This window comes from Martes martes (genome assembly GCF_963455335.1).
Source record: "Martes martes genome assembly, chromosome: 17".
In the NCBI taxonomy this organism is placed as follows: Eukaryota; Metazoa; Chordata; class Mammalia; order Carnivora; family Mustelidae; genus Martes; species Martes martes.
In genome coordinates, this window is record NC_137905.1 from 10,883,739 (window position 1) to 11,172,096 (window position 288,358).

At 41.4% G+C, this 288,358-nt stretch overlaps 1 protein-coding gene across 6 annotated transcripts in view; it reads right to left on the minus strand.

Annotated features, from left to right (window-relative positions):
- Window positions 1-272,583: 272,583 nt before the first annotated feature.
- The window catches only part of CNTNAP4 (contactin associated protein family member 4), a gene marked incomplete at both ends in the record, with an annotated part of 234,878 nt that continues 219,103 nt past the window's right edge, over window positions 272,584-288,358 (minus strand). For all 6 annotated transcript variants that reach the window (XM_080828714.1, XM_080828715.1, XM_080828716.1 and 3 more), the window contains 3 exons: window positions 272,584-272,777; window positions 276,970-277,041; window positions 277,393-277,611. In XM_080828714.1, coding sequence (XP_080684840.1) covers window positions 272,584-272,777; window positions 276,970-277,041; window positions 277,393-277,611 — 485 coding nt within the window. The remainder of the gene's footprint in view (window positions 272,778-276,969; window positions 277,042-277,392; window positions 277,612-288,358) is intronic.

Genomic DNA, 288,358 nt, shown 5'->3' on the forward strand with positions numbered 1-288,358 from the left:
AGCATCCATTAATAATGATACATCCGAGGTGTTCCGTTACTCCTTTTTCTACCACCCCTCTGTAGATCTCTTCCAGGTAACCCGGCTTGTGATACCCTCCATCTATTTCACTCGATACCTCCGCTCATCTTCTCTAATCCCTGTCTTTGTGATTAGAGTCTTTAAAACACCCCTAGCTTCCTGTGATGACTTGGGCTTCGCGTTGGCTAGACCGTTTCAGGGAACAGGGCTTACTCCTTGAACCCTTCGTATTCCTGACGGGAGCTGGCTTTCCTTAGCCTTTTGCCCCACTTGCTACCACATCCGTAAGCTCGCTGCTCAGGGTAAGAGGTATGTGGCTTGTGGCTGTAGCATCTCTGGATCTTTCTTTTATACTTGAGTTGTCACTCCGTGATTCCCCATCACACTCCAGTGAGCTGATAACGGGACTTTTCGGGAAAATCTCGTCCCGGCAAGAGATGTCCTTGACCCCCATTCATTGCTGTCCATCTGTTTGTCTTTGCAAGCCTCCCCGCTCCAAGGGCTCCCTTCCCAGCCTTTCAAATGCTGACTCCTAACGAGCCCCCTTTCCAGGCTTCCCCTCACCTTCTTGGTTTCTGTTGGGCTTCTGCAGCCCTGCTCGGCCCCTCAGCTACCCCGTGCCATGCCATTTGTCTGTTCACCCCCTACTTCTGACGTTTTCATGTCCTAGGCAGTGTTTATGTGCTTTGGGTATGAAGTTGAAGGCTATTTCTTTTTACCAAAAAACTCTGATTTGAACAGGGATGGGTTCATGAGCAAGTAATTTTGAAGCAGTGTATTAATAATGGTCAAATGAAAGACCTCGATAAAATGCTGTCTCTTAAGTCTCTTTTCGACCTTTCCAATTGGCTGACTGTGTGTGGGTGTTGTGGGTGCTGTGGGTGGTTGGGGGAAGGCTCCTTCAATGGCAGAACCCAGTAGCAGTCCCCATGCCATCTTGCGCTGTGTGCAAAGCTCCCTCGGCCTGGGGCTGAGATGTGTTTCCTGCTTGGAACAGGACGTCTGCTGGGGTAATGGCTGTGTCAGGCGTGCATCATGACACCTGATCAACTCCAGCAATAATGGATCATCGTCCAGTTGTAGGAGAGAGGGCGGAGGTCAGCTAACCCATCCGGGTGGGTTCACAGAGAACCCCAGTGACTCATTTCCCCTGGCTCTGTGAATTCCTCACAAGTTACAGTGCCTTGCTGACTCCTTTAGCTTTTTTTTTTTTTTTTTTTTTTTTTTTTTTTTTTTTAAAGAGGCTGATTTGCATCCATTTGGAGGGGGAAAAAAAATCATCCAAGTCAAATAAATTCTCCCAAAGGCACTTTTCAGAGCAAGTCCATTAGGTGCCCTTGGCCTAAGGGTGAATGAAACTCATTATGACCCTTCCAAGATTCACTTTTGCAACTAAATAACTATGGTTCTTACCACTACATCAGGAAGCTGTGAAATCCCAAAAGGTCCAGATTGTTTCCTTCAGATCAGTGAACTCAGTAGATGGTATATGTGTGCACAGGGACGTGTCCTAAGCACAGCTCACTCTCTGGGAGCGTGGTTTGGCCTTCTCTCCATAGGATATCACTCACGTACAGAACGATGTCTGCTCTCCTTCCCATGAACTGCTTGGTGCTTGGTGTATTCCCAGTGCTTTGGAGAAAGGTTGGAAAGCTCATCACTACCCAGAGCTGTGGCTCTCAGTGTTACCTTAGTGTCCAGCTAGCACACAGTTGGTTCTCAAAAATTAGTTCTTAAATAAGAAACTTAAATACCGAACTCTGTGACCATGTTAGGCGAGCAGATACGCCAATGAAGATAGCTAAAAATGTGCATAAAGGTTGTAAGAGCGTGGGACAGTACGGTGTTCTCCAAGTGTGGTCCCCAACTGGCAGCATCAGAATTACCTGGAAACTTAGAAATGCTCATTCCAGTTCCCTCTCCATCCAAGGGACCAGCAGCGCTAGCCGGTGAGGCCCAGCAAACTGTGATGTGTGTGCAAATTTATGGCCCATTAATTGAGTGATTAGAATCTCTTGTTTCTAAAAAGGATTACAAAGTTACGCATTCTAAAGTTACCTATTCATTCCCTTTTCTGAGCCTTTGGAGAATGTCTGATAGACAAAATTGTATTGGAAATAAAAAACAACTCTGGTTTCCAAATCCTATATCCATAACATAATTTTTCTAATGTTTGAAGGATTTTTTCATATTTAAAAACAACTCACAATCAGTTTTAAAAGTCACATTGGGTCCATTGGGAAATTTCCATATGGACTGGTTTTGGGTAATAGGAAATTATTGTTAATCTTTTTTTTTTTTAAAGATTTTATTTATTAGAGGGGGAGCACAGAGGGAGAGGGAAAAAGACTCCCCGCTGAGCAGAGAGGCCAATGTGGGACCTGATTCCAGGACCCTGATATCAATGACCTGATCTGAAGGCAGACACTTAAAACAACTGAGCCGCCCAGGCACCTGAAATTGTTGGGAATCTTATTTGTGAAGCGGGATTGTCAGTGCAGGGGTGTGCTGAGCCTATAGGACAGGATTATCATTATAAATAAATGCAAGTGAGATAAAGTGGAAAATCTGAACTTTACATACACATGTTTTTAATGACTTTAGTTAAGATAGGACTTGGACCAATGAAAAAATGACTATTGTATACAAATCAAAGTGATTTTTTTTTTTTAAAGATTCTAGAGGAAAGGTAAAGAATGTCAAAATTTACAAAGTGTATAAGCTAATGTATTGCCAGTTTTCTTGATGTAAGTACACTTGTAATGGCAACATACACTAAGGTCTGCCTGTTCTATGTTATTCTGAAGCTCCCATCAGAATCGGTGCCCAAGCCACCTTACATCTCCATGACGACAGTAGAAGATACTGTTTGCGCTCCCCGGTTTGGCACGTGGAGAAAAGGGAGATGAAAAGAAATTAAGTAACTTATTCAAAGTCTTTTTAACTAGTAACAGTGCAGTTAGGATTCGTGATAAATTCTGAAGTCAAATTGGGATTTTGTAGGAAACCCACTCTTCCCATACAAGCATGCATCTGAAGGAAAGGGCTTACACATCCCTGCGGTTAGAGTCTGAATGCAGGCTGTGTCAAGAGCCGTTTTAGGCAAACAAAAGCATGCATACACATGAAGCTCGCTGGATTGGGGCTGGGAATAGAGGTAGAGATGGGGAGAAATATGCAGAATAAAGCCCTTAAGAAGATGAAGACTGGGAGATCCCTCGAGAGCAGGTAGATGTCAATCTAGAATCTGGGGGAAAGAATTAGCAGCAAAATGCAAGCAAAATGCTGTAATTTTTCCCAAGGGATACTAGGTCACTTAGAAAAACAGTTACTAAGAAGGAAATAGAAACTCCTCACCAAGGCCTCAAAGACCCTGCACCATCTGATCCCTTCCTGACCTTCTTGACTCCTTTGCCAACCTCTCTTCCTCTGTCTATTAGCCTTGGTTCCTTCCCTGAGGCTGACCATGCTCCTGCCCCAGGTCCTTTGCACTTGCTCTTTCAACTTCTTCCCTAATGACCTCTGTGTTGATTTTATCCTTAGCTAGAACATTTTTTATGTTATGTATAATACTATTTGGGTTTTTTTTTAAAAAGATTTTATTTATTTACTTGACAGAGATCACAAGTAGGCAGAGAGGCAGGCAGAGAGAGAGAAAAGGAAGCAGGCTCCCTGCTGAGCAGAAAGCCCAATGCGGGACTCGATCCCAGGACCCTGAGATTATTACCTGAGCCGAAGGCAGAGGTGTAACCTGCTGAGCCACCCAGGTGCCCTGTTTTTATTTTAATGCTAGATCATTTCTTTCTAGAACATAGAAATGTAATATATATTCCTATATTGATCTTTCATAAACTTTGCTAAACTTAGAGTTTTAAGAGTTTTTTTGAGTGTAGATTTCATGGAGTTCTCTATATAGGCATGTGCATTTGAGATAATGTATATTATACTATTTTTGGTGCAGTGTTCTATAAATGTCAGGTCAAGTTGGTTAATAATGACGTTCAGCTCTTTTATGTCCTTCTTGATTTTCTGTGTACTTTTTCTATCAATTATTGAGAAAGAAGTGTTTAAATATTTGACTATAATTGTAGGTTTGTCTATTTCCTTTGCAGTTCTATTAGTTTTAACTCCCTGTATTTTGAAGCTCTGTTATTAGTTGGATAAAGGTTTAGAATTACATACTCTTGGCGCATTTTTCATTATGACTGCTTTATCATTATGAAATGACCCTCTTCTGTCCCTGGTATATATTTTTTTTCTCTAAAATCTACTTTGATACCTTTTCCGTACTTCTAATTATAAAAATGTCTGTGTATTTAATGTGAATTGCTTGTAGGCATCCTAAAGTTGGGTCTTGCTTTTCTCCCCAATCTGACAGTCTCTGTCTTTAATAGCATGCTTATTAGACTACTTAAATTTAATGTGGTTATCTTTATGTTTGGGTTTCAATTCACCATCTTGCTCATTGTTTTATATTAGTCTCATCTGGTATTTGCTTTTTTCCACTTTTTGTAACTTGGATTATGTCTTTATGTGATGCTGTCCTCATTGTTGTTTTATTAGCTACAATTCTTTTATTATCTTAGAGGTTATTTAGAGTAAATAATGTAAATCGTTAAGTTACTTCAACCTACCCAATTGATAGACTTTTTTTTTTTGCATATAATAAAGGCCTGTTTTAGCCCTCCCATATCAGAGATCAAGCTGAAAGATCAGTGAGGTGACATGTGTATGCTGAGAAAACTTGGTTGGGGCTGACCTAGGAATTCTAGTCCACTGACCCCAGACTCTGTGCTTTTCCTATAATATAAGACTTGGATGAGTGTCCCAAGCTACCTTCTTTGGAGAATGCCAAATCACCACATTTGGAAGCATCAGTGGGTAAAAAGTGGGGATTACTTTTTTTGATGAGGAAAATAAAGGTTTTTAACATCCCACAGAAGAGCTCTAAAATTTCCTTGCAGACCACTTGGGTCAGCATCACACGTGAGCATCAGGTAAACCATTGGAGATAAATCTGTGCACCAGCTTTCCAGTCGAGACCCTAGAGCGGAATTTGGATCCCTTTGGCTTTTCACATTAGTCACTCTGGGAGAGCAATTCACATCCCATAAATCACATCCAGACTAGGATTTGTAGGGTTGTCTGGAGTTGTATTTACTCATCTTATTCTGTGTGGCAGAATTAAAGAATACCGGAGACTATCAGGACGGTACGACCTTTGTCCGAATATGGTTATGTAAAATTGAATGTGAGACCCATGTTTTTGTTGGGCACTTAAAAGGATTGTACAAGTAACCTGTTAATACACTCCATTTGGGCAGATCAGAATTCATGTCCCCCATATCATCAGAGAAAAAGAGGAAATTTTTTTTTAAAGATTTATTTACTTTCTTGAGAGAGAGAGTGTGGGGTGGGGGAAGGGGCAGCGGGAGAGGGAAGGAGACTCCCAAGCCAACTCCTCGATAAACATGGAGCCCAACGACATGGGCCTGATCTCATGACCCTGAGATCACGACCTGGGCTCAAACCAAGAGTCAGTAGTTTAACTGAGTGAGCCATGCAGGTGCCCCAAGAGAAAATACTCTATTAATGATATAAATCAATGTGTCAGTGCTGCTTTTTAATACGAGTAAACCATAAATAGGAACCAGTATTTATTAATATTCAAAATAAAATTTTGAATTTCCACAGTTCTCTTAGATACATGTTCCTGACTATAATTGCATTTGTGTCCAACGTTACTCCGGGTATTACATATTTATACAAGATTAAAATGAAATGCTCTTTTGGATATTTAAACACCATCCTTTTTTCTTTTCTTTTCTTTTTCTTTTGTCCTTCTTATTCATGAGCTCTAAATAGCAGTTACTTAAATCTCTGAGCCTGTGAGACAGGTCATAAATGTAATCCGTTGTTGTAACTAGTATGGTTTCTGCTGTACTCTGGCTGAAGAAAATAAGAAGTAGAATTCTTAAGCTAAAACAGTTTGTCAGACCAGGCATTTACGTATGTATGTATGTATGTATGTATGTAATTTTCCAGAACAATGCCTGAATGCCCAAATTTCCCTTCCTGTATTTAAAAGAAGATTTAGGGGGACCTGGGTGGCCTAGACCCTTGAGGGCCTGACTCTGGATCTCTGCTCAGGTCTTGATCTCAAAGTCATGAGTTTGAGCCCCGCCTTGGGCTCCACATTATGCATGGAGCCTACTGAATGAATGAACAAATGAATGAATATTTCATTGAAATAGACTGAAAATGTAATTTTTTAACTACTGCTCTATAACCAGAAGAATTTTCAGACTTTGTTGCAAAGTCATGTGACAATATCTAAGCAGCTTCCCTTGGAAGTATACATTGTATTGGGGGAAAGCAAAAGTGACTGTGGTTTAGTGGTTCCCACAATGCACCGTAATGGCTGTGTGTGTGTGGGGGGGGGGGGTGGCAAAAGGCCATCACAAACAGGCAAGAAATGTTTTGTGCTGCGCACATAAGGAAGGAGATGGGAAGGCAAAAGGACAACGAGGGGACAGAAAAACCAGGTCCAATCACTCTTACTGTATAGCTCTGCAACTTGGTCTGTGGTGGTTTTTACAGCCTTTCCCATATGGTTTAATAAAAATTAGAACATCTCCGTTTTCTGCAGTGCTGTCGGGATAGATGGTTAGCTGGCAGTTTCACACTCTCATTTCATTAAAAGAGATGCATTCTTAGCGCTCTTTGCATTTCAGTTTCCGGAAATGGCTTTATTTCAGAGCGGTGGCTCTCTTCTATCCTAGACTCGATGATGGCACATGATTGCCCTGCGTGTCCACCCAAGGTGAATGTGATGCGTCCCATCCTGGGGATGGATGGCTGTGGCTTCATTTCCTAAAATGGGCTTCAGATTGGCAGATCATTTGGGTGAATAATAACACAAAAACCTGGTAAAACTGAATTAAAATGTTTGCTCAGGAAAAGCAAGAATGCAGAATGAAATTTTATAAAGGATTAGCAGAAGATGATGTTTGATTGATGATGTTAATTCATTTATTCAAGACTATTTCTGAATGCCCTCCATGTTCTAGGCACCACCTTATGCTTGGTTATAAATGGACAAATTGAAAACAAATCAAAACCACTGCCCCAGGAACTCAAAATTTACTTTGGGAGGGAGTCAATAACCAAGTGAACAAGTAAAAATTAAAATTTTGTATTATAATATAGTGATCTTTGAGTGTTATGATAGAAAATAATTTAGTTGGGCTCCTATTCAAAAAGTATAGTTAAGGAAAATCCCTCAAGGAATTCCTATTTAAACCAAGACTCAGTGATGACCAGTCTTCCATGTGGAAAATGAGCAGTATCTTTCTAGGTAAAGGAAGTCACGTAATTACGCTGGCGATGGTCAGAGTTTCACAAACTCGAGAAATGGAAAGGGAACCAGAGTGCTGAGTTGGAGGCAGAACTGAAGTCAGGGAAGATGTAGTTGAGATTATTTAGGGCTTTGTAAATCCCAGTAAGGTGTTTGAAACAGATGCCCCAAATGGGTCAGTCTGTAATGCCTTTCCTTCTTTAGTAATTGGTATTACTTCTGTTATTTAGTATAAGTTACTGAATAAAATACCACTAGTATTCTAATATACATTAATGGATACCTACTTTAATGATGAGCACAAACCATCCCAGACCATCCAGTGGAAAAGAACCAACATAATGACAGGACTGACGTGCTGAAGGGAATGACAGTGATTTTGAAATGACACAGATTAAATAGTGGAAGCAGATTTGGATCTCATTTTAATGTGATTCTGTTGAGTTTCAATGGATTGAAAAATAAATCCTGGATCCGCTGATGTATTAGGATGTGATGTGACCCGATAAGCTTCTATGAGAAGGTGTGTCAAGAAGGATTTGGGAATCAGCGATGTCATGGAGATGGATGGTTTTCCAGTCTGGATCTCTGTTGTTCAAAAGAAGATGGAAATGAGGAGAAACTTAAAATCTTGTGAAATGCATAATCCATGTATGTGTCAATGTCCCCAGTGTATAGAGCATTTGCTTCACTAGAGAGTTCTGGGGAAAGACGTGCAGGCAGCAGGCCAATGTTGTGGATGGAGCTGTCCTCGAAAATATATTTCTGTAATTACGTGTTTGTCCTACCTTCAGCCTCAAAATGTATTTTCCCCTTGTCCTTTATGTCTTCCTGTCCCCTCGTCCCTTGCCTGTGTTGAGTCCTCCTGACAACGTGCTATGTGGTATACCCCCGTCACTCTTCTCTGCGATGGCTAGAACAGCCACCATGTTGGACATACAGGAAAGAAGACACTGTCCTTCCTCACGAAATACTGAAACTAGACGAGTGGGAAGAAATGCTTCGGTGGGTAATTACAGTGCAGGGAAAATTACAGTTGGTGCAAGAGACATTTAAAGCCTCTGAGGGTGGGATTCAGAAGAGAGAGTACGTTGGTTTGGGAGGGGAGGTTGAACACATTTATGGGGGCAGCAGAATTTGAACTGATACTTGAAGAGCGGGCACCCCTTTGCAGGCTGGGAAGGAGGTCCAGGTGCGGACTATGGTGAGCAGGGGAGACGCATGCGTGCTCTGACCTTGGGGAGAAGGGAATGATGGCTGCAAACAGGTTGTTTTGACACAAGCTGGCATTATCCAGCTCATACGTGCCTTTCGTTCATCCTCTTGGCACCAGAGGACTACTGGTTATCATCAGAAATGAAGCCCACCTACTAAGATGATGATTTTGTTGTGATAGGGCTCATTTGAGTCTTACTGGGGGGAGCCACGTTCCCAGTGACACACTTTTTTTTTTTTTTAAGATTTTATTTATTTATTTGATAGAGATCACAAGTAGGCAGAGAGGCAGGCAGAGAGAGAGGGGGAAGCAGGCTCCCTGCTGAGCAGAAAGCCTGATGCGGGGCTCGATCCCAGGACCCTAGGATCATGACCTGAGCCGAAGGCAGAGGCTTTAACCCACCAGTGACACACTCTTGAGCAGTTCACTCCCACCTTGCACCAAGGTTGGTGTCTGGGACAATCCACTACAGACGAGAGGGTGGTGTGTCCCTTCTGAGATGAAGTTACGCTCCCTGGTTGTGCCTTTGCCGTCTCTCAGATTGCTGACTCGAGGAAAAGTCAGCCACCATGTCACAATAGCTCTAGGGAGGGACGGACGCAGTGAGGAACTGAGGCCCCCAGCCAAGTCCCATGAGTGGCCTTAGCAGGAGATGCTAAAAGCCCGGGGCAGCCTTCAGATGACCAAAGTCCTGGCTGCCATTTTGATGCCAACCCCATGGGACACCCTGAGTCAGAGCGCCCCAGCGACGCTGCTGCTGGATTCCTGAGCTTCAGAAACTGCTGGTCTCTGTTTTCTGTTTTCAGCCAGTGAGTTTTGAGGTTATTTTGGTAAGCATCAATAAATAACTAATGCAATTTCCAACACCTAGAATAAGGTCCAATAGATAGAAATGATTCTCAGTAAAGGTTTAAAATACTCAAATGAGGGGCACCTGGGTGGCTCAGTGGGTTAAAGCCTCTGCCTTCGGCTCAGGTCATGATCTCAGGGTCCTGGGATCGAGCCCCACGTCGGGCTCTCTGCTCAGCAGGGAGCCAGCTTCCCTTCCTCTCTCTCTGCCTGCCTCTCTGCCTGTCAAATAAATAAATAAAATCTTAAAAAAAAAATACTCAAATGAACTAATGTTCATTTATAACTTTTTATACTAGGGACTATTTAAAAAATTGTTAATCTAAATGTATTAGCTTTTATATAGAAATCAAATTATGTTTGAAGAATTTTTAAAAATATTCTTTGCAGTCACTGGAGGAAGTATTTACTTGTTTACTCCCCAGGTTAGTCCCTGACATTCAAATGTCGCTGTTGGCTTCAGGTTAAGATTGAATTTTCAGCAGCTGGCTCCGTCCCATATAAAAAGCTATGATTCTATTTTGGGTTATCAGAAAAGATTTTTATTTGACTCTCCACAAGCAAATCAGAAAAATATGGTCCATGGAAGTATTAATTCTTAAATGCAAAATTCCATGATAGAAATGTAAACATAACCTATAGGCTCAATTTTTTCTTATAAATTCCCTTCATATTTCATTAAATTTAAAAGTTCCTTGCTGTGAGGGTATCTGATTTAAGAACTTAAAAAACATTTGTAAGGATCACAGTGAAAATGGGGATACCAGGTGTTACTCTATGTAAGTTTTCCTCAGTCCTTTAATTTTTTAAAAGAAATTACTTTCTTAGAGAATGTTCCAAAACAAAATAGAGGGGAAGGTATAGAGATTTCCCATGGACTCCCTACACCACACATGCATGGTTTCCCCCATTGTCGACATCCCCCTAGAATGGTATGTGTGTTGTAACTGATGAACCCATATTGACACATCATAATTACTCAAAGGAGGAAGATGACATCAGCGTTCACTCCTGGTGTTGGCCATTGTGTGGATTTGGACCGAGGAAGAATGACCTATGTCCCTTATCATGATACCATCCGGAATGTTTTCACTGAAAATCCTCTGTGCTCCGTGTACTCAGCCCACCCCACCCAACCCCCTGGCAACGGCAGATCCTATTTTTGTCTCCATAGTTTTGCCTTTTCTAGAATGTCTTATGGTTGGAGTCCCAGTGTAGCCTTTTCAGATGGGCTCCTTTCACTTAGAAATACACATTTAAGATTGCTCTGTGTCTCTTCATGGCTTGATGGCTCATGTCCTTTTAGTGCTGAGTAACATACCACGCACCGCACGGACCACACCTGCTGAAGGACGTCCTGGTTGCTTACAAGATTGGGCAGTTCTAGATCAAGCTGCTCTCGCATCCATGAGCAGGTTTCGTGTGGACACACATTTTCAACCCCTTTGGGGAAAATTCCAAGGAGGGTGATCACTGGATCGGATTGTAAGAGGAGGTTTAGTTTCATAAGCAGCTGCCAGACTGTTTTCCCAAGTGGCTGCCCCTTTGTCCCCCACCCCCACCCCATGGCCCTGCCCCAGCAAGGGCTGACCCCCGTGTTGCCCCACACTCTCGCCAGCATTTGCTGTTCTCGGGGGTCAGGCTTGTGGCCATTGCAACCTGTGTGGAGTTGTATCTCGTTTCAATTTGCATTTCCCTGATAACACACGATAGGGAGCATTTTTGTTTATTTTCCATCTGCGTATCTTCTTTGGTGAGGGGTCTGTTAGGGTCTTCGGCTCAGTGTTTAATGGCGATGAGGTTGGAGAGTTCTTTGGATGTTTCGGCAACAGCCCTTCGTCCGCAGTGTCTCTGGTCAGTATTTCGTCTAGGCTGTGGCTGGTCTTCTCCTTCTCTGGACATCCTCTGTCCCAGAGCGGAAGTTTTTAGTTTTAACGACGTTGAGCTTCTCCATCATTTCTTTAACCCTTGAATTTTAGGTACAGAGAGACTGGCTGGGAATGTGTTTTTATGGGTTCTCCACCTCACTTACCCACCCAAAGTGAGCCCCAGTGGACCCCAGTCCCCGATATTCGTGCCTTTGTGCGGTGCCCTCCCCTCGAGTGTTGGCAGGACCCGTGCTGTGCTTCGGACCCGTAGCTGCGGGTCCCAGGGAATGTCCTTGCTGTGGTGACATGAGCTTGTAGAAGACTCTGGCCGAGCAGCCTGGAGCCAGAGCCTCCCCTCCTGACGCTGAGGAAGGAGGTGGCCACGGGTGAGGAGGCCCCGAGGGGAGGATGTGCGGGAGGCTTCTGGGCCCGGAGGCGGCCCCCCATCTGCACCCGCTGGGGGCAAAGCTCTTAGGCAGCTGCCGGTGTCGCATCCTGACCACAACCCGAATGATCCTGGAGCAGGTTCTTCCCAGGGAGGCCTCCAGGCGAGCGTGCCGGCCCACAGGTGCCTGTTCGCTGCTCTGTGAGACCCGAGCAGAGGACCCGCTCCGCCGGGGCTGGGTTCCGACCCATGCAAACCGCGAGAAAGGAAATATGTGCTGTTGCAAGCGGCTGGGTTTATGCAGATTCGATACACAGCTAGAGAGAACTCAGATGCTTCGTGATGTGAGTTTATTACTCATTTAGAGCCTGGGTGGCTCGGTCCGTCTGCCTTTGGCTCAGGTCGTGATCCCAGGGTCGTGGGATCTAGTCCCGCGTCGGGTTCCTTGCTCAGCAGGGAGCCCCCCTCTCTCTGCCTGCTGCACCCCTGCTCATGCTTCTCTTTCTCTGACAAGTAAATAAAATCGTAAAAGTTTGTTACTCATGTTCCTAATCTTATTGAACCCATTGGTGTCTTAGAAAATAACAAAGATAGACATTAACTATTTCAAAATAAATTACTTAAACAATTACAGCGGCAAGTCCAAGCAAATCTTTTTCAGAGCACGTTCTCCCCTCCCCGCCCCGCTGGATGTTTTTAATAACACTCTGTGGGGAAGGGGTTGATGGATTTTTTTCCTTCCCTGACACTAAGTGGCAGTCCCTTCTGTAACCTCGGCACCTGGTTGATTATTTATGTAGGAAACGAGAGGGAAACGGGAAGGCAGGACCGTTTGCTGCTGGTCACTCATGCATTTTATTGCCAACTGATGTGATCAGTGCGTGGCGCTGAGTCACCCCCGCGGTGGGTAGGTGGGATCCGTTCCACCGTGGCAGAGCCCCCGGCTTCCCTGCGGCAGGAAGGACCCAGTGCGATCCCTAGATCAGTCTTCCTCCTCCCGCAGCTCCAGTCTCCACAGAGGGCTGTGTGCGGGATGCTGCACGGAACGTCAATTCAGTGCAATTCCCAGTTTCGCGACCCTCCCTTCTTTTTCAGTCCCCTCCGCGTCCTGCACGGACTTGCCACGTCATTTCTGGACAAGAAACACCCCAGATGCTAGAACCCACATACTCTGCTTTTGTGGAATGTCCAGCAGAAACTTCCCTTGAATGGAAAGACTTCTCATGTGGACGAGGTTTCTCTAGTGATGTTTTCCATGCTCTCTTCATACTCTCCTGTCTCTGTTTCCCTGCATGGGGCAGTGAGTCCCAAAGAACTTGAGTCCCAAAGGACTCAGCAGTGTCTTTTGGGCAGTAATAGGTCTCCTTTTGTGTTCCCAGCCCAGGTCCGGCCTGTCCTTTTGCTTCCCACCAGTTAGTCCGTGGCTCTGACAGGTGCTAACTTTGTTCATGCATTGTTTCCATCAGTTCCCCTAATAGCCTTCTATTTTAGATAATATTCTTATCTCTCATCTACACGGGAGGGAACGGAGGCTTAACAGATTAAACGCTTGAAGCACTTGACATTGCAAAGGCAGCTTGGAAAAAAAAAATTTTAAATACAAGAGTAGAAAGCAAATGAAAGGTAAATTATTTTTTAAAAAGAAAGTATATAGGGGAAAAATATGACACAGAAATTTGAGCAGAAAATACATGTTGAGCAACAGGTTTTGAGGGCTCCGATCTAGGCTCTAACAAGACTGCAGGTATCTTCATCGGGGCCTGATGATGGGGGAATCCCACTGCTTCCCGAATGCTCCGTAGTCACCGCGGTGTGGCCTGAGAGCCCAGAGCTGTGGGACCTCACAGGAGGGAGCCACCATTTTACCCGGAGCTGGGCTCCATGCACAGCTTTGTAGATCGGAACAGGGATCGTGCTCCCTGTTTTGAATAAGCAGAGGGTGGGAGACAATTCCTGTACATCAGGAAAACTATGGGACCAGTAGTGGGAAGGTGCAAAATTGTAGTTGGGGCAAATTTCAAGATAAATACAGAAAGGAAGTCCGACCAGGGAGGGGAAATCACTGTGTGTTTTCCTAGGTGAAGGTCAGCACCCTGACCCTAATCTCCCCCAGCCTGACACCCGCCCCATTTCCACACCAGGGCTGCTCATCTGCTTGAGTTGTTAAGATGACCGAAATAGCTGAGTGAAAAACAGTTCCCAACTGAATTAGATACATTCTCCAAAGTCGCGCTCACTCTTCTGGGTTGTTTCATTTTAGCTGGGGAGGGGCCTGGCCCACCTGAATGCTAGGTGTGTGGGACTCGAGGGCAGGATCCATGCAGAGTTTATATTTGTATTTACCAGGGTTCCCCAGCCCCCCTCAGAACAGACCACTAAATGTAGCAAGATCCTGGTATTTGTGGACTAGTCCTGGGGGTGGGGTGGGGGAGGGGAATTACTCAGAAATGGTGGGATTGGTGGTTGCTTCTTGATGGGAGAAGGGAGTGTGGCGAGTCCATTTGGGACCCAGACCCACAATGTCTGGGCTGTACGGAATTTATCCTGTGGTCAGGAGTAGCCATTGAACATTCCTCGAGCAGTAGACTGGTCGTGAGCAGAACCACTCCGAAAATTTGAACGGAGCGGAGATTGAGGTTGGAAGGATGATGTTGGGGTCTCACGGAATGGCTGAGGGGGAGGCGGCAGGCACCTCACTCAGGCCGTGGGAAGAGGAAGAACGAGAGGCCAGTGTGTGGGTCTAGGCACCAGGGATGCCTGCTCAATTCTTATTCCTTCTTTGAGCAGCTCTGAAGTATGAGAGTCGTTTTGTTATTTTCATTGTTCTCAAAAAGAAACATCTGGTTACTTTCTTTGGGCGGAAGCCCTGCGGAGGTGCGGTATTTAGGGGTGACGCCCTGGATGCTGTGTGGCTCTCCCGGCACCTGCTGGGTGCTCCTGTTTGGGCAGGTGCAGTGTGCAGGGAGGGGGTGCCCGTGTTCCGGTCAGGCTGCCCGGTTCCAGCCCACGCCTCCCCACCTGGGGACCCTCCCTGATCTCCCTGATTCAAATGCATGGGTGGTTGGAGGTAGGAGCGTAGCACAGCCACTGTGGGGATTGTGGACCTGACCCACGGTAAGTGCCCTGCCCTTGACCTGAACACACACGGTTACCAAGGCCTGCACTTGCAAACTCGTGATCGCTGTTCTCCGTGAACAAACCACGGAGCACGTGGCCTCCCTTAACATGGTCTGTCTCTGGGTACTGTCGTCTTAAATATTGGCTCCCCAATTATTTTTACAATGGGGTCTATTAAGCTTATTTTCTTAAGAACAAAATTGGTATGCATCGTCCATTTTCAGTGAAAAAACAATAAAAGATTCACTTTCTAACTTTCTTTTGAATAAGAGCAAAATTTCCATGCAATGGAACTATAAATTTAAGTGAAAGAACACACTTTGGAATTTACAATAGATAGCAGACTATGTTCTTAGTCTTCCTGAAGGTGTGAAATTGTAGTTAATTGCTTTGTTCTCGATTTTAAAGAGCAAGGAGTTCATAAATAATAAGCTTGAGTGGCAGTTTGCAGCGGCTCTAAAACCTCTCAATGTGTTTTTCATTGCCAAAGACGTAATTCTTCTGAGTGTTGATTATTCCCATGAATTTTAAAATATTTTAAAGTACTCTACAGAGACTAAACAGATGAAAATTATCTCTGAATTCCCTTTGAATAGAGGTGGATATGTCAATGAGAAGCATACAACCTTTGGTTTCCTGTGACACATGCACCCTTTATCTAGTTATAATATTTCTTAAATACGTAATGTAGGATCCTACAGTGACATGTAAATAATGAATTACTGCTCCTTTTTTTTTTGAATTATTGCTTCTTAACTACATAGTAGAATTTTCAAAAATTTTGGGTTACTCATTCTGTATGTGTGTATGTGTGTATATATATGCATGTATGTGGTGTGTGTGTGTGTGTGTGTGTGTGGAATTTATTTTCTTCCTGTTTCCCAGCTTGCCCAATGAAAACATCAATCATTAAGAGACTCTATTGTCTATTCAATATCTTAAATCCTGCTGGGCTACAAATTTTCACCAGTCAACTGAAAACACTAACATGTGTGTTTATAGTGCTCTACTATCCTTAAAACAAAGAGGCAATAAACATGCTTCTTATTAGGCCCATTCCCCCCCCCAAACCCAGCACAAACAACCTCATGAACACCACACCCGTCTGAGGTAAAAATAACCCTTTACCGCCCTGCACCACCATAAGATGACTTGGCGTTTTCAAGGCACTAAGGCTTCCTGGCCGTGTTGCAGCATCATTTTTTCTTTTTCTTTTCTTTCTTTTTTTTTTTTTTTTAGCATCATTTTTTCTTAAAGGCCATTTTGTCTTGGAAGAACGTCCACGTTAACGGTGTTAACAGAATCCTCTTTTTGTGGCTGCGTGGTGAGCAGGAAACAGTGGCAACAAATAAATACGTAAGAGAAGCCAGGACATGATAGAGCAGTCCCTGAGTCAGTCCCCTTCCCTGGGAGCCCGGGGCGGGGGGTTGGGGAGGGAGGATTGGTTACAGTTACCCCGAGTCTCATTTCCTTCCTCTGGGTGCTCCACATCCCGCCATCTCCCACACAAGCATTTGTAAGTCAGACTGGAAGACTGAGATCCAACAGTAAGTCGCTAAATTTGTTTCCAAACTTGAATACATCATCTCCTGTCTTGTCTTTGGGAAATTACACAAGGAAAAGTCTGTTTAGGTGACGTGAAGCATCGCCGTGTCTGTGCCGTGAGATCCAGAACTTTGCCGTGGGAAGTGCCCGGTGTTCAGGTGGTGAACAAGGCACTCGAGTTCCAACTTGGCCGTGAAGAAATGGACCTCCCCAGGCTGTAGTGTTCTTATGAGGTTTCCTGGATGAGTGAAATGCTTGAAAAGTGGTTTGTGAACGTCAAGCTCTATGCAAAGATGACATTTTTTCCTAATTTCAGACGCTCTGAGAGCTCCCTTGTCCGTTCACCCCGAGGGGGATCCATTGTCCTTTGAGATGTAAATGTCATGTTGATACCAGGGCCAATGATGAGGCCTTGGTGGGGATGTGAAGAACAGCGCTTCCGTCTGAGAGCAGGCGCGTCTGAGAGCACAAGCTCCTGCCCCCGCTCTTGGGGGAGACTGTTTAGGAGCCAGACCTAGAAACTGCTGGTTCCTCTTCCTCGTGGATGCCGCCTGTTGGGTTTAGGCTGAACGGCCGCTCCGAGGACCGTGTGGAGTACAGCGAGACTCCAGAGATGGTTGGCCTCTGTGGTCCCCGAAATCTGTGACAGACCGCTCCCTGTGCCCGAGGAGCGCCCGCATCGCGGTGGGCGGTCCAGCGTCACTAGCTGTCGTGACCGCGTGACAGTTTTGTGGACCAGAACCATGCTGTCACCTTTCTCTTCCTCTGCTCCTATCCTAAGTCGGCTCTGGATGCTTGCAGGGTGCGCGCGGCTGGACAGGGAGCTGTCCTCTGCTCGATATTTATCAGAATCTCAGCGAGAACACTTTTCCTGACTCCATTCTCTATTTGTATCGCTCCCACCATCCGAAGCAAAAATACCAAGTCCTTAAAGGTAGACCGTGTCTCTTAAAGCTTAGTAATCTTTCCCAATAGCTAAGTCTGTCCCATTTTCCTAAGTTACAGTGTGTCCATTTCCATGTGTGCATGAATGTTGAGGATCTCAAAGGAGGGAAGAATTGTGGAATCAACAGGACACCAGTCTGATGTCCCTGAGCCTAGAGAGGGTTTCACCTGCAAGTTCACACCAGTGGGACTGGTCCAGCTTCCCCTTCCTCTCTATGCCCTCCGGACATGGGCTGCGTTTGCAGCAGCATAGAGATCATAATGGGATTCTTCCCGAGAGCACAACTGGGATACACCGGGGTGCTCTGCATCAAGGGACGGACTCCTGCCCGCCCTTGACCAAGGAGGGGCTGCCCTCTGATCTCTTCTGCTCCAAGTCTGTCAGTCCTTCTGTTGCACCACTAAGGACACAGGAAAGTTACAGTCTTTAAAAATCTATTTATTTATAAATGTTTTATAGAATTAGAGAAGGAGGAATTCTGTGTTGTTAGCTGGGGTTCTCCTGTGGTGATCATACATTGATTCTCATTCAAAACAGATTCTCTCTCTGTCTTTGTATCTCTAGCTTGCAGGAGTTAAAAGCACATACGACACTTGGATCAGATCATTTCTAAGCTGCCTGGACCAGATTCTGGCCAGGGGCACACCTGGCCCCCCCGTGCCGCTTCTCCGAACTGCGTCCACGGGGGCTGTCGTGGGCTTCCTTTGTCAATTAGGACGATGTTGGCCGTGGGTAGACCCTATCTTCATTGTGATGCCCAATGCTGCGAGGAGGTTATGTTCCCACATCACGACTGTTCAAGGGGATGGTTGGCTCGAAGCTTGGTTGGCCAGCCTCTCCCTGACCTCTTCAAAGACCTCGATGCTTTCTGTCTGCTCCGTCTTCTGCTTTTCAGACCCCCTCCTTCTGTTGCCTGATGGCTGCAGAGATTCCAGGCGTCATGTAGTAAAGGTGGTGATGAGCCCAGAGGAAAGGAAGAGCCTCCCCTGAGTCGTTTATAGTGAGGTTTAAATGACTTTGGCTCCCACTGTGGCAGCTGCTCTGACCCTGGGGATCCCAAGAGATAGTGTTTTCTCCTGCGTTGTCTGGGCATCTGCAGTCCCTGCTCCCAGCAGAGCCTTTCCAGCATTTCCTACAGTTGTTATTGTCCACGTGGCAGCCTCTGCCTTCCTGTCTGTCTGGTCATTAAAATTTACCTCCATGGAAGGAAATAGATTTTGTTAGTAATTTGGCAATAAAGTTGTATAGCTGTTGAATCCTTATTTTTACCCTCGGGATGTGTTACTTTTCTTCTTTAACTTCAAAGACAAGTTGCAAATTGCATGGTTGTAGTAACCAACAGTCTTTGTGTTATAAATAAAATTGATTGATGGCTGCTCAAATTAGGAGTACCCTCTGATCCTGAGATGGACTTCCTTAATGTGGCTTGCATGTTTTACAGTTTACAGAGACCAGCTTCCTCTTTTCCCATCTTCTTTTCTCCTGAACATTCCAGACCTTGCAATGTGGCTCTTAAATTGTTACCTGCTCTACATTCTCCCTCCTCTGTGTATATTGTTGGCACCAAATGGATCGTGTTTTCCCTATTTCTTACCTCATTAACTTCTGTAGTTGTTCAGATCTCATCCAAAAGGTCACCACCTCCTGGAAGCTTTCCCTGATTCTCCCAGGTCATCCCCCTGGGCCTTTACCTAAACCCAGGATGGATCACTCTGTGGCGCTCTTGTTGCTTAATAATCCCTCGTCTCCACTAGCCCTCAAGATGCGTGCAGGCAGGGATCTAGTATGTGTCTGGCATATGGTAGGCATACAAGGAGGAAAGGAAGCAAAGTGTCCCGTTCTGTGTCTGGCTTTGTCTAGGATTCCTCTTGCCCCACAGCATGTCTGCTCTTTGTCCCACTTCCGTGCTTTCTTCTATTCTGCCTTATCAAGATACTGGTATTTTCACAAGTAACTCTTGAAGACCAAAACCTATACCATCTACATGGATATGCTAGGAAATAAGAGGCTTGAGAGATTGTCTACTAAGGGAGGAAACATTGACCATTCCACTCAGAACCTGTTCCCCTCGTGGCTGCTTCTTGCTAAGGCCACATATGCTATGCTACTTTTTTTTTTTCTGAAGTAGAAATTAAGAGCCAGAAGTAAATAAATTTTAATAACTTAATACTATCAATGTATTAATTTCTCCAGTTCACTTAATTCCACATTTAGAATCACTTTTGTGTGGGGCACCTGGGTGCCTTCATGTCATGATCTTGGGGTTCTGGGATCAAGTCCCAGCTTTGGACTCCCTGCTCAGCAAGTCTCCTTCTCACCGTCTCTTGGCCCCACCCCCACACTTTTGCAGTCTCTCTGTCTCTCTCTCTCTGTCTCATATAAATAAAGTCCTTTAAAAAAAAACAATTACTTTTGTGTTAAGCTTTATCCATGGAACTTGGAGTATGGAGATGGGGGAAAAAATAGAAAAAACAAGTAATTTCAGACTTGGACCTTGGCCTTTAGAAGTGAAGGAGCTACTGGGATGACAAATACACAAAACAAAATTTCAATACAATCAAATAATCGCTACAGTGGATCACTGCCGAAAGCACAGGGGGAACATATGGTGGGAACGTCTGTTATAAGTCCAGGAGGAGGAGAGTATGAGTTCTCTGCATATTAAATTATGAAACCATCAATTGTTTAAACTGGGAAAGTACTTGAGGTCGTCTGGTTTCTGCTTCCTGCATCAAATTCACACTTTTTAAATTAATTTTTTTTTTAAAGTGTCTAGAGAGAGACTTTGGCTTTCCAAAGATTGCCAAACAGTGTCAGAATCAGAATCCCCGCCAAGGTTACATCTGAAAAATAAAAGTATTGTGGGGGTTGGAGGGAAGCGTTCATGATCTTTAATTTGTCTTGGGAATCATGTCTGCAAACTGTCAAACTTTAAAAATCTTCTATTTGTATTCATGGGGAAAAAAAGGGTGTTTGTGCAGTCAAGGACAATTTACTCTTCCTTTCTTTGAGTCAGTTAATAGACCAGAGAAGAGTGGCCTTAAGCACTGTGCAAAAAGAAAATATTAGGATTTTAGCCCAGTGTGTCTGAGAAATCTAGAAATCTTAGAAAATGGATTCAGAGACTTGACTTACACTTTCCAGGGCAATTGAGAGCTATATAATTAAGGGGCCAGTTAGAAATACCTTTCTTGATTGCACGCATATGTATTTGTATATATATATATATACACACACATCTCTAATTACACACACACACACACACACACACACACACATATATATATATATATATATATATATATATATATATGGTGGGGATTTTTTTTTCCTAATTAAATGGCAGTTTTAAATTCAAATCCTTTCATGGTTACTGAAAGTATAATGTCTAAAGCAGACCTAAGGTGAATGCACACAGAAAATTGCTCGCAGGAGAAAAAGTAGGAATTGGATTAGTAGGTGAAGCAGGTGTTGTGGTCTTATCTGGATGGTGAGCAGAGAGCCTAGAAAAGAAACTTTGCCTCCATTTCTTTCTTTGGTTGAGTATGTAGTAGAGCCACAGACCTTTTATGTGTAAGTTTCACTGCTTCTGATACAATGTTTCAGGATAGAAGACTTGTCGCTTGATTCGCTTTGGCACGTCCCAGAGCTCTCTGGGATGCCCTGGCTAAGAGGGGCTGTCAGCAGTAGGGGTCCTTTCAACGCTGGTTTTTATTGCCTGCTTATTTCCTGCTCCATTGTTTATTGGCTTAGTGACTGGCTTGAACTAATTCTGGCAAGTCTGTCTCCCTCTACTCAAGGTTCCTTGTCCCTGCACAAATTGTTTCATTCTCTTGTTATTATCCTGGAGCCTGGGTACTCAGGGTTGTCCTGGGTAGCATAAGCCAATTATTGTCCCATGTTGTGGTGCTTTGTCAGTTAGATTTTTCCCCTTGACCATGGGCTGTATCCGTGGCTTGGAGAATACCGTCATAGTTGAGGGCTTTACGTTAATGCCTCCTCTTCAGCCTGGGTCTGTGAACTAGGAAGTTCCCTCTAGGACTGGTTTTTTGGGGGTTTTGTTTGTTTGTTTGTTTGTTTTTAGGATTGCTTTGAGAGGACCTAGGCTTGAGCATGTACAGACTCTTCCAGGTACGAGGATGATTGGATTCTGAAACCTGATTCCTGTCTACTTCCCCTGGGTCAGAGTTGCTTATAGTTCAGTCAATATTTGGTCAGAATTTGTGTTTAAGCCCCTTGTCCCAGGAAGGGGCCCTACATTGAATGATTAGGCTTCTTACTCTGCTTTATCTGCTCTTAGGACAATTTCTAAATAAGTAAGATGAGTTTTTAAGATTAATTATCATCAGATAAGTTTCCGTTTTACTAGGGAGAGAGTTTTTCCAGCTCCTTATGTTACCATTTTATTGGTAATAATTTTTTTGAGACTGAATAGAGTCACAAATGGGAAAATCTTAGCAATATTGTGCACATCGTGCTCAGAAAAATATTGTTTTCTGTCTACTAGAGAATTGGTTACAGTGGGGTTTTTTTAGGTATGGTCATTATGTGTACAATGAATGAAATATATTGCAGAATTCATATGTATATTGAGTAACTGTAAAATGTATTTCACATGGCTATATATATATATATATATATCCTGTCCTCAGATACAATTACATGTATCTGCATTGATATCTGCAGATAATCACAGCATTAGTTTTTAGTTTTAAAATGCACATTCTCATTGCTGGACTTCTCTCATGCCATCCTAAAGAGCTAAATCAGTAAGGCCATAAACATACTTTTAATTCTAGGTACTAGTGTAGAGAAACATTTGGGAAGGGGACAAGGCCTATTTAATTACTACTCTTGTGATTATATTAATATCTTTGATTAATAATTGGTAAGATGGGATCTGACTGAGTTAACTTGGATTTACCCACCATTCTGCAGTCCCCTAGTACAAGAGTTCTGCCCTGGTTCTTGACCGAGCTTACAAAACTCAAATTATGGAGATGATTTCTGAGAATGAGCCCACTGAGCTTTCTTCCCTTGACTCCTTATCTTCTACTTCCTGAATGGCCTTATCAGTCTTGAACTCCCAGCGAGACAGTCTTATTGAATGCTGCCTTTGCGTTTTCCACGGATAGAAGGAAAGTTACTTTGTTTGAATAAACGTACAACAGCAGTGATTGCTTAAAGTCTGAAAGTCTATCACAAATACATGCCAGATGTATTTGTGGGGCTTGTGCATGACTACTGTATCCCCTAAGTACCAATTTGGCATAGGTTTCTGGTAAAAAGAAGGAAATCCCTACAGACCTCCTCCAACAAAGTCTGAGAAAGTGTCATCCAGCAGAAAGTCTACCTCCTTATACGCATCACTCATCACATGATTTCCTATCTCACTGGGGCAGAATATTTGGCCAAAATAGAGAAGAGGTGACACAGATGAGTAGGAACATACCCACTGATGGGGTTTGTATCAAGGAGTCAGAATAGCAGTATACATCCTCACGTGTCCACATCCTTCTGTCAGAAGGTGACTCTTTGGAGAATCCAAAGAGAAATATTGATGAAACAACCAACAACAATGCACAGAATTCTCCAGAATTGATGCTGATCACGTTTAAACACCAGCGCGTAGAAACATCATGTCATTCCCACGACATTGTTTGTGTTGTACTTTTCTATGAGCCGTGTCGTGTTCTCAAATAAGGCGGCTTCTTCCAGGAAGATCAAAGATCTCTTGCATAGCAACGAGATCTAGTGTTACTAAAGTGACATGAGAGAGTTTTACCCTGAGAGTGCAAGGTAAGAACAGATGTGTTTTCTCCTTTACTCAAAAAGGAAAAAAAGAAAAGAAAAGAAAATGAAATGCCTCCGGCTTGTCAGCATTCAAAATTGTTACTCTTTTTGACGTGTATCTATAGCCTATAGCGAGCTATGGTTTACATATATGTCACATATATCCCATATATGATGAGGCAGTTACTTTAAGTAACTACTCAGAGAAAGTGATTTTAAGATATTTTTGAAGGATGAAATTTTTACTTCTTCCCAACAATTACACTGAAGAAAATGACACAAAAACTAGGAAAGCAGAACAGCAACACTAAAAACTAATGGAAGATATTAATAAAAAAAATAAATAAATACAAATGACAAGCAACAGTTTTTTTTAAAAACCCTAACGAGAGCCCTTTAAAAAAGTTTTACATATTGAGCAAGTTCTGGTCTTGAATTTATAAATGAGTGACTCAGTAAAACAAAGATAGCTTGAGTTCAATAGTTATATTTGCAGATACTTGTATGTGCATATAGGGTTTATGTGAATGTGTATCTGTGATGTGTGTTGTAAGACTTTTGAGTGGTATGTGTGTATAAGTGTGCATTGAACCTTTGGGGGGGGGTGTGCGTAGTAGGTGTAAGGGTTCACGCACCATCCCGTTACAAGTCAAATGGGCTTCACTGGGAAGATGGTGCCACAGCTGCGATCCCCCTTACAGTGGAGGGAAACTGGATTTTCTACTCTCGTGAGGTTTTCAAGATAACTACAGGGCTTTGAGTTTGGAACAAAGTGAATAGTCAGTTCTTGGAAATGATTGGAGAAACCCGTCTCTATCTCGCTTTTTCCCTGTCTTTCCGCTGCTATAGGGAAGAAGGTGTTTCTTAGGAAGAAGAGGGTGGCTCTTTATTCCAAAACAGCAGGACCAGACTGTTCTGGGCACCTAGGAAAATACTCTCAATTCCCTAGTTTTGGTGATTTTTTCCCCCTCCCACTGGTGGTTAAAGTCACAGAAAGTGAAAACAAATGAAGATAACACTTGCTCTGGTTTAAAATTAAGTACACGTGGATGGAACTAGAGGGTATCATGCTTAGCGAAATAAGTCAATCGGAGAAAGACAACTATCATATGATCTCTTTGATATGAGGAAGTGGAGATGCAAGGCGGGGGGGTGGGTTGGAGAGAGGTAGGAAAAGAAAAAATGAAAAGATGGGATTGGGAGGGAGACAAACCATAAAAGACTCAATCTCAAGAAACAGACTGAGGGTTGCGGGGGGGAGGGGGGACGGGAGAGGGTGGTGGGGAAATGGACATTGGGGAGGGTATGGGCTATGATGAGTGCTGTGAAATGTGTAAACCAGACGATTCACAGACCTGTACCCCTGGGGATAAAAATACATTATATGTTTATTAAAATAAAAAAATTAAAAAAATCCCATTACATTCAAAAATAAAATAAAATAAAATTAAGTACAGGGGCGCCTGGGTGGCTCAGTGGGTTAAGCCTCTGCCTTCGGCTCGGGTCGTGATCTCGGGGTCCTGGGATCGAGCCCCACATGGGGCTCTCTGCTCAGTGGGGAGCCTGCTTCTCCCTCTCTCTCTGCCTGCCTCTCTGCCTACTTGTGATCTCTCTGCCAAATAAATAAAATCTTTAAAAAAAAAATTAAGTACAGAGCATTGGAGTTTCTTTTTTTTATCAATGGTAGGGTTAACTGTCTAATCAGGAAGTAGGAAGCCAGTACCGCATGATTCAGTCATGTCGGTTTTCCTGCCTGTTCTGGTCCACATTGCACCCATGTTAAATTTTTTATTTCAGACTGGGTTTTCTTCCCTGGTGCCCTAGCATTGCTCTTGCGGATAACACTTCAGTTTGCCTCATGCCTCCTAGATGAAGCAGCATTTTTAAATTTACAAAGCACAGGCATTGTGATTTCTTTTCTTCAATATTTATGAATATTGAGTGTTATGCATGCTTATTGGATCAGGCACTTAAGTTCAAGGAGATCAGAAGTGATATACTGTTATGTGTCATCTAGGAGGGCTTCGACTGTTGACCTTGAGAATACAACAGCCAGTTATTTTACCAGCCAAAGGGGTTTATTCAGGAATGGCAAAGGAATTGCAGTTCTGGACCACGAAAGCTATGCCAAAACCACAGGCAAGTCTGGAGAAGAGAGGAGAGCAGTGTTAATTTGTTGACAAAAAACAGAAAGTGGGGAGGGGCTGCTTTGCACATAAGTCCATTGGAGGAAAGTGAGAGTTAAGGATGCTGACAGTTCCTCATTGGCTGAGTTGCGGCAATTTCTCATTGAGTGGGCTATTGCCAGGCGGCGGAGGCGGGGGGGGGGGGGGGGGGGCGGGAGAAAATCTTCTTCTCTGCCATGGTAGTACAGTAAGCTTCGTCTGGTGGGGGTCTGCCCCTGACTGCGTTGGTGGGTTATGAGAGCTTCCGCCTCTGGCCTCCCAGCCCTGCCTTAAAGGAGGTTTTTTTTTTTTTGTTCAACTTCACAAGATCTTGAAGAGAAAGTAATTGGTTTGATTTACCTCCTGAAATAATGAGACAGTGATCTGCTTTAGATTCTTTCTTATCAATATAAAGAAATCAGGACGTTAGGAAATGAAACTTTTTTTTTTTTTTAAAGATTTTATTTATTTGACCGAGAGCTCTTGGGCATAAGTAGGGGAAGTAGGAGGGAGAGGGAGAAGCAAGCTCCCTGCTAAGCAGAGAGTAGGGCTTGATCCAGGACCCCAAGATCATGACCTGAGCTGAAGAAAAATGGGACCACCCAGGCACCCTGGAAATTCAACTATTTTACCCGGACACAGCCAGCTTCAGTGTGTATTTTTATTAGCATTTCTTATAAAAATACATCCTCACTGTAATAGTATGAAACTGGATTATTCAATTTCATAGGTACTGTCCACATGACACTGTTGCACATTCAAAATATTGCTCGTCCAAAATGAAATGTGCTGTACATGTGAAACACATGATAGGTTTCACAAATTTTGCATGGAAAAACATGTACAACATCTCAGTGCTTCTATGTTGATGTATGTTGAGATGATAATACTTCTGATATATTAGGTTAAATACAGATTAAAAATTTTATCTATTCTAAAAAAAAAAGAAATGGGACTACTAATAAAATCCTGTCTGTAGCTCCCATGTGTGGCTCCCTTTGTATTTCTCTTGGACAGAAATGGTTTTGAAGCATAAAGGAAAATAAATAATATAAGTAAAAATAAAATAGTAATGACCCAAAAGCTTCCATTGCCTTATCGTTCTCCAACTCCAGCTCCTCTCCGGAGAGTTAAGATACTCCTTTAGCATTTAAGAACACACATGCCCATACGCAATCAGGGAGCATTTTCTAACCCAAAATGAAATCAAAAAGATGCATCAAGTTTTGCAACTTGCCTTTCCCATTTCAGAGTATATAATGGAAATCTTTTCACAAATATACACTCTCTTTATTTTGCTTTTGTTTTCCATTTAAATGTCTAATGAAACCAGTAGACTCACCAAAGACTGCCATTTAATACCTACAGAAGATCATCCCTTAGAATGGATGTAGGTGGGGAATCCTGCTCCGTATTTCGACTGCTTGACCCCAAGGGCCTGTGAGAGGCCTGGCCTGGTCCCATGTTTGTCTTCCTCTCTTGTGGCCCCAAAGAAGCCAACTTCTCTATCTTGGTTTTTCAGAGCAGCCTTGTCTGTGACGGCAGCTCTGAGCCCAGGCTGTTAGTGGAATTAAGTTCTCCGTGAATCCTTCTGTTCTGGCTCTGAGGGAAGCTCACAGAGCTTTTATACTTAAAGGCTCTCTACTCAACAACCCTGGAGTAGAAAAGCTTTTAAAAAGGCTTAGAACAGAAGCTGTTGGGGGAGTGGTTGCAGATGTCAAAAATACAGTCAATCCTTGAATCAGTCAATCCTTTAAATGCTTCATGGTTAAGGGGCTATATATCTAAATTTTTAATAACATCATCAAAGAGAGGCTTTGGGTTATAGAACCTCAGGTGAAAATGGGGGTGAGATGAAGGAGTTTTACCGAAAAGAGCTGGGTTGTGTGGAAGTCTACTAACTAAACATTGAGATGCCTTCTCTCTTCTCATGCTTGATTTCCTAGTACTTTGGAGCCAGATTTGTAACCCCAAAGCAGAGAGATTGGAGAATTCTTTTTGAGAAATTAAATATAATTTTTTTAATGGAGGACATGGGGGCGGGGGGGGGGGTTACCCAGAGTCAGAATGCATGGTTTCCACCATGAGAATGAACAAGCCTACCCCACCATGGGGAAACCTAATTCATGGTTGAAGGCATTGAATTGTAAGGTGATTCCAGGGTGATGCTTAATTTCTCTAGTTAAAAACAACAACAAACAAATAAAAAGTTTCCTTAAAGAGCTAAATTGTATTATTTTATGAAAACATTACTTTTGTCAAAGGCTTATATTCCCATGGAGAAGTTTCCTGTGAAGGAATTCTCTCTTGCCCATGACAGCTGTGGGAGGCTGTAGTCAGGGCCCACTGGACTCCCACTGTCTAATTGAACACAGGTTTTCTTTGGGATTAAGCGTGTTAGAGTGCTTGCTTTGGTCCCCAAGGCAAATATTCAAGGACATTAAGTAATAAAACTTAATACAGGAGCAATTAAAATATGGAATATAATTTATGAAATATTAGAAACCAAGTTGAATGTTTATTATTGCAAACGTTAATAAAAAGTTAATTGTGCCCTTTAGCAATTAATTTATGCACAATTATCTCAAAGTGTTACTGGGCCTTCTGAACTAATTATAATTATATAGAGGTATTAAAAAGAAAACTCCAAAGTATCTACAAAATAGCTCCATAAAAATCTGTATGCTTAGCTGACATGGAAGCCTTTAGCTATGTGAGTAATATTAAATGAGTTAAGACTATACTCCAATTACTCTGTAAGAGTTGATCATTTAAAATTAGTGTACTGTGGCTGGGTACACTTAAAGAGCTTTAAAGCATCACAAGACATTCTAAACAATTACTGTCTTTTGTGCCTTTTATTTAATCACAGACTCAGTCTTGTATGTTAGAACTCCTGCATTTGGTTCAATAGGTGTTAAATTAATGCACTGACATATGTAAGACTAAGTAACATTATCTTCATAGCTACAGGGTTGGTTTTTTTTTTTTTCAGGCTTCTACAACTTTTTTAAAAATAAAAATTAGGCAGCTTTCCCAGTGGAATTTATTACATGACGAGTAATACAGTTTGTTGATAACCTACCACATATTTTACCTATAACAATAGATAACTCTTAGGAGACTCTTAGATCAGGCTGTCCCTGTTCCAAACATCACTGTCCTGATAGTGCCAAACTAACATATGTCTATCTGTAGGATGTAGAGATAGATATGTATATATAGAATCTTGTTTGGAGCAGATCCTAGTATGACCTAAAAGCCTTCACAGACACATACACACACACATACCTAATGTATTTATTATGGTTAACAGACTTTCATGTAATCCTGCTATTTTCAGTAAAATCTGTTAACCTTATCCCTCATTCTGGGACGCCTGGGTGGCTCAGTCTGTTCAGCATCTGCCTTCGGCTCAGGTCATGATCCCAGGGTCCTGAGATCGAGTCCCACATGAGGCTCCTTGATCTCTTGCTTCACAGGAAGCCTGCTTCTCCCTCTGCCCCTGCCCCTCCCCCTACTTGTGCAGCATGCACTTTCTCTCTTTGTCAAAATAGATGAAATCTTAAAAAACAAAAAAACAATCTTAGCCCTCATTCCTACCTGATATTTCTTAGTATAAAGATTCTCCATTATAGATGCATGAGTGACTCATCAGTGAATATATGTATTTATTTACTCTTTATCAGAATGTAAGTGCTACTATTGTAATTTTGAAGAAAGGAAGGCACAGGGAACTGAAATGACTTGGCCAATAGTGTAGCATTGCAAAGTGTTAGAGCAAGGATCTGGACCCTGGGAGTTCAGCTCTGTTAATGGTGGATCCCAACTGCTAGTCCACCTTGACTGTCTGGAGCTATGTATGTTGGGGTTGGACACTTTACTTCTTACCGGAGTTGCGACCTTGGACGGGTTATGTAACTCACTCGTAAAATGGAGCGTAATAACTGAACCTGTCTGATAGGGATGTCAGCAACGTTCAATGAGATCATCTGTGCAGGTTAATTAGCAGAGTGCCAGCACATGGTCCATATGTCCAGGAAATGCAAGCTTTTATTATCATCTTCTATTGTAATTCTCCAAGTTAAATATTATTACCCAAATTTAACAGAAGAGCAATGTGATGTCCACACATTTAGATACATTACCAAAGGCTCATGGGAGAACGAGCATTCTAATTACGTGTGACCCAAGTCCAAAATTCTACGTCCTGTTCATTCTACCAGAGATGATGTAGCAACAAAGGCAGATCTTTTCAAAGCTACATTGAGTTACGTATGTTCCATATTGGGGTTAGGTAGGTGTGGTCTTTATGTTTTGAAGACTCATCCTCTTGCTGCTTCTGCCTACAGCCACACTCATGTTCAATCGTACGCTTTTTCGTTTGTGAGTCCCGTGATTGTAGTAAAGTCCGGTTGATTGGATACTTACTTTTATACCCAGAATTGAGTTGAGCTAGACCAGGGACAGTGTGGCAGGAGATGGTCACGAGGGATATGAGGAGGACAGAAGGGGTAGCCCCAAGATTCAAATCTTGTTCTTGATTTGCTATGGAGACTCATTTTTATTTTCTGATAAAGTAGCCTAAATGTTGGCTTATGCTAAAATGTTGCTTTCTTCCCACTTACGTTGCCTTTTGGAGATAGTTTTGACCTGATTTTGTAATCAGTGTCGCAGCATCTTTTGCTTAGTTGTGGATATTATTAGGTAAGGCTGAGCCCTTTATTTTAGTGGGTTTTTTGGTTTTGTTTTCGGTGGAGGGTGGAGGGTGTATTTAGTTCCTTGAAGTGCATCTCCATGACCAATTTTCTAATTTTCTATAGAAAAGAACTTCAATGGTACATCATTTCATAAATGTTTTAATGTAAAAAGGTGTAAAAGATTAAAAAAAATTGAAAAGTATAAAAATGATGCAAGGAATGGCCATAGCAAAATTCACTAATTGTTAACATTTTGTTCCTTTTGCCTCATTTTCTGTGTGTGTGTGTGTGTGTGTGTGTGCGCGCGCGAGCGTGCGCACGCCTCTGTCTTTGCACAAGGACACATACAACATAGCACACACATTTCATTTGGCCACTTAAGATGAGAGTAAGTTGCAAACGTGCCACCCTTTTATCTGTGTGTTGCATAAATACAAGCATATTCTGTCAAATAACCACTGTCGGTATATCAAGAAATTCACTGATGCACTGTTATTATTTAATCCCAGGTCTATAATCAAATTTTAACATTTGCCTCCAGAATGTCCTTTATGGCTTTCGTTTTTTATCTTCCATCCAGGATCTAATTTAGGATCACACATTCCATTTAGTGTTGTGCCTATTTATTATCCTTTAATCTACAGCAGTTCCTCGGCTCTTCTTTGTTTTTCATGACTTTGAAATTTTGGAAGTGAACGGGCTGGTCATTTTAATGTGTCTGATGATTACCCATGATTAGACGCCTATTATGCATTCTGGGCAGGAACACCACAGGAGTGATGTGTTTTTCTCTCTATGAGAAGGAAATAAAGTCAATTTGTTCATTACTGGAGATGTTAACTTTGACCATCTGGTTAAAGTAGGGCCCATCAGGTACTTCCACTGTTGAGCTACTCTATTCCTTTTTTCTATGATTAATTAAAAAACCTATCTCTCAATGAACTTGCATCTTCTAAAGGGGCAGAATTTTTTTTAAGTTTATTTATAAATATTTAGTAACTGGCCCAGTTTCCCTCTATACTATGTTAATTTATGTGAAATAGATCATAGGTGACAATTAATGAAAAAAGCAACTTGCCCAAAGCTAACATGTGATTCAACATCCCTACATAGAGATAAACATGCTCGATACATTTATTTCAGTATCCACTGGTATTACATGGAAATGAAAATCATCTTTGAACTTGTTTAAGAATTGTGACAACTCAGAATTTTATGATATTATTACATTTTTGTTCTTCAGATGGGCTAAGAAAATGTAAGACAGGGAAGAGTAGAAGGAGGTCTGAGAAATGCCCCCTTCCCCAGCCAGAGCCTTAAACCTGCCAAATTTGAGAACAACAGCTCAGTTCCTCTGGTTTTAAACCCATACATCTTGTTAGATAATCTTTATTTGCTTGTCTGTTTACATTCTAGAACAAAATATCTATTAGATGTTCCTACAGTTACATTACAGAATCAGGTCATTTTTAGAACATGAGGGATATTGAAAATCATCTCATCAACTTCATTATTTTACAGATGAAAAAAAGTTGAGACCTAGAAGTAACCTGAATAAGTTAGTTGTGGAGTACTAGGAACTGGGATTCCGACTGTTGACTCCCAATCCGGTGCTGCAGCCAGGAGATGACCTTGATTCTTGAATATATTCTGCTTGATTACAGCTAAGGATTTGGAGGGGGAAAAAAAAAGGTACTAGGCTGAATTTATGGTGGTACAGTATTCTTTCAAATACCTGTTTAAAATATTGTGTGTCCTTGCCTCTCTACTATAAAAGCCTCTCTATTGGGATGAAGGGGCACAGGTGAGGCGATTGTGATGGATTCTTAATATCATTATTAATTACATTGTTCTCACTTTCTATAGTGTATTGTCTGATACCAAGGGAAAATATACTCTTAACCGTCCATTCTTTTTAATGAAAACCTGTATTGCCTGCACCCATCACATAAAACCCTAATGAACTTCTCCAAAGAGACGTAGGTTATCTCAACCTCTAATGTTGCCCTCACTTTAGAAAAATCTCTAATATGATCTTGATTATTCTTTGAAATATCATTTGGCTTACAGCCAGAGAGCTCAAGAATTCTTTCAGACACTGGATTCATCTCTGGAATCATACAAGAAAATCCATTTAAAATCAATCCCTTATGAGAAGCAACATTACTCCCATCATTTGCCTTACACCCGATTTGTTTGGAAAATAGCACATAAAAAAGGATCTGGTTGTAGTTTATATCTCTTCTAGTTTTCCAGTTGGATGAGACTTTTATAAATGTCTGAGCACCACAACCAATAAGGATTTGTCATCTGTTGTCAAAATAGTCATACATAATTTTTATTTTTGAAGGTGAGCTTTAGACTTACTTAAATGTTTTTGGTTTTTTTTTTTTTTGACCCCATTGGCTTAATGTTTTAAACTCTATAGTTATGATAATATATCTTCAGGTCCCATTTCTAAACCCATCAATAACATTGCAATTCAATTCTGCAAAAGAAATTATTAGTCAATGCCTGTATATTAATCATTCAAAAACAATAAAAATAAAATTGAGGGCAAAACACTAGTTGCCTCAAAGTATTGAATAAGCAAGGTCTTCTGGGAGATTTATGATCAGGATTTACAATTATTTTTTTTCTGATGAAATTGAGCTTTGTCTATTAGAATGAAATTGAAAATGACCTTTCCTCAGTCCTATAACTATGAAAATATATTCTTGATGAGAATATTTAGAACAGGAACCACATAAATTTAGCATGTTTTGGTTTTCATCTTTTCCCACCGTTCATGAAATAGAGCACTTACTCCTTGTAAATACAACGATTGCACAGATATTACTAATTTGCCGGAGTTGATTTTAGCCTGGGGATTTCCAATGAATGAATAAGTATCTCAGACAGTCAATAATTTGAATTGAATAAAACCACCTATGAACACATGCCAAGATGTGTTGCATCACTATAAATCATGCTAGGTAGCATTTCAATGAGACGATAGCATTTTCATGTTGCAAAATATGCCATTCTTTTAATGTACATTGTGCTCCTATTTACAGAGTCTAATGCGTGGTCAAAAAAAATTTTTTTTAAGATTTTATTTATCTGAGAGAGAGAGAGCACATGTGAAAGAGCATGAGCCGGGAGGGGGAGCAGAGAGAGAGGGAGAAACAGACTCCCCGCTGAGTAGAGAAACCAATGTAGGACTTGATCCCAGGACCCTGAGAACATGACCTGAGCCAAAGGCAGAAGTGTTAACCCACTGAGCCACCCAGGCGCCCAAGAAGTACTTCTTAATTTAGTGTTGGTAAGTCCAAGATGGATAGATTTGAACTTAGGGACATTGGAGTCTAAAAGTTCAGACCTTAACATCTTCATCTCTGTGGACCACCGAACTCTCTTCTTCTGTTCTTGTCTTCATTCTTGAGGCTTTTAACAGGGTGGTCATGGGAGGCTCTGAGCTCATGTATTCATTGATTTCAGGGAAGATACAGAGAAGCACCCTCCTCTTAGAGCCATCAAAATCTCGTGAGAGCTCTCTGAGACCACTCCAAATATGAGAATGCTCATGAGCCCAGCGATAAAAGAGGCTGTCTGGTTGAGTGCCAGGCCCTGGAGTAGCAGTCAGAGAATCTGGATTTCCATCCTCTGCCTATTCATTAGGAGCAAGATTTCAATTTTTATACATTACATGAGCTTGTGATTTCTCAAGTGGCAAATTCAGGGCGTAACTCCATTCACCGGTTCTTTTTGAGTACCAAGTATACCCCGTGCATGTTGGGGAGGTGGGATACAGCCATGGAAGAAACCAGAAGAGGTTCTGTTTGCATGGAGACTTTGCTCCAGTGTGAAGGAGACGAGCAGTGAAAAGATCAAGATAGGAGGAGCAACGAGAAGATAATTTAAGTAGTGCCCAGTGCTGTGACCAAAACAGGACTTGAACCAGCAGAAGACGACAAAATCATTCAAAGGGACACAAATATGCACTGAGAACCCCCGATGAAAGTGAGCTGCGCTCCTGAGCATTTAGGAACGGAACGGATTCTGGGCAGGAGGAAAAGTGCAGAAATGCTGGGTTGGGAATAAGCCGGGCTTATTTAAAGACTGGGAAGAGGGGCGCCTGGGTGGCTCAGTGGATTAAGCCGCTGCCTTTGGCTCAGGTCATGATCTCAGGGTCCTGGGATCGAGCCCCGCATCTGCCTCAGCATCCCTGCTGAGCAGGGAGCCTGCTTCCCCCTCTCTCTCTGCCTGACTCTCCACCTCCTTGTGATCTCTCTGTCAAGTAAATAAATAAAATCTAAAAAAAAAAAAAAAAGACTGGGAAGAGACACTGTGTGTCTTGTCCACCCTGAGGAAAGGAAAGGAAAGAGGTAGAATTGAGTGTAGAGACACCCACCACAGCCATCAGGAGTTGAGAATCCAATGGATGGTTTTAGGCATTTTTTGCGGGAGCTCGTCGGGGGGGACCTGGTGGAGGTGCTGAGTCCAGTTATAAAGGCTTGTGGTGATAATCGAGGCAAGATGTGTTGACCACTTGGAACAGGCTGCTGGCAGGGAAGGTTGTGAGAAGTGCTTGTATTTTGGTTTCTTTATGATGTACTATAGGCAGGGCCCACTGGTTCACTGAACACGAGGAATGAGGAGAGAGATCGAGGTAGATTTCCAGGGCTTTGATCCAGAGCACCCAAGTGTGGGATGGCTCCATGGAGCAGTATGGGGAGGTCTGGGGGATGGGAACAGTGAGAATCTGGCCTTTGAGGGCTAAAGCACCGGGATTCTCTGACTTTGAACTTCGGGTGAGCTCTGGGCCTGATGAGGGCAGGATGGCCTGTGTGCTCCGTTTTCTCCTGGGTTGCTCCGGGAATCAGTACAGCAAATACTCAGGAGTCTGGGGGCTCTTCAGCGTTCTGAGTCCAATAGTATTGGAGAAGCTTTTTGGCCCAAGACAACACATGTGCAAGTGGCAGATAGCTTTTTTGGCTGGCTGCCAGGTTTCTTAAATACCCTTCTCTGATTTCTTCTGTTCCCAAATTTGTAGACAGGCATGAATTTGGCAGTTGCTATAGAAATGTGAAAATTAGAAGACACACTGAACTACTTAGTGACTAGATTTATCTTTGAAATGTATTTTTCGTATGTTCTTTCCTCCTAATTAATTACAACTTGGAACGTTTGGGTAGCAGATATATTGACAGAAGGCTTTACCCCCTCGCGCTGAAATGATCATAATATAGTGAGTAGTTCTTCAGGCGGTGTGACCCCAGACTGTGATAAAGTACGACTGTGCTTTTCATAGCAGAGAAGTTAGAAGAACTTCAAGATACCTTGACAGCATGTGAGCCTGGAACAGCCGTAGGACGCCAGCAAAAACCGAGAATAACAAGAGTTCTCGCCCTGCGGAAGCCATGCAAAGGGAGCTTTGAAAAGTTCTAAGAAGTTGGTGTCCCGGGGCGCCGGGATGGCTCAGTGGGTTAAGCCTCTGCCTTCACCTCATGATCTCAGGGTCCTGGGATCGAGTCCCGCATCGGGCTCTCTGCTCAGCGGGGAGCCTGCTTCCTCCCCTCTCTCTCTGCCTGCCTCTCTGCCTACTTGTGATCTCTATCAAAGAAATGAAACCTTAAAAAAAAAAAAGTTAAAAAAAAAAAGACACTCCAATGTGGGTCTCCCTCTCTGTCCACCCCCCCCCCCCCAAATAACAGCAGTGACACTGGGCTGGAGCCTCCTCAGACCCCATCCACACTGGGTGTATTGAAGAAAACGTAGAGCCATGATTTCATTCCCGTGCCCTTCCTTGCTGTTGAAGCAAGACATGGTTTCATGGGTTTACTAGCATTTTATTTTATTTTTGCTGGCATTTTAAATCGGCTTTTTGAAATAGCTCCTTCTGTCCTTTGCCCTGTTTTCTATCATTTTTAATTATTTTTCTAACATACCATAAGTTATAAATATCTTTCCTGGTTTTGCACGTGTCATGTAATTGTTACGGTGTTTTTTTCTTTCCATAGAGGTATTTTTAGCTAGCACAAAGTCAAAATAATCCTTCTCTTTCATGGTTTCAAGCTTCAGGGTCCTATTTAGGAAGTCTACTCCTGGCTTCTATTGTGGTGTCTTTTTTTCCCTCTAAAAAAGAAAAAAAAAGCATTATTATTGTTTTATCATTCCATGGTTAATTGTATGTAAGGAGAAAGCAGCAAATTCAAGTTTATGTATTTTTTTAAAGATTTTATTTATTTATTTGACAGAGAGAAATCACAAGTATACAGAGAGGCAGGCAGGGGGGTTGGGGGGTCGGGGGAAGCCGGCTTCCCGCTGAGCAGAGAGCCCAATGTGGGGCTCATCCCAGGACCCTGGGATCATGACCCCTACTGGCTCCCTATGGTATAAATGAGTCATAAACTTGAAGGTTTATAATAATCTGGTAACTGGCTATTGAGTTAGAGAACTGAATTCCAAGGACTCCATAGTACTTGGTAAGAAGAGAGGAATTTTTTTTTTTTAAGATTTATTTATTTATTTATTTGACAGGCAGAGATCACAAGCAGGCAGAGAGGAAGGGAAGCAGGCTCCCCGCTGAGCAGAGAGCCTGATGCAGGGCTCCATCCCAGGACCCTGGGATCATGACCTGAGCCGAAGGCAGAGGCTTTAACCCACTGAGCCACCCAGGTGCCCTGAGAGGAATTCTTTTTATCTAGGCTCTAGAAACTATATGGATTTTAAAGGCTTTAAAAAATAATAATAATACACAACACTAACTTGCTATACCCAAGTGAGAGCAAAAATGAGAAGATTTTGAAGGAGGTTTGTATTCTAATCTAATTCCTTGGTTTTCGGTCCAGATGTAGTTACTGATCTTCTGGACCCAGTTTTACTTGCTTGTTTTTTGTTCACCTGTAATGGGATAGAAATACTTCCTTTTCAGGAACATTGTCAGGATTGTAGTGTTAGCACACACAAGGCATCCAGGCTAGTTCCTATTGGAATTATATATTTCAACTCTTCCCTAAGCGTCCCTCCAAAGTGCTCAGAATTAGAGATCACTGTCACCACATTTAGCACAGAAGACTGAAAACTTGTGTTCCTTACGTATACTTGGACCTGGAGTGATTTACTGGTATCCGTGCTTCCTAGTCTCTAACTGATGGGGGGCAGAGTTTAAAGAGCTTGGTGGAATGAAATGCACGGACTGCCAACTTTCAGGTGATTCGCAGTTAAATACACTGTTTTCCAAAGACCACACAGCTACTGTGGTTCTGACAAATCCTGTAGCACCCCACGGTGCTGCAGACACATATGCCTGATACTCAATTAAATAAACACTCAGCAATGTTTAAATCAGACTTCTGAATTGCTCTTTTTAATGAGTCGTTCACATGTTCACAAACTGAACTCAGATGCTCGCGTGATATTCTGCTGCCCAGGGAGAATGCTGACCAAACTGCTTAATGACCCAAAGTATAACGGAACTCTAAGGAAACTAATCAAGTGTCTACTGGATGGCAATGATAGTCACTGTTGAGAGCATGTGCCAGAGAAATAAATTATGCAGTAAAGCTATTTCTCTTGTTCCACTCTATGGACAGAAGGACCCGTTTATATCCTCCTATAAAAAGCATACTGTGACTGGCGATAAACAATATTCTTACGTCCTTCCCTAAAAGGCTCAGCACGCTTCTTTTTTACATAAAATAGAATTCTCCCTAGCAAACGAATGAAATACGATGAGAAGAAAAGAATATCATTAGGAGTTAAAAAAAAAATCGCTGACTGAATTTCTGTCACTCTTACTGCTGTAGATGTCAAATGTTAAGCTTTCAAAAGGAAACTTGACAAGATTAAATGCTACCAGAAATAACTTAGGCAAACCAGGCTGGGCTGGTGCACATCTAACAGAAACATCCACTCTCAAGCACAATGTTGAGCAGGTCTAGTTTTTATCTTCTGTTGCATTTTCTTCCTTTTGCCATAGTGTGTCTGTTTCTTACAAATGCTTAGAAGCTTCTCCAAACTGCTTTGCTTACCAGTGCTAATTTGTTCTATTGCATTAGAATTAACTTTTCCACTGAGAGCTGCATGCTTTGCCTTATTTTTTTTTCTGAAGTTAACAAATTAACATCTTATCCTAATAAAGACTGCAATCCCAAACGACTAGACTGTGAGTATTGAGAGAAACAGTCACGAACATTTTTTGGTTATTCTTTATTCTCTTTGGGGATAACTATGATAGGAAGTTGTTCGGGAGAATTCGAAAAATGTACTTAACCTTACTTGAAACATATTACTTATTCATTAGTGATGAGCATTATTTTGTTTTTCTGACAACCCTGAGAGAATTAATAGCATGTGTTAAATAATAAGTACATTAAAAAAAAAAAAAAAAGCCTTGCGGTGCCTGGGTGGCTCAGTGGGTTGAAGCCTCTGCCTTTGGCTCAGGTCATGATCTCAGGGTCCTGGGATCGAGCCCCGCATCGGGCTCTCTGCTCAGCAGGGAGCCTGCTTCCTCTTCTCTCTCTCTCTCTCTCTCTGTGCCTGCCTTTCTGCCTATTTGTGATTTCTCTGTCAAATAAATAAAAAATCTTTAAAAAAAAAAAAGCCTTGACAAATATCATATACTTATTTAATATATGCTATTAGCTCAGGGTTGTCAGAAAAACAGTGTATATTTGTTTTTACATGCAAATTACCTGTTTAATTGGGGCTGACTTTTAGGTCCCAGGTTAAAGTAGTAAGTTTTCCTACCTGCGTTATCTGTAGGTAGTAGCTGTACAGAACTGAAAGAAAACATAAATAATTCCATGGGCTAATAGTATCAATAGCATGAGATCATTTTCTGTAGTCTCTTTCCCATAGCTTAGGACTGAAGTTCATGCACAGACTTGCTAAAAAATGGACTTGACCTTTTATTTTTATTCTGTGTCTCCTACTACATGTCCTATATGTCACACAGTGTCTTACACATAATATTACAATCATTTGTTGAATGAATAATGAGGAAGACACGGTAGACCTCAGTCTCTTTAACAGTGCCTCGTCCAAACTAACCATTAGAGCCTAGTCTGTTACTCTGTCCACTCTCCTTTTGTAACTACACATTTGCTAGTGTGGGCAGTCGTGGTCAAGTGCCAGTTGGTAATTTCATGTATTTTCATTCAAAGAAATGATACAGAAACTATTTCTTCAAAAATTAGCATAGTTTTGGGGCACCTGGATGGCTCAGTCGGTTAAGCATCTGCCTTTGGCTCAGATCATGATCCTGGGATCCTGGGTTTGAGTCCTGCATCGGGCTCCCTGCTGAGCAAGGAGCCTGCTTCTCCCTCTGTCTGCCGCTCCCCTTGCTTATGCTCTCTTTCATTGTCCCTCTCTCTCTCTGTCAAACAAATTTTGAAAAATTAACATAATTTTACCTAAAATGACTACATGTAACATTTTTTTAAACATTTATTCTGTTCTTTCTTGAGCCTAACCCTTCAAACCTAAAACCAAACTTTGAAAATACCTAACATTCGTTGCCTGAATAATAATAATACGGTGAGAATTGAGCTGTAATTAGGTGAATTTTCTTTCCCATTTGGAGAATGTCAGTAAAATGAACAGAGAATTAGTAATAATTGAGATAAAAATGTGCTTGTCTAGGTGAGTACGTGGATTGGACAGACATCGCCATCAAAATTACTTTCACGGCCAAGATTATGTTTGCAACAAAAACATTACAGGGCATTGAAACTGAGTTTTTGCTTCCCTTGTGGTCTTCTGGACTGGGAACTGTGAGAAGATTGGGAGCAGTCCTTGGCTTCCTATGTATAGTAGCAGAAGTGCTTGGGAGAGGGCTGGAGCTGATGCTCTTGGCCCCCGCACGAGGTTGGTGAGATTTCCTAGTGTCCAAATACAGACAGTGCATGTGGTCTCTCTTACGTGAGTAACGTGGGAGTCCTGCCGCCTCCACAAGGATGGTCTTTGTTGGTATCTCTGGTCTCCTGCTGCTTTTCCACTCTTCCCTTTGTGCTTGGATGAGCCCAGCAGGCCTCGCGTCTGTAGGTGTGATGGGAAGCAGGAACCCCCCGGGCTGAGGAGAGCTCTCCTGGAGGTCCCTGGGTTCTTGAGAACCCTGGGATTGGCACGCCTCTTTGTTGCAACTGCGCCTGCACAAGGCCTGATACGTGACCGTTCGCTCTCCTTGCGTGGGCATCTTGTCTCATCTTTGACATGCCTGCCGAGATGCTAACCGAACACATAGAAACACAGGTTGTAGGTTTTCAACCACATTCTTCCTTGCAAATAGAGATTTACAAATGAAATGTCGTTGGATGTTCATCCATCACGCCTCGTCAGCGGGGCTGCTCCGAGCTTGGATAAACCACACGTGGAGGAAAGGCTTGTAGTCTGAACCCTGTCCACGCCCGGGCCCCTAGACACACTCCGGTGGAGGTTTCTTTCATTCCCAGGGAGGGTAACCAGACCTAGGACAGGTGGGGAACATGTGGACTTCCCAAGATTTGGAGTTAGGGGGATTAACGTAGGAGCTGATATGGCGTCCAGGTATGATATGTAATACTATGTAAGAAATGCATATGGTCCCCAGTTCACAATGATTCTAATTTTGTTATATACTTTATGGTGGCGCAAAAGTGATAAGCATTCAGTAGGAACTGTACTTTGACCTCGGATCTTTTTCTGGGCTAGTAATAGGGGATCCCATACCCTCTTACGCTGGGCACTGGCAGCCCCAACCCCAGGCAGCCACGCAATCAGGAGGGTAAACCCCCGCTACACTTAGGCTCGTCCTGCACCAACAACCATTCTGTTTTCCACTTTCAGTATGGTACTCAATAAATCACATGAGACATCCAACACTTTTTCATAAAATAGGCTTGGAGTTTGCTGATTTTGCCCAACTGTAGGCTAATGGAAGTGTTCTGAGCACTTTTAAGGTAGGCTCGGGGAAGCTATGATGTCAGTTCAGTGGGTTAGGTGTTGTAATAAATGCATTATGACTTGAGACATCTTCAATTTCCGAAGAGTTTATCAGGACACAACACCATTGTAAGTCGAGGAAGGTCTGTATGTACCTGGTCTCTGCCTCCAGTTCCAGGCACAGGGCTGTTGAAACCCTTTTAATTTCCTGAGTGATAGCAGTGATAGCATCATCTTTTGTCATCCATAATAAGCCCCTGTCAACCAGGCCTGTGTTTACGTTAATGAGATGACTGGTGGCTAGCTGTTCCAGATAGCTTCAGGATGGGGGCTGTTTTCCAGAGGAACCAACGAGGTGATTAGAGGGTTGGCATTTTTAGCCCCAATCCCCCAATCTTCAAGGAGGGGGAGGGGCTGAGGATTGAGCTAATCACCAGTGACCAATGGTTTAATCAATATGTCCACATAATGGAACCTTCCTAAGAACCCTAAGTAAAGGAGCCTACAGAGCTTCTGGGTTGGTGAAGGCATCCATGTGCCAGGAGGGTGGCATACCCATCTCCAAGGGGACAGAGACTCACGTGATTTCGGACCCTTCTAGATGCTGTCCTAGGTGCTTGTGCATCTGTATCATTTATAACATCCTTTATAATAAACCAGTAATAGTAAGTAAATTCTTGCCCTGAGTTATGTGTGCCATTATAGCAAGTGTTTGAATTTGAAGAGGGGGTGATGGCAGTCCCCAATTTGTAGCCAAGTCAGGCAAAACTGTGGGTAACCTGGTGACCCACTACTTGTGCTTGGCATCTGAAGTGGAGGGCAGACTCGTGGGACTGAGCTCTTGACCTTTAGAGTCTATGAACTTATGGTCGGTGGAGTCGGTTTAGTCATGCACTAAATTGTAGGACACCCAGCTGGTCCCCTTGGAGATCGGGAGAACAGATGGGTGTGAAAACCCACACATGTGGTGTTATCAGTGCTGTGCAGTCGAGAAATGTTTTCCTTGGCCAGGCCATCTGAGTTAGAGTACATTTTCAGAGCACAGTCCTCAGGAACACAGATCCTACAGCCACATACTAGAGTTCATGGCCTGGCTCTGCCAATTCCTGGCCGTGGGAATGCGTTTCAAGTAATAATCTCTGTGAGCCTTCATTTGCACATTTGCAAAATAGAAATACGAGTAGCAATGAGCTCATTGACTTAGGAGGAGGATTGCATGATTTAATATATTTGCAAATGACTTAGAAATGTCCTAACCCCAACTGAGAAGTATAGTGCTTAATTAAGTGAACGGATAAAATCAAGTGAAAGGAATCTGATATTTTCTATCCTACTTTGTCCTGTTTCCTGTATCTTTTTGCCCCTTGGAGAATTCCTTTTCTATTTATTGGTCTAGTTATTGGGGTCTTCTTCCTTTCCTGAAGGGCGCCATCTTGAATCGTAGATTTTTAGATGCTGTGTGCCTTGGTAAGCAGCGTTTCCAGCTGATTCGAGTCCCATGGCCACACGTGCCGGCATGGCTGGAGGCCCTTGCTGGACTTGTGATAGTGTTAGAGGTCCTCTCTGAAATATCAAGAAGAGAAATACTTGGGAAAGACAAATATCGAAACCCTTTTACCACGTCCTTGATAAAGCCAATGGTTAACTGTGACATAGGAGTAGTTACAATGATGTAAGGTGGCTAATTAGAAAGGGGCCTGGAAAGGCACCCATCTGGTTGGAGGTCACCTATAACATCTTTGTGAATGTTCTCCTCTGGAATCTGCTTTGAGACTGGGCAGCTTCTTCCATGGTTCCCAGGCATTAATGGTTTCATAAAATTAATTACCTTTTGGTCTCTGTTCTCTATTATATGTGGAATGTCCAAGAGATGAAGACAGTGTGGTGGTGGGAAGAGAGGGGTGTCCTCTTCCTGCCGGGAAGGTGGGTGGAGGGATTTGATCTATGGGGGTAGAATTTGTGAGACAGATAATCCTTAAAGTTTATCAGGTGAAATCCGAACATTTCAAAGGTTAGGGAAATGCAGTCAACCTACTCTCTATTTCAGTCAAAATTTAATAGGACATTCCTTGTTTGATCTTGAAACATTATTCTGAACTCTAAGGGAAGCCAGGCAAGGATTTTAAGCAAGGGATGGAGAGAGGTGGGGGACAGATTCCATTTTCCAAGATGACGTGACAATAGTATGAAGAAAAATTAGAAGGAAAACAGGATTGGAAGCAGGGAGATCTATTAGAAACTCATCAGAACAATCCAGATAAGAAGTGTTGGAGGCCCTACTTCAAGCAGCTCCAGCTCAACTGGAAAAGAAGCAATGGATTGGAAAGTTAATATAGGATTAGATTTATGGGGCTTGACCATAATCAAATGTATACAGTGGGGGATACAGATGGGAGTGGAATATAAGGAGATGTCTAAGATCCTCTGAGAGGCTGAGACGAGTAGAAGAGGTGAGTAATAATGCCACTCATGAAGTAATAGCAATCAGGGTCAGTCTAAGGACTTGGGGGGAATGACAGGCTGAATGGAGATGTTGACTTAAAGGTGACTAGTGGACTTCCCAGCACAGACCATAAAGTAATTCAGTAAAAAACCATGTGGCTTAGCAGGACTGTCTGGAGTATAAATGTATGTTTTATAGTCATCGGGATATAATAGTAAATAGTCACAAGGTATTAATTGACTTGTCGGGGTCTTACACCATTGTAAGACCGAGAATGGGGTCTCCTGACTTGCCTGCAACTCTAGCGGGAGACAGGTAGTGGTTCCTAGAAAGGGACACCTGGGAACTGTAGATATGTGCTTTGAGCTGCGTCTCCCTTTCTCATTCTGCCTACATTGCACTGGCCTATCTCTTCATAGTTTTATTATTTTATTTTATGTTTTTAAAGATTTTATTTATTTATTCAACAGAGAGAGAGATCACAAGTAGGCAGAGAGGCAGGCAGAGAGAGAGGGGAAAGCAGGCTCCCTGCTGTGCAGAGAGCCCGATGCAGGGCTCGATCCCAGGACCCTGAGATCATGACCTGAGCCGAAGGCAGAAGCTTAACCCACTGAGCCACCCAGGTGCCCCTCTTCATAGTTTTATATGTTTTAATCTGAGTATCTCCTATTTTGTATTCAATAAATGGGTCACGTTGAATCTGGTCTCTCCAATGATTATTATATGTTCTTATCATTATGTGTATCTGCAGTTTATCATTCACATAATTCACCATACTATAGCGATGCTCATGTTTTTTAGAAAACTTTACGGGTGAGATGTTGCCTTGTTGTTTATTCAGAAATACTCTGAGATCCTCTTGGAAACATGGGTGGGAAGTGGGATTGAGCAGAATGTAGAAAGCTGGTCTGCAGTCTGACTCTCATCGAGTAGGAAAGAACATCAACTAGGGTAAAACTTAATGCATTTGCATGAATGGAAATCAGTGGGATCGATTTTTGAGGGACTTGTTCCTCTGCTGCCATTTCAAAACTCAATACCATGGAATGTTCTAGAATAAGGCTGTTAGATCAATAGGAGAAAAAAATAGAGTTTTACTTAATGTATGAAGATTATGCATTTGCAAAAGCCTTTAATTGTACAAGTTTTCAGGGAAACTTGAAGCTTTAATTTAATCACAAATCTATAATGTGCAGGTAGGCATCGTGATTTCCAATACTGAGAAATCTGTTCTCCCACTGATGTGTGAAGGATTTAAATGGCCATCAACCCTCAACATTCCAAACTTTTCTCTTCTTCTCTCACATGTCTGCAGCACATACCGTTAGAGTGCAGAGAACTCTGAACAGTGTTTTCAAACACCCTTAAGAATTAAACATTAAATTCTGCGAAGTCATAATGACAACATGATAAAATGTTGGCAGGAATTATACCCTCTGGATTATGACAATAGGACTTTCTTTATTCCATTAAAAATAATAAGAATCAATAACTAAAATCTGTATGCACATGTTTTTATTCTTTCAAAAGTATTGGCTTAGGGGTGCCTGGGTGGCTCCGTGGGTTAAAGCCTCTGCCTTTGGCTCAGGTCATGATCCCAGGGTCCTGGGATCGAGCCCCGCATGGGGCTCTCTGCTCCATAGGGTGCCTGCTTCCTCCTCTCTCTCTGCCTGCCTCTCTGCCTACTTGTGATCTCTGTCTGTCAAATAAATAAATAAAAATCTTAAAAAAGTATTGGCTTAGAAGTAGTGGTATTTTTTGAAAAATCAGCTGACATGCCTTAGTTGTGCTTGTAGCAATTTCGGGTTAGGAAGTTATTGTTAGGTACCACTATTTTATGGTTTTTAAGTTGGGCTTGTAAACATAATATAAATGCACGTGTGTGTAATGAATATGTATTGGTGTGTTCAACTGATTTAAAAAAAAAATGGAAAAAGTAAGGAAAGGAACATCACTTGACAATTTCCGTATAATTGTCATCTCCAACTGAACGTCAGGATACATTCAAGCAGCCAGAAGACAGACTCTCACATAAAGATATGCCTCATTTATAGCTAGAAAGAAATATATTCTCTTCAGTCTCCTTGGAATGACAGCTTCAATCATCCCTGGAGAATGGGGAGTTCATTGCCCCAAAACCTTTTTTTTTTTAAAGATTTTATATATTTATTTATTTGTCAGAGAGAGAGAGAGAGAGAGCATAAGCAGGGGGAGCAGCAGGCAGAGGGAAAAGCAGTCTTCTCACTGAGCAAGAAGCCTGATGCGGGGCTCGATCCCAGGACCCTGGGATCATGGCCTGAGCCGAAGGCAGACACTTAACCAACTGAGCCACCCAGGTGACCCATTGCCCAGAAACTTCTGCTGGGGTCAGAAGAGGTGGAGGCAGCCAGAAGTACCAGAGAGGAGGGTGCCCCCTGCGCGTGCTCACTGACTCCTATCTCCAGGCTGACCTAATCGATCGTTTCTCCTTCATGTTAGCCAGGAGGACAGTCTAAGGGTGCCCTCTCTTCCTGGGTGGGTCTCGGTTCCCCTCTTCACACAGTGAAGTCCACTTGTCTGACAGAATATCCTCGGTGGCTGGGCCTTGCTGCTTTTTTAATGTGTTGGAGTTGAGTCTATTCATCTGACATTTGTCACTTTAACCGAAGGATGACAGAATGATGGTGGGGGGAAGAGGAGAAATATGCCGTAATATATAGAACCCTGGGTGAGAAGTCAGCACTGTGCAAGGCACGCAGCACATTTTTTTTTATTTTCTTTTTTTTTAAAGATTTTATTTATTTATTTGACAGACAGAGATCACAAGTAGGTGGAGAGGCAGGCAGAGAGAGAGAGGAGGAAGCAGGCTCCCTGCTGAGCAGAGAGCCCGATGTGGGGCTCGATCCCAGGACCCCGGGATCATGACCCAAGCCGAAGGCAGAGGCTTAACCCACTGAGCCACCCGGGCGCCCCCACGCAGCACATTTTAGATCTGGGATGACATTGATTCTTCCTAAGAACAGGAGGTGGGCATCATCTCCATTTTACACAGGATGGAAACCAAAGGTCCGAAGGAGAAGTGGTATATCCTGTTAATATAGCTAACACGGGGGCTGGCTGAAACTCAAAGCCTGGATTGTCTGGCACCAAAGCCCTCCCTCTGCAGACACCCAAAATGATTTTTGTTGAGGCACAGTAAGATTTGGGAAAGGCAGCCCTCACCACTTTGTCCCAGAGTTTGTTGCATGAGTAGAACCAAAACTTGAATGGTTCAATGGAACCACTTCTCTGAGCAAGGCACCAGAAGCTCAGCTAGTGTGTGACTGACGTGGTGGCTGTCCCTTCCACCTCCACTGAGCACCTGAGCGGACCATCATCTGTGTGGGACATGGAGCCTTTCTCTCTCAACCAGGGGTTCCGACTTTCCACCTTCAAGTCATTTGCAGTGGTTTTTACCTCTTCTGCCAGTCTATGTAAACTGGCATAGAACTTTGGCATAGAACATAGAACTTTGGCCCCGATTTCCTCTTAATTGGCTCAGTAGTGACACCCCCTCTGTGAGGGGCTGTCCCCTCTTTTTGTTTCTCTGGGAACATTTTTCTCTCATCGTCGCTAAGTCTCGTTCTGAGGATTCTACTAACCCAGGCTACAGGCAAGGCTTCCGTGATAGCCACCAGATCATAGCACTTCCTTTCTCCAGCTCTTCCCTGTGAATGATACAAAATACACTTACTGTCCTTTCCTAAAATTTTAGACAAAGTGCTTTGTTTCGGGGTGGGGGGTGGTTTGCCAACCCAATTAGATTTATTTACCAAGGCTCGATAATATAATTTGAACTTGGTCCAATCCTCATTTTCCAGATTTTTATTAACCATTGCATGTCTTAGATGATTTTAGAGCTAATTTGTCACCATCCTCTTGTTCAGACATCAAGAACTGCCCAGAAACATTTCACTAAAAGCAGGAACTTGTGATTAATGTTATGACCACTCTTGGTAGATACAAGTAGATACATAGTATCCTATGAGGGGGACAGTAGACACCATCCCAGCAGTGATTCTCTTTCACAGATCTCAACCATATGCTGAAGTATTTTCCTAAGAAATAAATATCAGTAATTTACTATAGGGGGGGAAATTGAGTTTTTTTTGTTTTGTTTTGTTTTGTTTTTTTTTTAATCAAAATATTTTTGACCAGTGTTCTAATCCTGGTTAAGAGGTAGCCCCTTTATCCTTGGACAGTTTCTGTTCCGAATACACTGGTAGAAAGGTATATTTCTACCTTATGAGTAGAAATCTTACAAGGTACCACCTATATATGTCCCATATACTTGACTTGATATGTGTACATGGTACATATATAGGATACTGCTAGAAATAGAAAATCTGTGAGTATTTTAGTTTAGAATGATGGAGAAATTCTTTATCTTGATTAGTGCGGTGGTTATGATGAGGGAGCAGAGGGCTAGCTAAGGACAAAGCAGGAGCTAATACCCTGCAACCCTCCCTCCCCCCAACTCCAGGTGTAACAGTCCTCCCTCTGGGAAGCTCCCCGTTTGTCTTAATGGTAATGCCTTCCTAAAGGGAGAAACAACCTGAACTTGGCAATGGCAAAGGCCTTTGTTTCTTGGAGGCCCTCTTTAGCATATGAAAGGCACGTATTGCAATGGAGCACTGATGTGGTGCATAAACAATGAATTTTGGAACACTGAGAAAAAAAAATTAAATTTAAAAAAAATTTTTAAAAAAAGTTCTTTGAAAAACTCCTTTTTCCTTACCTCCCCCAACTCCCAAGTTAAAAATCATCCACCCCTCACAACTCTGGTGCAACAGCCCATAGGTCCTGCCCAGTGCTTTAATAAACCCACCATGTTTGTACCAAAGACGTCCCAAGAATTCTTTCTTGGTCGTCGGCTCTGGACCTCACCCCACCAAACCTCACCTATATTCCCAAACTACATCAGTTGGTCCTGTACATACATTTACCAAAACTCAGCAAATTATACATTCTGTAACATAAATATATTTTGCTAATGGAAATTTTACCATAGAAATAACTAGCGGTGCCGGGCTGGCTCTGTTGGTGGAGGGTGGGACTCTGGATCTCGGGGTTATGAGTTCAAGCCCCATGTTGGGTATAGAGATTACTTTTAAAAAATCTTTAAGGAAAGAAAAAACTATTGGTAAGACATGTCTAATAATGTATATTTCTACTCAAGTCCAAAAGAAATATTCATGATCAAAAAGGGAGCCCTGGGATAGCGAGTCACTCATCTTACTTTCTTAGGCTGATGAATTATTTGAGAATCTCTATCTTCATTTCTGCTTCCTCTCCACACCTCTCTTTCCCATCTTGAAATCTCATGGATACCCACATGCATTTATAACTGTGTTTGGCAGCATCATGGCCCTTCAGCTCCCTTGACATTCTAATCCCCAGAGCCTACATGAGTATGTTACCTTACATGGTAAAAGGGATTTGCAAATATGATTAAAATACGCACGTTCCGATAGGGGGATTATCCTGGATTATCTGGGTGGGCCCAGTGTAATCCTAAGTGTCCTTAAAAAGGAAGGAGGGAGATAAGAGAGTCAAAGAGAAGGTAGGCCTACAGAATCAGAGGTCAGAGGATCCAGTTGCTAGATTGAAGATGAAGGGAACCATGAGTCGAGCAATGCAGGGCAGCCTCTGGAAGTAGGGAAGGGCAAAGAAACTGATTGCCCCGTAGGAGATTCTCCCCTGCATCCAAAAGGAACACAGCCCTGCAGACACCTTGGTGTTAGTCCGCTGAGATCTATTTCAGACTTCTTCTCTCTTGAATTACAAAGTAATTAATTTGAGCTAAGTGACTACATTTGTGGTCATTTGTTACAGCAGCAATAAGAAACTAATACATTGCCCTGAACTTAAGAAATCCCTCCGTCCTTACAGTTAGGACACTGACCTTTCCTAGATTTTACCTTCACCTCCTCTTATCCTCTGTATCTGTGTGATATTTAAGGATTTTTTTTTTAAAGATTTTATTTATTTATTTGACAGACAGAGATCACAAGTAGGCAGAGAGGCAGGCAGAGAGAGAAGAGAAAGCAGGCTCTCCATGGAGCAGAGAGCCCGATGCGGGGCTCAATCCCAGGACCCTGGGATCATGACCTGAGCCGAAGGCAGAGGCTTTAACCCACTGAGCCACCCAGGCACCCAAGGATTTTTTTTTTTAATGTCTAGGAATCTAATTTTGAATGATTCCCAAGTAGCATCACTTTATAAACAGCATTTCAGATCTTAATTTGTTATATTATTTCTTAAAGAAGGAGTTCTTCAGTTCTTCCTCAAGTCTGTAAATGATACCACATTCCCTAGGCATCATGGTGAAGACAGACAGCAAAGCACAAGCCTTCCTCTCTCTTAATAATGGTTTCCTTTGAGAATCATCATGTGGGGCCACCGGTGGGGAGAGAAGTAATGGGTAGAAAAGGATATTTGTCAGTATTAAGTGAGCTCAACATAGAGGCACAGTCATCACTTAATAACTCTTAGAACTATTATGTTCTTTGTGTACACATGCTAGTCTTTCTGCAAAGTAGGTTTCTAGAAGTAGCCTGTTCTAAATATGCAAATAATATGGAGATCTGGAAATTGCCTAGTGATTTGCATTACTCAGTTCCCCAGCATTATTTTATAAAATGTTTGTATGATTATGCCATAATTTTATTGCCCAGATTATGTGAGCAAAATAAATTTGTGTCTCCCCAAAGGATTTCAGAGATAGATTCTGTATACTAAAGAATTTTCTTTCTTTTCTTCAGTAACACTTTTAAATAAATCATTCAAATGAGTTCTGCTGCATAATGTGTTTTCTTTTTTTAGCTTTTTATCTCTTTTCCACAAGCCATGCTTGGGTAGATACTTTTAAAAGATTTTAGCCGTTGAAAAGTATTCAGAGCAAAACTGGAAAGAAGCATTTGCCATCCTCCTCCATGATTATGCCAACTTAATGCTGGGGTATCTGAAGAGTATTATCAAAGAAAATGAAAGCTTCTGGAGCTATTAATTATACAACTAATTCTTTAGTTTCTTTACTGACTTCATTTTTTTTTTTTTTTTAATTCAAGGTCATGTTCAAAGTCTTAGCCAACCAGCTGCTAATTTTAGTCTTATATTTTATTTTATTGTGGCAAGAACCCTGAAACATGAGAGCTATCCTCTTAACAAATTTTTAAGTATAAAATACAGTATTGTTAACTATAGAGACAGTGTTGTGCGGCAGATCTCTAGAACTTTTTCATCTTACATACTTAAGAAACTATGTCCATTGATTAGCAGCAACCCCCTGTTTTCCTCTTCCCCCAGTTCCTGGTAACTACCACTCTATTCTCTGCTTCTGTTAGTGTGACTATCGCAGATACATCCTGTAAGTGGAATCAGGCAGTGTTTGTCCTTCTGTGACTGGTTTGTTTCCCTTACCATCACGTCCCCCAGGTTTATCCACGTTGTCACCAATAGCAGGGTTCTTGGGTGAGGCTAGTAAAATTCCATTGTACGTGTATATCACATTTTCTTTATCCGTTCATTTGTTAATGGGTATTTAGCTTGTTTCTACATCTTGGCTCCGGTGCCTCATTGAACACTAGAGTGCTCATAGCTCTTGGACGTGCTGATTTCAATCTTTGTGGATAAATAAATACCCAGCAGTGTGAGTCCTGGATCATAAAGCAGCTCTATTAACAACTTCTAAAGAAATAGCCATAGTGTTCTCCGTAGTGACATTGGTCTTGACAATGATTTCATGGATATGACCCCAAAAGCACAGGCGACACAAGCAAAAATATGCAAGGGGGACTTGATCAAACTAAAAAGCTTATGTATAGCCAAGGAAACCAGAGTGAAAAAGTAACCCATAGATTGGGAGAAAATATTTGCCAACTATATATCAGATAAGGGGTTAATTTCCTAATAGATAAGGAACACCTACAATTCAATAGGGAAACAAAAACAAAACTTCAGTAACTTGATTTTAAAAATGAGGTAAAAGCATGAAATAGACGCTCTTCGAGGATGGCCATACAAGTGGCCAACAGGTCTATGAAGAGGCACCCGGTATCACTAGCTGTCAGGGAAATGCAAACCAAAGCCACCGTGAGCTGTGACCTCACACCTGGGAAGATGGCTGTTGGCCAGGATGTGGAGAACTTGGAGTCCTTGTGAATGTGCGCTACCATGATTTGATTGGCCCACCGATGACTAACATTCATGACAGTGGGTTGGTCCGTGAGGAGCCAGTTTTACGTGTTAGCATCGTAGTAGCAGAGCTTATGAGAGATTTTTGTTGGATTTGAACGTTCTGCCTGCATCCCTCTGCTTGCTCACTTTCCTTTGCTCTTATATAATTGATAACTAATCATTTTTAATAATTTTATTTTCTGAATAAAGCAAAATTAGCCCAATTCTTTAGGTTGCTATAATAATATTCTTCAACTATCCTACTTTCAAGAGGGCCCACAAGGGCACCTGGTCCTTTAAGCATCTGCCTTCAGCTCAGGTCATGATCCCAGGGTCATGGGATCGAGCCCAGCTTCTGGCTCCCTGCTCAGTGGGGAACCTGTTTTTCCCTTTCCCTCTGCTTTTTCCCCCACTTGTGCCCTCTCTTTGTCTCTCAAGTAAAATTAAAAAAAAAAAAAAAGACGTGCTCACAGTATCATTTTTAGTTCATTATTTTATTTTATAAATTTAGCACTGAACCATTCCCACAATCTCTACAGAGTTTCTAATGAAAGTCATCAGAAGACTTGCAAGAAATAATAGCATAACCAAAAGATAAATTCTAATATGCATCACAAATCATAGATCAGGCTCTAAGTAACGTTTTTTTCAGAGCTTTAATTAGATGTTTTTATTTTTCTTCTAACTAAAATTATGCATCCTATGTAAAACATCAATCATTTTGGGAAGTCCGGGTCAGTAATAACACAAAACAGGCATGGGAAGAGGATATTAAAACTCCAGGGATTTTAGGAAACCTCTGATCTGACCTCATTACAGAGATGGAGAAGCTGAAACCCAGAGGATGAAAGTGAATGGTCCAGCGGGCTCAGGCGTCCTGACCTCTTCCGTGAGATGAATGGCGGGATCCGGTGGTGTAGTGTCCCCGGGGCAGGGCGGGGGGCCTGACATTGATGCATCGCCCATCACGTGTGAGCTGCCGGGGAGTCTGCTCTTAGGCACCACTTAAAACATTTTTCACAGTGTTCCAGAGAAAATATTTTGTTTCCCCTTCCTGAAATCCCCACTTTGCAGGGGAAACTGCAACCAGAAAATGAGCGGCTCTAGACTGAACGTAGGTGACTCCAAAAGTTCTTATGTGGAAGTCCCCCTGCCCCCTGTGTTGTGGTACTCAGAGATGGGGCCTGTGAGAGGGAGTTGGGGTTAGAAGCTTCCTAGAGGCTGAGCCCATCATAAAGGATTAGTGGCCTTTTTTTTTTTTTAAGATATTTATTTATTTGACAGAGATCACAAGTAGGCAGAAAGGCAGACCGAGAGAGAGAGTGGGGAGAAGCAGGCTCCCTGCTGAGCAGAGAGCCTGATGGGGGCTCGATCCCAGGACCCTGAGATCATGACCTAAGCCGAAGGCAGAGGCTTAACCCACTGAGCCACCCAGGCGCCCCAAAGGATTAGTGGCCTTTTTAAGAAGACAACGACTTTGTGCTTCGCATGGGCATGTGTCTCGGAAAGGCCATGAAGGTGATTTTGTTTGGGAACATTTTGGTGGGGTCCAGTGCTGATGGCCAAGAAAGAATCCTTGAGAGGTGTTTGGCACAAAAAGGTGGTTTTATTAAAACACAGGGACAGGACCTTTGGGCAGGAAGAGCTGCACCAGGGTTGTGAGGAGTGGCTGATTCTATACTTGGGCCTTGGGGGAGGGAAGGACAAGGGGAGGCGTTCGAAAGGACTTTCATCTGTTAAGGAAGACTCTGAGGATGCTGGAGTCCTGCCTGTTGTCAAGCTCTGGTGGTTCTTCCTTCCAGTGAGGCATTAACAGGAATGTAGCTGGGAGCTTCCCGGAAGAATGTTCTACCGCGCCTCAAAGTGTTTGTCAGTGGGTGGCAGGTTATAAGGAAATCTTATTCTATTTCCATTCCCTTCTACCTCTGTTTCCCACATCACGGTGGAGGGGAGGGTGATGTTAGGGCTCCAGGAAATTAAGTCAATGAAAGTGAGGTTATTGATGAGAATTTTTTTTTTTTTTCCTAAATCACTAAGACATTTGTAAACTGATGGAGACTCACGGCCCAACAGGACTGTGATCCCTATCAGGACTGTGATCTCCATTAGTTTTTTCCCTTCACCTAGCTTGAGGGTGGTCCAGAGTGCCTGGGGAATGTCACACATACTGCCTTGCGGGGGCGGTGCGTGGGGGCGTAGGTATAGCATATCAGCCTGTGCTTAGTATTTTATAAAAGTTGTATCACTTAAGCTAACTTCCTTCTCTTCTTACTTGTGGTCTCTCTCTTTTGTTGTCCTGAGAGATAACAACCCCTCCCTTCTTCACTACCTTCCCCTGTCTGATTCAGGGCAGAAATGACAGTAGGGTCCATGGGCAAGGAAACTCCACTTATCCAAAGGCTACCGATAAGTATCTTTGTGAGTTCCTTATTTAAAAAAAATACGCTGTGTGGGCATTATGAATTTACGCACTATTGTTTCTTACCATGTGTTAAAAAAAAAAAAAAAGAAACATTCCTGTTGAGCACATTTCAGTACTTAGGATGAGCCCTAAATGCTTTGCAGTCAGGCAGGTTTTTGTTGTGACTTTATCATTGGATCAGCATTGTTTCATTTCATTTCTTGATCTTCCCCAATTGTGACCGCTCTCCATTGCTGCTTGGGAGATGACACAGAGTGCAGTGATGCCTATGAGTTTCGCCAGCATCTATAATGCTGGAGAAGGGACTCTGGGGAGCCCACTAGTGAAGTGAGAGTTTCCTGACCGAGAGCAGGGGTCCTATGCTTGGCTTCTCTTCATGTCCGTCTCCTGCCTGCACTCAGCTTAGCGGAGATGCCTTTGATCAGCTCTACACAAACTGGAAAAATGCAAGTCTGAGGCCTGGCAAAGGAGTGTTGCAACAGGTTGCTAATAAGAGCCTATGGAGAGAGGAGACTGAACAGAAATGAAGAGCTAGGAGAGACCCAAACAGGGTCCCTAAGTGGAGCAACAGGCACTGTCTAGGAGACGGGAGATGGGTCCCTACATTTGGTAAACATGCGCTGGGAATGGGTCAGGAGCTGTGCCAGCAGCTGCGGTCAGAGCAGTGAGAAAGGCATGGCTTCCCGCATGCCGGGGTGGCTTAGTCGGTTAAGCATCTACCTTCAGCTCAGGTCGTGATCCTAGGGTGCTGGCATCGAGTCCCGCATGGGGCTCCCTGCTCAGCTTGGTGCTTCTCCCTCTGCCTGCCTCTCTCCCTGCCTATGCACTATTTATCTCTCTTGTGCATGCACAAATAAATAAAATTTAAAAAATCAGAATAAAAAAGGCACAGCTCCTAATGCTCACGACCAGTGCAGCATTTCTCAAGCAGGGTTCCATGAAACTCTGGGAAATGCTGCTCTCTCCATGCAAACTTCATGTCATTGGTTGGAATTAATTTCGTAAAATGAGTCCTGTGGACCCAATAAGACTCTGGCTTACACGCTGAAATATTTATGAAAGCGATAGGAAGAATAGCACTGCCTTGGTTTGGGGGCGCCCTGGGAATGTAGACCCTGAGGGATGGATTGAAAAAGCATATTTAGAAATTGATTTCAAGGATCAGGAGAGATGAGAGATGTAATATGCAGAAGAAAATGAAGCACCCCCCCCCCCAACAAATGCATGTCACCGTGCTTTGTCAAGCATATCACCGCTGTGGGCCACTGGAGCTTAGCCCCGCCAGGAGACTCGGCGGAGCCTCACTGAGGAACACACACCTCAAAGTTACCCACTAAGGAGCCGAGGGAGCTGAGGCGTGTCTCCCCATCTCTGGCTCCGTATCTGTCACCAGTTCCCTGACATTTATGTCCCGCAACCTACTAGGGAAGAACGTTCTCTGGAGGCACAAGAAAGCCTTCAGAGAAGGAACTGTGGCCCTGACTATTGGAGGTCGGTCTGTGTGTTAGCTTTCTATTATAAATTATTACAAATTTAGTGATTTAAAACAGGCACCCGCTTCATGGTTCTGTAAGTCTGAAGTCCAGGTACAGTTGGACTGCCCTGAACCCCCTGCTTATGGTCTCACGGAGCTGAAATCACAGTGTCAGCCAAGCCCTCTTCCTCCCAGGAGGCTCCAAGGATAAGCTGTTCCCAAGTTCGTTCAGGTTGTTGGCCAGATTCAGATCCTTAGAGTTGTAGCGAAGCACCTTTTGCTTCTCGAGGCTGCCCACATTCCTTCTCCTTCTTTCCAAGCAGCTTCCCACAGGAATGGCAGGTTAAGACCCTCTTGTGCTGTGAGTCACTCTGACTTGGTGTTCTGCTCTGTCTCCCAAACTTCAGCTGAAGAGTGTTCCCTGCTTTTAAAGAACCGTGTGATGAGATTGGGCCCACCCAGATAATCCGAATAATTTTCCTATTTCAAAGTTCATAAGCTTAATTACCTCTGCAAAATCCTTTTTTCCATGTAACCTAATATATGTGCATGTTCCAGGGATCAGGGTGTGGGCCCCCTGTGGCATGGACTGAAATGATGGGGCCTGGGCATATGTTCAGGCCACCAGTAGCATCTGCTAGGGCTCCCAGATGCTGCTCAATTATCCGTGTGCCGTAGAAGGAAACAGTCAACAAAACTAAGAGGCAACCCATGGAATGGGAGAAGATATTTGCAAATGACATTACAGATAAAGGGCTAGTATCCAAGATCTATAAAGAACTTCTCAAACCCAACCCCCCCCCCAAAAAAAACCAAATAGTCAAGTCAAAAAATGGGCAGAAGACATGAACAGACACTTACTTCTCCAAAGAAGACATACAAATGGCTAACAGACACATGAAAAAATATTCAACATCATTAGCCACCCATTAAATTCAAATCAAAACCACATTGAGATACCACCTTACACCAGTTAAAGTGGCAAAAATTGACAAGACAAGAAACAACAAATGTTAGAGAGGATGTGGAGAAAGGGGAACCCTCTTAAACTGTTGGTGGGAATGCAAGCTGGTACAGCCACTCTGGAAAACAGTGTGGAGATTCCTCAAGACGTTGAAAATAGAGCTACCCTATGACCCAGCAATTGTGCTACTGGGTATTGACCCCAAAGACACAGATGTGGTGAAAAGAAGGGGCACATGTACCCCAATGTTCATAGAGCAATGTCCACAATAGTCAAACTGTGGAAGGAGCCAAGATACCCTTCAAAAGATGAATGGATAGAGAAGATGTGGTTCATATATACAATGGAATATTACTCAGCCATCAGAAAGGATGAATATTTAACATTTGCATCAACATGGATGGAACTGGAGATTATGCTGAGTGAAATAAGTCAAGCAGAGAAAGACAATTACCATATGGCTTCACTCACATGTGGAACATAAGGAATAGCCTGGAGGACATTAGGAGAAGGAAGGGAAAACTGAAGGGGGGAATCAGAGGGGAGATGAATTATGAGAAACAATGGAGTCTGGGAAACAATCTGAGGGGTTCAGAGGGGAGGGAGGTGGGGGGATGGAGTAGCCCAGTTATGGGTATTAAGGAGGGCATGTGTTATAATGAGCACCGGGTGTTATATGCAAACAATGAATCATGGAACACTACATCAAAAACTAATGATGTACTATATGGTGACTGACATAGCATTAAAAAAAATTACCCATGTGCCTCTGCTTTGAGGTAGAAGGAAAAACTCTGAAATGATAGTTTGATAGGGACAAAGGTTGGCAGGATGTGGCGGTTCTTCAGTCTTAGTAGGAAAATAATTAACTTGCAGAAAAAAGAAAGTCTAGAAAAACTGGGTCTTTGACAGGGCAAACCTAGGAAGACAAGGCCTTAGGTTTCATGGAAACATACACGTTATTCATGGTAAATAGCCATTGTAATGTCAAAACTGACACGGAAGTGGAGAGAATCAATTCCATGTTTTAATCATGGAACCTGGGATACGATACACAGAGAACCACTTTCATGCCTTCTTTCTGAGAAATCTATCCACAACAGATTTGTACACGCTCTTGCAAGTAGAAATTCCTCGCTGACACACGTGTGCCCACTCCAGTTTGTGTGGGATCGGTGCGTATCTGTCTTCTACCTGTGATGGCTGGAAGACATCTGATACAAAGCCATCGGTGATGGAGATAGTGCCCAACAAAGCCCCCACGCCCTTTCAGAAGTAGAGAACTGGGTGGAACTTTTCTGTTTGAGCTAGGAAAGTTTTGTTGATATTTACACTCAAAGGTAAAGACCAGGTTCAAGCTTGCTTTGGTCTTCCCAGTTGCAACAGTTCTATGCTCAAAACACCACTGAGACTCCATAAGAAATACCTCTGTGACTTCAGCGTTCCAGCAAATAGAGGCACAGTGTCATAAATAGCACGTCACTACAGATGGATTACCCAAATGGGACAAGAGAAGTTTGGAATGAGAAAGGAACACGACCTGCTCTGTTCATCAAGGCTGGAGACCTTGTTTCCCATTTCATCTGTCTGCGCCAAGCCCCTACAAAGCTCTTGGAATGCTTTCAAAACCATGTTTTTGGTTTGTTTGTTTGTTTTTGCTCCGTAAATGCTGGTTAATATTTTCATACTCCTGTGCAAACTACTAGGAAAAAAAAAAACTTTTATATCTGAAGGTTTTGTGCATACCATCGATTTGGTTGACCTTCTGTTGGCTTGCAGGAATCTACTAAGAAAGACATCTGTAGTTTTTATCCGAGGCTGCCTATGGCTTACCCCTTTGCTGGAAACATTCTCTCCTAATAAAGAGTTCGCTTGGTGTGCTCACTTATCCTCCGTTGAATCTCTGATGTCTACTTATTTACCAGCTTGTTTTGTTGACTCGTTTCTTATTCCTCCGCACAGAGAAAAATCTAGAATGGTTGCACCACTGCAGCGATGAGTACAAAAAAATCAACAAGGGTGAGACTTCAAGCCACAGCAATGTTGCCAGGTTCCTGGCTAATTTTATCCCAGGAGGGAAAAACAAAACCAGAACTCCCCTTAAAGTAAAATTAAATGTAATGCCAGAATACTGAACTGGAGTTTGCTTTAAGATTTGCTTTTCTTTCCATAAGCTTTGCTCTCACATATGTGGCAGGATGTCAGTAAGAAGCAGGTGCTATTGAAAAACATCCACTCTCTAATAGGATCTATCTCCAATTCCTTTGTTGCTTTCAGCTTTTTTTCCCCTAAACAATGCAGGCTCTGATTCAAGATGCATATTAAGCCACTCTATGCCAGGTTTCTTTCCGTTCGCTCTTTGCAATATTATAATTAGATGTGCCTGAGAGGGAATATGTTATCTACAATCATATTCTGTTTATATTAAAAGGAACCTTTTGAGAAGTTAAACATAATATGCATTGTAATTAACTAGGTTCTCTTTAGAAGTTGGACTTAATTGGAAGAACATGGAAACTGATTAGCAGGTGGCAAAATGAAATCGATCTGGATCTAGCACGTCCTTGGTGGGTCCCGTTGGGATGTGCTTTTCTTTACATTAGACAACTTTTCTTCAGAGTGAGCAAGTAGCTTAAAAGATGCTTAGCCTCTCCTTACATGTCTGGTGAACACAATCCGTGACCCTTTCTAATCCCTGAACATGCAGCTGATAGGAGTGAAGTAAAACATGTGATGTATTCCAGGCCACTGATAGCAAACTCATGATTAGCCAACAGTTCTGCTTTCTTGGTTCATAATTAATTTTTTTTCTTTTTTGTATTACCAAGTCTTTAATCATTCGTGGTCCCTTAAGGGAAAAAAAAGGACCTTCTTGCTGAGAAGTGAATCACAATCACAGAACCCTTGGGAACACTTGTTGTTTTATAATTTTTATGTTTGTTCTTTTATAACTTTTTTTAGTTACTCAGAAGTCACCTTTCTTGTTGATAGACTATAGGACCTCTTATACTGCACATATGTGGGTGACCGTGGGCATGTGAGTAGGGAGGGAGAAGCAGGACCACGTCACCCAGCCCCACCAACCCCAAGTCGGAGAGCTGAGGCATCTCTCCTTCCCGGGCTCCCTTTATCTAGGGTGCGACCACATTCTCTGATGGCATACCCCACAAATGGGGTCAGTACAGGACTTGCATCCGTGATCTGTCCTCAAGTTTAGCAGCAGAACATCCTATCTCTTTTAAAAAGCAGGCCTGCTTTTCTTAATCAGATAATAGATATTAGGGAGTCTACCCGAAAACTTTAAATTAGCAAACAGAATACTTAGATCCAACTAGAAGTTTCTGTATTTGAGCTCACATAAACCTATAGTACTTCAATCTTCTCTTTTTACACTTTCACAGTGTGGGTAAGGATGTATTTTACATAGGTCTCCTTCTAGGGGAAAAAATATATATATACATATATATATATATATATATATGTAGATGTTTAGTGACAGCCTAAGGTGACCTTGAGACTCTGTGAAGTACATGAGCTCCATTATGATTCTCCACAATCCAAGGTTCCATGGGCAAATCACTAAAGACCAAACACAAGAACCACGTGAGGGAATTGATTGGGGAGTAAGAACAATTTTGCCCAACAACCTGCTGCTTTGGAAATTAAACCTTGAAGAAGAGCAGCTCTGATATTTGGGGCCTCAACTTGAGCCAGTTCAGCATTCACCACTTTCTGTGTTCTCTGGAAGTAAGATGAGAGATAAGCTTGAGATGGATGTTCTGCGTCCTCTGAGAAATGTAACGAGCCAGGGTGAGGAAGGAGATAAAAGGAGAACTCTTAACCCACGCCTTCCACGGAATTATCTGGGGTGCTCATCTGAAGTCAAAGCCTATAAAACATCTGCAGCTTTTCTTCCCTGGGAGCTTTTATCTCTAAGGGTGGAATCTGACTGATATTTATGAAGACATAGAGTATCACTTGGATGAACGTGGGTTGTGCTCTTGATGGGTTCTCTTCTCTGAATGTGAAATGGATCATTGATGTCACACTCGTGGGATGGGGAGCCACCGACGTGGCACCTGGGCGTGGGGAAGAATGATTGCTTTTGTATGTTTGCTAGGGACCATTATTTGGGATGACCACATTCGTCTGAGTCCTCCTCCGAACCTGCCGTCTGTGAGAGGAGGGTTTCCTAGGCCGGCCATTACCAGCTCTTCTATGTGATTTCCCTGAGGTGCTCCCCACCTCATCGTCCTTTGTAGAAAGTTGGGAATCTTTGAGAGTGGAGCCTCACTGAGCTCCTGAACCCAGAGGGCAAATCCAGTGAGACCTCGTGTGCAGCTGAGGACAGACCAATGTGTAATTTAGGGCACACATGGTAAAACTATGTGGTGTGGTTTCGATCAGCATCCGATTTTGTTCAGTTACTACACTCTGGCTGTCTGTCCTTTGTTGCCGCAACATTGAAAGCTCAGAGTGATCCTGTCTTTCTTTCCCTCCGTGTATGCCAAGTCATGAGGGAATACTCAAAGCTGTATCCCACATCTTTCCTTTCTTCCACATCCCATCAGGTTGGTTGAGGGCATCACCATTGGATGGTTGAAGGGCTGTGCTGGCGTCCCGATTGGGCAAGGCCCTCAGTATTGTCATTAATTTAAATACTCAAAAACTACTTAATTCATTGGTCCAATGTAATATTTACTGAGTAGTGACTGTCACATACCACACTATATCCTGAGGATAAAATGGATAGAAGAATGAGAACCTCACCTTTAAGGACTATTAGCAAGGTGACTGCTTTGAATACACTTAAGGGAAGAAATACAAGAGAGATTTTTCAAATTTTAATATAGGATTTATGATGTGGGAATTGGACGTACATTTGGGGCATCAGACTGGAGTATTGATAAGGGAGAAGGGGGCAGAATGGGCATCAGGTACCTGTGTGGAGACCAGGAGGTGTGGGATTCCGGGACATTGGGAGGGGTAGCTCAGGGCAGCAGGTGCCCGAGATGGATCCTTCAGTGGGGATGTGGGCTTTCTGCGAGGGATGAAAATGATAACTATTACTTTCAAAAGTTACCAGTTCCATTCCTCCATTCCTTTTTTTTTTTTTTTTTAAGATTTTATTTATTTATTTGACAGACAGAGATCACAAGTAGGCAGAGAGGCAAGCGGGGTGGGTGGGGTGGGGGGAAGCAGGCTCAACTCCCGCATGCATCTGTCCAGTTCACCAGCATCTTTCTGAAGGTTATGATGGTGACACACAGTGGTAGTAAAACCAGGCTCTGTGAATATGAACAAAAAAAAATTTTTTTAAAGATTTTATTTATTTGAGAGAGAGAGAGAGAGAGAGAGAGAATGCTCCAGTTGGGGAGGTGCAGAGGGAGAGGAACAAGCAGACTCCTTGCTGAGTGCAGAGCCCAACATGGGGCTCGATCCCAGGACCCTGAGATCATGACCTGAGCCAAAGGCAGAGGTTTTAACCCACTAAACCACCCAAGCGCCACCCCCTCCTTTTTTTTTTTTTTTTTTAAGATCATTTGTTTATTTAAGAGTAGAAAAGAGTGAGGGGGAGAGAGAGGGAGAATGCACAGGAGCCAGGGGAGGGACAGAGAAGCAGACCCCCTGCTGAGCAGGGAGTCCAATTCAGGGCTTGACCCCAGGACTGTGGGAGCATGACCTGAGCTGAAGGCAGGCGCCCAACCGGCTAAGCCACCCAGGTGCCCCATTCCTCCATTCCTGCCTGGAAAAAACACAAGGGGATGCTGAACTTGGACTCAGACTCCTTCCTTGGAGCAGCAGCCTTAGGGAGGTTCTCTGCTCACTCATCCCCTCTGCCTTTCATGGTGAGCCATCCCGGGGTGCCCGTTGTAGCTGACAAGGGTTCTGGAACCCGGGAGTTGTTAGATCTCCCCTGAGGTTCTTGGACTATGGTAGCATTTTTATTTTTTATTTTTTAAGATTTTATTTATTTATTGGACAGACAGAGATCACAACTAGGCAGAGAGACAGGCAGAGAGACAGGAGGAAGCAGGCTCCCCACTGAGCAGAGAGCCTGATGTGGGCATCGATCCCAGGACCCTGGGACCATGACCTGAGCTGAAGGCAGAGGCTTTAACCCACTGAGCCACCCAGGCGCCCCTATGGTAATATTTTTAAAATAAAGTGCACATGACTCTTGAGATGAATTCGTTAATTTGTGACCATCACGTTATAATTACAAGGAGCTTTCAGAATCCAGGAGGGTGTGTGTGTGTGTGTGTGTGTGTGTGTGTGTGTGTGTGTGTGTGGTTTCCTCTGAGTTGTTCTTGAATAAAATTAGGTTGAGTCAAACCGTGGCGTAGCTCCACCAGAGAAAATTCTACTTTCAGTGCTTTTCAAACCTCTGAAAAGTTTGCTGGGACTCAGGAGAGTTTATCTGTGCATATGGCTCCTCTTTATCACTCCCAGAAGTGCCACTCGGATTTCCATTTTAAATTATCTGGGGTGTAGAGCTCCCGTTATTTCTGCACTACCACTTCTTAAAGATGTGAAATAGCTCTCAACACAGCCCCAGAAATAGAACACCAGGAACAGAGCTAATGAAACCACAGGCATTTTGAAATTAGAAAAAAAAAGATGAAATGGCTTATTTTGTTCTTAAAATAAGAAAGACTGTATAAAATATTTCCTAGGAGATTGGGGTCTGTTAGTTAAGAAAAGGCTTTATCACTTACCTTTTTTTTGTTTGTTTGTTTCTGTGTACTTCAGGAACGGATGCCAAGGTTTTCTTCTCCCCTATTTCACAGGTACCCATTATCTTGTATTTATTCAGGTTTTGGTTGAGAAAATCCCATTTTTCAACAATAAATGTTTGTCACATGCTTTTCACAAAAGCAGTCACCTCCCTTTTGATGATTCATAATGTGGTGGGTAAAGGGGACAAGAAATAGATACCACTTTTAAAGTAAATTGTAATGCCTTGTATCTATAGTTTCAACATAACTCTGAAACGAGCTGGTTGTTAAAATGTACGAACATCCGTGTGTGTGTGTGTGTGTGTGTGTGTGTGTGTGTGTGTGTGTGTGAAGCCATTTTGAAAAGAAAGCTGTTATGTTGGAGTCAGATCTTGGTTGCTAATGATGGGAGAAGAGCTCTCCTCTCTCGTCCAGCTCCGCCGTCAGCCCCCACAGACCCAAAGGGAAGATAAGGGGAAGAATCATAAGGAGAATGAGCAGGGACGCATGTCTGTGCCTGTGTGTTGGGTTGTTGGGGATGAAGCAAATAAAACTCGTTGACTAAAATAAAAGGAACTCTTTTCCCTTGCCCCGTCTCACTTTACCCCCTGAATTCAAAAGTCCGCTCTAACTGAACAGGTGTTCTATATATTTTGTGCATCTAGATGCTGGAAATTATTTGGGAAGAAAATAATGTTGAAATAATTGAATAAGTACGTTCAGACCTCTCAGAAGCTTGATGGCTGGTTTTCATACAAATAACAAGACTCAATTTACAGAAGAAGGCATAGGATTTGGATGGGGGAAAGGCTTGGACTCGTAACATAAAAATTTTCTTTTAAGTTTGTAGAACAGGGAAAAGGGTCAGGAAAGGAGATCTTAATTTTAATTTCATGCATTTTAATAGGACACAGTTTGCCAGGAAGTAAGTCAAGGGCAAGAAACTGGTATTTCCTTTTTTTTTTTTTTTTAAAGATTTTATTTACTTCAGATAGCGTGAGAGCAAGAGAGCACATGAGGGGGGCAGTGGGGCAAAGGGAGGAGAAGCAGGCTCCCCGGTCAGTGAGGAGGAAGGGCTCGATCTCAGGACCCCAGGATCATGACCTGAGCCAAAGGCAGATGCTTAATCAACTGAGCCTCCCCTGCTATTTCCTTTCTGGTAACCTTTCCATGTTGGTTTTCCCAGGTCACCATGTCCCTAACTTCAGTCGCCTGTTTGACCTAAGGCAGTACCCAGAAAATTATCCAGTGTCATCAGAGAAAGAAAACCTGATTTGAAGACTCCTATTTCCTGACAGACTGCTAGTATGATTGTTTGTCTTAGTGATTTTAAATACTATGGCTTCTTGGCAAGCATCCTTCTTTCTCCATTTGTCATAAAATAATGATAGGCGTGCGTGCATGCACCTGCGTGTGTAAGGGAGAAGACTTTTTCTAGAGGGAAGAGTATCAGCTGTCTGAAAGTCCAGTAATGGCCAGAGGTGTGAGAGACTAGGGATATTGCCTAGAAAGGGATGATTGCGTTCATGAAACTGTTATATTTATTTTAACACAAGTGATAATATACTGTTAATGTCATCATTTTTGTTGTTGGCTCAGTTGTCTGAATAAAAGGGCTATAGTTCTGTTTGAATGGGGAAATTATATAACAAAAAAAGGAAATCTATCAATCACACATTGGGAGTAAGGGCACCATTTAAAGCATCTGCCAATAAAACTTAGGAGATGTGTTCAAAAACTGCCCTTTGACCATCGTCTTTCAAATGTACAAACCTAAAGAGGGTACATGGAAGCACTCCTGTCTGTTGGTATCACTGGGTGAAGGGTTTGCATTGAAGATATATCTTACAGTGAACCCGTCCTCCTACCACGTATCAAACCTAAAGTCAGAGAAGAATCATGACTTCCATTCTTAATTATTTCACAACTGATGGGAATTATATCTGTGTATCCATAGGGTTACATACCCACATGCCGTTATACCTCTATCCATCTGTCGTCCGTCCGTCCATCCATCCTCCCTCCCTCCCTTCCATCCATCCATCCATCCATCCATCCATCTGTCCATCCATCCATCCGTCCATCCATCAATCCATCCATCCATCCATCTGTCCATCCATCCATCTGTCCATCCATCCATCCATCCATCCATCTGTCCATCCATCCATCCATCCATTCATCCCTTCATCCTCCCATCCTCTCTTCAAGGAATACTTCCCTGAAAACATATTAGAGTTCTGTGACTGTTTAGATGCCCATCAGAGACCTTGTGTTATGTTCTATAAGCGGCTCTAGTATTTTTTTGACTTAATTAATCTTGTGCCTACAATAACAATAACCAAAGAACTTTAAATAATTCCTCCCATGACTGAGTTCTTTTGCTTTTCTTTGAAAGCTATACATTTTTATGTTTTTCTTGGCATTTAACACATTATCCTTATTAGAAAAGTTTTTCCAAGATAATTGATAGATATTTGTTCTATGATATCATGGACCAAATGACATAATACTTCCTAATCATCTTAAAACTGGGCCTGTGACCCTACCTGACAGGGTTCTCTAGAAATAGAATTTCAGACCGATTTTGACATTGCCTCTGTTACACCAGGGTCTCACAGATTTTTCTGGGAGGACTTTCCTGGGCGAAAGTGGGTGGCAGGCCTGTCTTAAGTTCCCGGTTGTGACTGTGACACTGTTGACTTTCGTGCTGCTGTCAGCCTTGATCCACCTACCAGAGAAAGCCCACAAAATCAAGCAAATTAGCTCCATATGGGAATGGCTATACAGAATTACTCAAGCCAATAGATGCTAGAATATGTATTTTATTTTTTAAAGATTTTATTTGTTTATTTGACACAGAGAGAGAGAGAGAGTGTACAACTAGGGGGAGCAGCACGGAGAGGGAGAAGCAGGCTCCCGCTGAGCAGAGAGCACAATGTGGGGCTCCATCCCAGGACCCTGGGGTCATGACTGAGCTGAAGAGAGACGTTCAACTGACTGAGCCACCGAGATGCCCCAAGAATATCTATTTTAATGAAGAATTCATAAGGGGCACCTGGGTGGCTTAGTTGGTTAAGTGTCCAGTTTGAGTTCATCTCAGGTCATGATCTCAGGGTCATGGGATCGAGCCCCACGTTGGGCTCTGCACTCAGCAAGGAGTCTGCTTGTTCCTCTCCCTCTGCCCCTCCCCAACTGGAGCATTCTCCCCCCACCCCTCTCTCTCAAATAAATAAAATCTTAAAAAAAAATTTTTTTTTCATATTCACAGAGCCTGGTTTTACCACCACTGTGTGTCACCATCATAACCTTCAGAAAGATGCTGGTGAACTGGACAGATGCATGGGGGAGTTGAACCTGTGCACACACACCACCCTTCTGTGTGCCTTAAATGTGTGTTCTCACAGGTGAAGGTTAGAACAGCCATCCACACCCCACACCGATAGCGTGATTTCTAGAAAAGTGAGCACACTATAGCAACCTTGGCAGTGGTATCTCTTGCCTTCTGGAGGTGAATCTGGCCCACTGGCATGCTGCTCTGATGCCTTCCCAAGCACCCTGTGCTCATTTCGTATTATTCATGGATCGGACCATGGTCAAAATGTTGCTGCGTGAGTTGCTCTCAGACGAGGTGTGGCCTTTCTGAAGGCAGGTGACGTGAGGTATTTGCCTGTGACTCCTCATCCCCCAAGTACTGTAGTTCAGTCCCGGGCTAGGACTAAGTGGAAGCCTTATGTATCTCTCTGGGTACGGTTTCTCAAAGGATCCCATGGCAGTTTTGACGTCTTTTATATTTCATTGCATCTGGCACTTTTTTTTTCTAATAGAAAGACAAGAACATGAGTAGAATCTGAGACAGGCAAAATTTGCATCGAGTGGTAGCATGGCGGTAGCTCTTAGCTACCCTGAGAGTCGTGGGGCATCCTGGGTGCATAAGGGGGAGGAAACATTAGCTAGACGTGTGCAAACAGATGCAAGTACCTTTCAGAGAAGATGCTGTCCAAATATCTAGTTGCGCTAGTTGATTTGTGTCTGTGTTTCCCAGCCTGTATTCTCTTTCCTGTCTTCAATCCTCCTCCTCCCACTTGGGATGGATCCCAGCAGTGGGGCCCCTGGAGGAACACAGGTGCACAGGCCCATGGCGTGCCCGAGGACCCTGAATCCTGAAATGACCCAGGTGTCTCTCTCTGCAATCCCTTTTGACAGTGAGAGAGGAAGGAGATAGAATAGCGCGATAGTTATGCCAGTGAGCTCTGTAATCAGACATGCCAAGATTCAAATCTGAGAGCCAGCATTTTGAGGCTAAGTGATCTTGGGCAAATAGTTAAACTTAGTAAGTTTATGTTGTCTTCCTTGCAAAAGTGAGTACATGTATTTATTCACAGAGTGGTAGGCAGGATTAAATTAGGCAATGTGTTCAATATAGTGCCTGGGAACTTAGTAAATGCTCATAAGAGAGTATCAGTAGATGGTTATTTAAGAGACCATTTGGGGTGCTAGAAATGTCATATTGGTATTTAGTTGAATTAAGAGCTCTCTGCATATTATAAGACTATGAATAATTATAATTATAATTTCTGTAGGGCTTTAGAGGATCATGATAAATGAGTTTTGTCCATTGTTTTAATTTAAAAAAATCTATGAATATAATACCTACATAAGTATTTGCTATATGGAATAAGGTAATCCTGAGAAAGTACGATGTTTATACCCTAAAGTATATGTTTATTGTTTACAAGATGGGTGATAAGTATGATAGGAAGAGAAGTATGCAAATATGATATAAAGAAGATGTGGAACTCATTTTTTGCAATATCAAGGCGAATGGGAATATTATTAATCTCTTTAATTAGTCTGCCAGAAACAATTTATTGCTCTGTATTCAAATATCAGACTCTTGAACTTGGCGTAAGTGCAATATTCCAAAATATAAAATAACTGACCTTTCACTTTCTCTTACACTCTTTGCCCGTAATGGGAAACTCAACATCTCTGTTACCATAAAGTTTGTGCATAGATGGCTGTTGCAAGATCCCAAGAAATATCCTCATTCTCTATTGTGCTCAGGAAACAGTGACCCCCAAACCTGCTAGCCACGTTTGTATCTTTAGATTCATTCTTCAGTCCAGATATTCTAGATTCTAGATATTTGAGACTCATATATTACAGGAGAAATTAATTAGGACCCCAATAACCCTTACAGGATATAAACGGACCTCAATTAAAATTCAAGTTAATAATTAACTTCAAATATAACACCCATCAATGTTGCACCCTTACCTTGAACTACAGTTGATGATTTACCAGATAATCATTTCATTCCAATTACTTCTTTTTGTTTTGAACAAGTATTCAACGCCCCAGAAGCAAATGAAAGCTCTTGAGGGCTGTATTTTTTTTTTTTTTTCATGGTCATTGGTGTTAATTTTAGTATTACTTTGAATTACTGGCTTCTTGTCTTTAATTTTACACTTTCTCTGGGCAATGGTTCATCTCAGCCCTGCCTGTGGTGTATGCCCAACAAGGGAGTGTTTGCGTATCCAAGAACCTAGCTCTCCATGTGATTGCAATAGGGAAGCGGTTTCGTGGTAACTTGATCTGATGAGCAGACTTCTCCAGATCAGAGATTTAGTGGCCTGCTATCTTGGGAAATGGCTATCCTTGCTTATACCCTAATCGTTCACAATTTCCTTTTATTCATTCTTTTTTTTTTTTTTTCCAATTCAGGAGAAACATAGTGTCACAGGGCATTCACGTTTACTTGGCATGGGAATTAATGGTTTCCATTAGAATTCACTGACTAGACATGTTTAAAGCAAAAGTGCTTTGGATCAGAGGGAAATCATTAGGGCTGGCAGTGATCTAGGGATGCCTCACACATTGCTAGTAAAACAGTACACTCACTTTGGAATGCAGTTTGGAAGTTTCTTAGAAAGGTAAATATTTACTATACATCTCAGGAATCCTATTCCTAGGAATCTACGTGCATAAAGGAAAAAAGGTATTCTTGTACCAAGACTTTAATGCAAATGTTTATTGTAGCATTATTCTTAATAATCAAAAATGGCAAACAGTCCAAATGTCCTGTTGAATGGTTCAACAAATGTGGTATATTTATACAGTGGAAAACTATTCACTCAAAAGGAACAAGGTACTGATAAGGGCTGCAATATGAGTGAACCTCGAAAACATGCCAAGGTAAAGGAATCAGATGCAAAAGACCACATATTTAGATACAGAAGTATGTTGGAGCTGGACCAACAGATTGGATATAGGTGGGAACAGAAAAGATTATGGGAAAACTTCTCACATTTGGCCCAAAGAAGAAGGTAGATGTTGAACCTGTGTAACGACATGGAGAAGACTGAATACCGAAGGGTAGAGATTTAGAGGTGCGCCTGGGGGCTCTAAGTTTGAGACCCTGTACAGGACTCTAGGTAAGAAGTCATGTATGAAGGTGGATTTAAGAGTCTCAAGCTTTGAGAAGGGGTCAGGGCTGGAAAGGTAAAGACCTTTAAAGCCGTGACCTGATGAATTGATACAGAAAGTACATATATGGAGAGGAAAACTGAACCCAGAACCTTGGGACCAAGCAGCCTGTAGAGGTCACAGGAGTAGAATAAGCCAACAGAGGAGAGTAAGGGGTGGCTAATGAAACAAAGCCAGGAGTAGGGAGACTAAAACAGAAAAGGCATCCTAATGGCATAGACCAGAATGAAGAGAACTATAGAGAGAACCTACTACTGCCACATTTATTTTAACTGATAAATGTCTTATTTAATTATTTCTTACTGGTAAATATAGTCTACTAATTAAGCTTTGCATTTTGACTTCTTTTCATTTAACGGAAACATTTTTTTCTCCGCATCTATAATGATGCCATCAAGCCTCATCTCCAGGAAATTAATTAAAGAGTGAGACAGGCTGGGGATGAGTCCATGTTCAGACAAATACCTCCTGTTTTTGAAATAAATTATCATAGCCAACAATTATTACTCCGAATATTAAAAAATTCCAAGCGGCTGTATTAAAAAAATTCTCACCCATCTAAAGCTTTTCAACAAATTATTTGTTCCTTATTTACATAATATATTCGAGCAACTGTGTGAATATGCCAATGAAGCAATTCCTCTAGCGAGGGGCAAAAGGAGGTGAGTCATAAATGGATTGTGAAGTCTTTCATGGAAACAAATTTTAGTCTGAATGTTTAGTCTGAATGTTCGTTAAGTTTTGGGTTTGTTTTTTTTTAAACCTTAAACTTTGTCTGAAAAGTGAAAACCACTGGAATCTTTATCTTTCCGGTGCATGTGCTTTCAATTAGCTACTGTCTAAACAGGTAATCCAACTGTTGTCATGGGTCAGGAAGCCAGTAAACACACTTACTCAGAAAGAGGAAGCATGGTCTTTCTCTTTGTTCCAGTCCTTGTCTTCTGGGTCTGGTGTAAAAACGCCTGGAGCTTTCTCCTGAATCCTCAAAATCGAGTAAGGTCTCCATGGACCAAGGAGGAGCTGCTGGTGACCTGTACGTCCCTTACCCCTCTGTTTGGTGCCTCAAGTGCTAGTTACTCAGTTTCCCCCTGAATGGATGAAGACACTATATTATGAAGATGTTCCATTCTTCCCCGTTTTAACCCTTTGAGCTGCTAGCAGTAACTGGACACGGAATAACCATGAACTTACTGTGATGAAGCGAGATTAATGATGACACACATTGTGACACAAACCCACAAATTCTGCTTATTGGTCTCAGTTATCGTGGAAGAACATGAAAGCACTGATGCTAAGGCATGGGTTGAAGTCAGAAAGCGGTCACCACTGAAAATAAGGAAAAACAAATCATGTGCCAGAATGTGATCTCTTTCTGCATCCTAAGTGTTTTCCCAGAAACCCATTCCACAAGAAGCTTACTCTAGGAAATATAAACTGGTTTGGCATATTCCATTTCCTGGCCACATTTAAAACTGGCCTTATGGCTCCTTAGGGAAATGTCTCGTTCTTGGTCTGGGGCAGGAAATACAAGATGAGCCTAGAGGATCTAGAAATGACAGAAAACAGGGAATTGCTAAAGAAAAAAAGAAAAAAAACAATAACATGAGGCACTCTGAAAGGACACAGGGGTCAACCTGAAAGAGCTCCCAGTGGCCAAAGCTGGAACATTAGCAACAAAATAAATAATGACAGAATGTTATTATAACAAAAATAATTTTCTGATCAATATTGATAGAAGTAAATGGGTAAATGAATAAATATGGGAGAAAGACTGACAAATAATTTTTCTCTTCCCGGGGGGGAGATGTGTCCCCACCAGGTGGTATAACCAGCTTCCATTCTGCTGAGTGTGGGTTGTATTTAATCACTAGCTTGCACAGAATAAAATAAGGAGAGAGAGAGAATTTATAGCGAAGGAGTCTGGCACTGATCAAGATTAACATCCTCTTTGGAAAGTCGTGTTGACGTCAGCAGTGTCTGCCTATGATTGTGATTAGGGTCAATTACATCTGCAAATATAGGAACACATTTCTGTGTCTTTCTAGATACACTGTAGTATCTTTCTTTTTTTTTTTTAACTGTAGATCCTTCGGTTCCATGAGGTCTGTTGAGTCATACAGCTGAAGATGTAGGCTGCATGTGTCTCAGCCTGCATCAGCTTCAGCAAATAGTTTTGTCCTCAGGACCACACTCAACACTAAAAGTCTTGCGTGTAACCCAGTAAGTGGGTGGGAGCATTACCCTCATGCCCAGAGTACGCAAAGCATGTGTGCTTCTTTCTTTGTTATAAAAGATGCCATGGGCAATGATGGTCCTTTATTTTTCAGGGGCTATGTGGGTGATGTCCTGAATCTTTGTAGACTTTCTTTCCCACTGTCAGGGCATCTAGAGTATTTGTCTCTTCTTGCTCAAGAGATTAGTAGGATGTCAGGGGCGCCTGGGTGGCTCAGTGGGTTAAGCCTCTGCCTTCAGCTCAGGTCATGATCTCAGGGTTCTGGGATCGAGCCCCGCATTGGACTCTCTCCTCAGTGGGGAGGCTGCTTCCCCCTCTCTCTGCCTGCCTACTTATGATCTCTGTCAAATAAATAAATAAAAATTTTTAAAAAGAGAGAGATATTAGTAGGATGTCATAAATAGAATGGACCAAAATAAGTTCTGCAGAATATCCAATGTGGCAAGATACCCTAAGACAGCGTTGTGATGGAAGGCGGGACGATTCACTCCCTCAGAAGCGGCTTCCATGGGCTGAGGGCAGTTCCCAGAGGACGTGGTCATACCCATGAGGCCTGAGTGGCCGGACCCTAGAGCACTGGGGACCTGGCAAGCATCGCTTATACTCTTAATGATTACCATGAGCAAAAGGAAAATAACAGACGCACATACACACATACACATAGGAGCAAGAAAAAAAATGAATCACCCATGAATTAAAATAGAGCAGATATTTTAAGCAAATGACTGACAGTTAATTTGTATAATACCAAAAATAGAGAAGCCATTTACTTGTGATTCAATGAGCCATGCTAAATTTCATGAGTTTCATTTATGTTTACACTGATAGAACGTGGATTGCATATGACATCATTTTAAAGCCTGTAACTAGAATAAAAATCAGAGACAGAATATAAATTAAAGCTTAAAAAAAAGTTCAGTGTTCTCATTGGAAATATATACATATTTTTTAATTTTTTAAAAGATTTTATTTATTTGACACACAGAGAGAGATTGCTAGTAGGCAGAGAGGCAGGCAGAGAGAGGGGGGAAAGCAGGCTCCCCACTGAGCAGAGAGCCCGACGCGGGGCTCGATCCCAGGACCCTGAGATCATGACCTGAGCCGAAGGCAGAGGCTTAACCCACTGAGCCACCCAGGTGCCCCTATTCTTTTAATTTTTAAAATCCTCCAAAGATAAGCTTATATGGTCGGTCATGTTTTAAAGGGGCTAATACCCAGATCAAAACCCTTTCTCAGGTTTTTCTCAAATACAACTCAGAACCGTCTTTATAACTTACACAGGTGTCTCGATGACTGCATTACTAGAAGGCTCACTGACATCCATGTAATTGAGCAGAACGGCTCAGTTCTCTGGCTGTTCTAAACATTCATAACATTGAAGAAGGGGATGGCATAACAGGGTGACAGTTGAAATGTGCAAGTCTTGCTCATAGGATGAGAATATGGGTCTGAATAATTTTAGGATGAAAGACAGTTTTTACCCTCTGCTGGCCATTTGGATGCACCTCCCGAGGTGGGACGTAGGAGCTCCCTTGGAGCAGCTGGAACTAAGTCCGTGATTGCAGGGAACATGGCGAAGCTTTGTGCGTGAGCTGGACCATCGGAGGTGCTTTTGCCTATGACCGGTCGGCAGTAAGAACTGTGAAAATTCAAGGGTGGGCCTTCAGAGGCCGTGTGTATTTCTGTCTATCCTTTTGTGTGTTGGCCTTTGCCATGAGAGGAGCAAGCCCGAGTTACCATCAGCCAAGAAGGGTGCAAGAAGACATGGGGAGTAGAGCTCCAGCTCTTGCAGCAGAAGCAGAGCTGCTCAGCCAAGCTCACCCCAACCCAGCTGACTTGCAGATCCATGAGAGCAAATGCTTACCTCCAGATGCTTCTGACCATCGGCAGCCATTTTTCATGACCAAGTCAGCGGATTGCGCACATGCCTGCGCCCCACCCTGGTCTCTCTCCAGATTCCCTTCATCTCCTTCCACAGCTTTCAAGCCTGCACTTCTTGGGTTACACCACCCCGGGAAGGACAGCCGTCCCAGGCCGTGTGACCTCTACCGTCCTTCCCGATGGCACAAGCCTTGGGCCTAACTCTGGTAGAAGCTGCATCTGGAGGCTTCCGTAGGAATCAGCCACAGGAATCAGGGTGAGGAACTGAACTAATTCTCCCATTAATCGGATGCTACAGAGGAATTTTCCTGCCTGTGATCTGTGTAGGGATTGGAAAAGTGGACGGAATTCAGTGGGTACCTGCTGCGTGCATCTCATTTAATCCTTATAAGGAATGCTTCCATGGGTGTTGTCATTCTTAGAGGAGACTGGAAACTCAAAGAGTTGGTTACTTGCTCAAGGTCACCCATCCAGGAACTGGCTGTATGTAGACCCAGGACTGTCTGGTGCCAAAGCCCATTCTTTCTCCACTGTCCCAGTGCATCTAAACTCCACAGTGATGTTGTAGTTATTCTGATTTACTAAAATCTCTAATATTTATGTAAGTCTCCTAACAGTGAGATAGATAGAGCAGGAGATACTAACCTCCTTTTTTTTTTTTTTCTCTAAGATGATGTAAGTAATTTATCCCAGTACCTGGTCACTAATGATTAGCAACCATGAAGGGCTAGCGAAGCTTTCTTCGGTATGATCACAAATATTGCTAATATGATTGTAGATAAGATACATGAAAAGGAAGTGGTATTCCCAAGCCAATTACTTTGGCTAGCATTGCGGAAGACATAGATCCTTAACAATGGGATAAATGTATTCTGTGATGATTTACCCTCAGAATTTCTCTTTGGAAGAAGCTATTTTTGTTTGTTTATAAAATATTTAACATGCCCCCCTGGGATGGAAGAAGAGAAGCTGGGGGCCTGGATGGGAATAGAACTCCTAAGAGTGCAACCAGGGCTGATGTATTGTCCATGAAAATGCCACATAAACTGGTGGTGGGCGCTGATACAGCCCTGAGCATGCCCAGGAAACCAGCTGTGCACCCCATGGGTTAACCCACCTAATCCTCAAATACCCTGTGCGTTAGTTTCGTTAGCTTCGACCAGCCCATTTTCCCAAATCGGACAACTAGCCACAGAGCGGCTAAATGACTTAGGCAGTTGTACAAGCTAGAGGCGGGGGGATCAGGAATGAGAACCCAGGGGTTCTCTTTTACCAGCTCTTACCTTAGGAACCCTTCTTTGATGTGTTTCTCCTAAATGGGATTTTCTGCAGAACCAAATTGTAAATAAGAAGAAGCAAAGAAAAAGGTGGGAGTCGGGATGGAAATGAAATCCCAACCAGGGAAATTAGCGAAGGCCTGAATCAGATCCAAAGTCACTTAAGAAACACGCAAGAGGTTGACTGGATTCAAGTGGAAAATGAACTAGAAATCAATGGCTGATAAAAAATTGGGTATTTTTGTCTCTCTGAACATGACGTAGACTCAAAACCTTAATAAAATCTACCAGGTGCACAGTTGCTTCTTTTAAAGAGTGTCAGGTTTGTTGGTGAAGACAGTGACTATGAAGATGTTGAATTTCCTTATAGACGACGTAGCCCATGTAAATAGCTACTCCCTCAGTGCTGTAAGATGCCTATAAAACAATCTGAAATTAATGTGCATCAAGATTTAAAAAAAGGAAATCAAGTTTAGGCATCTTGAATGCAAAGTATATGAAATGAATGAAAACATTTTTCAGGATGTCTTTCATCTCACTGGTAATAGATTATGAGTTGAAATTATTTTCTCCTATGAAACACAGGCATGTCTTAGGAAATGGTTATACTCTATTCTCACTGAGACAGGGTGGGATCCTACTTCAAGGGAGTACGTAGAATTTGGAGGAAAAAGGGAAAAAAAGATTAATTAGCATGCAACTCCTACAACAAATGTCATTGGTAACAGGATGAGCAAGACATGACAGAGTCATTCTTCAAGAATCTGTTGGATGTTCTCCACCCTACATCCTCCACTTCTCAAGGAAGAATTTCTAGGCGAAGATCTGGAGTGGCAAAGGTCATCAGTTATCCTCTCCTGAAAGTTTAGGAAGGACAGAAGTAATTGTACATTGGGGGTGACATGAGGCTTTCCCCAGAGGGAGAGACTTGTCTTATGTGTCACCGCAACGTTCATAGTGCTTTACTAGGAGAGGAACTTCAATTAATTGACATGGATGAAAGAGGGAAGATCAAAGCTACACGTGGTCTAGTGTATTGTTTTCTGACTACTAAATTACCAAAGTGGGAGGAAGGTCCACCAAGTGTCATATACTCTTTTTTTTTTAATTCTAAGGACAAGATAGATAAACTATGCCCAGAGTAAAATTTCTAATTTCTGCTCCTTAAAATTGCAGTTCCCCAAATTCTCCTGGTGTTGATCCAAGTTGTGTTCTGTCATTAAGTCAGCAAATGAATTGAAATCAGGACAGAAAGTCCATATGGTGACTTTACCGATCTGACTTTATTACGAGAATTAGGCAACTGACTGTGATCCATTACTGTGGGATCCCATATACAAAATAAGCGCTATTGGGGGCACCTGGGTGGCTCAGTCGGTTAAGCGTCTGTCTTTGGCTCAGGTCATGATCCCGGATCCTGAGATGGAGCCCCATATCAGGCTCCCTGTTAGGTGGGGAGCCTGCTTCTCCCTCTCTTACTGCTCCCCCTGCTTGTGTTCTCTCGCTCTGTCAAATAAATAGATACAATCTTGAAAAAAGAAAAGAAAAGAAGCACTGTGTGCAAAAACTTCTATATAATTCTATAAATATAGATCCACTTTCAAGTTTATTTAATCTATTCCAAATAGAATCAAAAGATGTATGTTTGAATTCCAGCTTTGTCTTTTATAGGTCATGTTATAAAAACCCACTTTTAAAAACTGATCATATAAATACTGGCAAAGGTATAGAACAGCTGAAACTTTCCTATATTGTGGGTTGGAAGCAAAATGATACAGCCCCTTTGCAAAAGAATTTGGCATATGAGCCAGCAATGCCATGCTTAGACATTTACCCAAGAAAAAAAGAAGACCTACGTCCCCATAGAAACCTTACATGAATGTTGATTGCAGCTTCATTTGTCATTGTCGGGAAGCCGGAAATAACCCAGAAGTCATCTGGGGGATGAATGGAAAAATTATAGTACATCTGCACCAGAGAATAGTACTCGGCAGTATATAGGAATGAGCTCTTGATACACAGTAACAGCCTTCGGGGCGTCTCAGAGGCGTTCTGTTCTTGGAGCCAGTCTGAACAGCCCCATACTGTGGGCCCGCACTTAATGGCATTCGGGGAAGGGGAAAGTTACAGGGACAGGAATCAGACCAGTGACAGCCAGGGGTTGGGAAGTGGGGAACTCGTCATCAATAACCCTCTAATACTGTCAAATACGGTATTTCTTGGTAGTGGTGGTTTTACATGACTAGGTGAATTTGCCAAAATTCATAGAACTCTGCATAAAAATGTGTGAATTTTGTTCTATGTAAATAGACCTCATACCACAATACATTAAATGGAATTCCTCTGTCCTTACAACCTTCGATATATTTTTTTTTTCCCAAATTGAGAGATAAAAGCGCTTTGAGCTTCTGTGTCTCCTGCAGATTACCTAGTGGTAACCCCACGGGATTGTCACTGGCAAAATGTTTCCTGAACAGTAAATTATGTGTAGTCTCTGTTACCTGGGGAGGCTTGAGGTCAGATTGCCGTTCCTCTCCCAGATGACGTCCATCACTTGGCCTTGGCAATTAGTGGTAAAACACATGTTCGGGGCTAAATTCCAGGTTCCATTTTGTGAGTCGGGAAAGACACTCCTTCCTCCCCCTCTTTTCTTCTTCTCCATCTTAGGCAGTCAAAAAAAAAAATTTAACAATAACCTGGAGACCTTTACTCTTAATTCATGTAAAAACAGAAAATGTCTCCTTCATATTGAACGTATACACGTAACATTTTAAAGTCAATGATGGATGATTGACAACCATCTACTGGTCCTGTGTCTGCTTGATACCTGCGGGACTCCCTCTAATGGGGACACTGTCCCTTTTCTGCACTTTAGGGAAGGGCTTTCCCTCTTCTCCTCACTCTCAAGGATGTGGTTTGCATAGAGATGGGCCAGAGAAGGGACCAGATGTTGTAGCCCTGGGGTTTTCCTAATTAGAACTGAGGTGAGGAGGCTCTTTCCAAAGAGGGGCAGTGTGTTCCTGGAGCTACTGGAGACAGAGCCTCCCATCTCTTGGGAGAAGCAAGGAGGAGAGCAGTCAGCAGCCTGCGGATAGAAACAGGGTTCCCGGGGTACTGAACATTGAGTTCTGCCCTTGCTCTCTTTCACTTGTCACGGTTGAGGCTCCCGTTGGGTATTAGTCCCATGTCCTCTCTTTAGGACGGTTGTGTTTTATCATGAGCTAGTTTGGAAATGAGTTTTTGTTTTGTTCTGTAACCAAATGAGCCCTGACTAATAGCCCATAGATCCATGGTAATGAACGCTGATATGAGCCATAGAGTCATGAACTTTTGTATTGAAAGTTAAGGTAATTCATGAAATTCCCTATCGTTAATTTTAATGAAACTGAAGCCTATACAGTGAAGTAATTAACCCATTATCACCTGATGTAAATGGCATAACCAGGAATTAAATTTATGGCTTCCACGTTTCTCTGCTTCCTCCAATGCACACAAGAAGCAACACATATTTCCTATCTGAGCCTCTTATGATTCAGCAGCAGGTGGTGATCCCCATCTGTGCACAGTCTCTCGTCCCTTGTGGCCAATAAAGTTGTTTCTTTTTTTAATTAAGAGAATTGGGGAAAAAAAGTTGTACACAATCTGGCTACTTGCTACCTCTGGGATCTCTGTTTTACTGACCCTCCTCAAACACACTTCACCCTGCTACCTTGTCATCTCCCTGGTTTATTTAGCATGGCATATTTCCCCCATCTATTTGCTTTAAACCTACATGTGTTTTTATATCTAAAGAGGGCTTCGGGGAGATGACATACAGTTGGGTCCTGGTTTTTTGATCTGCTCAGAAAAACCTCTGTCTTCTAATGGGTCTCTTCAGACCATTAACGTTCAGCGGGTTCTTGATAATGATCCAGTGGTTACTGATGTCGTTGTACGATTACCTACCACGGTCATTGGTGTTTTCTGCTTGTTGACCTTGTTCTTCCTGTTGGGTCTTCCATTCCCTTCCTGCCTTTTGTGGTTTTTAACTGAGCATTTTATCTGATTCCATTTTCTCTCCTTTCTTAGTTCATCCGTTATACCTTTTTTTAAAGATAACTCTTTCAGTGGTGTTCCTAGAGTTCACAACATGGGTCTACAACTAATCCAATTCCATTTTCAAATAACATGGCACCAGTGCATGGGTAATGTGAGTGTCTTTGTAGTTGCCCCACAGTCCTTAGCTTGTGTGTGTGTGTGTGTGTGTGTGTGTGTGTGTGTGTGTGTGTGTTTTCCAGTCTTTCTCTTTGCTTTTCAGTTTTCCAGACTTTTTTTCTCTCCACTTTTCAGTTCTGGAAGATTCTACCAAGATGTCTATAAGCGCAGAGCTTCTTTCCTCAGCTGTGTCCAGTCTACTGTAAGGCCAAATCAAAGGCCTTCTCCATCTCTGTTATAGTATTTTTTATATCTAGCATTTCGTTATGGTTCGTTCTTAGAATTTCCATCTCTCTGCTTGCACCATCTGTCCATTTTTTTTTAAGGTTTTATTTATTATTTTGACAGACAGAGATCAGAAGCAGGCAGAGAGAGAAGGAGGAAGCAGGCTTCCTGCTGAGCAGAGAGCCCGATGTGGGGCTCGATCCCAGGACCCTGCGATCATGACCTGAGCCAAAGGCAGAGGCTTAACCCACTGAGCCACCCAGGCACCCCCTGTCTGTCCATTCTTACATATGTTGTCAGCTTTATCTACTCTGAGTCCTTAGCATATATATTGAAGTTGTTTTATTTATTTTTTGATTTTATTTATTTGACAGAGATCACAAGTAGGCAGAGGCAGCAGAGAGAGAGCCGGGGAAACAGGCTCCCTGCTGAGCAGAGAGCCTGATGTGGGGCTCGATCCCAGGACCCTGGGATCATGACCTGAGCTGAAGGCAGAGGCTTTAACCCACTGAGCCACCCAGGCGCCCCTTGAAGTTGCTTTAAATTCCCTGTATGGTCATCCCATCATCCTTAGCACATCCAGTCCTCGTGCTTGTGTCTTCAAATTGTGGGGTTTTGTTTTGTTTTTGCCTTTTGCTGTGCCTTGTGATTTTTTTTTTCTTGCTAGCCTCACAGGGTAAAAGGAACTGCTGTATATAGACCTCACAGGGTAAAAGGAACTGCTGTAGATAGACCTTTGGTAATGTAGCCAAGAGCTATGGGGGAAGAAGAAGTGTCCCGTATCCTGTGATGGATCCGAGTCTCTGAGTGTGTCTGTGTCTGTGGACTTCACCAGTGTTGTTCTGTTACTTCTTCCCACTCTGCTGGGACAGGAGAGCTAGAGTGAGCCGCCGTTGGGTATTTGCCTTTCACTGGTCAGTGAGGCTCTGAGAATATACCTCATCGGGTTAGCTTCTAGGTAAGAAGTTTCTCCTAAAGACAGGCCTTGTTAAGAACAGAGTTCTCGGATATATTTTAAAATGGTTCCTCTCCCCTTCCCTCTGATGGAAACAGGAAGAGATTTTTTCCTGATATTCACTGTGGGCATCTGGTTGAGCTTCTGGAGATAAATCTCACAATATTATGTGTGTGCTTTTATGACCACCCCTGCCCACCAGAGTTTTTGTCTCTGACTTTTCCACACTGAGCCCCCAGCAACTGAACGATCACAGATCAGTCCTATCACAGGTCCCCATGGTGGTTTACAAGTCTCTGCTTGGGAAGACACCGTGACTCTGTTGTTTGCTGGACTGTTTCTCTGGTCTTTAGAGGCAGTGGTTTGCCCTGTGTCCTCGCCTCTCTTAGGGATCCAAGGGATCCAAGAACAGTTGTTGATTTTTCAGTCTGTTCAGCTTTTACTTATTGGGATGGAGTGGTGACTTTCAAGGTCCTTACCTGCGGGAACTGGAAACCCAAATCTCCCCTCACTCTTTTGCAGTCCTACGCCCACCCCTGAAATCCTTTTTACTTCTTTCCTTTCCATGGAAATTTTTGCCCTCAGCTCTCCTCTCTGTTTACCCCCTCATCTTCTTCAGGTGTCATTTTGTCACATAAATCTCTGGATATACTTCATAGAATATCATAACTCCCCCCCCTGAGTTTTCCTGCCTTTTAAAAATTCTCCTCTCTAGAAGACATGATTAACATCTATCACTTCTTAATCCTTCATGGTCCTCTTTTTTATCACCTGTGTTCCCCACTGAAGTGCAAGGTTCATGAGGACAAAGATATTTGTCCATTTTGTTGACCCACAGACCACAGACCCTCGAAAAGTGCCTAGAATATATGAGGTACTCCTATTTTTATCAAGATGTGTAAAATGAATGGATAAATAAGGGATTCTGGGATTTCATTTATTTTACAAAAAAATCAAAACATAGATTTTTATTCACTGAATTACAGAATTCACCAATGAAATATTTTTTGAAGGTTTTTCAGAAGGTTTTAGAAGATTTCCTTCTAGTAAAAGGAGGACCCCAATTCTACCTAAGTTCTATGCAGTGAATAAAATCTTTTTGGTAAGGAGCACCATTTGGAATCTAGGGACAGAGTAAGAAGTATTTCCTGGCTTTGAGTGGTCTGTTCTGGAAACAGGGTCTGTGTTGAGATATGGGAAGCTCTGTTTCTTGCTCAGTCTGTCCAGAGCCTTGTGGTCTCTTATCTCCATTTTCTCTGCACCTGTTCTACTCTCTGATGCTTTGTACATGGTTTTGCTTGGTTACCCCCAAGCAAGTTCACAGAACAAAGGGAATAGGGTTGGCTATCTTTGATCAGGTGTATGACCAAGGACAGTGGGGAGAGGAGAGGAAAGTGGAATCACAAGAAAAAAAACAAACAAACCAGGAATACCTCTTCTAGGGACTATGGGCAAGTGATAAGGTCTAGAAAGGACTAAGGGCAGGTCTGACAATGGAAGTATCCAAAAGTGTTTTGTCATGTTATAAAGTCACTGATGGAATATAAATGTTAAGTCTGTGATTCTCAGCTGTGTGATGGATCTGGAATAGACCTCAGTAGATGATATACATCTTCCTTTCTTCATTTTTAAAAGTTCAGAGAACTTCTGATTGTCATTCACGGTATCACATTACTGTGCTTTGATACCTTATGAATTTCACCCAGATACTCTAGGATCTCAGTTTCCTTATTTGTGAGATAAAATGAATTCTACATTTTAAGAAAGTAGTATTTGCCTTAAAAGAAAATTTCACCAATAATCTTCTCTACCATTCTCCCACTCTTGCTGTCTTTGAAAGACACTGTTCTGTTTGCCCATGGTTTTTTCCCCCACTCCATAATTTAAATGGAAGAGTCCAATTTCTTTTTTCTTTAAGATTTTATTTATTTATTTGACTATGAGAAATACAATGAGAGAGGGAACACAAGCAGGGGGAGTAGAAGAGGGAGAAGCAGGCTTCTGGCTGGCAGGGAGCCCATTATGGGGATGGATCCCAGGACTCTGGGATCATGACCTGAGCCAAAGGCTGAGGCTTAATGGCTGAGCCACCCAGGCGCCCTCCAGTTTCTTAATTGGCAAGAAATCTAAGGAAAAGAAGTTAAAAACAAACAAACAAACAAACAAAAAAGAAAAACCCAGAGGAAGTTCTTCATTAAGAAAAGACAAGCCTAGGGGCACCTGGATGGCCTAGTCAGTTAAGCATCAACCTTTGGCTCTGGGGTTGAATCCCACTTCGGGGCTCCCCACTCATTGGGGAATCTGCTTCTCCCTCTCTCTCAGCCTCTCCACCTTCCCCCCGCTCCGCCCCTCCTGCCTGTTTGTGTGCTCTCTTTCTCTCTGTCTAAATAAATAAAATCTTGAAAAAAAAAAAAAAAGACATGTAGCAGCTTCATAAAATGAAACAGGAACTTGTGAGAAACACACATACAAACACATTATACATCTACAGGTAAATTCTCAAATATATTTACACCCCAAACATTATTCTCTTGTGAAGAAAAGAAATCAAATTTGTGTAACAGAAGAGCAAAAAATAAATGTTTTGTGCCTTTGCTTGAGAAGTACCTGTTTACTTTCTATTTACATTTGTATGCTTTGCTATACTTATTTGTCTTTCTTTTTTTCTTTATTTTTCTTTATTTCTTTTTTTTTTTTTTAAACATGTGTTTACTCCTGTACACACCTTAGCAAAATCACCAGGGACACTTAAAAAAAAAAAAAAAGAAAGAAAGAAAAGAAAGCTACTAAAATAATGTGCACTGCATAGTCCTTAACATAAATCAACTTTAAAGAATAATGTACTAAGAAAAAAGAATAAAGACAAAAAAATTCTTCCCCACAGTGTAGTCTGGAGCAGGATTTGTTGACACCCAAGGAGACGGGGCGCCTTGGAGGCTCAGTCGGTTAAGTGTCTGCCTTCAGCTCAGGTCCTGATCTTGGGGTCCTGGGATCCAGTACAGTGTCATGCTCCCTGCCCAGCAGGGAGGCTGCTTCTCCCTCTGCCTCTGACCCTCCCCCACCCATGCTCACTCCCTTGCTCTCTCAAATAATTAACATACATATATTAAAGGGAAAAAGCCACGGAGGCTAAACATGGGAGAGCCACAGCTGTTTCCACAGTTGGGCCGATCTTTATACAAGCTCTAGGCTGTTTCTTTGCCAGGAGAAGTGATACTTTTGTCCACTGTCACCTATTACTGGACTCTGAAGTTGTAAACAAATATTTGTTTCTGTTTTCCAGACTGTATACCACTAAAAAATAACTAGACGCTGACATTTTAACTATGTAAGTTAATTCCAAGGAAAATGAAGAAACACATGTTGGTTAATTTAACATATTTTATTAGTTACCTTGGGTGTTAAATATATGCAAACTTAGATTTCCCGAAGGATCTTGGGTACCTTAACTAGCCTTCATTTTGGACCTCAAACTCTTTACTTGCAAAATAGACACTAACTCAGATTTCTCATAGAGCCAGAGCCTGCTGTGTACTAAAATGGTCAATACCAAACGGTATTTCACTTTAGTTCTGTAGCATCAAGAAATTACCATGGAATTAATGCTCTTTAGCAATCACTGTTTTGGGAGACGATTTGGAAACTCACAAAACTTTTTTATTTTTACGTGGCAATGAGCAGTTGTAAAGAACAGACTTTTGTATCTTGGGGTTCCATAAAGGATGTCCCTGCTGGCGGATGAGGGATACCTGGGTCTCTGTGAGGATGGCATTTACACACAATAGAATATGGGGCTGAATTTCTGCAGAGTGACTAATGGGCTTGTGGCAACAGTCTGTCTACTTTTTCAGTCGTTGCTCTAATGAACGTTCCTTGATGAAGTGGTAGATCCTATCACTTAAGAAATCTGTCCAGGCCAGATAATCACCTAAGGGACGGGATGCACAGATGGCACACCCCCACAATGAGACCTTTTCCTCTCCTTCCCATTGTCCTGTGTTCTGTAAGGAATTTACCATATGAGCGTAGCTTAAAAAGAAAAACATTGGCAAAACAAGTTGCCACATAATCTTGTTTTTTTCATTTTCTCATGGCCATCTTTGACTTGCGTAAGGAGTCACTTGAAACATCCCATCAACACGGAGTGGTCAGTGAAGGGTTGGCAGGGGGTAGAGGCAGTCTGTGCTCATAACACAAGCCATCAACGTCTCCGTAGCTCTCTCTGAACTGGATTTGCTTCACTTCTTGCTCTTGCATTCAGTTGGCTCCCACGCTGAATCGCTGTGTTTTAACTGCAGGCATTTAATATGCTGCTGTTGAAGTTTTCAAGGCTAAATAAAGATGAGGCTTATGTGGCGTATTTCTAGACCACAAGGGGAGAAAAATTCCAAAGGAACCCAAAAACAAACAAAATAAACAACCATCTAAAACTCTTCCCTGCTGATTTCAGAAAATGTCTCATCTACCGTTGTTGATAAAATCAAACAGAATTCAATTGGGATGTGTTTGTTAAAAAATTAAAATAATAGGCATTTGTATTTATAGGTTATCTTACTTTTTAGCTAGATGCACCATTCCCAGGACTCATTCTCCTTTCATGATCTATGAAAATATTTTTAAAAGCAAAATTGAAGACATCATTCAAAAAGTTAAGATTTGATGCCAGGGGATACCTGGGTGGCTCAGTCAGTTAAGGATCTGTCTTCAGCTCAGGTCATGATCTCAGGGTCCTGGGATTGAGCCCAGTAAGGGGCTCCCTGCTCAGCAGGGAGTCCGCTTCTCCCTCTCCCTCTGTGTTCTCTCTTTTGCTCGCAAGTAAATAAACTGTTAAGGAAAAAAAGATTTGATGCCAGAAGCTCTAGATACACCTAGAGTTTGAGGACAAGTAAAACCATGTAAAATATAAGTGGATGAGCTATTAGTTACATCTAATATAATAAGATGTCACAATCAAAAGACTTTGATAAGGCAAAGTTTTACCAAGCTCTGTAAGTCAAATCATCTAAAAAATAAAGAACTTTTGAATACTTTTAATTAACATATATATTGATGTTTGCAAATGCCTACTTAACATCCGGAAGCAACTCATCAAAACTGGAAAGAGAGGCATGTTGGCTCATTGGCTGTGGGAAACGCAAGGCATCACCTCTTCTTTCAGGAGCCACGCACAGACTCAGACATGATTCTGAACAAGGGGTTTCAGATTAGGAGTCTTCTGCCACTCCGTGTTTCTGGCACGTTCTCTCCAGGCCACGCAAATGTTTCACTGAAAACTCCTTCCATGTGCCAACCAAACACGTACCAAGAAACGGAAAGGATTTCGTGCCAATAGTATTCAAGTACAGTGTGCTTAGCACAGATTCTTGGACCAGATTTCCCAAGAACCTGGCATCAAATCTAATGGGTGTTTGTGGCTCATATTTTTAATATATGTCAGAATAATATTAGTCCCTTTCTACAAAATGGTTCTTTCGTGTATTAAACAACATCCACAAAGAGACAAACATGGGGAGAGAGAAAGGTTTCTTTGAGTTAGAACAGCATTTCTGCAAACAGAGAAGGACTATAGGAAAACCTTAATTTTGAAACTAGTGTGAAACTAACTTATGCGACACTGGTCATAGTTCGACAAGACACTTAGTTTCAAAACTTCCTCACCAGAGATATTAATAACAAAAAGAGCAAAATACATTTTCAGTGGAGAAGATCTGGTGGACACCACCTTGACCAAGTGATCAAAACTAGCATCACTGTTACTAGGATAAAGGGACAGCAGGTGCCTCCTGATACGATCCACTAAGAAGGACAAGATATCGCTGAGGTGGTATTCTGCAAAAAAAAAAAAAAAAAAAAAAAAAAAAGTATTTATATGGAAACACAAAGATTTATTTAAATTCTGAAGGATAAACAGCTGCAGAATCATCCTGTGGGCCTGTTGGTTATTCTGCAGCTTATTTGTAATCGCTTTCAATGAATCCTTCCTCAATCACCTTTAAAACTTGTTGCCGCAACAAAGAAAATTAAATCTTAGTATATGTATGAAGTGAAGTGAAGTGAAAATATGATTTTAAGACCCATCAAAAATGTTTCACTGCAACAGTGAAACAGAAAACCATCCCTTCGAGGCAACAAGAGTGACAGATTCAACAAAATGCAGCATTCTTTTTACACCAGAGACCATATTTTCTAGAGATAGAATTTTACATGTTTTTAAGTTCGTATATTCCTTCAGTCTTCCTCTGTGTTCAAAAATGCCCAACTCCTGTTGTATACAAAAGTTCGACTGGCTACTAGATACTGGGATGGGGGTGCATTGAATGCTTTAAGAGTTAACACACCGGAAGAGCTGAAGTGAAGAAATTAAAGAGATTACAACCTCTTGCATTAAATTAAAGAGAAGTACCCCCCAAAATGTTTTCTGGTCATGAGTGCGCTACGCAAACACTGATTTCATTTATGTCTCCTCTCCGTCTGTGCGATTTCCGACCAGTGGTCCCACGAGTCTCTGTTCAGCATGGAAGCAAGAGGGAACTCTTGATCCACGTTCATGTTAGAAGATTTTCTGGCTCTGTCCACGTTCATTGGAAATGACAGAAAAGAATACTAAAGTAAACCTGAGCACATCTGTCCTGACCTTGAGTCCGACGACGGTCAGGCTAATGGCGAGCTAAAGCTTAGCTCCTAATATCCACATCTGTGCCTCCCCACATGTTAGCTTGTTTTTAATTCTCACATTGATTAGGTATGATCACAGTGTGATTCCCCCTCCTGCAGACAACTCATTTGTATTGCAAATTGTTAATAACATCCTAAAATCCAGCAGTATTATCATCACTGGGGGCCCCCACAGCCTTCACATCCACTTCCACGTTATTGAACTAACGAGCACGGATGCAGGGACAGCTGCAGCTCCTGGTGAAGCTTATGTAATCAGAAATGTCTCTCCCAGTGGGAACCTCAAACTATTAAAGGATCATAACAGATTAGGTGACTCTGATGAGTAGAGGTGAAAGCCTCTGTCTCATTTGTCCTTTTTGTGGGTGCACACGACATTAGGCATGCTAGAATTGGTTTTCGCAGGTAGCTTCATATGAGCGTTCCATATTTATATTTGTGTTCGTGCTCGATATTTTGCTCTCCAAATATAACTCTGAGTAGATCTCTTGAACAGAATGTGCAACAGGTATACCTCTGGGCCTTGGAATCAAATAGACTGGAGTTGGAATTTTGGCTTCTTTCGTTGCTACAGAGGAGCATTGAACAAGTTTCTTGTCTCCTTCTGCCTGTTCCCTCATTTCAAAAATAAAAATAGCACTAATCCTTTTGTGTATTTAATGAAAACGTGGATTAAAGTGCTGTGTACAATAAAATACCAGCTATTGCTAGAGCTCATCATGAAAGTGCTTTCTGTGGCAAGAATATGCTATTTCTTAGCTTTTAAGTGAAATAAACTTATTATACATTCAAGTGGTTTAAACCTATACTACTATTTTCTGAATTACATCTTACATGTTGGCATCTTGAGGGGGCCAAGTGGATGTAATTCCATGGGTCCTTTGAATGATCCAATCAGATAATCTCCTTTGAAATATGGTCATTGGGGCACCTGGGTGGCTCAGTGGGTTAAAGCCTCTGCCTTCGGCTCAGGTCATGATCCCAGGGTCCTGGGATCGAGCCCTGCATCGGGCTCTCTGCTCAGCGGGGAGCCTGCTTCCCCCCACTCTCTCTCTCTCTCTGCCTGCCTCTCTGCCTACTCGTGATCTCTGTCTGTCAAATAAATAAAAATCTTTGAAATATGGTCATTTATTTACTCAAATATCTTACATTGATGGTCATTTTGTTCTATCATTTTCTTTCAGGACTTTATTTTGGACTCGAGAGTGTGGTAATTGAAGATTTCTGCTTCTGGCCATGATGGATTAGCGTGCAGCTGACCAAACCCAAAGCCAAGAACACAAGAGAAGGTAAATTCAATGAGAATACATTCTCGAAGGTACCAGAGAGTTATCAAGGCAGTTAGAACTGGGGGAGCCAGGAACCCAGAGAGAAGGATAACACATTGGAGGTAAGCCAAATGGTCTCCATGGCATTTTTTTAGTCAAGGCATTTGCAGATTGTGCAACAGCATGGGGCAGGAGGTAGAGAGCTGAGCAGAACGTAACAGCTGAGCAGCGTTGGTGACAGACTTGCAGGTGTGAGAGCCAAACGCTGGGAATCCGATCTTTCATGGCATTCAGGACTGGAAGGGCCGACTTCTGCAGTGAAGAGAGGAGAAGCAAAGGAAATCTGACTCTGCTCTCATTTTCACCTTAAAGTTGTTTGTCAGTGAAAAGGGATCATAGAGCAAAAGGCAAAGCAGAGGTTAGCTCCTAAATGTCTCTAACAAGATACTCAGAAATGTTTGTAGATTCACAGAACAAGAAATTGAAAAAACTAGAATCTAGGTCCCCTAAGAAGGAAGGGGTGCTGATAAACAACCTGTGGGAAAAGCAGCCAGAAGATAGACCAGGCCTTATAAAAACTTAAAGCCACCCTTGAACCGGTCCAAGTCCTGCTTGGGTAAGGGGATGCCACAATCAGCTACATGCAAGAATTTAAAACCTAGTTCCCTAGAGGAATATAACATCAGCCCATAAATTTTTTCATGCAAAAATGGATGACATTTAATTAAAAAAAATATGAAGAGGTCAACAATAGGTCCAAAAAGATAACAACATTAGAAACAGAACCAATGATCATCCCTATTTCAAAGTACATAGAAGGGAAGTTTAAAATTGTGATTTTTACCAAGAGGAGAGATGGTGAGTGAGAGGATCCCCATAGAGAGCTGGAGTCCATATAAAATCCCTGCATGGTTTCAGAGTAGGCCAAGTTCTCTTAAAGTGGATGCCATAAGCAGTCATCATAGTGTTTATCCATTCATCCATGTTGGTGCACATGGCAGGATCTGCTTTTATTAAGGCTCTGTGATATTCCCCTGAGTGTGTGTGTGTGTGTGTGTGTGTGTGTGTGTGTGTGTGATGATTTCTGTATCCATACATCTCTTAGCAGACATTTAGATTGTTTCCAAATCTTGGCTACTGTAAATCCCAAACACATAGAAGCGGAGGGTTGAGTGGTGATTACCAGGGGTGGAGAGGTGGGGAAATTGGAGAGGGGGGTAGATTTTGGTCAAAGGGTACAAGCCCATACTTACAGACAATGTAGAGATCTAATGCACAGTGTGATGACCATAGTTAAGTGTATCAAATACTGGAAATTTTCTAAAAGAGTAGATTTCAGGTGCTCTCATCACACAAAATCATGGTCACTGTGTGAGATATGTTAATTAGCTTGAATGTAATCATTTCACAATGTATGTGTATGTCAAAGCATTATGTTACATACCTTTAACATACATAGTTTAAAAAAAAAAGTAGCCATATAGGAAAAGCTGGACAGAATTTCTTAAGCATTAAGAATTTGGGGTCACCCAAAGACACAGAGAAGAGACTAGAAAAGCAGGTCAGGAAGTGGGGAAAGCTATTTGCATTATAAAAGAAAGAACTCATAGAGAATAGATCAACAACTTTACCAAATTACACTTCACAAATGAAAACAACCAATAAGGCATTAGTATATAAGATACTCTACATCATCATTCAAAAACGTAAATTCTGTGATGGCCAGAGTGATAAAATTGAAAGGCTGGTGATGGAGAGGGCGTGAAAGAACATGACTCCTATTCTGTTGGTAGAAGGTAGAATGGTGACCAGCCCTGGGGACGGGTCTTCGGTCCAGAATACTAAATATAAATGTGTGGATTTTCCATGACCCAGTAACTCGACTACCAGGCTCGGTCAACAGAAACGCATAGAATATGTCCATTAAAGATATACGGTCATATCCATGGCAGTGTTGTTTACTATAATTCAGACCCAAATACTCACCAGCTATAGAATGGATAAATAATTTATGGTATATCCATGCAACAAAATAATACATAAAAATAGAAATTACACTATAAGGAAGAACCATGGACAAATTTCACAGATACAATGTTGAACAACAGAAGTTAGACACAAACATGAGTGTGCTATTTTAGTACGTTTAGATGGACTTCATAAAGAGTCAAGAGTCATCCATTGGACTGCAAGTCTAAATAATGGTTGTTTTTTGGCTGGATTTTCCTACAGTTAATGTTCTGTTTCTTCATATCTAACAATGTGAAGTCATTACCTGAGAATCCCTCAAAATTCCCTTAATAAAGTTATAACTAACTTACCAGTCAAACCAAACCACAAGCTTGGGGAACCTGTCTTTTTATATAAATAACATTTGCTGTTTATCCCATTTCTCCATCCATAATTCATTACTTGCTCAGCTTCTCCAAAGTGAAAACTGCTTGTACTCTTAAGTTTCTGAACAGAGCACATTAGACATTGCTACTGCATGTATAATGGGATAATTTTTATTATGATATAAAATAATTGGCACATGACTGGACTTCTAGATGCAATACAAGATTGATAATGCCATTAGTCCTTCTGATGCCTTGAATTATGCCATCCTACTCTCATGTTTTTCCCGCCTTCCCTTATGCATCTGCCTGCAAAAGTCTGGAAGAGATATGTCCAGATGGAGGAAGGAGTGTGTGAGTGCAGGGATACCATATCCTTCCCACTAACGCAGTTTTAACAACATATTAATACTAACATGTTGATTTTCGCCCCCATTGATTGGCAAAGTCAACCGCAACCAGAATTTAACATTTATATTACACTAGCATAGTTTTGCTTTTGTTTTGTCTTTGTATTTCTCTGTTAGGGTTAGCATGCCCTTGGTGCTATGCAACAACACTATTTCTGCCCAAAGGGAAATTAATATACTTCATGAAAATATTACTGTTGCTATATTTGTTCATTTTTAATATCTTTTGGCATTCTCATAATTTGTTGTCTGCAGCTTTGCTGATTCTTACTGTAAATTTTTTACTGTCTTCACTATCCACGTTTTCTCTACCATTGGGAAGAAAAATTATTTTAACCTAAAAAAAATAGAGCTTTAATTGTCAGTAAACAATTGTGAAAGTTTGTCACAGCAAAACTTGTGAAAATGGAAGCGATTATCACCTCGTTGACCTGTGAATCAATATCCAAGGGGCATTTTAGCCAGAACACTCAGATGAGATTGCCTCTGTGGTCTGGTGTTCTGTCTGGGGAGAGGGAGTGAGCTTTAGGGAAACTGGTAAGACCAGCCACTGAGCTTTTCTCTTAATAAAGTAGTGTGTAGGGGCGCCTGGGTGGCTCAGTGGGTTAAGCCTCTGCCTTTGGCTCAGGTCATGGTCTCAGGGTCCTGGGATCGAGCCCCGCATCGGGCTCTCTGCTCAGCGGGGAGCCTGCTTCCTCCTTTCTCTCTCTGCCTACCTCTCTGCCTACTTGTGATCTCTGTCTGTCAAATAAATAAATAAAATCTTTAAAAAAATAATAAAGTAGTGTGTATGTAGATGCTCTATCTAGCCCATCTTTTCTAGCTTTTGTAATCTCAGTTTACGATAGTAGCAGCATAGTTAGTGATGGGCCAGCTTTTGCCCTGAGAACTACTGGAATAAACTGGACAGAACCCAGCAAAACTGTTCAAAGACACCTGAGAGCTATGTTTAAGGCACTAGGTATTTGGGGGGCTAGGATCCTAGGAAAAGAAAAAAGCTGAAGAAATGGGCATTTGGTAGTTGGCTTCATTCTCCACTCAAGGCAGTGAGAATGCTAAAAGCAGTTGCTAGGAGACTGGGAAGAATAAAATTTCAATAGTCCCATGGGATTGGGAGAAGGAGGAAGATGGGGTTTATAATCACCCCATGAAGAGGGACCCTTTTAAATCAATAGGGACTTTTTTGGGTCCCTGAAAATGCCACACAAGATTATAGTGATCCAGAAATCAGCAGTCACTAATACCGAAACGTCTAATTTAAAACCTACTCAATTCCCAGATTAGATTTAGGTGATATTCTCCAACCCAGCTGTGTGCCTGAAGCAGAAGCAAATTCTTATTCTAGATTTTTATATAAATACACAAGGGTCAATAAAATATGATCTGGCATAAAAGAAGAAAAGACTAAGAACCAAAATAATGTAATAAAAATAGATGCAAAAGAAAATCAATGAAAATACCAGCCATGTGCCTTGAAATCATGGTAATGAAACTATTCCTAAAGCATTAAAAGACGGGATAGAATTGGCAGAGAACTGGAAACTCTAATGAAGAGCAAGGTGAGAGTTCTAGCAACAAAACCATGCAAAACCTGAATAGTTGCCAAATGGAGGAATGCAGTCACAGTTTAGATGTAGTTTGGGATGATTTGGTTGATAGGTGAGAACAGAATATCAAGGATGAAATGGGGAGTGGAAAAAGCAGGACAGATACTAAAAAGAATTTAAAAGAGATGTTTTCCCTGGGTAAAATTCAGACATTAGGTGAACTGTAGTTGCAGAAAAGAGGGAGGAAAATGGGGCAGAAGCAGACAATTTCCCAAAATTCATGGAAGTCATTAATTCACCAACTTAAGAAGTAGTACAGACTTCAAGCAGGATGCTTCCTAGAAGGCCACACCTAAACACTGCTGAAGGCTAAAGACCCATGGAAAAATCTTAAACATCACCCAGAAGCAAAACTTTGTATTACCTTCCTAACAGGAAGAATAAGAATGACAGTTGACCTCTCCACATGAAAGAGTGGAAGCCAAAATACAATTATTTTTCATTATTTCTAAACAGTGCTAGAAGAAAATAACAGACAATGTAGAGTTCTATACCCAATAAAAATAATCCTTTGGAAAATGGAGGCAAAATATTTTTCAACAAATGAAATGTGAGAGCAGTTGTCACCGCAGACCTTCATTAAAAATAACACTGATGTGTGTTCTCATACAGAAAGAAAATAATATTAAAGGCAGGTCAGAGGTAAAACTGAGCAGATAATTGTGTGAGTAAAAGCATGCCATTTTGGATATACAGTTTCAGTTTTACAAAAGGATAAAATTCGTGGAGATGGATGTCATGATGGCTTTATCATATAAAAAATGTACTTAATACCATAGTACTGTACACTTAAAAATTATAAATTTTTTGTGGATTTTGCCACAATAAAATTAAAAAAAAAGAAATACATATAAACACACACAGAGATACAAGGAATAGCATGAATGCTCAGCACCCACCAGCAGCTTAAGAAATAGTATTTCTGGTAAGGGATGAATCCGTGATGAGTTTGCTAAACTCATGGCTTAGTGGCTTATTTTCTGCCATCGCATTAACACACGAGAAAGACCAACTGGGCTATGAAAGCAATTCAACTTGTATAGCAGTCTTTCCTCCTTCATAGTCCTTTCCTTGAAAAGTCATTATCTGTTGTACAGAACAACAAATCATGATGTGTTGTGGAATTTGAAGTTGTTATAAAATATCCAACACCAATAGTACACGTGTCAGAGAAAGATCCAGGCAACTGACCAGGATGTGACAAAAAGTAATAATTTAAATTAGACCTTAATTAATCAAGAATGCATGCTGCAATCTCTAGAGTAACTTTTTTCTTTTCAATTTTAACAGACTGTGCAGTATTGGTTTCTGGAGTAGAATTCATTGACTCGTCACTTCTATACAACACCCAGGGCTCATTACAACAAGTACCCTCCTTAATACCCATCACCCACCTAACCCATCCTCAACCTCCCTCCATCAACACTGTTCTATAGAGTAACTTTTAAAGAAAATAATGAAAGAATATACTAACAGGCTAATCAAGAGAGAAATGGAATGTTAAGATTCATAGTAAATTATGCTTTATTATCATTGCTTTCCTCAAAAGAAAAGTCTGAAGGAACAGACTTGGGAGCTGGTAGTTTTTTGGGGCATGTGGTCTCAGGGAGCAGGAGTTCATAGTAGTAGCTGAAACACGGTAGGAAGGAAAGCAGATGCAGAGATGTGGTACTGATTTAGCCACCATGATAAGGTATAAGGCTTACGTGCTCCCAGGATATGCGTGAAGAACCTTAATGAAATGAAGGTCCTAACTGTGTACGTGGCTCATGAAAGGGACTGACATAGATCCATCCTCTGCTCCGTTGTGACTCCATATGCATCAGCTCCCCCGGCACCCAAGGGCTCTTAAGGGTGTCTTCACTGGCAGCTTAGGGACGTTCCTTCTTAAACGATAAAATGTAAGTTGTGCAGGCAGACTCAAGACAAGGCACTATCTGATACAGAAAGCCCATCAAAGTCTTCATGGAACTGACTCTTGAAGCATTGATTGGAGAAAGAAGTAGAGCCAATGAGATTTTGAACAGGTATGCAGGAGGCTTTGTTGGTAAGGTTTGGGGAGTTCCTGAAAAGTCCCCCAAGTTTCTCTGGATCCAAGAAAGCCTGTGAGCTATTCAGTTTTCTTTCCATGAAGCTCTTTTCTGCTTAAGTGATCCAGGGTGTGTTTCTCATATGCAAATAAGAATCCTGACTGATGAGAAGGAGAACACTGAACGTACGGGTACCATCTTGAGTTCAGAGAACCAAATATTTAAAGAAATCTCAACAAGAAATAATTATAGATTCTCCAGCAGACATATTACAACAGGAGGTAGCTTTATATATAATATTTGGATCTCACATTAAATGTCTGGAGAATCATAAGTACTTTGAGAACTGAAAAAGTTACTTAGTGGAACCAGTGTTGTTGATCAGAGAGCCATTTGAGCTCAGATATTAAGAATGTTCTAGGTATGGAAAGGAAGATCTAGTCAAATGTTGATGTAAGAAAGGTACCTCAAGCTATAAAAACAGTTTCAAGGAGGAGCCCATCCAGAATTTATTCGTTCTTAAACATTATATCTAAATATGAGAAAAATATGTTTAAAGTCCTTTGTATAAGAAAACATGAAAAATGAAGGCTTGACTCGGGGTGGGGATAATACATTGAAAAAAGTGAGAGAACACCATCCTATAACTTTAGTTTTTGTTCTCCCTTTGTATTAATTGTCACTTACTTTTGAAATGGAAAGAGAAAAATATTTAAGTGCAAGTAGAACCTTCGGAGATGGGAGAAGAGCATTTTGTTATTTAGTGGAAATTTAGATTTCCATATGTGTTCAAAAGCAACCTTTGATGTTATACTAAAAGTACCAGGAAGGCCATGTTGGTGGTACTGTAGGGGGGAAAGGACAATTTTCCGGAAGATGCGGGGAGAGGCTTGGTAGAATTTCCCATGAAAGAGCATTGAGAGCTCCACGAATACGACGGAAAATTATGTAATTTACAGAGCAACCGGAAGGGCGGGCAACATTTAGGTTATAGCCTACAAAACTAGAGATGGGGAAATATTTGCAAATTTTTCACATGCAGGAAGTGCCCACCATTCAGTTGTTTACGGAAGAGAACTCTTTCTCTTCCCTTGCCTTCTAGAATTCCAGTAGCATGCTGCCTGAGGAACTAGACCAAGGAGTGGGGAAGTGCCTTTCTCATACAGTCTCATCTTCTCTCATGTCTCTTTGACCTAAAGGTGGGCTTTCAGTCACCAACGCAATAGTGCTCTAATAATCTTTCAGTATTCTTTTTTTTTTTTTTTTGAAATCTTTCAGTATTCTTGAAGCATTGAGATTGGCAGGAAATACAATGTATATGTCTGATCTGAGACAAGGTTTGAAGAATGGAAATGCTTATTTGCCTATGCACAGCCTTAAAACCCACCGCTTCCTGATTGCAAATCTGGGAGAATAAATGTGCCCCTTTAAAATATTTAAAATGCCCATCATTAATGATGCCCTCCAGTCTTCGGACGACTTTAAAGCACCGTCTTCATCATCCCTCATATTTGACGTGCACTGTCATACATATGAGCCTTTCTGAGTTCGAGACATGGGAGTAAGCAGTCCACGTAGGAAGGTGCCTTCCAGAAACAGAGTCTAGCTTTTAATCGGGGCCCCCTGTGAATTTCTCAGCCATGTTCTTCTGTTATCCTGTGTCCTATACCCGGGGCTGGATTTTCCCTGTAGCATTCAGATCATGGCTTCCAATTCTTGTGGCATATTAATTTAACCTAACTGCCTGTAAATCCCACTAAAGGAATTTCTCAGTGGACGGTTGGCCTAATTATCCAGAGAACAGAATATATGACCATGGGCCAGTCCCGCTATTCTGACCATTGGAAGGACAGTTTCACTCTACTGTCAGATTGTCATTTTTTACCACTTAGAGTTGAACTGTGTAGGCAACTGAAAATAGTGTTGGCCCCTATGTGGCAGATTTTAGAAATAGTTGAGCCTACTTTATTCCAGAAATAATTTAAAGGAGAAATGCATAAATTAACAAACTGGAAAGAATTAAATTGGCTTTATCCTCTACCAGAATTCTTACATACATATTATTATTTAATCTCATACAAGCCATTAATTTTGAAAGGTAATTACTTCCACTTTTATTGTAAAAAAAAAATTAATGTCTGTATAAATGAGGAGAGTTTTCCCGGGAAAATAAAGTGCTTTCTTTAGGTAGAGAGGAAAATTAAGTGTCCTGGGTATCTGAACAGAGGAAGCAGCCTGGCCCGTGCCAGAAACCAGGGTGTGCTTACCAGTTGCATGGCCTGAAGACAAGGTGAATTCTGGGTGCCTGTCCCCTCAACTATAAGGTGGGGATGATAACCTATTTTTTTCTAAATGTGCAGTTTACGTATACATGTAAAATGCTTAGAATCAGCAATTATACTTTTTTTTTAAAGGTTTTATTTATTTATTTGACAGAGATCTCAAGTAGGCAGAGAGGCAGGCAGAGAGAGAGGGGGGATGCAGGCTCCCGGCTGAGCAGAGAGCCCGATGTGGGGTTTGATCCCAGGACCCTGAGATCATGACCTGAGCCGAAGGCAGAGACTTAACCCACTGAGCCACCCAGGCGCCCCAGCAACTATACTTCTTAGTATATGACCAAAAGAACTGAAAGCAGGTATTTGAAAAGATACTTGTAAACCCACGTTCACAGCACGATTTGCAGTAGCCAAGAGGTAGAAACAAAACCAGCGTGCATCAACAGATGGACGGATTGACAAAATGTGGTCGATACAACAAAGGCATATTCTTCAGCCTTAAAGAGGAAGGAAGTCCTGACACCTGCTACAACATAGATACACTTTGACCACGTTATGCTAAGTGAAACAAGCTAGTCCCCAGAGGACAAATATTGTATGATGTCCCTTTATGAGGTACCAAAAATAGTTGAGTTCACAGAGACCATGGAACGGCGGTTGCCACAGGCTGGGTGAAGGGAGGGATGGACGGTATTTATTAGTGGGAACAGTTTCAGTTAGGGATGAAGGAGTTTGGGAGCCGGAACCATCACCAGGTAGTCGCACGACCTTGTGAAGATCCTGAATGTCATATGCTTGAAAATGGTTAAAAGGGCAAATCTTACATAATATATATTTTACCACAATTAAAAAAAATACTTTGATGCTAGAGTAGAGGTTCTCCTTATGGTGTCTAGACCCTCAGTAGCCCCTTCCCCTGGGACTTGTTAAGAAAGCAAAATGGGGGTCCTGCCCCAGATCTGCTGCCTCCGAGCCGTAGGGGTAGAGCCTAGCTGGGCGACTCTGATGCTCGTGCCCACTGAAGTTTGAATTCCACAGAAGCAAACCCTTGTAAGTAGTCAACAAATATTAGCTGCGTCGACATTACTTCTATTACTTTTCTATCTTTAGGCTCTCCCGATTCTGTTTGCAGAAAACATTTGTGCTTTTATTGAATTCCCTATTTTTCTTCTTTATGATACCTATTCTAACATCTCGTCGCTAACGTGTATGACAGAAGACGGGGGTACGGAGGGATGAAACAGTAAAGAAAGACACTTGCTCGTGGGGGTGCGTCCCCAAAGCTTATCTTTCATGCATTCGAGTAACAGACCAGAGGTCGTTTCCATAGTAACATACATTCTGCGATTTATAAATTGCAGAATGTAGAGGAAAAAATTATTGAAAATGCCTGTGGAAACTAAAGTTTTTCAGGGGAATGTTTGTAATACCTTAAATTGGCATGTTCCTTCTCATGATAAACACAGGGGTTATGGGTTATTTAAATGGGTTGTAAGCATCTGGGGGGCCATTGTAATCCTCATTAAACCTCCACTAACCATAAAGACCTCTTTATTCTTAAAATGAACACGCTGTGAAGGAAGTCATTGCAAAACACCCAGACTGTGACAGACATTAACCTCCTACATCAATAGCTTCAACTTTTACTGAACTCCAATAAAACCTAGGAATTCTCCACTGGAAGTACTTTCCTTCTGCAGCGAAGTTTACTTTTTTGGTGAAGCTGTTCATCAAATGACTTCCCCTCTTGTGAACAAAACCTAAATCAGACTCCTTTCACCCCTGTTCATCAGGCCCGCAAATGGGTAAACTCTCCACTCGGTTCTTGATAACTAGTGGTTGTTTCCTCAGAAAAACCAAGCACTCGGCGCCCACGGCTCCCCCTGGTCGGAATTCCTCTTCTGTGGGAGCTGACAACGTGCGCTCTCTGTGTTCGGGAAATTGCTCTCTAAAGGGTCACTGGTCTCAGTGACTCCAAAGGCTAGCCCTCATGCATTTTCAGGTCACCTCCGGGGGTGTGCCCCCAAAGCGTGTGTCTTAAGGCTCTGGGCGGGCACCAGGAGGCCACAGAGGCTTAGGTGTACCACTAACATTATTAGGTGGCCTCTGCAAGTCCTGTAGATCCCCTGGGACTCAGTTTATGTATAAATCTAGACTAGAATCTCTCTAAGGTTCCTTCTAATTCGGAAGGTCCCATGACACTCTCTCCAACCCACCCAAGGGGAAATGACAGAAAGCGAAATAGATGTTCTTAACAAATGACTAGTGAGCCCAAAACCAAAAAATCGGAAATGGGTCCTGAGTCACGGTCGGCTCTCACTGGGAAGGGGTCATCCTCGAGGAATCAAAAGGGGACCCAGCTCAGAGTTCCCACTCGAAGGTAGTTTGGCTTTGGGAAGGACACTGGGTGTTAGCCTCTGCGGACGGAACTACCTTTAGAAACGACACAGTGTCGTTTCCACACTAGGATTCCCGAAAACTGAGAGGACCTTCTAGAGATGGGAGACGGGGTGGCCCCGTTAGTAACGGCTAACCATTTACGTTTTGGGAAGTGGTAAGATCGCGTCCTGTTCAAACTGAAAGGTTCAACAAAAGTCACTCCTTTTCATGTTCTGTAACTTGCTCTGGAACCCGGTTCCTAAGAGCAGCCATCCCATGGCAGGGAGATGGGGAACCCGGAAAATGACGTAGCGCGAACAAAGTCAAGGCAACAGGTCCCCCCCCCACCCCCGGGTTCAAAACCATCTCTTCCCGTTTAATTCTGATTCTTGAGGGGAAAGAGCCCGCAAAATTTAAATCCCTTTTCATGGCTGTTTGTCTGTGCCTCCTCTTGCCTTTATTCCCCCTTGTCCCTGGGAGGGCTGCTGGGTGAGGAAGGCTGTGCAAATCCTGTTATGTCTGGGCAATCTTTTCTTGTCCCTCTGCGCTCAGAAGTGAGTGTTCTGGGGAGGCTTCGGGAGACCCTGCTGTGGGCTCTGGCTTCGCGCGGCTTCTCTATCCTGTACTTGCTGGAGGGGCTCTTGATGATGTCTGGTACCCACTGCTGGTTGTCGCCTTCTGCCTGCAGTTCAAAGGACACCCATGTCTGGTCTTGTCCCACTCCGAGGCCTCCGCGGGTCACCAGCTGAAGGTGCACCTGACGTCCTCACGATCTAAACACTTGGGCACCGTGGGCTGTTGTTGCACTTGGCAGTGCGGTATGGGGGGAGCTCAGACTCAGGGCACTGTGTCAAGGCGTTGATCTCGGAGACCGCCTTCCACCCTGCCCGTGTATGGCTCTCGTGCCATGTGACGGGTGACAGGGGGGTGGCGCCCTGTCACAGGGTTCTAGTCCAATCTCTGCTGTTCACAGCCCCCTTTGACCAACTCCCAGGGGCATGAGTATGCTGGTCCTCTCTCCAGGGCGAGGTCAGGACACCACACACACCCCCACCCCACCCCCAGTGACTCAGAGCAAAACCCACACTCTCAACCAACTTACAGACTCTCACCATTTTACAAATGGACTCAGTTTGTAAAATGTAGAAGGTGTTGAGTTGACTCTACCCTCTCCAGGCCTCTCCAACTGTCGAAAGTTCTTGTCCCTCTCGGTTCAGAAAATCTTAGCTAAAAGCTGAAAGCACGATACGGAGGCTGCTCTTTCCCTCCACCTTTTAACAATCCAGACCTTGGGGCGCCTGGGTGGCTCAGTGGGTTAAAGCCTCTGCTTTTGGCTCAGGTCATGATCCCAGGGTCCTGGGATCGAGTCCCGCATCAGGCTCTCTGCTCATCAGGGAGCCTGCTTCCTCCTCTCTCTCTGCCTGCCTCTCTGCCTACTTGTGATCTGTCTCTCTGCCAGATAAATAAATAAAATCTTTAAAAAAAAAAAATCCAGATCTTCCTTGATGCAGCAGGTGCCCCTGGCCGCAGAAGGAAAATCGATGACCCCGTCTAGGAGGTTACTCTGGGCCAGCCTGTCTCCTAAACACTGTCCTTGTGGACTCTTCATTCCCTCAGCCCCAGTGGGAGACAGGTACCACTACTGCCCCCACTTGGCAGAGATACCGAGGCTTAAATGACTTAGATAATTTGGCTGATGACACACATGTAGTAAGTGGTAGGGCTAGTAGCCCGGGAAAGAGCCCGCCAGAGAGCCAAAATGATTTCACTTTTACTTTATCTCCTGTTTTGTGTGATGATTATTTTTATATATATTTCATGTTATATTTACATATATGTATATACACACGCAATTTGCGAAATACTAAAGGATTTCATGCTTAATTAGCTAATTATTCTCCTCCATTTGTTTTCATATTTTTAAAGCCACTTCCATCAATCCCTTGGATAATAAGCCAGGAAGGGGCGCTGCTCCAGATAAGGTGCGGACAGACGGCAGGCGGCGGGGGTGGAGGGGTGGGGGGGAGGAGCCACTTTAGTTTTTTTTTTTTTTTAAAGATTTTATTTATTTATTTGTCAGAGAGAGAGAGGGAGAGAGAGCGAGCGAGCACAGGCAGAGGCAGAGGAAGAGAAGCAGGCTCCCCGCCAAGCAAGGAGCCCGATGTGGGACTCGATCCCAGGATGCTGGGATCATGACCTGAGCCGAAGGCAGCTGCTTAACCAACTGAGCCACCCAGGCGTCCCGCCACTTTAGTTTTTGACTTGATGGGGATCGAGGGGTGACCCCCTGAGCAGTGGGCTGCAGTCACCCACCACTTGATTTCCTACTTCCTTCTACTTATAAAGCTTCTCACTGTCACCACCCACCCCCCCCCCCACCCCCCAACCAGCCTAGTCCTCCAAGTAGAAGGTGGTGCTCACTCTGGGTTTCAAAGGCCTGTGTTTGGTCATTGCGATGCGATGTGTTAGTGTATGTCCTCCTGTCCACCATCATCAGACTCCTCCTTTCCACCTTGCTTGCTTACTTGCCTGGACAGGCTGGCCCCTGACAGCGTCTCTGGGTCCAGTCTTGACCCAAAGTCGCTTCCAGGTAAGCCCAAACTTAGAATCCCACCACAGACCACGTGACTGCGTCTTGTTTTTTACTGTGTCCCGGTGCTTGGTAGATGACCAGGGACACGCTAAGCACTCCATGCGTGTTTTCTTAAGTTACTAATTAACTAATGGCACCGGCTGGTGCTCTTATCAATTGATTTAAATGTCAATGAATTAATTATCCTGAAGAAGCAGATGTGGTTTTACATGTTTAATTTACAAGAAGGAAGTCTTTTGATTATCATGGGTTTTGTTTTTAAAAATCTTTAAAAAAAAAAAAAAAGGTGGGCAGATTTAGTGATTTGATGAACCATGGAGTTAATTGCCTGCTCTGAATTTCAATTACTGTCTCCCTTGTCCAGTCTGTTAAAGACACTTTTGGCAGCTCAACACTTGGTTTTACATTTTAAATAGGAGGTCAGCTCACCTTCCATTGTAAACCAGGAGACATAATCATCCAGTTGGGGAGAGGAAATGTGTCAAACTTTGTATCCCGAGTACACAAACAAGTTTGAAGCACATTTGTGACTTAGAAAATACTCTAATTTTCCATTTTCCAGTGTAATTCCCTAGAAACAAAGCCATCACCTGTCATCGTTTTTCTATCATTATAATTGCAGTAATATTATAACAAGCTTTTTAGGCCCTCTGGGGAATTTGGAAATACTCACTAAACTCATATCACAAAGTACAGCTCCCTTAAAACTAAAAATGCAAATAGGTCGTTATTCCTACCATTCCCAGTTATTATGAATGATGGAAGTTTGTGAGTGAAATGCCATTTTTAAAAAAGATGCATATGTGCTGCCTTATTTTAAATACTATGTATGTCAACCCAATGTCTAAATAACTTCAGAGGATCGAAATGTTAAAGGCAAGAAATTATCAGTTTGAAGTCATGTCCAATTTATCTGTATCCTAATCCCGCCTTTTCATCGGCATCAGATTCAGGCAGATATTCTCAAAGAAAATGAAAGTTATTAAAATATGTGTGATATCTGGACCTCACCATTGATTTGCTCTCAGCATTACCCCAGGAGGAACGTCACTCTGCAAGAAAACAGCATCTAATGGGAGGGTCCGCTTGACACAAGTATCATAGAGTGCCTTGCTTTCTATTTTTTATATGTCATTTTTCCCAACAATATTCAGTTTTTGAGTAACAGGTCCTGGACACTTCAGTAATGCAGTTTCCCTCAAACCTGCTTGGCCATTAGGCAAACAAGAGGTTGCCACCAAGACTCACCGTCAGCTCGGTGAGATCCTAGTGTCTGTGCTGGTTACTCTGCCATCGTGCTTTTATGTACAAGTTGCTAATTCACTCTTTAATTATGTCACAGGTAAATTGTGCATTAAATGTTTTAAACACTATAGAGATTCACCATTTCGCCCCGCACAGGCTGTACCCAACCTCACAAATGTATTTTAAAGGAAGAGAAATTGCTGTATGCTTTATGTACCGCTAATTCCCTATCATCTTAATTTCCGTTCAGTTATTTAATTACTAGCCCCGAGAAAGGCACAATTTTTTTCCTATAAATACCGTGAAATCAGAGGGATGCCATTCTCTCCAAAACTAATTTTCATTAAGAAGAAAATGTAAGATTGACCCAAAAAAACCCTCTTCTCCTGTTTTCAGTTGCAATCTCTTTAAAAATAAAAACCAAAAAAAAAAAAAAAAAAAAAACCACCTCCTTTGCAATTCAAAATGTCTTTGGAAAAGGCCACAATTCACTGAAATGCCACATTCACAGATGCTTTATTTCTCTCATTCTGATGACTTTAAATAAGTAAATTCATAGTGGCTACAGTCCTTTCTCTCAAAATGTCCTGAGCCTTAAATAAATTGTATGCCTGTGTGGATTGGGGGGTGCAGTGAAGTCAGATCCCGAAGTTCATGGAACTGTTCTAAATCATGACCTTCCCAAATACCTGTTGAGTCCAGCCCTTGAATCCCAGCCCTGCACCGTTCAGAGATCACAGCTGTGTGGAGGGGGAGTTGCCCATGTTCTTTCTCATCATGAGGGGATACTCCTAAGGTCAGTGCGTGGTGTTCTGTTACAGATCCGTATTGGAGCATGTGATTTCCATTGCCCGCTCAAAAATAATGGCTGGCCAGGGGGATCTTGCCCCGTGACCCTCATCGAGCCGCCTCTTTCCCACAGCTTTTTCTGTGATCCGGTCACCATCTGCTGCCTCCCTTCTAATTCTGACTCTCTTTGCCGCAGATGGTGTTCCAGCAGCTTGGAGGATTTTCCTCCTCCTCTTTGTCTTAAAATGGTACCTTCAATGTTACCTTCCCAGTGGAGTATTTCATAAACCAAGAAGTTATGTGTGGCCCCATTCCTTCTCGTGGCACCGTATCTGTGGTTGGCGGAATCTTTTCCATTACACACCGTTGAGTTAATATTAAATTATGAAAAGACCGACATAAGAAACTGACAGAACGGAAGCCGCGGGTAGGAGGCGAGACCTCCCCGTCCCCCCATCACTGCATGCATTTCCACCACCACAATCCTCTTAATATTATTTTTAAGCAGCTCAGAGCTCTCCTACTGTGAAGTAAACCATGGGAGAACAGGGGTTCCCTGTGCATATCTTCTTTTTTTTTTTTTTTTTAATCTGGAGTACGTCCCAGTCACTGGCACAAAAACTGATCCACAATGAATATTTAATGAATAAGTGAAACTTGAACTCAACCCCGCTGCAGTCATGCTAGTTCAGATCTTGATGTCTTATTGGATGAACAAGGGATTTCCCAACCTCGGCATGATTGACGTGGGACCAGATGATTATTTGGAATTATTTGGAATGTGTGTGTGTGTGTGTATGTTGGGTGGGGGGTGGGGGCATTCCATTTGTTGTAGGATATTTAAGCAACATCCCTATCCACAAGGGATATGCTTCTATCCACAAGATGCTGATAGCACCTCCCTTCAGTCCTGACAATCAAAAATGTCTCTAGATGTTACCAGCTGTGGTCTTGGGTATCACAGTTACTCCCTGGGGAGCCACTAGACTTACATAATAATCTGATACTTGTCTTCCTCTGCCCAAAATCTGTCACATTGCCAATAATAAGATATTTTTAGAATAAAAATTCCAGTTGTGTCTCTACCTTGCCTAAATACTTTTTGCCGGGTTACCACGTCTACAGAATTTATAATTTGCCCTGTAAATAATGGCATTGTTGAACACAGGTCCTGAGCTGTCAGCGGTGTACTGTCTGGGCGATGAACTGGTACCCTGCCCTTCAGCAAATGCATTGGCCTCCCTGGATCCCAAGTCCCTCGTTCTAAAAGCGAGGCTAAATGACTTATAATAGTCTTCTCCCTCTAAAATCCTCTGATTCTTTATGTAATTCAGTAAGCTATGCAAATTGGTGGTCTTTACGTGTTTCGCCAAACCTGTTGTTTCAGGGACTTTAAAAACCAGATTTCTCTGCTCCAGGATACTTTCTGGGAACCCAGAGTTTGACTTACATGTCCTTCTTTTGAAGGACCGCATGCAAAACTGCACATTCTGTTAGTTTGAAAATAAAGTTTGATTTTTTTCCCCGATAGACTGAAAGCAGTGGAATGCTATGTTGTTAAAAGATGGGATTCTGAATCTTAATATCAGATCATGTGACCTTGGGGAAGTGCTTGAACTTCACTAAACCTGATTCCCCACCCCCCACCCCCCATCCATAGGTTAAGAATTATAATGATCCCTCATATGGTTATTGTGATGTTTAGAGTTTGACACAAGGCCTGGTGCATAGTAACTACTCAATAAGTTTGACTGTTTTTTTTTTTTCCCTAATTCTAAGACACTTTTAAGCAATGGCCGCTGTGTTTTAATCAGCAATTTTTTCTCTCATTGTCATATCCAAATGTTAACCTTGTAGTCAACGATATCATAGATTGGAGATCCTATAGTATTATGAGCTCACAGTGCCCACCGATATAGGAAGTCGATATAAATTTGTTGAATTAACTATCATCGGTGTACATGCGTGTTTCAGGGATAAGTGGACACATGCTCCTCTTTATGGAAAAACGTAGTTTCATTGACCTACATGGAAACCCACCAAAAGTCACTTCTTGTTTATGACCCTGGACGGTCAGATTGAAAATCACATTATAAAGTTATCCTCATTTGCATTGAATGTCCTTTAGTTGTAACTTTTAATTAATATTGTAACTCATCAAAGGTGCTGAATAATAATATATGCCACTCTCCGATTTGGCCAATCTCAAAGGAGCACACATTTATTCAAATTTCCCATACCAGCGAGATTAAGGCCCGAAGATGCTGCATCAGAACCTACAGCTATCTTTGTTTATTTTTCCCCAGGCTGCTAATTATGTTCCCAAAATATGATTAGCTGAAGTCATTTGTATGCAAAGCCCATTCCATCACGCAGTGTCTTTCCATCTTTGTCATGTGGTTCCTCGGCTCATAGAACCTAACGACACCCCTTTGTTGGGAAGGATGGTCTGTGCACGCGTGAGAACAATGAATGCGATGTTGACTCAAAAAGTGTCAGTAAATTCAGACACAATATTATGTTTTTTTAAAAATGAAATACAACTCAGTCAAAGGAATATTCATCGAGAGGCTAGTAATAGTCCTCGTGTTGGGCTCTACAGGGGAGTCACGCAGGGATTATGTTAAAATTGAACAGTGGCCCCATGGTACACCCATCAGGTGAGAATACCTCATTCTGCAGAGTGGTAGACTCTGGGAGATGCCCAAGTGATTCTAATATTTAACCAGGCTTGAACACCCAAGGAGCTAAATTAGTAGGAAGAGTCCTTTCCAAGATAAGGCTGAGCAATCCCAAACCCCTATAAGATAGTTTCTTTACTAAAGGTCCTTCCAGCTGTGGGTTTCAGTGGTGGGGGAGACCCACTATAGACCCTTGTTTACTGGCAAGATTGTCTAATCTGTTCAGTTAGCAGGAGTCAACTTTGGTTTTCAGACTTTTGCCAACTATTCAAAGAAATGAACTCTTATTATAAGTTTCCCAAGAAAATACTCTAGGAAGAGATCTTCGGTGATAATCCTTTATGTCTTCACATTCTCAATAATTTTTTACACAAAGACTAATAAATAATAAGCATCACACATTGTTAGATATTTGAAATATAATAAGCCTTCGGCTCCTAATTATCTGATCATCTGGTTCTTCATGGGAAGTCTTCCATGTTAGAACAAAACAAAACAAAAAAAAACAAAACTCACACCTATCATTGGTGTGATTTCAGTTGAGAAAGCAGAGGGGGAGAGCTTGGAGAAGGAACCTGAGAAAGTAAGATCGAAAATTATGTAACCAGGACCACAGATGGATTAAAGGGGAAGCACGTGGCACCCAGGGGGCTGAAGACAGGCAGATGCTGGTTTGTTTACTCTGCTTTGAAACCATCTGGAAGTTTGCTGGGTTTTGGTCACTCACTTCCTCATACTAAACTCTAGATACAAAAGTTGCCATGGGAAATTAATTTCATTTTATAACGTTAGGACAAAAGAAAACTTCCAGTGCATACCTTGTATATTTTATGAAATGCCAAAAACAGGACTAAGAACAAAAGCTGACCCATCATCACTCCATTTCTCCTGGTGGCCGTGAAGTCCCCATCCTTGCCTTTGTCTCCTCCTACTCGGTGGAATGTAGTAGGAACAGGAAAAAAGGAATCATGACATACATTTGATAACAGCCATACTATACAGAACAAAGCAGATGTATTCAGTATGATCTGTCCTTAGTAAATGAGACGTTTACTGCTTTTGATCATTCAGAAAGGGGACCTTTCTCTTCATTGGAACAGGGTCTGTATGGTTCTGTATGGAGTACCTGTTCCTATGTTTGTTTAATTCATCAGCTCAGAACATAGGAAATACGGGGGAAAGTGTTGATTTGACCTTACGTCCTCCTGGCCTTGTGCCCTGGGGTGCAGCTTTTTTCCTTAAGAGAGAGAGAGTTATTTTCCCATTTCTTGAATCTGGGCTGGCTTTATGATTCCTGTGGGCCAACAGAAGTCAAAGGAAGGACGGGTGTACCAGGTCCAAGCCTAGGACTCAAGAAGACTTGCTTGCTTGCTTGCACTCTTTCAGAATCCTCTGGGCTCCCTGAGAAAGAGCCTGAGCTGGCCCACTGGGGTATGAGAGGCTGCGGGAAGGAGAAGTGAGGCCAGACAGCCCCCCAGAAGGAGAGAGAACCCGCTGACCCGCAGCCACCCTCAACAGAGGAGAGAGCCCAGTGGCCTGTAGATTAGGTAAGTGGTAATGGAATATTATTATTTTAAATTGGTGAGTTTTGGGGTGGCTGGCCTACAGGAACAGAAATGTGGTACAGAGAGTATGACTTAGAAATGGGTTGCGATCCTAGCGGAAATCTAAAAGAAAACATGAGCCAGAGCTGGGGTCGGGGGGAGCAAAAACTCTGTTACAAAAGCTTGGGAACCAGTGAGAAAGATTTTATTGGATGCCGGAAAAAGAGTGACCTGTGGTTTATGGACAAACGAGCACTTGCACTGAGTAGAAAGTAGGAACCGCGTACCTATGAGTATTTGGCCTTGGCATTGTGTTTCTTAAGTGGACAATGAAAATGTCACTTGGTTTCCTTTTGCTGAACATGACGAGATATAGCAGGAGGGAGGAGCTGGTGGTCCGTGGAGCACAACTAAGGAAAAGGAGTTCCCAGTCACAGATTTCAGCGCGGGTGGGACAGGAGGCCACATGCTGTGTGAGGGAGGTGTCCTGGTTTGACCAGAAGACCTCCATTGGTTTGATTTCCAGCATCTGGGCAATTGTGGCTGTCAGCCCTGGGATTTAGGGAATCCTGTCTTTTCCCACTCTGATCTTTGGATAATTATCCATAAAAAACTTCCCAATTCCCCATTTGTCTGATGTGCTTTTTTCCTAAAATTTCATACACATCTGTCACTCCCTCTGCGTTGGTCTTGAAACTCATTTTTACAATGTTATCAGTTTATATTATGGGTTTGGTTGGCTATTTGTTTGGCCGAGTATATTACACAATGGTTTTGTTGTTGTTGGCTTGTTATTTGTATTTTGCTTCCTTATGAAGTGATCTAAATACATCTTCTCAAGCAATCAATCCTTCATCTGCTTCTATGGAAAATATCCTAAGCAATGCCAGAATTACCCATGGCACTTACTCAGGGCTAGAGTTTTTTTTTTGTTTTTTTTTTTTTTAATGTAGACCTAATTTTTATTTCATGTTCCATCAGCATTTTTAGACACATATTACAGAAGTCAAGTTAACATCTCCCAAAGATGGGTGAAAATAACAGTTTAGGCGACAGATGGGGAAAAATAATGTAAATCTTCAAAACTATTCTTCATTCTTACCATTTTAATTTATCTCTGTTACCTATAGGTGCTCTATATTAGAAAATTGATTTCTATAGGGTGTTGTTAACTCTATAATCAATCTCTATAATTCCATCTCCATAATAGCCTTTCAAAATTTTAAAAATTAAATACATGTAATTATAATAAATACCCAAATATCTAAGCAGATAAGGTATATTTGAAATCTTAGGAAAAGCACAATGATCTTTTATTTCCCCAACACCACGTCAGTGCTTCTGAGAGTGAGGGATTCATGTTAAAAGTGGAAGAATTTCATTCTGTGCACACTCACTACCTCCATTCAAGATCCACAACCTATTTTTGAGGATCTTTAGGAAAGAAAAAAGATTTGCCTTGAGGATGTTTGTTTCAAACTTGGATCTGTTTGGAGGAATAAGTTTCAATCATAGTAGCGTTGTCCGTATTCAGTTTCTGTTTGCTGATACGAACAGCTCCCTCAGTGGAGGCGCCAGAGAAGCCCAGAATGTCACCCACAGACACATACTTTCAGATGGCGTTTGTTTTGCGCGCTTCTAATGACAGATGCCCCATCGACTACCGTCGCGTATGCTGAGCTCAGAGTAGTACCCTACTCGTATGTGCTCTGTAAATACCACTGAATGAATGATGAAGGAGGGACATCTCATCCCCCAGGGCAGATGACAGGAAGAGGAAGAACATGTCGTTAAGAATCAGGTGGTGGTGGGGCGCCTGGGTGGCTCAGTGGGTTAAAGCCTCTGCCTTCGGCTCAGGTCATGATCTCAGGGTCCTGGAATCAAGTCCCGCATCGGGCTCTCTGCTCGGCAGGGAGTCTGCTTCCTCCTCCCTCTCTGCTTGCCTCTCTGCCTACTTGTGATCTCTCTCTGTCAAATAAATAAATAAAATCTTAAAAAAAAAAAAAAAGAATCAGGTGGTGGTGACAGGTGGTGCAGGGGGCCAGGGGTCACGGGGGCACTGGTGGTCGGAGATCCTCACTGCCGATCTTCCATTCTTTCTGCTCACTCCCTGACTTTGAACCAGCCCCCTCACTCCTCTGAAGCAAGTTTCCTCATCTGCATCATGAAGGTCTAACTTGAACTTGCAAATATTCTATTATTTGTGGTGTAAGACACTGCCTTACAGATGGGATCCTTATCAGGATTTTTTTTTTTTTTTAAGTCTAAGCCATCTTCTTAGTGTTTGATTTCCTTTTTCCATTTGTTTTCTCTACTAGTGTGAAGCCTTCCTTTTATCTGAAGGTTCTGCTCCGGCAGTAGTATTCTTGCTACCATAAATAACAGTTATTTATGCCTGGGAGAAATCTTACAGATGATCCTTTCCTATTTACCCATTTTTTTTTTTTTTAAACATAGGAGCTGAAACTCTGACACATAACATGAATTGTTGATGTTTCCCCCTCAAACTGGTGGGAGAGGCGAGATTCTTGGCTTTCTGATTTGCTACAAAGAGAGCATTCTTCTTACTTGTGGACTATGCCCATAATTTGTTACTTGGGGTTTAATTCATATCTTCCTTTCTTCCTATTATTTTCTTTGGGTTTTTACTACATGAATAGATAAAAGTTCTCTTCAGTTAGCAATTACCAACCTAGCAGAAAGAGTAAAAACACGTGTCAGGTTATAATTGGTGAAATTTTCTTTATTAAAGAATATTAAAGAATAATGCAGTGATCCCTGAGAGCAGAGTCCCACTGATAAAGTTTTAGCATTGGAACTTCAGCTACCATCCAAGTGATTTTGATCTGTCCTTAACGTAGCTGAAACCTATTCCTAAATCTTTAATTTGGGGCAGTTTACTTTTGGGAATCAGAGACAAAAAAAATAAGTAAAATGTATTCACCTTCTTCATCCTACCACACGAATTTCCCTGTGCTGTAATAAGAAAGGATCTGAACCCAAGAAGCACATTTATTGCTGTCATTAATTTCATTATACTGTATATTTTTCCCTGGGACTGGAAGAATTTGGCTGTTTCAACACTTGAGTGTTTACCAATGGCAGCTGTTTTCATGAATTCACATCTCAACACCATGGGGAATGTTACTTTCGTCTCTAATCGTGAGCTGAATCTGTCAAAAAAAAAAAAAATGATGAGCGGCAGTTGGTAGCAAACATTATTTGCCACACTTGGTATTATATGCTGCTCTCTATTTGCAAGTGGGGTTTCACACGGTTCTTTACACCAGAAACCATAACTCAAGTAGAACACCTAACCAGAATTCTCGAACATCTGGGCATCATTTAAAAAGGCTATCTTACTGCCCAGACAGTGGCGATACTGTTAGCACTAGAAACAGTTCATTAGTACGGGACAACTAAAATATCAGGAATTTTACTCCTGCAGATAAGTTAGGCTTGAAATAACTTCTGTGTTTTATCCTTGTATGAAACACCTGTCCTGCCTTTCTGGTAAACCTCAGTCCGATAATGAGCGGTAAGCTGTTTCATAAAACAACCGATCAATTTGATTAAAAGTGGCTCAGATTAGCATTGCTGTTGTCACACAAAATAAAACATAAGGGTGATTACCAGGTCATAAACGTTTGACTTTGGTTATAAATCCAAGTACTAAATATTTTGCAGTCACCTGAAATCCTCGGTCACCCGTCTTTCATCATTTCCTCCCCTGTGGTTTCGGCAAACATCATTCTTTCTGTTCTCAGAGCTCCTGTAGTAATTACACTCGGCACTTCACCTTGTAATGATGTGCTGCCTTGTCTGCAAAAATAGGCCGGTAGCATCTGAAAGAATTTCGCTAATCCTCTAATCTAACCTCCTTACCTAACGGAAAGTGACCAGAGGCTCCTGTGTGATTTTTACAATATTATGTACCTGTTGTTAAGCAGAATTGAAACTGGACACCAGATTTACTGGGATCCAATCCAGGAATTTGCTGTCGTTATAATGTAATACTCTTGCCTCCCCCACCAGTCTGCAAGGTCTCTTTGTACCTTACACAGGAAGGTTCACTGAAGAAAACTGCAAGTAGAACCCACATGTAATAAATACTTTAGTCTGTTCCTCTTGTGCCCTAGGGTATGTTAGGGTTGGAAACAATAGCTGGGAAAGGCCGTGACAGTAAATTTTACACTTGTCATAAAATTCTCCTGTGACACACCAGATTTTGAAATGATTCAAGCATCCAGAAAGTATGACTGTCTTTCGTAACGCTGAATATGACTCATCACAAAGATTCCAAAATCTGTGTTCAAATATAAAGTGGTAATTGATAAAGAGAGATTGTTTGGATTATCTTGCTTTGCCAAATGATCATTTAAAAACCTTTTCTCTGTTCACTTGAAACTTCATAAGGAAAATTATTTCTGCTAGATAGCCACATTTCCAATCAAAGCATTCAGGGATCTTTGGGAAAAGGCTCATTATAAAAGTAGGGCAGAAAATATACGTGGTGAGCCTGGTGCATCTTGTAGTGCCAAAGGTAAGGAAATGCTGCAAACAAGGAGACAAAAACCTACAGTGAATGCCAAAGCAACACAAGACCCAACTGAAAGAATTCCCAGTGGCTAGAGATGGGATGATTTGAGCAATCAAAGAAGGAAAGTAGTATTGGATTATAACACAAAGTATAAAAGTAAGTATAAAATCCATGAGTCCATACTAACAAATGATTAAGTAAATAAACCAATGGAAGAGGAGACACAAGTCTGCCCTGCAGAAGACATCTAGATATTTTATGTAGATAGCCTGCCCCCAAAGAACTGAAGCAGAAATCCCTTGTTTTTAAGTGTGTGCTAGACCAGTGGCTTCCTTCTAAAGAGCACAGTACAAAAAGGGGAGAAAATAGAGTAAGTTTATTGTGGAGAAACCCAACAGATGCTCCCTCAGTCTGGTGATGAAGGTTAACATCAACCGTAATAGGTCCTGGGGTGCCTGGGTGGCTCAGTGGGTTAAGCCTCTGCCTTCGGCTCAGGTCATGATCTCAGGGTCCTGGGATGGAGCCCTGCATCGGGCTCTCTGCTTTGCATCTCTCTGCCTGCTACTCTGCCCACCGTGATCTCTCTCTCTCTGTCAAATAAATTTTTAAAAATCTTAAAAAAAAACAGTAATAGGTCCCATTGATTGATGTACCCTTGATATGGTGTGATAAAAATGACACTTTACCCCTGAAACCTATAACCCTAGGCTAATGGTAAGAAACATATCAGAAAAATCCCAGTAGAGGTACATTTTTCAATATACTTGACCACTACTCTGCACTGTCAAGGTCATCAAAAATAGAGAAAATCTGAAAAACCATCACAAGTAAGAGTAGCCTAAGGAGATGTGATTTCTAAATGAAATGCATTATCATGAACGGGATCTAGGAACAGAAAAAGCACAGAAGGTACAAAGTAAAAAAATCTGAATAAAGCATGGACTTTAGTCCATAGTAATGTACTAATATCAGCTCAATAAAATTAACCAATGTATCATGCTAATGTAAAATATTAATAATAGGGGCAAGTGGGATCAGGATTTATGGGAATACTGTATTGTGTTCACAAAATTTTCTGTAAATCTAGAACTTTTTCTAAAATAAGATGAGGTAAATAGGCAAAATATTTGAACACATGAATTACCAAATATGCAGCTTGCTGTTAAGCACATGAAAAGAGGCTCAACCTCACTAGCCATTGGGGGTATGCAAATTAATACCACAGTGAAATACCACTGTGCTTGACAGTAGCAAGGGACGGTGTTGGTTACAGCTAGAATGGCCCTACAGTGCTGGACAGGATGCCAAGTTATAAAATGATTTAAGAAAACCGTTTAAGGGTTTTCTTCCAAAGTTAAACGTAGGCTTTGCCTATGACCCAGCAATGCAACTCCTAGATACTTATTCTGGGAAATGAAAACATACATCACAAAGACACGCATACAAGTGTTCCCAGAGGCTCTGTTCCTAAGAGTCCGACCTTGTAAATTAGTAAGATGTTTCTTATACACACATTGTGTCCCATCACAAAATGATTATTCCATGATTTTCTAGTAATTTTGCGAAACATGTTGTCTCCAGAATGTCAAGATAAATGTTACATAGACACAAAGATGGGAATCCCATGTTTTGTTTTTTTTTTTTTAAAGATTTTATTTATTTGACAGACGCAGATCACAAGTAGGCAGAGAGGCAGGCAGAGAGAGAGGAGGAAGCAGGCTCCCCGCTGAGCAGAGAGACCGATGCGGGGCTCGATCCCATAACACCAGGACCATGACCTGAGCCGGAGGCAGAGGCCTTAACCCACTGAGCCACCCAGGCGCCCCGGGAATCCCATGTTTTATGTTGGCTTATCCTGTATTCGTCTGTTTAGGGATAACTAATCTGCTTTAAAATAATTTCTCATTATAGAGTCCCACTCCAGCTCTGGTTATCCGGTCATGCTCAACAGCAGTGAGATGATTTCCTTCACATCACAAAAAGATTCCTTTTCACAGTGCTTTTCAGCTCAAGGTAGTTCAAATCAGACCTCCTTCAAAGACAGCTGCTTGTGATCTTTCCTTTCTGTGGGACATTTGGCTGATTTTCCGAGTCAGAAAATACTCTGCCCTAATGCAAAATGGCTAGATGTATAGTGGTGTATTTTTTTTTTTTTAATTTATCCCCTCATGAGTTAGATCCAATGTTGTTTTTTGTTTCCTTCAATATTATACTCTGAACCAAAATGCAAAATTAATATATTGCATTTAGCTTTTATTAATATAATTGTGGCTTCTATAGAATAGCAGCCATTTACATAAAAAGCAAAAATCTGTAATGATTCAGACATTTTGATTTCATTAAAGCATCTAAGTAATGATTCTTTCATAATTCAAACCTAAACAGTTAACTTCAAGACCTCTATTTTCATAATGTTTCAGTAAAAAAGAATTATTATTTCAAACCCACTCAATGACCAATTTTTAACATAATAAAATGTTCTGTTGAGTTTATTTCTGTCCTTTTTTTTGAAAACACTCAGGTAGCCTCAGCTGAAAGTAAATGATGAGGCATCTCTGTATTTTCCTATTGACACTAATATTTCAGTGGCTAATATTTTGCCTCTGATTTAAGATTCTGGTTATTGGCAATGAAGATAATCCATGAGACCTGCTTCTTACAGAGAACTGTTCCTAGAAGATATATTACTTTATTATTTAGATATTATTTATTGCATATTTCAAACTTTAAACTGTTCGGAGACAAGAATTACTTTTTAAAATATTCTTTGGGTTCAAATTCTCCCACCTTGTCCTGCAAACTCGCAGGAGTAAATCACTCCTCAGCAGAGCAAAGAGAAAACAAAGGTCATCAGGGACGGATTAAAGTTATGTGCTGGGACACCTCGGGACTCTGCCGCAGTTAAGATGCAGTCACAGGCGTGAGGACAGTTTTAAAATGAGCAACTTGCTTACCATGTAATTTGCAGAATTTGGAGGACAGAGTTTGCTTAGGAACAGGAATGCAGTTTCTATCACTGCTGAAGCATGCGAGTCCACATTCATATTTACTTTCCTTTCCCTCCCAAATCAGGAGTACCACCAACTCTCCTTCCATCTGAGCAAGTCGTTCATCGAGGATGTGTTTTCTTTTTTTTTCCTTTAAAGATTTTATTTATTTATTTGACAGAGAGAGAAATCACAAGTAAGCAGAGAGGCAGGCAGAGGGAGAGGGGGAAGCAGGCTCCCCACTGAGCAGAGAGCCCGATGCGGGGCTCGATCCCAGGACTCTGAGATCATGACCCAAGCCGAAGGCAGAGGCTTAACCCACTGAGCCACCCAGGCACCCCGAGGGTGTGTTTTCAATACTTAACTATTTTCTCTGAGTCTAATTGATCGCCAGGCAATGCCACTTTAACCCCCAAGTATCTCTAGGAAACTATCCCCAGATAGACTGTTACCATCTTCTAGTTCATATTGCACATGATTGTGAAAGTCTCTGCATTTCCTGCCCTGAAAGCATAATTGTCTTCTTATGATGGAAACTGGGTCACTTGAGCCCACCAACTGCAGACTGCACTGACTGCTCACTTGCCCAAATATAAAGAACACTTTTTATCAAGATCTGCCCAGAGTTCTGTGCTTTGCTCATAATTTCAGTCTTACTCTCCGTCTCCCCCTTTTCTGTGTTCAACAGGCACCTTGGGCTTCTCTCAGTTAACATGCATAGGCTTTGCTCCCTCCTGCCACAGGGCCTTTGCATTAGGTGATCCCTCCACCTGAAATGCCCTTGTCACTCAGACACTTTTCACACACCCATATCCGTACAGATGTCAGTTCTTCTGAGAAGGGACTCACAGCTCCCAGAGCAGATGAGAGATTCTGTTTACACACCCTTTTTAAGCCAACATACATTTTTCATTGCTATCCATTTAATAATATATTGAACACATGGACATTTGGCTCGACATTTTATCCTGAACACTAAATATAGTGAACCAAATATTTTTCAGTGAATGAACAAATATTGATAAGGTGCCTACTTTGTTCCTGGCCAGTGATCTGTCTCCTGTCGGAATCAGAGCAAGCTCCACGGAGACCGATTATTAATAGATAATAAATAAACATCAGGTAGTGTGTAGGAATACTATGTTGGTAGTTCTACGGATAAAAAGAAAGCATATTACAACAGAGTGGAGATAGAGTGAGGGGGGATGTGCTATAGTTTTATGTCCCCTGGTCAGAGACTGTCTCTTTGCCGAACAGACATTGGAGAAGGGAGTTAAATTAACTGAGACGCAAGACACTCTGCTTTCTGGCCACATCACTTAGGGTCTTGAGGCATGTTGCGTTCGAACTTTGAATTTTATTCTGAGTGAGATGAGAAGTCATCGGAGAGTTATGAGCGGGGTGTGATGTGGTCTGACTTGGTAAATAAAGTGCTGTGTCCTGAATGAATAATAAAGGCTCACTCTGGTGGGTCCGTAGACTTTATTATGGGAAAAGGTAGAAGCACGTAGATCAGTTACCCGGTTATGACAACCGTGAGCTGTTTAGATTCTAGATACACTTTAAAGGTAGAGCTTTCAGGATTTGCTGGAGGAGCAAGAGAGAGAGAGGGGACTCGAGACGACCCCACAATTTTGGTCTGAACAACTCTGGGAGAGCTGTCATTTCCCGAAAGAGGGAAAGAGCTCGGGAGGGGTTTAAGGTGGGTGGATTTGGAGGGAGAATCAAGAATTAGTCATTGTTTTAAGAGAACCCAGTTTTCTTGATGGGTGAAAGGGTCTCAGAATAGCAGATAATTTACAGCATTAGAAACTCATGAACCAAACTCATGTTCAAGGGATTTTTACATTGTAATATTGACATTATGCTCAGAAGAAATAAAATATTTATATAGTGGTAATTAATTTTTAAGTCCTTTTTTTTTTTTTTTAACACTTAGCTTATAAGGCCAGTACAGGGCCTGGTACAAATTCCTCTAAATGGTTTAAAGCCTCTGGTTTTAAGTGACTATAGCAAACACAATGTTTAATTCACTAACTCTTGACTGTGTTGATTTATTGTAACCAGATGACGTTTTGTTGAGTGTATCACTGCACTATGCCTTACTAAATCAACGCTAATAATTCCACTGTGACACTGATAATCACCCTAACAGATATTTCCAGTTATTACCCTCTTAAAAAGCAAGCAAAGGACTTTGCCTGTTTCAGTCCAGACTGTAAATTTTTAAAAAATTGCTTAAATATTTACAAGCACAGGCATGCCCTCATATGCCTTTGGGGTTTGAATTCATAATACTGCTGTAATTGGGAAAAACTGAGGCTGAGAAATAAATTTAAATTTATCCACAGCCAATATTGCACCTGCTACCTTGCAGAAGATACTAACATAGTTTCCAAAAAAAAAAAAAAGACACTTCATCAGCTAATTCGAGAGGTTGATTTTCCCAGGTAGATCCACCAAGGATGAGCTCATAATTCAGAATTACAAGACATAAAAGAGAAAAAGTCATATTAGTAAGAGTTGTCAGGAAAAAATATATATATAATCAGATCCCAAGAATTATAGATTGTGGAATTATTGGGAACAAGTATTTATCAGTGTCTAAGAGTGGATCAAAACACAAGAAAGGAACTGCAAAAAACCCGAGGAACAGGTAAAACCTTAACAGAAGCTGGGGGCTATTCTAGAGGAATGAGGATAATAATTACAGTGGACTTTTTATCTGAAACCATGCAAGCAAAAAGAGAATAGAGTGAAATATTTTAACTATTGAAAGAACAACAAAATACACCAACTTAGAATTCTGTATCCAGTGAAATCAGCCTTCAAGAGTGAAAGAGAAATAAAGACTTCCTTAGACAAACTAAAATAGAGACTACATTGCTGGCAAACATGTGCTGCAAGAAATACCGAAAGAAAGAAAAAACTGAGATCTACAAAAAGAAAGGGAAAGCATTGGGAAAAGAATCAAGTAAAACAAAATCTCGTCATATTCTTAATCGGTCTAATAGGTCAGTGTGGACAAGTGACATGAATACCAGTAGTCTTTTTTTTTTTTTTTTAAGATTTATTTATTTATTTATTTATTTGATAGACAGAGATCACAAGTAGGCAGAGGCAGGCAGAGAGAGAGGGGGAAGCAGGCTCCCCTCTCTGGAGAGCCCGATGTGGGGTTCGATCCCAGGACCCTTAGATCCATGACCTGAGCCAAAGACAGTGGCTTTAACCCACTAAGCCACCCAGGTGCCCTGAATACCAGTAGTCTTAAAGAAGATGGGAGGAGGAATGGGGAATAATCCTTTATAAGGTATCTGCACTACCCGCGAAACAGTCTAGTATTGTTTGAAAGTACTTAAATTAGTTGTAAATGGATATTATGACCTCCAGGGAAACCACTAAAAAGATTTTTAAAAGATAAAGCACTTTTGGAAAAGATGAACTTAGGAAATTTCTAAATTTTTAAATTTCTAAAAAAAGAATTTTTGTTTGTTTGAGTATAGCTGACAATGTTACATTAGTTTCAGGTGTACAACATCATGATTCCACCACTCTGTATATTAAGGTACATTCACCTAAACTGTAGCTACCATCTGTCACCGTTCATCACTATTCCAAAACCATCGAATATCTTTCCTTTGCTCTACCCTCTATTCCCATGATTTATTCATTCCAAACTGGAAGCCTGTATCTCCCACCCTTCTTCACCCAATGTGCCCATCCCTCCTCCCCCTTCTTTTCTGGCAGGCACCAGTTTGTTTTCTGTATTTGTAGGACTGATACTGTCTTTTTTGTTTGCTTATTCATTTGTTCTGTTTTTTAGATTGCAAGTATACCTGAAACCATATGGTATATGTCTTTCTCTGACTTATCTCATGTAGTGTAATATCCTCTAGGTCTATGCACATTGTCACAAATGGCAAGATTCTTTTTTATGGCTGTGTAATACTTGAGGGTGTGTGTGTGTGTGCACTTGCGTGTGCGTGCACGCGCGCGCCACATCTCCCTTATCCATTCATCTATGGATGGACACTTAGATAGCTTCCATATCCTGGCTACTGTAAATAATGCTGCACTGAATATAAGGGCGCATGTATCTTTTTGAATTAGTGTTTTTGTTTGCTTTGAGTACACAGCCAGTAGTGGAATTTGAAAAAATGGATTGAAAAATATATCACTGAAATTAAAAACTAAATGGATGAGTTGAAAAAAAAAGATTAAATAAAAACAGAAGTAACATCAGGGCTGAAAGTTCTGGAGAAATTACACAGGTGTCCTCTAGGGAGATAGAGAGTTGGGAAACATGGAAGAGATGTCACGCAAGATACAGACTGTAGCACAGTCCAGACTTTACCCCTGAGGAATACTGCACAACCTGAAGTTCTGGATGGGACGACATTTAAGGCCACAAGAATGGTACAAGTGGTTCTTGGGAGTCCTTCTATATGAACAGAGCCAAAAACCAAGGGCAGGCCAGCTAAGCAGATCGGAGGAGGCTTATAAACAGATCCTGGCATATTTTGGTGATGCTCCAATTTGGATCGACCACACGATATAAACTCACTGAATTGAAAATTATGTGAAACTTCTAGTAGTAACTGCTCGTGCATATATTAGTAAAAATGGCGAAATGCAAAATACTTGGAAAATATGTGTAAGCCCGTGTCGTGGTAAAATAATTAACATCTGTGTCATGACCCCATTATGGTGAGTTCAGCTATAGTATGTCTGAAGTATTTTGATCTTGTTCTGTGACTCCATGAACAGGAACATAGGATTACTAAAACGAGCCATTTCTAATAAAGATGAATGCATAGCACAGTAAGGATTTTTTGAGGAAATTTTACTCTATAAGTGATTCCAAAGAGCAGACCAGAGTAACGTGAACATATCAATAGGAATATTGATTTTTTTGTAGATTAATACTTTATTACCAATATTAAATATTTTAAAGTATTTTTCGTGGGCTTGAGTTTGTATAGGGATACTAGTGCATCTAATACTGTGAAACAGAGAAACATTCTAGCCCATCACCTTCGTTGTGCTGTGGGGGACAAGAGGTAGGATCAATCCTGCATTAACCACATTCTTTAGACCCTTTTGCTGTGATATGCTTCTGGTGGAATTATGTTGACTGATCTGTTATTGTTCACTTCCAATCATATCTGAGTAATTGTTTTGTATTTTTTTAAAGATTTTATTTATTTATTTGACAGACAGAGATCACAAGCAGGCAGAGAGGCAGGCAGAGAGAGAGAGGGAGAAGCAGGCTCCCCAAGGAGCAGAGAACCCGATGCAGGGCTCGATCCCAGGACCCTGAGATCATGACCTGAGCTGAAGGCAGAGGCTTTAACCCACTGAGCCACCCAGCCGCCCCTTGTTTTGTATTTTTAATCATAACTGAAAAATTTGAAAATATGATTTGGTATTCCCCTAAATAATATCAGGAACTTGAAATACATACCCCAGAGCAAACTTTTAATTTAACTATTACATCCTTTCTGTCTTTAGTATTTTCTGGCTGGCAGCAGAAAAGTTAGCATGACCTTTGTGCTTGGTGATGAAGGTGTGTTCACCTATCATATTAGGTAGGAACAATTGCTGACTTCAAACAGGTATTTTCTCCAGGACATATTTGCAAAAATACTCCTTTCTAAAAAAAATCTGATTGTTTTAATGTAGCCTCCATCATCTAACAGACTCCCGGGAGACATTAACAGAAAAAGATGAAGAAAAATGTTTTGTTTACATTTATTAATGTATTCTAGTGTGAGGGCATCTGATTTTCACTACTGTGCTTCCTGGGCTTATAATAGATAACAAATCTCATATAAGAGTGAGGGACATACACTAAGTAATGCATAAGACACCACTGGAATGCGTAATCTATGAAAATACCCTTCCTAAAACCAAGTTGAAAAGACCCTGAAACCGAGGAGGAATGCGTAACACAGCATGAAGGAAGATGGTAGAAGGTAGGGCATGGCCGATCATTTGGGAAAAGAGATACATTTTGGCAAAATACATTGTTCTGAAATTGGTTTTGACGTTAAAAAATGAGACTATACCACCAATGACTGCTGGAGAAAATAATCTGAATTTGAGACAGACTCATATGCATCTTCTTTACAATTTATTTCAATCTATAAACCCATGTAGGCCTTCTCAAATTAATCCCATCCTTTTAAATGACCAATTAAACTCATGTCCAAAAAATCGATTCAGGCCCATGGTTGATCGTAAAGTAAGTAGACATTGATTTTCTAAAAATCTCGCTTTGTCCATCTTGTACAAGTTTGTTTTTTTAATGGACTGGTCAAAGCCGGTACAAAAGATGAGTCCATAAATAAAAACAAATACAGTACTGTTAACAGATTTGGGTAAATATTTTAGAGGAATTAATGCTCTATGTCCGAATGAACATAGATAATCATTATTGACCACAAATTTATGTTAAATAAATAAATATGAAATGTACTGAAACCTAAGGTTTTCATGTGTACAACCAAAGTAGTCAAGCCAACTCAACTGAATAAGAGAAATCACGGTGCGGGTGCGTACTATAAAAAATGGTGAGGAAAGGGGAGTGGCCTAAGTCCCCTATCTCCAGTGTCACCTGTCCTCTGCCTTCCAACCCACAGATTTACATTTAAATAGATGGTGTTAATTGTGGGAGGGAGTAGCAAAACTCTGAGGAACCTGGAGTGGGTCACAAACTTTGTTGTTTTTTTAACCTGTTCCCTAAGCTTGTCAACCCTAAAGAACAATTTGTAAAGCTTTCAACGGTAGGGTAAGATAAAACTAACAGCCCTGTCCTGAATTGGAAATCAATAAAGCATTAAAAATGCAAATACATTCTTGTTAATATGATATAATTGTGAAGAACTTTTAGGCGTTCAATTACCATTTAACACAAAAGCCTGTAACGATTTAATTAGGAATCCTTCACCTAATTGAGGTCAAGATTGTTAGCAGTGGATGTCTAATTAGCTTGCTTATAGCAGCTATCTTTTTTGAAAACTCCCTGGGCAAAATCCTTCCGTAAAAGATATCTGCTCCCCACCCCACCCCCAACACAACACACACACACACACCACACACACACACACACACACACACACTGCATGTAGAAGCTATTAAAATCCAAATAAAGTCTGTCCCTGAGTAGTACTATTGTAGCACCGTCAAATTTCTGATTTTGACAATATGTTATGTTTATATGTTACTGTGGGAAGAAGCTGGGTGACTGGTACTCAGGAAGTCTCCGTAACTACTTTGGCAACTTTTGCTTACTATACAATTTCAAAATAGTCAAAAGTGCGTCCAGATCTTTCAGAATTACAAGAGCATGTGAATGGGCTACTTTCTCTTCAGAGATGATAGGGATTATTTTAGGCAATAATTGGTTCCATGAAATAAGGCCACGTTAATAGGACTTTTGGTATAGGTCCAGTAAAGACCAATTGGGTCAATCCAAAATTAGGAACTCAGATCACACAGGATCACTTCGAAACATTGTTGAAGATTTCCCTGACTTTATCCATCCGTTGTTTGCTGTCGGCCAGATTATGGGCTTTCAACATCCAGGTATAAAACCTCAGCTGGAAATAAAATCCAAAATAAAGTCATCAAATTAATCTCCTATGCCTACGGGAATAAATAGCCCATTTTATGTTCTTAAAGATTAAGTCATCATAATTATTTTAATGGAAAATGTATAAAAAGAAACAGTATTTTATAATAAGCAAACAAGAACCAAGACAGATTTATTGTTGTCGAGTTTCTAGGAGCAGCAATGACCTAATTATGTCCCCTGAAGCTCTAGTGCTGTCAGGTAGTTCAGGAGGGAAAAGAAAAAAAAAAAAGGGTAGTAGCCAAATAAATTATATAATTATTCATGGATAACATAATGTTTCCATGTTGATAGATCAGAGTGGTTTTTTTTTTTTCTTTATACTCAGCACATACTGAACAAAATCTGGCTTTGGAATTCTGTTCAGAATTTCCAGTTAACTTCATTCTACTGAGCACCTGTGAGAATGACCAGTAGAGAGTCAGAGTGTGCTTCCTAACAAAGTCTAGTTTCAGCAGCCCACGTCGGAAATGTATATCCCAGGTAGCTTGGGTTGGTCCTTGTAAAAAAAAACGAGAAATTATTCCTTCCTTTCATGACTCCAGGGTGTTGATAACTTTTATTAGAGTCACCTCACTCTTTTTTTTTTTTTTTTTAATCTTCGTCTTCAGAATTGCATTTTAAAGAAACACAGATGAGGGGTGCTTGAGTGGCTTAGTCGGTTAAGCATCTGCCTTCCACTCGGGTCATGATCCCAGAACCTGGGATCAAGCCCCGCATTGGGCTCCCTGCTCAGTGGGGAGCCTGCTTCTCCCTCTCCCTCTGTTCCTGCCGTTTGTGCACACGCTCTCTCTCTCTTTCTCTCTCTCTCTCTCTCTCTCAAATAAGTAAGTCTTAAAACACAGATGAAACATTTATTTTTATCTTGGTTACAATTCACGAGATCCCAAATCTGCATGACTAGGAGCATGCTTACCTGTCCGGCACAAGCTGTTTCCCATGTGTGCTCAGACCCCCCCAATCTGTGCCGGCCCCTTTCAGTTCTTTGAACACACCAAGTGCTTCCGTGCCTCCGGGCTTCCTCCCAGGCTGTTCCCTCCACCTAGACTTCTTGCCTCTAATCTATACGGTGCTGGGCTGCTTTTTTTTTTTTTTTTTTAATATCATCCATTCATCCATAATTTAAATGTCACTTCAAATGGCACTTGGAGATCTAAGACCGTGTGATACTACTTACTTTAAATAGGGAGGTTCTATGGATAGTCTGTGAGGATTTTCACATGGGAGAAGAAAATGTGTCTGCAATCTCGCGGGTCTGGATGTGCATTTTGTGTCCAGTGAATATCCTGTCCATATCACAGCTGCCAGGGGAATAGGTCATGGACTCATCCCGGAAGCGGGTCATTGGTGGGGGTGAAGGGTCGATTTTGTCAGAGGTCCCTTATGTCCCGTGTGCACAGGCGTAGGGCTCAGTAGGGGGAAACAGACCCACAGAATAGTGTTAAAAGCTGTGGCACTTGGATATTCACATCGAGATCATTACCCCTATGATCCATGACTATAGAATTGTATGTCCTTCATTGCTTTCGCGTTTTAGCCAGTTACACTGGGAACCACTGGCTCATGCTTGAATGTATTACAAGCTTTACTCAGGGAGATTTTACCTCCTCTGTGCCCGCAGTGGTAAGCACCTCATTCTCCCGTACATCCCTTTTCTCTCTAACGCTCCACTTAACAGCACTGCTTTCCTACTCATCAGGCCACCAAGTTGGAAAGGATGGCATAAGAGAGGGAGAATGTTAGGATTTTGCTAAAGAAATAAAATATCCTTGGGGCGCCTGGGTGGCTCAGTGGGTTAAAGCCTCTGCCTTCAGCTCAGGGCATGATCCCAGGGTCCTGGGATCAAGTCCGGCATCCCTGCATCAGGCTCTCTGCTCAGCGGGGAGCCTGCTTCTCCCTCTCTGCCTGCTTCTCTGCCTACTTGTGATCTCTGTCTGTCAAATAAATAAAATCTTAAAAAAATAAAATAAAATATCCTTGTGAACGAAGCATGTTATTCATTCACCAAACCCTCCTTAGTAGCTATCACTCTTGAATTCTGAAGCTATGGCTGGCAGCTGCTATGCTGGGAACTCTGAGCAATTGTAAATATTTAGCTCTGCTCTCCTTTGGTAGAAAACTGTGGTCCCTTGATACATCAGGTGATTTATCAACGGTCCCACCTCTTGGTCTCTCCACCTGTTTTTCAAAACTCTCAATCAGCGGCAACTACACGGATCGTATATTTTTAGACCTAAAGATAAAAAGGAGCGGTACTCTGCATTACATGATATTTTAAAATAACATTTACCTATTGACCTTGCCATTTTTACGAATATATTTAAAATGAGTTTCTCCTTCCCTTCAGCTTCATTTTTAACTTGACTCTAAATAGGTGGTTGGTAGAAAACTAAGGTATGAGTAAGAATATAGAAACGAGGCATTAGTCGAAATACAGAGCTATAGAAACATACTTATTAAAATGAAAAAAAATGCGGCTCCATACAAAATAGCCCTTAAAACTGCCTGAATGAGTTACGGAGAGGCTTGTTCACAGTCATAAAAATAGCATTTTTATACAATGCTGAAGTTACGGTAAGAAAAGAAGCAAATATCTTCCCAGCACATTCAGGACGCGCCCCCTTCTCAGTCAGCTGGTTTTGCTCAGCAATTATGTGGTAAACACTTTCCTTCGGGATTTTTCTGTTTCTTCCCATAAAGACCGTAGGTCTATTTTGTAAAATGTGAACAGTGAACTAGAATCAGAAAAAGGGAAGTAAACGACCTTTCTCTGCCATTAAAAAAAAAAAAAAAAAAGAAAGAAAGAAAATAATTTAGTTTCAAATTAGAGTCATTCCAATGAATTTTGGCCTAAAACTGTCAACAGAACTAATGTTATAATTCTAGATGCTTCTGACAAGAAGTGAGAAAAAATCTGGAGCCAGCTCTTCGGTTTTCTGGAGACGCCAGATGTGTTCGAAAACCCTTTTCCACAAATTGCCAATATTAGGTTAAAAAAAAGAAACAAAAACAAAACACAAAGCAAAAGAGCCTCATCCATCTTGAGTAAACAGATATTTATTTCTTTGCATTAGCAAAATATGCCAAACACATTTTTAAAGAGACAAACTGGTGATTTTTTCCACTGAATTCCTATGCCTTGCTGAAGTATTTTCTGCTATGTCGACATGGTCTGCTTCATTAACAAAGCTAAGTAGAGACATTGAAGTGTTTTATGCTATTAACATACCTTAAAAGTCATAAAAGAATCACAAATAAAGTGACTTTAAGAGGGAGTAGACTTTCTCTTTACATTTTAATTTACATGCAGTCATTGCTATTTTGATTTTTATCTTGCTGCAGCAACCAATTTTGACTGAATAGGTAGCTTCTTTTATCTACCCATTCTTCCTAATGCTTTTGAAATAAGTGAAAAATGAAAGAATGATTTAGCTGTGTAACCATTGGATAGTCCTCCTTTTTACTTTCTCTTTTCTTTTTTTTTTTTTTTTAAGACATTTTCGTCACTATATACCACTTTCCCAATTACATTTTAGAAAGGTAGAGGGTGTTTGGCAAACCTTGACATTCTCTTTGTATCTCTTAATCAAAGGCATGTTCAAGCGAGTATTAAGGCTAAAAGGACATGGTTCTCCGGGAAAGGCAGGAAGGAAAATAGCCTTTCCCCAAGCACCCGGGGAAGGCACTTATTACCGCCAGACCTTTCAAATGCTTCTTTGTATCTTGGTCCCTAAGAGGTGTTTCTCCTGAAGGCTGTATCGGGAGCATAAAGGATGCAAAGACTGTCTGTTTGCAACCACCATTCTTCTCAAAGGCAGAGGGCCTGCTTTTTTCCAGAGCACTCTGGGCCTTGTCTACACCACACCTGCCAGTCTGTACCACAGTTTGGCTGCAGTGTTTGGAGAACTCAGTAGAGCAGCCCTTAAGCCACTGCAAATAATTTAAAATTAGCAGGGAGGTGAGGAGAAGAGAGAGAAATGAATCGAGAGAAGCCACCAGAGGGGTCCAGTCTGAGAACCAGAAGGGGGTGGGACAGTCAGGGACAATCCCTTGTCACAGTCACTGAAGAATTTGTGGAGAATGTGGGTGCCTGTGTTTGAAGTTGTGTCTGTTGTTCCTCAATGGGGCCCATTCTGTTTCCCTCAAATCCTCATTCTTCAAGTAAGAATACGAGCTCCCCTATCGTGATGCGGGAGGTTTTGATGTATTGTAGTGATTGTGTAGAAATAGGGACATTTTTTCCAAGGTGATGCCATGTGGAGTGGAAACCCGCGTACCCAGGACAGTGAAATCATCTGAACGTGTCGGGCATGATGGGCGAGCCCGAGGTGACCCAGACTGTCATTGCCACTCAGGAAGTAGCACACATGTTGGGGATTGGGTTTTATGATTAAGGCAGTTTTTCTGACAGGAATGAGCCAGCTAACATTTAGGTGACAGAGGAAGTGGTTAACAGGGGAGCAGTTTCCATGAGAAAACGGGGCCGTCAAAATTGAGAGGAGAGTCTCTGTGGTTCCTGGCAGCCCAGAACCTAAAACAGAAGGGAGTTGACTAGAGAAGCCTGTTGCGGGGAATGGCAGCCAAGCAGCGGTGACTCACTCCGTCATCTGGTGAAGACACTGGTGTGTCGCCAAGTCTACTATCAAAAAGAGGCAGAGATGGGGGTGCAGGAGGAGGTGTGGGGTCCGGAGGGAGGGCTTCTGGGTGGGCTTTGTTGTTGCGCCCCTCCCCCCCCCATAATTCCTAGTGCTCCGCAGGTCGCCCCATTCACCTGCACACACCCCCTGTCCTCATGCTCCCTTCCAGACCCTCCCAGCCGCCTTCCCATGGCGGTAGCTCTGCCACCCTTGAAGGGACTGGATTGTGCAACGAGCAATGGAACAGGCCTCTTGGCATGAGGTCACCCGTGCCCCTTCCTCGTATCAGGGCAGCTCCTGCTCTCTCTGGGGACAGAGTGGGCTGCTGCTCTGCCTCCTTTCCATGGGGGATGTCAGGGAGACAGGAGCTAGAGAACATTCCTGGGGGCTCCTGGGCCTGAGGACGGTGAAGCTTGTCATCCTTCCAGTCCTCCTGGAACTGTGCTCTGACAGCTGGACCTACTCACGCTGAGATGCACCGGTTCCAGTATTTTCTCCCCTGCTCCAGACAGTGAAAGTCTGCTTCGTTGCCTGTCACCTGGCCTGGGGCATTGGGGTCACCTGTGCTTTGGAGCGCATCCCGGAGTTCTTGAAGCCCCGGGCAGCATTAGTACAGCGGGAGCTGGCTGGGGAAGGGGACGTCCTGGGCAGGTCCCTCCCCTTCTCCACGAGTGCCCTCGTCCCAGGCAGTTGGTCTGCTGTCTCAGTTGTGGGCTGTGGTGACAAAATGGCAGCGAGCCCCTTTTCAAATCTGTGGACAGCTAAAATATGGAACACTTCGAAAGACACTATGTTTCTTGCCATCTTCAGAGCACCTAAACATATTGACATAAACGTAACCCTGCCTCATCAGAATGGCTGGGCTTTAACCAGCCCGGCTTCATGGGAATAACCATCTTGTTCCTATTTAATGTCCAGTATAAAGTCTCCGAGACACAGTAATTGGGACATTTAATAAGAATAATGGTATCATAATTATTCTCGCTGGGAATTGTGGTCTTCACCTAGAAATGCAGCTTTACTTTGCGGCATTTTCTTAATTGCAAGATCTCATTTTTGCTCCTAGGCCCCCCCAAGGGCTATGGAACATTCTCTTGTATCTGCCACTTACTTGACTCCTGGGAACTTTTGTCCCCTCCTCTTCATAAAGCATCTCTTGGATGAGGGAGCAAACACTTTTGCATTTCATTCTTACCCCGTCGTGCCTGTGCCTGTATTATGTATTCAAATATCATTTTTTCTAAAACTGAAAGAATAAGCAAATTAATGGAATTGAGTTCTATTCTTAGTGAGAGAACTCCGAATTTCCTTAGGATAAACTTTTAGCTACATTCAAACTTGGAGAGAGACCTCAGCGGTACATTCACGTGTAAGCTATCCTCTGACACTCGGACCCATTTATCTTCTGATTAATGAATGCAGAGTCGATCGTTTCCAGGGATAAAATGTCAGAGTTCTTCAGTTTTTGCTCCCAAGTCAGTTGTATTTCTTGCATACCTTTTTTTTTAAATAAAATGTATTTTTAGAACAATTTTAGAAATAGAGAAAAATTGGGGCTCCTGCGTGGCTCAGTCAGTTCTTGATGTCTGCTCAGGTCGTGATCTCAGGGTCATGAGGTTGAACTCTGCGTCGGGCGCCACGCCCAGCATGGAGCCTGCTTGAGATCGTCTCTCTCTCTCCCTCTCCCCCTCCCTGCGCCCCTCTCTCCCTTTAAAAAACAGAAAAAGAAAAAAAAGAAAAATAGTGAAAATAGTACAAGGAGTCTCCGTATAACTACCATATAACCCCACACTCTGTTTCCTCTGTCACTAACATCTAATGTTAGTATGTTACATTTGTTACGACCCATGTCAGTATGCTTTGATTAACCTAAGTCCGTATTTTATTCAGATTCCCTTCATTTTTACTTAATGTACTTTTCTTTTCCAGCATCCCATCCAGGCTACAATATCACCTTCCGTAGTCATTTCTCCTCAGCCTACTCTTGGCTGTAAGTTTCTCAGCCTTTCCTCGCTTTTGGTGACATGGACAATTTGGGGGGATACTGGTTAACTACTCGGTAGAATGTCTCTACATTGGGGTGTATCTGATGTTTTTCTTATGATTAGATGAGGGCTATGTGTTTTGGGGAGGAAGAGCACAGAGGTAGGGTGCCATTTTCATCAGATCAAGGGTACATGGTATAAATGACTTACCGTTGTTGATGTTGGTGTTGGTCGGTGGCTAAGAAAGTGTTTGACAGATTTCATCACTTAAAGTTACTCCACTCTGGCAGTCCCTTTCCATCATCGACTTTTGGAAGGAAGTCACTGCGCATTCTCTTGATGGGTCACAGGAAATACAAGACCAGCCAGGGGGATCATGAGTCCCAGAAACTAAGGAAGTGTTCAAAAAACAGAAGGCTGGAGTTACGTCAGTGGGATACAGGAGCCGACTTGAAAGACGTTGCAGGGTCTTTCCGGGGTGGCTCATTCGGTTAAGCAGCCGACTCTTGGTTTGGGCTCAAATCATGATCTCAGAGTCCTGGGATCAAGCCCAACACCAGGCTCTGAGCTCAACAGGGAGTCTGCTTGGATTCTCTCTCTCCCTCTCCCCCTCTCCTGCTTTTGCTCTCTCTCTCTTTCCCTGTCTAAAATAAATCCTTCAAAAAACTTTCCAAAGGCCAAAACTGAATTAATGTTAGCAACAGAATAAATAGCATTGTATTGGATTATAACCCAAAGTACAAAATAAATGTACATGTGTCATATTAATATGCATAAATAATTGAATAAATAAATGCACAAGAGGAAACTTCCATACTGAAATATCCAAGTAATATATGCAGATAATGCCCCTTCCGGAGGTTGGGACTGGTCCTCCTCACGTCCAAGCCCCCCTAATGAGGGGTGGATTCTGTGATTTGCTTCCAAAGAATAGAGTAGGGCAAGGTAAAAGGAATAACTTAAGAGTGGAGAAATGGGGCATACCCTGCCTTAGCCGAGTGATGAAGTCCGACATCCTTCATGATGTCATATCAACATCATGTTCCCCCTGATATGAGGTGATGAAGGAGGGGCACTTCACCTCTCTCGTAGCCTTCCCCAAAGCCTGTGACCCCAGTCGAATCATGAGAAGACATCAGACTGTCCCAGACTGCGGGACTTTCTATAGGATGCCCAGAAATACTCCCTAAGACCGTGAAGGTCATTAAAAGAGAGAGAGAGAGAATGGGAAAGACTGTTGTAGATCACAGGCAGCTGGAGAGACAGGACAACCAAATCCAATGTGATATATCCTGTATTGAATCTTGGAACAGGAAATGGGCTTTCATGGAAAAATTCATGGAATCTGAATGAAGGCAGAACTGTAGTTAACAGTAATGTTCCTACATCAGTTTCTTAGTTTTGACAAATGTCCCATGGTTCTGTAAGATGTTAAGAGTAATGGGAGGAAAAAAAAAACAATAGGAGAAGCTAAATCTGAGTGTCTCTGCAGCTCTTGTGCATCTCATAGTTTTCTAATAGAGGAAGTTTATGTTAAAAAAAAAACACTAGTGTTTCTAAATTTAAAATAAAATAAATCATCTCTTGAAGATGTATTTTCAGCATAACAATTGTCACACAAATATATGGGCTTACTGGAATGGCTCCTTATCATTCTAGTAACAAGTAGTGTAAGTCACAGGTAGCAGAAATATTTCTGACCTTCAAATCTAAGGAAATCATAAAAAGATTCAAGATTCCATTATCTTTACGTGAACCAGGTAATCAACCAGAATTTCTTTTATTTAGAGCAGATGATCTTCCATATTTCTTCCCTGAAATTCTTCACTTTGCATGCAAGTCTGTTCTTGCATTTAATTGGGGGGAAAAATGCCTCAGATGTACTGGGCCCATTCAATATTGGTGGTTCTCCCACTCATGCTGCTTGGAATATAAAAAGATATTTTTACTGCAGTGAGTGGCTGAGTCTGAAGACCTTGCAATTGGAAATACAGTCCCAAAAACTACAGAGGCTGTTGCCATTTTGGAATAACCCAGAAAGAGTATACAAGGAGTGTGAGGGTCACATAATGTCCAGTCTCCCACCATATGCTGGTAGGCCTAATACAACATATTAACATCAATTGAGTAATATTTAGAAATAAGTATTACATCTTGTTCGATGCACAGAAGCCACAAGAAAGTATACTGAGCTACATAAAGGTGTGATTTCTATTAAAAGGAGAATGCCAATTTGTCTTTTTAGTATCTGTAAGTAATACAGTTCTTCTACTACATAGTTCTGACAAGTAATGGAGAGAATATGGAATTTTGATCTTACCTATACTATTAGATTGTGATGAAATTTGATGAGCGTATGAATTTCTTACATTTCATAAAAATAGTATTTTATTTAGAAAATAAGAATTTTTCCTTTTTTCTTTCTCATATCTATATTCTAGTATCTAGCATACATTTGATCTAATTAACGGGAGCCTAAACTTGAAAGGAAAGCAGTCGCAGTGTTGTTTCAAGAGCCTTCTGTCGCAAAGATCAAACCTTGTACTTAATTACTTAACATAGTCTGCTCATTATTACAGAAACTACTTGGTTTCGAACAGTATGAATTTTACTTTCTCTTTTTTGCCACTTAAAGTAAGGGAAATATAGAGGAGAATGTAGTGATGTAGTAATGTAGTAATATTCATTTTAGAATGTAGTAATACTCATTTTTTTCCCCTTCTTAAACGAACTCCTTTCAGTTAAAAAAAGAATGGAGAAGAAAACAGTGTTTGGGATAAGTTTGGGGATTAAGAAAACAACATTGCTCTGCCCTCTTGCATATAATCAATTTTTCTACTAAAGGGTAAATTTGACATTCTTCCAACTACCACTAAAACTGTCAGAAAATCCTTAAAAATAGCATTTAAAAAAATCAATAGTGCCCCTTCACATCTTGTGAATTGGTCAATTTTGATTGCCTAGTTCCCTGAAACACTTTGGAATCCACTTGAGTATAGATGGCCTAAGCCAGTCATTATGAAAGCCATTAAAAAGAGACAGCAAATTTAGACAGCAAGATGTTGTAGAAACATATTAAAATGTGTGCCCAGATGCCGCTTGGGAGCGATACCATGATTTCTTAAATATATCCATCTCCTGGATCGGTACCAATCATTATAATTGATACATGCATTTTTGGTTGGGTGTAAAAATGTGATCTGAATTTGCAAGCACAGGTTTCTTTTATAGGGTGGGATGAGACACAGCAAGAAATAAAACCAGACATGACTTCCAGCCAGAGGTGGGACTTAAATGTAGGTCTCCCCTGAGGTCAGGAGCTCTGAGAAGGTCCTGATAGGGACCATCATCCTTATCCTTCCCTCCACGCTCCCCACTCCACATCCTTAGGGCAACAGAAAGGCCATACTGCACCAAGGGACTATTTGGTGGTAACTGTCCGCGGTCTGCAGTGGCTGCCAGATTCATGAATGAGAACTAGTGTGTCTGCAGGACAAGGAATAATGAGTACAGGTGAAAGGAATGATGAAATCATTTGGCCAAGAAGTGGTGGCCGAAGGATGTGGATTATTAAAAAAAAGAATTTTAATTTTAGAATTGTTTGATATACACATCACTTGATTTTTTTTTTTTAATAAAGCTGCATTACTTTTAAAATGACCTGTGTGCCTCTGGTAAATTTAAGATCTAATACAATCCACAGAAAGTAGGAGAAGCTGCTTCTGAGGCCAAACATGGTTCAGTCATGAACGTGACTGTGCCTCATGCTATGGCCGACCTAGCATTGGCTGTTAATGGAGCAGGTGGATGTTACAGACTTGAGTTTTGTCCCTGCCCAGGTTCTATGTTGAAGTCCTGACCCCCAGTATTTCAGAACGTGAGAGTGTTTGGAGATAGGGTTTTAAAGAGGGGATTAAGTTAAAATGAGGTCATGAGGGTAGACCCTCATGCATTATGACTCGTGTCCATATGAGAAGAGGAGATGAGGACACAGACAAGTGCAGAGAGAAGAACAAGCGAGGACGCAGGGAAAAGACTGTCCTCGGGCTCTTCAAGCCAAGGAGAGAAGCCTCAGAAGGAGCCAACCATGCTGACACCTTATTCCTAGACCTCTAGCCTCCAGAACCCTGAAAAAAATTTTTTTTCTGTTGGTTAAGCCACCCCATCTGTGGTACTATGATATGGGAGCTCTAGCAAACAGATACCCATATTTGTTTGTTTGTTTGTGTGCTTATCTGTTTGTTGAATAAGCCAGTTTGCGATGGGGTTTCAGTCACTTACCACTCACTAAGTGCGGAAAAATTAACCTTACCTACTTCATTCTTCCTCACTGGCTTAAGCTCTTGGTTTTCTTCAAAAGTGGGGTGGTCCCTTGTGGGCCTTCCATGTTTAATGAAGTAGACAACCTGACAGAAAGCTCTGTGTGCTTGGGCTTTCCAGAGCTTCATTTTAGGTAGATCCAGAGCAGAGCAGTGTCCGGACTGAGTGCCCGCTGCCGGCGTGGGAAGGCTTCCTGCAGAGGGGACACCCACCCTCGAGTCCCAGCTCTCTTAACACGGTGTGTGCTAGCACTTACGTGAAAACTTTAGAGGTGCTTGGCCTGTCTCCCTTTTCAGTGCATGAAGTTGGAGAAGCTGTGGTGGGACCCGAAGGATTACCTTTTTAATAATGTTTCAGTTATTCTCTGTTGTTTTAGCTCCGCCTCTTGTTCCTGTCTGCACCTCCCCCCCCCCCCGAGCCTACCCCCCCCCCAAGGCAAAATACCTGTAGCTCCACTTTGGATATTTCTGGAACTCTACTCGGCAGCAGGCTGATTCTCTCTTCTACTTCTACTTTTTTTTTCTTTAAGATTTTGTTTATTTATATGACGGAGAGAGAGACAGTGAAAGAGGGAACACAGCAGGGGAGTGGGAGAGGGAGAACCAGTTTTCCCACTGAGGAGGGAGCCTGATGTGGGGCTCATCCCAGGACCCTGGGATCATGACCTGAGCTGAAGGCAGGGGCTTAACCAACTGAGCCACCCAGGTGCCCCCTCTTTTTTTTTTTATATACCAACGTAATAAATGCTGTTTATGACTTCTTTAAAGTTACATAGTATTCCATATTAATACCCTGTGAACTGCAAGAATTAAGTCAAGTATATTTTCCATATGATGGAAGATTACACAGCCTTAAAATATCGTTTCTCAAGATTGCTTAATAACATGAGGAAATGTTTGTGAATTATGTGAAACAAAAAAGCATAATGTTCACTTGTACAGAATGTCAAGACATGCATAGAACAGATCTCAAAAAGAAGTACATGAGAGCGTGAAACTGCTCTACCACGAGTGGCGAGGATATGTGCAGATTTCCTCCCCTCCTTTTTATGTAGTTGAAAGATTCTACAATGGAAAAGTACAATGCTTGTAGCAGAAATACACTTATAATTTGTATTTCTAAGAATAAATAAAAAATGTGCCACTATTTAAAATCTCTTATCTAAGGATGACTCACTCTCCCAGCTGTTACTAGTGTGCCATGGGAGGCAAATGTTAAGAGGCATGTTTTATAGTGGGGCCAAGGAGGAAGTATTAATACTAGAGGTTCCTATCAGAGAGACCCTCTTCCTCAAAGGAGAGGGCCAGTACCAGTCAGCCACTGATGAATTCTTTGACAGTGTTCATCAACTGAGACCTCTTCCTTCACCATATCTAGTTCCCCCCTCTACTCTGAAACCAGAAGAGCCATCAATAGCCTGGCGAGGTAACAGTGGAGGAGAGGAGGATAGGCACAGAGTGGGGATACAAACAAGGGGCTGATCATGGTCTCCATTCTCCAGGTGTTCAGCCTGTAGTAGACTGGAACTGAGTGGTGGGGAGGAGCTCCAGCCTTGGGACAGAGTTTCAAGTTGTACTCTTATCTAGAACTCAACTTTTAAATTGCTCAAATAATTGCTTATAATTTGACTTACGAAGGATTTTTATTGTCTTAGGAATGACTGGAAAAAATGAGACCTGTCAACTGAATAGTACAAACAGGGAGTTAAAACCACAGAATGGATTGAAAAGGACTATGACCAAATCTTCACTGACTTTTAAAAATATGTCAAGAATGTTTTCCTTTTATGTGATGCAATGAGCACTGGGTATAATATAGGACTGATGAATCACTGAACTGGACCTCTGAAACTAATAATACAGTATATGTTAATTAACTGAATTTAAATAAATTTTTATTTAAATAAAAACCACCAGAAAAAAAAATGTTTTCCTTTTAGCAGATGTGTTAGGATGACAGTTTATGGGTAGATTTGCTTGTAATTTTTGCTTCTTGAAAGAAACTTTCACATACTTTCATGAGGTCTGTGATGTAATAATTCTGTAAGATAAGTACATCATTTTTTTTTCTTGTAATGTTTTATTCATGTGATAATCTGATGGTGCTTATGCACATGTGCAAACTATCAGAGGAAAAAAATATCGACTCATAGCCTAAAAACCAAAGAGAAACATAATTTCAAGTATTCCTATCAAGTTGAAACTTCTGGGATGGTTTTTTTGTTTGCACTTAGATGATATGTGTGCCATTTATCTGACATGTTAAATTGATTCTGATTAATTTTCACTCAGAATGTAAATGAGGGCATCCGTTCAAGTGACCTGGTCCTTTGCTTCCTATCTTTCTTTTCTCAAGATTTTATTCTCATGCAGTTAAATTATATGGATGAGAAGCAATGCTGTGCCTTGAGCCCACCTCAAAGATGCGATTTTTTGAAAATCCATTTTATGGATGTATACTTACATGCCAATGAAATGTACTCATTTTAAACTTACAGTTCAATGAGTTTTGACAAATGCAGACAACCATGCAACCATCACCTCCTCTAAGACAGAATATTTTTATCATCCCCAACAGTTCACCTGGCCCATTTGCAGTTACCCCCACCCTGAAACCTCAGGACTAAGCAAAAACTGATTTGCTTTCTGTCACTATAGGTTAGTTGTGCCTTTCCTAGAATATCAAAGAAACTGGATTATATTTTCTGTGTGTCAAGTCTTTTTTGTTCAGCATGGTGTCTTCAAGCATCATTTGTATTCTGATGTACATCGTGGTTCATTTCCTTCTGTTGATGAACGGTAATTCCATTTCCTCCCTTACTTCCTGTGGTCAGCAGTGATCTGTGCCTAGAACACCTGGAAGAATGAGACAGGGGGAAGGGGCATTTTATTCCCAAGCAGGTCATTTCTATTTTATATAACCCTGAGCACGTTCTACGGAAGCCGCTCTTCTCAGTTGGCTAGATGTGGGTGTGGTAATGGAATGTTACTTTGTAAGCCTGAGGAAGGCTTACGTAAGAGACACAGGAAGTCATGTGATGTCAGTAACCTTGCCAGCATAAAGATGCAGAAAATGATGTGAAGCATAATTAACTCCCCGTGAACCTTAACAGCAGCCTTGGGAGCCTGATCCAGGAAGCCACCACTGTCACATTCTGTGATTCCCCTTTCCTTCCTCCTTTGTGGGAAGGTAGTATGTCCCACATTCATTGCTGTGCAAAATGATTATTCTCTCACGTGCAAAGTGTTGTGTTTGCAAGCAGGAAATGATCCGCAAGAGTAGAAAGATTCTTTGGGAAACATATTTTTATTCCTAAGCAAGTATATGCTCATTATTATGTAAGGTACAAATTAATAATAAATGGAGAAATCGTAGAGGATCGATATGTCTATAATCTAGAAGTACACCTTTTTCAAGTAGCTCTAGTTTTCCTTAAATATTATTATCCCTTGGGGCACCTGGGTGGCTCAGTGGGTTAAAGCCTCTGCCTTCGGCTCCCTGGGTCGTGGTCCCGGGGTCCTGGGATTGAGCCCCGCATTGGGCTCTCTGCTCAGTGGGGAGCCTGCTCCCCACCCCCTACCTGCCTTTCTGCCTACTTGTGATCTGTCCTGTCAAATAAATAAGTAAAATCTTTTTTAAAAATACTATTATCCCAGTTGTAGGGCATTGTTTGTTCTTTTGTGCTCCGTATGCTGTCAGTCATGATAAGGGAGACCAAATTCTGCATGTTTGCCCACGGGGCCTTGTTCATGAATGATGCTTTATGCCGTGAGGTCGTCGTTAATGGCAGTCTCAGCCTGTTGATAACCAGCGATGTGGCCGGACTGGCCCCTGTGGTTCTTACTGTGATCTCAAGATGCCCCCACCAGTAACCACCAGGAAATTTGGAAAAAGTTTTTAAAAGGTTTATTACTTACAAGTCCTGGAAATTCCATGGTGTACCTAGGACCGCAGAGCAAGTTCGTAGCAGGAGGTGAGGAGAAGCGCACGGGCCTGATGTCCTGCTTTTCTTAGGGTTGAGGGTGGGGGCTTCACATCCCTAATTCCAGCAAAGGTTCATTGGGACCCATGGAAAGCAAAATCTGAGAGCCAGGGCTAACTTTTCTACTTACGTGCCTTGGGAGGCTCCTGCTGTCACCCTCCAGTGGCCCTGCAAGCCCTGTCATGCAGCAGGCTAGGGGTCCTGCTAGCCCTTCCCTTCTGCAGTGCACTGACGTGGTGGGTGTCCAGAAGGTGCTGTCTGCATGGTGACCTCATGAACCACCATCCCAGCTGTACCTGCGGACTTACATGGAGGGAGCTGGTGTCCTGCTTGATGGGCTTTCTCCTCTTTGCCTCCTCAGGACAATCTACCTTCCTTCTGGGAAGGAAATCTTTTCTTTGTAGTCATTTTCCCCGGGAACATTATCACACAAGGTACAGGCATTATGGTGGTTCATTTTATGTGTCTGTTTGACTGGGCTAAGTGATACCCACATAGCTGGTAAAACATTATTCCTGGGTCTGTCTGTGAATGTATTTCTGGAAGAGATCAGCATTCAGAACTGTAGACAGAATAAAGATTGTCGTCACCAACGTGGATGGGTATCACCCAGCCCAGTGAGGGCCCAAGTAGAACAAAAAGGTGGAGGGAAGATAGACTTGCTCTCTGTACCTAAGCTGGGATATCCCTCTTCTCTTGCCCTTGGACATCAGTGCTGCTGGTTTCCAGATCTGCAGACCTGGACTGGGACCACTGGCTCCACTGGTGTTCACACGTTTGGGTTGGACCATACACCATTGGCTTTCTCGGGTTTCTGGCCTGGAGATGGCAGATTACGGGACTTCTCTATCTTCATAATCACATGGGCAAATATCTTACAATAAATATTGTTCTGTATGTCTATAGCCTCTATAGGTTTGATTTCTCTGGAGAACCATGAATAATACAGGTTTCAGTACCAAAAGTGGTTCTAGAGGAAGGGAAATTTAAGGATGAGTTTTCTGAATTGGTCCTGGGCCTCCTGGAATTGGTTCTCTAGCCTGATCAGACTCAAAAATGCTAATGATTATTTCTAGCAATGAAGAGAACAGTGCTAAACCCACGGTGTGAACCTTTTATAGCAGTATGCAAAAGACATTACACTCCTAATCAAGGCATTAAGTGACTCTGTATATAATCCTTTCAAACGTTTTTGGAAAACAGAAGAATGTAAAGGACAGCGGTTCGTTGCTCCTAATGTGCTGAGGCAAAGTGGTGAAAGAAACAGAGGAGCTCAGAGATTTGATTTCTCAGCTCAAACACCCCATCAATGGCCTGAGAGCTTCTATGTGTGACCTGAAGGAGGCGCTGTACACACAGGGCTGAGATTGCTGAAGCTCAAACACGGGCCCCCATCCTGCAGCTGGCTGAGTTAGAACACAAGGTGAACTCCCAGCCTCACAGGATGTCTTCTGTGAAAGTGAGAGCGATGACGAGGAAAGAATGAGAGCCTTTAAGTTGGAGTGGGGACAAAGGGGATGATCCTGATGAAGCTGGGGACATTGAGCCTCTGAATTCTAATGTGTCTTCCATGTCAGCAGAAGGGGTCTCTCCGCCCTCGTTGGTATCCCATCTCTGGGATGGAGATAGGGAAGGTTAAAATGGGACAAAGCTGGCTGTTCCTATTGAGATTCAACGAGTTTTCTCAAATAAATGTCCCTGTATTAATCCCTTTGGTAGGTTTCCAAAGTTTCGAAAATCTTGATTTTTGTCAGTCACGCCAATATTCTCATTCTTTTGTGGAGAAGAGAATTTTTGAACGTTCTTACCCTGCTTTTCCTGTGGATGTCACCTAGGGTCATATAGTGATGCTATTAAAAACATGACTGCAGCCCCTCTTTCTTTGCTCTTCTAACAGTTACGTGTTGTCCAACCAGAGGTTACAACTGACCATAGTATTCACTTTGCTAAAAAGTGACAGATGGCTTTGTTTGTGCAAAACGGCAAAAAGAAAAAAATTCATAGTGTTTCCCTTTTAACAGCAGCATACAGTAACCCCCAGCTGTTCAATATTTGTCGCATTACACGAAGAATCTACAACCACCGAGTAGGATTTATCTTCCATACTTTTAAGGGGACATACCTCAATTTGTACAGGGTTTCTCTTTTTTTAAATAATTACTTGTAAAATGCTTTTGATAAGTACTGATCTTTTCTCACTTTAATTTTTCCCTCGAGAGCTAGCATAAAAATCATTCTGATCATGCAATTAATTCCACGATTTTCGTGACATTCCTGTTCTTTCAAGAATGCCTTTTGTCACCATGACCTCCAATGGGGAAATTTCTGTCTCTGAAAACTGAATGACTACAATTAATCTTTTAGCATCTCAAGATAATTCTGAATGTTCCCTCTCAGCTTCACCTCAAAACATTGGCCCAATCTGAATATGTGTGTTTATTTCTGTGCACACCATGTAAACTTAGGCTTTTTGTAGTCTGTGGAATTTTCGTGACTTTTGAGTGTTCTTATCATATCCATCTGGTCTTATGGAAATTATTCCGACTGATGGAAATTATTCCAGTCTCTTTGAAAAGAGTTTATTTATAAACAAAATACTTGAAACTGGTCATGACATAGGCTATTAAGAATCTTCTAATAGTGTGACTTTCCAAGAACATTTTTCACAAAATATCTGAGAAATATCTCTTTTATCTCTTGTATATTCTCTTTGATGGCCTATAAATATTACTAGGAACATGAATGGGGGGAAATCTGTTTTTCATGTAATAGTGTTGAGTGAAACTTGTCTTTCTCTATGGTTTACCCTGATGTTCCTTTTTGAATTTTCGATGATTAATAATGTCGAAAAATATCAATATTCATCTGAAAGTGAAGAAAACCTCAAAATGTCTATAGCCTCTTCAGAGTCCCTTGATAGGAGGGTAAGAGTGAGAGGAGAAATTGAACTGGACGGAGAAACCAGCCTTCAGCAATTGTGATTAGGATATCTTTTATGAATTTTATGGAAACACATGATTATCTCAGATCATTCCCAGCATTTTAAAAGTTGCGTTTGCACCCGAGGCATCCAAAATCTCAGGTATCGGTGAATCTCAACCCTAGTCTCATCTTCTTACTCTTAAAAAATAAAAATTCCTGTGGCTCCCTTAAATTATAACAAATAGCCTTCATTTAGTGATTACAAGTGTCTAGCCAAAAATAGTCATCAACACTCCCACCACTGTCCCTGAGTCCTTCCTCCAGGTGGGCTGAGAGAAAGGGAAGTCTGTCACATGGGAGAGGGAGAGCGGCAGCTTCCGTGACGCACACCCTCACACACTCACGCTCACACGCTCACAGGCCACCATGTCTAATGGCGCCCTCCCTGATGGGATTGAGGGAGGAGAGAAATGGGTGGTAGGAAAGTTCCTCTTTACCTGGACCTGTTGTACGTTGGCTTTACTCTCTCTGCACCTGGAACGTCTTCAAAGCAGGTGCTCTGTCTTGCGTGGGTGTTTTCATAACTTCTTCAGAGCCCTCTGACCCGTCAGCCTGCCAGTTGTCCCAAATTGCAGTCTGGGTGATGTTTTCTGTGATACCACTGCCACTCCTCTCTCAACCCCTAATTTTCAGAACCTCCAAAGGACGCGGATTCTCTATCGGACTTCTGTCTTCTTCCCAGGCGGTTTATTTGTTCAGGTGTCCAAACAGGGCCAGGCTGACTCTTAGTGTCTCACAGATCTCACCTGGTTCATGAAAAACATCACCTGCCCTAGGTCCCTGCTCAGCCTAAGTCCAGAGCAGTCCCTGTGTGGTCACCTTTGTGATGGTTTTTCTGCTTTCTTTATAACTTTTTTTTTATTCAACTTTTTATTTTATTATTAAAAAAAAAAAGTTTGTTCTGTAGACCTGTAAGCTTCAATGGCGAGAGTCAGGTTCCATTTTACCCCTTCCAGGAAGCAAGAAGCAGGCTTTTCTTCAGGCTCCACTGAAACCTGGCCTACTTTCCCTCAAGATAAAGGAGGGAGATGTTGTTCCTCACAATCCCCTACACACACACACACACATAAACTTACACCAACTCAACTGTCCTCTTGTATGTTGGGGGGTGGGGTGGGACGAATGGGGCAGAGTTCACTGAAGAAACCATCTTCATAAAACTCCTCTCTCGGTAACTGAAAATCCTGGCCATTTTCAACCCTCCAGCTAAGTGAGTATCGGTTCCTGGCATTATTTCCTTTTGATATCTACGTCGTGAACGGACTCCTAATGCACTTTAGCACACAGTGTCTTTTTTATGTCTGTATACCTCAACCAAAACGTGCAGCATCCCACCATTTGCTTTTTCAGGAGGCTGAAGTCAGAAAATCTACTAAATTACATTTATTTGGGTTGGAAGAGATTCGCACAAAGGCAGGCCCTTGCTGATCCAGACCGGTCTTGCGTTCGTCACTGAATTTGAAAATACAGTTATGAGTTGGGGGGGGTGTCATTAAACCAACCTTTCAGTTAACCAAAGACTATCTTCCTAGACTAGCTCCTTATACACAGAAGTAGAAAATGAAAAGTCATCCTTTTCCTTATTTTTTTTTTTTTCACAGTTTGATCAAAATAATCTCAGGAGCGTGCTGGCTGTGGCAGCACGTAGACGAAAATTGGAAATACAGAGAGTTTGGGCGTGGTCCCTGCACAAGGGTGATGTACACATTCGTAAAGAATAATTTCAGGAGCTAGATCAGGTCTAAATTTTTACTTATTTCCAAATAGGAAGATTCTCTATCTTATTTTCCACAGATCCCTTCAGAGACTCTCCTTCCTTCTGGTGTTCTGTTTCAGCTAGAAGATTGCTAATTGCTGGGGGAAGATTCAGAGCGAGACTGGCACTCAGTGGTCCGAAGGCTCTGTTTCCCCTCGCCCATCCATTTTCTCCAGAGTACCTTCGTGCTTAGTAGAAAAGGCAGACCTGATTAGTTTAAGTCACAAGTAACGCAACAAAATCACCATTTCCAGACTTCCGTGAGTCTTTAAAGATCACATTAAAAAGCTAGTGTTGTCTGCAGTAACTTAAGGCAAAAAAGACTTGATTATTTATTTAGTGTTTTCCTCTCGATCTAAGCTAATTTATCTGTTGTCACCAACAGTCCTCACGCATCGGTGAGGTAAGTACAGTAATTCAAACATGTAAGCTGGGTTTGATACAGCAAAACAACTTTGTGATCCAGAAAGGTCTAAACAAAAACCTATCTCCTGGATAAGACTTTCAGGAATCACATTGGCCCTTTTATCCCCTAATAAAAGAACCCGATATTTAGACGCGTCCCCTGCTTCTTGCCAGCCAGGTACAAGCTCCAATAATATGTTCTTTTCCAGATGTAGGGAAAAATTCTGTGTGGTAATGGCAAAAAGAGCAAACATCTTTTTTTTTTTTTTTTTTTTTTTTTAAGAACAAACATCTTTAGTGGGGAAGTTTATATTCGAATTTGGAACGAGCTAGCGAACACTTGCCTACAAGAAAATTCAAGAGGGTTGTGGGTACCTTCGTATTCATTGTCGTGCTGTTTAAGATAGCAGACATTCGACAGCCTAAACGTCTAGCAGAAAGATTAATTAAATTGCTGTACAACCACGGTAGTGGCAGATTTTGCATGTCAAGTTTTTCAAGGACACTCAAAACGATGGGAACATATCTCGTTGTTTACATGCTGTGCGAGGATTAAGTCAAGCATATTTTCCATATGATGGAAAATTATGCAGCCTTAAAATATCATTTCTCAAGATTACTTAACATGGGGAGATGTTTGTGACATTATGTGAAACAAAAAAGCATAATGTTCACTTGTACAGAATGTCAAGACGTGCGTAGAAGAAATCTCAAAAAGAAGTACATGAGAGCGTGAAACACCGCTCTACCACGAGTGGCGAGGATGTGTGCAGATTTCCTCCCCTCCTTTTTATGTAGTTGAAAGATTCTACAATGGGAAAAGTACACTCCTGGTAGTAGAAATATACTTATAACTTGTATTTCTAAGAATAAAGGCAAGCCTTGTAGGGACTTAAATAACAGGAGGATTGGGGAGGGTTCCTTGGCTTTGACATTTGGAAGGTAATTGAAGAACTTAGCCAGAACATTTTCCGTGGAGTTGTTGGGGGTAGAAGTCCGTTTGCTGTAGATTAAAATTTTAAATGGGAAGCTAAATGTGTTCCTGAATTGAAGCCCTATTTCCAAGCCGCTTGACTGTGAAAGGAGGGGGGAGGATAAAGGAGTAGCTCAAGAGGGACATTCGATGAGGAAAGGACCGTATCTGTGTGTTTAATAAGGAGATACCGGAGGATACTTAGGGCTGTGTGGGAGTCCGTAGAGAAGCAAACGTTTTGAATATAGGTTAAAAGCCTCAATTTTCTCCACGAAGGAAGAGAAATTATCAGCAGAGAAAAGTGGCTGGTGGCAGGTTTTGGGAGGAGGTTAATAAAGAATTAAAAACGGTTGCTGTGATGAACAGGGCAGGGAGCTGACCAGTGGGCGTGACAATATTGCGGAGCGGCGCTGGAGTCCAGCTGCCGCTGTGTTTCTGGAAAGCGTGACGACACCAATCTGCTCAAAGGTGTGATTTAATCTAACAGCCCGCAGGAGGCTGGGGACGGAGCCGATGAGGTGAATAATGGGACCGATTCAGAACGGAGAGATTACGAGTTTGGGTAGAGAAAGGGACCAAAAGTATAAGTCCTAAGCCAGTTCGGTGACGTGGCAGCCAAAGGAGTTGGGATGGGAATTATGAGTTGTAAAGCGGCCGAGGTGTGGCACGCGACCCGAAAGTGGACGGTGTCCTCGGGAAGTCGGATGAACTCAGGTCATTGTACAGTCTCGAGTCTCTTCGTTGCTGGTGGGTCTGGTCCGTCATCCATTCTTTGGCAGGTTTTGCTGTGAACGTGACCTAACCGGGGAACATTTTCGAGGCTCGCTTTCTTGTTATTTCTTTTTCTTTAATTTCAAGTTTTTTGAATAGTCAGAGAAGCCCCAGCAAATAGCAGGTCTCCTAGAGAAATGAGCGCTCCTTGACCACTGAGAACAGAGCTGCTCATCGGAGCTGGTGAGTGTCCCCTGTGGTCTTTGCGCGTAAAGGAGGCTTCTAGAAAGAGACAGCCCCAAGGCTCTGCATCTTGCTGGGTCCTAGGCCCCTCAACTTTGCTTGCTTGAGCATCATCTCTGACAATCGGAGTTTGTGTCAACCGTGAGCTTAATTATGTGTAAAGGCTGAAAGGCGCTATTTCTCTCTCTCAGTGGACGAAATAAGTTAGGAGAGTATCTTTGTTTTTAGTTATGATTTAATTTAGATGTATATAATATAATTTAATTATAATACATAGTTTCTCATTAGTGTGATGAAAAAAATTCACATGAATTGTCATCTCTTACGTCCCAATTACATTAGACATCAGATATGATTTTTCTTCTATATCATCAAGAAAATCATTTTTAATCATTGTTGCCGTGACATCTCTGAGACTGTCTCGTTCTTTCTAATCACATGATCAAAGGGATATAGGAGATTCATGGTAAGCTACTGTATCTATAGAACCATGTCCAGATAGACCGTGGGATAGGTTATGGCCTCAAAGTATGGGAGGGACTACTGTAGCATGTCTAATGATTAATACGGGTTATTTCTTCTGCATCTACTTATGGGGCTCCTTTGCACGTATCCTGTGATATAACTAGTAATAGACCCTGTGGACTTGAAAAATTAGCTGTGTTCTGTGAATAAAAATGTTTAAGATTTTATTTATTTGAGAGAAAGAGCAAACATGCTCAAGGGAGAGGGGGAGGGAGAGAGAACCTGAGGCCGACTCCACACTGAGCACAGAGCCCAAAGGGGGACAGATCTCACAGCCCTGAGATCATGACTTGAACCCAAACCAAGAGTCCATCACTTAAATGACCACACCACCGAGGCCCCCATCCTGTGAACAAATTTAATAAATGTTTCATAATCAAGTGGGGAGGAAAGGAAAATACCATATGCACACTTTAATGTGCGCAAATCCATATTCGTGCTAAATTTCCACAAATAGCTAGAACGTGTCTTAGAAAATACCCCTAAAAGTAAGTACTTATTAAGACCGCTTATTTTTTTTAAGATTGTATTTATTTATTTGAGAGAGACAGAGTGAGAAAGAGATCATGAGCAGGGAGAGGGGCAGAGGGAGAAGCAGACCCCTGCTGAGCAGGGAGCCCAGTGTGGGACTCGATCCCGGGACTCTGGGGTCATGACCTGAGCCAAAGGCAGACCCTTAACCAACTGAGCCACCCAGGTGCCACTAAGACAATTTAATAATGATGATAACATATAATCTGTGCCTGGCACTGTTAGAAGTGCTTTATATGTATTGTCTCATTTGATCTTTTGCTTAAACCTATCAGATAAATAGTACTATAGTCACTATTTTAGAGGAAAATTGAGGCCAGCCACCATGCTAGAGATCATACACCCACCACCAACCGCCCATCCCTACCCTGTGCAGGTGTTCTATGCCGTTCTCTGTATCACTCACAATAGGGTAAAGTTAATAAATTTCAGGGTTTCTCAGAATTATCAGGGCTTTTTTTCCACTTACCTGGTGGGATTCATTATTTTTGCTCTCCAGTGCGGTGTTAATACTCCGAGCTTCTTTTCTTTCTAGGGGTATACTCTTTCAAAAACCAAATTGATACAGACAGTAAAATCTAATGACCGTGTGTCAGTAAAGTTAACCTGATGCATCTCTCCATACAGAAAAAGAATCTATACCAAAATTTGTTAATGCTAAATATTAAAAATTTAACCATTCATACATTCCAACATTGACCGTAAAATGGTACGGTGTTATGTTTGATTCTGATTTTTCCTATTTGGATCCATCTTACCTTTAAAGGTTCATTGAATTTTAAGGTACATCAATGTAATGAAATGCACACATCATTTTCCATGCACCATTGAACATAGCAGTTGGAATTTTTAAAATGCATTTGCAAGGAGAAACTTAAAGAAGTTTGCGTTGTGGTTTATTTTTATTAAAACTCTGCATGCACACGTAAATTACTCTCCTGAGCAGCACGTGGCAACTATATAACAATTTAGGCTTAAAAGAAGTTTTGCAAGTACAAATTAAGTATCATCTCACGCAGGCTAATGGAGTTTTTATCAAGATTCTCCAGTGGTGGTGGGAGGGGCAATAGAGGTGGTCTAACTGGGGGGAGAATAACTGATTGGAACTCGAAAGCCAGAACTGGCCCATTACTGGAAAACACTGAATGATTTTTGTCAAATTTTATGAATTAAACCTGCACCCTTTCCTGACCTCGCCCAGCATGTCTTCCCTGTAGCGGCTCCCCACTGAAAGATTCGTAATAGGATTCCCCAATACATTTAGTCTCTGCATTTATCCTAAGAGGGAGAAAAGATGTCTAAAAAGGAAACTTTTCTCCAGAGGTCATTTCACCATGGCCGTGACTTTCTTACCTGTTCTCATCTGCTCATGTCATCAAAAATTATGGCCATCCCTTAACTCCCGGTGACCACTCAAGTTGTCCAGTCCAAATAGTTAACTCTTACTGTTGTGCTTCTCCTTGATACAACAGAGTTCGAGTGATCCTTCGGGAGACTGTAGGTTCAACATCTCCTGTGCCCCAACCCATGCTTCCCGAGCTAATGGCTCCCGCACAGTCCTCCCAGTTCGGCTGCCTGACTACATCACTAGCCAGCTGGTCAGCTGACCTCGGTTTAGATCCTAGATCTGTCACCATCACTTGTATGATTGGGACAAATCACTTTATTTCTCTGAACTTCAATGCTTCCATCAAAGTGGTGTTTGATTAAGGAGGATGATTGTGAGGATTAAAGCGAATATTGCGAATGAAGTGTCTTGACACATTATAATAGAAGCCCATGTAATTAGGGAGGATAGAAAATAAACCCAAATTGGAAAGGACAGAAATGCGAAGTTGTGGTATGTGGGAGAAACATTATATTGAGATAAAAAGAAATCGACAAGGGAAAAGTGAAAAACAGTGACTTCTACCATGAGGCTGTCATAAACCATCATATTTTTAAAAACAGTGTGTTCGAGTTTGCTTTCACTGCACAATGACAGTTCAAAATGAGGGCGTGATACTCTCTGAGCTTTGACAACCTGGAATTGATAGGTATTTCACGTTCAAGTCAGTGATAATTTATTCTTAAGAGCAGCCTATAATTAACAGAAGTAAAATTACAGACATACCTCCGGTGAAAACAGTAAAAAATGTCACAGCTGTAATTCTCATGATAATAATGAAGCCTTACATGTATGGACAAGAAATACTGTTTGAGAAATTACCCTCTGTCAGACGTCCTAACCATTTTTACGTACATCAGCTCATTTCATTATTATACCAAGTTTATGATGTTAAGTCATGTCAAAACCTCCACTTTTGGAGCCGGGGCTCACTGAATGTGTGGGGCCTGCCCACAGCGACAAGGCAAATAAGCAGCAAAACCAGGATCGGAGGGACGCCTGGGTGGCTCAGTCATTAAGGGTCTGCCTTCAGCTCAGGTTATGATCTCAGGGTCTTGGGATCGAGCCCCGCATCGGGCTCTCTGCTCAGCGGGAAGTCCGCTCCTCCCCCTGCTTGTGTTCTCTCTGTGTGTCTCTCTGCCAAATAAATAAATACATAAATACAAACCAACAGACAAAAAAACAAAACAAAAAAATACAAAAAAACCCCCAGGATTGGACTGTCCCTCCCTAACTACGAAGCGAGGATCAGCAGTCCCTAGAAGGACCCCTCCCTCCGCCCCTCCTGGCCGCGGGTGTGCTGGAGGGAGCTGGGCGCGAGTGGCTTGCAAATCAGGTGTTAAATTGTGAGCAATCCTGTGTGATGGCTGTTAAACACAGTTTTCGTTTTGTTTTAAATGATTATTACGAAGTACAGTTGGCATCCAATGTTATATTAGCTTCAGGTGTACAGCAGAAGGATTCAACCGTTGTTTATATCACTCAGTGCTCGCCCCCCGCGTAGTCCCCATACAGTGTTACTATGATATGACTGACTCTGTTCCCTATGCGGTACTTTCCAATTTTTGTGACTTACTAATCTCATGACTGGAAGCTTGTACCTCTGAATCCCCTTCATGTGTTTTGCCCATGCCCCCCCAACCCACTCCCAGCCCCCACCCCACCCCACCCGCGTAACCATCAGTTAGTTGTCTGTATGTATAAGTCTCTTCCTGGTTTATTTGCTCATTTGTTTTTTGTTTTTTGGTTGTTTTTTTTTTTTAATTCTACATTTAAGTGAAATCCTAAGATATTTGTCTTTCTCTATCTGATTTATTTCACTTAGCGTATGTTTTAGGTCTATCCATCTTGTTGCAAATGGCAAGATCTTTTTTTTTTTTTTAAATATTTATTTATTTATTTATTTGACAGAGATAACAAGTAGGCAGAGGCAGGCGCGGGGCGGGGCGGGGGGGGGGAGGCAGGCTCCCTGCTGAGCAGGGAGCCCAATGTGGGGCTCAATCCAAGGACCCTGAGATCATGACCTGAGCTGAAGGCAGAGGCTTTAACCCAATGAGCCACCCAGGTGCCCCAAGATCTTTCTTTTTTAAGTCACAGGAATAAAAGGTACAGCCTGGGGAATAAACTCATCTTAGTGGAAGTGTTTATACCACAGATGTTGGCCAATATTACAAGTCAGAGACCTCCGCCCTGCCACCAAAGTCAGGGAAACATTTCCTATCATAGCACCAAATTAAAGTTGTTCATGTCCTTCTAGCTTCTATTTGTGGCTAATTGTAAATGCCTTTTATTTTTTTTAAATTAATTTGTTTAATAAACATAAAATGTATTTTTATCCCCAGGGGTACAGGTCTGTGAATTGCCAGGTTTACACATTTCACAGCACTCATCATAGCACATACCCTCCCCAGTGTCCATATCCCCACCACCCTCTCCTGTCCCCCCTCCCCCCAGCAACCCTCAGTCTGTTTTTTGAGATTGAGTCTTTTATGGTTTGTCTCCCTCCCAATCCCATCTTTTCATTTTTTCTTTTCCTACCTCCCCCCAAACCCCCCACACTGCATCTCCACTTCCTCATATCAAAGAGATCATATGATAGTTGTCTTTCTCTGACTAACTTATTTCGCCAAGCATAATACCCTCTAGTTCCATCCACGTCGTCGCAAATGGCAAGATTTCATTTCTTTTGATGGCTGCATAGTATTCCATTGTGTATATATACCACATATTCTTTATCCATTCATTTGTTGATGGACATCTAGGTTCTTTCCATAGTTTGGCTATTGTGGACATTGCTGCTATAAACATTCAAGTGCACGTGCCCCTTCGGAGCACCACATTTGTATCTTTACAAACTACCCAGTAGTGCAATCGCTGGGTCATAGCGTAGCTCTATTTTCAGTTTTTTTTTTTTAAAGATTTTATTTATTTATTTGACAGACAGAAATCACAAGTAGGCAGAGAGGCAGGCAGAGAAAGAGAGGAGGAAGCAGGCTCCCCGCCAAGCAGAGATCCCGATGTGGGGCTCGATCCCAGGACCCTGGGATCATGACCTGAGCTGAAGGCAGAGGCTTTAACCCGCTGAGCCACCCAGGCGCCCCTCTATTTTCAGTTTTTTGAGGAACCTCCACACTGTTTTCCAGAGTGGTTGCACCAGCTTGCATTCCCACCAACAGTGTAGGAGGGTTCCCCTCTCTCCACATCCTCGCCAGCATCTGTCATTTCTTGACTTGTTCATTTTAGCCATTCTGACTGGTGTGAGGTGGTATCTCCTTGTGGTTTTGATTTGTATTTCCCTGATGCCGAGTGATGTGGAGCATTTTTTCATGTGTCTGTTGGCCATTTGGATGTCTTCTTTGCAGAAATGTCTGTTCATGTCCTCTGCCCATTTCTTGATTGGATTATTTGTTCTTTGGGTGTTGAGTTTGCTAAGCTCTTTATAGATTTTGGATACTAGCCCTTTATCTGATATGTCGTTTGCAAATATCTTCTCCCATTCTGTCAGTTGTCTTTTGGTTTTGTTAACTGTTTCCTTTGTTGTGCAAAAGCTTTTGATCTTGATGAAATCCCAATAGTTCATTTTTGCCCCTGATTCATTTGTTGAAGAGGCTGTCTTTTTTCCATTGGACATTCCTTCCTGCTTTGTCGAAGATTAGTTGACCATAGAGTTGAGGGTTTATTTCTGGGCTCTCTATTCTGTTCCATTGATCTCTGTGTCTGTTTTTGTGCCAGTACCATACTGTCTTGATGATGACAGCTTTGTAATAGAGCTTGAAGTCTGGAATTGTGATGCCACCAACTTTGGCTTTCTTTTTCAGTATTCCTTTCACTATTCCAGGTCTTTTCTGGTTCCATATAAATTTTAGGATTATTTGTTCTATTTCTTTAAAAAAAAATGGATGGGATTTTGATAGGGATTGCATTAAATGTGTAGATTGCTTTAGGTAGAATAGACATTTTCACAATATTTGTTCTTCCAATCCACGAGCATGGAATATTTTTCCATTTCTTTGTGTCTTCCTCAATTTCTTTCATGAGTACTTTATAGTTTTCTGAGTATAGATTCTTTGCCTCTTTGGTTAGATTTATTCCTAGGTATCTTATGGTTTGGGGTGCAATTGTAAATGGGACTGACTCCTCAATTTCTCTTTCTTCTGTCTTGTTGTTAGTGTAAAGAAATGCGACTGATTTCTGTGCATTGATTTTATATCCTGACACTTTACTGAATTCCTGTACAAGTTCTAGCAGTTTTGGAGTGGAGCCTTTTGGGTTTTCCACATATAATATCATATCATCTGCAAAAAGTGATAGTTTGACTTCTTCTTTGCCGATTTGGATGCCTTTCTTTTTGTTGTCTGATTGCTGAGGCTGGGACTTCTAGTACTATGTTGAACAGCAGTGGTGATAATGGACATCCTTGCCGTGTTCCTGACCTTAGCGGAAAAGCTTTCAGTTTTTCTCCATTGAGAATGATATTTGCGGTGGGTTTTTCATAGATGGCTTTGATGATATTGAGGTATGTGCCCTCTATCCCTAGACTTTGAAGAGTTTTAATCAGGAAGGGATGCTGCACTTTGTCAAATGCTTTTTCAGCATCTATTGAGAGTATCATATGGTTCTTATTCTTTCTTTTATTAATGTATTGTATCACATTGATGGATTTGCGGATGTTGAACCAACCTTGCAGCCCTGGAATAAATCCCACTTGGTCGTGGTGAATAATCCTTTTAATGTACTGTTGGATCCTATTGGCCAGTATTTTGGTGAGAATTTTCGCATCTGTGTTCATCAAGGATATTGGTCTGTAATTCTCTTTTTTGATGGGATCCTTGTCTTGTTTTGGGATCAAGGTGATGCTGGCCTCATAAAATGAGTTTGGACGTTTTCCTTCCATTTCTATTTTTTGGAACAGTTTCAGGAGAATACGAATTAGTTCTTCTTTAAATGTTTGGTAGAATTCCCCTGGGAAGCCATCTGGTCCTGGACTTTTGTTTGTTTGGAGATTTTTGATGACTGTTTCAATCTCCTTACTGGTTATGGGTCTATTCAGGTTTTCTATTTCTTCCTGGTTCAGTTGTGGTAGTTTATATGTCTCTAGAAATGTATCCATTTCTTCCAGGTTGTCAAATTTGTTGGCATAGAGTTGTTCGTAGTATGTTCTTATAATTGTTTGTATTTCTTTGGTGTTGGTTGTGATTTCTCCTCTTTCATTCATGATTTTATTTATTTGGGTCCTTTCTCTTTTCTTTTTGATAAGTCTGGCCAGGGGTTTGTCAATCTTATTAATTCTTTCAAAGAACCAGCTCCTAGTTTTGTTGATTTGTTCTATTGGTTTTTTTTTTTTGGTTTCTATTTCATTGATTTCTGCTCTGATCTTTATGATTTCTCTTCTCCTGCTGGGTTTAGGCTTTCTTTGTTGTTCTTTCTCCAGCTCCTTTAGGTGTAGGGTTAGGTTGTGTATTTGAGACCTTTCTTGTTTCTTGAGAAAGGCTTGTACCACTATATATTTTCCTCTCAGGACTGCCTTTGTTGTGTCCCACAGATTTTTAACCATTGTGTTTTCATTATCATTTGTTTGCATGAATTTTTTCAATTCTTCTTTAACTTCCTGGTTTACCCATTCATTTTTTAGAAGGATGCTGTTTAGTCTCCATGTATTTGCGTTCTTTCCAAATTTCCTCTGCGATTGAGTTCTAGCTTCAGAGCATTGTGGTCTGTAAATATGCAGGGAATGATCCCAGTCTTTTGATACCGGTTGAGACCTGATTTATGACCCAGGATGTGGTCTATTCTGGAGAATGTTCCATGTGCACTAGAGAAGAATGTATATTCTGTTGCTTTGGGATGGAATGTTCTGAATATATCTGTGATGTCCATCTGGTCCAGTGTGTCATTTAAGGCCTTTATTTCCTTGTTGATCTTTTGCTCAGATGATCTATCCATTTCAGTGAGGGGAGTGTTAAAGTCCCCTGCTATTATTGTATTACTGTCGATGTATTTCTTTGATTTTGTTATTAATTGGTTTATATAGTTGGCTGCTCCCATGTTAGGGGCATAGATATTTAAGATTGTTAGGTCTTCTTGTTGAACAGACCCTTTGAGTATGATATAGTGTCCTTCCTCATCTCTTATTATAGTCTTTGGCTTAAAATCTAATTGATCTGATATAAGGATTGCCACCCCAGCTTTCTTCTGATGTCCTTTAGCATGGTACATTGTTTTCCACCCCCTCACTTTAAATCTGGAGGTGTCTTCGGGTCTAAAATGAGTTTCTTGTAGGCAGCATATTGATGGGTTGTGCTTTTTTATCCATTCTGATACCCTGTGTCTTTTGGTTGGGGCATTTAGCCCATTAACATTCAGGGTAACTATTGAGAGATATGAATTTAGTGCCATTGTATTGCCTGTAACGTGACTGTTACTGTATATTGTCTCTGTTTCTTTCTGATCTACTACTTTTAGGATCTCTCTTTGCTTAGAGGACCCCTTTCAAGATTTCCTGTAGAGCTGGTTTGGTGTTTGCAAATTCTTTCAGCTTTTGTTTGTCCTGGAAGCTCTTTATCTCTCCTACTATTTTCAATGATAGCCTAGCCGGATATAGTATTCTTGGCTGCATGTTTTTCTCATTTAGTGCTCGTTTTTTTTTTTTTAAGATTATTTATTTATTTATTTGACAAACAGATCACAAGTAGGCAGAGAGGCAGGCAGAGGGAGAGGAAGGGAAGCAGGCTCTCTGCTGAGCAGAAAGCCTGATGCGGGGCTCGATCCCAGGACCCTGGGATCATGACCTGAGCCGAAGGCAGAGGCTTTAAACCACTGAGCCACCCAGTCGCCCCTGTAAATGCCTTTTAAATTCCCTCATAAGCAAGAGAGAAAACTAATCAAAATGACCCCTAAAATATTTTCATCAGGAAAGTCAGATTTCCATCAGGCAGTTGGGGTTACACCATGTTAATGTTCGATAACCTTCATAGAAATAGGACAGTTTTTAATGTCAGAAGTTTTAATATAGACTTTCGTCTTTGAGAATTTTTCTGTCAGTAGAACTGATTACTTCCAATGAATGGAAATATTCCTACTTTGTGCGCAGAATGAGATGTAGTGCTTTACCTTTACAGTATTATAAAAAGATTTTATCACGGGAGTTATTGTCATGCTATATGAATGGGAAATACATTGATTGACTTCTCTCTCATGCACAAAGAATATGTCGTCCCTAGATGGTTTCATCCACCCCATGTAAACGCCAGTGTGTCCAAAACTGATTCAAAATGCTGTTTTTCCTCTAAGTTTAACAAATATTTGGAATTGCAAGTAGAATAATGACTTCACTTTCAGCTAAAATTATTCTATTGAGGGATTGGATTTGTCACTAATATAGGATGATTGATAACTGATTTAAATAAATCTCAAATACAAATGCTATGTGTTTATTAATTTACATTCATGATTTTAACCTTATTGATTTAATAAATGTTATGCAAATGGAATTATTCTGCAAGTATTTTAACTCAAGAGTATCGAAATATTCAGTCTAAAAAATTACCCCTACAATTATGGCATTTTAACTCATTAATATCAATTTGGTCCAGAAACATTTGCCAAGAAAATTACCATGATACTCATGAATTAGTATTTTTTTTTTGTTACCTCGCTTGAGAACCGTGTCTTAACATTGCATTGTTCGTGGTTTTTGAACACGTCAGGGAAAATATCCTGGTCACAGCTGACAAAGTGTATCATGGCTGGCAAAGTGTGTCACAGACTGACCATTTCTTTTGTAATCAGATGCTTTTCTTCATTTCTCATCAACATATGGAGAGGCTTATCATTTCTGTACCTTTCCATAATGTCTAAACCTTGGCCCGAAAGAATCATTATTATTTTACAGATCTTGTCCATCCTGGAAATGTTAAATTAACAAATGTCACCATTAATTTAAAGGTTGACCCAAAGCTATAATAACTCTCCTTGGACTACGTCCGTGTCTTTGTGAGAACCTCATAACATTCCCATTTCACTTGGGTGAGCCTTTCCATCTGTTCTGTTGGAGTGTAAGCCCCTGCAGTTTGTGATGTACAAGGTCTGTGAGTGTTGGAGTGCTTAGGACGGATTGGTGACTCTTTGCAGCATGATAGCATTTATCACTGAAGAACAAGACTGGGGCACCTGGGTGGCTCACCCAGTTAAGCGGCTGACTCTTCGTTTCAGCTCAGGTTGTGATCAGAGTCATGAGATCGAGCCCCACAGCGGGCTCTGTGCTTCATGCAGAGTTGGCTTGGGACTCTCTCTCTTTCCTTCTCCCTCTTCCCCTCTCCCCTGCGCTTGCTTGTGCACGCTCTCTCTCTCTCCTTCTCTCATATAAATAAGTAAATCTTTGAAGAAAGAAAGAGGAAGGCTGTTAGGTTTATTTGCTATTTTAAGATGCTAAACATTGATAAATATGTGAATAATGAGAACAGTAAATCAAGAGTCGGTAGTTTAGGGAATATGGGGTGGGAGACTTGGAGCTGTATTAACCTAAATATTTTGGGTATAGTAGGACTTACTGTGAGGGTGATAACTTTCTGGGACAGGGCCTTCCACACACTAGCTGGTAAAATCACTCCATTTTTAGAATCACTAAAATCATTTTTCGAAATAATTGGACATCTCGATTCCAATTATCCCTTTTAAATACCCTAAATATTTTAGAGCAGTTTCTAGGAAAAGCCAGTGCATATCTTTACACCTCTAGGTAAAGCCATTTTTATATGAAGTCTTTTTATAGATCATAAATCCAGTATTTTCAAACATCTAGTTGTCTCTCAGTTGAATCTGCTACGTCATTCTCAACCCTGATTCACTAGCAGACTGATATATTTTTATATTCTGCCTTAAGTAGTAGAGATTATGGACACTTTGATATCACATGGTATCATATTGTTTCATTGATAACATAGACCCACTCAAATGAGAGAATCTGTATTATCACATCTTTTCATTATACTGTTGCCATTAGTGTTTCTTTTTCTATGGATGACATATAATCTATAAATAAGTTATATATAAACATATGTAACTATGTATGTTATATATAGTGATATATAATAGATAAGTATATTTCATATAAATATGTGTATATTATAGATTGTAGGTGTATACATTGTGTGTGTATATATATACGCATTTAGATTATAATACATATACATCTACATATAAATTTTATTTGCCTTATTGCTTTAAGTTCTTTGCAAGTCAAGGAAATAAATCTTTTCTCGTATGGGTTGCAAATTTTTCCCAGTTTATTATTTTTCGTTTAAATTTTTGTAGGTTTTCATTTGACATTTAATATATATGTGTATGGAGAACAAAAAGCATGCATGGATTTGGATTTTTAAAATATTTTATGTAAGTTTGATTTTCTTCTTAGTGCGGCTTTTAACACATTCCCTAACATTTTAGAATTTTGAACAAGTCTGATTTTGTAAACTAATTATGTAACTATCTTTTTTTTACAGTTTGAAATGTCCCTCTCTGCAGTGATTCTAGCTAGATATTCAAGAGGAGACAGAAGAATCCTAGCTCCATGAATATATTAATTTCTAAAGTCATAAATGTTCATTTTTTTGTTTTATATCACAATCTCTGGCATAAAAATTAAATCCAAACCTAAAAAAGTAGGATAAAAATCCTAAAAATAAAGGGAAATGAAAGTAGTGAAATGCTACAAGAATAGAATTTAAGACGTGTTTTCTTCAGTGTCAAGGGAGGTTCGTGATGCGTGACCTCAAAAGCTCATCTACTAACTACATCATGGCAAGGACATCACTCAAGTGGCTGGTCTTCCGTTCTCCCCCTGATAAAATGAGTAGGACTGGCTTCCTGGTTTCCAGGCAATGTGTGGAGGACTCTGGAGAGCAGAAAAACACTGAGACAAGGAATATACTTTCTTTTCCACTCTATGTATCACTAGCAGCACGGGTTAACTCTTTGACTGCTGAAAAATAGAAAACCAAACAAAATTATTAGATCTCCTCTTTCCACCCAGTATAAGCCAGCTGCAAGTAAGTAGACTGTGAGATGCACTTCTGTGCATGTGTGTGTAAATGGATAATGGTCTTCATGAACATCGAATGGTGGTACTGAACAGGTCTTAAATTGCACACCTGTGTGAAAGTCGGAAAAGGCCTTTGATACTGGTGTAATTATTTATATAAAGGAACAGATTCGTTTTGCTGAATGCACTGATTTCTAAACTCTGTCTCTTTAAGTTTGCCGCTCTTCAAGGCTGTCTTGATGAAGATATAGGAGGGAATTAAATTGATTCAAGTTGGATTAATAAGGCGCTGATTTGAATAGAGTGTTATCCCATGATATTTGGTATTTCCTGGCTTTTCCTTCGCTTTTTAAAAATTCTTTTCCCTTACTCCTTGAGTTTAAATATATGATTATTATACAGAAAGTGCCCATATAGAGTGTTTTAGCCCCACACATGTGGCCATTTTATATTGGCTGCAGTATCCGGAAATTATAGTTTCATTATCTCCTGGCCCGTTTTTCAGAGAGAAAAATATGTGTATCCCCACCATTATAAGCTTTCGAGGCTTTGGAACACTATTGAGATTGAAGTGCTGTGCTTGCAAAAAAAAAAAAAAAAAATTGATTCTAACAAATGGCGTGCTTTGAATTTTCCTTTCTACTGCATTTTTATTCATTTTTTAATTCTCACATGGTGTTCTGAAGCAGTTACAATGAATCACGGGGCTGAATTCAGCTTTGCAAATATGTTAAAAGAAATTATCAGGCACTTCACTTCATCTAGAAATATCACCCAAGGAAAAAATAATAAGCCTTTGCCAGCTAGTGTTGCACAACAAGCAAAAAGAATTGAATCAGTATTATTGCTTTCCATTTGACAAGCACAACACTGTACTATCTGTGAGAGAGGAACTATTTGTAAACTTCTCTGAACGTAGTTACCTTCGTGTGCATTACTTACTAAGATCCAGAAGGCGCCTCGGTAATATTGGGGAAATGCCCCTATATTGGAACATATATCTTGTCCCTTGTTTAAACTTGTCTGCGTGAGACATGGATGATGATTAAGCACTGGCTGCCTGCAGGCAGTAGCGTGGCCTGCGAGTACCTTCACCCAGATCCAAAGGTGGTAGAAACTGCTACATACATTTAGGGCCCGCTGTCCCTGTTGGACAGAATGAACCGTGTCGGCCTCAGGAAGTCTTTCTAGTGCAACCTCCTGGATCGCGTGAACAGCATCCCAAACGGTGATTCATAACATCTTTGTCTGTGGTTTACCAATCACTCCTTGCATGTTGTTTCAGTTTCTGAATGTTACTAATCAACCTGTAACTAAGGAGAGCGTTCAGTTGGTGGTCTCTTCCTGATGATGTGTTCTACAATAGTGATGAAATTTACCAAGCTGGCTTTTACTTATCCAGAGACTGGTTTTTCTTTGTGTTTTTTTTTCTAGGCAGGATATTTGCTTTCCTGCCATTTTCCTATCAACCGTCACACTGAACTTCGGTTCTTGAGTCAAGGAATGCTGATAAAGGGAAAAGAAAACAGAAGTTAGCCAAGATCATTTGGAGTCTTGGGTTCGTGTATGCACAAGTTCATGAGATGGTAGGTAAATCAGTGGCTTTGTGAGTTTCAGGAATTGTCCAGTGGCCTAGCCATATTTTCATTGCCGTGGGTAATACAAAACCATATTTTATGCTACTCCGAAACAGTGGGAAACCTTTTATTTATTTATTTTAGAGAGCATGCAAGTTGGGGAGGGAGAGGCAGAGGGAGAGAGAGGGAGGGAGAGAATCTTAAGCAGGCTCCACGTGGAGCCCTACACAGGGCTTGATCCTACAACCTTGAGATCATGACCTGACTTGAAATCAAGTCAGATGCTTAACTGACTGAGCCACCCAGGCGCCCCTGGAAAACCTTTTAAATCTGAGTTACCATAGAATCTGTCTGTATCCTACGTATTTCCTCAGGTCCCTGCTGTTAAGACTTTTCAGTGTCTTCCTTTTACATAAATTATTAACAAACTCTGCATATTCAGAGATAATATTGATGTAAGTAAACTGAAGTTTTCTTCACCTCTTGATATAGGAACTAAACACTTTTTGTATTCTATGTCCATTAAGAGGCCCAAATGTCAAGTACCAAAAAAAAATTCAGAAATTGGTTTCCTTTTATATTGCAAAATAATTTCTTAGACATGGACACGGACAGGTATAGACACAGATGGGCATTCGTGTGTACCTGCGGAAGAGTGTACTTAGCATGTTGAGGCCTGTTTTAAAGCTGAAACTGTTCACGCTTTTATGGCTGTTAGATCAGCTCCGAAAACCACCTTCTTTGTGATAGTCGTTCCTCTGATTTCTCTGTAGAGGCTGCAAATGTCAAGACTTCAGAAGGACTCGGAATGTGCTCCTCTCTTCCCTTCAGGATGTTTTAGTGATGACAACATGATTATAGATACTCTGTTTTCTTCCCCCCCATCTTGAAAGAAGTGAGGGAGATTAAAGCAAACAGGCAACTGACGTGAAATTGCCAAGGTAAAGGTAAAATTTGGCACTTCTTAAATAGTATTTTTTAACATAAATTTGAATTCATTAAGAAGAAGCTCCTTTTAAAAAAGTGGGTCCTTAAATTGTATGCTTTCATGCCATTAAACATCTATTTGTTTCAAATACATCAAGAAGGTCATTCATACAAAGCTTTATGTTATCTTTAATCATAAAAGTACATTTTGTAGTTTGATGCATTATAAAATGCTGTCCTCTGCTCTTTCAAGGGAAAAAGAAATCTCCTTTTCATTGTAAGTTTGGCTTATGAATATTGTAACGGTTCTCTTCTGCTCACAATCAGTGAACCGAGACAACCTTCCTTCTAGTATTTGGGGTCTCTTTCCGTGATTTTGTCTTACAAGGATGCATATTCAGTGGTTAAGTATTTCTGAAGAAAAAACTCTGGAAACCTCATCATCCTTATGGGTACTCTAGGTTTTGTTTTTATTTTTTGGTATCTAGCAGGCAAGAATTTTCATTGGTTTACTTTTCAAAGAAAGGTTAAACAGATGTCACAATCAGAATAGATAACACCACTGTTTTTCCCACCAGGACCGTTTTATTTTGGCGTGTAACATACCTAGCAATTATCTCCCTCAATTAACAGCCCATTCAGAGTATCGTCATCACTTAGGTTAGACACCAATTTGCCGTCTGAATGCTTCAAATATATTTTTTTTCCAGAACCTACTCAAAGGCTGTCTTTGAAATCTCGGAATAAAAAGCGTTATCTCGTGCCATTAAAATCGGAATTTAGAGACTGCAAATCAGAGAATACGCAGATGGTGGACAGTCTTGGGAAGTCTAGGGCAGTAAAGGTAAGAACGGTTACTGTGGTTGGAGAAATCTCTCCCGACCTCTTTTTTGTCACTTGATAGTAACAGTGTCTATCTATTAAGTATGTAGTCAGCAAAAAAGGAGCTAATAACCCATTAACAAGCTTCAACCGGGACAAAATATTTCACGTTTAGGAAAACAGGTAAAAAGTGAAATGGCATCTGGGCTTAAGCCCGGAGAGACGGGGTCCTTCAAGGAATGCGCCGTGAGCTCCTGGCAGCCAATATTCCCATCCGCGGGGCCCAGCAGCGGATATCTGCCGGAGCACCACGATATCCGCTCTAGCCTCCACGAAACCTTCATTTCTGTGGCTGGAGGAGCCATGGTAGCAAGAACAAGCCAACAGGCTTCAAGGGGCATCCAGCAATCCTTCTAAGACCATCCCCCATGACATGTGGATTCCTGCTAAGTGGGAAGAGGAGTCCGTGGTCGGTTGTCTTCAGTTCTGCGCATCTGTCGCGGGAGGAAGTGCCGGCGAGCCTGGAAGGCTGGAGACCTTCCAGAAGTGTATCTGCCACGCTGAGCCAAGACTTCAGTCCTCCACTCCCCTGGCCGGGCCCGTCATTTCGGGTATGATAACCTTAACATTTTTAGCTAAAGCCTCTTCTTTCAGCATCACAGGTGATTTATGGGGGTAGACTTTTTTTATATGGATATATTGAAGAACTGTCAGATTGTGTTGACAAAGTACTCAGACTCAAGAGGCAGACTGCCAAGGTTAAAAACAAGGTGGTAAAGCATACTACCATGGGGTCTCTCGGCAGCCTCTCTACGCTTGAGCTTAGTTTCCTAATAAATAAACCAGGAATGATGGTGATGGTGATAGCAGTAATGACAGGAGTACCTACCCTACAGGGTTGTTTTGATATTATATGAAAATAATCTGTATTATTATGTATTCAGGGACATGGCAAACAGACGATTAGCTACTAGGTTACTCTAAGTAGATAGTAGTAAAGTTCTATTCTAGAAGTAACTTTTATTTTCACACAGTAACCAGTCGTCATACTCAATGTATTTTTTTATAGCATCTCTGCACTAGAAGTGCAGCGCTCCGAGATCAAGAGATTAAAGGTTGGCGCCTCAGACAAGTAAGGGTTTGTCTTCAAGCTTCTTTCTAGCTGCTCCACCAAGAGAAACCAGCACAGGGTGGGGCGGGGATCTTAGACCTCAAAGGAGGCCCCCATACCAGCCTGGTAAGGTAGGGGTTGTAGGGGAGGCAACTGGTTGCCTGGCTTTCTAGGTTGGTATACTCATTCTCACTGTCAAATCATCCCAAACGTAGAGGCTTCGAACAATCTAAGTGTATTGTCTTAGATTTGTGGAGGTGAGGAGCCTGTAATGGGTCTCAGTGAACAGAAATCACCATGTTGCCTGGGATGTGTTCCTTTTAGAGGTTCTAGGGGAGAATCCGTTTCCCTGCCTTTTGCTGGTGAAAGGCCACCCACATTCTTGGATTCATGGCCTCGTGCTTCATCCTCAAAGCCAGCAACTGGCGGCAGACCCCTCTCACGTCCCAGGACATTACTCTCACCTACTGTCAGCCTCCACCTTCCAACTGCAAGACCCTGTCACTGCATTGTGCCCACCTGTGTTATTCCCGAATAATCTCACATTACAGAGTCACCCGGCTCACAGCCCACATTCCCTCCGCAATTTAAATTTCCCTTTGACACGAAAGGTAACAGAGCCACAGGATCTGGGCATCAGGACGTGGCCGTCCTTGGGAGGTTTTCATTCTGCTTCCCACTGAAGGCTATCACACTAAGAAATAAAACGGAGTTGGAAGGAAGGAATGCAACACTGAGGTTGGAAAATGTTCTTTAATATACGAGGATCCGGAGGGAACACATACCACACACACTCAAACGCACACAAAGGAACTCTGCAGAGCACGGCCTTCCAAGATCAGTTGCTTCGATGTTCTCCAGAAAGTCGGTATTACCGAATGCCACCTTGTTTCTTTTGGTGAGAGAAGCACGCAGGGTATAATGAGAGCATCTGATCGTCAGATTGTTCGTGGAATGAATGGAAATTGAGGGATGATTTCATCTTTGCCCTGCACAGATTTGGCTCACATTTTATTAGCATTAATCTGCCAGTCTGTGTCCTCCTTTTACTGTCCATCATTCTTATCAGGGAAAAAAAAAAAAATCCCTCAGCTTCCAGGTCATCAGTGAAGTGAATCTACATAGAAAAAAAATATATATATATATAGAAAACAAGGGGGGGGAGGTATTATTGGTTATATTTGAGCTTACGCTACTTCTGCTTTTGCTTTAATATAAAAGTGTAAGGTAAAAACAGTATACAGTTAGAGTTTTCAAAAAATCAAGCATGACACGAAGCGTGTTAAATCCTAGTTCACAGGTCTGCCAGAATTCCCAATTCTGGTCCCGATTCTTAAATTGTCGTGAATATTTGGCATCCATTTATTCCAGACATTCACGCACGCACATGTACACATTCAACAGTGAGGATGAAGAGAGAGATTGTTCCACGGCGTGCTGTGTGGGTGTGGACCCTGTGGCTGGTCTGAGGTGACATGCTTTGACTGGGAAACATTTGTGTCTTTAGGATATTTAGTGTGCCTCTCCAGGAAGAAGAGATGTCTCTGTGCTATTGTAGAATCTCTTTTGGGGGCCTTCCTTATCTAGTAGAGTTGTAAAGCTTTCTAGACAAGAACCAGACCTTCTTTGGAGACTCAGTCTTGGCATACTCTGTTTTTCTTCTCCTTCCTTTTGCTTTTTTGTTGATGGGCTCCTCTCATAGAAGGTGAATGACTGACCTGCAGGCATTACCTACTACCTTCCTTTTGGAAACATCACATCCTTGAATACATTGTTTCCTTGATCTGCTCTCTGTTTCAAGGATACTGGTCATCTGCACCTGGTCTCTTAACCATCCTCTGTGGCTTTCCCACATCCGCGAGTGATGCGCTCACACCTGTGATTCCTGTGACAGAACAGGAAGCATCCAAGAAGATACTGTAGATTCCTGTTTTGTGGATTAGATATAAAATAACTGTGGAATTTGCCTTAAATTAAATTAAGCCAAATCCTCATTATTTACCGTTTACTTCCATTACAAAAACATGGAAAAATGTGTGCGAGTCTCTGCATTTCAGTTGATTCAACTGCTTTTCATCTCATGTTTGTATTATCAAAAAGCCAGTACATTTGAAAACATTTTACAACTGAGCACATTTTCATCACCATAAAAATGTTTCTCTCTTTAGCAACTCTGTGTTGTTTTTTCTATCAACTACCTCCCAACCCACTCTACTTTACCAAACATTAATTTCTCCCAGTCATGAAAATCTACCAGCTCAAAACTCCCACAGCTAAATTTCTATATTTATTTTATAATTACTTTCAGTGGTACTAGACTAGGGATGGTGGAGAAAAAAAATCAGAGGTTAATTACCACGAATGTAAGTAGCTGTATCTTTTGGCTCTGTGTGTGTACGTGTGTGTGTGTGTTCCTCGTCTTGCTGCTGTGGTTATGGCTTGGGGAGTTAATTAATCTCCATGTATCTCTTTTTTTCAGAATCTCTAAAATGCTGCTATGAGAGTTAAATGTTAGAGTTTACATCTTAATCACTTGTCACAGTGCCTAGCACATAGTAAACTGCAATTGGCTGATAACATTGAATTATAGGATTTCTCTATGTCTGCCCAGGAATGTGCCATCCAGTGCCAAATTGAAAAAAAATATATATATATATATGCATGTGTGTGTGTGTATATATATATGTTTTATTATCATTATTAAAAGAGAGTAACTTGGAACTATTGAGGTATTTCTACCTCCTGTATTTTAAATGAATTTTTTAAAAATTCATGAAAGTGTATGATCTCATTGTTTAATCATAGAATATATAATCCAAACAAAATAGAATCCATATAAAGAATACCACGGAGCAGATAATGCAGTATTTTTGGGATACCAAAGCAGAGAGAAAAAATACAGAGTAACATGAGCCAAAACACCTGTCTAGCCCCCAGAGCAGACACTGCAGAAATGATAGAGCCCTTCTTTTGAGACACGCGGAATTATCTTACTGGGGTGATTGGCAGGCGCGTGCACGGAGCGTAAGATCTACCAGAGATGCATAAGGGATGAGTCCTACTTATCACCCCATTCTAACGTAATGTTATGAAGAGGGGCTCAAAATACATAAAGAATGTCAATGGATTTATTTCCTCTCAATAAAAATTATAAAGCATAAAAGCAACAAGTAGTAAACTGAAAGATGTTCATACAATGAAAACATCTTTAGGAAAATATTCCTAAAATTAATAGTCAATCTGATGAAAGAAGAAAACTGGAAAATAAATGAGATATGGAGCTTATTTTTTAAATCTATGATTTCAAAGAATAATTTTTGCCACAACAGAGGATAATTATGAAGCAATGACGACTCCGCAAAATACATATTAATCAAATGCCGAATTTGAATGTGCATGTGAATTTATAACCAGTGTGGAGTGAACTTACTTAATATTCAAAGATACAAAGTAAATTCCTAAATATTGCCGTTTTATTTAATTTTCCTTGAGTACTGAAAACAATTCTTGTAAAATATATTCTGATTTAAATAAATTCAGAATATAATTTCCTTTAAAGATGCATTTTTACAGCACATTTATCAAGTCACTGGATGCTGTACTGGAAAAGCATGAAAACAAGAGGCCCAGTAGAACTCCAGTAAAATAAATCACATACTCATTTTCAAATACAGCATCCCAGAATATTAGAACTAAACACATTTTTAAGGATTAACTGATCCAATCTTCCTCATCTTGCTTTCATTTTTTAATCTTTGTAATAACATTTTCCCTTTAACAATTTATATTTTTATCTTCTATGTGAGATTCCTATTCTGTGTAAGATAAATATTTTTATATGTAAAACTATGGATTTCTAGAAATTCCCTGGGATTTATTTTCAAACAAGGTAAGATATGATATCTTCTATCCCTCTTTTGCTTGTAAAAATTAGATCAACTGACATAGGCAAGCAGTTTGACCATCGGAAATTAAGAGAAGCTCCAAATTAGAAGACCCAGGGATCTTTTTATACTCCTCTCCTGTTGGTACATTTCAATCAGTAGAAAACTGCAGCCCATTAACTGTATGCAGAATCTGTTCATATATAAAGTCAATACATAACATTGTGTATTATTTGTATTTACTTTTCTTTTTAAAGATTTACTTGATAGAGAGCATGCCTGTGCACATGTGCAGGGGGAGGGGCAGAGCAAGAGAATCTTCAGACTCCCTGCTGAGCCCAGAGCCCCACACAGCTGGACCCCACGACCCCTGAGATCATGAGGTGAGTTGAAACCCAGAGTCCCACACTCAAACAACTGAGGCACCCAGGTGCCCCTAACATTATGTTTTAATACAGGACGTGTTACATTTTATGCATAAGCTTGTGTATATACAAATGTGCAATTTTCAATGGAAAAATGCATGCAAAGATTATTATACTGGCATCCATTCAGACTAAACATGGGAAGACGCATCTTAGGTAAGGCTGCCCCAAACTTAAGAAAATACGGGAAACTCCATAAGTTATGGCCGTTGCATTTGACTCAGTACTGAAATGAATACTGTAACTTACATTGAAAAATGAATGGAGATTTCTGTGATGGTTTTTACCAAATTGTGTTCGTGGACTATTAGTCCTAGAGCAGGTTAACAAGCGTTTCAATAGAAAGGAGTATTTTGGTCTAATACATTTGTAAACTCTTTGGTGAGACACCAGTATCCACTTTCCACTGTTGCATAGGAGTTCAGTTGCCGTAAGGTGCAGAAATTGGACAGCAGTTCCCTGTTCCATACGACCATGGGACTCTTACGTAACAGGGGATCCTCACCAGAGTTGTGTTCCTTGGAAGATCTGTTGGGGCTGTTTTACATTATATTGTCCATAACTGTCACTTATTACGTGGTCTGTGTGATCTCTGCATGTAATTCCTTAAGACTTGAGTGGACATATTTCATATACATATGGAAGTATATGTATATATATTTTTCAATAGAACGTATGTGTATATATAGTTAAGTACAGTTTCTAGACAGAACCTTTATTTTTCTCTATAGGAACGAATTCTTTGAGTCCAGACTTAACAATAAAAATTTAATTTCAACTTGCTCTCTGTCTAGAATAGACATTCCATAAGGATGAATCAGATCATAAATGACGGTAAAATGGTGCTACTTATTCCAGGGACTCCTTTTTTTATTGCCGTGTTTTCTACCAGGTGAAGATTTGTAGGTGTATGAAAGGTAAGTCAGTTGATCACTTGTACTTTGAGGTCTTGATTCCCACATTACAGAGAAGCAGAGTAGTATTTTTCAGTATTGTTTCTTACGCAAGGGTCTGTGGGAAAGTTAGCGATTCCATTTAAGAACGCTGTGCACATCTTAAAACACCATAGAAAAGGAGGCTGGTCTGGGGAGACAATATTTTAATGAGCTCACTTCCAGGAAGAAGCAAATTCAGGCAGACTGTCCAAAATCCCCCGCTAAGCTCCCCGGGCGGTGGTCTCCAACTGCAAGTCGTTTTAGATTTTGCTTCTTTGAAAATAATTTAACACCAGTGTTCTGGTTTACCTGCAGCGAGCATCACGGAGGATGTGTCCACGTAGAGCTTCCGTTTCCACAAGCTGTACGTGTTGAAATTGATCCCCCCAGCAGGCTGTGTGTGATGACACATACGAGAGTCAGGAATCACACACACGCCAATTAGACCGCTACTTCAGAGTCCGTGGATTTGCTGTCTTTGCGGTTGCGTTGTGTCCTCTGTAATTCACACTGTATCACAGACTATGAATTCAAGCTGCCTCTCATAAAATGTTGAGATAAATAAAACTAAGATGATTTTTTTAATGACTGGTATAGCCATCGACTCCTAGATTGAGGTGAAAAGGACTTTCTGTTAGGGTAGCCCCGAGTCACAGATGGCTATTGAGGTTTAAATTAATTAAAATCAGGGGGCTCCCAGGTGGCATCCAACTCTTGATTTCGGCTCAGGTCCTGACCTCAGGGTCATGAGACCAGGCTCCGCATCTGGTTCCAAGCTGGACCTGGAACCTGCTTCAGACTCTCACTCTCCCTTTCCTTCTGCCCCTCCCCCCTCCTAAAAAGGCAAGAAAAATAAATAGAATTAGATGGTGCAAACCAGTTTCCCAGCTCGGCAGCTCTCTTTCAACATGCAGGAACCACATGGAGCTTTGGACTGTTGTATCGGATAGGTACGGAACACTGACATCATCACAGAAAGTTCTGTCAATAGCCCCATGGGTCCTGTCCTAGATGAGATCTCAAGGTATGTGAAGATCACATTTCTCGTCCAGACACATCAGTGATTTGTTCAAGTTCACTAAATTACCGAATTTGAAAGGAATCTGGCTGTGTTTGTGACGGTATGAGTGTATATATTCTTGAATGTGGTTGTAAAATGATTGGGGATTATCACTAGTCTTAAAATTTTCTGAGGGGCTCCTGGCTGGTTCAGTCAGTACAGCGTGGCGACTCTTGATCTCACGGCTGTGAGTTCAAGCCCCATGTTGGGTGTAGAGATTATTGAAAAATAAACTTTTCTGAATTTTCTGAAATGCACTGGGATATAATTTACTTAATATGTCCATGTTAAGTGTAAATCTCCATGGATTAAAAAAATGCATACAATAGGGACTCCTGGCTGGCTCAGTTGGTCGAACATGTGACTCTTGATCTCAAGGTTGTGAGTTCAAGCCCCACACTGGCAAGGCTCCTAGCTTAAAAAAAATAATAAATTGAGTTTTAAATAATACACATGCTAATACAAGCACCAACACCTCAAGATACAGAACATTTCATCACCTCAAGAGGTTCTTTTGTGACCCTGCCCAATTACACCTACACCAAGGTCCAGCAACCACTAACCACTTGTATTTAATGCGCTCTTTTCTGTTTGGTTTACTTTCTGTATCCTTTCTAAACTCACTTTTTTGGGTAGGTTTTTTTTTTTTTTAGATTATTTATTTTTTTATTTGACAGAGAGAGAAATCACAAGTAGGCAGAGAGGCAGGCAGATAGGAAGGGAGAAGCAGGCTCCCTGCTGAGCAGAGAGCCCGACGTGGGGCTCGATCCCAGGACCCTGGGATCATGACCTGAGCCGAAGGCAGAGGCTTAACCCACTGAGCCACCCAGGTGCCCCTTTTGGGTAGTTTTTTTAAGTAGATCCTAGAAATTTCTACATAGTTGATCAGGCTATTCGTAAAGATGGTTAGATACCTTCATTTCCAGCTGTGTGCCTTGTATTTCTTTATCCAGACATATTTCTTTGGCTAGAAGCTCTAGCAGAACGCTGACTAGAAATGACAAGAGTGAACATTTTATATTGTTCTTGAGATTAGAGGGAAATGTCCAATCTTTCATCATTAAGCATGAAGTGATCTCTAGGTTGCCTGTTTGACTGTCACAGGGATTTGAGCTTATCCAATCATGGGAGCCAGTAAACAGCCTCTAAGTCTGTTGTTTTTGATGCTTCAGGTTGAAGTCAACATGACCGGCAGTTAAATGAGGAAGAAGAATGTAAAATGGCGTCATCATGGACAAGATGGAACCCGCAGACAAGAGACGGAACCTGGGAGGATGGACAGGAGCCTGTGTGAGTCTGTGATGTCCTCAACCTTGATGATGTCCTTAACCTTGAGGAGGAGGAGCTGGTGCCCTTGTGTGATGGGGGTAAGCAGGCATCTGGCCTGAAAGTCAAAGGAACTAGAAGGTTCCAGGGGGAGGAGGGGCAAACTGCAGGTCTTAGTGAAGAGGAAGAATCACATTCCTGGTAAGCACTCCTTTCGCTGCATCCTACAGATTACGGTAAGTTGTGTTTGCACTTTCGTTTAGTTCAAAATATTTTAAAATTTCTCTCTTGGGATCTCTTCTTTGACCCATGTGTTATAAGCATCTTTTTTAATCTCCAAGTGTTTGGGGATTTTTCTGCTATCTTTCTGCTACTAATTCTAGTTAAATTCCATCATCATGGTTAGAGTACAGATATTGTATGGTTTCTGTTCTTTCAAATTTGTTAAGGTGTGTTAGGGCCCAAAATGTTCTCTATGAGCTTGAGAAGAATAGGTAACGGCTGTTGTAGAACAAAGTGGCCTTTGTGTGTGTTGACTTCAGTATGTCCTTACTCGTTTTTTGCCTGCTGGATCTTTCCATTTCCAACACAGGAATGTTGAGGTATTCAACTCTGACAGCAGATCATCTCTTCCTCCTCACATTTCTGTCCGTGTTTGCCTTATGTAGTTTCATGCTCTGTTACAGGCCCTCTGCAAGTAGCGCGAGTACCTTGTAATAACAAGACCATCTTGGTTTTTTCCTCCCTGTCCCTTGTATAAACGCTGTCATTCATTTCATTTGTACATAAGCATCCATAAACATATAAACATACATAAATATGTTGTTCCTATTATTTTGAGCAAATAGTTAATCTGTTAATTTAGAATAAAAAAATTAAACTTTTTTTTTGCCTTCACTTATTCCTTTATGTGCATCTGAGTTTCAGACCTAGATCATTTTACCTCTCTCTGAAGAACTTTTGATATATTTTGATACTTTTCCGCTCTGCTGTATATTACATCCCTGTGACTTATTTCTTTTCTAACTGGAAGTGTGTACCTCTGGATCCCCTTGGCTTACTTCAGCTGCTCCCACCTTCTTCCCTCTAGTAACTTACAGCTTGTTTCTTCTGAGTCTGTTTCTGTTTTGTTTGATTTCAGTTACATGTAGAATCTAAAAAGCAAAATGAGCAAATGGTATTTGTCTGACTTATTTCATTTAGATAATAATCTCTAGTTTCATCCATGTTGTCACAAATCCTAAGATTTCATTCTTTTCTAGGTAGTATTAGTAATATTCCACCGCACACACGTGTGTGTGTGTGTGTGTGTGTGTGTGTGTGTGTGTGTGTTTATACTCCACATCTTCTTTATCCATTTATCTATTGACAAAGACTTAGATTGCTTCCATATCTTGGCTGTTCTCAGTAAAGCTGCAGTGAACACAGGGGTGCATCTGTCATTTTAATTGGTGTTTTCATTTTCTTCTGATACATGCCCAGCAGTGAAATTGCTGGTTCATAGGGTAATTCTATTTTTAACTGTTTTGAGGAATGTCCATACTGTTTTCCATGGTGACTGTACCAATTTACATTCCTCTCAACAGTGTGCAAGAGTTCCTTTGTCTCCACATCCTGGCCAACACTTATTTTTTGTCCTTTTGATAAAAGCTAATCTGACAACTCTGAGGTGGTATCTCACTGAGGTTTTGATTTGTGCTTCCCTGATGACGAGTGATGTTGAGCATCTTTTCATGTGTCTCTTGGCCAGCTGGATGTCTTCTTTGGGGAAAAGGTCTTCAAGTCCTCTGCCCATTTTTTAATTGGGTTGTGGGTTTTTTTTTTTATATTAAATTGTACAAGTTCTTTATATATTTTGGATATCATCCCTTTGTGAGATGTATGATTTGCAAAGACCTTCTCCTATTCGGTAGGTGGCCTTTTCATTTTGTTGATGGTTTCCTCCCCTGTGCAAAAGCTTCTTAGTTTGATCTAATCTCCTTTGTTTATTTTAGCCTTTGTTGCCCTTGCCAGAGGGGAGTGATCCAAAAAAATGAAAGAAAAAAGAAAGAGAATGCTAAGACTGAAGAGCTTACTGCCTATGGTTTCTTCTAGGAATTTTATGGTTTTAGGTCTTACATGCAAGTCTTTAATCCATTTTGAATTTATTTTTGTATACAGTATAAGATAGTGGTTCAGTCTTTCCAGCACCATTTATTGAAGAGATGGTCTTTTCCCCATTATATATTCTTGCCTCCTTTGTCCTAGACTAACTGACCATATAATTGTGAGTTTATCTGTGGGCTCTCTAGTCTATTCCACTGATCTGTGTGTCTGTTTTCGTGCAGTACCATACTTTGATTACTACAGCTTCATAGTATAGTTTGAAATCAGACAGCATGATACCTCCTGCTTTGTTCTTCTTTCTCAAGATTACTTTGGCTGTGATTCAGGGTCTTTTGTGGCTCCATACAACCTTTAGGATTCTCTCTTCTAGTTCTGTGAAAAATACCACTGATATTTGACAGGGATCGATTGCATTGAATCTATAGATTATTTCGTGTAGTATGGACATTTTAAGACTTTTCTTTCAATTCATAGCATGGCTTATCTTTCCATTTGTGCTGTGTTCCATTTCTTTCGTCAATGTCTCAGAACTTTCCGAGTACAGGTCTTTCACTTCCTTGCTTAAATTTATTCCTGGGTATTTTATTCTGTTTGATGCAATTATAAAGGGAATTGTTTTCTTAATTTCTCATTCTGATTGCTTATTTTTAGTATATAGAAATGTGACCAGATTCTGTAAGTGATTTTTGTATCCTATGACTCTACTGAATTCACTTAATAGTTTTTTTGGTGGTCTTAAGGGTGTTTTTTATATATAGTATCATGTCATCTGCAAACAGTGACAGTTTTACTTCTCCAATTTCAGGGCCTTTTGTTTTTCTTTCTTAATTGCTGTGACTGGGATTTCTAATACTATATTAAATAAAAGTGGTGAGAATGGACATCACTGCTTTGTTCCTGATCTTAGAGAAAAATCCTCCAGTTTTACCCCATTGAGTAGGATGTTAACTATGGATTTGTCATATATGTTCTTTATTACATTGGCATACATTGCTTTTATACCCACTTTGCTGAGAATTCAACATTTTTTTTCAAAGATTTTATTTTTTTAATTTGACAGAAATCACAAGTAGGCAGAGAGAGGAAGGGAAGCAGGCTCCCCGCTGAGCAGAGAGCCCGATGTAGGGCTCAATCCCAGGACCCTGGGATCATGACCTGAGCCGAAGGCAGAGGTTTAACCCCCTGAGCCACCCAGGCGCCCCAGAATTCAACATTCCTTGCAAAGCAAGGCCACTGACAACAAATTTGCTCAAATTTTGCTTGTGTGAGAAAGTATTTCTCCTTACCTGCAGGGTACAGAATTCTAGATTGGTGACTTTTTTTTTTTTTTTTACCCTCTCATCACTTTAAATGCTTCATTCCCTGCTCCTCTTGCTTGCACAGTTTCTGAAAGTATTTCTCTTTGATTTTTCTGAAGTTTGGACAGGATATACTTCGGTGTAAGTTGTTTATTTTTGTTTTTACATTTATTGTTCTTGGTGTTTGCTGGGCTTCCTCGATTTGTGGTTGGGTGTCCAACATTAATTGGTGGAAATCCTCAAGCTTTATTGGTTCAGGTATTTCTTCTGTTCCTTTTTTTATGGTATTCCCATTATGTGTAATTATATCTTTTGTAATTGCCTCAGGGGTCTTGCATATTCTGTGAGAGGTGTGTGGTTTTTTTGCTTTGAGTTTTTTCCTTTGCTTTTTAGTTTTGAAAGACTCGATTGAGATGTCCTCAAGTTCGGAGACTGTTTCCTCAGTTGCGACATTTTGTTCCAGTGTTACTGATCACTCATATTTCTTTTTTGGTTCACTCTTGGAATTTCCATCTCTATTCATAGGGTACATCTATTCTTGTATACTCCCTACTTTATCCATAAATGCCCTTAGCATATCAATCGGTTGTTTTGAATTCTGGTCTCTTAATTTTAACATCCCTGAAACAAGAGTCTGGTTCTTATGCATGCTCTATTTCTTCAAACTGTTTGAGATTTTTTTCTTTCTTGCTCTTAGGACATGAGGTACTGGGTAAAAGGAACCCAGCTCTGGTTCCAACCAAGGTTTCTGCTTGTGAGTTTCACTCTGGTAAGTTGTGATTCTCTGTTTCCACCTTTGTCTCCAAATTTGGCACTGCAGTTTCCCCAGCGACCTCACATCTCTGACAGATCTGAGATGCATTTTTTATTTTCTTATGTGTTCCATTATTTCTACTTACTGTTAAGATAGAGTAATGACTTCCAAGCCCCTTACATGTAGGACTGGAATATGGAATCCTATATTACAAGATGTTAAAAAAATAATTCAGAACCCATATGAGAACAGGGAAATACTTTTCAAAAATCTGTTAAGTTAAAAAGGGAAAAACTTCTTTTCCTATGAAATACCATTTTATATTAACTTTGGATAGCAATTTCTATCTTTTCCTCAAATATCCCATCCAAAACAAAATGTAGGGTCTTTTTATGAGAAAAAAGGTCAGTTAAGATGTTAACGTCCCACAAAGGCACAAAGTTCTGGGGGCGCCTGGGTGGCTCAGCGGGTTAAAGCCTCTGCCTTCGGCTCAGGTCATGATCCCAGGGTCTTGGGATCGAGCCCCATGTTGGGCTCTCTGCTCAGCAGGGGGCCTGCTTCTCTGCCTACTTGTGATTTCTGACTGTCAAATAAATAAATAAATAAATAAGGCACAAAGTTCTGTTAAAGTGAATGTTGCTGCTGGTGTGAAGAAATGGATACAGGTAACCTCTTAAAAAACAAATGTTCTTTTCCACTAGGACCATAAATAAGAAATACAAAAGCCTACAATGATCCTAACCATAAGTATCCTAAAAATGTAACTGTGAATCCAAGTTGTTAGGATAAACATTGACCTTGTCTTCCTCTAAGAACATTTCTTGACTTGTTAAAATTTTTGGTTGAAGAACCGTTGGCATCTAGTCATAAAAATAGTGAAATTTAAATAGTATTTAAAATTTAGGTAATATTTAATGGAATGTAATGAAATATATGACCTCCATTTTTATGAGAGTATATTAGAATGCCTTTTTTTCTTAGCCCTGGATGATAATAGGATGTACAGCACAATTCTCAAAATTTTATTAACCTCATCAATGAGGGAACCATCAGGAATACAAGAACTCACTTAAAGAACGACGGAGAAGGAAGGCGATTGTTTGGTTAGTCAAGAAAGAAATGTCTAAGATTGCTAAATTATGTATGAGATTGGCTGTCTAAAGGCCAATAAATTATATTATCAATATTTTCTGGTTAACCTCTAACTTTATTGAGCTTGAAACTGCCTACACATTTATCAGTTGTGGATTGTTAGTCAAATACATGGTGACCGCAGAGTTACACCTCCAGGAGTATGAGAAGAGAGTCCAGCAGGATTTTTATAAAATGCTCTAATGTCAAAGTAATCACTACTTTGTCTCTTTCTAGATGCAGCTCCACAGTTCAGCTTGTTTTCTACCCCAAGATGCCTTTTGGGTTCAGACGGATGCAGTGGAAACTCCCACCCCCTGTACGTCCTTCCTGGAGGTTTACATACAATATACAGCCCAGACTGAGCAGGAATAGCACGCTGGAAAATAAGGTAAGAAATCAGTGTACAGTAGCCCCAGAAGACCTTCATTTATCTTCCAGGTAGTAAATTCCATCAGTATGTTTAAAGGACAAAACTGCCTGAGTTGTCCCAGAGGAAGATAAAACAGAGTTGCGGACCCAATGTTAACCCTTTCTTACCCACATGTAAATAATGTTTCTGTGAAGGGTCTAGCATTTGGTTTTGGTGGTGGTAAAGGTTACGTTTTTTTAAAGGGCAGAATCATAATTTTCATGCGAATGTAAAAAAGAATACTTGCCATAGATCTTATAGAACTCAATTAATGAGTAAGCCAGCCAAATGTTCCATTGGTTCAAAGGACAGTTCAAACAATATATCTATAAACACAGGCAATCAGGAATTGGGGGGGTGGGGGCACAGGGAATGTATTTACACATAAATGCTCAATTTGTCAACATTTACAGGACAATAATCAGTTGCATTCCACAGACTTTAAACTCATTAGCATATCTACTGAAAAATAATTTACAGTACTATAAGAAAGTATAGATGATAAAATAGCTTAAAAACCAAGAACTGGAGGACTAGGAAGGGCGAAGGAGACAGTAAACCCAGTCATCTTCTGTGTGGGTGGGTGTGCATTTCAGATGTGTCCATTTCTGACAGTAGGGACTTTTATCAAGTATGCACCTAGAAGTGGATTTGCTAAATCAGGGGTATTCATATGCTTCGGTTTAGTGGATATTGACAGGTTTCTGTTCTCCAATGATGGTTCATCAGTCACGTAGAATTCTTTATATGCTCTTGAAAATTAGGAAGTTCTGAATCTCGGTTCAGATCTACAGAGCGTGAATCTTTAAATAGTCTCCTTTGTGGATCTCCTGCATCCTAAATATTTAGAGCTATCAGCTGTGGTATAATAAAGAATATACCTGGAACCAGAGGCAAAAAACAGATAAGGAATTTGTAAAACCCTTGGAATTGGGAGACAGGTGTGTCCTTATTATGCTAATGAGAGGACTGGAGGTGGGGCCCCAGTTAACTGCAAGGTGGAGGCTGGTCCCCAGAGAGACGCACCCCTGGTTAAAGCATCGTAACTTTGGGCATCCTCAACTTCTGGGAAGAAGAGGGGGTTTGGAGATGGAGTTTAATTCCGGTCCCAGGATTTAATAAATCACGCCTACGTTAACGAAGCCCCGCTGAAAACTAGACCTGGAGCTCAGTGAAGATTTCCAGTTTGTGAACACACTGTGGCTGGTATGAGTAAAAACACTGCTTCTACCCCGAGTCTTACATCTAGCTCTTGAGTAAATCATTCTAGAAGTATAAGTTCTATGAGCACAAGCCAGTCACATAGGGCTTGGTCGTCTGTCCATGCAGACATATTCTAGAAGGTTTTTGGCTAAATAATGCAAACACTTGTGTGGGAGGGCTCTATATCATCATAGCAAAGGACACCCTCTAGAACAGTAATTTTCCATTCAAAGCAGGTCAAGACAAATTGACCATCCCACTTGTGGTCCAGACAGTGGGCCCTGCCTGGCCTCTCTAACAGGATTAAGAGGAGGCCATTGTGTCTCAAATTCTCACAATATGGAAAGCATTCTAGTCTATAATTCATAAAATACTTGGCTTGCGAGGCTTCAACTCAACAGACAAAATATTTAAGTATTCAGATTGGGGGAATCAGATTGGCCCAAGAGGAGAAAAATAATCTAAAACTGGTTATTAGGCCAGTAAACATTCACAAACGGCACAATATTCTGCAATATCGGGATGACACTTCAGCCGTCATTTCCTAGGAGTATATAATTTCGGACATAAAGAATTATCTTGGACTTTGGGTATCTGGCTTAGACATTTTGATTTTAACCTCTGTCCGCAGTGCCGAGTTAAGTTTTGGTCAGTGGAGCGAGAAGTGAATGCTACGGGAAGAAGGCTCTAACACTAACCCAGTAAATTGAGAACACGGTAAAGCAAAGAGAGGAAATCTACAATCACTATTTTTTTAAAACCCCTAGGGCTTACATTCACTATTTACTTCTCCCATGCAGAGTATGCTTAAAAATATATATATCTTTTTTAATAAGAAACTTCATTTTCAGGCAGGTACACAATTCTTGAAGGACCAAAGAGATCTGGCTATACCACGGAAACCCCACGGTTGACGTCCAGCCAATTCCGAGTAACCTCAGTACCAAATTCAGGAAAGAGTAAGTCGTCTGTCCATATCACCAAAGCAAAGACTGCGGCAAAGTGCAACAGGGAAGGAAGACTGTTCTAGGCTGTTGCAGTAGGGAAGAGAGACCAGCCCTTAGTCTGAGCTCCCCCTCACTGAAACAGAGGACAGGCGGGAGTTTTTTAAGTGCTGGCATGAGAGGCAGAGCAAGTCATCTGTGTTTGCCGATTGGCTTTACCCAAAGAAAAATTATACTGTGTAAAACTACTTCCGGTCACAAAACTACCACAATCCAGAGCAAGGCACATGGGTGAATTACGCTCCCAACCTCTCACAGAAACCGGGGAGTGCCAGTTGTTATCTTCCTCGGTGTTTTACATTCAAAAAGATGGGATGCAAAACTGGCAAGAGGCTTTCTAAAAGATTTATCATCTCCGAGAGGCAGGAGAAAAAAAAAAAAAAAAAAACCCCAACAAGCTTTCTAACATAAATATTCTAGAAAAGGAAGATCAGGTGCCTGTGTAAAGCTTGATAAAGCTGAGGGTAATGTGAAGGTCATACAGGTCATTGTATTTACATGTTTTTAAAAGGACTGAAGCTGGGGAACAGAGGAGCAGTCTCTGAGCCAGAGCCAGTACGGGAAAATAGATTGAAAGGGGTTGGCTAGCGTTATCGTGGGGGTGGCAAATCTGAAACCTGCAGGACAGGCTGGCGACCCAGGGAAGAGTTGGTGCTGCTGTTTGAGTGTCGAAAGGGGTCTGCTGGCAAAATCCCCTCTCCCTTGGGAGACCTCCAAGGCTTCCTTGTAAGGCCTTCAACTGATTGGGTGAGGCGCACCCACATTAGGGTGCCTAATCTGCTTTATTCAAATTCTTCTGAATTACATATTAGTCACATATAAAAAAAAAATACCTTCATAGCAGCATCTGGACTGGTATCTCATAAAATTAATTCTCACAGGCGGTGAATCTGATACACAGAAAAACCCTCTAACGGACTAGATAGACGAGTAAGTGTCCAAGAAATATTCCTTTACTACTGTTATTGAATAAATCAGCTGGTTAATGGGGGAAAATTCAGGTGACTTGAAAAAGACTAGGGTCTTGTGAGTTTTTACAGTTTCAGAGAAGCCGAGACAATCATAATTTTTCTTTTCGGGATAATGAAGCTTGCACTGAAATACATGAGTATTGCAAGAGTGCCCTCAGGCAAAGAGAATGTGGCTTTTTGAGAAAAGGATCCAATTTGGGAAGTAGGAAGGGCGCTTCCCTGGCCACACAGGTAAAGAGATTCTGACCTTCTGACAATAAGCGAATATTATTCCTGTAACTGCAGGGGACCCAGCACACAATCTGAGAAGGAAAGACATTTGCGATTTACATTTTCACTGTGATATGGTAAAAAACAAAACAAAACAACAAAGATAGCCAGAGATGTGGAAATACAGCTTTTTGTAGAATTCATCTCCACACCTACCACCCAGGCTAAGAATTGGGTGTAGTTAGCCTCTCACAAAACAAACCGAGGGTTGCTGGGGGGAGGGGGGTTGGGAGAGGGGGGTGGGGTCATGGACATTGGGGAGGGTATGTGCTATGGTGATTGCTGTGAAGTGTGTAAACCTGGAGATTCACAGACCTGTACCCCTGGGGATAAAAATACATTATATGTTTATAAAAAAATAATAACTTTTTTTAAAAATTGGTGACTTTAGGTATTGGGCAGGGCTGGGTACTTTGGGAAAGTAGCACATAGAACCGGATAGAAGGATGCATTCAAGCACTAAATAGGGATGCTGAGAAAAGCTTGCAGCCACTGGAACTATTATGCACCTGATGGGTTGCTATCTCTCAGACCATTGGATACACCTTAAAATGCAAATTGCTCTTTTCTGGATATTGGCGACTTTTTTTCTCTACATGGAGGCCCGAAGATAACGTTGGCATTCTACCCATGGCCTTGTTTTTGAACTTCCAGAATTCTGTATAGAGGTAAAGTTATCTTAACCTCTTCCCAAGGGTTCCTCCTCCTTCTAGAGTCTTCCTTATCTCCCAGAGTCTGCTCATGACAACTTCTTTTTCTTTTTAAGATTTAATTTATTTATTTGACAGAGAGAGAACACAAGCCGGGGGAGTGGAAGGGAGAGAAGCAGGCTTCCCGCTGAGCAGGGAGCCTGATGTGGGACTCCCAGGACCCTGAGATCATGACCTGAGCCGAAGGCAGAGGCTTAACGACTGAGCCACCCAGGCGTCCCTGCTCATAACAACTTCTAAGGAAATTAAACCACTCTCTAAGTCAGATTTCTGGAGATGTATTTGCTAGTATTTTCCTCTCTAAAATCAGAAATCTGCATAGAAACATTAAATTGTTACTCGAGTTTCCGGAGCCCATACTCTAGGTTCCTTTTCCTTATTCCACCTTCTATTTCTTTTTTTTTTTTTTTTTTCCCAAAGAGAGTGGGTGGTGGGGGAGGGGCAGAGGGAGTGCAGAGCCCAACATGGGGCTTAAACTCACAACCCTGGGATCGAGACATGAGCCCAAATCAAGAGTCAGACACTTAACCAACTGAACCCCCAGGTGCCCCTCTTTTTTTTTTTTTTTTAACTTATTTGACACTGAGGAGTAGCGACTATACCACTTTGGCATAAGGATTATTTTGAGCTAAAGGCAACCGAGAAACAGACGAGAAAAGCTCTCTGTCCTCCCATTTGCCTACAAGCAGGACATAAATTTGTACAGGTGTCCCCTCTCCCTTCTCTGCCAGGAAGGACAGATGTCAATTGCTGGAGAAAACTCTAGACCCCAGTCAGCTCCGAGATGGCATGAGGGGGACCTAACAAACATGACCGAGTAGCCCTTAGCTTTGCACCATTTACTGCCCTAGAAACTCAAATTCCTTTGCTTTAGTCTTGCCACCTCTCTGAAAAGTTATGGTTCTTTATCTTCTGATGCTCTGTAGAAGCCCAAGTTCTTCGGGTTCCTGATCACCAAGGACTGCCATGTGCAGGAGACGCACATGGTCATCAATTTCTCTCTTTCCCTGATGATCTGTCTTTGGCAGAGCCCCACCAGACGACCTAGGAGCCTAAAGGAAAAATTGTTCAGTTTGAGTATTTGAGGGGAGGAGAAAAGTGTTACAGTCTTACTCCTCCCCTTCCCTCCCCTCCAAATGCTAAATATTTCATTCTTTGAGTTCATAAAAATGCCTCATTGGCCTTACTTCCTAGATCCTAAACCCCTGTCCATGGTGTGGCACTTCATAAATTTCATAACATTGTGGGATCAAGCCTGATTTTAGCGTCTTAAAACTAAAACCCAGTATGATAAAACGGAAGTAAAGCAAGTTAATGATCAGCAGGGAAGACGGACCTGAAAGGAACCAGCACAGTGTGATTTCTGGAACCGAGCGGAGATACCCAGGTTTTTCTTGTACTGACAGTTTTATACACGTATGTTAACTACATTTTTATATGCATAAGATGTGTTATGTGCACAAGTGCAGAAATTTGTAATATATGCACCCAGTGTATTTCATATACATAATCGCGGAGGAAATCCACTCACAATGGCGGATTTCAGATTTAGATGGAGCACGGGCTAGACCTCTCCCTTTGAAATTACTTTTCTTTAGTCATTTTTAGTGATTATGTAATTCATGGATTGGATGGCTTTTGAAATGGACTTTCTCCAACTTAACTCCTTTGGGAATTAACACTCCATAATATTACTTCTCTAAGATCATCTACTAGAAACCCTTCTTCCTAGTTGTATAGACCGATCAAGATAAAAACGGTTTCCCAAATGTATTCCACCCCCACCAGCCTTGTTAAAGAATTTGAGTGACCCTACCTGTGCTAGGTTGACCTTGAACCTGACTGTAGACTCTTTCCTGACAAAGGAGCATTAGGATTGGTTTCAGCCGGTCATGAACAGACCAGTGGCTGCCTCCTGCCAGGTAGGTCTCAGTCCTTCAGGGGAACGCCCACCGTGAAATTCCCTTTGTAACTCCCCCCATCTAACTACTCAGTGGGCGTCTTCCCATGTATCTTCTTCAAACTGCCCAGTAAATACAACCAGCTTTAAAAGCCGCCTTGTCTTGTCCTGGCTCTGGTTGCTTTTGCAGTACTTTTGAAACCTACATTCGGGATCATTAATTGAATTTATCATTTAAAGGGATCTGAAAATATACCTCCAAGAATGAAGCAGAAGTTCTATGTAGTCAGTGTTTTATCTCGCATCAAGTCTTGCGATTACAAGATTGTCTTCTTTTTCATCATTTCTTAGAACAACTATCCTATCTCTGAGAATTTGTCAACACAAATGCAGAAACTGAATTTTTTTACCCTTCTTTGATTTTTTTTTTTTTTTTTTTGTGCTCATGGCTAGAACACCAGTGGTTTGCTGATGAGGTTTGTGTGTCTGTGTGTTGTTATGCTCGGAGCTTTTAAAAAAAATTCAATGCCAAAACCTTTGTTTTCATCCCCTGCTGCAGAGAGCATACATATCATGAATGTATCCAACTGAGCTGTTATACTGAACAAAGCAACTGAACTTGGGAAGTGCTTCTCTCTGTGCCGGCTTCCCCCCAAAAGGAAATAAATTGGAGTGGTCTTTTCTTGGACTGAGTGTGGCCGTGGCGGGGGCAGTGAGAGTATAGAAGGCCGGGATTGGAGTTCCATTTTCCTAACAAATGGGTAATCTGTCCTCAATCCGAATTGGTTGAACACTACAGCCTTCATTGTTTCCATGTCATTTAATGCCCATAAAAATGAATTCACTGGAATTCAATGGCTGTCGGCTCAGTATGTTTGCGGTGTGTTCGTGCTGGATTCCAAGACCGATCGGTTTGGTTTTTTGTTAATTTGCTTTCTCTGAAAGAACATTAGCCCAAGAATAAAGAAAGTAGAGAGGATACTCAGGATTCCATCACAAATTAAATTATTTTCAAATTTCTTTCCACTCCAAGCTCACATACTAATTTTATACAGCTATCATCAATGCTTTCATACGGTTATGTTAACCATGTATTTTGTAATGATATTTAGTAGGTACATAATATTACATCAGGTCGATTAAGCAGTTTCCTTAAGCATTCTGTCATCCCGGGGAGTGCAGAGTGAAGCTGTTTCTACTGAAACAAATGATTAAAATTAACCTGTTGTTTAATAGGAATGCAAATGGAGTGTTCTCCATTGCCTTTTTTTTTTTTTTTTTTTTGAGAGAGAGGGAGTGCGCACACAAGAGAGGGGAGAGAGACACAGAGAGTCTCAAGCAGAATTCCTGCTGAGGGCAGAGCCCTGACAAGGGGCAGGATCTCAGGACCTATGCCAGAATCAAGAGTTGGATGTTTAACTGTCTGAGCCCCCCAGGCTCCCTGCCATTTATTTTCACAGAAATTTCATACAGCAGTCAAATGCTGTGTACTTTTCTTTTTTTTTTTTTTTTAAGATTTTATTCATTCATTTGACAGACAGAGATCACAAGTAGGCAGAGAGGCAGGCAGAGAGAGAGGGGGAAGCAGACTCCCCGCTGAGCAGAGAGCCCGATGCGGGGCTCGATCCCAGGACCCTGGGATCATGACCTGAGCCAAAGGCAGAGGCTTTAGCCCACTGAGCCACCCAGGCACCCCTGCTGTGTACTTTTCTGATGACCCGCTATGAATTTCCAAATATGTAGGTGTATCTTTCTGAAGGACTTGAGCATCATTTACAAACATCACATCTCTTTTTCCACAAATAAAGTCCGAGGCTATTTCCTGAATATGGTTTTTTTCTCATGCCATCACAATATATCAAAACCAGGATACTTAACTCAGATCCAAGACTCTTGTGTATGCCACCGTTCCTATTCCAATGTTACCAGTTGTGCTAATAATGCCCTCCATCATAATTTTTTCTTGTCCCAAGCCCAGTTCAGAATCACATTGTTAGGTACCTTCATTCGCCTTTAATATGAAACCATTTTCATGACCTTATTGAAGGACACAGGCCAATTACATTACAGAATGTCCTTCAACTTGTATTTGCCTGATGTTTCCTTGTGACTGGATCCAGGTTATGCATTTTTAGAAGGAATGCCCCAGCCATGATGCTGTGTCTTCCCACTGCATTATTTTGCAAGCTGTCAGCTTGTCCATTGGTTAGTGATGCTAAGTTGGTCATTTCATTAGATGGTGTCGACCAGTTTTCGTCCCTCTAAAGTTACTATTTTTTCTTTTGTGGTTAACAAGTAATTTGAGGGAGATACTTTAAGATTATGTAAATATTCTGTTCATTAATATTTTATCCACTGTATTTAGCATCTATTAATGATACTTGCCTGCATCAATCATGACTGTGATGGTTGCCAAAAAGTGATTTTATAATAAACCATTATTTCTATATTTATTAGTCTTCTGCTGGACATGACAGCTTTCTCTTTCCCAACATTCATTTATTTCTATCAGTACGGACTCGTATTTGCTTATTTAATTCAGTGCATGTTTTGTTACTATCGATCATTTTATGCGCAGATTGTTCCAGATTTTGCCTGCAGGGAGCCCCTGCAAACGGACGCCTGACAAATCCCCGTAATATTTTAAACACTGATTTACTTTCTGGCACAAGATGCTTTAGGCTTATCCTGAAGTTTCTCTATCTCCTCCAAGAATCCTTGATTCCTTTAGTGGGTATTGGCATGTAGAAACCAGGGCCTGTGGGCTTGGTCCGAAGAGTAAAAATTTGTGACCTTTGACCCATGACCCATGCACGTGCCCCCAGCTCCATGTGAAAAAAGCACTACTCTCTGCGGCAGCTGAAAATACGAGGTTTCCCCTTCCTGTAGCTCACAGGCTAGGACTAGAGTTCTTTACAAAAGGAGTTAGTCACTAGCGTTTCTGATTTCTTTTAGCTCCGGATGGCAGAAGCTATTTTCCTAAAAGGCGTAGCTGAGGACCAGGCTCCCTTATCCCCACATAGGATGGAAACCCTGCTCCAGCTGTAGCAACCCAGGCATGATTGGCCCCAGTTGTCTTTGCCCCAGCTGACTCTTAAGATGGACTTTTTGTGCTGGGGAAGAACCCAAGCCAACTAGATTATACAAGGTTACACAAGCCATCCCGCACCTGCTTTTAGAGCAAGGGCTCACACAGGAGACGGGGGCCCACTGTCCTTACCCGCAGCTCCTGAACAAAATGACAGGTTCTATAGATGAGGGACTCTGCTATTCTGCCCCAGGGGACTTGTTTGGGAAAGAATATGGAGCTATCCAAACTTAGAGAGATCAAGAAAACGATGGGGATCTTGGTGGAGTGTTTAACTAGGGAGCACATAGCTCCATGATCATGGTAGCAAACAATGATGGGGGCACTTAGAAATTGAACAGAATCGAGGCAAGACATAGCCATTAAGAGCCATCCTGGTTTCCTGTTCAACTCCGAGGGTCCAGAGGGCTGTGCAGAAGTGCTTGGCGGTACCCACTCAGGGGAAATTAGAACTCAGTTTGACGAAGAGCTAAGTAAAAATAGTCCCCAAGCCACATAACTGTCAGCAAAGGACAGAAGCCTCACTGTCACTAGAGGATCAAGTTCAGGCTCTAACCAAACACTGGCTGAACAGTAAGCCGCCCAGGGGAACCCGTAGGAAACTGGGCTTAATAATAAAACCACAACCGTCCCTGGTGGTCTTGGAATATTGCAGCATGCCCAAGAGTGTGCCCTTCCAGGAGTGATTGGAGAGGGATGTCCAAAGTGCTACTCCCTGTCTGAACATGAGGCAAAGACCTAAACTTGAACTATGGTAGGAACCTCTAAGCTATACACACATAAAATGGTGAAGGCTAAAATCTAGCTGACCAAGAGAGCTTGAGCTCAGACGCTGGGCAAAGTGTGGCTTATGTTGACCCAGGGGTAATGTCTAAGCAGCACTGGACAAAATCCAATACTTTTCAGACTACAATGTAAGTTAAAAATCAGAGTACAGACTAGACATTATAGATATCTTGGACATCCAAGATGTTCACAGGACAAAAATACCATGTTTAAAGAATTAAAGGAAGATATGACTATGTCTCAAGAAAATAGAACTTACTGAAAAGCAATAAACGGAAATTCTGGAGTTGAAAAGTATAACACAACTTGAGAACTCACTAGAGGAAAGACCATGTCAGGAGAATGAGAAGACAAGCCCCAGGCAGGGAGAGAATGTTTGCAAAAGGCACACCTGAGAAAGGACTCTTATCCAAAATATACAAAGAACTCAATGATATATACAACAGTAAGAAAACCATCTGATTAAAAAGTAAGACACAGACATCTCACCAAAGAAGATACACAGATGGCAAGTAAACATGTGAGAAGTTGTTCCACATCATACGTCCTCGGGGAATACACCACATCCAGAACACTGACCACACCCAGTGCTAATGAGGACAGGGAGCAACCCAAACTCTTATTCATTGCCGATTAGAATGTAAAATGGTATAGACAATTTGGGAGAGTTTGGCAACTTCTTACAAAACTAAACATATCCTTATAATATATTCCAAGCAGCCTACTCCTCGGTATTTCCCCAAAGGAGTTGAAAGCTACGTCCCAACAAAAACCTGCACATGGGGGCGCCTGGGTGGCTGAGTTGGTTAAGCATCTGCCTTCAGCTCAGGTCATGATCCCGGGGTTCTGGGATCGAGTCCTACACAGGGATCCCTGCTCAGCGGGGAGCCTGCTTCTCCCACTCCCACTGCACTCCTCACCCCCCACTGCTTCTCACTCTTCTCTCCCATGATCTCGGTCTCTAAGGAGATAAATAAAATATTTTAAAAACAAAACAAAACCAGCAGATGGATGGTTATGGCAGCTTTATCCGTAACTGCCACAACCTGGAGGCAACCACGAGGTCCTTCAGTGGGTGTGGAGAAACAAACTGTGGTCCATCCAGACAACAGAATGTTATTCAGTGCTAAAAAGGAAGAAGCAACCAAGTCATTAAGAGACACGGAAGAACCCAAGTGCATATTGTTCCGTGAAAGAAGCCAGTCTGTAAAGGCTATGTGCTGTGTGAGTCCAACCACATGACATCCTAGAAAAGACACAGCTATGGAGACATTAAAAAGGATTCTAAGGATCTGGGGTGGCAGGGGTGGATAGGCAGAGCACCAGCGCTCAGGCGATTCTTAGGTCAGTGAAAATATGTGATCCTGTAACAATGGATACATGTCATTATCCATTTTTCCAAATCCAAAGAATGGATGACACCAAGAATGACCCCTAATGTAGATGACAGTGGTAATGAGGTGTGACTTAGGTCCATCAGTTATAGCTAATCGGTCTCCCTGCTGATGGATACGGATAATGGGGAGGTTCTAGGAGTAGGTGTATGGAAGATTGCCGTACCTTCCTCTCCTGGAACCTAAAGCTACTCTAGAAGGACATCTATTTAACATTGTACTCGAGGACCTAGTTGGGAAAATTAGGCCACAAAACGTAACAATTCATAGACTGAAAGAAAGAGGGCTCTGTTCAAAGCTGGCATGATCTCTTACATATAAAGTTCTAAGGAATAACTAAAAGCACTATTAAATAAACTAATTCAACAAGGTAATGGGATACTAGAATATTTTAAAAATCAATTTTAATTTCTATACACTAGCAAGGAATAATCCAAAATGAAATTATTAAAAACAAAAATATATTCACCCGTGGTGCTATAGGAAATTGCAGTATCCAAGACGAGTAGCCCCTAGGCCTATGATGTAGCAAAATATTTGCTTAAGTATGGATTTTGTTATTAAGGTGATGCAGATGTCTCTGAAAAGTCAGTGTCTCCTGTGTAAGAAATTCTGGGTAACTACTGAATGAAATCAATTTGTTGCCAGAAGGAATCATACCAGTTTGGAAGGAAAATTAACAAATATTTACAGCAAGAAAGAAAGACAACTTGTTTAGGAGTGAGAAGACCCAATAAATAAAAAAGTGTTGCAGATTTCCTTAGAACCCCTTCAATCAGAGCAGTTTTGTTAAAGGAATATGCTGTAGATATGGCCAAATCACTTCAGGATCTCTAAGAAATAACTAAAAAGCAGAAGCATGACCTTATCAAAAGAACCTGTCAGGAGATACATTTCACTGGACACACATTCTGTCTCTCAATCTAAAAAAAAAGGTGTCTTTTAAATCTACTTAGACGTTCTAACAATGGGTTGAAGCCATACCCTTGGTTTGATCCTCACTACATAAGCTCTATCGTCCTGTCCTGAACAAAGACCTTCTGAATTTTATCCTTCACCACTTGAGGATAAAAAGCACTTGCCACTTTCAGCTCTTCATGTCCAGAGAATGAGTTCTGTGAGCTTTTACCTCCCAAATTATTTCAGACCACACTCCGTTTTATCAAAACTTTCATCACGGAATGAGACGAATGGCCCTTAATACAGTATTTGGTATCAGTTTACCTCCAGTCTACCTATTAACTATCTATTGGTGTTGATGCCCACCTGAAAGCAGCCCCTCCTAGTCAGAACGGGCCAGGTGTGGGAAGAAATAACCCCAAATCACAGTGGCTTGGTTATATTCCGCCCCCTTGGCCCCCCAATCCCCGACCCCCGCAACAGGTGGCTCTGCCTATAGGTCATCAGAGATACAGGCCAACGGGGGCAGCCATCTTTGCAACCATTACCGAAGAAAAGGTCTCAGGAGGGTTTCACACCAACAATTAAACTCTCTGATCAGAACCACAGGTCACTTCTACCTTCATGTCATCACAGATCACTTGACTTCAGTCAGTCACATGGATTTCTGGAAATGGAATTCTTACATGTGAGAACCAGTATTAATGGAAGATTTATACATTGGTGGGGCATTTATTTATCCCCGTAAAATGTCATCAGGATTTCAGAAATCATGGTTATATTAGAAAGCCCTTCTTTTTGTACTAAAGCAGAGTGTCACGTGGAAGTGTGAGCCGGGGCACACGACCTGAGAAAAATGTGATACTGAACATGCTGAAACTGGAGGGAAACGTGAGTGACACAGTACAGTGGAAAAATATATTTCAGTTTCGGTTTAAAGATACAGTTCTTCCCGGTTCCTCTGCTGGAACGATCACATATAATAATACCTCTGTCATTTAGCAAAACTCCCTCTCACCTATCAAGATGAATCACAACACTTTTCATTGAAATGAACTACTTACTATCTCAAGTCTGCCATGTCTGCCGCACAGAAAATGAGCCAATAATAGAGTTAAAGAGGGTATTATAGTCAATTAGCAGCGTCACCATAAACATTATTGCTTTTATTAACTTAACCCCAGACTGCATAAAGCAAAAAGGAGCAGAACGGTAAGTCACTCAACGCCCACGTGGTCATGCTGGGGTGAAAAATCAGACCATCCAGAATCAGCATCACTGGTTTGACTAGATGCACGAGGCCCTTTGAGATGCCAAAGCGAAAACCAGGAATTAATTATTCATTGGTCAAAATCAAAATATCAAACACCAAAGACTCCCATTCATAACAGTGAAATATGCTGCGAGAGAACTAGAAACAATTTTTAAATACTGTTTTAAAGGACCACAGGACGCAGAGATAAAGAGACCCAACAAGGGCCTGCTGACCACAGACGCATACCCTGTGTGGGTGTAGACCCGGCTTCTGAAGGAGGCAGTGTTATAAATCACTGGAAATGATGGCTCCGTGTTAAATGCTAATGGGAAAACTTAACAGCCAGAGGGAAAAAAGACATATATTCCTTGCTCGTATTACATACCAAAGTCCAGCCCCAACAGTCCAACCACCTCAATGAGTAAAGCTAATCTAAAAAGTCTAGGAAATATTTAGGTAATTATCCTGTGGATTTTAGGGAAAAGAAGATTTTCTTAAAGCAGCACAATCATCAAGGAAATCCTGCTCTATCTGCACAATAAAATAAGTTATAAACTGATTCAAAATGTAAGACACAGACATGGGATGTCTTTATAGATTTTTCAAGCAGCCAGTAAGAAGGAAGTCCTAAAAATCGGTAATGCACAAAATGTGGATGAGCAGTTCACCCGAAGAGCCATAAACACGTGGCAAGAAAATGTTCAACCTCACCGGTAATCAGGAAAAATCCAAATGGAAGCTGCTATTTCCGTCTTACACAGGAGAAAGCGCAGTGTATTTTGAGGCAATTGATCTTAGGAGAGAATCAACAGTTTGTTATTAATGGCTAATATGACAGGAAGAGAGAGAAATTCATATTTTGCTTTGATATTATTTGTAGCCTTTTTTTTTTCCTTCCTTCACTACATCAATTTTTACTATAAATAATCCAGGGACAGACAGCAGAGGGGATATAATCATGCCAGAAAGTAATGTGTGTAGCAGTCTTGAAGGAATTTAGAGGCTTGTAGCCCCATTGAGTTGACAGCCCCGCAGAAAACATACACCTACACAAGAAACGTAGCCCGAAGTAGAGACACTCTTGGCATACCATTTAACAGGGTGCTAATTAGATGAACAACAACAAGAAACATGCCAAGAAGATACTTTTGGAGATTTTTTTAAATGCTGCCTGGATAGGATACAATGCTCAGTATTCTCACTTGAAGGCAAGATGTTTGGTTATCTACTGCCGCATAACCTACAACCCCAAACATTTGGATCACACAATACTTTATCACTTGTCATAGTCATGCACGTTGACTGGGCTCAACGAAACAGGTTACACTTAGGGTCTCACTGACAGTTGCCATCAAGGGGTGGCTGGAACTGGAGGCTCCCATGTCAGGCATCTCGGCTGAGGATGGGTGGAACATTTGAGGGGTGGCCAAAAATCCTTACATGGCCTCGTTTTCCCCAGAACAAGAGTAAGATGGAATCCGTCGGCTTCTTGTCACTAGCCTCCAAAATTCCAGAACATCGATTCCATTACCCTCTAGTGGTCAAGCAAGTCTGGAAGGACAGACCAAGTTCAAGAGGGCTGGGGAGGGGAGTAAATTGTATGCCATCTCTTGATGTGAGCAGTTTGTGCAAACAAAACGAAAGGAGGGGCCAGTGGCTATCTGTGGAGAGTAACCACCACCCATGGGAACTTCAACACCACTTCACTCTCCAGAGCTTATTCCGAAAATGGTTCTGAAGGATGAGACTCTCCGTGTGTTAGCACCACGTGTGAATGGACAGTTCTTCAAGCTTTTATCCCCAGGTACGCATGGGCACAAGCCAGCACCAAGAAAAGTCTGAGTCATGAGTGCCACCTTGAGAAAGGGATCATGTTATCTGTCTTCCTAAAATAACTCCTTCTGTGGCTGGTTAGTCTCCTGGCTTGTCAGGGGATCATCTGAATCACTGTCAATCAAATCAAGTCTAGGAAATCCAATTGATTCAATGATCTTCTAAAAATAGTTTGTGTCTGAAGAAATTTCCTCCTTGGTATTATTTCACTCATGTATCCTCCACTTTCTTTACAGTGAGATAAAATGTTGGTTTGTTTCACTGAAAAGCAATTAATAGGTCAGAGTGTTTTCTTCTGATACTCATTTTCTTTTTCACCTTGTCTTCCAAGGGAATAGTTAACTATCATGTCCAACTAATAGCATGTGGCATTAACTATCATCAATAATTCATTCTTAACTGACTTTTGGAGATACTGCGCAATTTCTCATTTACTCAAAAAAAAAATTCTTCATCTATCTCAGAATTTGTTGGAGTAAAAACTTTTATAATTTATCAGTCACTAGATATATTTTATTTATGAAGGGCATGATTCAGTATTGTTGACTATGGACCTAGTGCTGTGCAGCAGATCTCTCGAATTTACTCATCTCATCTTGCATACTTGAGGCTTTATGCCCATTGGCTAGCAGCTCCCCATTTCTCCCTGCCCCCAGCCCTTGGCAACCACCATTCTACCATATATGATGCCTCCTGTAAGTGGAATCATACAGTATTTTTGTCCTTCTGTGTCTGCCTGATTTCACTTAGCATAATGTCCTCCAGGTTTATCCATGTTGTTGCATACGGCAGGGGTTCCTCCTTTTTAAGGCTACCACTCCCCTGTAGGTCAATACCGCTCTTTCTTTAGGCATTCATCTGCTTATGGACATTTAGGTTGCATCGTATCTTCCTATCTTGGCTATGGTGAATAATGCTAAAATTAACATGGATGTGGAGGTAGTTCTTCACATCTAAGTTAAATTATTTGGGGTATATATTCAGAAGTGGGATCATAGGGTAGTTCTGTTTTTTATTTTTATTTTTTTTAAGATTTTTATTTATTCATTTGAGAGAGAAAGAGAGCATGAGAAGGGGAGAGAGACAGAGGAGAAAGCAGACTCTCCACTGAGCAGGGAGCCCGATGCGGGGCTCGATCCCAGGAACCTGGGATTACGACCCGAGCCGAAGGCAGATGCCCAACCATCTGAGCCACCCAGGCACCCCCAGTTTTAATTTTTAAGGAACTTCATACGGTCTGTGTTCCATAATGGCTGCACCATTTCTCATTCCTACCAGCGGCACACAAGAGTTCCCTTTTCTCCACATCCTCACCAACATCTGTCTTTTCCTTTTTGATAATAACCATCCTACCTGGAGTGAGGTGATACCGGGCTGGGATTCTGATTTGCATTTTCCTGATGATGAGGGATGGTAAGCATCTTTTCATATTCCTCTTAGCCATTTGTATGTCTGCTTTGGAGAAATGTCTATTCAAGTCTTCTGTCCATGTTTTAGTTGGTTCTTTAGAATTATTTATTTTGCTATTGAATTGTAGAAGTGCCTTCTATGTTTTGGAGCTTCCCCCCTACCAGGTGGATGGTTTGCAACTATTTTCTGCCATTCTGTAGGTTGGTTTTTCATGGCTGATCACTGCGCAGAAGATTTTTAGTTTGATGCAGTCCCACTCGTCTGTTTATCCTTTTGTTACCTGTGCTTTCGGTGTCCTGTCCAAGAAACCATTGCCAACACCAATGTCGTGCATCTTTTACCGTTTTCTTGTAGGAGTTTCTTAGTTTCAAGTCTTCATTTGAATCCTAAATCTGTTTGGTGTTGGTTTTCCTCTGTGGTAGAAAATAAGGGTCAGATATTTCATTCTTCTGCATATGGATATTCAGTTTTCCCAGCACCACTTGTCAAAGAAACTTAAGAAGTCATTCTTATTTTCTTTTAAATCATAATTTCAGTTCATTCAAGTCTTTTTGCTCTCAGCAGCTTTCGTTTTCTCATGAAATTCAGGGATTATAATAAAAGTTTAGCCACACAATTCAGCTTTTAGACATCTCAATCTTGCAGCTTGGACTTCTGATCTTGGGAAATTCTGAGCTCAAAATACTTTTCTTTTTTGCTTAATTTCTCTTTGCTGTCAATCAAGGGTCTCTTTTCTACATTATAAAAGACTATTCTTTATGGAGAATGGTTGATATTTAGCTCTTTTCTCTAATCCATCCCTCTTTTATCGAAAGCTCTGTATCCAAAAGACTAAAGTGATATTCATAATGTCAAAGTGCCACAGGACACCCGGCTGCAATTCTGGCATGAAGGACAATTCAAATGATCGCATCAGTCCCTTTGTGTTTGGATAATTAAAGCTATTTCACAAAACAAATTAATGAACTGGGAAAAAAAAAATCTTATTTCTTCATCTTTCAGCTGTATTTGTCCAAGTATAATCTGAACAGTTTTCTCTAATCTCAGTGTCAAACTTTTCTCCAAAATGGTTTATGAATAAAAGGGTCCCATAAGTGGTGGGCAAGAGATTGTTGTTTCGTGTCCATATAAACACTTGGTTTTGTCTAGTTTTTAAAAGTGTAATTCTAATATTATCTGTGATTAACAGCGATTCTTGACTCAAGTGTAGTTGAACTTCTTAATGATTCGCTCTCCATAAAAATTGGAAGAAATCTATATTTTAATGTAGGAAGAAAAAAATATCTACACTATCAAGAATTTTGCAGTGTTGGTTTCCCAAGTATTTTTATAATTTCATACACTCTAAAGAAATGAATATATATGTGGGTGTATATATATGGCATATTATCACTATATTTTGTTATATTTGTTATCACTATGTTTTGTTATATATCATTATATATATAGCATATTATCAGTGTGTTTTTTATCCCTAACACTACACAAGGTCTCATATCTACACATCAGGCCAAATAACTCTAGCCCCTTGGCTACCAATGTCCTCCATTTCAGAAAAGGCAAACCATAGATCAATCAATTTATATATAAACTCTCTTCAAAAGTACAAAGGTAATTCTGCAGCATTACAGTACTTACAAGTGTTTAGGTGTGTTTGTTTTCTTTCCATAAGAAGGTAGAGTAGGGGCACCGGGCTGGCTCAGTCAGTAGAACATGTGAGGACTCCTGATTTCCAGGTTGTGAGTTCGAGCCCCACATTGGGTGTGGATAGGACTTCAAATCTTGGGTCGGGGGGGTGGGGAGAAAGTACAGCAGCTTTCCTTTAAAAAGTTTGCATTTAGGGACAGTCTTGTTCTGAAAGGTGACGGCCATTGTCACAGAAACAACCCTGAGTACAAGAAAATGTTTATCCTAAAATCTGCCCTACTTTCTCCTTGTTGTTGAGGAAATAAGTTATTTTTTAGGAGCAAGTTTTCTATTTCGTGAGTATGTAGAGGATTATTGACCTTCTAAGTTTTTCACTCCCAGGAGTCATCTTTTTGAGCATCTCGAGGCTTAATTTAAGTCAGTGTCCTGCATCCTAAACATTGCTGAAGACCATGCTGTCTCCTCACAAGATTGATTTTAGAAATTGTGTGATGGAACAGAACAGGCTATTGTTTGTGTTTGAGGGGGAAAAACACCCATGATATTTCCCAAGGCAAGTAATTATCTTCAATAATATTTATCCTTGGTGTATTCAGAGTTAACAGAGAAGCAGAGGAGTAGAGAGACGTGTAAACACTGCATTTGTTTTCCTCCGTCTGGAACTTTACCTGTTTTTCTTCTAATGAAATGAGGCTTTGTTTGATTTTACTTAAAATACCAACCTCTTCATATTCCTACCTCTTTATAATTTTGTCTCCATGACCACATCATAAATATTTTAACAGCGGTATCCAGTGCTTAAAAATATGTACCCTAAATATATGTATATGTTTTAAATGTTTAGACTTATTTATATTTCATATAATAAATATTTCTTTCTGAAGTCTATATTTATTTGTATTTTAAATGTACATATGTTAAAAAGCACTGGACACAATTTGTTTACACATGTATTGTTTTTCCTGATGTTTTAAATGGTAGTTATCCAGGGATACCTGGGTGGCTCAGTCGGTTAAGCAGCCGACTCTTGGTTTCGGCTCAGGTGATGCTCTCAGGGTCACGTCATCGAGCCCCATGTGGGGCTCCACACTGAGCACAGAGTCTGCTTGAGAGTCTGTCCCTCTGCCCCTCCCCCTGCTTGCACGCTCGCTGACACTCTCTCAAGTAAGTGAAATCTTTAGATAAAATTAAAGTTCTCCAAGTTTCTTCAAAAAGTAGGTTTATGGCAACTTTCAAAATATATGAAATACAATGAAATTAAGAGCTTAAGTGGGGGAAGTCAGGTAAAGTAAAACAAAGATGTAGAATACGAGGTGAAATCTGGTTCGCATCAAGTTGCCAGGAGGGACAGCTGAATTGACTTTGTTTTCTCCATCGGTCAGTGTAGTGAGGGGAGCACCCTGACCCTGCTGCCTGGCCATGTCCTAAAGATGCCATCAAAATCAATGCTCAAAGAAAACATAATTATCCCCACTTCTGCTGAGAAAAACTTTCCCCAGGAGCATCCTGGACCCTGTGTAAAGCACATAATGTTGTCAGCATTTTGTACTGAATCACATAGGCTTCATCTTACATGTTAAAACATCCTTCAAAATTGTAATGACAATGATGGAAAACTACGTTTTAGGAAAAGTGTCCCATGAGGGTGTCCGAAGGCTGGGTTTCTGGCTCAGTCCTCCTCCGGATCAATATAAGGACAGAGTGATGAGCACCCAGGGAAATGGACAGATCAAACCAGTTCAGGTCTGAATGTGTCATTTCACTCAACTACAATCTTTGTAAATTTCAAGGAACCAAGTTATATTTACTGATACTAACTGGAGGGCAGGTGTTCTGTTTTACCCTTTCTAAGTATATTGTTCCAGTTAGCCGCAAGTAGAATCTCATTGTCAGAAGAAGATGTTGACAAAGCCACAGGCCATGTATAAATTAGCCTTCTACCTGCCCATGGAGGACGCGTAGGCAGAGCCTGCTAGTGTTCAACACATATGTGTGTTTACGTGCACGCACACACAGACACACACACGTGCATATGCATGCCCAGTGCACTGAACCCTCAGAACTCTGTCATAAAGCCTAGCCTTGGCAAAGTGTAGAGCACACACGCAAATGCCATGAAACTCTGAATAAGGACCCAAACAGTAATGAAGTCTGAAAATAAAAATCCTAGTATAACCAAGATTAAGGTATGAAAAATCTATGCTGGCCTAGGCCTCTAGCTCTTGGACTCCTGGATCTAAAAAAAATCATTACATAGTAGACACATACACACACACACACATAGCACATGCGTGCTCACATGCATAGAAACATGATAACCACCTACTCTCACTACCTTTCAGTGCAGATTAAAGCCAGAGAAGGTGATGAAGCATGCAAACATACATATGCATGTGTGCCCGTGCACATTCATGTGGGCTCACACACACACATACCTCACTCTGGATCCCACTGTCATTTAAAAACATGAAGGTTATGCTAGGAGCCCCTGGGCAGCTCAGTCTGTTGAGCATTGGACTCGATTTCAGCTCCGGTCATGATCTCAGGGTGGTGGGAATGAGCCCTACCCTCGGGGACTCTCTCTCTCCCTCTGCCACTTCCACCCGCCACCCATTTTGCGCTCTCACTGTCTCACCCTCTTAAAAAAAATTAAATAAAAATATGAAGTTTATTTAATGAATTAAAAAGGTCAATTTACTACCAGAGGACAGGTCAGCCTTAGAGAATTTTGATCTGTGAAATTTGTTTCCTAAGATGAATTTCACCTATTTGTCGTGGACTAACCCAAGTGTTCGGACCAAGATTAGGCAAAGTCTGTCTTGGGAAACTGAATGGGTGACTTTGCTGGTTGGGGTTCAGTTAGTTATTTGTAAGCTCTGGCCATGAAACAGAGCCCATGTTAGACACAAAGTATAGTCTGATAAACGATAAACAGATAATCCCTCCAATGACAAGGACACCTCACTTCCATCAAGTTTGATGAATGAGAAGTCCCTGGCACAATGAGAATTCTTAACAGTGACTTCTCATCTGCTTGGCCACCTCCTGCAGCCTCCCTGGGGAGCAATACAGTGGCAGGGAGATGTCCTGCTATGTTTCTGCCATAGCTGTTTGATCCTAATCAGACATGCATTCAGTGATTTGACATATTTCTTGAGCACCTACTGTTTTCCTGGGACTTTTCCAGGTGTTCCAAGTAATTTGATATTCAATGACAAACAGATTAGCAAATGGCCTATTTATTACTTGGCTCGGTCTTCCTAACCCCTAGGCTATGATTTTTTTTTCCCTCATTAAACATCTTAGAGAACACCCTCCAGTTACATCCAACAGAAATAATATGACATGGCTTCAACAGAAATGACAAAGTTGCTAGGTTACACTTACATTCTTAGTTTACAGTGATTCGATCTCTATTATATCTAGTAGAAAAGCCTCAACGTTATCATTTTCCTTCCTATTAGCCTTGATATATGTTTACCTATATTCTTACCCTATTCTGTACTCCCTTTGGTAATGTCCATCAGGATGCAAGAAAAAAGGAGAGGGATTCCCTTGCTAACTTGACATTCTCCCCAAAATTCAAAAAAACAATGTAAAATACATATATATTTATATATAAAACTATGGGTAGGGCCAGATTTCAGTATCTTTACATTTTAAAAGTTTGGGGAACTTCATGAACATTTACATATGGACACACCAATGTCAAGAGGTGAATTTAATGGTCTCTTTATCTTTATATACGTGATGATGATGATAGTTAGCTAAAAAGTTTATATTTTTGTTTCTGTTGGATTAATTTTTGCATTTTCTAGGAGATTGTCATTATGTTATTCCTTATAAAACTGATAACAACTTAAATGTAGAAGCATCTAATATGTCATAATATAGTTATGTTTTTCCCAGATATCTTTTTCTCTTGGATATATAGGTTTTTACATTCACATTAAGGATATTTCTTTGCTCACTTCCTGGAACAAATGGACATTTTTTGGCCTAAATTGATCACCTACTGCTCACAATGCAACATCTGGTATTTTTCGGTTGCCAAGTCTCTGGAATCTATGCTTTTAATTATAAAGTTTATATCATTTCAATGAGCATAAGTTCCCATTAGGATTCAGTTTAAATTGTATTTCTATTCAAGGCTACTCCTTCCCTTCCAGCTTCCCATGTTCCTCATACCATTGTGAAATGTCCTTCTCCATTTTTGTCATAGTAGGTCCTCTCCCCAGACTCCCATCCTAAAGCCAGCCCAGAGAAGAGCCTGCTACACTTTGGTCACTACTGATCTGGAAGATTTAATCTAATGGCCAGAACCAGATCATCTTCCATGGCTTAATTATGTGGGGCCAACATCAGTAATAATCTACTTCCTGTTTTCTGGCACAGTCTCTGCACTTTTAACTACTTCCTTCATGACCTAGGAAGCAGTGTCCTTTTCTTCTCGACCTATGAAGCGGTTTTCTTTTGAGACTATTTACCTCAAGTCCCAACCTGCTCAATGAATGAGCTCATCTTCAAAGCTGACTGGACAATAACCATAAACTGAGCAGAGGGGCACATCAGAATGCATGCATTTTGCCTTTATACGTTGAGACTGTGCCTATATCCTGTATTTATTTCTCCATAACAACTTGCCACGGATTTAAAGGCCAAACCAGCACAGGTTTATCACCTTAGACTTTCTGTGGCTCAGGAATTTGAGCACAGCTCAGCTAGGTCCTCTGCTTGAGGTTTTCTCACAAACTTGGCAACCCCATTGTCAGCCAGGGTTGTGGTCTCATCTGAAGTCTTGACGGGGAAAGAACTGGGTTGTGAGCTCCTTTCTGTAGTACTGGCAGGATTAGTTCCCTTGGGCTGTTAAGCTGAAGATCTCAGTCCCGAGCTGGCTGCTAGCTAGAAGTTGCCCTTGGCATGTGGGCCTCCCCAACATGGCAAACTTGCTTCACAGGACCCAGAGAAAGCCAGCATCTACTAATAAGATGAAAGTTACATTGTTACGTAACTTCCTCACTCAAGTGTTAACTCCTCACCTTTGTTATATTCTGTGGGCTAGAAGCAACTTTCTAGGCCAGCCCACACAGACGGGGAGGGGACTACACAGACTTGTACCCAGGGGCAAGGCTCATTGGGGGTCACCTTAGAAGCCACCTATCAGAGCATCAACAGAAGACACTCAGCACTGAAGCTTTCCCTGTCCACCAGCAGCCAATGGAAGTTCTGTCCCTGGGCAAGTGTTTGTTATCACAGAGAATAACACCAGTTTCTATAGAGGCAACAAACACCGTCTGGACCTTGCTCAAAACCACAAGCTTTTTTTCTGTTTGGGCAGTATTACAGGGCGCTGGCTGCTGGCAGTCCAGTCTTCCTAAATTGACCTGGCTGAGGCAAGAATTAGATTCCAGGGAGAATCTTTCCACATAATGGCCTTTTAGCTATTATGTGAAAGGGTAACCATGGGCCTGTAATTTATTCCTCCCTCCTTGGGGATCCCTGAAGAAGTTTGACCCTGACCAGAATTCTTTGCAAATATTGACTGATCGAATATGCTAGCTCAAAGATAAATGAGGGTCCTGAAAGGGTTTGCTATGCACTGATTACTAATTTAGAAATGATTTTAGCATTATATCCTGGTCCATCTAGATTGCGCATGTTAAATTATCTTGCACATCACAGGCTGAAGTCGTGCTCAAGCATGGAAGTTAGACACAAAACAAGACCAGGAGCTGGTGAGACTCCAGAACTCAGCAACTTCTCTGGCTAACTTGTCATATATTCTTGACAAACTCCAAGGCCAAGACATGTCTGGTGTGGGAAGAGACACTGAGGAAGTTTTGTCTGCAGGTTTGGAGCCTCCCAGAGGCTGTGCGTGTCTCTGCTCTTGTCTCACACCCATTGATAATTATGCATCAAGCCCGGTGCTGGGCAAGTGGACGCCATCTTTCTGGGAAGCAGTAGGAATGGTGAAGATAAATGCAACTTTCGGTGAGTTAAACGACCATTGGAACAATGTACCTATGTAACAGCTTTGAGATAGAATTGGCCCACAACAAGCCACACATATTTACAGTTTGAGTCAAGATAAACACCCTGGAAACCATCACCACCATCAAGAAAATGGATGCATCTAATTGGATGCTGTAGACGCAAACCATGGAAGGTGCTATGATTTGAGGTGCTCCCCAAATTTGGGCTTCTCATGTGATATTGCTACCTAGGGGTCAAGGAAAGACTCAAGAGGCAGTAAAGCTCAGGTATCCAGTGGGGACCCAATGGGGGTCCAAATGTCCATGCTACCTAAAAGAAAGCTAAGACTAAGGGGGAAATTACAAAGAAGAAAACAGGGAGTAGTAACTGATGTAGTCTGCCGGAGTTGTTTTATTCCTGTTGAAAAGGCAAGACAAAAGAGAAAGTAATGGAGAGCATCCCTAGTAGGGTGTTGGTTGTGTAATCTTGTGGCCTGAGAGGTGAAAAACTGACTTCAGCTCCAACTGTGACACCCACAAACCTTCAGAGCCCCTTCATTTTCACTGCATATCACCTAACATGGATGAGCACAAATCCAATTATAAACATTGTGATTGGACATGGAAAAAACCTAAATAGTATTTGCTCCCTTAGTTAAACCAGTAACATTTTAAAAGCACGTGGAGGGTTTAGGATTTGCTCACCCACCTCTCAGAGAGGGAATCCAAGGAACTAGAAAATGATACAATTGGAGTGTCCTCTGCAAGTAACTAAAATATTTGGAATGATTGCTCTTGGGACCCATAATTCCCTGGGGGGGGTGGCTGGATGGGTCACCCAAATGGGCATAAAGGTTAAACTCAGTATCAACATCTGGTTTAACCAGATGAAGGTTAAACTCTAATGTGGAAAACCTGATGAGAGAGTTTCTTCTGGTCGCATCACCTTTATTGAAAGGCATAACTGAGATGGATGCCATGTGTGGATGGAGGGTGATAACCCCCTGCCCCCATCCTTACATTGAATGTGTTGCATATCCACCCTCGGCCTGGTTTCAGCCGAAAGGCTAAGTGACAGTCTGCAATTCCCAAGCCCTCCTCTGTAGAAAATATTAAACAATATAGAATTCCAGGAGTGCAAGAGGAGATTAATGCTTTAGTTAGCATTAATGGTTGAAGCAGGCGTATTGATCTCCATTAATTCTCTTTTTAACAGCCCTTTCAAGCCAAAAGGCAAAGCAGATGATTTGCAGATACTGATAGTGGACGACTGGGAATTCATCTAGGTAGTTCTACCAGCTGGCTCAGACGCTCGGTAGATAGGATTAAACACACACACACACACACACACACACACACACATTCTGCATTAAAAGGCAATGGGCCAAGGGAGACGAGTACGCAGTACAGCTTCAGCTCAGGTTTTCTTCTCTGTGCTTATTTCAGAGGCCAGTCAAGGACCATTTGTGTTCACGTGTTCACCTGTTCGCCGGCACCATCTAGCATGGCCGCCCTTGGTCTCAACAACCATGAAGAGTAAGTCGGGAACATCAGTGACGTATAATCGCCCCCTCAGAGGAAGCACAGGGGGATTGAGAGATGACATCCTCCCCCTGTGCCCGCAGAGCATGGCAGGTAGACTCCATAAAAATTCAGGACTCGCCCCGGTCTCTGCAAAATAACATGAGCTAGAACCACAAGGAGCTCTCCTCCTCCTGTGAGAAAGCATTTACGAGCCAGTCTTGACCCTGCCTCTACAGAGTCCCGAGACTGGAAGAAACCGTCTGAGTCACGGCAAAGCCGTGTCTCGTGTTTGGGGATATTGTTAGTCCTAGTCACAGAGTCACCAGAAAGAAATCGGCGACTGAACTGTGCTCTGGTGGGAACAAACAGAAGATTTACAAAGGACTGCCCATCAGGCATCGCCTCTCGGGCCTCAGGACCCCAAAACACAAACGGCTGCGGAAGCGTAAGCAGCTAGGACACACACAGACGGGAGCTTTTGGCAGAAATCAATACAGCTACTCCGTGGAGAAAGCAGGGATTTGGGACTCGAGAAGGGTCCAAGGCAGCTGCTTGGTGCAGCCATTTAGAAACAGAGCCGTAAACTTGCTGTTGGGCAATTGCTGTAGGAATCGCTCCTACCACAGAAAAGCTTTGGACAGTCCTGAAACCAGAGGCGCCCATCATGACTTGGGTGACGGAGATCAGATACATGTTCACATTGAAGAAGCATCTCGTGAAGCTCACGGACAAGCCAAGTGGTAGCCTGGGGAGTACACGTCAGCCGAGGGTCCAAAATCACCTTGCCGCATTTATGCACAAATTTCTTCGCTGCATTCAAAGCCTTTCATAACCACCCCCCACCCTGCTGTGACTGCTGGATTGTTTTAACCCCAAATCTCCCCCCCCCCCCCCGCCCTCCCCGAGCCATGTAGAGTGGTTACTAAGTCTACTGATGGGATTTCCCCAACTGAAAGCCATGAAGCTCTTTGGAAATCAGTTCTTACGCGTTCTACAGTTGGCGAATCCTTGGTGGAAGATGGAGAAACGCTGACATGGCGTTCTGAGCAGCCCTGTGTCCGGCTGGAAACCATTTGCTGACCCAAGTAGAGACGCTAGAGGGAGCTACCCTTCAGGAGACCGGACAGGGCTGGCCATCCGCCTAGAGACCCGGAAAAGCAATCTGAGAACACAGTCTGTATTATTAGACTCATCAAACATCAGTCTTGCCAGCAACTCTGAGGAAGAGCCCTTCCTCAAGGGACATCTTAATAGTAATGAAATCACATGTATTTAAGAGACAACGGTGCTAGTGGAAAAATGTCACTAAGACGTGTAGCTGAAAGTCACATGACTGTTGAGCACTTTAAAAGTGGCTAGTCCGAATAAGATGTGTCATATGTCTAAAAAGCACACAGTACTTCAAAGACAACACAGAAAAACAATGGAAAGCACCTCATTCATTTAGATTACATGCTGAATTATTTCGGATATATTTGGAGAAACACAATATATTATTCACATAAATCTCATTTTTTTAAACTTTAAGTATGCCTCCAGAAAATTTAAAATTACATGTGTGGTATGTTATTTTATTTTCCTAAACAATACTCTTCTAGATGGCTTTTTATAAATAACTCTTTGGATTAGGGACCTCAGCTGGGCCACAGCAGCTAGAGGAGGACTACCAGAAGATCAAGATACATCAACCAGCAGACCCCCAGACTTGGCTACTTCCTGTGCTAACTTGTTCCACACGTGGCCAGCTCTTACCACTATAAAATCCAAGTGTTTCATCATCTGGAAAAAGGGACTTCGGATCTCTGTCAGCCCAGGTTCTCCTTGACACTGACATGGAGTATGTATCATGCCTGCCTGATGTTTTTTGTTAGTTAGATAAACCTTTACACTAGATGGGACAGGTTTCCAGGGAATCGAAATGACAATCTGAGCTTTGTATTTGTACAAGGGTTGAAACATTTGTGGGTTTTGCCATTTTTATTCAGCAGGGTAGTTAGACCTTGCGGATACTTGGTCTTGGAAGACAGCATTAGGCCACCTGACAGCCATTCGTGTTACGGAGTATTTGAACGATGAACAGAACCGTGAGATGGGTCTGTGAGAAAACCAACCTTGAAATCATGTGGTTTCTCTGCAGTCACCTCCTAGGACACGACCCACGATTGCCTGTGTATGCTCTGACCACGGCTCTTAGATTTACACTTAGAAGCCTAATTCTCCACGTAAGGGAACTGTTTCCTATATAAAAGGAGGATTGTTTTTTTTTTTAATTAAATAAAAAGAAATGAGATCATTCATCAAAATTTATTTAAATAAGAAATTCTCCTAAGTGGAATAGAAAGTTGATGAAATTACTGTAAAACTCAAGGATTTCTGGCCTGGTTTTCACAGGAAGGCAAGGAAGGTAGGACGGACCTGCTTAGAAAAACACAGGCTTTTTTTAAAAAAATTTATTTATTTATTTGACAGACAGAGATCACAAGTAGGCAGAGAAGCAAGCAGAGAGAGAGAGAGGGAGAAGCAGGCTCCCCGCTGAGCAGAGAACCCAATGCGGGGCCGGATCCCAGGACCCTGAGATCATGACCGAGGGCAGAGGCTCAACCCACTGAGCCACCCAGGTACCCCACGGGCTTTTAAATCTCACTTTAATGATAGGAAAATTAGACATTTGAAAACTACAAATTCATATATGTGTGTGTGTGCTTGTTTTATATATTTATATATGAATAAATACTTATATTTATAATTCATAATTATCAGTATATCGATATATTAATTTCTGTTATATAATTTATTATTATTATATTAATGTATCTGTAAATATATATATTTGTAACTATAAATGTATACATTTAATTTAAACTATAAATATACATATTTAATTTAAGAAGACGGGTAGAATAAGCTAAATGAATGATAGCTCTTAGGAGAAATTTTAGATTTTAAAAACCAAGACAGACAAAGGGAAAAATGTGCAAATGGGTTCATAACCTTATAAAAATATATCATTAAAATGGGGGCATTCCACAGATTCTAAATCAAAAATGTTTTCATGGACACTACCGAAATCTGACAGAGGAGGAGAGGCTGTCTCAAATAGAATAGATCAATACCTCCTCTACTAACAGGCCAGAACCCAGGAAGCCACTAGAAGGTGGTCTCTTGGGTAATGACAGAGTCTCAAAATATCAGAAGACTTTTACAAGTGTTTATAGAAACTTCAGACAGCGCTGAGAAAGATCCGTGTTCTAATATTATTAGGGAACTTTAGAGCAATGCATTATTTGTAATGAGAGATTTATATACCACTTTTCCCTTGATATACTCAAGAATTTGTAAATTGGGATTTTGAGAGAAACACAGCAAAGGGAAGACATTTAAAGGGTATCGGCCCAGCAGTAGTGGATCCAGATAAGATTCCTGTTGCTGCTGGCTTAAAGGGACATCTCCTGGTTGGGATTATTTATATCAGCAGGATAAATGTGGTCAAGATTTATGGGACTTCATGGGAACTGTAAGTGTATCTGTCGCACTGGATTTTTTTTTTTTTTAAGATTTTATCCATTTGACAAAGAGAGAGAGATCACAAGTAGGCAGAGAGAGAGGGGGAAGCAGGCTCCCCGCTGAGCAGAGAGCCCGATGCGGGGCTCGATCCCAGGACCCTGAGACCATGACCTGAGCCAAAGGCAGAGGCTTAAGCCACTGAGCCACCCAGGCACCCCTGAAATTTCTTGATTTCATCTCTCTCTCAAGACTACATTGAAAGGAAAATGTCAGAGAAAGTCTGGCCCATAGAGCAAAGAAAACAAAGGGAAGAAGGGGGTTTAGCTGCAGCAAACATGACTAGACCTTTATGTCATGGTTACTATAAACGGCAAAACTTGACCACAGGTGGAAGTGTTTAGACTACAACTAAACATTCTAGAGAATATTCTTTTTTTTTTTTTAAGATTTTATTTATTTGTTAGACCAAGAGCGCACAAGCAGGGAGACCGGCAGGCAGAGGGAGATGCAGGCTCCCCACTAAGTAGGGAACCTGACGTGGGACTGAGTCCCAGGACCCTGGGATCATGACCTGAGCTGAAGGCAGACACTTAACTGACTGAGACACCCAGGTATCCCTCTAGAGAATATCCTTGAAAAGGTGAAGGAAGGAAAGGAAAGAGACACCAAAAAAAAAAAAAAAAAAAAAAAGAGAGAGAGGGAAAGAGAAAAAGGGAGAAAGAAAGAGAAAACATTCCAGCAGGGGTGATATTCAAACTACTTGGCAACAGGTTAGAAGGAAACTAGTTTCGATTTCATATCCAGGGTAAACACTGACCAAGAGAACAAGCGACACTCCTTGACCATGAACAGTCGTCAAGGCTGTTCCCCTGCAATCAGCATAGTATAGGCATTCCTTGGGGCACAAATATAGACATAATGAAATTAGAATTAACTAATATTTATTGAATTAAAGAAGACACACACACACACTTACACTGATAATTAGGAAAGTTTGCAAAATCAGTTTAAAAGAATGAGATGAAACGCCAAGATTTGAAAATCATTCAAGTCACAAGAGGAAAAAAAAAAAAAGGAAATTTTATAAGGGTCCAGTCATGAAAACCAGGTTAAGTTCACTGAATGTAAATCAGAATAGCTTCCTTGTCTTCACTAAAACACAAGAGTATGGAATAATATTAGTGGAAACATCAGAGGGGAAGACATGGTAAAGGCATAAGTGGATGTAATTTCAAGGTCAAATCGTAATGGAGAGCTAAAATAAATTATGAATTGATGTGTAACTGATTTTAACTCATGTGTGTTCTTACCTCTGACTCGTGGAATAAGGGGAATGGAAAAGATTTTCAATGTTTATACTTTTTTTTTTTTTTACAGTGATCATGTCAGTTATTTAAATGTAATAAATTCAAAGTTCTTTAAAGAGACTCAGAGAAGGGGCACCCAGGTGGCTCAGTCATTAGGCAACCGCCTTTGGCTCAGGTCATGATCAGGTCATGGTCAGGTCCTGGGATCGAGCCCCACATCAGGCTCTCTGCTCAGCGGGGAGACTGCTTCTCTCTTTCCCCCTGCCACTCTCCCTGCTTGTGATCGCTCTCTTTCTCTGTGTGTGTCAAATAAATAATGAAATCCTTCAAAAAGAGAGAGAGAGAGAGAGTCAAAGAAGCAGAAAGACACACATCCACTTGTCCTAAGAGGCACCCAAAAGAATTTAGGGCTTCTGAGTCAAACCAAGGAATCCATTTGTAGTAAAAAATAATCAACAAGGTTTCCTAGTTAAAGGAAGAAATTCAGTAAATAGAAGGAAAAACCCAAGATACAGTATTATCAAGTGAGATGGCATTTGAAGCAAAAACCTGCTAAATATCAACTTCTAGAATGTCATTAGGTCAGTCTTTACAGATGAGACCAAATTTCGTGTCTGATACACACACACACACAGGAACTCTGGAAGAATTGACCTCTGGAAAATCATGTCAAGTAAAGTTTGAAGGTAACTGGTCATTTTGTAAATTAACCTAATTACCATAATAGTCCCTCATTTGGTTATAACATACTTCCGAAATATCCATCAACATTTTCCCAGATAATATAATAACAAAACTCAAGGAATTATCAAACAGGTAGGGAAATGGGTTTTTCAGGTGGTCTGTTCTTAAATCACTTTTAATTTATAGTGAGATGTTCATGGCAAGAGTCCAGAGTCTGATCACCATGAAGTAAGATGGACAATAGTAAGTGCGACACGCCCCATAACAAATCTGACTGGAAACAAACGTGAGCACAAGGAAGTCATTTTCATCTTTCAAGTTGAGAGAAAGGTAGTGGGAATATTATAATTAAGAGAACTACAGCAAAGCTTATGTATTATAGAGCTCATTCTCAGAATCCTCTGGTTTAGAAAGATTTCAGGGGTGCCTGAGTGGCTCAGTCAGGTGAGCATCTGCCTTCCACTTGGGTCTTGATCGCAGGGTCCTGGGATCGAGCTCCACTCAGCGAGCAGCCTGCTTCTCCCTCTCCCTCTGCCCCTCCCCACTGCTCGTGCACTCTCTCAAATGAATAAAGAATCTTAAAAAAAAAAAAAAAAAAGCTTTCAGATGAACTCATTCTACAATAAGTACATTGATATTTTTAGCATTATTTGCAACTCTTGATTCAATTAAATATGTGCATCCCTAAATATCTATAATTAATATTTACCTGTGTTTGTTTTATTTCTCTCATTATGTAGTGTTTAAGCAAATAAACCTGTTTTTCTGTACTTTTAAAATAAGTTTGGGGCTCCTCGGTGATTCAGTCAGTTAAGCATCTACCTTCAGCTCAGGCCAGGATCCTGCCATGCTAGGATCAAGCCCCAGTCATGCTCCCTGCTCAGTGGGGAGTTTGCTTCTCCCTCTCCCTTTACCCCTCCCCCCTGCTCATGCACATGTATGCTATCTCTCCCACTCTCTCACTCACTCTCTCTGAAATAATATCTTTAGAAAAATAAATTTTGTGCTTTATCTTCCTGACCCCCAGTGGCTTTCCATATTAAATATATCCTACACACTCGACACTAATTGGTCTAATTATAACATTTTTTGTTGTTTATTTTTCTCTACTTTTAAACACATTATACGATGCCAGCATTGTACTAGTTAAGAAAAACTTACAGCACTATCAGACTACAGACCAATATCCTTCATGTACATAGAAATGAAATTCCTTACTAGATTTTTAGAAAAAAGAATCTAGAAGTATATAAAGTTATAATACATCATGACAATGAGGTTTTTTCCCCCACTCAGGAGCATAAACTCTGTTAATATCTATGACAGAAATCTCAGCCAACTAGGAATAACAGAATTTCCTCTAGTTGCCAAAGGGCATCTACAAAAAAATCTACAAGTAACTTCATACACAGCAGTGAAAGACAACCTAATTTTCCTTAAGATCAGTAAAAAAGAAAACATTTCTAACTTCTATTTAATATTGTACAGGAGGTTTTAGCCAATGCAATAAGACAAGAAAAAATAGAACACAGAATGAAAAAGAAGTAACTCAGATTATTGTTTACATTCAGATTGCTCCTTCTCATGAAATTTAATTTCTAATAAAAATTTCATGGCAGAAAAAGCTATGGTTTTTGTAATTAGAAATTAAGACAGCAATAAAGACATGATTGTGTATAGAGAAAACCCAAAGGAAACCATTTAAAATGGACTAGAACTGGGGCACCTGGGTGGCTCAGTGGGTTAAGGCCTCTGCCTTCAGCTCAGGTCATGATCTCAGGGTCCTGGGATCGAGCCCCGCATCGGGCTCTCTGCTCGGCGGGGAGCCTGCTTCCTCCTCTCTCTCTCCCTCTCTGCCTGCCTCTTTGCCTACTTGTGATCTATCTGTCAAATAAATAAATAAAATCTTTAAAAAAAAATAAAATGGACTAGAACTAATATTGAAGTTAAGGAGATAACAGAAGGCAGGATAAACATATCTGTTTCTATATATAAGCAACCAAGAATTTGAGACTCAAATTATAAGAATACATTTTGGTATAGCATCCAAAAACACAATAGTTAGGAAAAAATTTAAAGTCCATAAGAGATCTGTAGTTTGAAAACTAGAAAAGGAATACTGCCTAGAGAAATTAAATGCATTGAAAATTAATGGAGACAAAGTTCTTCTGAGTCAGAAGGCTCAATATTGCTAAGAACTCAGTTCTCTATAACCTGATCATCAATTTAATGCCATCCCATGCCAACACCCAACAGAATTTTTAGTAGAAATTGTTGAGCAAATCCTAAGATTTATAAGGATATTCAAAAGATCTCAAAGGACAAAAACTTTTCTAAAAAATAAGAACATAAACAAGGAATTTTGGAACACTGAAAAAAAATAAAATATTTTCTCAAAAAAATAAGTACACAGCTGGAGGACTCTAATTTCAAGAATTTTTATATAGCTACACTAACTAAGATTCTTTGTACTGGTATGCAGACAGAAAAGTAGATGAATGGAAGAAGATAGAGTATCTAGAAATGGACTTGTATGTATAGTAACTGATTTTCCACCAAGTTGCCAAGATAAGTCAAAGGGGGAAAGGATTTTTTTCCCAAAAAACTTCAGAATAATTGGATATCCATTTTTTTAAAAAAAGAACTTTGTTCCTTGATACAAAATTAAGATGCATATAAGTCAGCGTTTACAAGGTAAAATTACAGAACTTCTAGAAGAAAGTAGAATTTCTTCACAGTATTCATAAGCACAGTGATTTGTATATAGAACAACAGCAAGCACACATCACTAAAAATGTTTGAAAGACATGAATAGACAAATGAATCATGATGCTTAGATTTCATAAAATGGTAAATCTTCAAAAAGACAATAAAAAATTCTATAATTAGGCTTGTTTCAAGCATATATAAATAACACTAAAACTCAGTAACTGAAACTCAACAAAGCAAACAATCTAACTTTAAAATGTGCAAAATAATCGAAAAAATCATTCACAAAAGACTTCTAAGTGGCTGGTAAACACATGAAAAAGTATATCATTAGTCATCAAGAAAATGCACATTAATATACTCTCTCTAGGATGGCTGAAATTTAGAAAGCTGTCAATAGTGTTTGCAAGTATGTAGGGCAACCAGAAATCTTATGTATTTTTTTCTGGGGGTATAAAATTAGATAACAAGTCTGAAAACACAGTTTGACTGTTTCTTTTACATACACTTACTCTGTGCCACAAGAGTTTTACCTCCAAAGACTTACCCAATAAAAATGAAAACTTAGGGCCGTACAAAGACTTGCACACCATTGTTCATGGCACCCTTATTCATAACAGAACCAAACTGGAAATACTCCAGATGTCCTTCTACTGGTAAATGAATCAACAAGTTATGGTTTAGCCATGCAATAGAAGACTATTTAGTAATAAAAAGGAATGGGCTACGAAGCCACACAGCCACACAATACTGTGGATCAATTTCAAAAGCATCATGTTCGGAAAAAGGCACATGCAAAGAAATCCACATTTTAGGATTCTGTTTATAAAATGTTGAAAAATAGAAGCTAACCTATACTAATAGCAGGAAGATCGGTGCTTGCCTGGAACCAAAGTTGAGAAGGGGGACTTTTAAAGGGCATAAAAGTACATTTTAGGGTGATACAAATGTTCTATATTTTTATTATGATCGTTTTACAGATGTATGTATTTGTCTCAACTCATTAACTGTAAAAATCTGGTTGGAAAGAGAAGGAGACAATATATCAGAGAGATTGGACAGAAAAATAATTCCTTTTTTCTGTCCTGGGAATGGCAAGAAAAAAAGAGACCCTATCTTCAACGCATGAACTAGCTCATAATTATCAGTTGTTGATACTATTTAAGAAGAATCTGAAGGAAGCTTCAACCTTCTAGTAGTCTAGCAAGTTTAGCTTTGTGCATAGCGATTTGGAAATTTGCTGTCAAGCTAATATCAGAGAGAACAGTTTCACCAAAATGTATTATATTAAGAATTTGTTAATGTCATATTTTCTTTTCTTTTATTATCAATAGTAGGTTTGTACACAGGAAAAAAAAAAAAAGAAGCTTTGTAAACTAGAAAGAAATAATGTTATTATTGCATTTCAACTTGCACCTGGAGTTTCCCAGGTTAAGTTAATTGGCATTCCGAGGTAAAGCCTCCTGTCTTTTCCCCAATTATGCCAAGTTATTTCATGCCTCAGTTCTTCCAACTCATGTTGCTTTCTGGGCCTCAAATTTTGTTCCCTCATCTCTGCTTGCCAGGTTCCTACTCATTCTTCCAGTGTCAATTTAAAAATTGCTTCTTCCAACTCATCATTCTGTTTCAATGAGGTATTCTTTATTAAACTTACACATTACACCACCTTCTACTCCTTCAAAACATTTAAAACATTCAGATCTTGGGGCGCCTGGGTGGCTCAGTGGGTTAAAGCCTCTGCCTTCGGCTCAGGTCATGATCCCAGGGTCTTGGGATCAATCGGGCTCTCTGCTCAGCAGGGAGCCTGCTTCCCTTCCTCTCTCTCTGCCTGCCTCTCTGCCTACTTGTGATCTCTGTCTGTTAAATAAATAAATAAAATCTTTAAAAAAAAAATCTTAAAACATTCAGATCTTACATATCTACAAGTAAGATTTTTGTTTGTTTGTTTACTCTCTGTTCTCCCTCTAGTTCTATATCTCATTCCTTTCTAATTCATAGAAATGTTGTTGCTTATTAAAACTGTTCAGTGCTTTTGGGTCCCAAAGATGAGTAAGATAGAAATTTTCGTACAAAGAGTATATCCCATTGTTCATATATGCTTTATCTAAATAGCTTTTTAATGGGGCTTAATCTGACGGTAAACTGGGAGGATTTTGAAAGCAGATGCTTTGTGTTCAACTTTACAGCTGTAATTCCTAAAAGAGTGCAGGGAAGAAAAAAATAACAGCAATAAACCATCAAACAAAAATAAAACAAAACAAACAAAAACTAATGGATCATCTTTGGAGGATGAGAGAAAACAAGTCATTTTCTTGAAAAGTGGTTAAATAAAGACGTAGAAGCAAGCCTTTATTCTACTTTTATCTGTATGAACTGTATGATCTGTATGAATCCCTGGGAGTCAAAGAGTAAATCACGGGAAGTTTATCTTTATAAAAATATTCCAGCAAATTAATATTTAAAAGAAATGACCACTACGAGGCCACCATTTGCAAAAATTAATTAATGAATCTCATCATTGAGCATTAATGACTGCTGACATAACCAAGAGCAAGACACGGGAATGCCACGTGTCTCCTGAATAAAGAAAATACCACCGCCTAGAGAGCCTATCCAAAGTAATGGCACTTGGGTCTGACGAAGCCTTAGATCCCGCACCAAATATTCAAAGAACTTCAGAGAGGACAGAAGTTCTTTGTCGAACCACACCATGAGTAGATAAAAAATAAGGTCCATTCTGTGGAAAATCTTACAGGATAGTTGTCTTCAACAGATGAATAAATAAGCAGGAATAAAGATAAAAGTCATGATCAGACCTTCTCAACCAGAAATACTACAAGGACTCCTTAAGGCTGAAGTGAAAAATTGGCTAGAGGGTAATTTGAATCTAAATGAAGAAATTAAGAGCAGGGAAATGGTTCTAATGGTACAAACTCCAACCTTTCCATGACTAAGAAAAAAATTATTAGCAAACTTATAATAGATAGGGACGTGATGAAGGACATCTATGAAAAGCTTAAGCTAAAGTCGTTCATCATAATGAATGCTGAAAGCTTTTCCAGTAAGATCAGGAGCAAGACAAGAAATGTCCGCTCTCACTGCTTGTATTCAACATCGTATTACAGGATTAGCTAGGGTGATTAGACAAGAAAAAGAAAAAGCAATCACATTGGAAAGGAAGAATGAAACTATCTCTCTTTGCAGATGACATGATCTTATGTATAGCAATGTGTAAGAAATCCATTTTAAAAAATAGAGCCAGTCAATGAATTCAGTATGTCTAGAGGTTATAAGATCAATATATAAAAATCAGTTATATTTCTATAGGCTGGCAATAAATAATCTGAACAAGAATTTAAGAAGTTGATTCCATTTTCAATAGCACAAAAAGAATAACAAATACATTTAACTAAAAAGTGGAAGCTGTGTAGGGTGCCTGTGTGGCTCAGTACGTTAAGCTTCTGCCTTCAGCTCAGGTCTTGAACCTGGGGTCCTGGGAGTGGGCCCCCTGTAGGGCTCCCTGCTCAGTGGTGAAGTCTGCTTCTCCGTCTGTCCCTTCCCCTCCCCATGCTCATGCTCTTGCTCTTTCTCTCCCTCTCAAATACATGAAATTTTTAAAAATTTTGAGGGGCACCTGGGTGGCTCAGTCGGTTAAGTGACTGCCTTCGACTCAGGTCATGATCCCAGGGTCCTGGAATCCCATATCAGGCCCCCTGCTCAGCAGGGAGTCTGCTTCTCCCTCTGACCTTGCCCCCTCTCACACTCTCTCCCTGTAATAAATAAAATCTTAAAAAAAGAAAAGTTGAGGATGTGTATACTGAAAACTGCAAAACACCGTAGAGAGAAATTAATAAGTATGTAAATAAATGTAATAAAAGACATCCCAATGTTTATGGATTGAAAGATAATATTGTGATGATGGCAATACTCCCAAATTATTCTACATACTCAGTACCATCACTACCAAAAATATCAAGTGCTCTTTGCGGGAAGTAAGGTCATCCTAAAATTTAAATGGAAGTGCAAGGGACCCAGCATTACCAAAATAATCTTAAAAATTTAGAACAAAGTTGGAGGACTGGCACTTCCCAATTTCAAGATTTATTTCAAAGTTATAGTAATCACGATTGCTGGTGCTGGCATACAGATAGCCATATGATCATTGGAGTAGAATTGAGAGTCCTAAATAAACTCATTATTTTAACAAGGATGCCAAGATGACTCAATTAGGAAGGAAGAATCTTTTCAACAGATGGTTACTGAGACAACTAGATATCACATACAAAAAATGATTTTTGGGGACACCTGGGTGGTTCAGTCGGTTAAGCATTTGCCTTCAGCTCCGGTCATGATCCCAGGGTCCTGGGATTCCTACTCAGTGCTCCCTCTGCCTGCTGCTCCCCCTGCTTGTGCTCTCTCTGTCCCTCTCTCTCTCTGAAAGATAAACAAAATCTTTAAAAAAACTAAACTAAAAAATATTTCTGATCTCTACTTCATACCATATACAAAAGGTAACTCAAAAATGACAAAACTAAACATAAGTACAAAAACTGTAAACTCTCTGAAGAAAATATAGTTGTAGATACTGGAAACCTCATACTCAGCAGTGATTCCCTTAAATATGACAGCAAAAGTGCACACAGAACCAAAGAATTGGACTTCAACACGCACATTTTTTGTGACTTAAAGCACACTATCAAGAAAGCAAAGACAACTCACAAAATGGGATAATAGTAAAAAAATAGACAAAGGATTTCAATGGAAATTTCACTAAAGACATACATGTGGCCAAAAATCATGTGGAAAGATCCTTAAAATCATCAGTCCTTAGCAAAATGCAAATTAAAACCACAGGGACATAGTACTTTAAGAGAGCTATAATTTAAAAGAAAGAAAATGCTAAACAGTGGCAAAAACATGGAGAAATTAGAATTTTGATACATTGCTGGAGATGTAAAAGGGCGCATTTCTGCTTTGGAAAACAGTATGGTAGTACTTTAGAAAGTGAAACAGAATTGCTATATGACTCAGTAATTCCATCTGTAGGTAAACACCCAAGAAAATTGACAATGGATGGCCACACAAAAAACTGTACCCAAAAGTTCATAGCAGTATTGATTCATAGGACAACATGGATGAACTTGAAACATTATGCTAACTCAAAGAAGCTAGCCACAAGAGGTTACTTATGTGTGATTCTATTCATATGAAATGCCCAAAATATATAAACCTGTTGAGACAGAAAGGAGATTAGTGGTTACTAGAATCTGAAGGGAAAGGAATGAATGGGTGTACTAACAGGTATGGGGTTTTTTTGGGGATGATGAAAATGTTCTAGGATTAGTAGTGATGGTTGATGGATTTATAAATCTACTGAAAACCACTAAATTTAATACTTTAAAGGTGACCATTATGGTGTGTGAATTACATAGGTCAATAAAAAATAAAAGTAACTAACAACTGAGTCATAACAATAACAACATTTTAAACTTAAAACACCTCAATAGAGGGCGCCTGGGTGGCTCAGTGAGTTAAAGCCTCTGTCTTTAGCTGGGGTCATGATCTCAGGATCGAGTCCCACATCGGGCTCTCTGCTCAGTGGGGAGCCTGCTTCCTCCTCTCTCTCTGCCTGCCTCTCTGCATATTTGTGATCTCTGTCAAATAAATAAATAAAATCTTAAAAAAAAAAAAAACACTTCCATAGATGTGTATTTATTCCTAATGTCTGGCAAGAGAAAGGAGACTTTCCATGAATGCAGCCCCATGACCGTCCTGTGTGATTTTCTCATAGTCAACATCCCTAACACAGCTTTTAAATGTCGTACTTTTAGGAGGTATTTTGGGGGATCATAAAGGCAGAATCTGTCTAAATATTTCCCCAGTCTTTTACAGACATTTTTTGGGATCATTCTGAGGGCAGAATCTGTCTATTTCTCCCGTCTTTTACAGTTACCTCATCAACACCTAATTTGACAGCAGTTTTTTTGGGGGGGAGGTCTTTTTTTTATTTGAACTCAATTAACATACAGTGTATTTTTAGTTTCAGAGGTAGAATTGAGTAATTCATCAGTCTTGTATAACACCCAGTGCTCATTCCATCACCTGCCTTCCTTAATGCCCATCACCCAATTACCCCATCGCCCCACCCCCCTCCCCTCCCCTCCAGCCACCCTCAGTTTGTTTCTTATGATTGAGAGTCTCTTGTGGTTTCTCTCCCTCCCTGGACTCCTGACAGCTATTTTAAAGCTACTCTTCTTTACCAAGGCTTTCTAAAGCCTTTAATTTAGTTTCCATTGAACCACTGACTTCTACTTTCAACTTATATTTTAGCACTTTTTTTTTTTGGTATTTAATTACAACATGTAATGAGATTAACAACTGAAGTGGCAAAGCAGTTTTGAAAAGAACGTAACTGATTCTCGACAAGCATGAGGTTCAGATGGTGTAAATGGGAAGGTGAGGGCAGGCAAAAGGAAGAGCTCCGGGGGTCCAAGTCAACAGGTAGGACAAAAACAATGGAGAAACCAGTTTGCTCTAGGACACTGGTAAGTGGAAGTTGGCTAAAATAAGGTCTACTATACGTAAGCTTGATAGTCTTATCAGCCATTGGGAAGGCCATTGCATGCACCAAGAATAGCAACAGCAATAAACTTATGGGAACATTAAAAAAAAAAATTGACTAGTATTTATATACCCATGCATGGATCTGTGCCCTCAGAAGCATGTTCTTCTGTTCAGAGGTGTAAAGAGATGATGATCAATAAAATTTGATGAATACAGTCCTCCTCTCCCATTAGAGTTCCACCTGTGTGTCTTGGCTCTGCTCAGTATGGATTTTTAAACTCTTCAGATTCTGAGCTAAATAATTAACAGAACGCTTGACAGGAGCTACCTCTACCTCACTAAAATCAAGCAGAGGAAAAGGGAATTCAACCAGAAATCTACTTACCTGTTGCAACAGAGTCTTAGACAAGGATATGGCCAATAATGAATGAGAAATAAGTAACAGACACAAGACTGAATGTGCTCCACGTGGACATGCTGGGTTTTGACATGGTTGCGTTAGGTGAATTTTATGAATGACCAAATGTGTGAAACCAAACATATCTACATTCATGGCTGATGCGACTGTGGTATTGGAAATATTAGGAGTTATTATTTCCCTCTCATCCTGCTCAATAAGGCTTGGTAGAAAAGATGAACAACCAACAGTATGAACAGCTCTGTGATCTCCTCTATAAATTTCTTGCCAGTCAGTACTCAAATTGTGCCAAATTGATGCCTGTTTGTGTTACTGCATATACAGAATACTCATCAGGGATTACACCAAAGGATATTAGAATAGAGAGAGGCTTCAAGAAGTTGAATTGAATTACTGGAAACTCTGTTACTCAGACACATTTTTTCCCCATGAGCTCCTATTTTCTTTGCTCAGAATGACATCCCCAGAGCTTCAGTGGCATAATTTTTGCTGCTTTGGAAGATAATGTTCTATTTTCTATGAGTCAACTACTTTTGGGTAATTACTTAGTTGAAGTTTGCAAACAAAACTTTTGATTTGTTGAAAAGAAACAGATAAGACAGTCAAAGACAAGAAAGATATGTTTGTAAGATACCATTGTTTCACTATAGGTATTACTTGATCCTTAAAGGCTTGAGGGTAAGATAGGAATAACAACCCAGGGGCTTGTGGGGATTGCATTCATTTCTGTATCGCTGTGATCCCCACCTCCTCGTACTCCAGTGTAATATCCTCTCCTTGAGTGTGGGCCAGACCTGTGACTTCCTTTTAACCTACAGGACACAGCAACAATGACAGGCTAGATGTGATTATGTTACTTGAGATCGTTAACAGTTGTCTCGCTGGGAGACATTTTCTCCTTTGCTCCCTTTGAAGAAGCCAGCTGCCATGTTGGGAGCTGGCCTATGGAACAGACCATGGGACACGCACCTGAGGGCAACTTCTGTCCACAAGCCAGAAGAAAAAAAAATTGCACTCCTCAACCCAACAGCTTGCCAAGGGACTGAATTCTACCAACAACCCCATCAGCTGAAAATGGGATCCTTCCCCAGTTGAACCTCGGATGAAACCGACAAGCTGGCTGACCGATTGATTGCACCTTTTTTAGCTACTGTCAGGAGGACCCGACTAGGTCATTCCTGGACTATGACACAGACAATGTGAGATAATCAATGTATGTTGTTTTAAGCAATAGCTAGCTAATACAGCAGGTTGCAAAATCAACTTCTAACTAGGGAAGGCTGAGAAAAGTTTCTTACTGTAACCTGCTGTCTCCTGTCACTTCATTAAATACTAAATCATAACACAGTGACATCTCTTGACTCATTATGACGTTACCTACATGAAATCCTGACTGACAAGGGGGGGGTTGCCTCCCTAGGTTTCAAGACTGTACTGAATAGTTATTTACTTTATGTATAGTTATATAATTTAAGTACACACAGCATTTAATTTGCTGTAAAGAGCTCTCAGCTCTTTCTTCTCTCTTACCTCAGCTATATCGAATCACCAAGTCAGGCCAGTTCCCATCCCAAATATTTCCAAAATCCTCCTGGTTCTTTTCATTCATATTCCCAGGCCCTGGTTCAGGTACCACCATCTCCCAACTTTTGAACTTATCGTCTTCTGGTCTCACCGCCACTCACTCTTCTTCCCCTTCATTTTCACTTGGAGACTAATTTTTCTTAAACACACGTGTCATTGTGCCAACTAGGTTCTTTAAATCCTTTCCAAAGCCTTTGAAGAAAGGCTAACGTGTGCAGTAGAACTCATATGATGCCTAAAATTTTATGGATTTCAAATGCCTGGCTAAAAAAGCACATTTTCCTTTCCTAAAGGTAGGGATTGCGTGAGTCTTATTTTCAGCATACAGCAGGTTTGATTCAAGCCTGAAACAAATCTCGCAGTTAGTATTTGTGGAAGAATACATGCAGCAACAGATAATATATCAGGAAGAGGTTAGATCTTAAGAAAAGTGTTATTAACACACACACACACACACACACACGCACTCAAGAAGGTAAAGTGACACAAGAAATATTTTGCAGGCGATGGATATGTTTCCTGCCTTGACTGTGGGGATGATATCCTGGGCATATGCTTATATCCACACTTGTCAAAATGTACACGTTACATATATGCATTTTTTGTATATTAAGTATACTTCAATATGACTGAAAAATTATTAAAGATTTTTAACATATTTATTTGAGAGACAAAGTGCGCATGTGCATAAGCAGAAGGGAGGAGCAGAAGGAGAGGGAACAGGGAGCCTGATGCAGGGACTCAATCCAGGACTCTGGGATCATGACCTGAGCTGAAGGCAAATACTTAACCAACTGAGCCACCCGGGAGCCCTGATGGAAAATATTTTTCAAGGACTAAAAATAAAAGGTGCCTTTGAAACATGTATGCCATATACATTTGTGCATTTATTTCTCCAAATTGGTGTCTCTATATTAAACCTTACACCTTTTTTACATCTAATAAGCATGTGTTTACAGCTGCTCATAACTCAGTTATTTTTATCCATGTGCTTATCTCTCCTGACATCGATGTACCAACGAGACGGAGAGGTGAGAAGAAGCAGAGAAGGGACACGGCCGTAGGTGGAGGTAATGACGGGATCTGACATTTACTCTGCAGTATGCTGTACTGTATAACTTGGACAAAAACTTAGCTCCCCAGCGGTCACAGACAATTCAAAATGTGCGTATTTTACACATATATAACCAAGTAAATGCAAAGCTCCCAGAGTCATCTACACAGCTGTCATTTGTAACAGAAAGCCTTCTGCCAATACAACCGAAATAGATTGGTGAGTGAAATTTCATTATGTTTCTCTTCAGTCATGAATCTGTCCATCCCCATGGTCTGCACAGTCTTTGGGGCTTTGGCCACAGATAATACATTTATAGACATCGCATGAACACACATGTCTCTTTGGTCATTTCCATAGAGTGAATGATTAAATCCTACCATAGAATTTTACCCGATCATTTCCATTCAGACTTTTCCCCATCTCTCCATCACTATAAAATGAGAGGTGAAGAATAAAATGAAAATAATAAAAGTCATTGGTTTACACATGGGAAAGAAGAATTTCCAGGAAATGTAAATCACGGGGCCCTTTTGTAGACCATGGCTGGAATTGAGGCCAAGAATGTTGATGGAGTCATGAACCCACATTTCTCAGAGCTGCAGGTGTTAATAACTTTTTTAAAGATGTATTTACCTACTTGAGAGAGAGTGTGTGAGTGGGAGGGGAGTGGGAGAAGAGAGAGAGAGTCTCAAGCGGAGTCTATACTGAGCGTAGAGTCTGACGTGGGGCTCCACCTCATGACCCTGAGATTGGGGCCTGAACTGAAACCAAGGGCTGGACGCTCAACTCAAACACCAAGCACCCCCAAAGGTGTTCTTTAAAGTAACAGGCTCTACACAACCTTTTCTGCACCGGTGGTTTGGGGAGCCTTGAAAGTGATTTTTTTTTTCTTTTAGCCAAATACCTGTTTCTCAAGGCATGAAAATTAAGAGTATCTCAAAGAAGGCAGGGTTGTTCTTCCCCTTGGTGGCTCTATGTCTGCTGCCTCACATGGTGGCCTGTAGCTGCATGTCGCTATTAAGGTTATGAAAGGCGGCTGATCCAAATTAAGATGTGCTATAAATGGAAAGTGCACACTGAATTTTGACCATTTAATAGGATTTAAAATTTTTTTTTCTTTAAGTAGCCTTATTGCTCAGCATGGAGCCCAATGTGTGGCTTGAACTCATGAGCCTGAGATCAGGACCTGAGCTGAGATCAAGAGTTAGACACTCAACTGGCTGAGCCACCCAGGCACCCCTAATATGATTTTTTCAATATAAGATATCATCAATGTTTTTTTAAAGATGTATTCATTTGAGAGAGAGTGCAGGGGGGAGGGGCAGAGGGAGAGAGAATCCTCAAGCAGACGCCCCACTGAGCAGGGAGCCCTGACACGGAGGCTCAATCCCAGGACCCTGAGGTCACGACCTGAGCCAAAACCAAGTGTTGGAATCTTAACCCACTGATCCACCCAGATGCCCCTCATCAATACTTTTAAAATATGTATTACCTATTGAAATACCATTTTGGACATCTTGGATTAAATACATTATTAAAGGCAATCTCCCTTGTTTCTTTCCACTTTCAATGTGGTTACTAGAAACGTTTAAATGACGTATGTGGCTCACTTTCTATTTCTGTTGGTCACGCCCACTCTGCGTAGTTATATTCTCAAAAGTAAAAAGGGAGAAGTGTGCAAAGTCATCTCGACCCTCATGTTTCTCGCAGGCGGAGAACTCATCTCCTCCCTTCTCCTCCCTAAAGGCTCATCCACCGTACCTCAAGCTATGGAGTGGACGGCGGGCCTTCAAGTGCTTCCTAGTTCGTTCAAACATAAGTGGTAATGTCCTTCTACATATAATTTTTAGCCCTTCTTTTTGCTCTCAGACCCCTCTTACTTGCCCTGCGAAACACAAGCGGTAGCAATACTGTTAAGGCCCATTTTCTGATCATCAGCCTACACACATACAGGTCTATTCACTCCAGCGTCTCGTCATGTCCTTTCCCTGCTGACGCTTGTTGGTTGCACGCAACGGAAAACAGCTCTGGATCACGCCAGCAGGAAAAGAATGCACTGGGAGGACATCTAATGCCTGCCAAAGCCTATAAAAGGTTGGAGAGGAAGGCTTAGTGAAGTGGTGAGAACTGAGAGGGGGGACAGGCAGTGGGCGGTACAATGAAGACCACTTCCTGGATACAGACACCCCCGCCACCGAGTAATTAATGATGTCCGTGTTTCCACAGTCCCTGTAGTCGTCTCTCTCCCTCAGATCCTACATGGGAGCATATAACGGATCTGGCCCGGGGATCCACGCCCACGTCCTAATGACCACAAGAGGCTGGACCCTTGGGAGATGGATCCCTGCCCACTGCCGGGACTCACACAATGGGGCCTGCCACAAATCTGAGAAAGGTGTTCAGACTCTGGGTAATCATTCTTATTAACAACATCCCTACACATCCCTCTAGAGATAGCCTTTCTGGGGTATAGGACAGCAGACAGTACATTCGGCAGTAGGGTTGACATGGAAATCTGAAATTCATATTTTTAGTGGAAAAGATGCTGGTGTATTAAACACAGCATGACTTTAAAAGCATCAGCTTATGAAAATAAACTGATTTAAATTTAATAAAAATCTCCTGTGCTTCCCCCAAATGAAGCTGGCCCTCTTTCAATGTGTTTCTAATGAGGATTGAATCTGAGTTTCTGAACCTTTCGATTTTTTCAATCTACAGGCATTTATTGACCTATTAGTCTTAGTTCAGCCTCTAAGAATGAAAGATCAAGAACAGCAGATAATTGCATATAGACATTTCCATTAAAGGGGACCATGTAGGTCTTCCTGCAGTTGTTAATGGTCTGCTGATGCTCCGTAGGAGAGGATCTCATTATACTCCTGACTGTATAGGGAGCTATGCCTCTAAGTAGCTACGCATTTGCTTAGGGTACTCATTTAATTGCAATTATCAGATCTTAAAAATTCCCTTTTGCATTACTTACAAATATAGACCCTCAAAGCCATCCATGCACATCCCAAGAATGAATGCTGCTGAGTCACGAAAAGGAAAACTCTTCTAACCAGTCATTTCTTGCCCTCACCTATTTTAACCATTTTTTTAAATTTCTCTGATTCTCGAGGTGACACACACAATTTTAAATAAAGGATTTGTACTGTAATTTAAAAAAAAAAAATCTGTTATCTAGACCTAAGGCCCCAAATGACAACATTCCCATTTTGTATTTCACGGTCTATTGATTCTAGATCATCACAAACAACTGTAATTGGCGGATGGGAAGCAAAATCACAGTGGGAAGAACACAACAGGCTGAGTCAGGGGTTTTCCAGGGTCTTCTGGTCCGATCTGGCCTTCCTCGGTCTCTTTTTTTTTTTTTTTTTTAAAGATTTTATTTTATTTATTTGACATAGAGAGAGAGAGAATCACAAGTAGGCAGAGCAGCAGGCAGAGAGAGAGGGAGAAGCAGGCTCCCCGCCGAGCAGAGAGCCCGATGTGGGGCTCGATCCCAGGACCCTGAGATCATGACCCGAGCTGAAGGCAGAGGCTTAACCCACTGAGCCACCCAGGGACCCCCTTCCTCGGTCTCTTCACGCGAGGGGGAACACGTGGGTTGAACGGTCAGGACGCCCGGGCACGCATTCTGGGAGTCCTCAGAGGGGACTAGAGGGAACCACACTTTTCCTCCCGCACTTGAGCTTCTGTCCCTTACACTGTCCCCGTCCCCATGGAACCAGCTGGAGCCAGAGCTCCTCTCTCCTCAAACGTGCTCTCGTTTGCCCTCGGCCTGTTGAGAAAGCAGCTGCTCAGGGACAGCTCCCTCATTTGCCCTCCGAGCACTGAAGCCGAGAGAAAAATGTGAAGGGAGCGGCATGTGTGTTTTGGGCACTTCTTCATCTCGTGGCACTTTTAGGTCCTACATTGGAAGGATCTGAAGGACAGGACAGACCGAGCACTTTGGTGTGGTTGTCACAAGTCAAGGCAGGGGACGAGTCCTCAATCACGGGAGATGAAAACCAGAACTTCTCTGCTTCCTGGCGCCGTGCGCGTGTGCGCGCGTGTTTCATGGCGTGCACTGCGCAAAGCCCGGCCGCGACAGTCTTCTCCTTAAACGGGCTTTGCAAGGGTGTTTTGAAAAACATGAAATGAAACGAGAAACTGAAACCACCGACGTCGTTATCCAAGTGACAAAGCTCAGCTAAAGGCAACACTTGCGTCCTCCTCGCCCAAGGCCTGGTTTCTTGCACGATGTCCCCATTTTAATAAATGGCCATTGCCTCCCTTTGATTGCTCTGGTCAGAAACGTGGAATGATCCCAGGTCTTGTTTGTTTTTGCCACACGTTACGACCAATCCATCAATAAAACTGCTCAGCTGTACCGTCAAACTACGTCCCGAACCCAACAGCTTCTCAGCACCTCCACGATCAGCTTCTCAGCCTGCCGCCATCTGTCAGCCGGTTTCTGCGCCGCCGCCTCGCCCTGCTCTCGCTCGCAGCCGCGTTCGACTCCCAGCCCCGTCGTCGCAGCGTCCTTGCCGTGTCTGGGTCTCACGCTGGCCTATGGCTTCCGGTCGCGTTCCTTGCCTTTTGGCGGGCTTTGTCCTATGTCATAGGCAGACACGGTGCCCTGGGTAGAGGGACATGCCGTTTATAGGTTTGGAGCAGGATGGCCAGGAGGTGTGGGTGGAGGAGGGTGTCCTATCGCCTGGGATGGGTCTCGGTCTCTGAGGGGGCCCGTGTGACCCTCACACATCCTGTTTCCTCTCCGCAGCCTGGCAGGACAGGGAGGGCCGGGCTTGCCCATTCCCCTTCTCCCACAGGGACGCCGGTGTTGGCGACCTCCTTTCCACCGGTCTGGGAAACTCTGGTTTAGTGTCTCCCGTAGGCAGGCCTTGCTAAGAACAAAGTGCTCCGGTGTGGTATGTTGTTTTGTTTTGTTTTTTTTCCTAAGTTTTTATTTAAATTCCAGTTAGGTAACATGCAGTGTTGTACTCGTTTCACGTGTACAAGAGAGTGATCCAACACTTCCATGTATCCCCGGGTGCTCGTGACGACAAGTGCCCCCCTAAATCCCCGTCCCCTAATTCCTTCTTCTCCCTCCCCATCCCCTCCCAGGAACCATCACCTGGTGCTCTATGGCTAAGACTCTGTTTCTTCGTTTGCCCCTTTTTCCCCTTTGCTTGTTTCTTAAATTGCTCATGAGTCATTTCATACAGTATCTGTCTTTCTCTGACTTACTTCTCTCAGCATTGTACTCTCTAGGTCCATCCTTGTGGTTGCAAATGGCAAGATTTCATTCTTTTAACGGCTGAGTAACATTCCGGTGTATGTGTATATACCCACATCTTCTCTAGCCACCCAACAGGCGGCGGACGCTTGGGCTGCTGCCATCATCGGGCTCTCGGAGATAACGTTGCTTGGTGTGTTTTCAAGTATTTCCTTTTCTCCTCCCCAGGCGGGAAGCAGGAAGGGATGTGCGTACCCGGTGGAGCTCCTGAAGGTACGATCTCGCAATATTGGGGGGATGCCCTTACGACTGGGACCCCCTGGAATCTGGAACTCTGATTAGGGGGCAGCTGGTCTCAGTCCGGTCCCCTGCCCCAGCTCCAGTTCCTGCCAGGATTCCACTCCCGGTCCCTGCTCCGGGAAGCTGCGACTCCCTGCCTTTGCCCGTCGGCCTCTCCAGCCTCGCCCCGTGCCCTCCCTTCTCTCATGAATCCAAGAAAAGCTGTTGATTTTCACGCCGTTCAGTGTTTTACTTGCTGTTAGGACACAGTGGTGGCTTCCAAGCTCCTCCCATGCTGAACTGGAAACCGGAAGTCCACTTGGCCAGGGTCTACATTCCAATTCTCTAGTGTCTATTTCCGTGGAGCGCCTGTTACAAAACACACATGTCAGCAGGTTTTGACAATGATTCTGAGTGAAGCTGTGACTTCACCATTCAGTCTAGTGCTCGTGTCCTGATGCTGGAAGAATTTCATAGATTGCTTCTTCTTTCATTTAATGAAAATACTGTGCTTCTCCTCAAAGCCAGAGGCTACTCTTGATTCTGGGAAGAAAGCACGAATCCAACATGGTTTTTGTCCTAAAACCACACACTATCTGAGACAAAGTTCAGGGAAAATGTCTCACGATGTAACCAACCCTCCCACCGCTTGGATCTTCTTCTGAGATTGGACATGGGGAGACAGACTGGGGTTGGGGGAGGGTCGTGCGGTCGTTTCACTTAAGATGGAAAAAAAGAGGTTATTGGCACATCTAGTATGGCTCCAATATACTGGCATACCTTGCTTGTAAAATAAACATGAGACTCCAAAGACCTACCTTTAGAGGTTTTGGTGAGACACCATTACACCCTAATTCCAAAAAATAGGAAACATACTTTCTAAGGTTCTTAACTGGAGTATTTTGGGACCATATTGAGCGGTGTCTATACACACAATAGCAATTAAATTCTTGAGCCATTTTAGTTGGACCTTTGGTTAGGGCATAAGAAGTTTCTCCAAGCTAACCCATGTTTGGTGGAAGCCTCAGTTGGTCCCTGAAATTTTCTTTTTAATGGATATTAGAAAATGAAAGAGCTCTTAGAATTATTCTTACATGCTGCTTATGTTGGTGTTATCATGTAAGCTTGGGGAAAATTAGCTTGTTGCACAGCAATGCGTTTAAATGTTTGAAAGTCTAAATAAATAAAGATGATGTTTTATTTTTTTTAAAGATTTTTATTTATTTGTTTGACAGACAGAGATCACAAGTAGGCAGAGAGGCAGGCAGAGAGAGAGGGGGAAGCAGGCTCCCTGCCGAGCAGAGAATTCGATGAGGGGTCTATCCCAGGACCCTGGGACTGTGACCTGAGCCAAAGGCAGAGGCTTTAACCCACTGAGCCACCCAGGTGCCCCAGGGTGATGTTTTAAATACTCCTAGAATCCCATTACAGAGTCAAACTTTTGTAGAGGGTGGATTTTTTTAAGTAAACATATGATAGAACATTGTTCACAATGCATCAGTATCAAAGTTCAAAGTAATAAAAAAGGCACTCCAGACATAACTACTACCAAACACAACTGATTCTTGCTTCTAGTGTACTTCATTCATTCATATGCACATGGATTCATTCATTCATTCAACAAATTGATTTGTAGAGCCCTCTGTGGGTCAGCCATTACTAAGTGCCCTAGGAATTTCAAGATGTGTCCAATAAATAGTGTTAAATCAATATTGGATAAATGGAAGAAGAAAACAGTACTTTGTCTCTGGGCTCTCTTCCAGTCCAGAGGAGAATACAGAAAAGAACTAGTCTTTTAACATACATACACAGAGGAGGAACACTGTGCTCTGATTAGGCAATGAGAGAAAGGCTGCTAAAATAAATCATCTCTGATATGGAACCTGAAGGATTGGTATTTTTAAAAAGTTCATTATTAGCCTGGTTTATGTGAGGTGATTGGGACACTTTAGGCATTTACTCCTCCCTGAGGTAATGGGAGATGCAGAACAAGGGGGACAGAGGAAGGCAGTCATCAATCCCTCTCCTGGAGATGTGACTGCAGATGCTTTGTGTGGGGGTCACCTGCTCTCTTAGCACAGGTGCTTAAAAGCTTCCTCGGGGAAACTTCAGGGCATATCTTGGGGGAAATTCAACCTTCCAGCCCTACCCAGCCACTTGGAAGTTGCTTCTGTAGCTCCTTCGGACAACAGAAGCTGGAGGGTAATTTCTCTTAGGTTTTGGTCTCCTGTCTCTCTGTTCAGTATCTTGGATCTCTTTCAAGTGAGGAATTCCCATCAGCACCTGGGACACTCAATCATTTCTAACTGAACAAGAAATCCTTGAACTTCATGCTGACCAGTTGTCATTCTATCCTCAACTCCCCTTTGCTGGCAATTTCTCAAGAGGTTAGTCTACAGGCAGGGGTCTCCAGCTCTTCAGCGGTCATATCCTATGCCAGTCGGGCTGACAGAGTCAGACACTCATTCTGCAAAATCCATGGACAGTCTTTAACCCTTATGCTACCAGACAGCTCACCAAGCCTTGATTCCGTTGCTCCCATTCTCCTCCCCAACATTCTTCCTCTCTTGGCTCTCGGTCGCCATCCTAACCATGGTTCCTCCCATAACTCTGAACTACTTCTGTCTCTTAAGCTTCGCTTTGCATACAATCTCTTAAATACCTAATTTCTTCCAAGACTCAGTGGAACATCTTCCCTCTTTTCTTGCTATTCCATTCCTAGATGATCATGACTATTCCCGTGGCTTTAAATACTATCCATCAACCAGCAGTTCCCAGCTTGCATTTCCAACCTAATGAGCTCCAAGCTCATTGGGCCAAATGCCTATTCAGCAACTGGATATGGACATGCTCACACAGCTCAGACGTGACATGCCCAGAACCAACACCTTGACATTCCTGACCTTCTCTTACTGGTCTCAGTAAGACTTTGCATTCACCCAGACAGATTGTTTAAAAAAAAAAAAAAAAGACAATAATTTGGCTTTTGAGCAACTGCGGTGATGGTTTCACAAACATATAGTCATCTCCAACTCAAAGTGTGTACATTAAACACGTATGGCTTTGTGCATCGGTCATACCTCAACAAAGCTGTTTAAAAACAAAAGAAAAAAAGAATAGGCCTTTGCAGTTCTCTTACTCTTCACTCCCACACCCAGCTAATCAGCAAAAGCTTGTAACTGATGTAAAAAATAATCATCACTCAAGCCTCTCCTGCCTAACGCTACATTCTTAACCCAAGCTGTCTCCGTCTCTTACACCACCTCTGGCCAGCTGTCCTGTGCCTCCTTCCAGTCCATTTCAACACATCCATAGACCCAAACTTAACATGTAGACCAGGTATCTCCGTCTGCGGCTTAGGCCCCACTACAAATATCCTATTCCATGGACGCTGGAAGGGCTCTATCTTTCACGTATGTATTTCTATGATGCAGTACTCTAGACCAATGAGAAAAATCAGTTCGTGTCTTACATAGTAACATGGACAGACCTCAAACACAATGGTGGGTAAAACCAGCCCCAAACAAAAGAGCCCTTACTTTATGGTTTCATTCCCAGCATGCTAACGAAATAAGTAAAACTGACAAATGGCAGTAGGAGTCCGCGTCCAGGTTACGCATGGGTTAGTAACCACTGCAAGGAATTAGACTGGAAATGTTTTATGGAAGCCACCTGTATGCCTTCACTTTGTGAAAATTCACTGAACTGTATAGTTAGGATTTGTGCCTTTTTCTGTACGTACACTATGCCTCAATATAAAACTTACTTTAAAAACCATATAAAGAGCGTTTGGGTACCTCCAATTTTTTTGAGTTACTAACCATCCTGGGTATGTTAAGACTAAGAAATAGAAATGGTAGAATTTTCTGCTGGGTAATTATTGTGTATTTAGAAAAATGCCTGATTATACATTCAACTGACACACTAGAGTGATTTCAGAAAGTCTTGGCTAATACAAAAAGCGGGTGTTCGGAATGAATAATATCCTGTTGTTAGAAAAGTAAACATCCAGGCCTATGATTAAATAATGTTAATACAACTATGGTAAAGGAAAGAAATTAAAAAACATAAACAAAGTCTAGAAATACATTGCAAGTTCTATTCTGGTTGCTGGGGTTGACAGGAACAGAAACACTATACCGTTTGAATGGGAGAAATAACACAGAGGAGCCGTAAGAATACATACTTTGCAAATCATATTTAAAACATGAATGCTCCCCTTGTAATTATGAGATTACTTTGTAAGTGCTCGGGGCTGTTCTTTATTATCTCAGGTATCTAGATATAAAAGAGCTTCAACACTGATTTCAGTGTCAGAACTTTGGAGTTACTCGTATACATACACAGTCTGTAGTAACACCCAATAATAAATTGACTTTGAATTTATGAGACAAAATGGTCATAAACTTTCAGAACAAAAAATGCTTGAAGCTTTTCAGTCACAAATATAAGGTAAAATATAAAATATCAATTTAGGAAGTAATGGAAACGATAGCACTGATAATGGTCTTTCCATGCGAGAGTCCTATTTACCTAGACAATACGAAAACGCTGACGACCAATCATTTGTATAGGGGATGAAAATTGAGTCAGCAATTATAAAATTATTAATTTAAGCAGTTCATTTAAAACTTATAAATCATTCACTACCCTTGAAAGTGCAGTTTTCCAAAATCATTAAAAGTTCCGTATTTTAAGGTTAGAGATAACATTACGGCTATATTTACTATAGATGTTGCCTACTCGGTCATCTTTATTACTGGAATAAAAGATGTGAAAGTTCTATATTAATGTAGCTTCCCTCTTGTCCTTTTTCTTTATTATTTTTCATAAACTTTTACGATGTTTTTAGCAGAAAATCAGAATTTTTACTGATTCTCTCTACAGCCTTTTCTGCAGGCATTCAAACATATTCCTAAGATCTATTTATACGTGGTTTTTAATAGGTAAGATTCTGCAGTGTCTTCAGGTTCCCCGTGGGGGCGGGAATCTCTAAAACAAATAGGAGTTTTATTACCGGTGCAAAAACAACTTCATTTTTCTATTCTCAAATGATTAACTCCACTTTACAGCATGTGACACACGTGACACGCATCAGCCTGAACGATCTGTGCCGCGCGGGGACGGGGGTGCGGGCAGCAAGCGGGGCAGAGGGAGGCTGCAGTCAGTCACGAGCGCAGAGCGCGACCCCTTCAAATTCCATTTCACGACTCACTTCGTGTTCAGCACGGAATTTGCATGAAAATCAAATTCATAAATTCAGCCACGGCTTTGATCAGGAATTTTGTGGTTGTTATTGTTCTTTTTTGGATTGTTGTAAAAGTTATGGCAGATGGTAATGTTTCTTGAAATGTCTGTCGATGCCGGCTTCCTTTCCTCTCCCACCAGAGCCCAGGGCTAGAAGATCTTTATAAAGCGCCCTAGGATAGGGCCCTCTTGGAACTTGCAAGGCCCTCAGACCTAAGGGCCTCATTTCCTCTAGAAAGAAGGTAAAGCAACAACCTGAAACAAACCTCTCTAACCCCTGCCCAGGGACCTTTGCAGCATGCCAGGATGGTCTCCAGGAAAGTGGGCACCGAAGTCGGCCCCGCGTGGTGAATGAAGGGAAAATCAAGCAACTGACATCCACACCCACATACTACGCTTTGTATAGAATATCTACACGTATGTCCACTAGGCAGGAGGCTCGGTTCACATTGGCCACGGAAAGCTGGTAAAACTGATACGTTACAGGGGAAGGCCTAAGTCTTGGAGGGGCGAAAGGGGTGGTTTTGCCCATCCCCACGGTGACTGCTCACGCACCGCCATGCTAATGGAAAAACCATTCCCATTTAAGCCACCCAAAAAGCCTAATTCAAGGAGGGCACATGTGTTTGTTTCAGTGGTCCGGGCTCTGAAATTAACCTCATTCTTAAAATGCCCATTTTCCTGAAGCTTTGGAAGGTATTTTACCAAGGCATTAAAATTTCTACTCCCCTACTACACAGATTTGGGCAAAAAGTATCCTCGTTGAAATTATACAAAAACTCTTACTTTCACGTCTGTTTTTGCTGAAGCCATAACCTTCAGATCAGTCAATCTGAAAACAATGATCACCGCTGTAAGAAAGAGAAACGGACTCCACTTGGAACTTTCACCATGGACTGCCTTGAGATCTGATATCTCAATAACCATTAATAAGTTTCTAGGCTGGGACCCAAGATTTCTGCTCAGAAACATAATTTAAAAAGTACCTCTTTTGCATGCAATATACAGGCAACATGCCAAGAAGAGAAACAAAAATTATCTTGATTTGCTTGCCAGCTGGTGCTTTGGACTAAATAGCCAACAACCAAAGAACCCACATTCCTGTGCTACAGAAAAATAAAATGAATCTCTGCCTAAGCACATACGCTTCTGACTATTGAAAAATTATCCTGAGAAAAAACTAATTGCTATGGTGCAACACAAGGTCTTCTCAGCCACCATCCATCTGGAAACAGAGACAAATATAAAACTGTTGGCAGTAGGGATTTTGGATTAATATGACTATTGATACATGGCTCTTAATCACCTTTTTGTGTTGGAATTGTTTCAGTAGAGTTAGGATCCTATTCAGTGTAAATCAAGTGCTTTTATTTGCTAATGCTATTCTTTAAATGAGGACGTGTTTTTTTATATAGTTGTGTTACATGTATGCATATAACATGCAAACACACATATACACGTATATGTACACACATATGTCAGTGTTCTGGGCATCAAAAATATATATTGTAAAAGAACTTGAAGGACCGCAATGAATAGTCTCCATTTTGCAATTATAATGAATAATTGCTGGTCCTTTTCATTACATTATTTGTTGGTATCAAGGCTCTTCAGAAAAATAGGAGACTTGCTTTTGAACATGGGATTTGAGATTGGACTGAGGCAGATGAAGTCACAGTCCTATCCACATGCAAAAAACAAACAAACAAACAAACAAAAGACAAAACAAAACAAAACAAAACCCTGGGAGCTGTTTAGCAGTTTTCTGGCCACCGAGGTTACTATGTTAAATACACAGGTATTTAACAAATTATTTTCTGAAAGGTGAGCCAATTTGCAATTTCTTGTCCCTCCATTTAACCTGAAGTTTGGAATGGAGAAAACAGAGCTCCCTTTTGGCAGATGTGCAGACATGGCCAATTCCATGCCAGCAGACATTTTAAAAGGGGTATATTTTGTGATAGCTTGACTTATTTTCAAATATGCTAGAAACTACACTAGCATGTGGAACAGCGACAGCCTTCGTGTGGAAACTTCTGACTTAACATGCTTGACAGACTTCTTTAGAATGTCCACTGAGCTCTTGAGAATTTACATGAGCTGTAAAAGGTACCCAGCTCCAAAAATTCCACTGCATGATAACCTTGTGGGTCAACTGTGCAAAAAATAAAAGCAATTTGAGAAAATCTTCCGTGTATAGGGGGAAAAATGATCAGAACTGTGAAATTTCTAATGAAAAAAATACAAACCCTTGTGTGCATCTGGGCATAATTTCACACTCAGGCTTCTTCTCAACTTGCTAATCATCTTTGTATTGTAGGGACCCGGTTGAAATCAGGTATCAGTTTTTCATTAAACTTCCATTTTATTCACGTAAAAATGTGTCATTTGGAAGGACATAATGTAAGTGGACTCATTATTAGCGCTGATTATAATGAACTCGGACAAGTTATGCTGACCTATGGAAATAAAATTCTAAAACTTCCCTTTCATACGGAAGGAATGGAAACTCTAATTTGAAGGAATGTTCCATGTGCATCTACACACAGCTTTAGGATTTATGACAGGGAGACTTTTCATCTCAAATAGAAAGTTGACTCTCTAGGAGTTATTATATAGTGGAAATGAAATTTCCTAACCTATTTAGATGAGCCAGGTGTGTTTTATCTTCCACACCGATATCTCACGGCCTTCATTCCAGCAACCACCGCCGTGTTCTCTGTCTAGTGCAGGAGAAGGAAGATAAACATGCTAGTCCATGAGAATGACAAAAATATCTCTTATTTATTCAGATAAAAATCTGCTGGAAGAGTAATTTAAAAATACGAATAATGACTGACGTCTCAAATTATTTTGTATTTTATTGTAAAATCTAGACGTGGAAGTAACACTTTATTGACCCTGTTCCTTTTTTATTAGTGATATTTCCATACCCAGTAATTGGGGGGACAAAAAACCCCAGGATTTTGAAAATTATTTCGTGAGGACCCAGTACCAGGAAGGTTCATGGAGTGTCTCCATGACCACCTCCCGTACAGAGGAGCTGAAATTACTAAGTGGCCTTTTTAGGACCTCAGGTTATTCTCGTGACAGCAAACTACTTCACACACACCCACAGACCACAGTTTTGTGGGGTTTTAATATATTTTTGTCCGCATGGTCGTTTTTTAGAGACTTCACTTGTTATAATGTGATTACAATAAAAGACAACTAGTGTGTCACATAAGGAAACTTTGGAAACGTTATCTTAAATTACTTTCTAATATAAATTGAAATAACTTGATTAATTTTTTATTTTGATTTCCAAGCTCCTGTTGAGATTGGAAAATGAAAAATCACTCACACTGTAGAACTTTCTATCTTAGCGAAAACTCTCCCTGTCATAAATCATACGGCAGCATGTAGATGCAAATGGAGCATTCCTTCAAATTAGGATTTCAATTCCTTTCACATTATAGCTCCTGCCCATGCATGACCTTCACCGAGGTTTTTGAGGTTTTTTTTTTTTCTTCCCCCCAGAATTTCTGAATGTGACAGGCGGTATAACATCAAGGAGATGCAATGTGTTTCTACAGCAATGTGTCAGTCAGCTGAGTGCATGGGATCAGCAAGTTTCAAGGTTAGAAGGGAAGGGAAAACTCACTTAGTTCAACCATATGTTCCAGTGCTTGAAGCATCTCCATGGGGAGGCTGACTCCACAGCTGGGCTTTCATCCTGGCTTCTCCTTACACTAGCTTCCGGCATGAGGCCATTACCTACCCAACAGTGCCTCCTTCTCCTGACGTGTAAGACGACAGTGATAGTAACAGAGTAGCTCAACAGCATCGTCAGAAGGACTAGATGAGTTCTGTCCCATAAAACATTGAGGATCAAATTGGTGCCCACCCACCCTTCACTTTCCATGGTGAGAACCTAGTCTTAGCAGCATTCCTTGAGGGACCCCAGCTATCTGGGGCCAGCACAGAATGTTGAGGACATCTTCCTTCTGTGGAGTCCAAATGGGTCTCCTCGGGATCATGCGGCAAAGGATTAATCCCAGGGGTACCTGCGTGGCACAGTCGGTTGAGCATCTGACTCTTGATCTTGGCTCAGGTCTCTGGGTCTTGAGTTCAAGCCCCTCATGGGGCTCCACACTGGGCATGGGGCCCACTTTAAAAAAGTAAACACACACATGGAGACAGACAGAGATAGACAATGGTGCCCAATTCTTAAAGGTGTTGTAGGGTCTAATGAATGTAAGTGCTTAGGATTGACTTCTTGGTGATGAAGTCAATGATGATGATGGCACAGAAGAGGCTGATTCTCATACTGGGTTAAATACTAGGTTCCACTGGACCAACAAGCTTCTCGGTCTATCAATGAATGCTATAGTTTTCACAAGACTGCTCTTACCCTGTTGCTATGGTCCTCAAATGATTTCTTTGGTGGATAAATTCTGTTTCTGTAGTTCAGACAATGAAATCACCTTGGCAATATGTTTCAACTATTTCACTGGTGACAACTGTCTTGGAAAGGTTGCACATCTTGTCTGAAACTTTCCTGGATACAGAAACACGATAGCCAATTACCCAGAAATTCCGAGCAGAGACCTTTATTTTCTTAAGTTCCAGTTGCTTATTAGCTCTCCTCTTATGTTATTTACTCCTCATATGGAAAAAAGCTTTCTTTCTGCACAAACTTCCTTCAACAGCAGCACATCTTTCTCCATTTTAGGCAGTATTTTTTTTTCATGGTACGGTTAACTATATTTTCCCTGAATTGTTTTTAACGTGTTTCTTACCAATATTAAGGATGTGGGTAAGACAAAGATCACACTATCTCTGATGAAAAGAAACTGGAGAGCCTTGTCACTTCTCTGCTGCTACCCTCCAGTTCTTACAATTGGAGAATATCCATCCACTTTCTACAAGGGAAAGGTTTCCTTCGTTGATTCAAATCTTCTATTGCACAACAGCACCTATGGGGCAGGGGGCGAGGGTTCTTCCCAAGACACCCCAAACCCTCTATTCCCCTAGCATTTATTTTCTCACCAATTTCTTTTGTTGAATTGCTTGCATCACATACCTCATCCTTCCCACCATCTGGAATTTACCCAATTATTGCATGTGCTCTGTACTTCCTCGTATCATCCTTGATGCCCCGGGGCATGGAAACGCGGCCACCTGCACCTCTGCTTATGTCTCTGCTTACACACCCATACGCTCAGGCACACAGACATTTTTTATCTTAGAAACTCTCCTTTGTTCTTTGATGCTCAGCTCCCTTTCTCATCTTTGGAGTCATTCCTATTTCCCTTCTTACCGCCCCTTGTTCTGTATTTGCACACATCACACCAGCTCGCATGGTCTGCTTTCCCTCTCTGTTCCTTCTGTTTGTCAGATCTTTACCCACACAGACTCAATTTTGCTTTTGGATCTCTGCTCTAACATGAACCCGATCTCAGAGGGAATATACCATAGCAGTCACCCATGTGGAACTGGTAGCCAAACCACATGAACTACAATCCATTCCTCCTACCATGTAACTTGGAACAACTTTCTAAATCCAAATCGTCAGGATCTGAGTCCATAGCGGTTTTGAGGAACACAGTTAAAATGCTTAGAATAATATTTGGCGCTTGATAAAGATTCAGTTAGTGCCAGTTATTAAGTATGTTTAAATTAGGGGTAGTATACATGCATACGAATAGAATGTAAATTAAAACTAAAAATTAAGCCAGCCAAGTTCTTGGGCATTTAAATTTTGATGTTCAAAAATAAGAATAGGATGAAGTCATCATATTCCAATCTCATTCCTGTTCTCAATGATGAAAGGTTAAATGAGAAATTGCTCATTATGTGAACAATGCTTAACATTTACCAAGCTTTCAACTTGTACTAATCACTAAATTTTTTTAAGTAGTTGAGTAACCATTTTACATATAAAAATGATAATGTTCCTGATATTCAAGAATAAAAATATTCAATATATTTCCAGGGAGAGAAAGCAGCACATATTACCCCGCCTCAGGGTTCCGTATATTTGGGTCTTTAGTTAAAATGTTGTAAAAACAGTTTAGGTAAATTGTCTTAAAGGACTAAAATTATGTCATTTTATCTTAACACAAGGCAGCTTATTTTTAAACTTGTATTTAAACATTTGTGCGTAAGTGAAAGTTCCTTAGTTTCACCTGCTTTTTTTTCCACCTAAAGTAAAAATAAATAAAAAGCTTTGTATTATACATATATATAAACATTTAATTTAAAAATTCACTGGGCATAAATAACGTAATTTGCTTCCTTATTCCTAGGTATGAAAATAAACTGAATTGGGGAAAAAAACCTTTTTGGTGACTGGATGATAGACCAATGTTGGCATTTTACATTTCCCATCATTTGTTTTAGTTTTCAATAATTTCATTAAAAATACAAACATGATTTTTTTAAATACTTTTTTCTATAAACCTATCATCTGTTTGTGTGTGTGCTCTTAAAAGCAACCAGAATGAGTTTCACCACAAATACACAAGAATTATTTTTGGATGGTTAGATCTGGGGAATTATTTTTTATTTGTACATTTCGTTGTTACTTGAATTGTATGCATTGATCATTTAAAAATGACACCGGGTGTGGTGCATAAACAATGAATCTTGGGACGCTGAAAAAAAAAAAAAAAAAAAAAAAAAAAAAAGACAGATGATAGTCTCTACACAGGAGATTTGTACTTCCCCCCCACGTCTTTTTGAAAATATCTAAAAACCAAAAAAGGTAGAATTGAATACATCCACTATATACATCAAATCTTTCTAAAGATCCTGAGATTCAAGTTATGTAAGCAACTTTACATCATTTTTAGAATTCATGTAGCCACTCGGCATATATTATAGAAACCCAGATGGCATTAAAAGGAAGAGGAATTTTCCACATTTTAATGCCATTATGGTCTCCCTACCATAAAATTGAATCAAGAAATAAAAATATTCATTATGTAGTGAAAGCATTTACGTAATATATAATTGTGAAAATATTATGGAAATTGCTGGGTCGTCAAATGTAAAAGGAATTGCTGTGTTCATGGGTCTAAAAAAATAAATAAATAAATAAATAAATAACCAGACCACACAAGCTTGGGCAATCTTCCTACTTTGCCAGAGGCAAAACAATTATGGTAATCCTTTTTATAGGTGCTTACAGTAGAAAAAAACATTTTAAAGAATAAAGTAAATTAGCTAAATACTCCAGAGGCAGAGAATGTTGGGGTGATGCCGAGTGGCACTGCTCTGGCTGTCATTTCAAAAACGGGGAAGAGAGAACATTATTTTAGTTTTTAATAGCTGGTTAACATTTGGCTCATGTGAGTTTGCAGACAGAAACCATCAGCTTCCTCTCATCTAACTACATCAGACTGCAGGCAAGGACGAGTGGATCGATTCTCTGTATGATGGAATGCTAAATCAGCTCCTCAACACTGGTTTGCCGAGATATTAAACCATAAATAACCACGCGCTCGCAGACGAGCTTCCATTTCAAACCTCTTCACTAATACTTCTCTGCCTTCTCCCGGTCCCTTTCCTCGGGGACTAGAAGACTTTGTAAGCATCCGCCCGCCCCACGCACTGCGAAAGAATCAACAAAACAGAAAGACATAGGCAAAGCTGAAAACAAGTAACAAAAATTAAAAGTTAGTTTCAAAGACTCAACTCTTTCAAGGAAAAGCGTTCCGTGGGTCTGATCTACCCAGATCATCGTTCCTTCCCTCTTCATAAGTCCTCATCTAGAATGGTCTGATAACCACAGATGAAAACAAAAGTGAAATAGAACAGTTTAAATGCTGTAGGTAATTCACGTGGTAGTTTCCATCAATGTCCAACATGGGTCCGCATATTCAGCACCAGAAGTAGACAAGCACTAGCCTCATAGGCATCTCAACTAAGTAAGTTCAAGTCACTTCCTAACTAAATCTTTGGGCACAATACATATGCCCCCTAAAATTGTCCTCCAGGGCGCCTGGGTGGCTCAGTGGGTTAAAGCCTCTGCCTTCAGCTCGGGTCGTGATCCCAGTGTCCTGGGATCGAGCCCCGCATCGGGTTCTCTGCTCTGCGGGGAGCCTGCTTCCTCCTCTCTCTCTGCCTGCCTCTCTGCCTAGTCATGATTTCTGTCTGTCAAATAAATAAAATATTAAAAATAAAATAAAATAAGATAAATTGATAAAATTGTCCTCCAGTTTTAGGTTGATTGTCAATCACAAGTTAGGTGATTTTAGAGGGTGATGATCCACCTACCATTTGGATGTCATCATTATAGATAGTTTTAAATAATAATAATGGTTCCAGTCTTCTTGTGATCGTGAGGACTGGAAAACGCATGTGGATTTCTCAACAGAGCATCAGGAAATGAGATGCTGAGCAGGAACCATTCATTCCAATTATGTCATATATATATTCCAGTTAGGTTATATGCTCTACATATGTTCTACATATGTTATACGCAAACATGCTTTTAAAAGGACTTTTTAGTCTAAACTCTACCCCTAGAGAAGGCTGAAAGCTTATTCGAATACAAGCCTAATTCCCAACATCCCAGGGGCTAGTACTGTAGTCAACCCCCCCTGGGATTAACAGACTCAGCGGGAGCCTGCGCAGTCAGGTTTTAGGCCACACAACTCCCAGGATTCCTAAACTTAAGTAGTTTTTGTCTAAGCTTAAGAAAGAGCATGACAAAGGGAAAGAGTCAATATTCCCCATGTTCCCTCTGGATGTGAAAAATCCGTGGGAGCTGGTGCCCTTTCCAGGGAGGACGGCAAAGCCGAGATGATCCCACAAGAAGTCTGGGTGATGATGAACTCCCCTCCAAGGGCTGCCTGTGCCATTCCCAGGACCTGCTTCCTGCCGTTCCCTCAATCTGGCCCCAGCCGCCGCTGGTGCTTCTCGTGGCCAAATTCCCTGGAGGACCCAGGGTCCCATATTTACCCACGAAGCACTTGGCTTGCACAATTGTTAACTCCCTCGGCCTAGTAACCCTACCTCCTCGAGGGCAGTTAACTAGTAGCTCCAAGAGGGAGAGCACGTTTCTGTGTTAGAATGTCTTCCAAAAACGCTGCTGGCTGAACCCGGAGGCTGCTGCACAGAGCCTCCTTCGGGTGCCCCCTTAAGCCAATGCACAAACAGAGCCAAACACCTCGCCTGCCCTGCCCTGGTTCTTCTGGGCCTCTTGGTAGGGCGCAGGCACACTCATTGCAGTGAGCAAGTCGAGGCATGGCACACTGTTGCCTTGGAGACAGCTGAAAGGGGCAATTTTATCTTCCTGAGCAGAGCTCTCTGTGTGTGTGTGTGTGTGTGTGTGTGTGTGTGTGTGTGTGTGTGTGTGTGTAGACACTCAGCATCGCCTTGCCAGACGACCTCTCTTCCCTTGCGCTGGCTCCCACGTTCCCACAGATGCTTAGGCCCTCCCCCAGCCACGTGTAGACCAGGCACTGAGGAAATTTACAAGAGTCAGAAAAGAATTTTAAGTGGCTAACTCAGGGAAATACATATCAGTGGCAAGACCTTGGTGTTTCTGACACCCGAAGCGCCGAATAAATCTCTTTAAAGATATTAAGGGGAAAAAATGTTAGATTTAGGAGAAACAACATGGGTTAATCAGATGGATGCCTCGCGGGGGCTGAATGAGATCTCTGGGCTCGCCTTCTCTTAAAATTTCCTTTGCGTTAATATAAATAGTAAGAGTTGATAGTTATATGCTGTGTTTTGCTATTTCTAATAAAATTTTTATAGTGGAAAAGCCATTATTACCTGCCTAATGTGTTAATCTATTCTCTCGATTTCCCCCACACATAGAAGTAGCCTTCGCCAAATGATTAATAGTTTTTATGGTCACAATTAACTGTAATTGAAGCCATGGAGCTCAGGGGGAAATGAGCAGTCCCTAAAAGGCAGCCTTAAAGCCCATAAAGAGACAGGAACACAATATGTATGGAGTCCACTTAGACTCCTAGCACGTGGATTAAGGCTCATTTTGTGGTCACCATTAAATATACAATGCTGGGTTAAATATACACTTTCAAGCAAGCTTTAAAAGCAGAGGCATGCTGGAGCCAGCTCCTACCAGCTCACAAGAAAGGCTATCCTGTGAATTTCTTTTCAACTCTAAAACCACCGTGGGAGTATTTACACCAGGGAAATTGGCAAAAGTTACAAACCAGAATGGGATTTTTCCCCCTTCTTGTTTTCTTTTCTCTCTGAGAACTATTTACCAACAAACCCCTATTTAAAAGAGCAAATTCGAAATGTAGTTAAAACAGAGCTATTCCCAGAAAGAGATTTGGGGATTAAAAAAAAAATTGACTACAGAAATATAACAATTATCTGAATAAACCACTGCTTCTCAACCCTTTACCTTTTCATGTTGTTCATTATCTTACTACCTACCACCTGTGCTTCCTAAAAATACTCTTTTCTCCAAATCCCCACTTTAAAAGTTTCCTGTTGTCTCTTTTATACTTTTTTCCCAAAACCTTCCATTTACTTTTACAGATATTTACTTCTTGTCTTTGCTACTAACCTCCCACCACCATGTACATGAGATGCACATTTCCCCTAGAATTTGGAAAATGGGTTTCTCATTAACAGCCTCACGTATAGAAATTCAGCACATTGTGAATGGGAAAATTCATGGGGCTGGTAGGAGAAGAGTTAGAGGACTAGAGAGAGCAACAGTTCCAGTAAGTACCATCCATGATCTACCTCATGCCAGAGGCTGATCTCACAACCTTTCTTTTACTTTTTAAAATCCATCCTGTTAAGCGCCGGGTGATTGTTAATTGTTTACCCTTTAAGTGGAGTTAGGATTTGTGATGATGTCACACAATGCATATGGGGCAGGACAAAGATGTAGACTCACTTTTTATTTCTGTTTCGCCTAGCGTTCTCGGTTTCTAGTGATCAGACCGGGAAGCGTGTTCTGCCTGGACGGTGCATGGCTGAAGGGCACCGTGCAGCACAGGCATGAAGGAAGGATGTGTAAGCAGAGAAACGGAGGGGTGCACTGCATATGGAAGCATGATAAAAGAGATGCTCAACTAACCAGAGGAGAGGAAAAGAAATTACAGAGATGCAGTCATTTCTGTAAAAAGATGCACTTTCTTTTCTTAAAAAATGCACTTTCTAATCTCAGTCCTGGGTGAGAGTTCAGAGTTCATCCTGACTTTGTTGAACTTTCCAACACAAACAATTCAATTGTCTAATTAAAATTTGGGTTTGGGGGGAGCCTGGGTGGCTCAGTGGGTTAAAGCCTCTGCCTTCGGCTCAGGTCATGATCTCAGGGTGCTGGGATCGAGCCCCACATCGGGCTCTCTGCTCAGCAGGGAGCCTGCTTCCTCCTCTCTCTCTGCCTGCTTGTGATCTCTGTCTGTCAAATAAATAAATAAATAAATAAATAATTGGGTTTGGGATGCCTGCATTGTCCAGTCGGTTAAGCCTTGGTTTTAGTTCAGGTCATCTCAGGGTTGTGAGACTGAGCACCATGTCACCCTCTCTGCTGGGTGTGGAACCTGCTAAGATTCTCTCTCTTCCTCTGCCCACCTCCCTCTACTCCCTCTCTAAAAATAAGTTTTCTTAAAAAATGGGTTTAGCAGCGACCTCACAGGTAGGAAAAAGATGCCCCTGAGAATGGACAGCTAATGGCCTAATTTGAAATTTGGATCCCTGTAATAAATCATTTACTTGGAATTTTATTCAGATAACAGGTATCTGTGGTTTGGTAATTATTGGTGATCCCCAGAGAAGAGATGTGCCCAGAGAAATGGTTAGAATCATCTGGGATGGGAAAGCCCTAAGCCAGGATTGAGACCCATCTAAGATCCCAGTCTCAAATGGGGATCGCATTCTACATGGGGCACCTCATCAAGCCTGGGTTAAATATTTCAGGGTGATTGGATTTCTAGAGTCCTAGTGCTCAGCACGCTACTGCTTGCCTCCTTCAATTCTAACACCCATAAAGTCAAGAGAGAGTGTGGTCTTGCAGATCACTGTGTCTGTGGTTCTTAGTACAGTGCTTCAATGAACCAGTTTTGAATGAAATGATGACTGAATGGAAGAGGATCCTGATGGTCACAAAAGGTCTTGTCTGTCATTCTGTGGCAAAACCCAGTGTGGGTAATCACCTCGACCTCTTCATACTTCTAATTTCAATACCACCTATTAATCACAAAAAGGCAAGTTGAAATAACAGTTTCTAAAATAATTTTATTATGCTGACCATTTATAACCATAGGTATCTTTTGACAAATAATGGTATAACTTATTGATAAATATTCAGTACAATCTCAGCCAGATTAAAAACAGATCGGGTGTTAGAAATGAATTAGTGGTTTTAGAAAATGAATTTTCACTAATTCCATTCTATTCTTTCTGACCCCCAAATTTGACCCCATCTTAGCGGTCTGGCCTCCAATAAGAGACACTTCACACAGCATTGTTCACGCATATAAATGCTGCAAATTACTTCCACAGAAAGGCAGCACAATTAGTAGGGTGCATAAGTAATCAGTGGTAGGGATCACTCTTTGATTACACAGATGAAGCCAAAGAAAGTAATAATTGGTATGTTAAAAATTCTACTAATGTTACAATTTCTCACTGCAAACTTGTACTTGTCTTCAGTCATTAGATCTGAACAACAACAACAAAAACAGTAGAGGAGTGGATAATGTAGATAATGTAGATGGTACATCGAGGTAAGGAGCAGAGAGTGGCCCACACAAAGTGTAATTGCAAAATTTGGCCCCAGATACTTTGAATTGGATTACATAGCCATCATAAAGAAATTCGTAAGGCTGGTAATGATAATCAGTAAAACTGATATACATACAAATTTTCCATTATGAAATAAATTTGTTGTATAACTACACAGGAAAGGTCTTAATGAAAATACATTCAGTGAGACATAATTAAAAAGAAAGAAGAAAGATAATTTTGCCTCACTCTATGGAATATCCATCAATGAAATAAATTGCATTAATGAAAGTAGTTCAAGAAAATATTTCTCTTGACAAATTCTGTCAACACTGGTGTAATTATTATGATCATATTTATAAATATAGATGAAAGTTTCAGGAACTAAGTGACCACTTCAACCAGAGATGCCTAATAACTGTATTCCCATTCTTAGAAACAACCCTAACTTTAGGTTTCATTTTAGTGGAGGACAGCAATGTTCTTCACTATTCTGATCTACAGCCACATAAAGTAGGCATACATACTTGGCCAATATATACTGGGCTATCTGAAACTATTAAAGAGTACTTGTACCCCAGTGTATTACATAATTTATGTGGCAGTTGTTTAAATTCAATGCCAATTATCTTATTGAAATGTTATTTAATAACATATGTGGTCTTTTCTACTTTAGTGGTAGTAGTAGATTGATAGCATCCATCTTTAGTAGATTAATGATAGCAAAGAAGGTAACAAGTTGTCCTTGAGGAATAACTCACATTTGTTCGTAAAAGCACTCAGTCATTCAGTCCATAGATCTAATATTTCAGAAGTTGATTTCATAAATTTCTTAGAGAACCACACGATCTTAGCCCTCTCCTCAGGGATCTCAGAAGTCATTGGGCTCTGTGCTATGCTCCTTAAAACCTGATTTACTGGTGACTGTCAGCAACATTTTCAGCCCATACAAATAACCTCAACATGAATCATAGTTCATGAAAGTAATGTTGTATAAGGCTATATAATACCTATCCTTTCTGGTGTTGAAATCATTTAAACCTAATTCATTTTACAGGTAAGTTGAACGAAGCAATTTGCCTCAACTCACCTAATTTTTTTTTTAAGATTTTATTTTTTTAATCTCTACACCCAACGTGGGACTCAAACTCACAACCTGGAGCGAGATCAAGAGCCACATGCCCTACCGACTGAGCCGGCCAGGTGCCCCTCGACTCATTTCATCTTTTAAGGAGAGAATACTGGAATTCAGACATAAGGACTCTCAGTCATGAACTCACTTCAGGAAAAATAATTATTAATGTTTTAAGTTTGTTACCTTTTCAATTTTCAATCCATTTGCCAATAACTGCTACTTGACAGATGTATAAATCCTGTTAATCTCAATCTTTCAAGATTTTATGTTTTCATTGGTCGGAGAGAGAGAGGGCGCAAGCATGAGGAACAACAGGGAGAGAGAGAAGCAGATTCCCCGTTGATCAAGGAGCCTGATGGGGGACTCGATCCCAGGACGCTGGGATCAAGACCTGAGTTGAAGGCGGACACTTAAGTGACTGAGCCACCCAGGCATCCCATAATCTCAATCTTCTGTCTTCCACAGTACATCCCCAGATGATGTCACTGTGGAATGCAGAATAGAGTAGCAACGGAAAACGTGCAAGGTATATTTTTAAAAATGAGAAGCTGGAGGAACCTGGGTGGCTCAACTGGTTAAGCATCAAACTTGTGATTTCGGCTCAGGTCATGGGATCAAACTCTGTCAGAATCCTCGTTCAGCAGGAATCTGCTGGAGATTCTCTCTCTCTCTCTCTCTCTCTCTATCCCTTCCCCCCACACTCCGGCACTCTCTCAAGTAAGTCTTTAAAAATGAGAAATCGTTAAAGTATTTGATGTGTCTACCCTATCATTACTATTTGCATTTTGGTAGAAATGAACTGACCCTCTGTATCGTTTCCTTTTATTACATCATTCACAGAAAGGATTTCTCAGAGTGAGCAGGCCAATTATATCAGGTTGTGGAAACTCAACACTGTACGTCGTAAGCCATCCCAAGCCCTAAGTCGTGCCCGCCCATTTCTTCTGCACTGCATAGAGCTGTTTGCACTTCACTTACTCAGAAGACTACTGTTTGACCTTGACGCCGTGTTGCCACCAAATGGAAATATTTGGATAAGCCCCAAGGGTTTTTACTGAAACGTTAACTCCTGAATTATGGGAAAACATGTTCCAGTCAATGATCTGTCATATTCCGTTTCGTATTGTGTGCCCATGCATACACACACAGGCACACACGGAGACACACACCCCTAGAAGTTCCTCCCTGTCCACCCCTATCCTTCCCTCGGTTCTGGCTGACATATTAGCAATGTCCTGAATCTGCCTTGCTGTGCTGTTTTCTTCCCTCCCTGGATACAGGGCTTACATGTCATCATTGAGAATTGACCCTGGTTATTGACAGGGAGAGTGGGGGCAGACACAGTTCAATCCCACAAGGCACCTGTTTTCTGCAAGTTCTTTGCTTGGGCTCCAGGCCACGGGAAGCTAATCTCCTTTGGAAAGGAGGGACTCAGGAACTTTGAAGATAAAAAGGTCTTATATTTATCCACCCATATATCCCCAGACAAGTCAGAGGGACAATTTTTTTTGTATTAGAGCCCTGATTTCGACACAGAAGATCTACTGGGATTGTACCTTTAGTTTTGTTTGCAGATCTGAGCTCTTAAAACCTGAGCCTAAGCCTCATTTTCAGGATATGGTTCTTTGAGGCTATAAGAGGGCATCCCCCCTAAACTCTATTTGAGGCCCTCTGGCTTCCACAACAATTTCTGTATTAAATTGGCAGTTGACTGCCCTGAAATTGTCACATCTTTCTGTAATTCTGTCAGATGTCAGATGCCATTCTACTCCATTATTCTAATGTATAGCAAGAATTTCTAAGGATAGGTGCATGAGCTACTATCTCCTTCTAAGTCAACCCAAATCTACATGCTAGAGATTGTTACCAACCTACTTGATGACCCACAGTAGGGTCACTGTTACTTTTATTCAGCAAAGGAATCCAAATCCTAAAACCCATCTTATAGATATATGTCTTAAAAAATACTTATAATACCAATTGTCACAACCCAGGAAAGCAGAGCCTGAGGAAAGGATTCGGATTGCTAGAACATTACAGAGAAGAGGAAGTGGGCGGGGGGGGGGTGCTGTGGAGAAAGGGAGACCAAAGAACACATTCTGCATTAGGAGGGTGACTGCCTCACACTGATCCACAGATGATGCCACAGATCACAGCATGTTCATTCAGCACTTGGGATTTCTCCAAATTTACAAGGACGAATCTCATCTTGGGGAATATATCAGAAATGTATCTACTTGGTTCCTTCCTGTCTCTCATTTCCTATTAAGTTTTCCCTTTTTGAGAGCTTATGTCCTTCAGACCCCTTGACATACACACAGAAACCCAAATCTCATACCCTAAGGAGTGATATTTTCCCCGATTTCCAGAGTTTGGCATAGGTGAAATGACAACCAAGAGAGAAAGAAGCAAGCATCTGCGGGAATCTGAGAAGGTAGGTGAAGGTCTTGTCCTCAGGCTACAGTTTCCACTTATTCCAATCCACTCATGCCTCAACCCTCTCTGCCATCATTAACAGATCCCAGCAAGCCACGTGGGACCTCTGCTTCGTCCGTGAGAAAAACAGATGCATCACAGTGACACCAGCCATGCTCATGGGACCTTACAATTCAGTTACAGTGGAAGAAGAGAATACGAGAATTAAGAAGGCTTGTGGTTTTAGGTGGAATACGAAACAGCACAAATCTCAAGATGCACAGAGAAGTAGGAGTTATTTTATTAGGGAAAACTTTCTGAAAAGGTTTGACGTGTTTTGGTCTACATTTTTTTTTTTAACACGCCTTACAAATAGAGTTTCTGCCTCTTGTGTATTTTGATCCCTTGATCCCCAGCACACTATGTCCGTGGTCCAATTCTCTCTCACATTACACCCATATGACCAATCACAGCCCACCTAGTTAACTCAGCAGAGTCTTGATGGCACATGTTTACACATTTTCAAGTTACTTGAGGGTTGACATAGCTAGATGAATCTAATGAACATATCTTTGATAAGCTAAATAACTTAGCTATCACTAACTGTTCTCACAGTCTTAGGGACAGTCAAAGGCATCAATGAGTGCTAAGAATAAAAACTTGAGCAACAGAGAAGTAACTGGCAGAAATGATCACACCAGGAAAAACCTTATCTTCACAAGTTATATAACTGAAGGATTTAATTCCCATTTTTAATCCAGTAGCAATTAGCATGCATTACAATTTATATAATTAAGTTTATATTCAAGTGTCATAATACTATTAATAGAGAAATTTCTTCCCTCATGCAGTAAGTGCATAAAGAGGGTTGCTTCCTAAAAGCAGATACATCATAGGCGACGCAAAGTTTCTTTCTTATACTTCTTTAAAGTTTTCTCAATGAAGTGGGTTTTATTAATGGTGGGATGTATGAATCTACAACAAACCATACCCAGAAGTGGATTACAAACTACTGGAAGGTATTTATTGTAAGTACAAGGGTAATACCTTTAAGATCATTCTGAATACTCAACATTGTATGCTTCAGTTTTATAGGCTGCCTCTACACACACACACACACACGCACACACATGCCCCCCCACATGCACATGCGCCCACAGACTCCTGCATCCACATGTGCACACACACATGCACACACATCATCTCCCCTATAAACATTATAAATCAGGAATCTTGGCCTTGCTTTAGAGGAATAACCTCATCATGGGATACGTTTTCTTTGGGTCGGTTAATTTCCTTTCTTTTTTAATATCAATGGAAAAATATCCCATACCAACTATGGGAGATAAATAGTATGTCCACAAAGATGACATCTGTGTTTTCTACAAAGTGACTACATGCCAGTTAGGCTAAGACAGGTGATGCGTGTGATGTGGGTATCAAGATTCCACTCTCCTATTCAGCCCCTTATTTTCTCCCCTCAACTGATTTTCAGGCAGTTCTTGGTGTGACTTTTGCCATCCTTATACAAGAATGATTTAAGGACGAATTTGGGACAATTTAGCTAATGGAAATATTTAGATCTTCTCTCAGAGGTATGCTTTTAAGCCTTACTTTTATATTTAGTTGGTATAAGTCTTTATTGGTGGTTTATATGTGCAGGTTATTTCCATCCCCATCCGTTTTCTATTCTCTGCAGGGAGATTTTTCCATCTTGATAACCCTCCCACATTGTTTGGATCGATTTAATTTCCCCATTTTAATCAAGCTTTTTGTTATTGGAAACAACTTAACAACAAGACCTCCCAGCAAGTTCATCCAGAGCATGGGTTCTAACCACATTTAGTTTGAACTCAGGCAGTCTAGGGAAACTGGTGGACTCTGTCCCAGAATACTGATAGAGGTATCAAAATATTGTATTGAAATGCAGGTTCATTGCATTAATCACAAGCCTTTGTGGCAGGCTAATAACTACTGTAATTTCTAGACATGAATATAAACTCTTGGGAGAGCTTGGTGACAACTCAAATGCAACATCAATTTATTTGATTTCTCTGGGTGAAAATCACAGGTACTATTAATACTGCTGGAGTTAGCTGTCAACTGTCAGAACTAAAGGAAAGGCTATAGGATTTCCATGAAGTCAGCTCCAAACCAATTGGTCTCCATCATATCCATACTTCTAATTCGAGAGCTCAATAAACTCTCCTGAAATGAAGGGCCTTTCCATGTAAATCTGATTTCTAATATTCCACTGGAATTTTGAAAGAACAAAAGACCTTCCATTTCATCTAGGCTTGTATGTCCATGTTCAAAAAACTCCAGTCTTCAAGAGGTCAAGTCCTTAGGAAGAATGCGTATGATGAAAGGACTTCTGTGTGATGCCAACTAGTAGTTGTAGTCAACACAGTCATGAGAGAATGGGAAAAATACTGTTCATGGAAGGCTTTCATAAATACAGTGCTGTGACCACAAAGTCAATGTCTCCTTCCATATTAACAGTGGTATAACCACACAATTATATGTTTATCTCTTATTATGTAAGTTTTAGTAAATATGAGTCAAATGGACAGTTCTATTCGTCTCTTAAACAGTCTTCATTGTCTCTATTTCCTCATTTTCCCTAAGAACTTAAGTGATATAATTAAGTTATATAAAAAATAACCATCCAATCAGCTAGTATCAGTGTCACCCAGACTTTGGAATCATTGAGACATATTTCATTCGAACATACATCATCAAATTAGCTCTGTATGTCAGCTAAGGGAGCGTTAGAAAACTCGGGAGTCCTAGAAAACCATCGCTGACAAGGGAGTTTCACGGCAACTTCTCTTCTGTGAAACTGAAAAGCTGATTCAAATGCACACTGGAGAAGCTCAGTTTTGTGGAATATGGGGGCTCTAGGTCACATCCTTTCAGACTAACATCTAAAATGAGTAAAAGCCAAGCAGAGGCCCTAGGTGTTCTGCAAGCTAATTATGCATAATGCCCCTAATTTCATGAAATGAACAGTTTTGAGTTTAACAAACTTTCCTAAGTAGTATATTCAATCTTTAAGAGCACATGTACACACGTGTGTGTGATGCACGCCTACAGACAGGTGTTCACGTGGGTGCACATGTGTGTGCATGTGTGTGCTGGGGCGGAGTCCAGATGTTCAAGCTGGAGTGTACATGAGCGTGGATGTTGGTCTATTATAGGACAGTTGTGTGAGTGGATGGGTTTCTGGGAGTGTGGGGGAGGCAGGCACAGGGGACACGAGAACGCAAGAGAAGCACATGGGACATGTGAGGAATGTGGGTGGAAATTTGAGGACCCAGGAGGGCCACGTGTGAGAAAGGTAGGGGTGTGTGTGTGTGTAGACTGGGGACATGTGAGGAGGACTGTGATGAGCATAAGGATTTGGGGACATGGGAGGGCATGGGGGATGGGGGAGGGAAGGTAGAGGATGTCTGAACATGGGCTTGCTGTGTTTGGGTACACTTATGGGTGGGTGCAAGGCTGCCTTCGCCTCAGCCATGACTCATTCTGGGGGAGAGGAATTCCTGGCCTAAATGCAGAGGCGGCTGGTAGGGGAGAAAATGAGACTCAGGGTGAATTCCAAAGAGCTTCAACAGCTTTAGAACTTTGTATCTGGTGCTTACCATAACCCATCACCATAACGTACATGCCTTAGTTTACCACGGGCACTAACCACCCTTCCTCTATTTAAAAGCATGAAATCCTAAAGTTTTGAGTGATTGTGAAGGTAATTTACTTTAAATCCTCAAATTAGCAATGGGATAGGTCAAGTTCAGGGAGGTGTTCCTTTGTTCCTCAATTGATCCTAGTGTTCTAACTGCATGTTCTTGGCCAGGTACCACTGAAGACTATGCATTTGTGGGAATAAAAACATCTGTCCCAGAGAAAAAACTGGAATGTAACCTCCCATGGGAGCAGGTGGAAGAAAACAGGAGCTGAAGAAACGTAAGATCTGATAGGGTCAGGCTGGACCGGAGACATAGCCACGGGCTGCAGATAAATAGGGCTCTGTGGGTTTTTCAAGGTTGAGAATAAAATCAAGTGTATCAGCAAATTTGACTAATTTCTTGCATTTCTCTGCCTTCCCTGTTTTTTGAACTCTTGAATCTCGACTTCTCAGCCCAAATTGTTAGTCTGGGTAGTATGTGAAGCTGTGGGTGGTAAAACCGAATGCCAATTCATCACACCACAATAGCCCTAAATGCAATTTCAGGCTTTTTAAAAAATCCTTTTTGCCTTTTTATGTTTTCAACATTTACAAGTAACTCTTATTAGGCAGTTTTCTGGCTTAACAACTTAGGCCCTTAAAAGGAACCAAAGAAAACACATCAGACTCAAACCTCAGACCTCTTCTCTTTCCTATTGACCTTATTTCCTGGGTGACCTCATCCACAATCACAGCCTCAAGTGTCCTCTCCTAATTCAGTACAACAGATCTTACATCCAGTTCTCGATTCTCTCTGAACTCCATATTCGTAGATCCTTAAACTCACTCTGGTATTTCCAATGGAAGGTCTAACTGGCATCTCAAAATCCAGGTTTCCATGTGCCAAGGGAACAGAGGCAACGAATAAACATATCTCCACTTGTTCCACTTCTGTCATTCAAACTACTTTTAATCCTCCTGGAAATACTGAGTGTATCCAACAGGACGGTCACAGACCCGGACGGACAAACATACCCACACATACATGGGTGCACACGTACATGCACACACACACACTGTGGTAGGAGCATCCAAGATGGTCCCAAATGATCCCATCCTTCTGGTAGTCAAAACCTCTGGGAATCCCAGACTGGACTACCATGCTTCTGACTAATACAATACAACTTTGAGAGCATGCCACTTCTAGAACTAGGCGCAGAAGACTGTGGCTTGGGGTTTGCTCTGCCTCTTATAAGCCATGATGTGTAACAAAAGAAAAGCCACATGGCAAGTGAGGGAGGGTGGTCAGCAGCCAGCAGGGCATGAGAAAGGGAGGCCCTCGGCCCAACCCCCTTTGAGGAGAGGAATCCTGCCAAGAGGTGTGCAGGTGAGCTTGGAAGCAGAGCCTTTCCCACTTGAGCCTTCAGGTGAGACCGCACCTCTGATCAGCCTCTTGACTGCAGGCTCGTGAGCAACGGCTCAGTAGAACAGCTAAGAAGGCAGGGACCCCAATAACATGGGTTGTTTCATCCTCAGGAGCCAACAGACTTTGGAGGGCCTTACTGAAGGACTTGTGATCTCTTGGGATAAGGTCCCTTCCTAAATGACTCTGCATTCTTTAACCTGAGAACCTAGGATGGACCTTCCTCTGACATATAAATCTATCCTAAGAACGCACAGAAATTTCTATAGTGTAACTTCTCATTAATAGACAACATGGAGACAAAATATCCATTTAAAGTACTTTTTTTTTTTTTTTAAGAAACAAATAATTAGACCTGGGGGAAAAACAGGTACAATCAGCTTCCAGCTGCAACAGATGTAAAGCCTTGGGATTCCGCAGGACCTCCTTCCAAACAAGAGCTACGAGATTTTTCCAGCACCTGGGAGGCGCCAATCACTCTTTTTCCTCACTACCTCTGATCAAGTCCCCTCCTTTCCTCAAAATCTTAATTTAGCTCTCAATCCCATCATTTCCAGAAACCTTCCGTAGTATCTTCCTTAGTCGAGGCCTTTATCCACATCCTATCAGTATCCAGGTAATTCTAGCTGGTGCTCTCTTAAGACGGTCTCTGTCTTAAGTTGCTCAATCATTATGCAGGAAATAGAAGTAAGTGGCTTTTGGTCAATCACAGCGATTTCTCCAAAATAAAAGGGAGACTGACAAAGGCAACATTTTGTTAAGAGAGATGGCAATTAAAATGGAGAGGTGGTGACCTGCCCAAGGGCCCAGTTTAAATGACAGGGCATTGTCTTCCACCACCTCCTATGTGCTCGGCACCGCACTGCCTTGAGCGCCCCGTCTGTCCTTCACCCTCAGACCCAGCATGGCGAGCGGCAGAAAGTGGGACAAATCATCACAGCCATCAAGGACACTCCCAAGTTGCTCAAAATTGTTCTGCAAACTAATATCCAACCTGCTGACCAAGAGACTTGAGAAGCTACTGAATGAAAGGTCTTAGAAGTTCATTTATTTTCCATTTCATTTCGGGTCATAAGTGTATCGCTGGCATGCATTTTGAGAAACCCAATGACGATGCTCACTTTCTCCAATTTGTGCGCTTTCAGCCTGAAAGGCAGCTTTTCCTGCAGCACCTGCCCTCTCCACTTCCTGCAGAAACACCCACCCTCTTGGATGTGGAGGCAATTTCCTAGTTCTTATGTGTGGCTCTGTGGTCCCTGCTTCCAGCACCGTAACTGAGAACACACTGGAATCCTTGTTACACGGCGCATGCAGTCACCAGGAGAGGCCAGGCTGCAGAGCTTTCTAGCTCTCCCATTGTTGTCTTGGATTACACCATCAATGCCAGACCAGCTGTCAGGGAAGCGCTGCCAAGAGTGGATATTTATCTGGCTTCTCTGTCAATTTAAGAAGACTTAGCAACTTGGCCACCAGCCAGCAGCTACAGAACCAACCTTCAGAGAGATGCCTGCTGGGGAACGGACTCAAACTGTACCATTTTCATCTCCCTTTCCATTTATCCAATTTCTCCACATCTGCACATGATGGAAGGGGAACGGACTCAACCCCCCCCCCCCACCCGGCCCCCAGCACCCTGACAGTCACCGGCGACCCTCTCACTTCCTTTCCTTCATGTTCTTTCTGTCAGAATCCAATTCGCCCTTCAGGATCTAGTGGAAATGACAGCCACAGGCGCAATCACGGTCTCCTTCTCCCTCTTGTGTTCTTACTGGCCTTTGGCCAAACGCATTTATTAAGCATCTATCACACTGTTATTGTCAGCTACCTACTAGATTGTGCAGAGCAACATAGCCAGGGATGCCAAGGTCTCTAACTTACTCATCTGGCAAGTGTCCAGCCCATGATAGTTACTAAGTAATTATTGCAGTAAGTTGGAGTGAAGAGGCAGATCTCTAACCAAATTTCAGGTTAGTAGAAATGCTTGTGACTAGGCTTTATTGAGACTTTTCTAGGACACTGACCACTGGAGATTTAAAGACAAGGCAGACACCAGAGAGGAACGCCCAACAGAGTCAGACAGTCCCATTTTAGCGTAGTAGGGGTGTTTCCAATGAGCGCTGAGGAGGAGGAGCGAAACTCCCAAAGAAATGATTTAGACTAAGGTGCATACATGGAAAAACTGAACCAGCTCCCCCTCTCTTACAAACACAAATAGGAAAAATAAAATAAAAGCCTCACAAAAGGATCCTGTTTCCATGGACTCTTGTGGGCGGAGAATGAATTACACTCTGTTTTTTCTCTTGGATGTTCCTGCTACTTTTGGTTACAAAATATGGGTAGAAGTCTGGCACATTGTTTTTGGCCAAAGAAAAAAGTTTGGAAGGAAAATGGAAGACCAGAGATATTAGATAGGTTTTCTTTTATCACCTCAGGAGAACAGCTTTCCAAATGCCCCCTGAGCGTAAGTATTTCAACTGAAAACTTGGAGCCTCTCTCTGGGGTGAGGGTAATGACTTGGAAGAAGAATGGGAGAGAAGGCAGATCAGTAGAGGTCAAGAGCTGTCAGAAATGGTAATGGCAACCCTGGAGTCCAACTAGCCTGTGGGCTTGGTGCTCAGGGTGACTGTCATACAAGAAAGCCAGTGTGGTCAGCCTTGCCTCTAGTCCACAGAGGACAGTGCATGTGGCTAGTGAGAACACTGATGCCTTGTGCCTGTAATGGGGGCAGAGACCCTTCGAACATAGGCTCTCCTACTTTGTTATATGCTGGAATCTCACAGTGGGTTCAAATGAAAAGACATATATATATATTAACACATATATCCCATCCTAAGGATTCTGATTTGATATCTAGAGTGCAGCCCGAGCTTTGGAATTCTTTTTAACAACCCCCCCCCCCGATTTGAGAATCACGGTTATAGACAATAAAAGGATTCAAGACCCACTGTTAGTGGCAGTTGGCCAAAAAAGATCCTAAAAAACAGACAGAACACAGTGCGAATCCAGAGCCCCTGGATAGCACAATTTATGTGGAAAACTGAAGCACAAGAATATATAATCGCTAAAGAAGCATCCCTATGGGAGTTAGAGGACTTTTAAAAAGAGGAGATAAAATGCCACACAGAGTGATGGTCAAGTCTGGAGAAAATTCAGAAGGCATCCAAGACCCTGTAGCCGGGGGCGGGTGCGGAAGGAGTGTGGGGGACAGGGTTAAGGACCAGAAAGGTACTTACCCAGGGATGAGCAGATACGAGAAAGGACAACACTCACTGGCAGTAACACAGGGTCAAAACGTTATCAGACTTGATGAATATACATGCACTGCGTAGGCTTATCAGCAAACATAGCCACACATGGACCCATCGTCTATCACTAAAGTCAATAGTATGTCTTATAGCATGATCTGTTACTTGTAAAGTTTTCATTCTTTTAGTTTTGGTAAGCCAGCTTTACCTAAAGTTTCTATTCGGCCAGCCTCTGGAGAATCACAGGAAAAAAATGTCCCTTCAAGGACTCTGACATCAGCCACACCCAGGTGGAAAATACTGTATCAGTGGCAGGGATTTCTGCCAGTTTCAACCACAGGGACAAAAGCCACTCCACATTGAGACACTGTGTCAGCGGTTTCATTCTAGAAAAATGCTTCTTTAAAACCTGTATTTTCCCTTACGAATTTTTAGGTTTCCCATTTTTCACAAAAGAGAAGGGACTTTAAAAAGATGTCCAGTAATGATCCACATGAACTTGCAACCACTGTTGAGGTAGGTGGGGCTCTATAATGGAGAGTTGGATGTAGTTTGGGAAGAAAATATCCAACAGTTTAAAAAAGGTAACTGTTCAAGTGTCTGAAAACGTCTTTTACATTGTAAAGACTTCTACATGCTTATACCATAACATGTTATTTGTTGAGGAAACTCATTGCATTCTGTCCCCAAAGCAGACACAGTCTAGGTCTTGGCAAATAAGATTACGGCATAGGAATGTCACATCAGGTGAAAGGATATGTGCACACCCACAAATTCATTCCACCTTGAAATTTCCAGTATCTTCAACACACTTAATCTTTTCCTCCAGATTCTACCTGGTTCACTCTACCCCCCACACACCTGCTTCACCACTGGGCAGCACCAGCTGGATTTCAGGACTGGGAGACCACAAACCCCGGCTGTTAACTGGCACTCTGCTCTCCTCCGGGGAGGAAGGATATGGAGTCTTACCAAGCAATGGTTTCAAGAAAACGCTCTATCTGAGGAGGGTTAACCTAATTCTCTGATATTTGCATTCCCTCCCTAACTGGTTGTACAAAATATAGCCACACTCAGTTTAACACCTCACTGTTCAAACTGTGGTCCGTGGCCCAGCAGCACCGGCATCCCTGGAAGCTCGTTAGAAACGCAGACTCTCAGGGTAAACTCCAGACCATCTGAATCAGAAACGGCTTTAACAAGATCCCTAGTGATTTCTGTGCAGGTTAAAATAGACCATCACAGCCCTAGATAACTTGCCCTTTGGATTTCTCCAGATACTTACTGTTTGCATTTCATATAAAGTTTTTGTGGTCTTTTTTCTACCCTACTTCAAAAACAGTGATCGGAGGGAAAAAAAATTCACAATGGGCAAAGCCAAGCAAACAAAGACACAATTTCCCAGCTGTTCTATTTCTGTTTTATTTGGGTGATCTCCTACGGCTTTCACCATAATGTTTATGCAAATCATCTGCTTTCCTCCCTCTCTGCTCACCTCTCCCAATCGCCAGTTTCACATTTAAGACATGCTTATTGGATAATTTCACTGTGATAGACCTAGAGCAATTAAAAACCAATTGGTCTCCAATCTAATTATCGTCTGCCTTCAAGATGCTTTGCTTTTAGAATTAAGAGTGATAAAAATAATAATTACAGCCAAAGAGATACCCACGTGATTCTAATGATCAGACCACTCTGAGAAATTCTAGGAATATATTCACTATTGCTTCTGTCCTTTTCAAACAGGCATCCGAGTTTTTGAACCGAGTTATGACTAGCCTCAATGTGGATTTATGTTACATCTTAAAATAGTTCTTTGAAATGGCATTTTAAACTCTGAATTTTGGGGAGGTTTTGGGGGGCCGGGGGGGAGGGGGAAATCTTCTATCTGCAGCCTAACAAGTATACGGGTTTACCGTTGAATTCAAAGTCAGAAGCCTTTTAAATTCTTAGATTACTGAAAATTCCAGTTTTCCAAATAACTTGGGAAAACATAGTCGGAAAGTTGGACTTTAACTTCTTAATTACAACAAGAAAATATTTTGCCGCTTTACCACTTTAAGAGCAGGTCCGTATCCCCAGGTGAAAATCTTTGCTTATATTCACATTATTGTTACTTGTATTTAATTTGCAGGGACTAGGGAATCCTGATCCATTTTACAGCTCAGAAGACACTCACCTGGATTGAACAGCAACCTTTTCAGCGCGCTAGGCTTTAGCTCATAAACCAAAGGCGTTCCACCATGCTTGAAGTGAAAGCTGAATGCTACATTATCTCTTTTACTCCAATTTGAAAACAAATGGGAACAGGAGAGTGAAAAAAAAATGGTTTTTAAAACAGTTATTTAAATCATACAAAAATTATGTGAACCCATGATTTCCATCCACATCACAAACCAGGAAAGAACAAGTCGCCTATATTCAGGAAAATTAGGTTGAAAATTGCCATTGATTAAGAAAAAAATTAGACATTCATGTCTTCTTCGCTTTTTCTTAGGTGAAGTGTGACTGTTACTGGGTGGGTACGCATTTTGAAAAAGCACATTTACGGTTTACTCCTTTTCCTTAAATCAATGTGGAGATGACTTACCTGCCAATAAATGCAACACTGAACCAGATGAGGTCAAATGCAGAGGTTGGGTGTTTCTGTCTCATTGAGAATGAAAACCCAGAAAACTCACCAAGCTTCCGGCTTGATTCTGCGGCTCTACCTCCTGGGAAGCGTCCTTCACGGAGTCTGCTCCGTCCACCGGCGATGGCTGCCGCTTATAAGCAAGCCCAGATCCACTTCCGGCAGCCCCCTGCCCCCGCCACCCCACCCCTCTAGACCAGGAGCAAACCCGGGGGAACAACTCCCAAGCCACAACTTGGCTTCAACCTCTATCAGCAGGGAGATGTTGATTAAAAATGGAACTTCCTGTGTTCACATAGAACCAGAAACACCTGACTTGGGGTCTAGGCACGCACAGCTGAGATGACTTCTTTCCACTAAATTTTGAGAACTACTGCCTCGTATACATAAACAAGGGATCTAAGTCACAGACACCTCTAACCTTTGCTGATGTCCCCATCCTGTCTTGCCAACAAGTTGCTTTGGAGAAGATTCTTAGACTTTACGCTTTGATTGTTGTAAGACAACTACTGTTCTCCTATTTACATTAAATAATGCGTGGAGATTACTATTACCCACATATTACGCATGAGTCAACTGTTTAGACCCGGGGGGTCCACAGCTGCTGCGGGGGGAGCAGGCAGGGGGCATGACAGGGGCCTCTCTCTGTGGTGGACACGCGCTCACAGGTGAGAGCCACACTTTGGGCAGAGAAGGAGAAAAGCTTGGTTGCCAAAAAAAAAAAAAAAAGAAAAAGAAAAAAAGAGATGTTCTTAAAAGCCAATTCAGAGATTTCAGAGATGGAGCGTCTGCAAAAGAAAATCACAATGATATTTTTGCATCAGAGCAAAACGAAGAGTACCAACAAAAGGACCCCCATTGAGAAGGATAAACTAACAAACATTCTCTCCTTGACTGAATCCGAGCCAGGTTCCCTCTTCTCAATGAGGCCCCTGCCTTGTCCCACAAAGAGCTGAGCTAACACTAACATGGTTTCTAACCATCTCTAAGACGGCCCGAGTCCCCCCTCCACGTGCCTGCCTGAAAAACCTCAAGGCTGTCACAGTGACGGTTTGTCCCAGCCAACCCCTGACAATGGCGGGTAGCGTGTCAACACCGGTCATGGCCAGCCAGCGGACACAGCGGACCTCCCTGCATCTGCACAGACCCACCCTGTGGAAGTTTCCCCACCCCTGACTACGGAGACCCCCATCCCCAGACTCCCTCACCCTCCTTGACAGCTCAACGAAGGCCCTTGTGCCTTGGTGCAAAGGTGAGTTGGGTTCAGTTCACGCTGGCCTCATGCCCCTACTGCTGTGGTTACTACCAAGTAAAATCCATCCTTTCCACTTGAACTAGCGTCGGACTTTATCTTTGACATAACAATGTGGACAGCAAGCGGAAGGAGTAGTCCCCGATTTCCTCTTCACATAGAGGAGAACGGAAGGGGACTCAGACTCTAACTGAACCGAGCTGTGCTTAGAACTGAGGAGGTGGAGAGAGAAAGATGCAGCCTGCGGAAAAACTCGGTACCTGTTCTCTCTCCATTGGGTACTTTTCTTCCAGAAACGTATCAAGAATTAAGCATTTGTGGTTAGTTACATATCAGTATCAATACTTGTATTTCTTTAACAAAAACCCAGCTGATTTGATCGTATGCTGCTCAGTGCCCAACCGTGAGCCTCACCTGGGGGCCATCACCAAGGAGGCAGAATCTGGAATAATCTGAGCAAAAAAGTAGATATAGACTGATGGACTATAACTCACCCAGTAAAATAAATACACATGTGCCCATACTCACATAAATAAATAACTGAATGATTAAATGGTGGAGAAAAGCAGTTCTTTTTCTTTTTTCAAGATTTTATTTATTTATTTGAGAAAAAGAGAGAGCATGAGTGGGTGCGGGGAGACAAAGGGAGAGAAGCAGCCTCCCCACTGAGCAGGGAGCTCCCATTCCAGGACCGGATCATAACCTGAGCTAAAGGCAGACGCTCAACCAACTGAGCAACCCAGGTGCCCTGACAGTTCTTTATATGAAAATTCAAATTAATAAATGTGAAAGGAATGAGGGAAATATTAGATCATTGTAAGGAATACACCTGAATAATAACAGTGGTAGGCAGGATCCCTGAAGGGATCCTAAAATCAGGGGGTGAACATTTAAGGAGAAACAGGAGAGCAGCCTAGGCTAAAAGTAACTTCACCAGGGAGAAACCCAGTGGTGACCGAAGCCACATTAACCAAGAATTTGAGGCCCATATTGCAAGTAATAAGACATATTGACATCACGTACCCTGCGCTATTATGAACTGAGGACACAAGTCTCTTCTGTGCTATTCTTGCCAAAAAATGCACAAGCTCGATTTAATAATAAGAAAATACTAGGCAAACCAAAATTGAGCGACATTCTACAAGATGATCGGTTATTTTAAAAAATCGGAAGAGTCAAGGTCATGAAGGACAAGGTCAGACTAAGGAACTATTGCAAAAGCAAGGTCATTAAAGACCTCAGTTGCTGTGTGCAATCGGGGATCCTGGGCTGGGTCCCGGAACAAAAGTAGGATATTAGGGGGCACTCTGCAGGAATCTGGGTAAAATCTGTAGGTTAGTAGAGTCCAGCGGGAATTGCCTAGATTTTCCTAATTGTTAACGTTAGGGAATCTGAGTGAAGGGTAGATGTCGATTCTGTACCAATTTTACAACTTTTCTGTAAGTCTAAAATGATTTCAAATAAAAATACTTTTTTAAAAAGATAGAGACATAGTATTTTCATGTGGACCTATCCTTTCTTGTGTTATCTGCAAATTAAACTTAAAACACAACTGGGATGTCAGTTTCCTTCCTGGAGCACACTTGAGTTCATGAGTCTGAAAGTTGCTACTAATATATGAATGGACCCGTTGTCCCATGTAAACCACCAGGTCGGCTGATGAGTGGAGCTCCAGCTTGATCACTAATAAAATGTATTTATTATAAATGCAGTTACACTCCTTAAACATTACAAAAAGTAAAAGAAAATTACTGATAAATATAGCACACAAAATAAAATGTTAATTGCCCATAAGTGTTATTGTGGGTAAATTGGTATTGAACAAGGGTGACGTTTTTAGTACTAATGTATATAATATGACCCATTTAAAACACATCTCAGTACCTCAAAAATAAAATTTAGCAAATTTAGGGCATTGAGTAATTGGCTTTCATTAAGGTTTTCTTAATTGGATAGTTTCTCAATAGGTTTGTTAGTGATCACAAAATGAATCTATCAAGCAACTTGTAAAAATGTAGAATTTGCCATGTAATGGACACTGTATTCCCAGTTATTACTATCAAGAGGAGTTGGGCATGTGATAGATAAGCTACATTTTGCTTAATGTTTGCTTTGAGGTATTTTATTGTTCTAAATAGGTAGTAAATGTCCATTTAAAAAGAAGAACAATAGTCAGCAAGCTGCATACAAAATAATGGGAGGACTCTCTATGTTTCGACCAATTTTAATCAACCGAGTGAAAGCAATCACCCTCAATCATCCTGCATGCCGGAGTCACTCTCTAATGGAGCCATGCTGACTCCTGTGTAAGCCACAGCAGGACTGCCGCATTCCAGCTCCTGGGAGCCAAAGGGTGGAAGGAAGCATCTGGAAACATCCAGTCCGGTAAGAGTGTTCTCCCTCTCTCTCTCTTTCTCTCCCTCTGCTGTCCCCCAATCCATGTGGATTTCAAGTAAAACAATTTTCAAACCCAACAAAAATTTGTAAATTTCAAAACATACCCAAATTTCCTATTAGAAATTTTAAATCATTAATTGCAAATTATGGAAGGTCATTGCAATACCAAGACCTCCAATATATTTTTCCACTTCAAACATACAGTTTAAGCTCTTATGCCCCAACTGTACCCTTTTTCTTTGAAATCCATCCAAATGCTCATAACAGTGTTTGCAGTTGTGACCACATATTGTATACCTCTTCCATCGACTGAAGGAAACAGTGGTACATCAGATAACTGTTGAGCAAGTAGCTTTCAGTTCTACATAATGGCATGACTAATACGGAACGGACGGAAGTGAGTGTCTGTGGCAGCACTCTGTTTGTGAAATATGGAAAAGTAGGGTGAAGGCTAATGTATTTTATTAAGAGCAAATGAGAGATACAGAGCTAGATAATGTAAGAATTGTAACTAGAGGACCAAGTGTGCCTTTTGTTCTGTTGTTAGCTTGTGTGATATTCAAAGAAGAACGATTTTAGCAATGGCGTAGTATTACATGAGACACTGATTAAAGAAGCTTTATTGACAAGTACAGTAGCGTGGGGATCACACAAAAAAAATCTGTTTTGTAATAACAGAAATTGTGTTTCAACATGACTAGTGATCCAGTTTGGGAGGTAAACAGAATCAGTCATGCCGGTGGCAGACTTCCTTTCTTTGGGGGTGGGTTACCAGAAATTGACCCCCGATTATACGCATACAGAAGACCACCAGTTCTAAGTCATTATGTATTTAATCGGTGTGTATTCAGTTGACTCTGCTGGGCGACTGTAAACATCTGGAGCTGTGCTTGGTGATGGGACTGAATTTGAAACACAAAGAACCACATCTCTTGATCTCATGGGGGCTCAGTCTCATGAAGAAGACACACAACTGCTGTTTTTTCTAGTAGGAGAATTTGACCTTGAAATGGAGAACTTGGAAAGCTTTACTGAAAAAATGATGCTTAAAATGACGGAAATGAATTAACTAATTTGAAGAGAAAGGGATTTACTACAAAAGAACAGCAAACTCAAATTTTATGCCATGGGGATGGGGAATGAATGGAAAATAAATGAAACTGAACTGAAATAATATTAGAGTGGAAAAAGCAGGGGTATCTCTGCCTGAGACGAAGTAGGAGCCAGATCGTGATTTTGTTTAGGTTAGCCACATAATTTATCACTAAAACTGGGATATATTCCTGATAATGAAATCTGACATGTTTATAATTAATCTGGGACAGTCAGCATAACCCGTATGGGCTGTACGGTCACTATGTCCTCCATCCTCAGAGCAAAGAGAAGCTTCTAAAGAGTGAGGGTGGGAGATGACATATAGGTCTGCAGAGCAGAGAAGGGCTAGGAGGGGGGGAGGTTGTTGGTCCTGATGTGGGCAGATAACCCTGGAAACCCATTATCCAAATGATGACAATACCTTTAATGGGAGAGGTGGAAAGAGAGAAAATGGGGATAGATTTATGAGATGTTTAAGGGATGAGTCTTGGTGATCCATCAGATGGGGATTATGATGAAAGGGGGCCTCCCAGTTTGATTTCACCTGACAATGAGGTGGGTGATGATGCTATTCTTCAGAATGGGAAGAATCAGAGGTGGCCAGCAGCAGGGAGATGCAGGTAGATACTTTTGTTGGGATGAGGCTTGGAGTGTGGACGATGAGCTAAATGTTCATGGTAACCTAACAGGGAGTTCACAGAATGTCCCAGAGACAGTATGTCAAAATCCTCCACCTGGCCCTCTCCAAGGACGAAGATTCTGTACTTCAGGAATTGGGACATGAAGCCCTCTGTCCTGGCAGTGACTTGGGAGCAAGAACCTATCTTGTGTCTGAGTAAAAGTTTCCACCAAATAATATGAATGCTGTTCACTATGGGGCAGAAAGAAATCAGGTGTTGGCAAGGAACTGCCCTTCCACTTGGCTATGGTCCTTATGTTTTGGGAGCGGGAAAAAACTCATAGCACCCTGGGTGAGAAAAGAGCTGGACGGAAGACCAAGGGAGACTAAGGGAATGGCCTGATTGATGGACTCTAGGAACTGTGATGATTGACACCCAATTGAATTCAGTTGTTCTGTGTAAGTATTACTTTATCACTGCATTATTTCCAAGATGCCCATAATTTTTTTCTGAAACACTGCCGTCTGGTCGTCCCTGTATTTGGTAAATGAAGGGGAAAACCCGAGCTCTAGCTAGAAGCTGGTGCTGAACAACAGAGATCATCGACTGAGCTTAAACTCTTGTTTGGTCACTAGGGTAATGGTCCAATGTGGGCAGCTGGCTGGAGTAACTTCCAATGACCAAGAAAGGTTTGTAGAATAGATACCATGCCTTCCATGATCTCCAGAAAATCTTGGGGGAGGAGGTACCCACTTAAAGTATCCAACTTCCTATAGTCTTGAGATAGCAACTCAAACTATTTTTTTATTTGGATATTAAGGGGAAGGATGGTATCTAAAGGCTGAAGGAATTGGGTCGAAGACTGCCATGGTTTCCCTGAACTGTCTGGAAGCCAGTGGGAAATTCCATACCCTTCCCCAAGCCACTCCTTCAGCAGAACAATATTCACATGGCAAAAAAATAGTTGGATGTGTGTAATTATGATTTGTTTGGTCAATTTAGTAGCAATTTTGCTTGTACAATATTATTACTACCTCGGAAAGTATTTCCCTTCAAATTAAGAACTTCAAGGGGCATCTGGGTGGCTCAGTGGGTTAAAGCCTCTGCCTTCGGCTCAGGTCATGATCCCAGAGTCTGGGATCGAGTCCCGCATGGGGCTCTCTGCTCAGCGGGGAACCTGCTTCCTCCTCTCTCTCTGCCTGCCTCTCTGCCTACTTGTGACCTCTGTCTGTCAAATAAATAAATAAAATCTTTAAAAAAATTAAGAACTTCAAGGATAAGATGGACTCTGTTTATGTTTTATAGCTTAAATTCTGCAGCTCAGCTTCAGTTTCATGATAGAAGCCAAAAGAAAAGTAGAAATTGCCCAGTGAAGTTTTCAGAAGCATTTTAGCACCATATCAATTTCATACATCATGAATTTTCAACTATGGTAAAGCTGAAGTGTACTAAATTTCTACTAAGAAAGTCATCAGGAAAGATAAGAAATTTGCTATCTCTTATACAAATTATAGGTAGAAAATAAATGTGATACTGTTCAGAAACTATTATTAGCATCATTGCCACTATAGTTCATAGTATAAAGATTCTAAGTTGAAATGAATTTGGTCATTATTTCTTTTAATTCCTAAATATTTTTGTTATGATAAAATGTGGCACATTCATTACATTTAGCTTATGTTCTTTCATATAACCACAATCCTATTCTAGAAGATGCCATTCTGTAATAATTTCGTTGGTGCTATGGATTTCTACCAAGAGAAGTTTGTCAAACATCCTAAGCAAATGAAAAAAAAAGAGTCTCAATCATCCTGGTCATTTGTAACCAGCTTCCTTTAATATGTATTTTGGAACAACAGGTCATTTCACTGCTCAATTAAAAAAATTAATTTGTTCCTGTTGAAAACGCACAGAAACATGAATCATGTATAACAGCTAATTTTCAATGAAAATATGGACGCATTCACAGCAACACAATTTATCAGGAAGTTTCTCACATGAACAGCTTGGAAGCAGATGTGAGAGTTCAATGGGCACATAGCCATGACTAATATCACCACATGGAATAAAGAAATTATTTTATTAAGAGCAAGCACAGTTTAGTGTGGCCTGATGCAAAAAAATCATGATAGGAACTGGTCTTGCTAGTTTATGGCTTGATAAAACAGCTGTTAGTTTAATGGCTTTTCAAAAAACCACGGTTCGGTCTCCTCACTGTCCAGCAGGCAACATGAAGGCCCTGAGCAAATCAAGTTAGGAGTCGTTTTAAACTTTTCTCAGGAGGAGGGAAGGGTAAGCAGGAAGCCAGAGCCACGGGAGGAGCCCTGGTCCCACTCCGGCTAGATTCACGGACAACTGGCATTTCTTCCACATGAGGAAAATGAGAAAAATTTACGTCAAGGAATGGACCAGGCATTGCATACCCAACTCATGAAATACAGGCACAAGCAGTTACTTCATCAGCATTTTATACATAAAAGCATCTAGAGACGCTTGAATAGATTTCTTTCTAGCAGAGGTCAAACGAGAAGGATCTGGAATGAAGGACATTGGGCCAGTTGGTTGGAGAATATCACAGTCAGTGGGGGCTGCTGCAGGCAGACTAATGGCCCGCTCAATTTTTCTCACAGGGTCTCTGTATCCTGTGCAGAGACTCACGTGGGAAGAAGGGCAGTAGGTGGCAGTAGCCCCAGTTGCAGCTGCTGTACCAGAGGTCGGTACTTTTGCTAGAGGAACATGGTCTCAGGTATAGAGTGTGTGGATGCTCATGTGAAAAATGGTTCCCTTTCCAAACTTATCGAGAAGAAATTTAGAAACAGTCTGTGGTTACCTGGAATGGATACCACTCTTGCCCCAAAGCTACGTTAACATCCCCACCCCCGTCATGGTGCAGCCTGAAGAGACCCGTATCATCGAGACATCTCGCGGAGAACACTAGTCTATTCTAATCTGCCCAATCGGTACAATTATTAAGATTCTAGGGTTTTAGGACAAAGGTCAGAAAACTATGGCCTGGGGATCAAATCTAGCTTCCTTCCTACGTTGTGCATGGCTTGGTAGGAATACAGCTATACTCTTTTTTTTTTTTTTTTCATATTTTCTATGGATGTTCTCACGTGACAATGACAGCACTGAGGAGTTGTGGCAGAGACTCTACGGCCCACAAGCCTAAAACATTCTACAGAACGTTTGCTGACCCCTCATCTTGGGCATGCTGGGACCTTTCTCCAAAGTCAGCAACAATGTCTTCCCTGTCTCATTTCCCACTATGAAAAAGGATGGTGCCCGGTAGGCCTCTTTGGGTTCCAGAAGCAGCCTTTTCCACACCTGCAACCAGACATCAGGTGGCATAAAAGGCCTCGGCCAGTTTTGAACGGGGTCTAGAACGAAAACAGATTCTACAGTGGGTCTAAACAGCCCCTTGGACCCTACGACCCTACAGACACTACGTGGTATCACTGGTGGGCAAAGATGAGATACAGACCGCGTTGGCCATCACCAACAGGAACAGCACACTGCAGCAATCCAAGGTTCGGAAGTAACTCCACGTCTGCAGCAGAGAAATACACAACTCTCTTTAAAACAAACAAACAAACAAAAACTCCCGACACGCTACTAAGTCCCGCCACAGAGGAAGTGCCTCACACTGGGACACCAAGTGTGGGCAAATTTGCCTGTAATGAGCTGGGTTCTCTCAGACGCACCAAGTCCCAAGTCATCCGGGCTCAGCAGATAAGCCAGCACAAATGGGAAGCAGGGCACGTGCGATCAAGCCTGAGCAGGTACAAACAAGCTACACAAGCCGCCAGCCCAGATCCTTAGGTTAGCCCAACTCTTCCCCAGCATAGTTCCCGCAACTTGTGCTTAGAGGTGCAGGACTGATCCCTTATCACCAACTGCCGGAGAAGGGAAAAGTATGATCTTGGTGCACGGATGGCTTCACTGAGAATGCGAGCGCAGGCTGAAGTGGAAGGTAACACCGCTAGAGTTCTGATCGCAGAGAGATGGCGGTGAGGAGAAACCCTCTAAAGGAGCAGAACTTCTGGATGGTGCCATGGTCATCCAGTTTGTGTGAAAGAAATGGCCCAAGGTTAAATAAAATATGGACAGACTTATGGGCAGTAATTTGGCCACTTTGTCCGGGTCCTAGGAGATTTGGAAGACCAGAGGTAAGAAGCTCTGAAACAGAAGCAGATATCCATCAGTGCCTACGGGGTGCGCATGAAATGTAAAAAGATCTTTGGCCACCAGAAAGCTTATGCCGCCACGAAATAATCACCGAACAACCAAGCAGACAGAATGACTTATCCAGTTAGTATAAACCAACCGCAGTCACCGGTCACTGAAGAAGTGCCAGGTTAATGGATGCGCGAACAGAGGAGCCTTGGAGGCAGGAATGGAAGCATCATCAAGCATAGCTCCCACTCATCAGGACTGATGCCGCCGTCACTCCTGAACTTCGAATGCTCAGCCACAGAGACCAGCGTCCACTCGCCAGAATGGCTCCCCACTACAAAAACACCAATTCTGTGGCACGTTGACTACATCAGATCTTTTCTATCCTGAAAGGATCAGAGATTACTTTTGATATAGGAATCATTACTAATTTCAGATATGAGTTGTCTTCATGGCCTGTAAGTATCAGCCAGCACCACCTTTTGAGGATCTATAGAGACGCTCTGAGGGTATGATACAGAAGGACCAGCAAATCTCATAGAAATGTCCTTACTCCCATACATCCTTCGCTGGAATGTGGCTCTTTGGCTGATGCAATGTTTTGTAGGTAGCTATGTCAGGGGGAATTGTCCCTGACCGGTGATAAGAGAGCCACTGTCACACTTGGGGGACAAGGAGGAATATGTGGCCTGTAGCTACCCCTTTGACCACTTTAATGGTAAATGCAAAAGAGCAGCAGCTACAGCCTGAGAGGGCACAGGAGACAAGGGTTCAAGCTCTCTGCAGGGCTGCCAGCTGGAGCTACCGGAGTCCTGCCTGGCCAGCAGAGGACGGAGAGAATGAGTACCAGTAGCAGCCAAGAGATCCCCCCGCAGGGGCAGGGTCTGTGGCCTGTTCCATCCATCACCTACTTTTCCCAGGAAGTGAGGCTCACCAGCATCCTGAAGGAGCTGATCCCAGAACTTATATGATGGTGGATCTGAGCCGCAGCGGGGCGAATCCTCAGGGATGCTGAGCTGGGCTCCCCAGATCCCTCCCTACTTGGGACTGAATGATTTATTTCCCCCAGATGCTGAGCGGTTTTTTTCCCCCTTCTTTAGGAGCTGCTGAAGCTGAAGAGAGCTGTTTATCCAAGTTCATGCCCGCTTCGCCGAGCAGTCAACATGCAATGCCTGGTTGATCCAAGGCACTAAATGTCCAACCCCCTCACTCCCATGTAGTACATCTTTAAGGGGCCCTATGAGCAGGGCTGGCCATGCCCTTGTGGTGACTGCCCCATAGCCCAGCTTCTCCCTCAGCCCCATCCCGCCTCGTCCCCTCGGCCCTCCATAGATGTTGCTGTAGACAGTACCCCCGATAAACATCCCTCATAACTGCTGTCTCGGAGTTTGCCTCCCAGGGAAGCCAGTCCGCTATGGCATGTGATTAAGAAATGGAGGCAGCTCAGACGAGGCAGCTAGAGGAGCAGAAAGTGACCAGGAGGGGATATGGCAACAGAGAGCTGTTTTTCCTTGTAAGATTTCTTATGCTGGTTTCATTTTTAAAATATTTTCTTAACAAAAATTTAAATATAATGTTATAAATTTATATTTAAATTTAAGAAAAGAAAAAGAAGGAGAAAAAAAAAAAAAAAACAAAAAAAACGGCCGCACTGGAGAAGCCATTATAATCGTGGGTCAGATTGTTTTCCATTCATTTTCATTTGCAAATCTTCAAAACCAGCCCCCAGGGAAGTTCTTGCCACACCAAAAGTCCAACTCTTTTACTAAATTATATGCAAACTGTTTCATATTCCCTTTCTCCTCATCTTCTTTCCTGTACACATGCATGTGCCCACTCACACAGGTCCCCAACACAAACACACAGTGGGCTTCGATTCTCTTTCTTCCCTGTTTCTTCCCATCACCCAAAACTTGGGGAAAATAAAAGAACTGCTAGGACATCCTGAAGGTTTCTGGTAGATTCATCATGTAGTTGACGCAAGGACAGAAAAGCCAATCAACTGAACATAGGTTGATGTGAGTTGAGTCTAGGTCATCTCTTTCCTCTATTGAAAGGAAAATATTTGGTGACTCAATCTGCCAGATCCTATGTTCAGTTGATTGCATATTTCACAAAGACTACATAGAAGTGTCCCAGTTATGATTATCTCTCCTGGAGTCCTGGGCCATCAACTTAATAAACATTTTTTAAAGAAAACCAAATCTGACCTATCAGATAAACGTTTATGTTCATTTTAAAGGATATGGGAAAGATCTAGAACTATAGGTGATTCCGGTCAAAAAGGCCACCCAGATCCTTCACATTTTCTACACCACTAGATAACTGTCAAAACTCCAGGTCTTGGAAGTACCAAGATCAGCAACATGTGGAGTAAAAAGGAAATTCTAATCACAGCTTCACCACTTCCACATTGCTACATATCCCCTTGGGGACATCACCTTGTTTATCTGTGTCCTAGACATTTCGTCAGTAAAACTGAGCGGTTGGCACTAACAGATAATATCATATAATAACATATCAGTGCTCTCCGGTTGCATGATGGGTACTGTTCCAAGAGTCTGTTTTATAGGAAGGACAATATCAACTAATGAAAGACGATTTTGTGAAAAATTATAAAAGGAAACCTCATTTAGAATGCAGCGGGGAGGCCAACAGGGGGAGGCCTGATGCCCTACCAGCCCTCAACTGCAGACCCAACTGGAAAAGACCACCTTGCACTGGAAACTACTACCCCAGCAGGAAGAAGAAGGGCTTTCCTTCTCCCCGACCCTGCAACAGCCCAGCCAATGAGAGACAACCACAGCTCTGCCAATGAAAAGCCGGATTCTCCCTACCCCTTTGTTCCAGGAACCTGCCTAGAATTCTGCCATAGGCTGTTGCCCCAGATTGCATTTCTTTGCTCTACCTGAATAAACCCACTTTTGCTGGTAAAATAACGGGCAGTTTTATTTTTTACCATTACCAATTTTGAATAATTGCTTCTGTTTGGTTGGCTGTCAGCTGCTTTTCCTTGTTCACCTTACTGTCTAAGGAATTTATTAAATGTGTTTCAAAGAGTGACACTTGGAAGGGATTTTTTTTTTTTAATGAAGCTATTTCCTAGAGTGGAGGAGGCACCATTCAGTGGCACAGAACTTCCACAAAATGAAGATACCATTTCCCACAAATGACCCCCATTTCATAGAGCAAGCCTTCAAGGCCACATTAATTCCACCCTATTTGCATACTGTACATCTGAATTTAACAAGTTTGGAAAGTTCGTCATCTCAAAAAGAGAATGTTAATTATATAGTGTTTTCATTTGAAATCACATATAAGGAATTTTTTAAACATTTGTACCATAGAAGGGTGCACTATATTCTCTCTCTCTCTCTCTCTCTCTATATATATATATATATATATAAACCTGCATATTGATATAGTGCCCACTGCAGCTCTCTCTGCAGAAGTAAAAGGATATCACCCAACTTAAATACACGAAACCTTTTAACAAACAATCGCTGACAAAATACTGTCTCTGGCAAAACTTTAAATGCAGTTCGACTGTCTTTTGCTTGTTAGAATCAATAAACATTTTTTTGTCATTTTTGCATCCATTTACAAAGAAAATGCATAAGAAATGTAGTTTTTGTCAACAATTCATAATAATCACAGGATATACCAAAAGTTTAAAAAACACAGACCACCAGTAAAGAAGGTGAACATCTACACATCTTTTTACTGTTTTAAGAAAATGAAAATCCAGTATAATTCCCTCATTTTAAACTTTTATACAACATCTCTTAAAATATATTCTGCATTTTACTTCAAAAATGCATTTTATTAAGAAAAAAAATGGAAGAGATTACAAATCAGGACATGAAAATCAGGACATAGGATGAATCAATGCATTTGGATGCCATAATGGTGCAGGTTCCAGGAGTGCGGACCACACAGAACCATGAGGCTTCCCCATCTATAAACCTGTCTACATCTCCAACCGGGCTAATGCGGCCACTAAATCACATGAACACTTGCAACAGATCAGGGCTGTTATGATGCTCGTATTTGGCTTTGCATCAAATAAAAACTACCATGTCCGTGTTTAATCCTTCAAGTCTTTCAATTAAAAAAAAAAAAGTGTGCCCTTTATCAACATAGGTCCTTCATAAGCTACTATGTTAATCATATCCTATGACTGAGGCATTTACAGAAAGAGTAAAATGGATATAGAACTATGGGAAAGACGAGCAGCTTCTGCAAGGAAGTTAAGAAGGAAAACATGATGCTTAGTTTATGTATTTCCAAATTGTTCCGGTGTGGACACACGAAGGAATCCAATTTTTCCTTGCCAGGCACCTAGAACGTGTGACCATAAATAGCAAAGTGCCTTTATTACATAATCGGCTTAGGAAATTTCAAGATGACTACATGCACCCATCTTGTTTGCTTTGCCTCAAAATCCATATTGCAACAAGTTTCATAAGGTTACTGACAATCCTTTGATCTCTCGGTATGTATACACACACCCTAATCAGAATGTACTAGTCAGTAGGTTATATTGATTTTTGGTACTTTTTAAGAAATCACCACGTCACCATAAATGAGACACCACAGAACGGCGGGCTTCGCAAAGATCATAGAATATGCCGCCACCCCTTAGAGTGAGGGTCCTTAAACCGCTCCGCCGGCTTTGGTGAAAGGGGGCATGTTGCAGTTTCTACTTCAAAAAGTCTGTCCTGGGGGTCAGTGCACGGAAAAATGTATGCCTGAAGGGGTATACATTTTAGAACGGGGAATGGAGCTCTCCACCTCAAACTGTCTCTTCTTTTTTTTTAATACATAAGGAACATGCTCCACAGAATATAGTCAAGGGAGATCAAAGAAAATTTGGTGACAGGCTTTAGAAAAACAGAAGTACAAACATATAAAGAAAACTGGCATAAGGCTCGGGGAAAGTATTCTCAAAAGTACATTTCATATGAGACATTACAGTTGTAAATAAAAATATTTTTTTGGCATTGTTAAGAATTGCGTTTTTTATATCAACAAGTTTAGTGGTTGCAAACACTTCACATTCTTTGGGAAATTGGCGTTATCCAGCGTCTTCCCTACTGCCAGCACCGAACACGGACAGCAGATGATGAGAAATTTAAAAGGCAGACATCACACACTGACAACCAATGCACTCTCTGAGTCTTGTCACATATGGATTTTACGTTCAGAGCTGAAGTCTGACACTCCAAACCTAGTGTGTTCAAAATCATTAAGAAGAGTCAAATAGAAAAAGAGCACTATGATCAAACCAATGACAACAAAACATCTTTCAAGACTATTGATAAATTGTATTGAATGTAATACAGAGAAAGGCAAAGGGTTGATATACTTTTGGCCACTGAAGATGCAAACGCCAGCCAGACGGGATCTGAGAAGCATTTCCAGGCCTATGAATAACACCGCGAGGGACACTAAAGCAAACACAGCGCATGTTCTCAAATAAAGCAAGGTCGTTATAGTCCAATTTGGATTTTTTACCTCTAACAAAACTGATGTATCACATGATTGAGAGACCAGGGCTACAGTGTTCATGTTCAAAAACCGTAGTCATCAAGCGAGTCAAACTTCTGTTTTAGATCCTATCAGAACAGCTGGAAATTAAGAGCAATAACCAATTCCTTGTTCTACGGAACGATTGCTATGGGAAATATGTCACTGCACGAGGCCTCCCGAAGCCATCTCGAGTCTGGCTATGGCAAGATGGCAGTGCTGCAAATCCAGTGCCTGTACGTTCAGTGAAAGAGCGTTTTCTTGTCCACTGAGAGCCCCTGGCTATTAGAACAGACTGTCGGAACTGCAAGTTAAATCACAGCCGCCCATCAGAAGAAGTACTCTCTCTGATTTTCATTGACTGCGCTTTGTACATTAAGCTCACTTTTCAAAACAGCCTCGGCACTGTCTACGTTCTCTGACCTTTTTGCCTCATTTCTTTTGTATAACCTTTTCTGCTGATAAATGCGAACGGCTATGGCAGCGATGCACAGCAAGATAAAGACCACAACAGCTATCAAACCTAGCAAGAGAAGAGAAAACAATGCAAAATCAGAATTTTTGTCCACACGGAAGCCCTGCTGGCTTCATTGCTTAATAAGTCATAATACAATTATTTTCCACAAAAACCGAACATCTGGTATCTACAAATTAAAAAAACCCCCGAACTTCAGGTATTTCTGGATTGGGTGGTATCGTAATACATTGAGTTTGTTTCCGAGTTCCGCCAGCCTGGTAGGTTTGCCTCTGTTTACTGTAATACTGGATTTATTTAGTGCATTTCCATTTATTTTAAATTTTTTTAGTGTGTTTACATTAAACACAAGATGTTACAGACATGTCTGAAAGACCATGTGATCATGGCATATTAATACACAGATCTTAATTATTTTAAAATTATAGAGAGTAGTAATTATAAAGTGACTAAATAAGCTTTTGCACATAAATATTTAAAGATTGTAATTCAGTTGATCTGCAATAGTTCGTCATACTGCTGATTAGTAGGAGGACCAGGATAGAGGTATCTGAATGATCCTGATTAGTGAAATATGTTCGTATGGATAATATAGATTTAGCTTATTTCTATATGAGGAATATTGATGTTCTGAAACATCGGTTATAAATCAAAGTCTTAAATACCACGACTGTTAACTATACCAATATATGGGTATCAATCTTGGCATTACATTGGGCTAGAAGTTCTTCAAAGTGCGATCTGTGAGTCCCTGTTGGTCCCCAGGACACTTTGAGGAGGTCCACAGGGTCAAAGCTATTTTCATAATAATTCTAAGATGACTTTTCCATTGTGTTGACATATCCACTGCTAATGTAAAACAAGGTTGGGTAAAATTCCTGGTACCGTAGCATAAATTAAGACAAGGCTACCAAACTCTAACAGCGGTCATTGAATTCATTTACACACTGCCAAGCAACCCTGGAAAAAAAGAAAAAAAGCTAGCTTCACTTGAGAGTGCCCTTGATGAAACACTAACAATATTTTATGAAATCTGAACCTTTGGCCTTTTGCCTTTTTAACATTTGGACGATGAAACAGAAAGTACTTGGTGTGTATCTCCCAGTATGGTGGCTGTCCCCAGGAAAAGCACTTGTCCCCAGGAAAAGGTGATTTATGAGCTCAACCAGTTACTCTTTGGTTCATGGAACACCATTTTCATTTGAAAGAATGACTGACAAACCGTGGTTGTTTTGACTCATACTCAGCAGATACTTTCTCTGAAAATGAGTGAAGTAAGCCCATCACTTCAAGAAAAAACAACGGACAATATGTGTTACCAGTAATAAAAGTCAAACTTTCCAGTGAAAAAATAGAATTTGGAAAGCCACTGCCCGTCACTATGAACTTGAGAGTTTCTTAATACTTAGACTTTTCTGATGAAAACAGTGGAGGTGTTAACGGATGTAGTTTTTAGACAAAAGTAGGTATGGTGGAAATAGCAAGGTGGGTCACCTGTCATATTGTAAAGCTAGGATTCTTCATTCCTGTTTCAATTAGGTGCATCTAATGTGAATGAAGCTCACCAAGCCAACACACTGAATCATTGTTACCAGAAGCTGTGATTTCTCACCAACTGCAGCTGATTCCTGAGCACATGATTTAACGGGCGGATTCACTACATCAAATCAGAGTATTGCCAATGGCTGAGCCGATTTTCGGCTGGGTCAACCTTACCTGAGAAGGACAGCAATTCCTTGCTCATAAATTTAATATAAATGTGACACCAAATTCTGTACCTAAAATCTAAAAAATTTACTAATGGGCATGGTTATTTTATTATCATTAGTCATATTAATAAGTAGTAATTTTATTCCGAATATCCAACTGTTTTCTATATTTTCCTTTCATCAGTTGAGTTGCTATAAATATTTCTATTGTCTGGTATCTTGTTATAGGCCTCTGGTATCAAGAGAGATATTCTGAATAATTTCAATGTGAAAAACTGATGAAGTCCATTATGGAGAGCAGGCTACAGCAATTAGAAAATAAACAACAACATTACAGTGGCCCAGACAAGACATCCAGACAGTCATAATCGTGAATGGACTCTGGAAATAGTTTGTTCCATGTATGTGATTTATCTCCTTTAATTTGGGGAAGGTATTATGTCTAGCTGTGTTATGTCCAAGGAAAACCTTGCTCTAACCTGTTCTACCTCCCCGCAAAATACACTAAATTAAATATGGCCAACCACTGTGCTCTATGACATTGCCATCTGAGGATCTGTGTGAATGTGTTTTTATGAAGAAATTACATAGCTTTCTCTTTGTCTAAATCTCACCATCCGTATCTGCATAGCTCGGCCAGGAGCCCTCTGTAATATCTGGGTCACCAGTTTTAAATGTCTTATTAAACAATTTTCCCATCTTACATTATTCAGTGTTTGTAAGTAAAGAGAAAGATCATCTAAAATGTAGAACATAGGGCGATTAGCCAATTTGGAGGAATTTTAAATGGATTAATTATTGTTACACAGTGGGTGCAATTTACGAGTAACTAGACAACGGGTGAAAAATTATATCACGATGCTACCAGATGGAGAAACACCCCAGAGGATGATATTCTGTGACTGAGCAGATAAATCGCATGTGGTCCCAGACAAGGCCTTCGGAGCTGAAAGGGCCATGCGCAGCTGCTCTGCTTCTGATGCTCAGTCTCTGCAATGACCAAAAGCAGGCATGACTGGATTCCTAGACCCTCAGTCCCTGGGCTGCAAACTTGCCACGCTGTCTTTCTCTGTGTTCTGCCTTTGAGCCAAGCGAGATTTCACAGGTGACCCATAACTTGTTTCCATTCCAGAATAACATAGAATGACTTACCAACACACCCCTCCTTTATTCTGTAAGTCTTGCCAATGATCTCTGCCCAAAGCAAAATATTCTAAAGATTATTTTGTTTTAACATTGGCTTGACTGTCCAGTCACTCTCTACATGTATCTATCTCTCTGTCTATATCGTCTTATATCTATACTAAATGTATAAACGAAGCACCGTTATGAGACTGAGACAATCTGTTTAACAAGGAATCCTAGTTTAAAACGTGAAGCACATTAAATGCTAGAGCTTTGTACAAGTTTTTAACCATATAATATATTAATAATAATATACTCATGTATTTCTTTTAGGCATGCGGTTATTAACCACTCTTCTAGCAGGTCTTACTGTTGTTTGCTTGGTTGGTTTTCTTGCTTGTTATATGACTAAATGGGAATTCTATCTTACGTATCTTTAATTTCCACCATTAGTTTGATAAAAGAAAAATACCTGAAATAGCAGTGGGGATGTTAATATCCTCACAAAAATTTGACTAGTACTATCGTCTGTCTCAGTAAAATCCTAACTTCTTAAAAGAAGTTGATGTCTGGATGAGTAAAGGTGTAAAAGATGGAACAGAATGGATCAGTAAAAAGCCCACATAAACTGCCCAAGTAAAAAAGTAATTACATTATCTGGGAATGTAATAAAATAACTGTTTACTTTTTACGTCCTTATCCTATGCAGAGCGTGATTAATAACCTTCTTAAGACCACTGATCAGGAAGAAAATGATATATTTGGGGGGCTGGTTTTGAATAAATTATGTCTCAGAAAATATACTGCTTCATTGCCAGCAAGAAATATTTTTAAATTTTAGGGGTTAATTCTGCAATTTAAAATAACTTTGAATCACTTTTATTCCTCGCCTAATATTTGACAAAAATGCAACTAAAAATGTAATATTCATTGATGTGACCTAAACTGTGGAACTATCCACTTTATTGAGCATGGCCACAACATAAAATATAAGTTTTCCCTACTTTTTACGTAAACTCTTGCAGAAGCAATACAACAAATTCCAAGAAGCCAACAAAAGCAGTACCGCTTCCTCTAGTAGACTCAGTTTTCTCTAGGGATTGCAGAAGGCCACTTTCAAGCTAAATGAGAACTCATTTTTACACAGTTTAGCAACTATTCCTTGAGTATGGTGCCTTGGTGAAATTATCCATTATTTATACTGAAAATCTTCAAGGAAGTTGGGAATTCAAGAAGACTCTAAAAGGCAATCCAGTATAAATAATAAACCAACCCCGCTGACCTAAGGCTTCAGTGCCTGACCCTGGGGATGTATGTGGATTCTTCATGGTTTCTCTGACGCTAAATATTTGCCACTTCTAGTAATGAGAGGTATCAAAGAAGAGCCCATCCCGGTTTTCTGTTACCTCCAATCACTGCAGAGTCACTTCCGATCACATTAGCATGGGGTTGTCTGTCATCTCTTGTTCCCGAATGATCTGTAGTGAAAGGATAAAAAAGGGGGGAATGGAGTGATACAGCCAAGCAAAAGAGGAGATTTTGGAAAAATAAAAATCTTAAAACATTTTAAGCCAGAGCAGAATTAGTGAAGTCAAGATGGGATCTCTACGGACAAATTTTTTTTAAGCTCAGAAGTGTCAACTGCAGGGCTCACGTGAATAAAGCACTGAGAATCTAGAGAAGAAATGGGAAAGACAACTGGACATCAAACTAACGAAGCCAATTTTGAGAGGCCACCTTGAGACCATGCTGCTGCAGCAGCATCAGAGGACTCAAGGTCCAGGGCACCGGTGTGTTTGCCACTGTGTAAAGGAGGAGCCACACACCACCTGCAAACGAGTGTGTCCTTTCTCTCAACGTGGCGTCAGTGCCGGCCTGGGCCATACAGCTGGACTCTGTCACAGGTCCCGAGACGGTGATGGGGGCGGGGTGGCTGGGCTGCAGCGCAGCCTTCAGAGGGGCCACGTGGCTGAGCTGCACGGCAGAGAGACAGCCCAGGAAGCCCTGTGCGCCGGCCAGTGCCGTCTCCTGGTCTATATCACTGTGTTCTGTGAACCCAAAGAAAGAGCAAAATGTTAATAACCGTGCAAGAGTGAATAGGCAAGGCTACACACAAAATGTTCGAGTCTGGTTATACAACAGTGATACATATGCGGTAGGCTAAATTTCCCTTTTTTGTCTTTATTCAAAGAGTCAGATCCAGTAAGTCTCTCCGTGACTACTGTCGAGCCTCTCCAAGTGAATGAAGGCAAGTTTTAAGGATGGCTAATTTGATATGATGTGGTGAACGTCGGAAGTGATTGAAGTCTCCCTAAGAATGGGCCAGGTTTTGAACTGATGAGGGTTTGTGAGATGGTAAATTGAAACGTAGATCATTAACATGATTTGTGATAGGGCTTGGAGTAAGAGAGTAAAGTGCTTCCTGATTTGGAAATAAATTCAGCTCAGCTTGTGAGACGTAAATATGAAAAGCACAGAATTTAGATGGAAAATTGAGCTTCTAGAGTTCCCTTATCCACTGCCCAACCAGACGATTCGGTCTGGCCTGAAAGCTTTCCTGTACTCTGCGACCCCAACCAAACATGCAGGGGGATGTTATCACGTGGTGGAGGCTACACCCCAAAAAGGCCCCCTAATGACTCAGGCACAGCAGGGGAAACGTTCAGACCTTGCTGCCTTTTCTCCCTCTTTCCATGCTGCCTGTCTCTCAGACATGTGTGAGTCTCCTGTCCCCTCTAGACAGAAAACCCCTCCCCTGCACCAACGGGAGTTTAGTTTATCTGCGACTATGGTGGCAAGGAGATTGGTTTGAATGTCAGAATATTAATTTACAGTTTTACGGTAAGGAATATATTTACATTTTATGCTTGGCGAGGCTGCAGTTGAAACCAGGTGAATGACCCGTAGAGTTTTAAAGTTCAAATGCTGTCGGACTACAATGCATGCAACCCACCCAGTGTGACCAGAAAATAGCACGACTCCTCTCATCTGCTCTGCGTGTACAGGGACATGGACACAATCTGCACTTCTCTCTCTCTTTTTTTAAAGGATAATAGGTATTAAGTATTTATTGGGTACTATGAACGCGCTCAGCACTGTTGTCAGGGATTTGCGTGCTCGTGTTTGCAGCTCCCAGGACCCGGGTCTGCCGGCAGTCGTACAGGCAGGACACATGGGGACAGAACCGCAGTGACTGCTGGAGGCTGGGGAGCCGTGGGCATTCTGTGCAGGAGTTGGGCCTGTCGGGCTCCAAGCCACAAGGCTCTGCTGTTTATGAACGGCTTTCTGATTGACACATTGTTTTCTCTCCTCTGTTCCTATCCTCTGCAGTGCCTCTTATTTATTTTGTTATTATTTTTTTTGGCTTGAGAGCAGCAAGTCTTGAAGTGACTCTGGACAATTCAGCTCTGATTGAGCCTGTCTTGTTATGTTAAGAATTCTGGAGAATGCCCATTTTGTTCCATTTCCAATCACACTTTATACCTAATGATAAAAATGCTGATTAAGGGGCACCTGGGTGGCTCAGTTGCTAAGTGTCTTCCTCCGGCTCAGGTCATGATCCCGGGGTCCTGGGATAGAGCCCTGCATCAGGCTTCCTGCTCAGTGGGAGCCCTGCTTCTCCCTCTACCATTCCCTCTGCTTGTGTTCCCTCTCTTGCTATGTCTCTGTCAAATAAATAAATAAAATCTTTTTAAAAAATGCTGATTAAATGGTATCAGGAACGTCACCCTCCAGTCTGAACAGCAGAGCGATGACCTTCCTCTCCTGCTGTGGGGGACAGATACATGGCACTCAGGCTTAAGCATTCTCCATCAGAAGGCCATGTTCGGACCACCAGGCCATCCCACATCACTGCACAAAGGCGGACTCCCTGGACCCATAGGTGACCCTCAACCCCCAGCATCATGTTGTTACTAGAAGCCATTCCGTCCATGTGCAGAAGCCAAGAACTAACTCCCGATACAGAGCATTCACTCACTTGAATGGATATATATTCAAATATATTTATGTTTAGAAAGACAGCATTCTTGCTTTGGGTTTTTTTTTACTTTAATAAGAAAAGAAAACATACATTAATAGCAGCATAACCAAGACAGTGCTTTTCACATTTATTCCACCATGTTAAAATCTTGATTACAATTTCTGTAGACTTTTAAAAAATCTTATCTTTTGAACTAGAAAAAAATGTAAATAGATAAGATTCACTTCTCTGGTACAAATCTGATAGGAGACGAATTTTATTTTACTTTTTAAAAAGATTTTCTTGTTTGGGAGAGAGAGAGAAAGAGCTAGTGGAGTAAAGTGCAGAGAGAGAATATCCCAGCAGACTTCCGCTGAGCATGGACCCCAACAATGCGGGGCTTGATCTCACCACCCATGAGATCAGGACCTGAGCCAAAAACTAAGAGTTGGATGCTTAACTGACTGAGTCACCCAGGTGCCCTGAGATGGATATTAAAAACTATACCTTCAAGTCCAAAACATTTTACGTATTACAAATTACTGTATAAAATACTTAAAATTCTAAAACTTAAAGTGGGCAGTTAATCAATTGATATTTGTTTTAAGAGCTACCAAGACAGGAAACAGATTCCCTGCATATCAGGCATCTCACATTCTAGTAGCAGAGACAGAAAATAAACACAGAAACAGGAACGAGTGGTGATGATCTAGAAACCACTAGAGTGGTGATGATCTGAAGAAATGACTTAGAAAGTGTGATGGAGTATGTCTGGAACAGAAATTTATCTGGATGGATTAGGTGATTTTTGTGTGTCTCTTTTAAGGTTGACTCTTCATAGTCCTATTCCCTTAGGAATCTGTAGATATCATTCTAGCATCTTCTGGCTCTATTACTTTTCTTCCTCAAAATTTTTAAAAAATTTGATGATTCAGGAATTTTGCATAGAACATGGTGGGCCCTTTTCACATGGTGACACAAGGATTTTCTTTAGCCTAGAAAATTTCATACATTGTGCAAACAACTATTGCTTCACCTTCATATTTTTTTTAGCTTTAATTTTACAGAGAATGAGAGAGAGGGAGAATGAGCAAGAGGCGTTGGGAGGAGGAGAGAATCCTCAGGAGATTCCCCACTGAGCCCAGAGCCCGATGCAGGGCTAGATCTCACAACCCGACCTGAGCTGAAACCAAGAGTTGGGCACTTAACCAAAGGCACCACCAGGCGCCCCATTCGCCTCCAACTTGTTAATCTTTTTGGTCTGCTGATTATTCACACGGGGTATCCTCTGCAAATTCTAAGGTTTTTTACTCTTTCCACCTGATTTTTATCATTTAGGACTTAATTTTGTGTGAGTCAAGTGCTTCATTCACTTGATCTTCTGGGTGATGAATTCAAGTTTCAACAAAGATCACTCTTTCTTACTTTGACATTTTTAGTCTGGAACAACCATACTTTTTAGTTCTTCCCGGTCTTTTGGTTGCTTTGCTAAAACCAAGTGCTCTTACTAAGTTTCATCGTGATGGTGTCTGTTTCCCTGAAAAGGCTTACTGTCATAGGGAATGATTCTGGTGGCTTTGTTTCTTCTCCCATTTTATTGTTAGATCTTCTTCTTCTTCTTCTTCTTTTTTTTTTGGTTATTGCATCTTCTTAAGAATGGAGTTGCTTTTCTCATCTGCTAGGAGCTTTTCAGTCACTGATGTCCTGGTGGCTGACACCGGAGAAGGCAGATCATGGAGTTGCCCCACGCCAGTGATGGTTATAGGCCAAGGACTCATGTAACCTCCAGACAGAGAGGATTCAAACTTCAGATCATCCTCTGCAAAATTCAGGAACTCCTCAAGTTTCAGGTTGCTCCCTTCTTTGGCAAAGAGGGTAAATGGGCACAGTGACGTTTTCAATGCTGACCTCTCCCATGGGGTCCAAAGATATCTGCAAGCCAAGCATTTCCAAGTGGAGGGGAGGGATCTATGCAATTTAGGGTCTGCCCTCCAAGACTTTCCTAGGCTGGCCCCTAACTCTCTTCCAACCAGAGGCCAAGGAGTCCCCCAACACTTTCTTCACTGGCAACCTCCAGGCTTCCCCCTGCCTGCTGGGCTGGACCAACAACTTCTATATTCAGGAGAGTCAATGGGTGGGAATTAGAACCAGGAGGAAAGCACAGCACAGGGTTCTGCAGCTACCTCCCCAGAACTGAGTCCAAATGAAATGAACAGCTATACTATGTTGTTCATAAGCAAAACTGGCCTTAGAAATACATGGCATTAGATATCTTGCTGGACATTGACAATTGTGCTAATAAAGCCAATGAGTAAAATACCTATCTTTCCTATTATCTGACTCCTGAAATGCCAACACCATTTAAAGATTAGAACGGCGAGGATGGAGGAATTAAAGACCAACGTCTCCTGCTTGACACAAATCCTGAGAGGACTCAATCATGTTTTGGATATTTCTGGTTATAAAAACCCTTAACGGACTCAGATTTTTTGATAATCTTGCCTATAAAAAATTAGCCTCAACTGTATTTTCTGACAGAGGGAATGACTTCTGCTTTGATAAAGAAGAAACTTTTTAACAAAAAGCCTACAAGAAAAATAAGAGTACCAAGGAATTAAAATTCGTGTGAAGAGCCTTTCTATACCTGGAAAAAGGACTGTTTCTGGAAAGGGCATGAAGTAAATGGAAGAACAATCTCAAGGAGGGCTTCATGGAAATTCTTGTGGCTCTCATTACCAAACTAACAGAAAACCTCAGAAAACAAAACCAAATAGGATGGCTATACCTAGCAAGAGGGACCTTGTTTCAAAAGAATCTCAGCATCTTTAACGCGTAAAGATAAAGGTAAGAAGGCTTGCCAGAACGTGGTGCACTGAGCCAGAGGGGGAGCACAGCTAAGACCCCGCACGGCATCTTCATCATTACTTGCAATTACGACCAGGATTCAATAAACAAGAGTTAGTGCAAAAGTAAAATGGCAAAGCAGTCAGCAAATGCTACATGGAAAAGGAAGCAGTTATTCATAAAACGTATTTATTTGCCAACCAAATCTACTGCTCAGAGATATAACCTTGAAAATCTGATTAATGCAGAAGCTATTTATAGTTCGATATCTCTGGGTGACCCGTACTTCTCTTTTGCTTTGAATGTAACCTGTCTTAAGCGTCACAGACATTTACAAAATCACAGGGTCCCTTAAGGAATCTAATCAAACTGTCTTATGTAGCCCCTTGGCTTTGAAGAAGGTTTTACATAAAATATCACCGAGACCGACATTTGTTCCTATAGCTCCTCTACAAGATGGAGCAGACACTCTCTTCCCTCTGACCACACACTTTATTTACATCTGGCCTAAATCTCCACTGCAGAAATCTCAGCTACTTCCTGGCTCTGCAGCCTCAGAAGAGATCAATGATCCCTACGGGTCATTGCCTCTAAATATACCAAGGCTACTGCCCAGCAGAGAATGACTGAAAAACATCTTCAGGCTTTTAGAAAACTCTTCTAACAGAAAAGCAATCCATAAACAGAACTCAGAACTTCATTTTACAGAGAGCTTTGGATGTAAAAATGAATGTAATGCAGCCTGTTAATTATGCAGGAATGTGAGCCAAATGTGTCTGAGGCTGCCTGGTTCTTCCCACACCATGAGGGACCAAGGGATTGCTGCCGGTCGGCGTTCCGGGACCATAACAGATCCGACACAAGCAAGTAATAATGACTGTAAACTTCACTCAGCCTTCGAACAGAGATTCCTCCGTCATTCTATAGTGGGTTAAATCGTTCAGGAGGTGAGCACATTTTTCCGTGCAAGGATTGGTGCAATCTCAAGGTTATGGAATGGTCTTCACTGAGTTTCTTTTTTCCAGTGTGGCATTGTGACCCATCGAAACCTTAATGAGTTAGCAAAGCAACTTTATGCCTGCATAGTTCCTCAGATCAATTACATCTCTTCTTACATGATGTTTAAGTTAATAGTTCTCTTAGCGAAGCTGATGAGGAATCGTTCACCTCGACATTAGTCCTTAATACATGTGAGCAACATACTTAATAGAGAAAGGATGTCAGCCTGTTTGCCTTTTCAGAAGGAAGACTGAAAAGAAAAAAAATTGCTTCCCCTCTGTCCTCCAGTGCTCCTTTACAAAGGAAACGGACCACAGGAACAAAGTTTTAACTCCAGTCCTCATTGATAAGCATTAGTAACAGTTACCAAGCAAGGAGGGTAATTTTTAGGTAATAATATCAAATTGTACTATGATGACATGGAAACCAGCTCTAACCTTCTATTATACCCAAAAGACAACACTAGCAGAATTCACATTTCACTGCTCTTATTCTCATGGACCAGTCCCATAGCTCATCACTAGGCTGGCCTGGCCCGCATCTCCTTGCTTTGTCCCCGGAGCTCCTGTATGCACTCTCCTGCCGACCTCATTCTCTCTTCTCTTCTATCAGTTCCTGCTCTTTAATAAAGTCACTCACACAACAGTGTAATTCCCTGACAATGGCTTTATTTTTTACTTATTCCTGGTGCAGGTACATTTTAAAGCATGTCAGTAATTAAAGAAATAAACAAGTGCCTTCTCTTTTTTATTTTAGGAATTATTCTAGTTTTATCATGGTACAAAGGTGCCTAGTTTTGGCAGCTGATAAATATATAATTTGGGATTTGTGACTTTTGCTTTTATCATTCAGTATTTTCTTTGAAGTGTAAGTAGAGCTCTGTTTCCTTACGTTTGCCAAATGAAAGCGATGAGGGTGATACCATTGTCAAAGGAGCAAACCCGTCCTTCCTACCTGGAGCACATCCTTGTGATTTTATGAGTCTCTGACAACATCTCAACATCTACCACGCCACGTGCTCTATGATTAAAATTAGATACGCGTTTCAGCAACCTGAGTGTTCTCTGGGTTTGGGACGGGACACTTTGATCTCTGCTCCTGTATCATGATGAGGAGAAAGGTGTTTTTAAGCTTCTAGGTATGGCCAGTTCAAAATGATGCCATTAATTCTATGGAAACAATTAGAGCCTCCACAAGGATGAAGCCCCTCTATGCATCAAAGATAGCCTATGACATTATAATTATTAAAATATTCAAAAATCCACCTGATGAAGAAAAGAAATTGAGACTTCTTACTGCTCTTCTTCTAAGCAGTACTTCTCTTTTAAAATCTGCTTTTAAAATAACCATTCTCTTAAGAGTCATATCGCAGTATAATTACATAATCAGGACTTAGGTCATCTGATTTCTCCTTACCTCTAGGCACCGAAGTGAGTTTTACATAAAGCGTTCCTGACACACTAGAAGTTGTTCCTCCAGCTCTCAGTGGAGACTGGCTGTCCTTTCCTTGCCGACTACAGACATTATCTACATGTGGCCTAATCTCCACGGCAGTGATCTGAGCTACCTCCTGGCTCTGTGTCCTCAGAAGAGAGGAATAATCACTATTTTTTAAAAGATTTTATTTATTCATTTTGACGTGGGGCTCGATCTCAGGACCCAGAGATCATGACCTGAGCCTAAGGCAGACACTTAACCAACTGAGCCACCCAGGCGCCCCAGGAATAATCACTACTGATCAAGACCTCTAATATGCAAAAGCTACCGCTCAGGTAAGTGAAAATCATCCAGTTTTTACTAAAATAAATTAGAAATCTATTCTAACATATAAAACTATCTAGACACAGAATTCAGAGCTTAATCTCACAATGAGATATGGATATGAAGAGCAGATTTAATGCACTCTTGATCATAGGAGGATCTGAACTAAGCTGCTTGGCTGAAATCTTGATCTTCCCACCACACCTCCCAGCTACTAATGATTATTATTGTCAAAGTTACTGAGTCCTTAAATTAAATGTAATAGGGAGTTAGAGATGGTTTCCATGTTGTCATAATACTGTTTGATATTATTTCTAAAATTTACCTTCTTTTTGAGTACCTGCTAGTAATGTTTGTTCAGTGACAATAATCCAAAATAATGTCCATAGTTCTTCCTAAATTTAATAAATGAGTAATGGAGAAAGTTGAAAGAAGGAAAGTAGGCCCTTGTTTCTGGGTTTCCATCTACAATAGCAGTGAATGGTCATATCCTTCAGGCTTTGGTTGAAAAGGCAGACAAATTACAACTCCAAATAAAAAAATGATTGATGAATGTTTATATTCTGCTCCTTTAAAAGAAACATTCAGAAATCATAAAATGACACAAATATTTTAACTCATTTTTATTTGGGGGGCAATTTGGAACTATTTTATCTAAAGTGATATCAGGCCCATTACACTCAACTGCATACACAGGAACATTGTGTGTGACAATTGTGTGTGTGCCCACTAAACAAAAGCTCTGTGAGGGCAGACACAATGTCCACTTTGCTGAATGGCATTCTCTGTGTACACAACAGGTGATCACAAAGTATGTGCTAAATGAATCCAAGCAAAATGAGCTTCCAAATAGAAAAACATATTTGATATACGTGGGGCCATGACAAAGTCCTTGCAGACCTCCAACTAGAGGAGAGTAACTGACCTAGGGCCCTCTGAAACCTATCTTTATATTTGGGCCAAGGTCATGCTTCCTGTGGGTGGCTCCCAGTGGTGGCTGATCACAGCAGGGATCCCTAAAGGGAGGCTCATTCTTGGGAAACGCGAGATTCTTCTGATGGCTGGCTGACTCAAGGGCTCCCCAAAGACTGCTCAACCCTTCTGACATGGCACAAACTTCCAAGATCCTTCTAACCTTTTCATTCTCTTTCCTTCATTAGGAGGCAGAGTTGCATGGCCATCTGATGGCTCTCCACTCTTGACCAGCTCCCAACCCACTTTCTTTTTTATAAGTTGTTCCCTGAATAAAATTCTCACATGGTTGATTTTGACTTGGTGACAGCTTCTTGGAAGACCCAGCCTAACGTAATAAGAAACTCTAAGATTGAACAATTCTCTGGAGAATTAACAGCTCCATTTTTGCAATTATTTTACTATAAATTAATATACTATATTAAAATATAATAATATACTACATATATTTAATTGTAAATTCATATACCGCACCAAATTTGGCCATAAATTATTATTCTCCTTTGAATTACAAATGACTTGAATAGAGGATTAGCCCTTGGTCCTTGGTCAAGATCCTAACCTTAGGTACACAGCATATAAATTCTTACCTATACTTTTAGGAGAAGAATTGATTCAGACTATAAAGTTCATTGCTGAATCTGGGCTTTAATCTTATTTTTCAGTATGAGTGATATGCATTTTAATAAAATGCTATTCTTGAATAAAAACATTAACATCTTTAATTCCCTACTAATCTCCCTCCTCATTTACAAAAAGGGAAACAAATATTTATATAATGAATGTTGTTATTCTACTGTTTGATTAATACAATCCTCCTAATAGAATGCAGATAAGTTTCCCAATTGTTTTATAATATATTTAACATATTTCTACTCACAAAAGCTATTTTCATCAGTAACTGTGGCATTAAATTTGAAGATTTTATTCTTCAAAAATATGATTGTATTAACATTATGCATGACTGTTAAAATTTTCTATCTTGTATTTTACATTTTTATGTAATGCCTCATCTCAGACCCTGCTAGACTGAGGAACTCTTGAGATCAGGATTTGTTATATTTATTTGCTTTTTTTATTGCTATAGTCAAATTTACATAATTTACATGATGACACTCACTTGGAATTTTTCAGGTAAGCTTCCAAATATCTAAGAAGTACTTTGCACATGTCCACTCCAGCATACTGAGGGAACATTGCAACTCATATTTCCCCTGTTTGTTTGGAGAATGAGAGCACACAATTTCGGTGCTCATCATAGTCCTAGAAAACCTATACATATTCATAAATTTAACTATTAACCTTCTCAAGGACCAATATTTTGATCATTTACCCATGGGTTTAATCAAATATTTCTCAGAATTCTGAGATTATGTTCAGAAAATGTAAGGAATGATTAGTCAAGGTACAAATAACTGAAGAGTTCAAAAAATAAAAGATTCCATTTACTGTCCGAGGCGAAATATTCCAGGCTAGCATCAAATATCAATCAAGAGATGAACGTTAGACTACAAGAGGTCCTCACTCCCACCAAATCATGTTAAATATCACTCTTCTTTATAATTTACTTATAACTAAAAAGAAAACCCTTTCAAAATGTACTGCTTCTCTTTCCACTTAGTCCTTGTTAGCAAGTATAAAAAAATGTATATATATATATTTTGATGTTAAAATGGCAAGGGTATGCTTCTACTTGAGTGCTAATATCAGAAGTAATTGGTGGATATAAATAATGACCACAAGACATTTAAGTAGACACTGGCTTCCAGCCAGAGTGGCGAGCTACTACCACCTTTCAACAAAGCAAAGAGGATCCAAGCAAGAACCTAAAGCAGATTCACAAATCTTGAAGAAAAGCCCTTGCTCTCCCCTCCCTTCTCTCTTAGGTCTAGTCCTGGTTTGATCATTAGATGACAGCCTGTGTATTTGGCAGGTGATTGATACATAGTCTGTTATTTCTACCGTTATTGTTTGATATTTTTGAAGTGTGAGAACAATATCATGTTTCATTATGTGGAGACCACAGTGGCATTATTATCAAAGGACGATGCCTGCTCAGCAGGAAGTCCCTGCACACAGTTACATAAACCCCTGAGAAGTTACTGGTTTTGCCTCGATTATCGCTCATTTTGTACTTAAAACAGGAGATTTCTTTTGGCATGATCAATTTTTGTGTGGCCTGTGTGCACATGTGCACACTTGGACTATGACTCTTCTGATCTTTTTGTGTCTTGATTAGGGGAACATCGTGCCTTTAC